The 269511-nt window shown below is 47.2% G+C and overlaps 7 protein-coding genes and 3 long non-coding RNA genes across 12 annotated transcripts in view; 3 read left to right on the top strand and 7 right to left on the bottom strand.

The window, feature by feature from the left end:
- Nucleotides 1-41931: 41931 nt before the first annotated feature.
- LOC135374172 (uncharacterized) lies at nt 41932-69690 on the bottom strand (the record flags this gene model as incomplete). The annotated part of the gene is made up of 5 exons (XM_064607184.1): nt 69621-69690; nt 66283-66407; nt 61378-61443; nt 55977-56084; nt 41932-42008 (listed from the first exon to the last, which is right to left on the bottom strand). Coding segments are annotated over exons 1-5 (440 nt in total), but the record flags the coding sequence as incomplete, so codon positions are not given.
- A 247-nt stretch (nt 69691-69937) lies between these two features.
- LOC135374170 (uncharacterized) lies at nt 69938-114519 on the bottom strand. Its single transcript, XM_064607183.1, has 11 exons — nt 114387-114519; nt 113169-113255; nt 112883-113100; nt 95384-95536; nt 87323-87397; nt 87106-87236; nt 75581-75815; nt 72317-72415; nt 72058-72138; nt 71285-71391; nt 69938-70112 (listed from the first exon to the last, which is right to left on the bottom strand). The coding sequence occupies exons 1-11, from the start codon at nt 114517-114519 to the stop codon at nt 69938-69940; spliced, it is 1494 nt and encodes a 497-aa protein (XP_064463253.1).
- LOC135374183 (uncharacterized) lies at nt 98205-101194 on the bottom strand. Its single transcript, XM_064607197.1, has 2 exons — nt 98745-101194; nt 98205-98680 (listed from the first exon to the last, which is right to left on the bottom strand). Exons 1-2 carry the CDS (start codon nt 101107-101109, stop codon nt 98661-98663), a joined length of 2385 nt encoding a protein of 794 aa, XP_064463267.1. The 5' UTR covers nt 101110-101194; the 3' UTR covers nt 98205-98660.
- Nucleotides 114520-117566: 3047 nt separating the features above from the next.
- On the top strand, nt 117567-119540 carry LOC135374169 (uncharacterized). Its single transcript, XM_064607182.1, has one exon. It carries the CDS (start codon nt 117567-117569, stop codon nt 119538-119540), a length of 1974 nt encoding a protein of 657 aa, XP_064463252.1.
- Nucleotides 119541-120873: 1333 nt separating this feature from the next.
- Nucleotides 120874-156879, bottom strand: LOC135374168 (neprilysin-21-like). The gene is made up of 6 exons (XM_064607181.1): nt 156744-156879; nt 132211-132314; nt 125212-125280; nt 125048-125116; nt 122999-123163; nt 120874-120941 (listed from the first exon to the last, which is right to left on the bottom strand). Exons 1-6 carry the CDS (start codon nt 156779-156781, stop codon nt 120874-120876), a joined length of 513 nt encoding a protein of 170 aa, XP_064463251.1. The 5' UTR covers nt 156782-156879.
- Nucleotides 156880-180630: 23751 nt separating this feature from the next.
- LOC135374174 (uncharacterized) lies at nt 180631-239515 on the bottom strand. Of its 3 annotated transcripts, none has more exons than XM_064607188.1 (8): nt 239449-239515; nt 224368-224589; nt 216834-217087; nt 194712-194898; nt 190707-190901; nt 188817-188952; nt 183615-183939; nt 180631-181117 (listed from the first exon to the last, which is right to left on the bottom strand). In XM_064607188.1, exons 2-8 carry the CDS (start codon nt 224521-224523, stop codon nt 180697-180699), a joined length of 1674 nt encoding a protein of 557 aa, XP_064463258.1. In that variant the 5' UTR covers nt 224524-224589; nt 239449-239515; the 3' UTR covers nt 180631-180696. The 3 variants fall into 3 exon arrangements, with proteins under 3 accessions (XP_064463258.1, XP_064463255.1, XP_064463257.1); XM_064607185.1 differs by lacking the exon at nt 239449-239515 and adding an exon at nt 225382-225706; XM_064607187.1 differs by lacking the exons at nt 190707-190901; nt 239449-239515 and adding an exon at nt 225382-225706.
- LOC135374182 (uncharacterized) lies at nt 195483-196211 on the bottom strand. Its single transcript, XR_010416795.1, has 2 exons — nt 196109-196211; nt 195483-195643 (listed from the first exon to the last, which is right to left on the bottom strand). It is a non-coding gene; the product is annotated as an uncharacterized LOC135374182 (long non-coding RNA).
- A 6246-nt stretch (nt 239516-245761) lies between the features above and the next one.
- On the bottom strand, nt 245762-246517 carry LOC135374148 (uncharacterized). The gene is made up of 2 exons (XR_010416779.1): nt 246369-246517; nt 245762-245960 (listed from the first exon to the last, which is right to left on the bottom strand). It is a non-coding gene; the product is annotated as an uncharacterized LOC135374148 (long non-coding RNA).
- Nucleotides 246518-260509: 13992 nt separating this feature from the next.
- LOC135374150 (uncharacterized) lies at nt 260510-261265 on the top strand. The gene is made up of 2 exons (XR_010416781.1): nt 260510-260658; nt 261067-261265. It is a non-coding gene; the product is annotated as an uncharacterized LOC135374150 (long non-coding RNA).
- Nucleotides 261266-265460: 4195 nt separating this feature from the next.
- The window catches only part of LOC135374175 (organic cation transporter protein-like), a 107140-nt gene continuing 103089 nt past the window's right edge, over nt 265461-269511 (top strand). Inside the window, exon 1 of the mRNA XM_064607190.1 lies at nt 265461-265512. The gene's annotated coding sequence lies outside the window, so the exon portion shown is untranslated. The remainder of the gene's footprint in view (nt 265513-269511) is intronic.

The raw sequence follows: 269511 nt of genomic DNA, 5'->3' as shown, positions 1-269511 counted from the left end.
AAAAATAGTTTTAAAACCACTCAATTGTAATAAGTGCCGCCAGAAAAAACCGCTGGAAATAGGCCGTATGCAAAATGGAAGCGCCATCTCGGGGACGAGGTTGCAACTGGGGCGGCCCATCTTTGTGTTGTCGAGAGGCAAGTGCGCGCTATTGCCTGCTGCTTGACGGGTCGCTCGCTGGCACGTCCCTGAGCCTTCTTAATCCAGCAAAAATGCCTCCACACTGTTGCGTGCCAATGTGTAAAAACGTGGACTCGCAGACAGCGATGGCAACAAGGTATGTACCTTATTTTTTTTGAATAAAAATTGTACTCGCTTCGTTGCCGCTACTGGCTGGCGTTTTTACGAATGGTGACTTTATACGATATGAATACGTGCTATATATGAATACAGAGAGGCAGAAACGTTTGCGGTTAAGTTTTGATACGTTAGTTCTATCACGGTCCCTCATACTCTTTCTGGTCTGGAAACTCCGCTCGAATACAATAGGACAAGGTCACTTAGGGACAATTGCTCCCGCATGGGGCGATCGCGTCGTTCGGGAGGAGACACCCTCGTGGAGCAGACGACGTTTCCATAGCGCTGCGTGTTTTTAGGGAATATTTGATCAGCTACTTTTTACAGTTCATTTCGGGTTTAGAGCAGAAATAATTCTCGAATAGGTTCATGAGTTCAGCCCGCACATTTTAGTTCAGTTAGCGTAAATTTGCAGATTTCCGCGTAGATTGCAACTTTCGTTGTTGTCTTTTTCTGACACGGAAAGTATTAATTTTACTCTCACTCATATCTCTCAATGAAGGTTGAGAAACATATTAATTCATTCTGTTACACAATCACACAAACTAGTGATGTGTTATAAAGTAATGCCGCTTTCGGTAGTTATTTCGTGACGGCGAAACTTTCCAAACGCGTGGTTTCCTCGTAGCATGCAGTTTGTTGCAATCTGAGCAGAGATAAAATTACGAGGTGATTCTATTTCAGAGAAGACAGGTAAGACCTCAGAAGAAGTACTTATAGAAATCCTGCGTTTAATCATGATCATCTGAAAGTCGTCTCTGGCGGTATGAGAGACGGGGGATACACATGCTATAAATCGCATGACTCGATCGTTTTCGGTGAAGAAATAAACTTATGTTGTTTTTCGATGTGGTTGACAATAACTGATCTATATTACACTATTAACGTATTGTAGATATCTCTACACATTGGGAAGATGTATCGACTTAAGATAGCAATGGCTCTCATGCGTTCCCTTTAAACATAATGTACATGATCATCCCATGATAATATTTCTGAAGTATTTCTACTATTTTTGCGGCTTGGACTGACTGACCAACCAGTTGTAATAAGGAGATTCCAACATGATTTAAGCTGGGTTACTAAATTAACAGGATAGAATTTCCGCTTACTGAAGTGTGGCCCTAATAGCACTTTTCAGCTATAGAAATTGGCTGACGAGATTCAGGTGTCAAATTCATCGCGAGGATATTTAGAAAAATGAACCTCTGTTTACGCACGCAAAACTTCTCAAAAAGTTCTCACAAAAAAAAAGTTCTCACTTCCAAACACCCGCAGAAACACATGCAATCCATACGCGCAGGCAGCGGCGGACACGAAAGTCTCCTCCCGAGCGACGATGCGCCGCCACGTCATCCGCCGGAAGCTGCCGTTACGCAATGGTCCAGGGAAAATGGCGGGCGCCCAAACCACGTGATCTCGAGGAGCCACTCACAGCGTTCCCGAGCTGCCGCGCGGGAAAAAAGCTCAGGCCCAGTGCGCAGACCGACCTCCTTTCTCAACCTCCTCCCCTTCTCTCCTGGGTTTTGTCGTCTGCTCTCGTTCCGCGCTCCGCCAGCTCCGCTGGCTTCGCGGTGTTATTTTTCTTTTGCGCGCTTGCTTTTCGCTGCTTCCCACGTCGAATGTGTAGACTAGACTTAATGAATTGGAAGCGATACCGGTTTATAAAGTGCAAATTTATTTGTGCTCATGAATTGACTTGAAAAGGTTCAACATAATCACATGTCTTCCAACAGTCTTCATTTGAAGTTCAATAAAATCGCAGACCACACATCGAAGGGGGTACAGCAGGTTATGTTTTTGGAAGACGCTGCGCTGTGCCAGGTGTGTCGTTGCCGCCGATGGACGCGAGAACACTGAAAAAATAAGGGAAAGTGTACAGATTGTGGATGCCTGTGAATGAGGGAAATGACTAAAAAGAAGAGCTAAAAATCTGTTTTTAGCGCTCTTATTAAAATAGAGCACTAAATAGAATGTCCCTTGGTGGTTCATGGCATGACGAAAAAAGAGGAAGGAAAGGCCAGCTGTAACGTGAACGAAAGTATACGCTACTATGTTCTGTTAATTAATGTATAGAACTATATAAGTTGAAAACGAAATGCCTCGGATATGGCCGCTGCAAATATGCAGATACCTTGAACACAGAATGTTCTGCTAGGGCCCTCTGCCTTGGCACATTAGAGTCAAAGTTGCTAATATGCCACAACAATACCATTCATCGTAATCATGTACTGGACCCATTCCATCATTGGCATTTTCTGTTAGTGGGTTTAGCTTAGGAATGGAAAGTCAATTGATAACTTAGTAAAAGAGAGGTTAGAAGCCGTGCATCCACAGCAGCATGCATTGTATTAAATAACAAGGGGAAAGGCGAAGACACAGTGGAGTGAAAATGTTACGATTTCAGAAGGTTAAAATCTGAATCCGAAGTCCACGTACAGATTCAGACAAAATACTATGCAGCTACAGAGCTTTGTTGTTGCTATGATGTTGTTATGAGAATATTAGAAATAGAACATTATCATTGCTTATGATGATCTATTATGAATAAACGAGCCACACATGTACACACTTACACACGCTTTGTTCAAAAAAGGCAAAAGCAAAAAGCATCTGGATTCCTTTTAGTTTAACTTACTTTGATTTGATTTGACCATACTGGCGCAAGGATAACAAGGATCATGCTGCGCCGAAGTTTAACTTACTTGAGCTTACTATAGCATTCACTGTGCTGCTCAGAGCTCCTGCACTGTTTTACCAGGATTCAGTAAGCACGGAGCAGGCACAGTGAAGCAATGCAATATGAAATATGCAGTACCATGTGTAACCTTGATGTATTGCCTTTTTTGAGTTTGTGTGGGAAAATTAGATCATGAAAACTGGTGAACCTTTAATCAATAATATCTACGTCACATGTACTATACGCATAGCGACACAGTGTTCAAGAAAGGCAAAAGCAAAGAACCATCAACATCCTTTTTAGTTTAATTTACTTGCACTTACTATATGATCAACTGTGCTGCTCAGAGCTCCTGCGCTGTTTTACCAGGATTCAGTAAGCACGGAGCAGGCACAGTGAAGCAATGCAATATGAAACATCCAATACCATGTCTAAACCTGATCTGTTGCCTTCCCTGAACGATGTGAGAGCAAATTACCACAATGAAGGAAATAAATCAGCAAAAGCCAATCTGAAAAGCAGCTTGCAGGGAGGGCAGTGCTGAAAGAATGTGAGAATCTACTACAGCAGAACTGAACCTTTCTTTTTGTTCAAATAAATAAAAGAAATCCTCTGCTCCAGACAGTTGTGGGGTCATACGCGCCCATTCTAAATTATTGCTGCTTTAGGCTTTCAGAACAACTCTCCCATGCTGATAGCCACTGAAATATGCAGTGCATTACAGTGCATGGGATTACATTTCAGAAATGTTGGTAGTACTGAAACTCCACTTCAAATTTGGATAATGTCAATATGATATGACGAGATCTACATTCGTATTCATGAAGCAAGTTTCTTGCGCTTTCTTCTGCTCTGTTTCTGCTCTACTGAAATTTGCCTGTTTGCAGCATTCGTCAACCTAGGGACGGTCTCGTACACCCTGGCCTATCCACAAGGCGTACCCATTCGATTCCTATATTGAAAACGTAATACTAGTGAATTCGCTCGTCCAGAATCGTCACCGATTATTAAATAAACGAATTAAGTTGATAAGAACAGCGCCAGCACAATTGCGATTTCTGTTGGCACAGCGATATCCGCTACGATGGCATGACCGCTTATTGGATGAACAAATCGTTGCTCTCGCGCCTTCTTGCAGCGGTGAGAGCAGACGACTTCCAAAAGGAGCTCGAGGATCACGGCGACGGCAATAAATTTGCTGCATGTGGTCTGGTCAAACGAAAGACGCGTATTGTAAATGTGGCCGAACAACAATGTCAATACGTCTCGCATCTTCATTTCGAGCGGCAGCTTACGTGGATGACTTCACCTAATAAAGGCTGTTGACGCTTATTTACTAACTGTCTCGTATCGTTCGGTATTTTGAGCACTTCTAGTTCGTCTTACCTGCGAAAAGGAATATTCCGTATGGAAGTGGTGTGGAAACGTAACCGGGTTATAACAACTCTTTTGTCGACGACAATGTGACGAAAGTGGATATAGAAAAGCACCTGCTGGGAGTCACACACTCGAAACATCTTCAACAAAAGGTCGGCTTGTCCCACGCGCGTGCGTGTACTCCGCACGTTTCGTTCACGATGCATATGAGGTAAGAGACCTTCTGCGGGCACGATATGTATGGGACGGCGCCGGACGCAGCTCGAACTAAAAGATGCCGGCGTCACGCAGTCAACTGTTAGCGGCAACGGTGTGTCCAAAAGAACTGGATACGCGCAGTATTGAAATGTAGGTATTACTTTGTTGATAATAGCCAAAAGTGATGTGTACAGAAATTGTCGGCACGCACGCAACGGCAGTCCCGCGTACCTCGGTAGTATTGCGAGAAGGAAGTGCTTGATCCAGCAGGCTACATCAGTTTGTTTTGCATATAGCCTCTCTAATGTATTATCCCTACCGGAGCAGTATATCGCCAAACTATGCTCAATAATGTTGTCTTGTACCCCTTCAGTAGCTGACACTAACTGATGAGAGTGGCACTCCTTCCTGTGCCAGAATCAACACCTATTAATGGCGTCACAAATATAACAACTCTAATTAGCAGGCTTCACAGCTCTATTTAATTTTTCCCTGCACATCGCTGATGTGAGACAGTATTGCATCATATTAATATGTAAGTTTATATTCAACAAATCAGTGTTGTGATTATATGATGTTCAAGCAGCAAAAGACAAGACAACCTTGTTGACAGGACAGGATGACAGGTTGCTCAGAGCTTGCTGCTTGAACATCATTATGACTACCCGATACCAACAACCCAATTTTAACACAATTGGTCAGTGCTGTGTGACGTACATTACAATAAGGGACAATAAAAGATGACTACATAAACACTCAACTTCCGCAACCTTTATATTCAACATGCTGGACATGTTAGTCTGCAACCCCTGATATCGAATCAAAATGTGACCCAGTTGGGCTCATGAACACACCGGTGTAACATGAGCAAAAATAACGACTGAGACATGTCGACAAGTTGCAAACCGCCTGTTCCATCTTACAACTTTGTCATGCATATCTAGGTTTTTTCATATTTTTTAAAATTTACACATCTTTCATATTCAACGTGTGGACATCTTAGTGTGCAACCCCTGACACTATCAAAATCTGAGCCATAATGGGCTCATGAACATACAGTGTAACAATGAGCAACAATAAGCCAGACGACATGTAAACATGTTGCAAACCGCTGTTCCATCTTACAAGTTTGTCATGGACGTCTAGGTATTTTTGATATTTTTGAAAGTTTTTCAACATTTCCAAATCTTTTCTATCCAACGTGCTAGACATCTTAGTGTGCAAACCCTGACACAATCAAAATCTGAGCCAGTATGGGCTCATGAACACACCGATGTAACATGAGCAACATAAGCCAGACGACATGTAAACAAGTTGCAAACCGCTGTTCCATCTTACAAATTTGTCATGGACGTCTAGGTATCTTGATAGTTTTGAAAGTTTTTAGACATTTCCAAAATCTTTTATATTCACGTACTGGATCATCTTAGTGTGCAACCCCTGACACAATCAAAATCTGAGTCAGTATGAGCTCATGAACACACCGGTGAAACATGAGCAACAATAAGCCAGACGACATGTCGACAAGTTGCAAACCGCTGTTCCATCTTACAAATTTGTCATGGACGTCTAGGTTTTTTGATAGTTTTGAAAGTTTTTAACATTTTCCGAATCTTTTTATATCCAACGTACTGGAATCTTAGTGTGCAACCCCTGACACAATCAAAATCTGAGCCAGTATGGGCTCATGAACACACCGATGTAACATGAGCAACAATAAGCCAGACGACATGTAAAATGTTGCAAAACCGCTGTTCCATCTTACAAATTTGTCATGGACGTCTAGGTATTTTTGATATTTTTGAAGTTTTTAAACATGTCCAAATCTTTTATATTCAACGTGCTGGACATCTTAGTGTGCAACCCCTGACACAATCAAAATCTGAGCCAGTATGGGCTCATGAACACACCGGTGTAACATGAGCAACAATAAGCCAGACGACATGTAAAACATGTTGCAAACCGCTATTCCATCTTACAAATTTGTCATGGACGTCTAGGTATTTTTGATATTTTTGAAAGTTTTTCAACATTTCCAAATCTTTTATATCCAACGTGCTAGACATCTTAGTGTGCAACCCCTGACACAATCAAAATCTGAGCCAGTATGGGCTCATGAACACACCGATGTAACATGAGCAACAATAAGCCAGACGACATGTAAACATGTTGCAAACCGCTGTTCCATCTTACAAATTTGTCCATGGACGTCTAGGTATCTTTGATAGTTTTGAAAGTTTTTAGACATTTCCAAATCTTTTATATTCAACGTACTGGACATCTTAGTGTGCAACCCTGACACAATCAAAAATCTGAGCCAGTATGAGCTCATGAACACACCGGTGGAACATGAGCAACAATAAGCCAGACGACATGTCGACAAGTTGCAAACCGCTGTTCCATCTTACAAATTTGTCATGGACGTCTAGGTATTTTTGATAGTTTTGAAGTTTTTAAACATTTCCGAATCTTTTATATCCAACGTACTGGACATCTTAGTGTGCAACCCTGACACAATCAAAATCTGAGCCAGTATGGGCTCATGAACACACCGATGTAACATGAGCAACAATAAGCCAGACGACATGTAAATGTTGCAAACCGCTGTTCCATCTTACAAATTTGTCATGGACGTCTAGGTATTTTGATATTTTTGAAAGTTTTTAAACATGTCCAAATCTTTTATATTCACGTGCTGGACATCTTAGTGTGCAACCCCTGACACAATCAAAATCTGAGCAGTATGGGCTCATGAACACACCGGTGTAACATGAGCAACAATAGCCAGACGACATGTAAACATGTTGCAAACCGCTATTCCATCTTACAAATTTGTCATGGACGTCTAGGTATTTTTGATATTTTTGAAAGTTTTTAACATTTCCAAATCTTTTATATCCAACGTGCTAGACATCTTAGTGTGCAACCCCTGACACAATCAAAATCTGAGCCAGTATGGGCTCATGAACACACCGGTGTAACATGAGCAACAATAAGCCAGACGACATGAAAACATGTTGCAAACCGCTGTTCCATCTTACAAATTTGTCATGGACGTCTAGGTATCTTTGATAGTTTTGAAAGTTATAAACTATTTCCAAATCTTTTATATTCAACGTGCTGGACATCTTAGTGTGCAACCCCTGACACAATCAAAATCTGAGCAGTATTGGCTCATGAACACACCGGTGTAGCATGAGCAAAAATAAGACTGACGACATGTCGACAAGTTGCAAACCGCTGTTCCATCTTACAAATTTGTCATACCTGTCTAGGTATTTTTCATATTTTTTAAACATTTCCACATCTTTTATATTCAACGTGCTGGACATCTTAGTGTGCAACCCCTGACACAATCAAAATGTGAGCCAGTATGGGCTCATGAACACTCCGATGTAACATGAGCAACAATAAGCCAGACAACGTGTAAACATGTTGCAAACCGCCTGTTCCATCTTACAAATTTGTCATGGACGTCTAGGTATTTTGATATTTTTGAAAGTTTTTAAACATGTCCAAATCTTTTATATTCAACGTGCTGGACATCTTAGTGTGCAACCCCTGACACAATCAAAATCTGAGCCAGTATATGGGCTCATGAACACACCGCCATAACATTAGCAAAAATACGGCTGTTCCATCTTGCACATTCGTAATGCACGTCTAGGTATTTTTGATATGAAATATTATAATCATCAATGATGATAAGGGCTTATTCGATGCAGAAGCATGGTCTTTGATGCAGATATGTTGGATGGTCCTGGAAAGGGCTTTTTTTTTCATAGGCCAGGGGTTATTGAAGACGTTGACGTAGATCAGCTTATCCTTGATTTTGGTCATTTGCTCCAGGTGTAATGACATGAATGGAAAGCCTTCACTTATCACGTTGACAACCTCCTGCCGCTTGCGGGAATGGATAGAGAGAGCAGCTTTCTTCAGCAGTCTATCCAAGTTCTGATACATATGACGAAATGCCCAAATCTGAAATTTTGCATAACGTACCATGAAACACACATTTTTATATGCAAATAAAAAGCTGCGCAACAAAAACAAACCTTACAACACCTTTCAGGAGAATACAACACCATGTGTACGTGACGGATCGAAACAGGTTCGGATTGTGCGCACAACACATGCTGGTATTGGCGAGCAGTGGCTACACACACACCTGCAATGTTTGTACAATTTAGAATGGTGTCACGATCACGCGGAACATATATACGCAAAAAAGTGCGCTTTTATTGATGAGTCTTACCCGTCAATCGATATCGGATCATCCACTACTTTCACTGGCTAACCACGTTGTTGTGGCAAAGGGTCAGTAGCTAAAGGTTCATCGTCGTCCCCGGTTCTTCAATCGATCGGCGCCGATGAGCTCGTCTTCACCGCTTAGTGACAGGGACCCGTCACTATCGCTAAATTTACTATCAGACATTACGACGTCGCGCGTGACAACTTCCAAGCGCAAAGCGCATACACCTCGGACTGTATTGTGCATTGCGCTTCGGTCGCCCAATGGGCGACCTGCCACATAAATACCATAACCACGTCACATGTGACGTTGCATGAGAGGAAGTTGGAATCCAGCTGCGACTTCCGTCGTCTGCTGTCACGGCATATTCCTTCAAATTTCTCGAAAACCACTTCGTTGTTCTGGTTGAAACTTCGCGACTGTGTTTCTGTAGCACTCTTGAATATAATTTCAGCTAAGTTTCGGAATCGCTCGATCTGTACGAGACCGTAGAAGGGACGCAATAAGCGGTCTGCCATCGTAGCGGATATCGCTAGTTGCCAACAGAAATCGCAATGTGCTGGCGCTGTTCTTATCAACTTAATTCGTTTATTTAATAATCGTGACGATTTGGACGAGCGAATTCACCGTAATTACGTTTTCAGATATGAGGAATCGAATGGTACGCTTTGTGGATAGGCCATGGTGTACGAGACCGAATGCTGCAAACAGGCAAATTTCAGTAGAGCAGAAACAGAAGCAGAAGAAAGCGCAAGAAACTTGTTTCATGAATACGAATGTAGATCTCGTCATATCATATTGACATTATCCAAATTTGAAGTGGAGTTTCAGTACTACCAACATTTCTGAAATGTAATCCCATGCACTGTAATGCACTGCATATTTCAGTGGCTATCAGCATGGGAGAGTTGTTCTGAAGCCTAAAGCAGCAATAATTTAGAATGGGCGCGTATGACCCCACAACTGTCTGGAGCAGAGGATTTCTTTTATTTATTTGAACAAAAGAAGGTTCAGTTCTGCTGTAGTATATTCTCACATTCTTTCAGCACTGCCCTCCCTGCAAGCTGCTTTTCAGATTGGTCTTTGCCTGATTTATTTCCTTCATTGTGGTAAATTTGCTCTCACATCGTTCAGGGAAGGCAACAGATCAGGTTTAGACATGGTATGGATGTTTCATATTTGCATTGCTTCACTGTGCCTGGCTCCGTGCTTACTGAATCCTGGTAAAACAGCGCAGGAGCTCTGAGCAGCACAGTTGATCATATAGTAAGTGCAAGTAAATTAAACTAAAAAGGATGTTGATGGTTCTTTGCTTTTGCCTTTCTTGAACACTGTGTCGCTATGCGTATAGTACATTGTGACGTAGATATTATTGATTAAAGGTTAACCAGTTTTCATGATCTAATTTTCCCACACAAACTTAAAAAAGGCAATACATCAAGGTTACACATGGTACTGCATATTTCATAATGCATTGCTTTCACTGTGCCTGCTCCGTGCTTACTGAATCATGGTAAAACAGTGCAGGAGCTCTGAGCAGCACAGTTGATCATATAGTAAGTACAAGTAAATTAAACTAAAAGGATGTTGATGGTTCTTTGCTTTTGCCTTTCTTGAACACTGTGTCGCTATGCGTATAGTACATGTGACGTAGATATTATTGATTAAAGGTTAACCAGTTTTCATGATCTAATTTTCCCACACAAACTTAAAAAGGCAATACATCAAGGTTACACATGGTACTGCATATTCATATTGCATTGCTTCACTGTGCCTGCTCCGTGCTTACTGAATCCTGGTAAAACAGCGCAGGAGCTCTGAGCAGCACAGTGATCATTTAGTAAGTGCATGTAAATTAAACTAAAAAGGATGTTGATGGTTCTTTGCTTTTGCCTTTCTTGAACACTGTGTCGCTCTGCGTTATAGTACATGTGACGTAGATATTATTGATTAAAGGTTAACCAGTTTTCATGATCTAATTTTCCCACACAAACTTAAAAAAGGAAATACATCAAGGTTACACATGGTACTGCATATTTCATATTGCATAGCTTCACTGTGCCTGCTCCGTGCTTACTGAATCATGGTAAAAACAGTGCAGGAGCTCTGAGCAGCACAGTGAATGCTATTAGTAAGCTCAAGTAAGTTAAACTTCTGCGCAGCATGATCCTTGTTATCCTTGCGCCAGTATGGTCAAATCAAATCAAAGTAAGTTAAACTAAAAGGAATCCAGATGCTTTTTGCTTTTGCCTTTTTTGAACAAAGCGTGTGTAAGTGTGTACATGTGTGGCTCGTTTATTCATAATAGATCATCATAAGCAATGATAATGTTCTATTTCTAATATTCTCATAACAACATCATAGCAACAACAAAGCTCTGTAGCTGCATTGTCTGAATCTGTACGTGGACTTCGGATTCAGATTTAACCTTCTGAAATCGTAACATTTTCACTCCACTGTTGTCTTCGCCTTTCCCCTTGTTATTTAATACAATGCATGCTGCTGTGGATGCACGGCTTCTAACCTCACTTTTACTAAGTTATCAATTGACTTTCCATTCCTAAGCTAAACCCCACTAACAGAAAATGCCAATGATGGAATGGGTCAGTACATGATTACGATGAATGGTATTGTTGTGGCATATTAGCAACTTTGACTCTAATGTGCCAAGGCAGAGGGCCCTAGCAGAACATTCTGTGTTCAAGGTATCTGCATATTTGCAGCGCCCATATCGAGGCATTTCGTTTTCAACTTATATAGTTCTATACATTAATTTAACAGAACATAGTAGCGTATACTTTCGTTCACGTTACAGCTGGCCTTTCCCTTCCTCTTTTTTCGTCATGCCACTGAACCACCAAGGGACATTCTATTTAGTGCTCCTATTTTAATAAGAGCGCTAAAAACAGATTTTTAGCTCTTCTTTTTAGTCATTTCCCTCATTCACAGGCATCCACAAATTGTACACTTTCCTTATTTTTCAGTGTTCTCGCGTCCATCGGCGGCAGGCAACGACCACCTGCACAGCGCAGCGTCTTCCAAAAACATAACCTGCTGTACCCCCTTCGATGTTGTGGTCTGCGATTTTATTGAACTTCAAATGAAGACTGTTGGAAGACATGTGATTATGTTGAACCTTTTCAAGTCAATTCATGAGCACAAATAAATTTGCACTTTATAAACCGGTATCGCTTCCAATTCATTAAGTCTAGTCTACACATTCGACGTGGGAAGCAGCGAAAAGCAAGCGCGCAAAAGAAAAATAACACCGCGAAGCCAGCGGAGCTGGCGGAGCGCGGAACGAGAGCAGACGACAAAACCCAGGAGAGAAGGGGGAGGAGGTTGAGAAAGGAGGTCGGTCTGCGCATGCGCACTGGGCCTGAGCTTTTTTCCCGCGCGGCAGCTCGGGAACGCTGTGAGTGGCTCCTCGAGATCACGTGGTTTGGGCGCCCGCCATTTTCCCTGGACCATTGCGTAAACGGCAGCTTCCGGCGGATGACGTGGCGGCGCATCGTCGCTCGGGAGGAGACTTTCGTGTCCGCCGCTGCCTGCGCGTATGGATTGCATGTGTTTCTGCGGGTGTTTGGAAGTGAGAACTTTTTTTTTTTGTTAGAACTTTTTGAGAAGTTTTGCGTGCGTAAACAGAGGTTCATTTTTCTAAATATCCTCGCGATGAATTTGACACCTGAATCTCGTCAGCCAATTTCTATAGCTGAAAAGTGCTATTAGGGCCACACTTCAGTAAGCGGAAATTATGTCCTGTTAATTTAGTAACCCAGTTAAATCATGTTGGAATCTCCTCATTACAACTGGTTGGTCAGTCCGTCCAAGCCGCAAAAATAGTAGAAATACTTCAGAATTATTATCATGGGATGATCATGTACATTATGTTTAAAGTAAAACGCATGAGAGCCATTGCTATCTTAAGTCGATACATCTTCCCAATGTGTAGAGATATCTACAATACGTTAATAGTGTAATATAGACAGTTATTGTCAACCACATCGAAAAACAACATAATGTTTATTTCTTCACCGAAAACGATCGCGTCATGCGATTTATAGCATGTGTATCCCCCGTCTCTCATACCGCAAAGGAAGACGACTTTCAGATGATTCATGATTAAACGCAGGATTTCTATAAGTACTTCTTCTGAGGTCTTACCTGTCTTCTCTGAATAGCATCACCTCGTTAATTTTATCTCTGCTCAGATTGCAACAAACTGCATGCTACGAGGAAACCACGCGTTTGGGAAAGTTTCGCCGTCACGAAATAAACTACCGAAAGCGCCGTTACTTTATAACACATCACTAGTTTGTGTGATTGTGTAACAGAATGAATTAGTATGTTTCTCAACCTTCATTGAGTGATATGAGTGAGAGTAAAAAATAATACTTTCCGTGTCAGAAAAGGACAACAACGAAAGTTGCAATCTACGCGGAAAATCTGCAAATTTACGCTAAACTGAACTAAAATGTGCGGGCTGAATCTATGAACCCTATTCGAGAATTAATTTTTGCTCTAAACCCGAAATGAACTGTAAAAAAGTAGCTGATCAAATATTCCCTAAAAACACGCAGCGACTATGGAAACGTCGTCTGCTCCACGAGGGTGTCTCCTCCCGAACGACGCGATCGCCCCATGCGGGAGCAAAATTGTCCCTAAGTGACCTTGTCTATTGTATTCGAGCGGAGTTTTCAGACAGAAAGAGTATTGAGGGACCGTGATAGAACTAACGTATCAAAATTAACCCGCAAACGTTTCTGCCTCTCTGTATTCATATATAGCACGTATTCATATCGATAAAAGTCACCATTCGTAAAAACGCCTGCCAGTGAGCGGCACCGAAGCGAGTACAAATTTTTATTCTAAAAAATAAGGTACATACCTTGGTTGCCATCGCTGTCTGCGAGTCCACGTTGTTACACATTGGCACGCAACAGTGTGGAGGCATTTTTGCTGGATTAAGAAGGCTCAGGATGTGCCAGCGAGCGACCGTCAAGCAGCAGGCAATAGCGCGCACTTGCCTCTCGACCAACACAAAGAGGGGCCGCCCCCAGTTGCAACCGCGTCCCCGAGATGGCGCTTTCCCATTTCTGCATACGGCCTATTTCAGCGGTTTTTCTGGCGGCACTTATTACAATTGAGTGGTTTTAAAACTATTTTTACAGGAAACACTGAAAGAAACCCACGTAGAACCCACGTTCAGTTTCGTTCTTTATGCATGTCGTCCACCATCTTGCCTCTTTCGTCTTCTTTTTTGTGTCTTCTCCGCGCTGTAAGCGCACTTAGTATGCCAACACGCTGCGCCATCTGCGCATTCTTCTGTCCCTCACTGCATTAAAATGAAATTGCTTCGGAGCTACAGCGTTCATAACGTCCTATTTCCCCCCAAAGAATGGACATAGGACGTGTTTGCAGCCTTATCACCAAACGCCCGCGTAAAATGGCGGCGCTAGACTCAGGCTCAAGATCACCAAAGACGATAAGAAGGAGTGGGCTTTTTAAGTCTGGCTTGCATTTCCGTTGACAGTTCCCGACAGCATTCCTGGTGACTGAACTGAGCCTTTCATGGAACAGAACATGGAACATGGAAACATTTCATTCTTATTCTTGGTTTCTTCTATTCCTCTAATCTTCCTGTATGGTAATTTTCACAGATGTTCCTTCACGGCAAGATGATTCCTTCTGCAGAGACCTCCTACGAAAACTGCCCAGGAAAATCTTCCACCGAAGTGGAGTTTGATAGTTCCCGACAGCATTCTTGGTGAGCGAACTGAGCCTTTCATGGAATAGAACATGGAACATTTCATTCTTATTCTTGGTTCTTGGTTTCTTCTATCCTCTAATCTCCCCTTGTATGGTAATTTTCACAGATGTTCCTTCACGGCAAGATGTTCCTTCTGCAGAGACCTCCTACGAAACTGCCCAGGAAATCTTCCACCGAAGTGGAGTTGACAGTTCCCGACAGCATATCTTGGCGAGCGAACTGGAGCCTTTCATGGAATAGAACATGGAACATTTCATTCTTATTCTTGCTTGCTGGTTTTCTTCTGTTCCTCTAATCTTTCTGTATGGTAATTTTCACAGGACGTTCCTTCACGGCAAGATGTTCCTTCTGCAACAGCGTCCCACGAAATCTTCCAATCTTCCACCACCAATCTTTGTGCAGTTTCAGATGCGTTTTCGTAACGCGTAAGCTATATAACGCTAGTTGAATGCTGCAGATAACGCTTTTGGAGTATATAGATTGTCGCAGCTTCAGATGCCTTTTCGTAACGCGTAAGCTATATAGCGCTGTTGAATGATACAGATAACGATTGTTGCAGCTTCTGATGCGTTTTCGTAATACTCCAATTTTTTTTTTAACGATCCCGACGTGTTGGCAAAGAGGTCACCCAACAAAGTACTTCGATTGCAGACACGTTAGGGACCGTCTACGACACAGTGGGCTTTGTCGGTACTCTGTAGCCATTAAGGCGAGTCGGCGCCTGTGTCGTATTTTGGAGTACATTGTTGCAGCTTTACATGCTTTTTTCGTAACGCGTAAGCTATATAACGCTAGTTGAATGCTGCAGATAACGCTTTTGGAGTATATAGATTGTCGCAGCTTCAGATGCCTTTTCGTAACGCGTAAGCTTAAATAACGCTAGTTGAATGATACAGATAACGCTTTAGGAGCAGATTGTTGCAGCTTCAGATGCGTTTTCGTAATACTCCAATTTTTTTTAACGATCCCGACGTGTTGGCAAAGAGGTCACCCAACAAAGTACTTCGATGCAGACACGTTGGGACCGTCTACGACACAGTGGCTTTGTCGGTACTCTGTAGCCATTAAGGCGAGTCGGCGCCTGTTGTCGTATTTGGAGTACATTGTTGCATCTTTACATGCTTTTTCGTAACGCGTAAGCTATATAACGCTAGTTGAATGCTGCAGATAACGCTTTTGGAGTATATAGATTGTCGCAGCTTCAGATGCCTTTTCGTACGCGTAAGCTATATAGCGCTAGTTGAATGATACAGATAACGATTGTTGCAGCTTCAGATGCGTTTTCGTAATACTCGAATTTTTTTTAACGATCCCGACGTGTTGGCAAAGAGGTCACCCAACAAAGTACTTCGATGCAGACACGTTGGGACCGTCTACGACACAGTGGCTTTGTCGGTACTCTGTAGCCATTAAGGCGAGTCGGCGCCTGTGTCGTATTTTGGAGTACATTGTTGCAGCTTTTACATGCTTTTCGTAACGCGTAAGCTATATAACGCTACGTTGAATGCTGCAGATAACGCTTTTGGAGTATATAGATTGTCGCAGCTTCAGATGCCTTTTCGTAACGCGTAACTATATAGCGCTAGTTGAATGATACAGATAACGCTTCGACAGATTGTTGCAGCTTCAGATGCGTTTCGTAATACTCCGAATTTTTTTTTTAACGATCCCGACGTGTTTGGCAAAGAGGTCACCCAACAAAGTACTTCGATGCAGACACGTTGGGGACCGTCTACGACACAGTGGCTTTGTCGGTACTCTGTAGCCATTAAGGCGAGTCGGCGCCTGTGTCGTATTTTGGAGTACATTGTTGCAGCTTACATGCTTTTTCGTAACGCGTAAGCTATATAAACGCTAGTTGAATGCTGCAGATAACGCTTTTGGAGTATATAGATTGTCGCAGCTTCAGATGCCTTTTCGTAACGCGTAAGCTATATAACGCTAGTTGAATGATACAGATAACGCTTTAGGAGCAGATTGTTGCAGCTTCAGATGCGTTTTCGTAATACTCCAATTTTTTTTAACGATCCCGACGTGTTGGCAAAGAGGTCACCCAACAAAGTACTTCGATGCAGACACGTTGGGACCGTCTACGACACAGTGGCTTTGTCGGTACTCTGTAGCCATTAAGGCGAGTCGGCGCCTGTGTCGTATTTTGGAGTACATTGTTGCAGCTTTACATGCTTTTTCGTAACGCGTAAGCTATATAACGCTAGTTGAATGCTGCAGATAACGCTTTTGGAGTATATAGATTGTCGCAGCTTCAGATGCCTTTTCGTAACGCGTAAGCTATATAGCGCTAGTTGAATGATACAGATTAACGATTGTTGCAGCTTCAGATGCGTTTCGTAATACTCGAATTTTTTTTTAACGATCCCGGACGTGTTGGCAAAGAGGTCACCCAACAAAGTACTTCGATGCAGACACGTTGGGACCGTCTACGACACAGTGGCTTTGTCGGTACTCTGTAGCCATTAAGGCGAGTCGGCGCCTGTGTCGTATTTTGGAGTACATTGTTGCAGCTTTACATGCTTTTTCGTAACGCGTAAGCTATATAACGCTAGTTGAATGCTGCAGATAACGCTTTTGGAGTATATAGATTGTCGCAGCTTCAGATGCCTTTTCGTAACGCGTAAGCTAAATAACGCTAGTTGAATGATACAGATAACGCTTTAGGAGCAGATTGTTGCAGCTTCAGATGCGTTTTCGTAATACTCCAATTTTTTTTTAACGATCCCGACGTGTTGGCAAAGAGGTCACCCAACAAAGTACTTCGATGCAGACACGTTGGGGAACCGTCTACGACACAGTGGCTTTGTCGGTACTCTGTAGCCATTAAGGCGAGTCGGCGCTGTGTCGTATTTTGGAGTACATTGTTGCAGCTTTACATGCTTTTTCGTAACGCGTAAGCTATATAACGCTAGTTGAATGCTGCAGATAACGCTTTTGGAGTATATAGCTTGTCGCAGCTTCAGATGCCTTTTCGTAACGCGTAAGCTATATAGCGCTAGTTGAATGATACAGATAACCGATTGTTGCAGCTTCAGATGCGTTTTCGTAATACTCGAATTTTTTTTAACGATCCCGACGTGTTGGCCAAAGAGGTCACCCAACAAAGTACTTCGATGCAGACACGTTGGGACCGTCTACGACACAGTGGCTTTGTCGGTACTCTGTAGCCATTAAGGCGAGTCGGCGCCTGTGTCGTATTTTGGAGTAACATTGTTGCAGCTTTACATGCTTTTTCGTAACGCGTAAGCTATATAACGCTAGTTGAATGCTGCAGATAACTGCTTTTGGAGTATATAGATTGTCGCAGCTTCAGATGCCTTTTCGTAACGCGTAAGCTAATAACGCTAGTTGAATGATACAGATAACGCTTTAGGAGCAGATAGTTGCAGCTTCAGATGCGTTTTCGTAATACTCCAATTTTTTTTTAACGATCCCGACGTGTTGGCAAAGAGGTCACCCAACAAAGTACTTCGATGCAGACACGTTGGGACCGTCTACGACACAGTGGCTTTGTCGGTACTCTGTAGCCATTAAGGCGAGTCGGCGCCCTGTGTCGTATTTTGGAGTACATTGTTGCAGCTTTACATGCTTTTTCGTAACGCGTAAGCTATATAACGCTAGTTGAATGCTGCAGATAACGCTTTTGGAGTATATAGATTGCTCGCAGCTTCAGATGCCCTTTTCGTAAACGCGTAAGCTATATAGCGCTAGTTGAATGATACAGATAACGATTGTTGCAGCTTCAGATGCGTTTTCGTAATACTCCGAATTTTTTTTAACGATCCCGACGTGTTGGCAAAGAGGGTCACCCAACAAAGTACTTCGATGCAGACACGTTGGGACGTCTACGACACAGTGGCTTTGTCGGTACTCTGTAGTCCATAAGGCGAGTCGGCGCCTGTGTCGTATTTTGGAGTACATTGTTGCAGCTTTACATGCTTTTTCGTAACGCGTAAGCTATATAACGCTAGTTGAATTGCTGCAGATAAAGCTTTTGGAGATATAGATTGTCGCAGCTTCAGATGCTTTTTCGTAACACGTAGCTATATAACGCTAGTTGAATGATACAGATAACGCTTTAGGAGCAGATTGTTGCAGCTTCAGATGCGTTTTCTAATACTCCAATTTTTTTTAACGATCCCGACGTGTTGGCAAAGAGGTCCACCCAACAAAGTACTTCGATGCAGGACACGTTGGGACCGTCTACGACACAGTGGGCTTTGTCGGTACTCTGTAGCCATTAAGGCGAGTCGGCGCCTGTGTCGTATTTTGGAGTACATTGTTGCAGCTTTACATGCTTTTTCGTAACGCGTAAGCTATATAACGCTAGTTGAATGCTGCAGATAACGCTTTTGGAGTATATAGATTGTCGCAGCTTCAGATGCCTTTCGTAACGCGTAAGCTATATAACGCTAGTTGAATGATACAGATAACGCTTTAGGAGCAGATTGTTGCAGCTTCAGATGGCGTTTTCGTAATACTCCAATTTTTTTTAACGATCCCGACGTGTTGGCAAAGAGGTCACCCAACAAAGTACTTCGATGCAGACCACGTTGGGACCGTCTACGACACAGTGGCTTTGTCGGTACTCGGTAGCATTAAGGCGAGTCGGCGCCTGTGTCGTATTTTGGAGTACATTGTTGCAGCTTTACATGCTTTTTCGTAACGCGTAAGCTATATAACGCTAGTTGAATGCTGCAGATAACCGCTTTTGGAGTATATAGATTGTCGCGCTTCAGATGCTTTTTCGTAACGCGTAAGCTATATAACGCTAGTTGAATGATACAGATAACGCTTTAGGAGCAGATTGTTGCAGCTTCAGATGCGTTTTCGTAATACTCCAATTTTTTTTAACGATCCCGACGTGTTGGCAAAGAGGTCACCCAACAAAGTACTTCGATGCAGACCACGTTGGGACCGTCTACGACACAGTGGCTTTGTCGGTACTCTGTAGCCATTAAGGCGAGTCGGCGCCTGTAGTCGTATTTTGGAGTACATTGATGCAGCTTTACATGCTTTTTCGTAACGCGTAAGCTATATAACGCTAGTTGATGCTGCAGGATAACGCCTTTTGGAGTATATAGATTGTCGCAGCTTCAGATGCCTTTTCGTAACGCGTAAGCCTATATAACGCTAGTTGAATGATACAGATAACGCTTTAGGAGCAGATTGTTGCCAGCTTCAGATGCGTTTTCGTAATACTCCAATTTTTTTTAACGATCCCGACGTGGTTGGCAAAGAGGTCACCCAACAAAGTACTTCGATGCAGACACGTTGGGACGTCTACGACACAGTGGCTTTGTCGGTACTCTGTAGCCATTAAGGCGAGTCGGCGCCTGTGTCGTATTTTGGAGTACATTGTTGCAGCTTTACATGCTTTTTCGTAACGCGTAAGCTATATAACGCTAGTTGAATGCTGCAGATAACGCTTTTGGAGTATATAGATTGTCGCAGCTTCAGATGCTTTTCGTAACGCGTAAGCTATATAACGCTAGTTGAATGATACAGATAACGCTTTAGGAGCAGATTGTTGCAGCTTCAGATGCGTTTTCGTAATACTCCAATTTTTTTTAACGATCCCGACGTGTTGGCAAAGAGGTCACCCAACAAAAGTACTTCGATGCAGACACGTTGGGACCGTCTACGACACAGTGGCTTTGTCGGTACTCTGTAGCCATTAAGGCGAGTCGGCGCCTGTGTCGTATTTTGGAGTACATTGTTGCAGCTTTACATGCTTTTTCGTAACGCGTAAGCTATATAACGCTAGTTGAATGCTGCAGATAACGCTTTTGGAGTATATAGATTGTCGCAGCTTCAGATGCCTTTTCGTAACGCGTAAGCTATATAACGCTAGTTGAATGATACAGATAACGCTTTAGGAGCAGATTGTTGCAGCTTCAGATGCGTTTTCGTAATACTCCAATTTTTTTTAACGATCCCGACGTGTTGGCAAAGAGGTCACCCAACAAAGTACTTCGATGCAGGACACGTGGGACCGTCTACGACACAGTGGCTTTGTCGGTACTCGGTAGCCATTAAGGCGAGTCGGCGCCTGTGTCGTATTTTTGGAGTACATTGTTGCAGCTTTACATGCTTTTTCGTAACGCGTAAGCTATATAACGCTAGTTGAATGCTGCAGATAACGCTTTTGGAGTATATAGATGTCGCAGCTTCAGATGCCTTTTCGTAACGCGTAAGCTATATAACGCTAGTTGAATGATACAGATAACGCTTTAGGAGCAGATTGTTGCAGCTTCAGATGCGTTTTCGTAATACCTCCAATTTTTTTTAACGATCCCGACGTGTTGGCAAAGAGGTCACCCAACAAAGTACTTCGATGCAGACACGTTGGGACCGTCTACGACACAGTGGCTTTGTCGGTACTCTGTAGCCATTAAGGCGAGTCGGCGCCTGTGTCGTATTTTGGAGTACATTGTTGCAGCTTTACATGCTTTTTCGTAACGCGTAAGCTATATAACGCTAGTTGAATGCTGCAGATAACGCTTTTGGAGTATATAGATTGTGAAGCTTCAGATGCTTTTTTCGTAACACGTAAGCTATATAACGCTAGTTGAATGATACAGATAACGCTTTAGGAGCAGATTGTTGCAGCTTCAGATGCGTTTTCGTAATACTCCAATTTTTTTTAACGATCCCGACGTGTTGGCAAAGAGGTCACCCAACAAAGTACTTCGATGCAGACACGTTGGGACCGTCTACGACACAGTGGCTTTGTCGGTACTCTGTAGCCATTAAGGCGAGTCGGCGCCTGTGTCGTATTTTGGAGTACATTGTTGCAGCTTTACATGCTTTTTCGTAACGCGTAAGCTATATAACGCTAGTTGAATGCTGCAGATAACGCTTTTGGAGTATATAGATTGTCGCAGCTTCAGATGCCTTTTCGTAACGCGTAAGCTATATAACGCTAGTTGAATGATACAGAATAACGCTTTAGGAGCAGATTGTTGCAGCTTCAGATGCGTTTTTCGTATTACTCAATTTTTTTTAACGATCCCGACGTGTTGGCAAAGAGGTCACCCAACAAAGTACTTCGATGCAGACACGTTGGGACCGTCTACGGACACAGTGGCTTTGTCGGTACTCTGTAGCCATTAAGGCGAGTCGGGCGCCTGTGTCGTATTTTGGAGTACATAGTTGCGCTTTACATGCTTTTTCGTAACGCGTAAGCTATATAACGCTAGTTGAATGCTGCAGATAACGCTTTTGGAGTATATAGATTGTCGCAGCTTCAGATGCCTTTTCGTAACGCGTAAGCTATATAACGCTAGTTGAATGATACAATAACGCTTAGGAGCAGATTGTTGCAGCTTCAGATGCGTTTTCGTAATACTCCAATTTTTTTTAACGATCCCGACGTGTTGGCAAAGAGGTCACACAACAAGTACTTCGATGCAGACACGTTGGGACCGTCTACGCACAGTTGGCTTTGTCGGTACTCTGTAGCCATTAAGGCGAGTCGGCGCCTGTGTCGTATTTTGGAGTACTTGGTTGCAGCTTTACATGCTTTTTCGTAACGCGTAAGCTATATAAACGCTAGTTGAATGCTGCAGATAACGCTTTTGGAGTATATAGATTGTCGCAGCTTCAGATGCCTTTTCGTAACGCGTAAGCTATGTAACGCTAGTTGAATGATACAAATAACGCTTTAGGAGCAGATTGTTGCAGCTTCAGATGCGTTTTCGTAATACTCCAATTTTTTTAACGATCCCGACGTGTTGGCAAAGAGGTCACCCAACAAAGTACTTCGATGCAGACACGTTGGGACCGTCTACGACACAGTGGCTTTTGTCGGTACTCTGTAGCCATTAAGGCGAGTCGGCGCCTGTGGTCGTATTTTGGAGTACATTGTTGCAGCTTTACATGCTTTTTCGTAAACGCGTAAGCTATATAACGCTAGTTGAATGCTGCAGATAACGCTTTTGGAGTATATAGATTGTCGCAGCTTCAGATGCCTTTTCGTAACGCGTAAGCTATTAACGCTAGTTGAATGATACAGAATAACGCTTTAGGAGCAGATTGTTGCAGCTTCAGATGCGTTTTCGTAATACTCCAATTTTTTTTAACGATCCCGACGTGTTGGCAAAGAGGTCACCAACAAAGTACTTCGATGCAGACACGTTGGGACCGTCTACGACACAGTGGCTTTGTCGGTACTCTGTAGCCATTAAGGCGAGTCGGCGCCTGTGTCGTATTTTGGAGTACATTGTTGCAGCTTTACATGCTTTTTCGTAACGCGTAAGCTATATAACGCTAGTTGAATGCTGCAGATAACGCTTTTGGAGTATATAGATTGTCGCAGCTTCAGATGCCTTTTCGTAACGCGTAAGCTATATAACGCTAGTTGAATGATACAGATAACGCTTTAGGAGCAGATTGTTGCAGCTTCAGATGCGTTTTCGTAATACTCCAATTTTTTTTAACGATCCCGACGTGTTGGCAAAGAGGTCAACCCAACAAAGTACTTCGATGCAGACACGTTGGGACCGTCTACGACACAGTGGCTTTGTCGGTACTCGGTAGCCATTAAGGCGAGTCGGCGCCCTGTGTCGTATTTTGGAGTACATTGTTGCAGCTTTACATGCTTTTTCGTAACGCGTAAGCTATATAACGCTAGTTGAATGCTGCAGATAACGCTTTTGGAGTATATAGATTGTCGCAGCTTCAGATGCCTTTTCGTAACGCGTAAGCTATATAACGCTAGTTGAATGATACCAGATAACGCTTTAGGAGCAGATTGTTGCAGCTTCAGATGCGTTTTCGTAATACTCCAATTTTTTTTAACGATCCCGACGTGTGGCAAAGAGGTCACCCAACAAAGTACTTCGATGCAGACACGTTGGGACCGTCTACGACACAGTGGCTTTGTCGGTACTCTGTAGCCATTACGGCGAGTCGGCGCCTGTGTCGTATTTTGGAGTACATTGTTGCTGCTTTACATGCTTTTTCGTAACGCGTAAGCTATATAACGCTAGTGAATGCTGCAGATAACGCTTTTGGAGTATATAGATTGTCGCAGCTTCAGATGCCTTTTCGTAACGCGTAAGCTATATAACGCTAGTTGAATGATACAGATAACGCTTTAGGAGCAGATTGTTGCAGCTTCAGATGCGTTTTCGTAATACTCCAATTTTTTTTAACGATCCCGACGTGTTGGCAAAGAGGTCACCCAACAAAGTACTTCGATGCAGACACGTTGGGACCGTCTACGACACAGTGGCTTTGTCGGTACTCTGTAGCCATTAAGGCGAGTCGGCGCCTGTGTCGTATTTTGGAGTACATTGTTGCAGCTTTACATGCTTTTTCGTAACGCGTAAGCTATATAACGCTAGTTGAATGCTGCAGATAACGCTTTTGGAGTATATAGATTGTCGCAGCTTCAGATGCCTTTTTCGTAACGCGTAAGCTATATAACGCTAGTTGAATGATACAGATAACGCTTTAGGAGCAGATTGTTGCAGCTTCAGATGCGTTTTCGTAATTACTCCAATTTTTTTTAACGATCCCGACGTGTTGGCAAAGAGGTCACCCAACAAGTACTTCGATGCAGACACGTTGGGACCGTCTACGACACAGTGGCTTTGTCGGTACTCTGTAGCCATTAAGGCGAGTCGGCGCCTGTGTCGTATTTTGGAGTACATTGTTGCAGCTTTACATGCTTTTTCGTAACGCGTAAGCTATATAACGCTAGTTGAATGCTGCAGATAACGCTTTTGGAGTATATAGATTGTCGCAGCTTCAGATGCCTTTTCGTAACGCGTAAGCTATATAACGCTAGTTGAATGATACAGATAACGCTTTAGGAGCAGATTGTTGCAGCTTCAGATGCGTTTTCGTAATACTCCAATTTTTTTAACGATCCCGACGTGTTGGCAAAGAGGTCACCCAACAAAGTACTTCGATGCAGACACGTTGGGACCGTCTACGACACAGTGGCTTTGTCGGTACTCTGTAGCCATTAAGGCGAGTCGGCGCCTGTGTCGTATTTTGGAGTACATTGTTGCAGCTTTACATGCTTTTTCGTAACGCGTAAGCTATATAACGCTAGTTGAATGCTGCAGATAACGCTTTTGGAGTATATAGATTGTCGCAGCTTCAGATGCCTTTTCGTAACGCGTAAGCTATATAACGCTAGTTGAATGATACAGATAACGCTTTAGGAGCAGATTGTTGCAGCTTCAGATGCGTTTTCGTAATACTCCAATTTTTTTTAACGATCCCGACGTGTTGGCAAAGAGGTCACCCAACAAAGTACTTCGATGCAGACACGTTGGACCGTCTACGACACAGTGGCTTTGTCGGTACTCTGTAGCCATTAAGGCGAGTCGGCGCCTGTGTCGTATTTTGGAGTACATTGTTGCAGCTTTACATGCTTTTTCGTAACGCGTAAGCTATATAACGCTAGTTGAATGCTGCAGATAACGCTTTTGGAGTATATAGATTGTCGAAGCTTCAGATGCCTTTTCGTAACAGCGTAAGCTATATAACGCTAGTTGAATGATACAGATAACGCTTTAGGAGCAGATTGTTGCAGCTTCAGATGCGTTTTCGTAATACTCCAATTTTTTTTAACGATCCCGACGTGTTGGCAAAGAGGTCACCCAACAAAGTACTTCGATGCAGACACGTTGGGACCGTCTACGACACAGTGGCTTTGTCGGTACTCTGTAGCCATTAAGGCGAGTCGGCGCCTGTGTCGTATTTTGGAGTACATTGTTGCAGCTTTACATGCTTTTTCGTAACGCGTAAGCTATATAACGCTAGTTGAATGCTGCAGATAACGCTTTTGGAGTATATAGATTGTCGCAGCTTCAGATGCCTTTTCGTAACGCGTAAGCTATATAACGCTAGTTGAATGATACAGATAACGCTTTAGGAGCAGATTGTTGCAGCTTCAGATGCGTTTTCGTAATACTCCAATTTTTTTTAACGATCCCGACGTGTTGGCAAAGAGGTCACCCAACAAAGTACTTCGATGCAGACACGTTGGGACCGTCTACGACACAGTGGCTTTGTCGGTACTCTGTAGCCATTAAGGCGAGTCGGCGCCTGTGTCGTATTTTGGAGTACATTGTTGCAGCTTTACATGCTTTTTCGTAACGCGTAAGCTATATAACGCTAGTTGAATGCTGCAGATAACGCTTTTGGGGTATATAGATTGTCGAAGCTTCAGATGCCTTTTCGTAACGCGTAAGCTATATAACGCTAGTTGAATGATACAGATAACGCTTTAGGAGCAGATTGTTGCAGCTTCAGATGCGTTTTCGTAATACTCAATTTTTTTTAACGATCCCGACGTGTTGGCAAAGAGGTCAACCCAACAAAGTACTTCGATGCAGACACGTTGGGACCGTCTACGACACAGTGGCTTTGTCGGTACTCTGTAGCCATTAAGGCGAGTCGGCGCCTGTGTCGTATTTTGGAGTACATTGTTGCGCTTTACATGCTTTTTCGTAACGCGTAAGCTATATAGCGCTAGTTGAATGCTGCAGATAACGCTTTTGGAGTATATAGATTGTCGCAGCTTCAGATGCCTTTTCGTAACGCGTAAGCTATATAACGCTAGTTGAATGATACAGATAACGCTTTAGGAGCAGATTGTTGCAGCTTCAGATGCGTTTTCGTAATACTCCAATTTTTTTTAACGATCCCGACGTGTTGTCAAAGAGGTCACCCAACAAAGTACTTCGATGCAGACACGTTGGGACCGTCTACGACACAGTGGCTTTGTCGGTACTCTGTAGCCATTAAGGCGAGTCGGCGCCTGTGTCGTATTTTGGAGTACATTGTTGCAGCTTTACATGCTTTTTCGTAACGCGTAAGCTATATAACGCTAGTTGAATGCTGCAGATAACGCTTTTGGAGTATATAGATTGTGAAGCTTCAGATGCCTTTTCGTAACGCGTAAGCTATATAACGCTAGTTGAATGATACAGATAACGCTTTAGGAGCAGATTGTTGCAGCTTCAGATGCGTTTTCGTAATACTCCAATTTTTTTTAACGATCCCGACGTGTTGTCAAAGAGGTCACCCAACAAAGTACTTCGATGCAGACACGTTGGGACCGTCTACGACACAGTGGCTTTGTCGGTACTCTGTAGCCATTAAGGCGAGTCGGCGCCTGTGTCGTATTTTGGAGTACATTGTTGCAGCTTTACATGCTTTTTCGTAACGCGTAAGCTATATAACGCTAGTTGAATGCTGCAGATAACGCTTTTGGAGTATATAGATTGTCGCAGCTTCAGATGCCTTTTCGTAACGCGTAAGCTATATAACGCTAGTTGAATGGTACAGATAACGCTTTAGGAGCAGATTGTTGCAGCTTCAGATGCGTTTTCGTAATACTCCAATTTTTTTTTAACGATCCCGACGTGTTGGCAAAGAGGTCACCCAACAAAGTACTTCGATGCAGACACGTTGGGACCGTCTACGACACAGTGGCTTTGTCGGTACTCTGTAGCCATTAAGGCGAGTCGGCGCCTGTGTCGTATTTTGGAGTACATTGTTGCAGCTTTACATGCTTTTTCGTAACGCGTAAGCTATATAACGCTAGTTGAATGCTGCAGATAACGCTTTTGGAGTATATAGATTGTCGCAGCTTCAGATGCCTTTTCGTAACGCGTAAGCTATATAACGCTAGTTGAATGATACAGATAACGCTTTAGGAGCAGATTGTTGCAGCTTCAGATGCGTTTTCGTAATACTCCAATTTTTTTTAACGATCCCGACGTGTTGGCAAAGAGGTCACCCAACAAAGTACTTCGATGCAGACACGTTGGGACCGTCTACGACACAGTGGCTTTGTCGGTACTCTGTAGCCATTAAGGCGAGTCGGCGCCTGTGTCGTATTTTGGAGTACATTGTTGCAGCTTTACATGCTTTTTCGTAACGCGTAAGCTATATAACGCTAGTTGAATGCTGCAGATAACGCTTTTGGAGTATATAGATTGTCGCAGCTTCAGATGCCTTTTCGTAACGCGTAAGCTATATAACGCTAGTTGAATGATACAGATAACGCTTTAGGAGCAGATTGTTGCAGCTTCAGATGCGTTTTCGTAATACTCCAATTTTTTTTAACGATCCCGACGTGTTGGCAAAGAGGTCACCCAACAAAGTACTTCGATGCAGACACGTTGGGACCGTCTACGACACAGTGGCTTTGTCGGTACTCTGTAGCCATTAAGGCGAGTCGGCGCCTGTGTCGTATTTTGGAGTACATTGTTGCAGCTTTACATGCTTTTCGTAACGCGTAAGCTATATAACGCTAGTTGAATGCTGCAGATAACGCTTTTGGAGTATATAGATTGTCGCAGCTTCAGATGCCTTTTCGTAACGCGTAAGCTATATAACGCTAGTTGAATGATACAGATAACGCTTTAGGAGCAGATTGTTGCAGCTTCAGATGCGTTTTCGTAATACTCCAATTTTTTTTTAACGATCCCGACGTGTTGGCAAAGAGGTCACCCAACAAAGTACTTCGATGCAGACACGTTGGGACCGTCTACGACACAGTGGCTTTGTCGGTACTCTGTAGCCATTAAGGCGAGTCGGCGCCTGTGTCGTATTTTGGAGTACATTGTTGCAGCTTTACATGCTTTTTCGTAACGCGTAAGCTATATAACGCTAGTTGAATGCTGCAGATAACGCTTTTGGAGTATATAGATTGTCGCAGCTTCAGATGCCTTTTCGTAACGCGTAAGCTATATAACGCTAGTTGAATGATACAGATAACGCTTTAGGAGCAGATTGTTGCAGCTTCAGATGCGTTTTCGTAATACTCCAATTTTTTTTAACGATCCCGACGTGTTGGCAAAGAGGTCACCCAACAAAGTACTTCGATGCAGACACGTTGGGACCGTCTACGACACAGTGGCTTTGTCGGTACTCTGTAGCCATTAAGGCGAGTCGGCGCCTGTGTCGTATTTTGGAGTACATTGTTGCAGCTTTACATGCTTTTTCGTAACGCGTAAGCTATATAACGCTAGTTGAATGCTGCAGATAACGCTTTTGGAGTATATAGATTGTCGCAGCTTCAGATGCCTTTTCGTAACGCGTAAGCTATATAACGCTAGTTGAATGATACAGATAACGCTTTAGGAGCAGATTGTTGCAGCTTCAGATGCGTTTTCGTAATACTCCAATTTTTTTTAACGATCCCGACGTGTTGGCAAAGAGGTCACCCAACAAAGTACTTCGATGCAGACACGTTGGGACCGTCTACGACACAGTGGCTTTGTCGGTACTCTGTAGCCATTAAGGCGAGTCGGCGCCTGTGTCGTATTTTGGAGTACATTGTTGCAGCTTTACATGCTTTTTCGTAACGCGTAAGCTATATAACGCTAGTTGAATGCTGCAGATAACGCTTTTGGAGTATATAGATTGTCGCAGCTTCAGATGCCTTTTCGTAACGCGTAAGCTATATAACGCTAGTTGAATGATACAGATAACGCTTTAGGAGCAGATTGTTGCAGCTTCAGATGCGTTTTCGTAATACTCCAATTTTTTTTAACGATCCCGACGTGTTGGCAAAGAGGTCACCCAACAAAGTACTTCGATGCAGACACGTTGGGACCGTCTACGACACAGTGGCTTTGTCGGTACTCTGTAGCCATTAAGCGAGTCGGCGCCTGTGTCGTATTTTGGAGTACATTGTTGCAGCTTTACATGCTTTTTCGTAACGCGTAAGCTATATAACGCTAGTTGAATGCTGCAGATAACGCTTTTGGAGTATATAGATTGTCGCAGCTTCAGATGCCTTTTCGTAACGCGTAAGCTATATAACGCTAGTTGAATGATACAGATAACGCTTTAGGAGCAGATTGTTGCAGCTTCAGATGCGTTTTCGTAATACTCCAATTTTTTTTAACGATCCCGACGTGTTGGCAAAGAGGTCACCCAACAAAGTACTTCGATGCAGACACGTTGGGACCGTCTACGACACAGTGGCTTTGTCGGTACTCTGTAGCCATTAAGGCGAGTCGGCGCCTGTGTCGTATTTTGGAGTACATTGTTGCAGCTTTACATGCTTTTTCGTAACGCGTAAGCTATATAACGCTAGTTGAATGCTGCAGATAACGCTTTTGGAGTATATAGATTGTCGCAGCTTCAGATGCCTTTTCGTAACGCGTAAGCTATATAAGGCTAGTTGAATGATACAAATAACGCTTTAGGAGCAGATTGTTGCAGCTTCAGATGCGTTTTCGTAATACTCCAATTTTTTTTAACGATCCCGACGTGTTGGCAAAGAGGTCACCCAACAAAGTACTTCGATGCAGACACGTTGGGACCGTCTACGACACAGTGGCTTTGTCGGTACTCTGTAGCCATTAAGGCGAGTCGGCGCCTGTGTCGTATTTTGGAGTACATTGTTGCAGCTTTACATGCTTTTTCGTAACGCGTAAGCTATATAACGCTAGTTGAATGCTGCAGATAACGCTTTTGGAGTATATAGATTGTCGCAGCTTCAGATGCCTTTTCGTAACGCGTAAGCTATATAACGCTAGTTGAATGATACAGATAACGCTTTAGGAGCAGATTGTTGCAGCTTCAGATGCGTTTTCGTAATACTCCAATTTTTTTTAACGATCCCGACGTGTTGGCAAAGAGGTCACCCAACAAAGTACTTCGATGCAGACACGTTGGGACCGTCTACGACACAGTGGCTTTGTCGGTACTCTGTAGCCATTAAGGCGAGTCGGCGCCTGTGTCGTATTTTGGAGTACATTGTTGCAGCTTTACATGCTTTTTCGTAACGCGTAAGCTATATAACGCTAGTTGAATGCTGCAGATAACGCTTTTGGAGTATATAGATTGTCGCAGCTTCAGATGCCTTTTCGTAACGCGTAAGCTATATAACGCTAGTTGAATGATACAGATAACGCTTTAGGAGCAGATTGTTGCAGCTTCAGATGCGTTTTCGTAATACTCCAATTTTTTTTAACGATCCGACGTGTTGGCAAAGAGGTCACCCAACAAAGTACTTCGATGCAGACACGTTGGGACCGTCTACGACACAGTGGCTTTGTCGGTACTCTGTAGCCATTAAGGCGAGTCGGCGCCTGTGTCGTATTTTGGAGTACATTGTTGCAGCTTTACATGCTTTTTCGTAACGCGTAAGCTATATAACGCTAGTTGAATGCTGCAGATAACGCTTTTGGAGTATATAGATTGTCGCAGCTTCAGATGCCTTTTCGTAACGCGTAAGCTATATAACGCTAGTTGAATGATACAGATAACGCTTTAGGAGCAGATTGTTGCAGCTTCAGATGCGTTTTCGTAATACTCCAATTTTTTTTAACGATCCCGACGTGTTGGCAAAGAGGTCACCCAACAAAGTACTTCGATGCAGACACGTTGGGACCGTCTACGACACAGTGGCTTTGTCGGTACTCTGTAGCCATTAAGGCGAGTCGGCGCCTGTGTCGTATTTTGGAGTACATTGTTGCAGCTTTACATGCTTTTTCGTAACGCGTAAGCTATATAACGCTAGTTGAATGCTGCAGATAACGCTTTTGGAGTATATAGATTGTCGCAGCTTCAGATGCCTTTTCGTAACGCGTAAGCTATATAACGCTAGTTGAATGATACAGATAACGCTTTAGGAGCAGATTGTTGCAGCTTCAGATGCGTTTTCGTAATACTCCAATTTTTTTTAACGATCCCGACGTGTTGGCAAAGAGGTCACCCAACAAAGTACTTCGATGCAGACACGTTGGGACCGTCTACGACACAGTGGCTTTGTCGGTACTCTGTAGCCATTAAGGCGAGTCGGCGCCTGTGTCGTATTTTGGAGTACATTGTTGCAGCTTTACATGCTTTTTCGTAACGCGTAAGCTATATAACGCTAGTTGAATGCTGCAGATAACGCTTTTGGAGTATATAGATTGTCGCAGCTTCAGATGCCTTTTCGTAACGCGTAAGCTATATAACGCTAGTTGAATGATACAGATAACGCTTTAGGAGCAGATTGTTGCAGCTTCAGATGCGTTTTCGTAATACTCCAATTTTTTTTAACGATCCCGACGTGTTGGCAAAGAGGTCACCCAACAAAGTACTTCGATGCAGACACGTTGGGACCGTCTACGACACAGTGGCTTTGTCGGTACTCTGTAGCCATTAAGGCGAGTCGGCGCCTGTGTCGTATTTTGGAGTACATTGTTGCAGCTTTACATGCTTTTTCGTAACGCGTAAGCTATATAACGCTAGTTGAATGCTGCAGATAACGCTTTTGGAGTATATAGATTGTCGCAGCTTCAGATGCCTTTTCGTAACGCGTAAGCTATATAAGGCTAGTTGAATGATACAAATAACGCTTTAGGAGCAGATTGTTGCAGCTTCAGATGCGTTTTCGTAATACTCCAATTTTTTTTAACGATCCCGACGTGTTGGCAAAGAGGTCACCCAACAAAGTACTTCGATGCAGACACGTTGGGACCGTCTACGACACAGTGGCTTTGTCGGTACTCTGTAGCCATTAAGGCGAGTCGGCGCCTGTGTCGTATTTTGGAGTACATTGTTGCAGCTTTACATGCTTTTTCGTAACGCGTAAGCTATATAACGCTAGTTGAATGCTGCAGATAACGCTTTTGGAGTATATAGATTGTCGCAGCTTCAGATGCCTTTTCGTAACGCGTAAGCTATATAACGCTAGTTGAATGATACAAATAACGCTTTAGGAGCAGATTGTTGCAGCTTCAGATGCGTTTTCGTAATACTCCAATTTTTTTTAACGATCCCGACGTGTTGGCAAAGAGGTCACCCAACAAAGTACTTCGATGCAGACACGTTGGGACCGTCTACGACACAGTGGCTTTGTCGGTACTCTGTAGCCACTAAGGCGAGTCGGCGCCTGTGTCGTATTTTGGAGTACATTGTTGCAGCTTTACATGCTTTTTCGTAACGCGTAAGCTATATAACGCTAGTTGAATGCTGCAGATAACGCTTTTGGAGTATATAGATTGTTGAAGCTTCAGATGCTTTTTCGTAACACGTAAGCTATATAACGCTAGTTGAATTATACAGATAACGCTTTAGGAGCAGATTGTTGCAGCTTCAGATGCGTTTTCGTAATACTCCAATTTTTTTTAACGATCCCGACGTGTTGGCAAAGAGGTCACCCAACAAAGTACTTCGATGCAGACACGTTGGGACCGTCTACGACACAGTGGCTTTGTCGGTACTCTGTAGCCATTAAGGCGAGTCGGCGCCTGTGTCGTATTTTGGAGTACATTGTTGCAGCTTTACATGCTTTTTCGTAACGCGTAAGCTATATAACGCTAGTTGAATGCTGCAGATAACGCTTTTGGAGTATATAGATTGTCGCAGCTTCAGATGCCTTTTCGTAACGCGTAAGCTATATAACGCTAGTTGAATGATACAGATAACGCTTTAGGAGCAGATTGTTGCAGCTTCAGATGCGTTTTCGTAATACTCCAATTTTTTTTAACGATCCCGACGTGTTGCCAAAGAGGTCACCCAACAAAGTACTTCGATGCAGACACGTTGGGACCGTCTACGACACAGTGGCTTTGTCGGTACTCGGTAGCCATTAAGGCGAGTCGGCGCCTGTGTCGTATTTTGGAGTACATTGTACTCCCCCCCTGTTTTTCCCCCATTGGTCTAATAAATATATCCCTCCCGCTTCCCCGGGCCAAAGCCGTAATACACGGCGCTGGCACTGCCCCGGGCAAAATAGGGAAGCCGATCGGCGACAGCGCTGGGATCGGCGACAGCGCTCAAAATAATTCATACGGCAAGGAAAGCTTTTGCTCGTTTGTTAAACCAAGCATATCATTCCAGATTGCAACAAGAAGAGTAACTCGTTCACTAGTCCTTTCTTCGCAGGCAAGATGGAGGGGGGGATATATTTATTAGACGAAAGAAAAAACGGGGCGGAAACGCAAGATGGAGATTAGTGCTTGCCGAATGGAAACACAAGTACCTGCTGCTGAACTTCGGATAAAGTTTGCGATCAACAACTACGAATCGCAAGGGAACTGTTCAGAACTACCTGAAGTTTCGTCTTCTGCAGCACAATACAATTTAGACTAAGTGCGACAGGTGTGAGCAGACAGTTGTGCCTGTGATGTGTGATTCAAATGTGTGCTCAAATCTCTGGAAACATAAAATAAACGAAAACAGCAAAAGAATAGACTGAGAGCAATATACATATGATTAATGTATTCCATTTAATGAAAGAGTTTCTCTATATATCTCGAAATTCGGAAGCATGTACAACAACAACAATAAATGATAGAGAAGTTATGATGACATGGGATGTTTACCCCTGGTAGCCAAAGGACCCAACCCTACTTCACAGAGGTTGATATGAGAGGAAACACAAAGTTCGTAGAAAAGTTCCACATAGCTATGATAATGTATACTATTTTGTGAAGTAAAATAAATTTGAAAATCACCGTGTATCGAATACATAATGCGGAATTCGAGAAGCCGTAATGGGTAACACGCGTCGGACAGCGGTACACAGGCAACGGCGTAAATAATATTTGGTGACGTGTTGAAAGTGCTGACTGTTTCAACGGAACATTTAACGGAATGTTATCCTGTTCTCAATCTGACGGGCTGCGTATACTATATAACAGCTCTTAATACCTTTTTTTGAAGTTAGAACTCCCAAAAAAATCGCATAATTTCCTCTACTTGCAACCAGTTCTGCCGCCGGGCACATACCAATCTGACCTCCCCGTCCCCGTCTTTGGTGTTCCCGCCATTCCCGCTCCATCCCTTGCTCTCTCTTTCCCATATGACGCACGCCATGAGGCGGAGCCTGTGTGACTCGAACTACAGCCAAAAAGAGTCTCTCCCATTTCTGCAATCCTGAGCCTTCTTAACATGCGTCTCTCCATGCAGATGGCGCTGATAAAAGTGGGCGCAAAATCCGTCGTTTTGGTCCAGGTCCCCCAAACTCTGTTAGGTAGCATATCTGACCGGAAATCAGAAGACCTAGGTTCGATTCCTGGCGTCAGCGCCTCTTTTCCCTGAGTTGTTGGATTTCGATGATTCCGGGCGTATGAGGCTTACATGTTTGTGTCGTCCCTAGGTGTGGTCTGCCTCGACCAAATTTCGTTGGCAACCCCCAAACTCACCTCGGAAAGGCGTGCAACGAAGAAGGCCGCCACTAGATACCCCATTGTTGCCGTTCCGGATCACTTCAGCGCGCTAAGTTTAGCGGCAAAATGTTTTTGTTGTTTCTGCGAATGAATCTAGTCTTTACATGTCCAAATAAAACGCGTATAACAACTTTCCGTGTCGTGTTTCACTTTTGGGTCCCGTTTTTAAACGTGTTGAGCGATCGGAAGTGCACGGCTGCGTGCATCACATGGCGCACCTGTCGTACCAGGCGCCGCAGGCGCAGTCGTCCATTTCTCCTTCGGTGACTTGGCCTGGCTTGGATTGTGCTTCAACTGGATCTTTAGCGCGCTACAATCAAACGCAAGCCAACGTCTGGTAACAATGGGGTATCTAAGGGCGGCCTCCGGCATTGCACGCATCGGGATAGGAACAAATACATGGGAAAATGGCGACCTTGGGGGACTTGTTTTGGTCTGTCACCAGTGATATCCGTTTCAATCCGAATCAATCGAGTTTCTCCAAAATGGTGGCACCCAGTAAGTACTGGATGGATGTAACAATAGGCAACTGTGTTTCGACCTGTGATTGGCTAGATACCTCAAAAAGTGGGTGGGGCCTCAGGTGTAGGCAGGTCCCATTAATGGCCAGACTCCCTTGGCATACACGACACTGATCAGCACGGTAGTGTAGCGCCCTCGATGGCCGCCATCAAGACGACCACAAACGTGCCTGCCAGTTGTCACCTGACAGGTGCACGGCACGGACCGATGTTCCCTGTTATGCTAGGCACCCGCAGTACTAACAGTGGCTATTACTACCGAGCGGTTTTTTCCTCATATTTTAGGCGTGTCAAAATGTTCGCCGATTGCTTCGGGTGTCTCCCCCGTGTCCTGTCAGATGGTGGTTCATTTGTGTGACCATCTCCGCTAATGTTCCGCTACGAGTGGACCCCGCGTTCAACGCATTACATGACATTTGAGCTCGGCAATGGGAGATAAAGATGTTGCTACTCGTTTTTATTCCAGTCATCCTGTTACAGATGAGTAGGTGTGTTTTAACGACAGTTGGCCGCTATTTAATAGTAACGTTTCGCTTACGGTACACCTCTGGAGTGGTACCTCTCCGTCCGGATAACGAATTTCCAGCAAATTTCGCGGGTACCCCAAAACTAAGGGGACCTCCTTATTGCTGAAAGAAAACAAGGAGAAGATCGCCCGCGGTGTACACTACCTCAAAAGTACCTCAGCAAGTCAGAAGGCCCAGTGAGAGGATGTCCAGATGACCCTTTTTTCCGGAAGAACGTGCATACAGCACATGCCAAGGACAGGGTTCGTTAATACATGTCTGAATAAAGGAATCCGAATAACATAGGTACCCGAATATTGGTCCCCAAACTTGCTTTCCGGATACGGACAACATATTCCGGATAACTGAGACGAAAGCCAATGGTAGCAGGTTCGTTCCAAGTAATGCAAATAAATAACTGGGGGTTTACGTTGCGAGGCAACTGAGATCATGAGCGATTGGTGCTGCATACGGCATATTATAACGCCGTTATATACATATACAGGGTGTCCACGCTAAGTGTGAACAGATTTTTTAAAAATATATATAACACTTTTTCCAAGATGAAATCAATTGCAATATAGCATATGCTAAAGGGCACTCCCTAGCAGGGCATTAGCAAAGTCCAAAGGCAATGTCTTAATTAACTTTCATTAATTAACTTTTTAATTATAAAAGCTACAAAGTTGTCCCAATGAGAACATCTGTTCCTTTCGGTCACCTGATATCGTAGCCGTTTTCAGAACAAAAATCCGTTCGATAGATCGCCCGCAAAAAATTCGTGAAGGAACGCCATTTTTTCTTTATTTTGTTCATTGCGCTTCTTAGAAGACGCGTCTTTCTTTCACCCCCAATGTGAGAGGGAGAAAGAGCACACTATCGCCTCTCGCGTCCTGGAAAAAGATTAAAAGGAAACAGAAAATGCAAGCCAAGATAAGGCCAGTTCCGATAGAGTCACCCGATACATTTGTTTTTGTTTTGTTTCCGCAAGTTAAAGCTCATCTTCGACGCATGAGGCGGCACTGTGCTCCTTCCCCCTCTCCCGTTGGGGATAAAGGAAATAACGCGTCTTCTAAGAAGCGCAATTAACAAAAAAAAAAAAGAAAAAATGGCGTTCCTTCACGAATTTTTTGCGGGCGATCTATCGAACGGATTTTTGTTCTGAAAACGGCTACGATATCAGGTGACCGAAAGGAACAGACGTTCTCATTGGGACAACTTTGTGGCTTTTATAATTAAAAAGTTAATTAATGAAAGTTAATTAAGACATTGCCTTTGGACTTTGCTAATGCCCTGCTAGGGAGTGCCTTTCAGCATATGCTATATTGCAATTGATTTCATCTTGGAAAAAGTGTTATATTATAAAGTTATATATAAAGTTATAAAGTTATATATAATATATATATATTTTTAAAAAATCTGTTCACACTTAGCGTGGACACCCTCTATATATATACATACATATAACGCCATATTATATGCCGTTTGGTGCTGCATGAGCTGTGGATTGCTTTTGCCCACCTAAAGGTTATTTGACGTGCGATGAAAGCACATCACCACACGGCACTCCGTATTTAACGGCCCTCGCGCAAGACGGCGTGTCCAAACAACTTGTACCCTGCCACCAAGTTGCTGGCGTCCTCAACCGGGTTGGAACCCGCGACCTCGGGATCAGAAGGCGAACACGCTGCCGACTGAGCCACCGAGACCAGTGTTCCCGGTAACGCAGTCCAGTTAACGAGTTTTCCGGATACCTGAATTCCGAATAAGCGATGATGATGATGTGGTGGCGGCAGTGTGTAATGGCGCATGAACAGCTATGGCGATGATGCGCCGAACTAATGGTTGCCATCAACTGTTGACTGCCAAACTATACGGATTATTGTTTATTAGAGTGCTGACCACAGTTTACAGGAACCATTGGAATACATAGGAGTCTCAGGAGCGCAAGAGAAGACCTCCGTGAAAGTGTTGCTGCTTGCAAGAGACACGAGGAGCCTGAAAGAGAAATACGGTGATTAGGTGAGAACTTTTAACCAATGGCCGTCCTGTGCCACAAGGGAGATTACAGTAGCGGCTGAGTGCCAGGCTTTTTCGATACAGTACATGAAGGCTCATACTGTGGCCACACACTGGACTTCCTATCCACACGGTATCGTGGGACATGCTTGTGAAGCCTTATTTTCATTTCATTTTCATTTTTCATCCTTCGTAGTACAGAAACTTGCTGTCATCCGCAATGGAGTTGATACTACAACCATGTACGCTGCAGTGGTCTCAACTCCTTCATTCTGCACGGTCTCTTCGAAGGAAGGTGAGTCGACGAGAAATCCGCAACAGATTGTAGGATACAAGGCAAGCTCATGAAGTGCCACCTTGGTTAGGTTGGGTCACCTCCATAAGCTCTCGTTTGCTCTAGAAATGTGAGACGGATTGACACAGTTTTCGCAAAGAAGGGTGAAAGGGCCGTTCAAGGCCGAGACTAGCCGAGACTTTTATTTCTTTAGATCCAATTGAAAAAATTGGTCAACACCAAATTACGCGAGTTCGTCAGAGTATTCACCGTACGCACGTAGACACCACTGACATTGTTGTGGCAATTCTTTGACGCCTTTGGTGCAGAAATATGTGGGCTGCTGTCGTAGGCACCGCAAGACATCTTTCTGGTGGGTTTCATCTGTGGAGAACGTCTTTCCTCCAAGATACGAAGGGAGTTTTCCTCAGGACAGGAGCCGCCGATATTTCGAACAGAGACCGTTCTTCTTCTGCGCACCGTTCTCACCATTGGCATGGTATTTAAAGGGTTAGGTGCGACGTGTTAAAGGTTCATGCGAATTGTGAGTCAAGAGCCCGGAGGGAAGAAAGGGTCCGTACGGGCTTCAGCGGTCGGAGTGAACGGTCGCTTTGTGGAGGGGATTATGTGAACCAAGTGAGATGCTCTTTAAGGGACAAAAACAAATCATAATTGTATGGGGCTAAATCTTGGCTGTACGAGGCATGCCGCAAAAGCTCCAGAGTTTGCTACAGTCAAATTCGCCGTGTGATGCCGGGTATCATCATGAAAAATAATGACCCTTCTGGACAATATCCCGGGTCTTCTTCTTTCGAATTCCGTTTCGCACGGAACCAACCGGGAATTGTACTAGACATCATTCGTGACCCCTTGTTCCAAGAAGTCCATAAATGCCACCCTGCATGCGCCAGAAGGCAGGTCCCATTGACTCACCAGCAGACGGCTGTGTCTTGCTTTTCCATTACGGCGGGAAAGCCTTATCGTCATTCCATGCTGCTTCTTTTTGTCTCTGGGGGTAAAATAATCTTTCCAGGGTAAACAGCGGCAAGGAAGCAGGCGAGCTGGTGATAATTGATGATAATTTAGTGTGTTTTTCCACAGTCTCAGGGTTCGTTTTGAAGATCAATCCCTCCAGGTTTCATCACATGTGGTGACTGTCTGCAAAACTTCACCCCCCTCGGTTCAGCAGCTGCTCAGAGAGTGTAATGCGCGCTCTGACCACAAGTGAGGTGCCCGGCACTTCGGTGCCCGGGGCATCTTGAGTGACGGGACGTTGTAGTGGATGAGGCAATTACACATAGAAATACAAACACAGTGCAAGACTCGCAACTTGCAAAGCATGTGTGTAACAGTAAGTACTCCTGAACACACTAGCGACACTAATGTTACGGCGGGCTGCGTATCCCCGAACTGCTACTTGCAGGTTCTCGAGGATGGCTTGCTCAACATCTGCGATGTTTCACTGGCAAGACTGCAGTCGCAGGAACGTGTCTGTGTGTTTCATTCGTCATCATAGCCTTTCTTTCGCCAAACTGTCTGCACCATTCGGTATGCACCAACTGGTCTTGCAAAATCTCAGCTGGTTTCCCTTGACAAGGAACTTGATTATGCATCACTGTTCCTCAATTACAGACTGTGGGGACGCTCCGTGATAGTAGATATATTATGCTGTGTGGGGGCGTTCTTGATCACGTACGGCCGCGGGGCACGAAAAGGGTCTAAGGTCATGCAGACGTTGCACTGCGCGGCAGTCGTCGGCCGGGGGCCTTGGCGTCGGGAAGGGTAAAGTAAACCCCGTGTTCTTTCAACCTCAAGACGTGTTGCGTGGACAGATTTCCTGGGTCGTGGGTGCTTCCCACAAGACATACTTCTCTCCGCCATGATAGCCGCACGTGCTGCTATGTGCGCTGCCACGTGCGTCCCCATATCAGTCGTCGAAAACTTTAACGTTCCTGGTCACAATTTTGACAACATTATACTATGTATTTTAGAAACCGGGTTCAGATCCACACGTGACAGACGTGATATGGAGACTTATCTCATATACCACTTCAACGCTCTTCCACGGTTCGGTATCAACAAATCACAAGGCACCCTAGAAACACAGAAAATATGCTGAGACCTTTTCCCTTCTATCCCCTTTATCATCTGTTATGTTCTGCGTGGCCACTGCTTTTTGCTTTCTTTATTGCATGCCACAACTTTGTACTACAAATATATATCTTAAAGAAATGCTTTGGTTGCTCTGGAATTTCCCCCACGTAACCACTAACTTCCTTATCTTTCGAAATGCTTGCCAATTTCTGCCTGTTGTCCCGTTTCATCTCCGTGTTCGTGAACCTCCCATTTTTGTAACCGTTCTGGAGCCAACATGACTTCGTTCACATAATTTCACTTGCTTCCCGAGCTTTGTATTCCCGAGAATGCAGATACAACTGAACTGAAAAACACGCCTTTGCCGTTTCTTCGGCTGTACATCGATTCGAGAAGCATTTCAGAGGCTTAGAATTTCCAATTGAAACGGAACATCAACCGTTGTTACCACTGCTCGGCAAGATTAAACTTGATCCTTCCACCTCGAATACAGCGGTTGTGTCTAAAACTAATTAGTCTACGAGGTCATATATATGTCCCGGGAGGATGTCTTGGTAAGCGGATGCACTATCCAGAGCGCCAGTGGAAGAACACCCTCAGGTGACGGTTATTATTTTCTCCGGTGTTTCTCCGGTGTTATTTTCTCCGGTGTTGGTCACAGCGGTTCCCAACAAGGCTTATCCACAACTCTACTGTGTAAAATTTGCCGGACTAGCTGGTGCAAAATCCAAGCTTCTGATCGATTAATTACTGCAATGGAAGCTGGCCGAATAAATATCGCTCTCGGTCTGACGTCACAGAATACTGGCAGTTCCGAACCGAGTTGATCATGTGTGAATGACTTATTTTCAAGCGTACCCAATTTGTAATCCTTCAACTTTACGGAAGAAGTGCTGAGCTAATTGTATGAGGGCCATCAAGGAGTGTCATGCTGGAAGGGGCTAGCCTAGAGTACTGCACAGGCCACAGTTTTAGGCCCTTGCCCCACCCGAGCCATTTTTTTTTCTTTGATCTACTCTCCCTGGCCCGGCCTAGTCGCTTTATGTCCGGCCCTGCCCGGCTCAAACCCAAAAATGCATAACCGTCCTGATCCGAGCCCAACGCAGTTCCAGAACTGGAATAAGCTCACAGCTACGTTTCTCTAGCCAGTGTGTGGAAGAGGGAAACGTTTCCTTGAGCATCAGGAACACACAAACCACATACCCGCTATATTTCCAATTCACGATCTATTTCTGCGCCGAAGGCCCCTTTGCAGGGGCCCTTCAAGTCGTTCACTTGAAGGAAGGGTAAATCGAATTCTGGATACGCCCTTGGACCTTCTCAGTAAATTGCCTCAGAAGGTGGCTTCCACTGCTTTGCCCAGGAGTGCCCAGCATAAGCGCATGCGCAACGACGTGGCACATGAAAAATGATGAATATAGGAAGGGGCGAAGGGTTCCTGCAGGGGAGGGGAGGGCTCGGCACGTAGGTAAAGTGCAGATTGAGAATACGGCGGTACACAGGTTGCTCCAGTCACGTAACTGCCCAAGCTGAAAACATACTGCCCTCAATTGACCCATTCATGCTGCTCACAAAGTCGAAAAGTTTGCTGCCATAGCCTTCCGCCATATTTGAAGTTCACTCGGGCCACACAGGGGATGCTTGAGTGGAGGGTTCCGCATATGAGGGCGCTGTTATCGAGCAAGTATCGTGAATAGAAGAGAGGGTCCGCGTTTTGTTTTTGTGTTCCTCATGCACAACGAAATGTTTCTCGAATGACGTTGTACGACGAAAGAACTTCCTACCTGCTGGATAGTGACAAACGCGAAGGCGAAAAGTTGCTTTCATCACCGTGAGGAGCAGCGACCATTTCACACATGCTCTGCAAGGAAAAAGTCACGAGCCAGATAAGTCCACTAGGTGATTTCATGCTCAGTGCATTTAATCTGAACATGAAAGAACTGATGTTCTGAAGCTGGAACAACAAATAAGGCACAAATACATACAAAGCCTCAATTGCCGAAATTAACCATGAAAGATGAAAGTCACTGAAAAGGTTAGCCAGCTCTAGGACTGAAACCCACGTCTTCTGGATTACCGGCCCATGGCTCAACCAATTGAGCTAAGCTAACACGCCTCCTCAGCGACTTCTAGGATGCGTCATCTGAAGGGACAAACCAGACGCTCTCTCTCACTCATCCTCCTTTCACTCTTACATTTTTTGCTAACTCATACACACATTCATACGACGGGATCGATGCGGGCGGCAGCTGTTGAACATGAAAGAACTGATGTTCTGAGGCTGGAACAACAAAGAAGGGTCAAATACATACCAAGCCTCCAATTGCCTAATTGCATTTCATCTATTTCAACGAACACAATGCGTGTAACATCCCGTGAACAAAGCTGGTCGAGACGCTCAAGTGGATGGAGTTGCGGTTTTACAGTATATACAGGACTTTCTGTGCAGGACGATCCATGTCAGGCTGATTTATCATGACGCGTTGGACGCGCATCATTCGATGCTGCGAACCCCGCATCATTCATTGCTGAGAGAAGGTTTACAACGTTCCTGCCGTTCGCGCAGGAACGCGTCGCGAAATTGCACATAATGCGTGGTTCACACTACAACTTCTCTCCGTTGCGGTTACGGTGCGGATCCAGTGCGGAGGCGGCTGTCGTACGACACGCTGTTCAGACATATGCGTTCTTGATACGTCAAACGCTTGTGGTTGACCAATCACGTCTCCACTCCTACGTCTCCATTCCACAGGCAGCCATGAACGGGCAACGTGATGTGGTCGGCGAATCTCTGAATGAATCTCTGTACTCGGCTCGGCGTGGGTCGTAGAGCCACGGGTATTTCTCGACCTCTGAAATTAGAGCTTCTGGTTTTGCCAACGTGCTTTCACCGGAGGCAGCCATGTTGGAAAAACACGCGACAGCACAGCAGTGATGCGCTTGCGCGTTCGCTCATTGGTCAGCTGCATCTCCGCAGGTAGCCCATACCGCATGGACTTCGGCCGAGCTCAACTCTTGCGGTGCGTGTGCTTTTCGGAGTGTCGTGCTTCGTTGTCATGACAACCGTGTCGCGCCGCATCCGTAACGCATGAAAATGCAACAGTGTGAACCAGGCATTACCCACATCTACGGTGCACTGCCCAGTGCACAGTGCAACTTTTTGCGTCAATGCAATGCCATTTCCTAGGAATCGCTGGGGGTCGTATTTTGACGGCGTGCAAACTATGAAGGAACGGTTGAAAAAGGAATCCCGTATCAACTTCATCCACCTGTTACCTGTTTGGAGCCTGTGATCATCGACAGAATGCAAATTACTCGAGCAAAAAGTATCAAAGTGTTGTCAGACCCCGACTGTACTATACGCTCTTAAAAATGAACTTCACCGCATAGCACGCTCCTAGCCAACCATCATCTTGAATGATATCGCTATCTGCCCTGATTTGTTGAAAACGGGAGGCGTACGCCATTTTTGTGACACTTATGCTGTTCATAATTGTCACAGAAAGGGCGTACGCCCTCCGTTTTCGACAAATCAGGTCAGACAACGATATCATTTGAGGTGATGGTTGGCTAGGAGCGTGTTATGCGGTGAAGTTCATTTTTAAGAGTGTACCGTGTGGAAAGCGTGCTGCGGCGCTTCGTGCACTGTCACTGTTAGTGCTGTGGGGTCGATTTAAATCTGGATTCGAATCCACACGAAAGGCATGTGCACTTCATTGGTGGCCAGTTAACGGTTGGGATTTGGACTTTCACTTAACTCTTTTCCTGCAGACAGACCTCCGTTTGAGTGGGACTACTCTTTACGCATCTACACTCTTAAAAATCAACTTCACCACATAGCACGCTCTTAGCCAACCATCATCTCAAATGATATCGTTATCTGCCCGGATTTGTTGAAAACGGGGGATGTACGCGTCTTCTGTGACACTTATGCTGTTCATAATTGTCACAAAAAAGGCGTACGCCCCCCGTTTTCAACAAATCAGCTAGGGCAGATAACGATATCATCGTTTGAGATTATGGTTGGCTAGGAGCGTGCTATGCGGTGAAGTTCATTTTTAAGAGTGTACTTTACACTCTTAAAAATGAACTTCACCGCATAGCACGCTCCTCGCCAACCATAGTCTCGAATGATATCGTTATCAACACTGATTTGTTGAAAACGGGAGGCGTACGCCTTTTTTTGTGACAATTATGAACAGCATAAGTGTCACAAAAATGGCGTGCACCTCCCGTTTTCAACGAATCAGGGCAGATAACGATATCATTCGAGTGGATGATTGGTTAGGAGCGTGCTATGGGGTGAAGTTCATTTTTAAGAGTGTAGTTACATGCTCTTAAATGGAGCCGCATATGAGGCTTCCAGCCAACTATCATCTCGTGTAACATCGTTCTCTGCACTGATTTGTTGGGAACGCGAGGCGTACGTTTTCTTGATTATATTTTTGTGACACTTAGGCGGCCATGGTATAACTGTCAGGAAAAAGGAGTACCGACAAGCTTTCCACCAAGCAAGACTGATAATTAGGACACGGGAGTTCATGCAAAATGCATATTGTTAATGCATATTAACGCCTTCTTACGGATACCGTAAAGTTTCTCCACACACTACTCTCTCTCGAAAAAAAAAAAGGATGGGAAAAGGTGGTAACTTCGATAACTACCACATAGGTCAACACAGCGTCTGATAAAGGGTGTAAAAGGGCGATAAAAGCAATTATCATATATCCAAATTGCTACAAAAAGGCGTACGCCCCCCTCGCTCACCGAATCAGAAGTGGTAACCCTATCATTCGTGGGAGAGAGTGAGGTAGCAGGTAGAACATTGCAACCCTTTAGGCACAACATAACATATGCGACAAATATTACCTCTTAAAAGGTATAACTGCTCCACCCTTTTTTCTGAGAGTGTACCAACAACAACGACGCTATTCTACACTGTTTCGGCATACTCCTTCCTGATCTTCATATAATATGTCGGTTGCATATTATGCAATATTGGCGGAGCTATTCGAATTTGTTTTTGAAACATTTGCCGTCGTGTTGCTTACGTTGTTTCAAAAGCAGGTCATAGGCACCAAACCAGTGTTCCAGCTACACGTCTAAACTACTACGCTGCTTTTAGGCAGCTTCGTGCTAGGCAAACAGTGGATTCGGGAAAGCACCTCCAGTACCTAGCATCAACTTCTCTAAACAGACTGCGCCACGAGTGTCCGAGTTCTGCTTCATAAAAATAAGGGAATCAAAGTATTTGCAGTCTGTGGGCGCCGTTCTCGGAGGCAAAGAACAGCGCAAGGAAGAGCTGCTTGTACATGGCGTAGATGAGGCAAGTACAGATCCCGTCAAAGCTTACGAAACATTAGAGTGACGTATGTCTGCATCGGTGAGACACTCTACGCTCTTAAAAAAAGGGTGTACTTTAGCTCCTTTCCTTGCCACATATATAACACCCTTTTGGAGAGTACAAGTACTCTCAAAAGGGTGTCTCCTCACTCCCTCAAAGGAGTAGCATAACACCTTTCTCCCTGCCGGAGAGTAATATTACTCTCCAGTAGGGAGAAAGGTGTTATGCTACTCCCTGGAGGGAGTGAGGAGACACCCTTTTGAGAGTACTTGTACTCTCCAAAAGGGTGTTATATATGTGGCAAGGAAAGGAGCTAAAGTACACCATTTGTTTAAGAGTGTAGTAGTGAACGGGAGTGGAAAACACATACTGAGAAGTGCATGGAATACCCAGTCACCTGTCTGCAAATCTACCTGCTCCCGTTCGCTGCAACGGTGTCGCTCCGGTGACGATATACGATACTATCGTGTTCCGTGAATCATGACCCGTAGCTGACTAACTCGCTCGACTAACATCTAGCGACATATCACACCTTTTCGCGGTACACGGCCTTCTAAACTCTCAAAACAGGAAAACAAACAACAACATTTATTAACTTTATTTTGGAGTGATGAATGGGGAGTGTCACCTCCAGGGACGATACTCTACCCCCATCGCTGGTGGTGATGTACGTGGGCAATGAAATAATGAGCCCACTTGCGGTAACGCTCAAAGTCCTGTTGTGTGCAAAAAGCTCTACGAGCTTTGAGGGCATAGCGTTGTTTTCTGGAATTGATCAGGGACCAAGCAATTTTGAGCGGTAGAAAGGGGCGATAGACCAGCTGACTCATACCCAAAACGCACTGTCGCCTACACTCTAAGAAAAAAAGGAGTACTTTTACTCCTTTTCGGGAGTAATTGCATTGCCACAAAAAATAGTCCCTTTCGGGAGTAAATGAGTGTCACAGAGTGAAGACCGCATTTCACGCGCTGTTGTAAGTGTCCCAGGTACATAATTGGTGCGCATGCATGAGAATACTTTGAAGTAAACCGTCAACGGTGATATATCGAGTGATATAAAATCTTGCGCCATACTAGGGCACAATTTGCGAAGAAAGATGCGCTAACTGTTTCTTACTCTGTGTGGCTGGAAAATTGCTACGTTGTCTGAGTTATTCAGCCTTATGTCGTTCAAATTGACCAAAGGCGCATATTTACGTAGACTGTCGCATTTAGGAGACCATTCGCGAAGTTTAGTGACAATTTGCAGTCCTGGAGAGTAAATGTCGGGACTAAATGTTCGGTTAGGGGACTAAAATGGGGATTAATTGCAGACTACAGGAGTAGAAGCTGCAATTACTCCCCGTTTTACTCCTTTTTTTCTTAGAGTGTAGATCGGGCCGCATTTCTGGTCGGCACAATCCCACTGGGCACGCCGTACCGTCCGCATCTCACGTTCGTGATCTTGCTTTTTATTCGCAGCCGTCTGGTGGAAGCTTTGCAATATACCATCTGAAGTTTCCAATTAAAAGAAAACGCTCGTCCAGGATGTCTACTTGAAAGAAATGCATATTAATACAAATGGGATTGCATCTGTTTCGGCGTTTGTCAATGTTGATTTCTTCGTGCGGGCCGCTGTCATCGCCGCCATCTTGCTAGCCCTGAACCGGCAGTGCGAGTACCGAGAAGGCGAGGGTGAAAGGAAGCCACTGCGCCTGCGCCAACCTTCCTTGAAGTGTGGAATCATGTTCACGAACGCGGGACAAGTGTCTGCGTTGTCTATCTCCCAAGCAGCACAATGTACTGAAAGTCGAGTGCAATAGGGGTGGCCGGTATGTGTTTTATCAATGTTCTTTAGCTTCACAAGTCTGTTCAAGGCCTTCCACCTACCCGTCCACCCCTATTGCACTCGACTTTCAGTACATTGTGCTGCTTGGGCTCTGTCGCCGTGACTCGCTTTATCCGCACCTGAGGGCGATCATAATCGCTGCCTAATCACGATTGCGCGCGATGTGGATCATGTGGACCTGTAATCAGTGCTTTTTTGGGTATGAGATTCCCGGGGAGCGTGATTCGGGAAGGTTGGTAGTGTGAACAATGAAGAATGTGCCTCAGGATCCTGTAGAACACCGCAGTGACGGCATCCCGGAGAGTCAATTTGCCTCAAGCGGTAACGCCACGTGCTGTAAAAGCAACATCGAGCCCCATTCGATGAAATTGCAGCTATGACGAGAGGTGTTTCGTGGCATGCGGAAATGGCATGCGTGGGATCAACTCCTCTCTGCATAGATAGTGGGGACGTTGGCTGCCCTTTGGCGAGAATCCAGGGGCACCACGGGGCGTTGAAGAGTGGTCTTCTGTCAGCAGCGCAATATTCGTCTGCTTCCGATACGAGAGACCTGCTCCAGTGGCTCATTCCCCACGACACCACAATGGGATGGAACCCACTTGAGAACCAGCCTGTGGAATGCTTCGTACAGATGGTGGTAAGCCGTTAACACAGCCGCGACTAAGGGGTAAGGATGAGCCTTGTGTGCAAGAATTATCAATAGCTTGCTGTGTATATTTTGAGTCAGGAAGTTTTAAATCATCCTAAGAAAAAAGAACATGTGTGTGTGTGTGTGCGTGCGTGCGTGCGTGCGTGCGTGTGTGCGTGCGTGCGTGCACTTTTTCAAACCAAAATAGGCTATGGTGGCAGAGACTGTCACTGTCCAATGAGGAATACCTGAGTGTGCATTTTCATTTGTACAGAGTTTTTGTAAAAATTTCGATTCTTATACAGTCTCAAGGGACACAACAGGTTCTCGAGCAACATGCCCGGCATCATGCATATTTTTTTCATGCTTTTTCATGCGTGTATGCATTTTTTCTGCATATTTTTAGAGATGCTTGGCGCCGCGTATTTGTATGCACATTTCGGAATTTTTTTTTTTCATAAAATCCCGAGCCCTATTCACGAAGATAACCCGTAGGGATAACCCGATGGGATAAAGATTCGGAGACGAATATCAAATCTAGTAGAGTAGAGTGCCATTCACGGATGCGGGTAGCATCGGTAACCACCTGTGTTAGGATGTGTGCTGAGCTGACATCGAGCCCCAAGCAGCACGCCAATATTGGAACGATATTGAACCAGTGTGAGCTGTCAGGTTGGCAATCTTGTCCGCATATGGGTTGCCAATATGGGACCAATGTGGGAGGTGCAACCAGGCTCCATATTGGACCAGTATAGGTTGCCTACATTTGCAAGGCTATATTGCGCCAATAATTCTGTGATAACGCCAACGGTGGGTCCGCGCAATAATGAAGCATTATCCGATATATCAACTACCAATGTCAAAGATCCCTCACAAGCCTTTATTAAGACCGCAGTGTACGAACCAAAAATTTACAACCCGCTCCTAGAGTACAAGGTAGCAAAAGACATTCGTGACGATGACGGACGGACGCCTCAGCAACTCAAACTGCAAAGCACCTAGATGGGTAGAAATCCAGCGAACCGGTAGAGAAGTACGAAGGCAGTTGCCTCAGGACTGGGGCCGCCGATATTTCGAACAGACACTGTTCTTCTTCTGGGCACCGTCCTCATCATTGGCATGGTATTTAAAGGCTTAGGTGTGACGTGTTTAAATTAAGGTTCATGCAAATTGTGGGTCAACAGCACGGAGGGGAGAAAGTGTCCGTATGGGCTTCTACGGCCGGCGTGAATGGCCACTTTGTTAGAGTGTGGAGGGGATTATGTGAACGAAGTGATCTTGGCTTCAGATCGGTTACAGAAATGGTACGTTCACGTACACGGGGACGAAACGGGACAACAGGCTGAACTTGGTAGGCATTCGGAAAGATAAGGAGGTTAGTGGTTACGTGGGGAAAATTCCAGAGCGTGCAAAGCATTTTTCGTAATACAAAGTTGTGGCATGCAATAAAGAAAACAAAAAGCAGTGGCCATGCAGAACATAACAGATGATAAAGGGGACAGAACTACAGCAGAGATGTGTCTTCCTATCAAACAGTGTGTTTTTGACTTGTCCTGCCACAATTCCGTTGCATTAGAGGAACCAGGGACATTTAAGCCCTTATGAAACGCTCGACCTGAGTGTCGCGCGTCTGATCATGCGCATTAGTCGTATAGGACGTGTGATTTCGCTCAAACGACCACGCTCTGAGTCGGTTCTACCGATTGACATAGCGAACCAAGATGGCGGCTGTTCGCAGCAAGCATGGAGGAAAGAAATAAAGGAGGCGCCCCAACGGCTCTTCAACAGACGAGAGAAGCGTGGGGCAAGTGACGTGGGGATAGGAGGTGAGCTGTAGCGTCTTTGGAGCCGGGAGAGGGCCACGTTACCTGAATAGCCCAATGAGGTCGCTTTGCACACGGCACTTTGGGGGCCACTTCGGCGCGCTACCACCACGCCTCACCAAGTATTCCGAAACTATGCGTTGGGGGCTCCCGTACAGATGTATGTAACCGAAACCGGAAGGCGAGAGGTGATGTCACTGGAGTGGCCCCCAATTTCGGCTTCACTTCTCAGAGCAATAGGGCTCCTCCTGTCTTTCCTTCCTCCATGGCAGCAAGTGCACCAGTTGAGTTAAGTCCCATAGCCTCGATTTGAGCAGCAGCAGCAGAGCTGCAGCGACACGAGCGGTCCCATAGCTCTGGGCGAGAGCAGCAGCGCTGCCGAGCTGCAGAAATTCCCTGCTGCTCCCGTATCCGAATTTTTGGTTGCTGTGCTGCTCTGTTGCTCTGCAGCGTGGGCAGCCGGTCTCGCAAGCCAATCAGGAGGATCGTTGGTATTGTTTTCGTCCGATGGTGTTTAGGGTTAGCAGGACGGTGACGGCTGAGGGTTTGTGTCTGGTTGTTTTGTGATTTTTTTCTCAAGAACTTACCAACTTACCACGCTTGTGATTACCAGTAGTTTGGAGTGAGTGTTCAACCATCGATACCGCATGAAGTGCGCTTTCAGGACATAATTCAGTTAATTAATTTTACTATTTGCAGCTAATAAAGTGTTCGACATAAAGTGCGTGAAACTATGTTGTGCCAGAGTTGCAGGTGACATGTTCGCTTGTTTTCGGGTAAGTACTTTATAACCCGTGACCTGATACCGTACAAGCAAATTACTTCCACGGCCATCCTGCGTGAAAAGCATGCCAACCACATTTCCTGTGGGGATCGACGACTTGCGAGCTAGGTTGTTGTAAATGAAACCGACCCTGGAAAGGGTTCGGTAGAAATAGACAATGAACTCGTTACCTTATGAAAACAGGCAGAAACCAGTGATGACTCAGAAGAGGCATTTGTTTTCGTTAGACAGCCTTATTTCACTGGCAGCAACGTACGCATCTGACAGTCACAATCAATCAAGATATCGAATACTAGTAACGAGGCGATGTTTTGTACGGCAAAATCCCGTAGAAGTATCCGTAGAACCACAGTAGAGTCTGTTCTGCAAAGCAGTGCGAAAGGACGAACCTACGTTGAATGTCACGAGACTTCACACATATCAACGAAGAGTCAATTAGGTAATATGAGGCTCAGACCACCGCCGCAATCATTTCACAGTCCATTTGTGAGGTACAGATCCATAATAGTATATCCCACACACTTCAGCCTTTCACGTAGAAATGCATTCCTACGTGTGTGTACTAAAAGGCTTGCGTACGCGTTCAGAATGTTCGAAACGTAAACAATGCCGTAGTTGCTAACACGTTTTGGATCTCCTACGCCGCTGCTGCCGCTAATTCAAAACGAAGCTATGGAACTCCTCTAGCAGCAGAGCCGCGGCAGCAGAAAACTGCTCTGCTGCCATATGTTGCAGTGTTGCTGCTGCTGCTGCACCGCTGCTGCTTTGTTGCTCCTACTTGCATAAAGCTATGGGACCCGGCCCAAGTTTATAGTTAGATAGACTGCCAGATACGTTGTCTGTTCCGAACAGTGTGCATCATCTGCGGGAAAGTGTTGGATGTAACGACGTATTGAGTTGGACATTTCACAAGGTTCAACGTTCAAACTAGCCCTGCTGGTTGAGCGTATCAATACGGTTACTTACTTCCCATTTCCCGCATCTTCAGTCAATGCGGGGCGCAATGGAATTAAACTTAGACATATCACCCTTCATTTTGAGCCACCGGCGGACAGGGCATCCGAACAGTGATGGCCAGCAGTTAACTACATGTAGTTAAACTACTAGTTGAACTACCTGATTGTAGTTAAAAAGTAGTTATAAACTACTTGCAGAAATGTAGTGTGCAACTACTAGTTAAACTGCTATTTCGAGTAGTTAACTACAGTAGTTAGGTTACTGCAGGCGCCAACTACTCCCGATTTTGCCGCAAGCTTTCCGGCACGATTGTGCTTCCGACTGTCACGTTGAGCTACTTGTTTGATGAGAACGGAGGTGCAGAGCAATTATGCCGTGCATGTACTAAATCTTCACTTTTATCACTGCTTGTGATTCATATTTTGGTGTCTAAGAACACTATAGAATGGGACTGCTGTTGATGGACAACGTTAAGTAGTTAGAGATGTAGAATACATTGCAGTAGTTAAAGTAGTAGTTTTAACTACCTCCCCTAAAAAGTAGTTGAGCTACTAGTTAAACCACTGTAGAACTAGTTAGTGGCCATCACTGCTTCCGAATGTGTGAAAGCTCGCGAGAAAAATTAACCATGTTGATGCCTGTTTTCTGTTTGAAAGTGAGAACCACTTCCATTCTGAAACTTTTCGACTTAATGGTCAGTAGACTTCTCCGTATTTTTTTTTATTTTTGGAAACGCTATGCTCATCTACCGTCACGACATACACAAGAAACGAGGCAGAGCGATAAACAGAGGAAACGAAGGAACAGAAAATAAAACGACTGGCTACTGTGGCAGAGGTTAAGAATGGCTTAATGAAACACGCTAGTTATTCTACTACAAAGAGTACAAGGACGTGTAAAAAATGAAACGTAACAACATTGGCTGGCGATGCATGGAGCGTCCCGGAGACCTCCTGCTTACATCCGTATCTCCTGTATACGTCCATAAAATGGACGTTCGTAGGAAGCACTTGTGGTGGCTACATGAATGTCCCACGGATTTCTTTTGGAAAAAAATATATGCATCTCCGTATCTCTGTGACCTATCCCATTGATATACATGGGACAGAATTTCCTGGCTGGAGAAAGGTGCCGACTTTGCCTTGCGTGGCAGTTTTCCAACGCAACGACATAGCCGACGCCTCAAATATACCAAGAAACATAGAAGAGGAAGATAAAAAACATGAAAACGCAAAGAAGACGAAGATCAGAAACGAGGATCTCGCGCGAAGATGGGTAGGCGCTCACGTAACGCCCGGAGAACCCGAGCTCGAAAAGGCAAAAAGGCGTCGAGCGCCGCCGGGTCCTCTGCACCAGGACAGAAGCCGGCTGCACGAGCTAGGTCACCAGACCATTACCACGAACCCGACGTCGACCTAGAGCTATTATTGAAGTGAGTCATACAGGACATGATATCCTACATGCGCATCCCGGTCCTGGCCTTTATATTCATATTTGGTTTCATCGCTTTCATAAGATCATAAGATCTGATATTCCCAAGCCCTTATTCGCACCTTTAGAGTCAGCCGTATCGAATTAGCCTTGTCGATAACATGCCCATCATCGTCGTCATCTGCATACACGGAGAACGCCACCTTTCGATGAATTATTGATTTCAGGCACGCCATCACCACACTAAAGCTTATTCGACTCAGAATGCTTCCTTGTGCTAGGAGCACGCTACATGGTGAAGTTCATTTTTAAGAGTGTACGGCAGCACAGATTATAATGCTTGGTTGTCGTATGAACAGTTGCGAAGCTCTTACCCCAAGTGTACGGATGGCATTTCGCGGTTATTACTGACGGTCACGCGCTCTGCGTTAGTTAGCCAGCCTCAAATCTCCCTCCGGGAGTCGTTGGCCCCTACAGTACCGAGGACAGATTTTCATGCAAAATATCGGGATGGCCTCAAATACCAAGATGCGGATGCGCTGTCATAGTCATTTCTATCACATCCCGTGAGCTTCAGTGGCAAGCTCAACAGATCCACCGCAGTATGATTCATTGACAACCTCCATGCATGACCTCCATGCAGAGCAATCCCGTGACAAAGGTCTAATGAAACTTATAGATGTCCTGGTCAGCCCCGAACCCCTCTTTCTCAAGCAACAGTCTGTGCTTGCATGATATTATACCCTTCGTGATCATAACTGCTTGCGGAGAATTTGTCTGAAATCTTTATTCAGTGGTAGGGCAGCCCGTATTGGCTTCGCCGATCCTGAAGGAGCAGGGTCATTATTGTGTTCGAGTGTGAGCAGTATGACGTACGAGTCTACTAGTCGGAAAATACAATTCTGCATCACCTGGATATTTCAGCTGTGTTGAAAAAAAAATCTGAGATAACCCCAGTCATTCTTGATGTTACCCTAAAGAACTGGTGTCTTTAGGGCTTACCGCAGGGTGATCTAGGGTCTCTCTGGGGTTACCCCAAGGGCTGCTGGGGCTGCCTCAGGAGCTACCGGGGTACCTTTCGGCCCATACAAAGTCGTGAGGCGAACGTCGCCGGTCATTTACAGCGTCCAGTGTGCCAGACATTGCCTGTATACCTCGCGGAAGTAACCTGAAAGAGGTAGATCACACAACAGGTATGCAGGAGTACCACAGCTCCCCACCAAAGAATACGAAGCCCCCATCTCAGCCTTCGTGATCTGTACTACACCGTAAGACAGTAAAAGTCTTTGGCCTTTTGTCTGACCATCGGTCCCGTATGACTCAGCTCTGGTGTGCACTAGTAACAAAGGCAACCTGGCCCTTCAAACCAGATCCATGTCATTGTCACCTTTGAACTGTTTCACTTTCCCCTTGGGCTTTATCACAAACCATAAGGCCGATATCATTTTTAGGTCTCAAGAAGGCCATGGTCTTTGTTAACAGCTCAAAACTGTTGGTTGAGTCACATAAAAGAAGGCGTTCTTCCCACGTATGGAAAGACGGACGATTCTATATGATACCTTGCTCGTGGTGGGTCGCAGTGAAATCTCCATGTTTAAGGTATGACAGCAACTTATATTAATCTGCTCCGGAAAAACGACTTTCATAGCAAACCAGACGACTAGCTCAGACCAAACAGACGAGCACGTGGAAACCAGTTGTTCTCTTTTTCCCCCTTCAAGAAAAATGTTGTCAAAGCTAAATTCCGTGTAAATACCATTTCCTGTGCAACCCCACAGAAAATGTATGTAAATGTATATAAATGTGCATGTGCTTTGGTGTTTTCTGAAGGGAAGTTCTAAGGTAATATGTATTTCTCGTGTTACCAGGGTCTTTAAATACGGTATTAGTAGTGCGTATTATATTACGCATTTTCGTTCAGTGTCACGAAATTACGTATTGTCGTAATGTAAAACAATGTTATTACCCCGCACCCCTGCGTTGCTACGTCTTGACATAGAGTCGGCATTCAGCCAGTTGCTGCAGGTGATTTGAAACGCAGGCTCTCTGCAGTGCTGTACGTATCGCCGTTACAAGTAACGCCGTTACAGTAATCGATACTTTTTCGGTATCGGAGTGCGTATCGCGATACTTTCTTAAGTGGGTATCGGAAAAGTATTTTCGTTACAAATTTATGGTAACGCATCGTTACCGATACCGATACTTTTTAGTGCCCCACCCTTACTTCACCGACCATATTTCTTACTCTTATTCATTGTTATTGCCCTCGACAAGAAGCTCGTGGACACGCCTACGTGCTCCGTAACCAGAATTATGAAATTATACCAAACACGTGTTCACCGTTTTTCTTTGAAACTGAAGGAAATAACCACGCTGTGTTCAACAAAAGAGTTGAGGTCAACGAACAGAGGTCAAGATTTTGACAGTGCGCTCTGGATTCCACTGCTAAGCTGCCGTGTCGCACTGAGTCACGCTCACATATACTGTGGCATTGTTATCTTCGGAAGGATTCCTGGGTCATTGGACTCCATGGTTTGTGTGGGCCTGACACTAACTTAATTGTCACACTGGCCTCTGTCAGTTGCCGGAGACACCACGGCTTGCAAGGATGGCAGGAGACAATTTCAAGAACCAGCTATTGATAAAAGTCAAGCATAACGTTTCCGAGCTACATATGAAATATGCTGTCTTTTCACTGCAAAACTGTTCACGTAAGCATATTTCCGTGTTGCGCCATATCCGTATTTCAAACAAAAGTATCGCCCAAAGTATCGCGTTACTTTTTTTAGTAACGGTAGCGGTACTTCGTTACTTTAAAAAAGAAGTATCGATATCGGTATTTCGATACTTTTTACTCAAGTAACGGGTATCGGTATCGCGATACCATATTTCGGTAACGGGTACAACACTGGCTCTCTGCGACTACAATTGGCTCCCCATGCTCGTGAGAAGTTGCGTGATGCAGTTAAGGGTGCCTCTGTACGGCAGAAATAAATGGCTGGTGTTACTGTTGTGGTGTGGTGTTTCGCAGTACCTCAGCATATGAGATGAATGCCATTTGTAATGGTCTGTAAGGCGAAGATGCTAAGGAGGCGCGGTCATCTATGTGGGACCTTGAACCACCGAGAAACTTCTTGTAGACCTGAAAGGAAAAATAAACATATCATCATCATATGTAACGAAGTAATTAAGTAAAGAGTAAGTAAACGCATGGCGATAAAATATCACGGGTATAGCAAGATCTGTTCCAGTGAGGCCTGAGGCCGACGTCACAAGAATGGAGCTACTGCAATACCCAACGACTGAAAACGAAAATAGAATGCTCTTGCGCTTAAAGCGCTCTTACGCGGCCAAATGTAAAGAGTCGCAATAAAACAGCGTAATGTTTGCGCTTCGCGAAATCCAGCGGTATGTGGTGAAGTTTGTGCTAGAGCCTTCTGCATGGTGGTCGTGCACGCAGCATCACCCATGAAAAAATCGGAAGATGATCTGCATGGGGGACACCATGTTGGCGACAGTGTCCGACAATGAGCTGATTGCCGTGTATGTTCACGATAGGAAAAGGTAGCTATGTCACACGCTTTGTTTACATGTTTTCACACACATTTGAGTACATTTTCTGTTCTGGGGTCATTGCATACAAACTATCCAACTTAACGGTCGCCAAATCACAAAAAAAAAAGAAAAACAAAGAAGAAGAGGAAGCTATATTTGTGAATAAACCATGCATGCTGTTAAGATTCGCCGAAGCTGATAATCAGTACTTTTCGCTTATTCCCTCATCGAGTAATACCCTCATCGAGGGTCCTTAAAGTAAATGTATGTATGTATGTATGTATGTATGTATGTATGTATGTACGTATGTATGTATGTATGTATGTATGTATTCTAGTAATTTCACGCGTATTAGCCCCGGCTTATGTGCGTATTTCCTTTTTTTTTTTTTCACGTGCCCCCTGCGGCTTATCTGATGGCTATTTTTCTCTGGTATTTTCCGCAAACCCGGTTTAAACGGAAGGGCCAACACTGTCGCTGAACAGCACCGCCCTGCCAACGCACGAACAATGCGTGACAGGGGCACATCCACATTCGAGTAGACTGACCTTCCTGGTGCCTTCCCCCATGCAGCTTTAAGAAAAGGGTGACGGTGATTCCTGTCTTCTGGAAGGCCCGTCGGTGCACGAAAGGCAAACCGAAAAACAACACTGGCACAATCCGATCTTAGTAGAACACCAGAACTGATCTCCTTTGTTGTACACCATGCCGACCCCGGAATGTGGACCACAGGGTTTCTGGCCTTCTGTACGGCCTCCTTTGTCGGACGACCCGCAGGGTCTTCTGTCCACTAAGTGATATCCAATTTTCCTGCATTGAAGTTGTAATGTTCCTTCCCGAAGGAACCCAACGCTAAAACCGCCTCATCTTCTTTCTTGCTCGTGGCCCCGCCCTCTTGTCTTCCTCGTTGGCACCTTACAAGAGTCACTATTGATTTTGCATCTGCATCGTTGGTTTACCGCGGAAATCAGTTGCGTCGTATTGCCCGCGGCTTATCTTCGAGTGCGGCTTGTCAGCCGGAAAATTCTCGAAATTTTCCTAAACACGGGGCCTGCGGCTTACCTGCGGTGTGGCTTATAGGCGTGAAATTACAGTAATTAGCTAATTCATTAAAATCAATTTACTAACTTCTTGATTGGTGTTCTGAGAGACAGTTTGTCAATGGACAGGTCGTAGAGTAAGTTGAAACAGTTTCAAATAAGATGCCCTCAACGCGGTACCCTTGACGGGTTTCTTTTTTCCTGCAAAAAAAAAAAAAAAAAAAGAGTCAGTCAAAGTCAAAAGAGTATACCACGTGACTGCTTGCTTGCGCACTTAGCGCGCGTCGCTCTTATAGCTCGAAGTCAGCCGGTCGTTTGAGTGCATGGCAGTGTAGTGCGCCGGTGTACGGCTCTTGCAGGAAAACTGCGCCAGTGCTGCTTACACCGATCCGCAAAGCAGATCATGCTATAGATAGTGCCAGTGTTGACGAAAAACTCATGCAACTGATGTACAAGATGGGGTCGCGGCCGCAGGACAACCACTTTAATAACCACTTTCAACATAAGATGCACGACGATGCGAGAATCCACATTCACAGCCGACATTCATATCGTCCCAGTTCGAGAGGTCATCGTCCGAGCAGGGCGAAACAGTGTCCACGACGTATAGTTCTCCGCCTTCGTACGCTTCGCACGTGGACACACACACACACACACACACACACACACACACACACACACACACACACACACACACACACACACACACACACACACACACACACACACACACAGACACACACACACACACACACACACACACACACACGCACCGCACGATTCAGTGGAACGCCTCAGCATAAGGTAAGGTGTGACCACTGCTACTGCTTGACCTGTCTGAACTCGACGAACTTGACTCATCCAAAGCATCCAACATCTGCAGTAGGTCTTCCGGTTACATGGCGGCCATGTTGAGCAAGTGTAAACCAAACCATGGAAAGGAAGGTGAGAAGTAGCGGAAAGCGGAACTTCAGAGCTCGCGTTCCAGTCCGCACCGCCAGTATTCTCGGTGCGGCCTACGCTGCACGGATTCAGTGCTCGCGAGCGCACGCTGTACGCGAACGACTAGCAGAACATGTTTCGTGTTGCCCTGAACCGACCAGCAGAACATGCACGCTCAAGCCAGTGCAACTTTTTCTGCACAAAAACGACCAGCTGAATTCGCTATTAGCAAACGCCCTGACTCACTCTACGCCAAATCACACGCCATCACTCTAGCAAACGCCCTCACGCATTTGCTAGAGGTAAGACCTCGTCGGTTGTGGGAACAAGACCTTCCATTTGTATCTTGTCGTTAGTTTTGTGGCCATCAAGGAGGTCGCGAGGTCTAATCAATGTCTACGCGATAATCTCCCATTGCCTTGGCTTGGCGTAGTTGATTGGCACGCCCAAAGTGAACCATGTAGAGATTAGGTGGGTATCGTTGCTCTAGCAAACGCGTGGTGAGGGCGTTCCAAGAGCGACGCGCGCGCTAGACGGGCGAGCGAGCAGTCACTTTTTTGACAGGAAGAAAGAAACATGTAAAGGGTACCTGCAACGGGTACCGCGTTGAGGACACCTTAGTCGAAAATGTCTCAACTTGCTCCATGGCTTATCCATTGACACTTTGGCTCTCAAGTCACAAAGTAAAAAGTCAATTAATTTTAATTAATGCCAAATTAGCAGGTTGGGCTGCATCTTTTGCGTCTAGCGCAAATCCTTTAGTTTCAGATTAGTTGTCTTTTAATAATAAGTTGCCCGAGCAGCACGAGGTGTGTGATGACAAAGTGGTGTACCACTCTATTCTCTCGCTGACTGGAGCGAACTGGATTTCTGACTGATGCTCTCTCGGTAGTGTTGGAGCCACACGCACAGACTGTCCACGGCATGAAACCCCAACATGACGATAACAGGTAATTCGTAAGTTACCTATCCCCGGTATGAGTTTTCATCTGGATAGCAAACGCATAACAGAAGAAGACAACACGACGGACCTGTCCTGTTTTCATTTCTTTTTTAAGTGCCTTTCGATCTTTGCACATCGTTCGTCATGCAGCAGCTAGTCCATCGCTTATTTTTGTTTTTTGTTTATTGAATCACCAAGATAACCTGAAGTCGCCAGACATTTCCGATTCCAATATATCCGCTGAGAAGCCGAGAATCCTCATATATTATCTGAACCATATCCTCTGAACAGCTTGGGGCTGCGCGCGGGCGACGCGGGCACCAGCGCGGATAACCTCGACTTTCTGGCGGGTCCCAATTCCCGATGTCGTGCGTGTAGCGGGTTGCACATGGGTAAGATAATTCCTAAATAGGGGAGAAAAGACTTATCAGTCGCCCACTAGATTTCCAGCGACGGAATAGCCAATTTCAAAACCGAACCTGAGACAGCTCCCCTCGCACTAATGCTTCCGAATCATTTAATATCTCTACTACACCCCTGCTGTTACATATGGTACTTCATCAGTCGTGCTGTTCTTTCGATGTGGAGAACAAGTGTTTTCAACTGACGCCAAGCGGAACGCGTTGCGGAAAATGGCAGGCGTTAACATCGAATGTGTTTCAAAGACGTGACTCAGCAGTGAGTATACTGCGAGAAAAAAAAAAAAAACAGCTGGAAAGTCAATCGCGTGGGAAAAGTTCTGCACTGCTATTGACCAAAGCGGGCACATCGTTAAGAACTACGTGGCTTGTGTGAAATGCAACTCATTCATATTCTGGCCAATCTAGTCTTATGCAGCCCACAAGACACGTACGTCAAACTTTCTGAGGAATAAACGTACTTTTGGAACATGTACAGTGTTATGCTACCTGGGGCAAACAATGGCCTCGAAAGCGCAACGAAAGAAACATTTCGCAGACAATCGGTTCATAATGTCACGTAATATGGGACGTACCAAGTGGCTGCAGACACTGGGGTTTTCGTACGTTGCACAAATTCTCAACAACAGCGAAGCAATGTACGGAAACCTTGATGTTTCATTTCTGCTGCTGCACCCGACGAAACTTATTGCGGGACAAGTGCTCTTGCCGAATAAGTTGGCAACGATATAAGGTATGTGGTGCGCCGATTGGCAGGTCAGTTGCAGCTTGCATAACCTTAGAACTATGAACGGACGTCTACAAAAGGTGCACAACATCGGAGCCGTAATCATCAGAAAATTTGGTCATCAATTAAAGTAAAGAGGATAAAATGTGAGGTGAACGGACGCAACAAACATTCAAGGCAGAGCCATGTGCAGTACTCAGAGCTCAATCCTGTGTTTCCTCTCGTAACGGGTGACGCGTCAGATCAAAAAAAGGGATGTGGGGAATGCGGCTCATGTGCGGGCGTTGTGGGCACTTGCGGATGCGTGTCAACGATTGCGACCCGCTCAGGGCTCGTAATGGACGTTTCACGTCGATTAGGGATCGAATCTTGTATAGACTAGATGACTAGATGGCGTCAACTGGAAGCACTATCTCTCTAACTCTACAATCTAGGTGATAGTCGTTGACATACTTACCCTGTTGGCCGGAATCCCGCACAACAAAATGCTTATCAGTAGTGGCACCAAAGTACCGGTTCCATGATTAGTGTAACTAACAATATGGAGATAACCGGGACATGATTACCTACTCGCAAAGTGTTACTACTTCGGCAATTTAAGACGCATAACATTGGCCACCCCGGGCTTATGCACTGCAAAAACGCAAGTGAACAGAAGCTGACCGCTCTACACTCTTGTTGTACGAAGTCATAGGGAGCCTACGATGTCATTCCACACGCTGGAAAGACGGGCCAGTTCAGTATCAGTATCACTGACGAGTGATACGGCCCGTATCAGTGAGTGATTAGCGCTAAAACGATGCACTTACGTCTAAGAACGGTTGAACTGCCAAGATGCCAGCCAGTGCTTCATATAGCAGAATGTTTCCGGTGTCCTAAGGAAAGAGAATTTAGCTGTCTGCATCCTTCAGCGTTACACTCTATCGGACGTAAGTCCGCTACTTGCGAAGCTGAAACCAAATGGGATCCCAAACAATACTACTGATATACTACTATTTTATACTATTTTATATCCTACGAATTGTTGAGCGTCATTTTGAGTGAAATGTTGTGGCCCACCCTACATTAACCCTTTATGAGGTTTGTAGTATATCTAAATAAATGAATAAAATCAATAATAATAGAGGTATCAATATCCGCACACGGAGGCCTATTATAAAATATACCACAAATTCAAAGAAACAGAGGCCAAAGGTTGAGACACATGGGTCAATCAACATGCGACATCTTTATTACCGCCGTTTGTAGTGCGCAACAGTTTGAAGAGTGAGCAACACCAGATTTTTTCGTCTTAAGCTAGAACGAATTTTTCCACTCTACGGCACTCTCTGGTCGACACTGTGCTCGGTACATATCTTTTTAAGTATGCTTGGTAAACATTTCATGCGAACATGCCGTGTCTTCACGATGATATCCTGAGCGATAGGCAAAGACACATACAGGCAGGTTATCGTCATATAGGGTTAGCGCACTAGCTTGCCTGCGTGGATACCATTCTCTCAATGACGTGACTTGTGCTCCGTTAAACCTATCGGGTTTAAATGACTTTATAAGCCTATTTTTATTCTTCATTCATAAAAACCTGTTACCACCTTGCAAAATCGGTTTTCTGGTCATGAAAATGTATAACGAACGAAAAAGTGTTGTTAACATTTTCTGTCGAAATCGCCACCCGTATAGCTGCCAGACGCTCTCACATGTATGTAGATAAAGTAGTTCTTGAATATGCTATTGGGGAGCAGACACATGGGCCCTATCTGAGCTTACCAGAATTGTGACGTTACACAACGGACAGCGGCGTGTTGGCAACATTAGGAGAATCTCCGGATCGGCTACTCGGTTTCGCATGTTTCCATACGCGGGAGAATGTGGGAATCTGCGCTTTCATTGTGGAATAAGAACGACATTGGTATTTATTTTTGTTGTTGCTGTTTTTCGCTACGGCGAGTTTCACGACACGCGATCTCGCATACACAACAGTGATCATACATGAGCTGTATCCTGCGAAAGAGGAGACTTTGATCTGAACAGCCTCTAGAGTCGCTTCCACTCTCTCGGGGATTCAATGAAAAAAAATGACGGCAGTAGACGTCACTCCATCAGGAAACAGGACGGAAACAGACGAATTTTCAAATGTGAGCTTACATGTGCTGGCTACTCTACTCTGGTGTGCTACGTCATGCATGTAGAGACGGGAAGCTGGAGGGCATAGGAGCAGTTGCTCCCTGATTGTAGCTGTGTTTTGCAGGCAGATATTTACAGATTATGCATGTTCACCCCTATGAACCCCTGTTCTATGACCGCTCTGAGGGCTGAGGTGACAATCGCTCTCTTTACGGTTTTTGAATGCGCCGAGTGCTGAGGTTATACGCAGGTTCCGCGCCCTATAGGTGGCGCGCCTAGAAATGCAATATGGCTGTCCGAGAGATGATCGATTGCTTTGAAATCGTTTGCCCATCGTGGTCAAAATAACAGGAACAACGAGCGCGCAAAGTGACAGACACGATAAACGCACGTACATGGATTACGCAACTTCCCACCAAACAGGGAAGGCGCCCGCGATAATCTCTGTGACGCTTTTCATTTTGGCCGCGACGCGGCGCCTGCGTCTACGAAACTTGCGAATAGCAGGATTATGCACGCACACTGTCGATTGCAGTTTTAAAGAGAAGGTCAGCAAGGTAAAGAAAGGGGGATACCCGGACAGGCTTTTAGATGAAGTAGCTCGGAGCGTTCTAAAGAAGATGAAAGGTAAAAATGAGAACAGGAGAGAAAGACAAAGAGGCAGACCGGTATCGTTGCTCTATGTGCACACGTTAACGCATTATCTCAAGTAGGGAGTAGTAAGTAGGTGAGGGGAATGGGGTCCCAGTGGGTTTTACGGCGCCCAAGAAGCTTTGGCCTCTGCTCCATTTTAAACAACGAGACAAGAAGAAGAAGAAGAAGAAAAACGGCGGTGCCAGGTGAAACATAAGAACTAGTGGGTCGACTGCATAGCTCGGCGCGATCATGATCGCGACAGCCTTCCCAGTGCTTCGTGATCGCACTCATGATCACGATCATCAGGCTTTGATAAGGCAATGCGATCATGATTGCGCCGAGCTATGGTCGACTGTAATCAGAGAGTGTAGCAGAGAGTGTATTGCATTTCACTCTCATGTGGTAGAGTTTATATCGCTCAGACAGGCAGATGTGTAAATGATAGGCTAAGAGAGCATGTCACTTCAGTGAAATGTAATACCCCGTCAGATCACTTTCAGGTACACTGTAGAACGTGTGGACACGATCCGGCTTTTAGGAACACCGTTATCGAAGCCACATTCCCAAAACAGATCGAGAGGAAGATCTACCAGGCCATTCTAACAAAAGAAAACAGGAAAGGAGCAGTATCAGCACCCCGTCTATTTACTTGAAAGAAGAAGAAATACTCTTTCTAAAAATGAAGTACGTCGCAATGGATGCCATGCACTGCTGAAGGCTGACGTCAACGCACGTCTTGGTTATATAAAAAGATGTTATCAATAAAAACCTGTTAGTACGCCGTTGTATTGTTGTGATCCTTCTGGCTTTATCTGCTGCTTCCTTGTGTTTTCATACCATGATATATCAATTACCCCACTTCAGAACCTTAGTTTCCTTCACATGTGTCATGCAGAAGGTTCTCATTTTTATCTCACGTATATTTTTTAATAATGTGGGGTTACTCTCTCACGCAACTCCCTGTACATACATCTTTGCCCGTTCACGATTCCATCTGCTCATGTTACGTGCATAAAAGTTGATATACCAGCAGCCGTCTGTGTACCGGAAAGCGGTCCTGCCGTTATCCCAGCTAATCAGTTGTTCTAGCAGCCATTTCTATAGTTCTGCGTGTTCCAGACATGCCTATCTACATCCAGGCGACGTTGGTTTTGGTACGCCGCTACCAAACCAATTTCAATCCAAAACAATTTCTGTTTCAGTTCGAACCACTCCAGTTTCCCCAATATGCTGCGACCAGTGAATAACGTGGGAAATATCAGTTTGGGTAGCCTCTTATAATACCGAGCTGCATTTTGACCGGTTCTTCGCCGCAAACTACAAAAATGGATTGAGCTCCGGGTATAGACAGGCCCCACAAATTAAATTAGGTTCCCGCTCCCCCTTTCTAAACAGTTATTAGTTCTCCAGCTACCCCCTGTTGTGATGGACGTCTCTGGTATCCCCATGTGAAGGAGCTAAAACCAGGCTTGATAGGACACCGTTCGAATATTTCGCGTTGCTGATCGGTTCTGTGATGAATGAAGCAGGATTCATTACACTGATCCTTGCATGGAAAAGGGACAGAGCAAAGAGAAACACAGCAAACAGAAAACCCCAGGCATCCCAGTTGACGTCGTTGTGCAAACAGAGACTTGCTTGTGGAGGCGCACGTTTTGTATCAGAGGTTTCCCACATAAATTACGTAAATTAAATTACGGCGCCGAAGGAATGAGATATCCAAGATAGGTGATGCTGGAATTAGGGCTGCGCGGAACACCGCGGGAAGTGCGCAAGCAAGATCAAGTCCACGGTGTCCATTGTCCACAGTGGACGGGGTATTCGCCTCTTCAACTACCTGTAGAGGCGCTCGCGTCGTCCTCAAGATGGCGGAGAAAAGAATGATTGCCGATGAATAAATCGCCCTGCTTCGTGCCTTCTTCCACGAGACACGTTTCAAAGCTTGTACAAATAACACAAATCGCCCGTGCTTTCCTGCTGTCTTCGTTGTTGTCGTTCACGCAGCTCCTGTAACAGTATCTTTTTCCTCTTCCCCTTCTCGACGTTGAATATTCTTCTCCGCAGAACTTTTGCACTGCGGAATTGAGCAGTTCTGTTGCTGTTTGAGTTTTCTAAGCCGGGAAACTCCATCGCACACGAAGGGAAGTTTTGGCAGTTTCGGGTCAGCGCGAAATATCCCTGTCGTCTGCTGTTACTCTCATTCATTGAGCGCTTCTGATGGGGTCCGCTAGGTGTCGAGCAGCCAGTTGGAGAGGCGAATATCTGCCAAATGAGTCGAGGAACGATCGACTTCTTAGAACTAGCAAAAGTAAGTCGTGTTTCACAGTTTGATCGTTTCTTCCCTTCTATAAGAGATAAACTGATGTTCTGAGGCTGGAACAACATAGAGGGGACAGATACACACAAAGCCTCAAATTGCCTAAGAAATCAACGATGAAAGATGAAAGTCACTGAAAAGGTTAGCCAGCTGTAGGGATCGAACCCACATCTTCTGGAAAAGAAGATGTGGGTTCGATCCCTACAGCTGGCTAACCTTTTCAGTGACTTTCATCTTTCCCTTCTATGTTTCGGAATGAAGGGAACAAGGGCAGGAAGCTGGTCTGCTCGATGTCACGCAAGAAATTTGTCAAGTGAGAGTGGACCGGCTATGATGACTGTTTAGTTACACACTCTTGTTCCCGAGAACGTATAGTTCTAAGCAGGGCCGACGAGAGAAATGACGGGCCCAGGGGATAGGTCATGTCCGTACCCCATCCTCACGTCTCAATAACACAGTCCTAGTATTTCTTCTTTCCATGATTACGGCAGGACTTCAGTGTCCCGCGGGCCTTTAAGTGGCCGAGGCCCCGCGAACGCCACCCCCAGGTGCCCCACCCTCTCAAAGGCCCTGGTTCTAAGGAATATGTACACCGAGTTAGAATTCACTGCATAATGTATGAGGAATCGCGACTTACTGTGTAATTAAACTCCGGGAGGAACGCTCTCGCTTTCTTGGAGAAGACGCATGCACTAAGGTTTTCAAATCCACTGAACGTGTTCCGGGAAGCAGCAATTGACCTATTTTCTCCATCGTATAACGCTGGAAATGAAACGGTATATATATGTTGAGAGCTCCGTGTAACGTACCTCCGTGCAGCTTGGGAGAAATTACCGTGAACATTTTCGCTGCGTAATCCTTGTCCTTGAGGTGAGTGTGCCCATACCTCTGTGTCTACATGCTGATAATGGCAGGGGGTAGGACTGCGGATAATTTCGACCACCTGTAGTTTTTTTAGCGTGTGCCGGAAATTTCCGACGCGCGATGCTCGAAGCAATGTTTGCCTCCCCCACATCCACCGTCCGATAGAGGGCACTTCTTATGGATACTTTAGACGAAAAGAAAACAGAAACGTGTGGCGAAGATATGTTGCTGCTGAACAAAACAACTCTCGAGTGTACCTACTCACATGAAGGTAACGTTGTTTCTGTTTTCAGGGTACGTTTTTGTGCACACGGGCGAGCATGATCGCCCCGGCTGCACAGAGAAAATCGCGCCCCGGAAACTCACTGGCCGTTGTACCAAGCGTATAGTCGGCCTGGCTGAGCAAGCTGGTTGTCAGCACGTTCGGTTACAAGTGCATGGAAAAAATGCTTCACGATAGGTAACGCGACTGAGAGCGACTACCAGCTTCCCTGATGCACAACTTCAAACACACGTAATGGCTTTATCGTACTATTTCCCTTCCCTTATTAAGCCACTCGCATTGCTTGTTTCCGACAGGCATATGTGCCTCCCTCTTCAGGTTGTCGGTGGCATGTCAGCATTAAAAAAAAAAAAAAAAAAGAGAGAAAGAAAGTGTGAGCAGCGAGCCACCAAGGCAAGGAACATAAATCACCGTTGTGTGACAAATTGAGGATTATTTCGCACCAGACGTCGTCCTGAGCCATTTTACCGTCATTTTACTAGCAAAGTGAACATATTTAGCGTTTCTTATCACATGTATAAAATGATCCACTGGGTTTAGAAGCGACAAAGCTGTTCAACTATCGCGCCACGTTACCTATCGACTTGCTGCAATACGGAACCTCTAGAATGCCACTCCGTACTCGGAAAACGGCGTTTACGTTATTTAGTACACGAAAAGAAGGCACCTCAAGGATACTATACGCGACATTTCAATCCTGTTTGCGAGCATTGTGCATTTCTGTCAATTTTTGAAGATCTGTCGACCTCCATCAGTTTCGATGACGCGAGGAGCAGGTGACGTCATGTCTTGCCGACAAATTGCAGCGATGTGAAAGTTCTGCGAAGAGCGCTCGTTTCCTCGCAACGACGCAGGCGTTCGGGGAGGCTCACGTGGTCGGAGAAGTCATGTTGACGCTAGTCGAAATAGGGGAAGGATAGGGAGATTTGTCTTCCCCGTCCTTGTGTTTGCTTGAAGGTCGCAGCGGTCTGAGGATACGTCACGTGGGGCTCCGCTAACGGAGCGCAAAAAGTGAGCCCCGGAATACTCGAAGGGCAATAACGTTGCCAGGTGAAAGCCGGGCGCTCCGTCGGATCATAACATGACGTCACAGTTCTAAAGAAAATAAGTTTCTCTAACTTTGGCGTCTCGTAGAGCCAAACTATTTTGCAGGAATGTAAAATGAGACAAGAAAATTTCTGTTACATAACATCGGTTGGATTCTGAGCACATAATATTTAGTCCGTAGTGGCATTTTAAGTTGATTCGCCGGTGCCACAAAGATCATGACGCAGCCTGAAACCATGCGTGCTGCTTCAACGTCGTGTCATACGAAAACACAATGCATTTGTTAGGTCACAAGGACCACTTTGTCAACCACCGGCGTTCATAATATCCAGGGTAGGACACAGCCGTGTCTATAGAGGTACAATATATAGGGATACTTCTCCGGGTGCATGTGTTAGTCCCCCCCCCCCCCCCCTAGATGTGCAAAAAGTCTCGCTCATTGTCAGGTAAGCGACGAGGATTTTTGATTGGTTCATTGGTCTCATTTTCATGGTTCCTGAGCTAAGTGGTCATAAAGCGCGGATGTCAGAATAACGAGTGTCATATAAGCGAGGTTCGACGCTGTTTTTACTTTATACCGTCAGTACAGGAACGCTTCTGTTATGGTCCAAGTACCAAAGGGTGGTCCAACTTCCAAGGGTGCGTCACCTGAAGGGACAGTGAGTGGTGGGTGTGTCCCTTCAGATGACGCACCCTTGGAAGTCGCTGGGGAGGTGTGTCAGCTTAGCTCAAATGGTAGAGCCCTGGACTGGCAATCAAGATGTGCGTTCGAGTCATACAGCTGGCTAAGCTTTTCAGTGACTTTCGTCTTTCATAATTTCTTTCATCAAGATATACCTGCTGCTTGTGTCACAATCACATGCTCACTGCTAACATGTCACACACTGCGCGTGTGACAGCAACATACCGTGGTTCACGATAACCGCGGTTTGGTCGGGTAACTGCGGTTGAGCGTAACCGAGGCTAACGCTGCCCTTGCGACAGGGGGTATTAGAAAGACTCTTGAGCAGCGCCAGCGACCTCTTGCTTCGTTGCGTGGAAATCCCCAAAGAGAAGTGAATGAAGGACGCCCCGAGCTCGTTAGTGCATAGTGAAGGGTTAGAGCATCTAGGGGTAATTCCATGCCGATTGCGGTAGCAGATTTCTGATCCAAGAGCAATTCGTAAGAGAATGATTTGGATCACCATGTTCAGCGTGTGACCGTTTGTGGGTTGCCAATGATGTTAAGAAGTTGCGAATTAAGTGGACATCTTCGCTCAGAGAAGCGTTTCCAAAGTTTTAAATTAGCCGCATTATTCCTTAGAAATTAAGTGATCAGCAGATATGCCATCGCACCATGGTCCTTCTGCGAGTGCAACGACACCACCCGAGCATCAGAAGAGGAACCGCCAATTTGTTAGCCATGACCGTGGAGGAGTAACTCGCGTGTTATTTTGCTTTCACGTAACTTCCTTGAGCTTTGGAAGTACGGCAGCTGCGAAGGTGTCTGTGGATCTTGTATTTATAAACTTCAAAGTTTCCAACGTACATCAGTTGTCTCATGTTCGCACGAACAACTGCGATGATTTTTATACCGGATCTCTGTACCCACAACCGCATTTTGCACCTTCAGAAGAAAACAAAAACGTCCAATACCAGCGTCTGATCGTAATTCCAACTGTTCCTCTCGTCCGAGACGTCCCTTCGTTATTTGTATCCGCCGAACGCAAGACTTGTCTCCACGGAAAGCGCGGGTCATTTTTCGAGTGCTTCTTTAGGATTCAAGGTCACGATATGCTTACCTTGCCTGAGTAATAACTTCATGCTTTCCATCAGAATGTCTGGGATGATTTGCAATAAATTCATATTGCTGTAAGGGAAGCAAACTCTATTATCAGCATTGCGAATCTTCATGTTTCTTGTCTACGTACCTAAATGGCGCCGGTACACTGAGCACTTCGCCCAAGTACGAGATAGGTATATCTTTAGGTAGGAAAGAGAAGATGGAGAGTTTTAGTACACGAGATACACTCTATCGAAAACGTTACGGCAGAGCAAACTGTGAAGTCGAAGGTTTGCAATATGACGTCAGTGATTTGAAAGACACTGACGTAGCATGTTATTGCGAACACCTTCTCGTAGGACTCCCTATAGTGAGATCAGTTATGTGAAAGTCGTCAACACCTGCGCATATGCTCATGTTCATATATATAAAAAAAAATGTTCTCTTACATAATGTATTGGTCTCCTTGTAATGACGAATCCTGAAAGCGAAATTGTCGACGACGGAATATCTGCAAAATAAAGGCATACTCTGCTGAGCATTGAATGAAGTACACGGTGCCCGCAGAAAAACGCTAATCAGGTTTTCTTCGCCTCCTTTATTGCCTTCATAGCTCTGAGCGGTCAAACGGTGCGGAAGGTGTTCTGTTCTATTTTGATTTGCCTAGAGGGACCTCGTTATGTGACAAGGCGAAATTGAAAAAGTTTCAGTCTTCTGGAGCTACATGTATGTGCGACGCGCAATTTTCATAGTGAAATGAGATGTCGCAGTGGCTAGCTACGCTAATGTTACACAGACCTGATTACGTCAAATGGCGTCCCAGGTCACACCGATGAACTCATGGGCGCATTCGCAGGGTGTTTTTTTTTTTCTTTTTAAAGAAGGCGACGTACAGCCAAAACATTATACATGGTGACTCCCAATAGACTCCGTGATGAATGACGCAGGGTTTCCAGCAACGTTAAGTGTCACTTCGTTGTTCCTTTAATACTATACTGCGACGCGTAAGCTGTATAAAAGAAGAAGTAGCCTTCGCGCTCTTTCTACACTGCGTCGAGTTCTGTACCATCCCCGTAGAACTTCGTCCAACACCCTTGCAAGAAAAGTCCGCTAAGTCACACGCTCTCATCACTCCTGATTTGTGGCGGGGTGTGCGCCTTTCCGTAACAACCAGCGTTGTGGCGGTGCTGGTGAGAGGGCACGCCGTTGTCGGCCACACAGAGGTGGGCAACGTCACGAGCGACGCCCTGGGGGAATGTGCGCTTGGGCCGACTTCTAAGGGAACTGTGCCGACATATGTCTGAAAGCGTCTGAGGAAAACCCACGAAAAACTCCCAGACGGCACAGTCAGCGCCGGGATTCGATCCCGGGTACCTCCCAGTCTCGACGTGACAACGCCAGCACGCTAACCACTGAGCCACGGGAGCTGGTACCAGCTCCCGTGGCTCAGTGGCTAGCGTGCTGTCTCATTCAGCGTGCAGCGTGCTGGCTCATAGCGTCATTCCACTGACGCTGGCTGTCACACGTGTGACAAGAAGCGTCAATGGAATGTGCCACAAAAGGACGCACTTCTTTGATTTTCAACAAATCAAGAGAAGGAACGCTATCATTTGCAACGTGGTTGGTCACGAGTCTGTTATGCGATTATGTTTCGTATAAGGAGTACAATCACTACCAACTTACTTTTGAAATTTTCCTGCCTGCAGCTGCCGCCAATACTCGCGCCCAACAAAAGCCACGGCTTCGATGAAATGAAGGACGGGTGGAAGCATCGAAAAATCCTCCGTGTACTGAAATTTTAGGCACCGGCCCATGTGAAATTGAACAAAAACTCACTACAAGCAAGAGTTGCGTTTTAGTAAAAAGGACCACAGCGATTACAAAGAAACTACCTTCTATTTGTCCTACGGAAAGGTTGTACAAGTGAAACGTAAGGGCAGGGGTTAAAACATTCTATATCGCGCAAATATCTAAGCAACGTGGCTCCTTCTACCAGTTGGTAAGGAAATGAAGCGTCTTGAATAGGAACAGCCACTGCTGTCCATCAAGACAGGAAATGCATAGCTTGGCTGAGACCCAAAACTTTTATGAAACCCAAACCCTGAACCTGAAACCCAAACCCTGTGTTTTGTGTTGTACTCCACTCTGGGTTACATGTAGGCGTTATGAAGAAAACTTCATTCGGCAGAGCCTAGTAGCTGGCAGTAAACTTCCCCAAGCAGCACAATGTACTGAAAGTAAAGTGCAATAGGGGTGGTCGGTATTCGTCTTATCAGAGTACTTCAGTTTCACGAGCCTGTTCAAGGCCATCCACCTACCCGTCCACCCCTATTGCACTCGACTTTCAGTACATTTTGCTGCTTGGGTCACCACACTTTCATGTCCAGATTTGTGATAAGGTTGATTGATAAGAATTGAGATACTAAGAGGGCTACTGACTAGACAAACCTACTTACCTGACATTTCCATTTGCGAATGTCACTGGTGTTCGTAGAATCGTGATGGGGTACAACGGGATATATTTTTAGTAACCTTATCTGAAAGGTCAAAGCGTGAAATGGAGTGAAATAAGGGGTGAATAACTGAGCACGCGTCAAATGCGAAACCTGGTTCGGTGAGTGCGCAGTGACAGCGACGCTATTTTCTTGCATACGCACTACTAAAAATTTTATTGCAACGTTTGTTTACCTGTCGTATTCAGCAATAAGCACGTACCTTTTCTCTGAAAACCTTTCGTTGACGATCATCAAGCAGAACGGACCGGTTGATGTACTGAAGGAGTGTGTCCTTGATAATGTCCATCCACCACTGGTGCTAATGGGTTCAAACAAATTCAAAATAAGTACTATATAGGATGGGATTTTTCAGCTTCGCGAGGGATGGTTGATTGGATGGCAAAAGTACCAAAGGTGCTTTTGAACTGCTAAATTCATTAATTCTTCTAGGTATGAGTCCGCTCAACTGCATCACAGGAGAGTAGAATCACGCGCCGTGTTGCAGAGAAAAATGGGACGTGAGAACAACTTGGAGAAACCTATTGAGAGTATGATAAATTTTAAAGCAAAATCAGAAACAAAATGTGATTTTTTGTGGATGTAGTGAGCCTGTGGTAGCCTCATTGCTAATTCCCCTCCCGTACCTGACTTCAAGCTACGTGGGTCGTGGGGCCAGCTCGATATCCACCAGTTTTTCCACGAGCTGTCGGATCGGTCGGTCATATTGAAGAGCTATATCTTCTTCAGACTTGTTTGTCGTCTCACCGTTGCTGTGGAGGCAGTGGGCGGATTTGTGGTGTGCCTCTGCATAGTTTGTGGTTCTTGTTTTAGCTATTAGCCATCATGATAACGAGGGTGTTGCCACACCCTTGCCATCAGGGATGAGAGTGCACCACTGATGTAGTGGAGTGATGTTCTTAATAATTTTGTAATTAAATTACATAAGGTAGCTACTAGGGGGGGGGGGAGACGTGTGCCTTTATACCCGCCAACAAATCACCAAGACTCAGCTCTTGTCGGGCTCTCTAACGACGCCTATGTGCTGTGCAGCGCCCCTCGTGATTGTTGCTGTGGAGGACAGTCGGCAGACTTGTGGTGCGCCTCTACATAGTTTATGGTTCTTGTTTTAGCTATTGTCCGTGTCAAATTGACATGATTAGCATGTCTTTTTTTGTTTTGTTTTTTTTCACAAAAGTTTGCATTCCTGTGTGTCGGTTACAAGTGTCTTCCTCCTCGCTTAGTCAGAGCCATTCTTGTCGTGACCTGCTCAGACCTGCCATGATGATGTCCCAGCGTCATGGCGGCTAAGATGTGCAGAACTGATGGTCACTGGTGGACAGTGACCTGGTGTGACTCACGGCAACTGTGATGGTGCCGGTCAGCGATCAATGGAGCTGCTTTCTTCGAAATGACGTCATTATTTAGCAATTAATTCCTCGTGCCCACTCTATCTCGACCACTTAATTTTTATTAATTTTTTCTACACCCCAAGCACAGGAGTACCCAGTTGCAAAGGACTATCACAGTTAACGCACCGATCTGTCTGCACTCTTTAGTGCCGTGTCCTTATTGGTCGCCACGGGCACAACAGGGACACCCGCGGTATATATCAGCCGCATGTTCCAACTAGTTGCATGTAAAACAATGATGTGGGTTATATATGGGTTATACCTTCATCCGACGTAATCCTAAATCGGCCCCACCTAACTTAAAACGACTCACGTACCTAACATTAGTTCGTCCTAAACTAGAATATGCATCATCAATATGGGATCCTCACCAGAGGTACTTAATATGTAACATAGAATCCATTCAAAACAGAGCAGCACGATTCATCTGTAACGATTTTTCTCCTAATACATCAGTCACTGCTTTGAAACGCGAACTTAGCCTATTGTCGTTAGAACAGCGCCGTCTTATCTCACGTCTGTCTCTCTTTCATAAATTCTTGCCCAACATTCCCTCACAACAGTGTCCGATTCGCCGATCCCCTGTCATATTTTCCCGTCTTGATCACCCAAATAAAGTCGACCGCTTTTTATGTCATTTTAATGTTTTTTTTTTTTTTTCAAAATCATTCTTTTGTCGAACCGTCCTAGAATGGAATGACCTTCCGAGTAACATCGCTACAATAACACAAACTCAAGAATTTCGTAATGCCATCTCTGTTCGGTTCTCATAGTTATTATTCGGTTACCTTTCTAAGTGTTTTGCTTGTGTACAGTACTTTTTAACATACTATTAACGTATATCACATGATCCTTTTTTTTTGTAGCTTATGACGTTGTTGTTTCTTCATGCATAAACTTCGTTGTATGTCATATTATTATCTCACATTATCACGGCGTTGTATTTTCACTATTTTTCTGTACTAAATGTGATTTACATATACTCGTGATGCTGTTTAATATTGTAACCCACTCCCCCATGTAATGTCCCCAAGGGACCTTTGGAGGTATTCTGAAACAAAATAAAATAAATATGCATCCCGCTTTCAATTTTTCAGGCAGCGATGGTTGATCGAAGGTTAGCGCGATGTCTGCAGTTGTTACACATTCATTGTTTTCACATCAATCAACACCGAAACTGCAACGACAGCACGAGAGGTGGTTAGGGTATTGTGGAGACATGCTGACATGCATTTCCCCAACACTTGATGAGCGTTGAGAATGAACTCGCAATCCGCCTTTCATAAGGATTTGATAAGGGAGTTCCGGGATATTAACATTTTGATCTCTGGAATCCTGTTGGACAGAGATGTCACTGACTTTTTAATATATAACTGTGACATTTTACCAAGATACGTCCCCTCAGCACGTTACGGATATCAGCTTGATAATGGGGTTCAGGGGTCCGTGATGGCGCCACTCGCCAAACACCGCCAATAGCTGGCACACGGCCATTCACAGCAAAGAGAGTATATGCCTACGAGCGCGTGCTGTTTTTGTCGGTTATTTGTACTTACGAGAAATCTGAAAGTGCAGGGTTGGGATGTCAAATGACCATGGTTTACGTAACGATATTAGTAATAATAAAAATACCGAAGTTTGTTACTTATAGCCCAAGAACGGCCAGCAGGGCCTTGGTATTGGCGCACGGCACAGAAGGTACATGGTAAAGGAGTATAACAGATACATCCACACACCGAACAGGCGCAAGAATTAGCAACAGGACAGCTGTCAGGGTCACAATAATCAATATACGTGTGTAATACTGGCAATAGCAGAAAATAAAGAAAGAGAAAACTAAGAGATATGGGCACCTCAGAAAATTCAGCAATTTTAGCGGAAAAAGATCCGCTTCTCGAAAAATAGGAGGGAAATTAAAGAAAATTTATCACGGCCAGAAAATCCTCAATTTTCGCAATAGCCCAGGCCCAGCTTTTGCCCATTGTACACCAAATCACTACGGCTACAGCTAACCTTACCTCATCTTATTAAATTGCTTCGAACTGTTCGAACAACGGGTTAGGAGCATGCATCACCTGTGCCACGAAGTCTTCTGCATTGTCACCCTGGCTGAAGACTCTTGTGAGCAATGCGAGCATACCACGAGGACAAATACTTTGCGCCATTCGTAAGCACAGCGGCCAACGGTTCGGAATTCCGGGCGGATGGAATGGAGTTCGCGGCAGAAGCTCATTCTCAGCGTCCACTTGGGGCAGTGCAGGAGACAAATATAACCAGAGGTACGTGCCCAGGTAGTTTAAAATTGCGTTCCTGTAGAGAACTGTACGTGAAGGTTAACGTCCTGTTCCATTTCACTCCGTTGGTTCTAGAGGTCATGAAAGGCATCTCGAACATGTATATTTTACAGGGTGATGTGAGCGTACTATCGAAATGCCCCACAAAATATTTGTTTTGAGAAGCTAAAAGGAAAAATAATTTAATAGATAAATATGTATTTCCTAAAGGAAATGACTATACATGGTATTTGCTTTTAGCTGCAACAAATTATGATAGAAAGGGGAGTTGCCTTAGGGTACTTTTACTTTCCTCATTCACTGGATTACTCCAATGGATTACTCGACGCTGCTACGTAAACCGTATTTTTTCGCAATTAGGGACTAATTAACAGATGTTTCAGTACACTTTTTAAGTATTAACTTTAGGGAGAACATTGCAATTACGATATTGAAGCCTGATCCCCTTTCTTTTTTTCTTAATAAACATATCCCCCCCCTGATCCCCCAATGATCTACTCGGACGACTGATGACGCACAAAAGTAATCGTAACGCGCGCCACAGACCTAACTATTTCAGCTCTGTCCTCTGCTGCAAAGCGCAAGTGGTCGGAAAAGAGCGGCACTTGACGTCACAGAAGAACGTCACACGCGATTCTGGCAAACCCTGACCCGGTATGTTTCAGGACCTTCGTTTTGTTTTTCTTTTTCCTTTTTTTTCTTCGTTCATGTGTTCACAGTCGCTCGCCGTATCACTCATTTCATCCTGCTCATTTCATCTTCCCCTTCACCGATACTATCAGCGCTGATATGCAGTGGTGATGTGTAGCGCTCCTTGCAATCAATGAAGAACACCAAAACAAAGATCGTGAAACATGCCGCGATAAGGGTTTGCCTGAAACGCATATGACGTTTTCCACTGCCGTTAAGTGAGGTCCACGGCAATGTCGCTCTTTTGACGATCGCTTACGGTTAGCAGCAGATGGCAGCTGAAATAGTGCGGTCTGTAGTGAGGGCTGCGGATACTTTTCTGCTTCGTCAGTGGTTCGAGCGGATCATGTAGTGCCCCAAAGTCAATAGTTAAAAAGTTGATGAAAGTATATCTGCTAATTAGTCCCCTAATTAAGAAGAAGTAAGGTTTCCTAGCAACAGCCCGGTCGAGTGGTCCAATGACAAAAGTAAAAGCACCCTAAGGCAACTCCCCTTTTCATGAGAAATTGTTGCAGTTAAAATGACACACCCTGTGTAGCAGCGCATGTGGCGGTGGCTATATCTGCTAGCTCGTTATCGTGTGTTGTTGCGCCAGATCGTTGAACACTTTTATTAGCTGCTGAGAACCATCTGCTAGGTGATGGAGCAAGGCAATCGGTCTACTGCTCTCTGTCATGTGCTGAACAGGTGACGCCAGATACAATCGAATAAAAAAAAAAAGGTGCGCGTCTCACTATTCGGTGAAAAACGAGGTATTGCAGGCTGGCAGCCGAAGAAAGTAGTTTTCGTGAGACTGGAAGATCTCTTGCGCACCAAGATTGCAGGCTGGGCTGTTGTACATTTCTTGTACGATTACACAGTGTATCCGCCCTGTGGTCAGTTCATCATCATCAGTACATCATCTGTTTCATTTGGTGCCTGATATCGTCGCCATTTTGAAAAAAAAAAAAAAAGTGTCCTGCGCGAAAAAATGTGCCTGGAAGAACGACCCGTTGGAAACCGTTTTTGTCGCTTCCCCAGAAACGCTCATTTCCTTCGCCCATCATCATGTTTGCTTCATCTTTGCCCATCATGTGATATAGCTAAACAATTGCTGCTTGTTTCTGCAGTTTCCTCTGGACCTGAGGTGTTCCGTATTTTTGGTGCCAATTTCTCGCGCTTCATTGGCTCGATCCTATTTCTAACTGATGCAGTGAATGCAACCTTACTTCCATGTGTTCCACTTCCTTGTTCTTACCCCCAGCAGATTTGCATTTGTAGCGAACGCATGCTCGGTGGCATTGGGTAGTCCTACTGTCGTAGTGAACTTTTATGCAACTGGGCCCAGCTCATTATTGTGGGGTCGTGTAGCATCACGAAGGTAAATTTTCTATGATGCTCATTAGCGTAGGCCACAAGCTGTTTTCTGGCGCTGGTCGCATCCAACTTTTTTTACGTGAAAGGTGCTTAAAATCAGACCGAAACTAGCGAGTACCAGGACAGAAATTTGAACCGTAACAAAAGCGTCTATATTCTCTCGCCTTCATAACTCCGTAACTAGTAATATCTGAGACGCAAGCGCCGTGTCGTTACATAGCGCATATAGTCAGCTCGCTAACATTACCTAGAGTTCGCATAGCAGACGAGTGGGGCCGGCGGGGCGCGATGTGTAGCGCTAAGTAATCGAGACCAGCACTCGCAGAATTTTTAGTTCTGTGTTAATCGCGACCAATATGTGGTAGGGTCGGAGTGTTTCTGTAGAGCTTGTCGATATCAATGGACTTATATTTTAATAAGTAGACTTTGGATTATATGTTTTGTGAAAACTTAAAGGGGTAATAAACAGGTATACAAGGTTAACTTTTTTTTAATGGGTTGTGATACGTTGCTGACGGTGAACGTTTTCCAAAAATTGTTGTCGCAAAAAAACTAAATAATGGCTCCGAACCGACCGAATATTCACTGCACTCTTTCGAGCTCATTCCCCGCCTTGCGATGCCCAGGCGACAATAGCCACACGTCATTTTGACGTCGCGTACCATCAACCATTCAAAATGCCGGACGCTTATACACTGATTTTGTTGTAATATGCGGAAGTTAGGTGAATTCTAAACGTCTTGCCACTTGTCAATTCCAAGGTAGCCAGATCAAACGGTACCAAAAGCTGGCAATGCTGCATTGCATGTGCGCACCATGTTTTCAGTGTTGTATTGTTCCGCGAGGTCAGCGATATACCCCCGCAACCGGTTCCTTCGCGAGGTGCCGCTTGTCTCAGTAGGGCCCGTCATTGGCCTGGAGATCGGAATTTCCTCTACCTCCAGCGCCTGGAATGCGTTCTCGATATACGTTAGAACCTGGTGACGTGTCCCCGTTCCATGGATGAAGGAAAGGCTCACGGGGATTGTACTCTTGGAATGGCATTGTTTCTTAGTAAAGACGCTCGCTAGAAGTAAATGAATTTCATATTTTGATATTGTGAGTCACGTTTTTTCATAGAGCATAATAACTGGAGAATGTTCGTCGAGCTGTTTAGTGCCCCTTTAAAATAAGTGTGCAGAAAAAAAAAGAAGAAAAACAATGTCAGTCGAAGCCCGGGCAAAAGAGCAGGAAATACAGATTGTGCATATCGCTCTCTCTATACAGGGTGTCCCAGAAAACGTGTCATTGAATTATAATAAAAAAACTACACCACATAGTCATGCGGTCAATGGCATTTGTTCTTACTGGGTTTTTGCCACCCCCTCCTCTGAATGTCGTGTAAGGTAAGTTTAATTATGTAAACTTTTGCGAGCTTAAGTCGGAAATTGGCCTAGTAAAGGTCACTTTTTTTGCCCCACCAATGTGCAGATCGTGTCTAACTAGTCAAGTTAATGATAATTGACAGGGATATTCAGGAGCTATCCCATCGGAAAAAATAGCCGAACATCATGCTCTACGGAGGTCGCACAGAATAGCGCACGATGAATTTTTCAGCGCAATCTTTGTCATAGCGTCCTCGATAAACTTGCTCCGGGATTGCCCCGAAACCACAGTGGTGCGAGGCGCTCTACACTGGCGGTGCCCTGGGCGGAGGCATTATCGAACATGAAACTGCACTGCACTGGTGGATCTGATGGATACTAGCGTGCGCTACCTAGAGATCTGTGCTCGTTGTGGCTCGTAGGCTGCGCGACCCGTAGCGAGAGGCACCTGGCGAGCGGCACCGATCGAATGCCATGCTGACGATGACTGTCTGCTGCTACTTGCCCGGCTACACCTGGCTACTTGCCGCTTCCGCCTTCCTCCGCGCTTCCGGCAATCGCGATGCTTCTTGGGATTGCACTCTGGCGCTCGGCCGATTTTCTCGGTGTGAGTTCAGGGCAACTGAGTGCTGCACTGAACGGGTGCGCTCCTTTAATCGAGGACGTTCAGTGCGCACCAGTGCAGTTTATCGAGGATGGCAAGCCGCACCAGGTCGCACCGGGGCGCACTGGTGCAGTTTATCGAGGACGCTATCAGTATGACGAAAGGAGGTTGGAAACCCAGCCCTCCCCGACATCGCAGAAAGAGATAAAACAGGCACGGCTTATCACGTTCGACTTTCGCTGGGATAATGTCTTCCCTCTCCCAATTTTAGGAAGTGTTACTTTTTCTACTATCATTCTGTGGGCTTGCTTCGGAACCTCCTTTCGTCGCACTGAGAGCGATTGCGCTCAAAAAGTCATCGCGCGCTATGGTCCAGTGCTCCGAAAAGCATGATATTCGGCTATTTTTTCGGATGGGATAGCTCGTGAATGTGACTGTGAACTATCATGAATTTGAGTGAATTGGGCACGCTCTTCATATTGGTGGGGTAAAAAAGTGACCTTTACTTGGCAAATTTCCGAGTTCAGTTCGCAAATATTTACATAATTAAACTTGGAGTACATGACATTCACATTAGGAGGTGGCAAAAACCTAATAAGAACAAATGCTGTTGACCGCATGATTCTAGGTGGCGTAGTTTTTTTATTATAATTCAATGACACGTTTTCTGGGACACCCTGTATAAGGGGATGCTCTGGGCCACACACTAGTATACCCAAATGTCTGGCGCCAAGCGAGCGAGACTGTTGCGGCAGCGTCGCAAAGTTGATGCGGCGTGCGCGGTGAACGCGCGGTGGAGTACCTCTATCGCCACCACGGTGTAAGATAAAGATAAGAGGTGATGACACTCTCTTGTCTCGCCATGCGAAGGCGGCGTCCAGATAAGGTTCGCTTTCCAGGCCCCCTCGCCTGATCGCCATCTGACGGTGCGCAAGCTGCCGCACATGCGCACAGCTGCATAGCTGCACAGTGCGCATAGCTGCCGAGGCCAAGAGCACAAGACATCCACTTGCAACGCCGGGAAAGGCATAGGTAACCTTTGGCGGTCCTGTCAGTCATACTGCGCGCCGAGAGATGGCGATCAGGCGAGGGGGCCTGGAAAGCGAACATTATCTGGAAGCTCCGCTGGCGTGGGTGTCATCACCTCTTATCTTTATCTTACACCGTGATCGCCACTGTCCCCGAGCCGGTGGACATAACGAGCGATGGCGACACCGATACATCTTATATGCTTCACGTTAAACTAACGGCCGTGCACCTCGACGCTGCCCCACTCAATTTTCTTTTTCTTTCGAGAAATTAAATGTTTATCCTACTGCTTACTAATCCTGAAAATCATCATGGTAAAGCTAGAGTCGACTTGTTGGCATCTTACATTATAGTATCGTATCAGTCCTTGATCATGTTATCTATCTGTCACACATCCCAATGATGTCAGCAGAGGGGTCATAGCTGGGACTGCCGCAACAGTCACCGTACTACCTGAACGGAACGTGAACACATGTTTGTTTTTTCTTGTCGAGCTCCACAAAACACGTTCTTCATGTTGCTATCAGTAGCGTCTCAGGTTATCATTATTTTGATAACAGGCACATACCTTTTATCTGCACCGAATGTTCTAGGTGATACTGGCACCGCCCAGATAGCAAACTTCAAAAACTTGCGCAGATCACAATAAACTGATTCCCAGTCAGACACTCTGTTAGCCTGCATGTCTGCTTCTTGGATATTTTTTTTTAAATTCCGTGTTAGCGCCGCGTAGCAACTGTGGCTATGACAGGCGTACAGACGTGGACAGATGGAGAGAGTACAGCAGGAAGGAGTGGAGGACATAGGGGTTAGTATGCGTCCTGGGCCGACTTCAGGGGGAACTGTGCCAAAATTCGTCTGGAAAGTCTTCCGAAAACGTAGGGAAAATCTCAGACAGCATAGACGGTGACAGGATTCGAACCCATGTCGCCTCCCAGTCTCTGCGTGGAAAGCGATCATCCTAACCACTGTGCCATGGGGGGAGCTCGTTTGGATATTTTACACTATGGGCTGGGAAGATATAACACTTCAGTCGAACGAAATTTTGTATACGACATCTACATGTGACTCATAGCGAATTACAACTCTAGTTTTGAAGGCCTAGTGGCTTGGTCGGCAGCGTGTTCGCCTTTACTTTATGCTCTCAGTGTGATTATTACCCTTTGATTCTTATTACCTTTTCCTCTATGTGTCAGCTCGGTGTGCTCGTTACCCTATTCGTTAACCTCTAACACTTATCTGTTATGTTACGTTGTTGTTTAAAAGAAAACGACCGGCCACGGTGCACGCGCGTGGCTCGCGTGATTATCTTCTTGTTCGCCATCTTTGCGGACACGGTTGTATTGTGTGTTCATCTCCATTAAAAGCTAAGTTGATGTTTGTTAAACATCTAGCCGATCTTCTTTCATAGACATAACATGGTGTCAGAAGTCAACGTCCCCGCTCCCAACAGCCTAAAGCAACATTGAAGATCAGTGATCACGACAGCAACAGAGCTTCAACATGGCCCTCGCGTTTCTCCAGCCACCGCCGCACTTTGTGCCTGGAAAGAATCCGTCTTTCGAATGGGATCAGTGGAAGAAGTCCTACCAATACTATGAAGCAGCTACGGAGTACACCGAGAAGCCTGATTCAGTACGTAAAGCCTTACTTCTACATGTACTTGGACCAGCGGGTCGAAGTTACGTGGACACATTTCCGACCCAGCCAGCAACAGCAAAGGACTCCGTCAAGTACATCTTTGACAACTTTGACATGAAGTACAAGCCTTACAGGAACGTTACGCAGTCTACTGCAATTTTCAACACCATGGTGCAAAAGCCAGGTCGATCAATAGACGACTTCGCGACTGAGCTCCTTCATCAAGTAGAGCGATGTGATTTCGGCGACAAGAAAGACCGGCTTGTAGGAGATAGGATCATTGTGGGACTACGCGATCCCGCCCTGAAGGAACGTTTGTTCCGAGAAGATGTCACATGTGATGCTCCAGTGGCCCTGTCACTAATGTCGATGAAAGATGGAAGTCACCGAAAAGGTTAGCCAGCTGTAGGACTCCAACCCACATCTTCTGGATTACCGGTCCAGGGCTCTACCAACTGAGCTAAGCTAACACACCTCCGCAGCGACTCATGGCTGGTTTGTCCCTTCAGATGTCGCACCCTTGGAAGTCGCTGGAAGACGGCCGTACATCAGTGCAGGAAGCTCCCTGAAGTAGTACCGAAACACGCCGTCTGCGGGTAAGGTCATGGCCACGGTTTTCTGGGACAAGGCTGGCGTTGTTGATATTAATTTTCTGCCCAGTGGTACCACCATCAATAGTGCATATTACTGCCAGGTTCTCAGGGATGTGCATAAGGCGCTGAAGCAAAAGCGACCAGGCCTCATCACCAAAGGAGTCCTCCTCCTACGAGACAGTGCACGCCCGAATACCGTGCATCTCACGACACGCAACTTGCAGGAACTTGGCTGGGAGTTGCTGCCACATCCCCATTACAGTCCCGCCCCCAGCGATTTTCATCTCTTCCGACCACTGAAGGCGTTCCTTGGGGACCGCCACTTCAGCTGCGACGACGAGGTCAAGAATGCGGTTCCATCATGGCTGCTACGCGCCGGTAAGGATATCTACGCTGCTGGCATCCAAACCCTCGTGAAACGCTGGGACAAGTGCATTACTGCAGCTGGAGATTACGTTGAAAAACAAATTTCTCGTCTGTAAGTTAATTTTACTTTTGCAAAAAATGAAAAGTCCCGGTTTGACTGGAACACCCCTCGTATTTGTCCTTTCTATGTTGTTCCCAGTCTCAGAACATCAGTTCTCTCATGCACTAATGTCGAATCTGTGAATTTTAGATGCTTTTGAGGAATAAGTTCGGTGAATAACGCAGCTGAACCAGCACATACACGACGTGGGAAAATGAACAGACACCCCCCCCCCCCAAATGTTGAAAATCATGCTAAAGTGCGTTGCAGAGCTATTCACTGACTTGCATTTACTGCGAAACAGATTGGGCATACGCTTCACCCATGCAACTCTCTCATGTGCTCTACGGTAGTGCAAGGCTTTATAGCTGTGCCCTTGAATGTAATAAAATTGTGAATGATTGTAATAAATACTCTGCAGGGAAGTAGAACGTATTTTAGTGTACTATTTTGGTATTATTTTTGTACGTTACATGTATCACCACAGCCAAATTCCATGCTGTGTTCCCCGTACTCGCACTGTACAGGCAATATAGGAGATACAGGTTCTCCATCTCCTGTAATACCTATATTCGTTTACTTTACTATTTTACCCCTATAAAACCCATAACTCCTGTAGTACCTACATAACATATAGGTCCTATATCCAATAACCATCCAATCATCATATCAATACCATCATAATATCAATATCCAATATACCTATATATATAGGACCTATACGCACACAAATTTGTTTGTTTCTCGTCGGTATGGAATGTTAGGCATCCGAAAATCGTTTTCCCACAATTAGTACAACAGCGGCGAACTTGCGACCCCTACAAAAGCCCCCCCCCCCCCTAATCTCCCGCGTGCGAAACACCATCCTTCGCCTTCACTCTAGACACATGAAGAGCACCGAGAAGCGCGTCAGTATGAGACTTGTGTGGTAGACGTGTGGTGTGTGGGGTGTGAGACGTGTGTAGTAGTATGAGACGTGTCAGTATCAGACTCTGTGGATCTGGGGTCACTTGATCGAGGTGATGGCTCCACTTATCGGTGATCAACACTTGTGAGGCCGGAGAGCCTGCTACTGTCTGCTACCGCTTCCGAGACGCTTGACGCTCTTCGGTTACCTGACGTCCGAAACGAAGGATTCGAAGGCCGTCAACGACCCCGACGTTTTGGAGCCGCTGATACTATGGGAAGAACGAGTAGTTCAATGCGAATCTCACTGTTGCGTTGTACATCGACACCCCAGTTCTCTTCGACGGTATGCGGCTCTATGAAGTTGGAGTTGTTACTTCCGAAATGTCTTCGGTGACCCCACCGTGACGTGACAACACAACGTGATCCGGACATCGGCATATGAATCGGACTGTAAGGGGATGCGTTTGCTAAATGTACATGCGGCAGCTGCATAGCCATGCCGACCGAGCGGGGGAATATCTGCTGCTGGTCCATCGTTGAACTACCACAAAAGCGCTCGGCGGTCATTTATAATCGGTCTCGCTGAAGTACAGACTGCATATTCGAAGGTTTGTATCAGGCTTGGTATGTTGACGTTGAATTAAAGCGAACGTCTTGCTTCTTGCTGGCACATTCGGTAGAACCTTGTGCAAGTGACTGTCAGGCGTTGCCTTTCTCGTTCACGCAACCCTGAACTCCGCGCTGGTGAGCTATACGACGGCACACTTCGCTTGTATGGATACATGACAGACTAAGCAGACTTTGCCGTGACTGGGAATTGGCGAATTCGGAGAGACGCCCTACAGCGAACACCTCGGAAGTGTTCTCGCTTTGAACGGCTCACTGTTCCGTACGTCGCTCACCAGTTGTAGACGTGCAACGGAGGATTGCACATATTACTCTTGTGATCGCAGTACTATCTGGTCGGGCTGCATGTACGCTTTGTTTTTCAGAAACCGTGATGTAAGTCATATAGTGAATAGCAGTCAACAAGAAACAGCTCTCAATGTTCGGAGCAGTCTTTTTTTTTTTTTTTTGCCAACAAATGAGGGGCTCTCTACCACAAATATCACACTAGAGGGGGTGTGGCCTGCCGTTGGAGCGCCTGTCACCGAGACAGCGATTTCCCGAATGAATTGCGCAGCGGTGAAACGACTTTCGACAAAAATATTTCGTGGGAATGCTTTTAACATACTGCTTTATAAGATGAGAACAGTTTTTGGCCATGTTTGATACCACTTTAATGCTCCTTTAATCCCCATCGCAATGACCATCGTCGGGCAGCGACCGCGTCTCCGGTTCACTCCGTTTTGCTAAAAGTGTGCGCGCTGGCGTTCTCCCAGATACGATTGGTTTGCATTCACCGTATCTGTTGGCGATCGAGAGCTGCAAAGCCCGGTTTGCTAATAGTCGCAAGGTTCAGCCATCGATATTTCAACGCTCGTGCTCGTCTAAGAAATTTTTCAAAATAGGAACGCTTTCAACGAGGATTGTGCGAAAGCCCCTAACTGAAGAACCAGTTAATAGAAAATACTCCTCTTCTCGAGAGAATGTAGCGAAACCGTAAAACGCAAAAACGGTATAGCTGCTAGCTTTTTATGAAAAAGTGTAAATAAATAAAGATAAAAAGACAAAACACCCTTAATGCCTTCCTGGCCCACATCTTTTTGTCAAATATTTTAAAAGCGCAATTAGTATCGCATCTCACATTTCGTCCCCGACCCCTCGTAGGAGACCACCCCATATCCCCCATGGTCCCCTCATGCGGGGCATTTCCATGCGCGCCCCAGCGCGAATATTTCAACTCCTCTCTGACGCGTTTCCGTGAGGTGCCTGGGAGAAAACAATTTGACATTGGCAGCAACAACTGGCACCGTGTCAGCAGCAAAAACATATGCTGCATGCTCAAAATTTTAACTTCTTTCTTCTTTTCCACTCTGCACCTTTAAAACAGCTATTACGAACGATTGAACAGGGATTGATGTATTTGGTTCGTTTGGTGAGTATTGCCTCGTTTTCGGTTTCCTACTGCTTATCATAAGCAGTGATGGCCACTAACTACTTCTACAGTAGTTTAACTATAACTACTAACTACTTCGCGATGGAGTAGTTTAACTAGTAGTTCAACTACTTTTCAGGGGAAGTAGTTAAAACTACTTCTTTAACTACTGCAATGTATTTTAACTACATCTATAACTACTTAACGTTGTCGATTCGCACCAATCACATTCTATAGTGTTCTTGGACACCTAAATATGAATCACAAGCAGTGATAAAAATGAAGATTTAGTACACATGCACGGCACAATTGCTCTGCACATCCGTTCTCATCAAACAAGTAGCTCAAGGTAAAAGTCGGAAGCACAATCGTGCCGTAAAGCTTGCGGCAAAATCGGAAGTAGTTGGCGCCTGCAGTAACCTAACTACTGTAGTTAACTACTCGAAATAGTAGTTTAACTAGTAGTTGTCACTACATGTCTGCAAGTAGTTGATAACTACTTTTTAACTACAATCAACTGGTTTAACTAGTCGTTTAACTACATGTAGTTAACTACTGGCCATCACTGATCATAAGTATTGAGAGTTACCATTAGCGAAATTAAACAAGCACCTACGTGTCGTTCCAGTCGTCAAGAAAGCGTAGCAAATCGTGAAAGCACAGTTTTGAGCCGACAATGACGCTGTCTTCAGGCTTGAACTCACGCAGGTCAGAGAAGAGGATATTCAGAAATTCTATAACGTTAAACTGAAAAAGAATCGAGCATGAAATTAAAGAGTAATAGGTGCAGACACAATTTGACAGCGAAACCAAGAAGCATTACGTGAACTCACTGTTTCGTACGATGAGAATGCAGTTAAGTTAGTTGTGTGATATTGCTGGAGGCTGAAGGTGCTACATTGGCGTACCTGAAACGAAATGGTTCCTGCCATTTATTTATTTATTTATTTATTTTGGTTATACGTTGAGGGACCACAAGGGTCATTACACAACGGGGGCACGACGTAGGCGTGACATAACTGCGACTTGCTGTTATACGAGAAATAATGCACACAGCTAATAATCATGTATCACCCTGAAAAGAATTAAACAACAACAAAAAGATAATTTAAAAAAATGCGTGCACATATCTAACAACTCTACACATGTACACACACTATATATCTATACATCTATCAATATCTGTATCTATACACACATGACATGTATACAATGTATACACACTACATGTTTATACTGCAACCTGTATGCATAACGGCAAAAGGTGGGAGGAAGACTGGACCGAGTCATTACGCACATACTAGCCTAGGAGATGGCTTGTGAGGGCGGCTTTAAACTTCTGTGGATCGCGAAACAGGATATGTTCGAGGGAAGAGCGTTCCAAAGTTTGGCTGTGCGAGGAATGAAAGAAAATTTCTCTTGCGTATGGTAGAACAGCAACGCAAACACCGAATAAAAGAAGAGGAAAGATGAGCAATCCCGCGATACTGTATTGATACGTTTTCCTTCGAGAACACCTGAGGAGCAAAAACAAATCATAAACATAATGTCACGCTTATCCAAATGCAGCGTTCGAAAACGGAGACCGCAATCTCTCCTCTCATCTCTTCCTCGTCGCTATTTTCACCGTGCAATAAACCTCTATACCCGAGAAACGTCATCATGACGTTGGTAGGCACATCGAAACCAAAACAGATCGGAAGGGGAGAGCTGGGTTCCACGAACAGGCACTTGTTCGCTGCCTCCTATTAAAAGAAAATACGACCGAAGGTCGCGTCCTTTTCAGAGACCATCGTAATCCCCTTAAGACCGTGGCTTTCCGGCGCGACCTTGTTCGCCACTAGCATTGAACGTAGTTCAACTCTACCAAACTCGTGGCGCTGTCGAACATTATGACGTCATTTGTTTACAAACAGGTAGAGGTCTATTGCTTATGTTAGTTTAGCTGTGAATTCCGGAGCAGAAACGTCATTGACACGTTTCCCACTGCTTAGCTAGGTTCGGGAAAAAGCCTGGACGTCTTCATAGCAGCCAATCAGCTAGCCAACAGAAGCACTCTGCTATGGTTCTTTATCGTGCACTGGAAATCTCCGCACACGGATAACACCGTATTAAACATCTTTCGCCGAACACTTGCCTAAGCAACTTGTACCGTGCCATAAAGTTGTTGCCGTCCTCAGCCGGGATCGAACCCGCAACCTTGGGATCAGTAGACGAACTCATTGGCCAATCACTGATCACGTGATGCATTTAACTTTTGCTACAGGATATCGACAAATTAGAGAGCAAAAGAGTTCAACAAAGGAATGCGACTTCTTTTAATGGAAATGTATATTGAGGAAGGAGCCTCAGGTCAAGTTCCTGACAGTATTTTAGGGACTAGCTTACTTTTATTACTTTTATTGTTGTTTCACACTGTCTGTAGAACAAGTTCTGTTTTGAAATGTTGGCAGGAGCCTCCGCATCGCTGCATTTTCTTAAAGAAAACTAACTGGGGTTGATTACATCCGTTACACATGACGGCAACGTTGTCTGTACAATTCAGATATACGGCAGCAATATATGTATATACTAGCGCTGCTGGAGTTCCACTCGCGTGGAAAGGAGTAAACCGCTTACTAATGGAATACTTCCATTTTACATACAGGGCAGAGATTCGTGCTCCGCCCACGTTACCTTGGGTGGCGTTGTAAACGTTCGTGATCCGCGAATGTCGCATTGTTACTCGTTCATGATAGAACGGAAGAAATGGAAGGAAAGAGCCACAGTTTTATTCTGCAGTCGTTCATACCTCGTGTCTTTCTGATGTCCAAAACTGTCACCGAAATGCATTCTTAAGCTCGGGGGGGAATATGTTTAATGCAAAGTAAGAAAAAAGGGAAGGGAAAGGTTAGCCACGGTGTGGGCTTGCTACTCCCTAATGCTTTCAAGCAACCAAAAGACCGAAACAAAGAATAGTCGCTTTATCGACCTGTGAAGCTGAGTATGTGGATCTGTGCGAAGCTATGAAGGAGGGGAAGTGGTTCAGGATGTTTTTATGTGAGCTGGGATTTGTCACTACAACCCAGCAATAGCAATATCATATTGAAGAACAGGGCTGTACTCCGTGAACCCGAGTGAAATCAGTAGCCCCAGTCGTGGACGAGATATTTAGCATCATTCATAAAAACGGCAGCGTAAAACGGCACTATAGCTCCAAAATCGACCGGGACAGATGCGACAGTCCCTTGAAGGCATCAAACTGGGACTGTTTGAAACCTTGTGCTCTAGCGCTCAAAAGATGCAGAAGCCGGCACACACACACATAAAGCAGCACACATTTGTGCAACAGAATTCTCTTTCCTTATGACTAGGACCAATCGACACCCCGTTTCAATATAAAAAATGTATTGTCAGGGACACTTCTTTCTACTCGTTTCCGCGGTCTTGCTCCGAGCACCACGCTAGCGGGCAAGATCGCAAACAAAAAGTGGACTCGTCCGGGGGCGGCCGGGCTCCGACACGCTATCGCATTGCCGCACGAAGGTGTTTGAAATACCGTGTAAAGACAATAGTGAGTTTTACTATGTCGTGCGCTATCGTCTTTGCGTACGCAATGAATACCGTTGGTTGTACTGCGCACGCGCAAAACATAAACAGAGCTTTGCGCATTGCGCAGAACAGCAGCACTATTACTACGCCAAGGCGACAACGTACAATATACTAAACCTCACCAATAAAGAAAAACGTAACAAAAGGGAAGCAGACGGCGTGAGAGGGAATTATATCATTATCTTAATCTGGTTGTTACGTTTCGTGCCCGGTTTTGTAAGGAGCACGAAGATCGCGCTTTGTTATCGCGTGTTTCTCTTGGAAACAGTATATCTGCAACGGTGCCATCCATGAAATTTGCCAGTCAAAACTGATGAATGCCTGACCTTCTTAAATATGCCGCCACGGATAAGCAGAGAGAATAGGACCAGAATTCTCCCGTTGCTCGAGGCTGAGCCAGCACAGGGAGTGATTGCCCAACTACAGTACAACTGTAGCTGTACTTGTAGTCGATTGCACACGGTAGGTTGCTCCGTGCAGACTGTTCGGCGGGTTCGAGATGCTTATGTCCAGAAGAACCGTATAGAAGACGCTCGTCGCGCTCCGCGTTCCCGCTCAACGTCGGAGTTCGAGGACCTTTGCCTTGTCGCAGCTATCGTGGACGACCCTTTCATTACTGCCGCAGATATAAGGAGGGAGCTATCCATCGCAGCGTCGGCAAAAACAGTCCGCAGGCCTCTTCGTGAAGCGGGCCTCCGCTGCCGCTATTCATGTCGTAAGCCAGCATTACGCATTGCGCGCAAAACCCTCAGATACGAGTTTGCTAGCAGCCATCTTCACTGGTCGGTCCAGGAGTGGTCATCTGTAATATTTAGCGACGAGTGCACTTTCGGAAGCCGCTGAGATCAACAGATGAAGGTTTAGAGGCACGTCGGTGCAAGGTGTTATCCAGTACCATAAGATTGAAAAGAACTTGGGGAGATGCCCTTGCGACAAAAACCTTTAATGTTTGAAACTTCAGGTAGCACCCAGCCTACATGCAGCAGGTTGCCATGAGTGGCCGTTGCACCGTTAGTCTCTGGGGAGCTATTACGTCCGCGGGTCTCGGGCCACTGCACAGGATAACCGGCAACCTCAACAGTGAGCAATGTGTCAGCATCATAGACACAGTGCTGGCACCCTTCGCAGTTGATGGCCATTCTCCAGACGGTGTATACTTGTTCCAACAAGACAAAAGTCCAATACACATGTCCCGCCTTGTGCAACGTCACCTAGACAGCCAATAATGCATCATGCAGCTACCATGGCCCGCAAAAGCAGCAGATACGAACCCGATCGAGGACAACTGGGGACTGCTCAAAAAACAACTTTACAGAAGGCACCTAACATTGGGGACACCGAGATCCTTCTGGACGGCCATTCAAGAGGAGTGGGAGTCACTGAGACAGCAGGCGGTTGTCACTTCTCCGTACTCATGGATGCCACCCCGAATGGAGTCCGTCGTGACGGCAGGAGGAGGCTGGACAAAGTACTGACTTTCTTTTCAATGGCCGCAGGCACAAAAAAGCAAAAAAGAAATTGCGCCACAAGTTTGAAATAGCCGACTTTTTTAATGCCTGAAATATTACATACTCCGCGGTGCATATTAGCGAGTGGTTGTGTGGCCAAAAAGGCGCGATAAGTCGGGTTTTGAAGCAGGTCCCGTGTCGTCGCAGCGTCGTTAGCACCGCAACATTCTGCATCATTTCCGTTTCCAAGAGTAACAAACATGCGATAACAAAGGGTGACCTCGGCGTTTCGTACAGAATCACAGAGTGACACTCCGCGTGACAACAGATTAAGATAAGGATATAATGATGAAAGATGGAAGTCACTGAAAGGGTTAGCCAGCTGTAGGACTCGAGTCCTACAGTTCGTTCGAGTCCTGCAGCCTGGCTAACCTTTTCAGTGACTTCCATCTTTCATCGTTAATTTCTTAGGCAATGTGAGGCTTTGTATGTATTTGTCCTTTCTATGTTGTTCCAGCCTCAGAACATCAGTTCTCTCATAGTGATATAATACCTTCTCACACCGACTGCTTTCCCTTGTTACGTTTTTCTTTTGTTGTTTTTTACTCGGTCCTTCTAACGCCTTCGTACGGCAATGCGATACCTTGTCGGCATACCGGGACGAGTCCACTTTTTGTTTGCGACCTTGCCCGCTAGCGTGGCGCTTATCGGAGCGAGACCACGGAAACGAGTAGAAAGTTAGAAGTGTCCCTGACAGTACGTCACCCGAACCTCCCCAAGCAGCGCAGGATATTGGACCCCTATTGGATGGGCATTGGCGATACAGGTCCAATATGGGACCCGTTTTGCAACGATTTCCCCCATGTTGGCTCAAACTTGGCAATATGGGCCCCATATTGCCCATGTGCACCCCACGTTGACTGAAATTGCGAAAAATGGGACGTACCCGTATTGGTACTTGTATTAAGTGCCCAAGCAGCACGCCAAGATTGGACGTTGAAGCGTGTGAAAAGCCCAACTGAACACGCCGTTACATCCAACAACTTCCCGCAGATGATACACATTGTTCGAAACAGTCAACATATGTGGTGATCCCACTGTAACATGAACAACTCAACTCAACTGGCACACTTGCTGCACAGAGTAGCCGCCATCTTGCTTCGCGATGGCAATCCGTCGAACTGAAAAAAAATGGAACCCGAGAAGGGGACTGAGGAGGGACGACACGACACGTTCTCGTCTCTCCTCTGTCCCTTTCTCGGGTTCCAATTTTTTCACCATGTACCAGCTGGCCTGCACCCTTGTCATTACCGTCGAACTGACTCAGAGCGTGGTCGTTTGAGCAAAATCACGAGTCCTACAACTAATGCGTACTCGCGACACTCGGATCGGACGTTTCATTCTGGCGAAGATGTCTCTGATTTCTCTAATGACAACGGAAGCGGCAGGTCAAGTAAAAAACACAGAGTTGGATAGCAAAGGATGCAGTGCCGGATTTAGGGGAGGGCAGACGGGGCACTTTCCCCGGGGCCCCCATCACAAAGGGGCCCACACCAGTAAAGGTCTTGTCCAAGGGAAATCTGCTTTGCATGCCTGAAACGCATCGCTGAAACGGAAACTTGGTAAAAATCTGTCCTCCGTCCACGGATATCGACCCCGAATAACACACTGAATAGACATGAATAGAATATTTATTTCACTTGTCTACGAAATGTTCAAAATATGACAAAACCTGACTGCTGAAAAATGTGTGTGACTAGTGTGCCACACGGCCGCTGTCCTTTAGAAGCAACACGATGTCATTTATAGACATATAATACACGAATACATAGAATAATACATAGAATGCACGAGAGAGCCCCCACCACTGTAAATCCGGCACTGAAGGGATGTCTCTTCTGTAACGCTAGGTGTGAACGCGCTGTAGCTGTAGGTGCGTTGAAGTTACCACAGAGGCAGCGTCAGTTAATGCAAGGCGTATGTCCGTCACCATCACGAAAGTGTTTCGCTCCTTTGTACTCTAAAAGCGAATTGGAAATTTTTGGTTCATACACTACTGCGATCCCAATGACAGCTTCTGAGGGATATTTTGTACCGGTAGTTCCTACTGTTCGTTTTGAGCACGAGAGCAGTACTATTTTTGAGGCGACATGTGGGCAAGCTTGCGCTTTTCCCAACCTACAGTTGGGAATACGACTGCCTGTTCTTCTTGGCAGTACGACCGGTACAGCACCTGTTCTCCGTTTTTAATGCGACGCGGTGTTCTTTTTTGTAACGCGGTGCAACGTCAATCAATAAGAAGATCTGCAGAAATAAAGAAGGCAGAAGTAAGATCACTGTTAGTGCTTTATTATTCGGTGGACTCACCGTTAGCGTTATCACGCAAATATTGGCGCAATATGTTCAAAATGGGCTTGCCAATATAGGGAGCCCATACTGGTCCAATATGGAGCACGGTTGCATTTCCCACATGGGTCCCATATGGCAGCCCATCTGGGACCGATATTTGCCAACCCTGCAGCTCACATTGGTCCAATATTGGTGTGCTGCTTGGGTACCACACCCAGTACTGCTGAACCTTCCCTTCAATATTTGTGCCGTGGACACGATGCTATGTGTTCAGAGAGTGAGTATGGACTAACTTTGTAATTATTCTACTTGCCACGGACGGCTTCCCTAAGGACGACTTCCTACACGAAACCGGAAACACATTTAGTGAAACACTGCAATAACGTGTCCCTATGATTATCTCGTGCCTGCAATCCACCTGATCATCAACAGCCCCTATCGTACTGCTACTGATGATACCTTCCTTATGGCATTTTTTTATTATTTGTTTTAATTTCAATTCAGTTTCAATTCATTGCATCGAACAGGTGTGCTGGTACGGACAAAAACCTGTATGAAGACAGCTTCAGAGCGGTCCGAGCATGGTGCTATTTTCAAACCGCATTTCGGTCGAAGCCCTTGCAGATGCTCAGGGACGCAGTGTGCTCTTTTCAAGCAGAAAAACATCGTTCTTCCACAGTACTCCGTTATTTGTCAACGCCCATATGCCTCCTTTTCTTTATTTCTCATTCTCAGACGTGTAAGAACACTACGTAACTTGTTCGGACAGTACTTCCCCTGAAAAATTTAATTCGCTTAGATATACCGCAACTGGAAATAGTGGTTAACGCTAGCTATCCGACTGACACACATCGTGCAAAGTGGAGAGGAAGTGTCACGTTTGTTCCCCTTCATGAATTAAACGAAGAACAGCAGCTTTCACTGCAACAATCTTCAAACGAGCGGCTTATGACTGCGCGGGTATACCCGCGGGTACCCGCAGTTGCCCCGCACATCGTCACGATTTGCGGGTAGGAATTCGCGATCGCTGCGGGTAGCGGGTAAAATGCGGCTGTACCCGCAATGCGACAGCGGGTAATGCGGGTATACCCGCATAGCCAACTAAGTGATCCCTCTCTGTCACACGCGAGCTCAGCAGTGCCCTATGTCGTTGGCAGCATAAATCCGCGTGCCAGACTGCAGCAGGCAAGTGCTGGCGGGCGAGTTCGATTATCAGTGCAGACATATATGGCTCCCTGTTGAATTGCAGTTTTATTGGCATACAATTGAAGCCGTCCGAGACACGCAGCCAACACTCAGAATTTCCATTGTTTTAAAATAGCAACAGCGGTACAGTGGACGAGGAACACTTCCTCCTGCCGGTCCCAATGCGGGTATACAGAGAGCACTGCGGGTGCGGGTCACACAGGCGCGGGTACTGTGCGAGCCGGGTCCAAGTTTTCTTACCCGCACTCACCTCTACTTATGACATTACGCGGGTTGAAAACAGTTTCCCGAATCGCTTACCTGCGCGAGATGAGTAGAGAAATTGTGTACGCATAAATAATGCTGCTTGGAAAAGTGCTGCAGCGATGGAAGAATCGACGCTGACTTTCGAAGAAGTTGATAAGATACCTCCAAATCTGGCGACGCGTAACCCCATCGGGCGGAAGGATGAAACTGGGAAAGGAAAAATCACATCGTCACCATTGATGCGTAAATAGTTGAACTGTAAATACTATTATGTACTATTTGCAAAACCTGTGCTTCTACGAGCCGCTATAGACACGAAGTTTTGTTGTTTCCTTGACTGATTGGTTAAATGCCGTTGGTCAAGAACATGTGGCTGCAAACAACACGCTCCAAATGACGCTGGGGACCTGGAGTTTGCATTACAGAGATGAGTGCAGGCAGACGTTGTTGTAGACGTCGAATTGCGCAAATCATACTACGCAAGATACGGAGAGATCAAGTACGCTGGTTACGGGGTTGTGTCCGCAATGTGTTGGCACTATGACGTCATGAAAACCAACCTGCCTTTCGAGGCGGAACTATAGGTTGACATCTGGCCGGTATTTCACGGGCTAGACCAGTTATTGATCGTTCTGCCGGTCGAAAGGTAATAAACAGCGTTAGCAGACCGTTGATAGCCCGTGAAACTATGGTAGATGGCAGCGTGCATGACTCAGAATCTTATTCGTTGATTGGGTATACTGTAGATACTACTTGTGCTTCAGAAGCCACGTTCTTGCTGCAGCAATGCTTAGTTGTGGGTCTGCGGAAACTAATACTGCGAGAGTTCGTGAATGTGGAAGGCCCGCTCTGGGCGACAATCTTATCTATGCGAAGAGGGTGGCGCGGAATCTTATCCAGAACTGCAGAGATTCGTCACCACCCTCCTCACATCTAACGCAATGTAAACACATGTATTGAAACCTGGAACTTGAATTGGAATAAATTAATTGAATTGAACTTGCAGGTTGACAGTGTGTTTGGTAACGGGCTAACAAACGTGTGGCCGCCAATTTACCGTTGGAGGTGTTGGAGCAAGCAAGAATATATGATATTGGAAATATGACGATTCTCCGCCACGTCGAAAACAGCATCTTCAAGGAAGGCCATGGCGTCCATTTATTGGGCAGGGGACGGTTCATTTCTTTCTTTCTTTTCTTTTTTTTCACAGACCTCTACCTTAGCGTATACACTAACAGGGTAATGTTATTCCATATCCAGCTACATTGCGCACCTTGCAACCAACATTTGCTGCCTTCCCCTGGTTCGTTCGAAAGAAGGCATAACAAAAGCATCGGGATAGGCAGGAGGGGTTCGGAGAAAGGTTCGAAAAGTATTCAGTATACGCTCTGTAAGCGCGCGGGGTCACCGCACATGACGCAGGAGTGACGTTTCAAGGACGCCTTTGGTTGGCTGGACGAAACATGTGCTCGCTCCTAAAAGGTAAACAATGCAGCGTCTAGCCGAAGCTGAACTGTAAAACAGCGAATACGGCTCTGATATCGACATCAAAAGTGTGTGTTTTTCTTTCTGTGATGATCTTGGCTGTATGAACAAACGTGAAAAGAAAGTCGAACGTAGGAAACGCGCTTAAGCGTGAATTCCTGGACGTCTGTATTAGTTCGAATGCGCGTGCTTCATTCAGAGATCGTTCATACAGCGTCAGGGTTACGCTGTCAACCCATGGACGGATGCAGTGTGCTTTGTGTGAATGCCGCAACGGAAATGAGAAATGTAGTCATGCCGTTTGCTTCCATCAAGTACGTGTCAAAAACTAACGTACCGCAACAGTAGAAACGCCGCCCCAACAGTACCGTACCACTAGACATGAGGAGTGTATTTAAGTGTGTTTTTAAAAAGGCCAAATTTAGTAATCGAACTTGAATACTTTTTCTGTACTTCTACGCATTTTCCATGTTACACTGAAAGCATTACTCTGTGCGTCACCCGGATGTCAGTAGTATAGATATAGACTGTATAATTTTCGAGCGGCATAAGAACCGAGCGGCATAAGAACCGAGCGGCATAAGAACCGAGCGGCACAAGAACCGAGCGCTATAACAGCCTCTTTTTTCTAATCCAAGATGGCCGATTCTAAGCCAACACAATCCAGTTCTAAGCCAACACAAGCCAAATCCAAAGCCATCTGATTGGCCACCATTAGCTCCGCCCACTTCACACGTTGATTGGCCCATGCTAAGCCTACTGATCTTTGATTGGTTGACCGTAGCTCCTTCATGCTAATTAATTGGCTCCGCCCCCACTTCACACGCTGATTGGCTCATGCTAAGCCTTGACTGAGCATTGATTGGTTTACCGTAGCTCCACCCCTTCATGCTAATTACTTGGCTCCGCGCGCGCCCGTTGATTGGCCACCGCTACTGATCGCGCGCGCGTTGATTGGTTCACCATAGCTCCGCCCCCGCCCGTTTATGTTCATTACTTGACTCCACCCCAGCGGGCTTCACGCTGATTGGCCGGCGCGACCGCTGATTGGTCCAGGCGCGGCTGCAGCGACCCCACTGCGGCCCTATCTCAGATGTCCAAACTTACCCATCTGATTGGTCCATTCTAAGCCACTCTCCCAGCCTCCCCATCTGATTGGCCGCCGCCACTGCCTTCACCGGCACCCACCCGTTGCGGCCCTATCTCAGATGTTCAAACTTATACCGATTGGCTCGCCACCAGACGGCGCGCGGCGGCGGCGGCGGCGGCTTCGGATGGTTCTAACCTATCTCAGATAGCTCTATGAGATCGAACAGACAGGGAAAAAAATACCTTTCAACTAAAACCTATCTCAGATAGCTCTATGAGATCGAACAGACAGGGAAAAAAATACCTTTCAACGTTTATTGAGTACATGTTTGAGGAAAAGCATGGCAGTTTTGGAGAGGTTGATTCCCTTGATGCTGGGCATGGTTCCACGGAAGTGACGGATCATGTAGACGTCTCCGGGACAGCGGCTGAGAAAAATTTCGTCCTCCGTGAGTTGGCACTTCCGCGTGCACTGGATATCTTCGTAGCTGTCGCTCACGTCCAGCGAGTGAAGGCACGTACGCAACGATCCAGTAGCGTTCCTGTCCAGGTTAATGCCGGACCGCATAGGTACCACGTGCCACTCTCTGATGGCCAAGATGTCGCCGGGGCATTCGTGCGCGTACGTGTGCTTATCCTTCTCCAGCTTGATGCTCGCAGTGCAGTTGCCGGCGTCCAGCGCCAGTGCGCACGAGACGAGCGAGAAGAGAACGAGGTACCACATCCTTCCAGTGACGCAGGTCAAATGACGCTACTCCTACTCATCCTCTGCATTATCTGTGCGACGGAGGAAAGAATGCCGTGTGAAATCCCGCTATCTACGTCATCCACTCGAGCTTACCATATTCGCAGCTTCCGTACGGGTAGGAGTCCACGTTATTGTAGAGGTACCGTTTGTCGTCGTACGCCATCAGACTTCTTTTCACGTTTCGGATGGTGTACATGCACTGTTTCTTTCCCACTATTGACACCTGTTCGTGCGATACGCTGGCGTGCTTGAATAGGGTATCGCGGTACGTGTCATGGAGGAGGTGTTTGCGCACAATGTTCTTTTTGACCCCTTTAGCTCTTGCAATTTGTTTTCCCCCGGCTAATTTGATGGAATACATTTTGGCTTTCAGGCATATTACTTCCTCGATGGGTACGCTACCCGTTTCACTTTTGAACGCGCCAAGTCTACCGCGATTCCTCTCGCTGTACAGTGGATGATCACGATCGAAGGAAGACAAGTCTAAATGGTCGTCGGCGATCGCGCGTAACTGATCTTCGTAGTCCTTGCAGAATAGGCCGAGGATCAGAGAATCCGTGTCAAAGTAGCAGGTAATCACCGGACAAGTGAGCTTGCTCAGCAGGGTTTCATAATAGAACGAGTACATGGTTAACTTACTCAGTTCTAAAATCGTGAAGCCAATCTGCAGGGGGAAATCGCATCGCACTTTTCTCTTGCGCATTTCGTACATGACACAATCGGGGGACAAAATTTCCATTCGCGCGCATTCCGCCCGACTCCCGAGGCGACTCGCCGTCTCCTCATCGAAGGCTACTCGAATGTCTCGCATATTAAATTTATTTAGCAACGTACGCCCGAAGACCGCATTATTTGAGATTTTATAGAAATTTTTCTCGAACGTCGTGCTCGATGCGACGCGTCTGGCAACATTGTCCTCAATGTAGGGACGCAGGAATGGTGCCTGACGAAATTTTAGAATTCTGTGAATTTTCGTCACCCGCATGCCCAATCTACAATAGAGCGCGAGCAGCGCGTAATGAACGACGTACTCGACCTTGTCCTTGCACGTGAGCAGCAGCTTTTTGCTGTTCGCCGGCTGATACATTAACTCTTCGAGGAGCCCTCGCTGGAATGGTGAGAGCCATTCCTTCGGAACGACAGCCTTCTCGGGAGCCAGGGGGAAGTACCGCGTCAGCGCGTGGATAGATTTTGGATACTCCAAATCGCACACGTACACGTATCCCACGTCCGAATCTGTGGGATGACGCATAAAATCCACGGAGCTAAAATCCTCGACCCATTCGAAATCGCCGACTGGGAGGTGCTTTATCATACTGAATCCGTAAAGATTGTTGCAATCTATGTACGATATGTACACCTCCTCTTTATCGGGATCGTAGCCACTGCACAGCGGGTTGTTAGCCCGTAAATGACGCCTGCTCGCCTGACAGAGTCCACCTCTAACACCCGATTCGATGGTCCGGTACATGTCCTCGGCGATGATCAGCTCCAATTTTGCCCGCGTGTAATTTAGAGCGCATTGCCACGAATAGGATGCCAGCGAAACACAATGAAGCAATTCCAATCCGCGCGCGTCGTAGCACAGGCGCCGGAAGTGCTGCATTACGTCAGCATGTAACAGGGCATCCGTTTTCAGGTACAATGCATTATAATCCCTCAGATTCGAGCATCCAAAACGTTCAAATACGTGCAGCGCGTACTGATAGTCTTCGTCGCTTATATCCTCCCCCGTCAGATCGTTTCGGAAGGCTGATTTTGCCGGCAGAGCCAATTCGTCGTAGACCGCGAACGAGCTAACGTGGCTGTACGGGAATACACCTTTACGAAGCAAAATTTCGTAGTCGTCTCCAAATACCTGCTTCAGGCATTGGAACGCCTCTGCGCCCCCCATGGATTTGACGGTTTCCACGAGCTCTCCCAGCGACGAATTTAGGTACTGCATGGTATCTCTGAATAGGAAGGTGCCAATTTCGAACGATCGGATTTTTTCCATGGAACTGGCCACGATGAAGGGAGCTCGCTTCCACCCGAGAAGGTGAAATTCCCGCAGTAGTCCGGCCAAATCGTAGGCCAGATTGTGCACCATGATGGGCAGTTTTTCCCGCGTCGTGCACGCTACGTTACAGGGGTTGCACAGCGTTGCGATGTAATTTGTCTCGCCAGCGGTACAACGCTTGGAATGGTCGTGGTGCCGGACACGGGATACATCTTGCGCGAACTCCCGCCCGCAGTACGCGCAGTGGGTGGCAGCTCTGTGCCGCGCTCGTTGCTCATCATTCAGCACCATTTCCGCGGGGCAGGCGTTCAGGGCGATCATCTCGTCCCGCATTTCCATCAAAGCTCTGACGCACTGCCTCGCAGAATCTTCACCGTGGTGCGTCCTGATGCGCATCACCTTCGAGTCGTGGGTGCGTACGAGCACGGCACAAAAGCTCGAGGTGACGTGACGCTGCATGCCAACACCACTGGGCGCGAGTACGCTCTCCGTGTCCAACGCGACGACGTAGTTGTACTGCTGCTTGTACTGTATTTTAGTAAACTCTACAAGGTTTTTGCCCGGTTCGCAAAATTCCAATATGATTTCGTTTACGTCCGCGCACAGGCGACGATGTTTCGCCATGCTCTCTTCCTTGTTAAAAGAGCGCGTGCAACGCTCGCATACGAAACGCCTGTTGTCTCTCATCAGTAAGCGCTCGAGAGACTTGATTCCGAAAAAATGTTCATCTACAGCCAATAAGTGAATTTTCTTTTCATACTCGAGTTTTGGGGATCGCGACACGTGCACTCCCTGATCGACGTACTCGTATACGTACACGGATATCTTGTTTTTATCTTCGAATTCGTCCAGATCAGAGTAGGAAACGGGGAAGCGACTAGGCCACCAGTACTCCGCGGCATAGTTTTCACATTTTTTCCACGAATTACTTTCCTGCGGGTGCAGGAGGGCAAGCGTATTGTATTTAAAACACTCACCCTCCTTATGTGCCGGTAAATGAATATTCGTCAGCACGTTCCTGCGTTTAGCCAAATGATCGGGAAGTGCCCCTTTGCATCCGAATTTTTTAGTTTTCACCGCGGAAATGCATATTTGAACCTTTTGGACGTCGGTGGACGCGAACCCGCTCCCTTCCCGCTGATAATTTTCTACGCGTCCCGTGGACTCCTGAATCGCGTCCATTAGGGTATTCGCGACGGCTCCGTCGCTGTGGACTTCGCGAGCAAACGCCATAAAGTGGGCTATGTGCGCGGTTATCTCCCCCCGAGTTTCCCTCACCATTAAAACATCGGAACAAATGCAAAACCTAAAGGGTATTCTTTGCGCTCTCAATATGGCGAGCATATCGTGAAAGTGACTCATTAAATATTGTCGTAAATCCTCTACTCCCTGATCGTGAACAGATGCCAATAGCGTGAATCTTTTGACGATACCTCTAAATGCGGCGTCAGTCTGGAAGAAGGGCAGGAAGGATGTATCCACGTCGGGGTGCGATCGCATCACGTGAGCAGACAGTGTAGGAGGTGCGCCGTCCCGAGAATCGTCGTCGTCGTCCGATTCATCCTCGATATCGTGAGGATCAAAAAAGCAGAACACACACCGAGGCACTGAAAATAAACGCGCATCAGTAAGAAACGTGCAACAAGTAAAGGAGGGAATAACTTACTTGTGAAGCGAGTGAAAGCAGACTGTTCCCCCCCTGAGGCGATCGCGCGGCTTATAAACCGGCATCCACGCTACATGCGCCAACACGTCGGGGCTCGCTTGTTTCCACGCGGTCGTAAATCATGTGGCACCTCGAGGATGAGGCCGCGTTGGGGGCCATCTGTTTAATATCAGAACGCGTGCGCGGCCGCAATGGTGAGCATTCACCGTCGAAGAAAATGTTGCGTCAAGGTAATGTAAATAGGTCTTCTCCGAGAAATTGGGTCACCTTGAGTCGGTTGCATGTTCCAACACGTTGGGGTCGCCTGTTTTATATCAAAATGCGCTTCATGGTCAAAATGAGTTTATACTATAGAACGGTGAGCTTTGTTTTATTCTCGGGGAAGTTGCGTCAAGGTAATGTAACGAGAAATTGGGTCACCTTGAGACAAGCCCCAACACGACGGTGCCATCTGTTTAATATCAAAAACGCACTTCCACCCATCGTGGCGGGCCCTAGTGAAAAAAATGTTGCGTCAAGGTGATGTAACGAGAAACTGGGTCACCACGTAAATCATGTTTTCCGAGGCCACGCGTATTAAAACTAAAAGTAAACTGTTGTGCTTGATGAGACAAGTCTATCTGAAGGAAAATATCCCTATGAGCCAACCAACTCATTGCCGAAACAAGCGCCAAAAACAAAAGGGTTCGCTTATGCAGTTTCCAAATGTCCTTCGCGCGCGCATCATATATCACATGCTGTTCCCGTGTGATTGTGTAAACAGAATCGCACCACCCTTGCGCTCCTCCGGAGGTGCTTTATATAAAAGTCGCGATATATACAACTCATTTGAGGTCTGTGAAGCCGTCGGTCGACTCCTCGTGAAGCGCACAACGAGAAAGGTATGTTTCACTATTGTCTTCAAGATGAGGAAAGTTAGGTAATAGTCGTCCTCATTTTCAGTTCATTTGGCGTGCGTAGAAACTTGCACTGAGAGATATGTCATCTATTGTCGAGAAGCTGGATAAACTAAAGAAACCCGGTGATGGAGACATTCAGAAAATGAGCATTGTTCCAAACAACGAAAAGCTCGACGTGTTGGACTTACGCAAAGTGGACACTATCTATGGGGAGTCCGTGTACGTGGAACTCCTGATGAACAACGATAAACGCGTGAAGGTGTACCTACCCAGTCGTTTTAGGCGACTCACGGATGAAGATTTGCAAGAAATGCGAGAATTACCAGATCTGAAACTAGAGAAGAAGGAGAGATTCGGGGATGGTAAAAGAGCCGCATCGCCCGACATCATCTTTACTCACGCGAAGAAGAAGTGACCGCGACGAAAGTCCGCGTCCCATATGTAATCAGCGGGAAAAATAAAAATACATGTATTTCTGATTTTAAATGTTGCGTTGTTGTGATGGATTAGGAAGATAGGCTGATATGATGGGAAGCTCTATTGATAGAATGATATGATAGGGAGCTATAGCGCGTATTCATTGACTAAGCAAGTGTAGTTTGTGGGGAGCTATAGAGAATAAAGGACGCCAGGCGTTTTTAAGCGACAAACAACTTTTCTAGCAGCTTTATTGATTTTAGGTCATTAGCGGCGAGATTATCGGAAAACAGGGATACAATGCTCTTCAGTGATTTCCCTTTCGCCAACAATGTCGCCGCGATACAACAGTACACACCACACATTGGAGAATACAGGCTTTGGATACAGACATCATTATATTCGTCGACGGTGAGGCGTTTCAGCTCGGGTTCGATGGGCGGCAATCCGAAGGAATCAAAGTAGATGAGGTCATCCTTCATTTTCGCGTACAAAATCCAGTGCTCCCCAGCTTGCTGTCGCCGATCGGTGTTCACCACGATCATACCCGGTCTATCCAGTGCGGGCAGACGATCGTCTCGAGCGTATACACCGCGGAAGAGTGCCGAAGTGTAATCGTTGTACTTCAGGAGTCTCTCGATATCTTGCTCGAACATTGCTAATCCAGTGTGACGTTCCTGTTCTTATCGATGGACATAATTCGCACACTCTCGGACAGTATCAATACGGTCGTGGGTTCGGCCAAGGCACGTCGGAACTTGAGCTGCAGACGAACGTTTCCACGCCTGATCGGTGACAGGTGGACGGAGGATTGATCCGGATCCAGGTCGTAGTACAGTAGGAACTTGTTTCCAACGTAGTGGTCGTATTCGTAGGAGACGTGCTTCTCACACAGCTGCTCCAGGAGGTTGAAGTAGCTTCGGTGGTTCAGGTTATTGTTGAAGTCGAACGTGTCTATTCGCTGCGTCCCGTTCACGGTGAGCGTCGCCGACTCAATGTCGCAGTTCACGAATCGGTACGGGTCCCGATTGAATGCTCCCTGGTAGGCTAGGGTGGGCACGAATGCGACCACCACCTTAGACGGTATCTTCTCAGGAAATAAATCTTCCAGGCATGCATCCAGGTTGCCAACTGGTAGCGAACGAATACGCGATTCACTTCCGGCCAGTGTGTAGAGAGCCTTGCGCTTCTGCAATTCCGTTTCGTGTCCGAGGAATAGGCTGGGAGACACGGTGATTTTCTTTATGTACAAAGTGGCACTCATGATTTCCACTCTATGCGTGTGCTGCTCCTGGTCGGTCTTCATAATGCGGAACGCGTCGGAGCCTTGATAAAAAACAAGCCTAATTTCCACTCCCGATATGAGTAGCTTAGGCTGCAGGAAAATGTCCGGGTTGATCTTGGAAACCAGGTCGATGGTCTTGCCGCCACGTGTGAGGTTGTATCGTTCGGCCGGTCCACGAGCGCGAATGTTGTTTTCCGTTTGACGTGCTTCTTCTTGCGTGTACAGACCTGCTTTATGCACGGTATTTTGCTCCGTGGTGCTGGCGTGAAGCAAAATATCCAAGTAGCTTCTATAGCTATACAAATCATTATTCGTAATCATGGTCTGATTCAAGAAGACGGCTACGTTCTTGAAAAGCGAGCTGGCGAACGCGTTGACGGGGTAGACCTCGTCGTAGGTCGTCCGATCGCCAGCCTGTGTTTCCGGTAGCGAACCATCGTCACGTACGATGCGGACTTTCGTCACTATGTACGCGGAGTTCAAATCGAGATAGTGGTGCCCCAAATTCGAAAGCTGGAACTCTATGACGGAGGATATGTCAGCGACCGGGTAGAATACCTCATATTCCCCCTTCAGTATATGCCACTGCGTTCCCGGCACGGAAAATAACTGTGTTTCCGACTTATCCAACAGAGGAGTGTCGGGATGTACGACGTTAATCGTGTCCATCTCGCAACTAAATTGTGGCCGCGCAACCAGCGTGATTTATGCCGTCGAAGACGTCCGGTTTTCTCCTCTTTCTTCGCCCGCCAGCCCCTCCGAGGTCGCGGAGAATTTCACGGCCCGTATCTTTCGCCGATCTTTTAAGCGCACTTCGGAAAGAGTCTCCCTCCGACAGATTTTTGGCCACGCGCTTAGCGGCCGCAACAGCCGTCTTTTTTAAGTAGGGCGATACGCGTTTAAAGAGTGGAATAGCGAAACGCCCGAGCTGAGAAAAGAAATTGCCTCCCCTCTGGTACAGGTGCGACCTGTATACCGTCGGAACGCCAAATCCGTAGATTGGTACCGCTTTAGTGTACATGCTTAAAGTGCAGCGTCAGCGTCGATCTACCGCGATTTTGTAGCGGTAGCTTGCGACCCGTGTCGTCGCGTATAGAGACGGTGATTGAGGAAATTTCGCGCTGCACTAACTTAAAATACTGAACGGGTAGAAAGCTGAAACTCAGTTGTTCTTTCGTTCTATCGTATACGAATGGAATTAATTTCAGTATCGGATGCCGCCCGTTTCCCACTACGGAGGGCGTGACGAGATCCGTGTATATCATAATACAGTTAATGGGAAGATCTATGGTCACTTCGTCGACGCCCGTATCGTTTTCCGTAAATACGGTTTTCGCGCCGAAACCCAGTAGGTACGCAAAGTAATCGGATAATGTAAGCGACACGTTTTCCCGCAAGCTCAACGAACACTTCCTCGCCCATGCATCGTACGTGAGGGAAGCCTCCGGCTGCAGACGCTCATGGATGGCGCTCACGAGAGCTTCGGGTGTTTCGTAGTAATTCGGTGGAAGTGAAATGCGCCGACTTTCCGTCTCTCGAGTGTTTATGTGGATGCGGTACGTCTTCACTATGGGATTACACGTGATGTGCTTTCGGGATCCTTCAACGTGGATGTGCTTCACCTGAATGAGGTCCAGGAACTCGGTCGACAAGTTGAAATTCGTCGGGAGAGAAAGCGAGTAAGTGTTGTCTTTGTATTCCACCCGTGATTCTGTATCGTTCGTTGCTCTGAAGAATTCGTTGAATGTGTCGGTAATGAGCGATCGGGGTTCTAAAATTAGATCGTTATTGATCACTATCACCCGGCGAACTCGCATCATAACGGCTCTTTCCTCCGCGAGCGGTAACACGTTTGGGACGGCGCGTACTTTACCGCCCTCCCGGTGATCTCCATCGATGTCGACGATTCCAAAGGCGAGATGCAGCGGTCTGTCGATTAGTTTCGCCGAGCGCACGCGCGACGGTAGCTTAAACACGTAGTGATCTTCCTCGTAAGTCCACTCTATCCCATATTCGGGGAATATTTTATTCAGTAGCGTGTCCGTGTCTTCGAACGTGAGCTGTTTTGTTTGCCACTTCTCCGTTGATAGCGTTATCAGGTTATCAGGCGCTTGGTTCACGTTCAGGAAGCTGTTGGGAATGGAAAATCCCTCTAGACCGACGACGTACGAATCATCCAGGTGTAGCGGCTTATCTAACGCGATCGTGAAGTCATTCAGCGTGTTGGACGGGTACAGGTCCATGCTGGCGTTCGAGAGCAGATACACGTAAAATTCATTTTCTGACATCGTTGGCGGGCACCCAAGAATCGTGATCTTTGGCGTATCCGAACCAACGAACCAAGTAGTGCAATACCCCGTTAATTTTCTTCTTTCTAATCACCGCGGATATGAGTCGCTTATCGTACGAGGAAAGATGGTGGACTGGCTGCAGCTCCTGCTCGTAGAATGATCCCAGTATTTCTTTTCCCGTCGAATCTTTCACGTACACTACGGGCGGATCGGTCTTTCTCGTTCGCGACACCTCGAACACTTCGGCCGTCCACCTTTGATCGTAGCCTTTGGCGAACACGCCGCGGTCTAACGCGAGCCGCACCTGGTCCCCTGATTTATACTTGCTCTCGCGCGGGGTCGTCTTACGATTCAATCTGTTGAACAGAGCTACTTCATTTCCGGCGTTCACGTTTTTCGGCTTTTCGCCCGTGACAGAGTGTACCGAGTCGTTATAGTCGGCCACTATCTTCGGCAGCGCGTTGATATAATTAAACTTCCCCGTACTAGTGAAATGCCTGGCTATTCTTTCCCTAATTGTTCTCTGCACGCGTTCACAGGAGGCCGCTTTCATTCCGCTTTGTGTGCTATAGTGATTTAGCAGCGACTGAAAGTACTGACGAACTGGGGAACCCCAAAATTCGCTCCCGCGATCCGTGAGCAAATTCTTCGGAATTCCGTGACGGAAAACTCGTTGGAAGGCTTTCTTTACGTCTTGCGGGCGCTTTGTGCGAATGGGGACCATGTACAGGTACCTCGATAGCGTATCTATGACCGTTAGGATGTACCTGAAGCCCTTGTTAAATTTCTGATATTTGCGCATATCCAGAAGGTCTGCATGATATAAATCCCGCACGTGAGTTGCGATGATGGAGCGCCGCTTAAATTTTTTCTTCACTGGCTTGTGAAGGGTGTAAGCATCTTCTTTTTTCAGCTGTTCCACGGCTTCTGCGCGCGTGAGCTTGTGATAACGTCGGTACCGATCCACTCCACCTAACCCTTTCTCCTTGATCTTTCTATAGGGCCCCATATTTGCTCCAGCGAGCAATTCGCTGTATTTTCAAAGCGCTTATAATTTTCGATACTTTTTTGTACCAGCTGGGTTTCTTGATGAGCGCGCTACGACGTGCTAAGTAGCTCACGAGAGCCACAATGTTTGAGCGATTGATTCGCTTCCCTCTATATACTAGCACATTATCCGCCTGCCAGGTGAAAACTTTCTTCAATTCTTTTAGCACAGATTTCGCGCGTGCTTTATCAACGCCGGAGGGTAGAAGATTAAAATCGAATGGATTGGGTTCCGGTTCGGGCTCCGAATGGACAGGTTCCAGAGGAGGAGGAGGAGGAGGAGGAGGATGATAGTGAGCTCGCTTCAGCAAGTAATAGAGGGCTTCCAGTATTTTGCCCACTTTTACATCGTCCGAATCGTTAGATTTCAGAACTTCACCTATTTCTATTCTATGAGCCATGACCGATGGCTTTGGATATCGCTCGCCCGGCGACTCCCGCCACGAGACTTGATAGCCCTGAGAGGAGCAGTGGAAGTATGGGAATGAGACCACCTCGTTGTCCCCTAATATATTTCTTCAACTGCCGGGGGCACTTATGAAGTGACTTGTAGGCGAGGAAGCGGAGGATTTTTTTGTGTTTCTTCAGGTTTTTATGAAGTTCCGTCGAAAGTGGGATATTTCCACGTAGAATGTTCAGACAGATTTCCGAAAGGATTCGAATGTCGTCGCAGCTGAGCTCTTTAAGTAACTCTGCGCGGTGCGTCGGTTTGCTGGCGGCCAATACTTTGAGGAGCGTGAGATGTCTTCTAAGATCGGCCGTCATTTCGCGGGCGTAAACAGGAACTGCCGGTCGTGCGGTAAAATACCCGTTCGCAGGCTACGAGAGGGAGGTGTTTGCGCGTGCAGATCCACAACTAAATAACCGTGCGCCTTCTCCGTCGCCTGGTTATATGCGTCGAGAAAATAGGAGAGCCCCTGTTTCCCGAATACCTGACGTCCGAAGGTTTCGATCTGTTGTACGGACCGCGCGTTCCGGAACAATACGATATAACTGGCGTTCAGCGATATCGTTCGAAAAGCGGCATTGTGATAGAACAAGGCTTGTGTGATCAGGATCACGGACGCATTCTTATGGTGGCTACCACGTACAAACAGCGACTCTACCTCCGATAGAACCCCCTTTTCCGTGATTTGATCGTCAATAACTATGAGAGTGGGATATCGCTCATCCCAATCTGCGGGTATCCTGTCCATAAACTCCACACCGTCGAAATCCTTTTCCCAGCCGGCTGCATACTTTCGTACGTAGAGTATCTTCTGCGGTGGAATGCTAAATAATTCGGGATGTCTCATTATATTCTGCGTGAGCACCGTCTTCCCACACATGGACGCGCCGGAGATGAGAATTCGAGCAGGGTGCTGGAACTGCATGCGCATCGTGGAATAACTCGAGCAGACTGTGTACCGAGGTGTGATGCATCTTTATTTTCATCCATAGCTCCTAGAGCGATTGATGATCGTCTCCAGGACTCTTATTTCTTCCTGACATAGTTCCTGAAGCTCGCGCAGTGATTGCTCCCTGTAAGCCGACAGGTACTCGTCCAAGATTTCGCGTATGATTTCCCGCAACTTGCTTGCGGTGATACGGGAGCGCAATATGTGGCAGCACATCTCGACGAAGTTCTCTCGCTCGTGTGACGCCTCGAAGCGGAACCGCGTGGAGTTGATGCACCTGAGTCGCGCCATCTGGTGGCACGAGGTAAGTTTGGTTGTATGAGATAGAGACATTGGGTTAGAACCATCTGAAGCCGCCGCCGCCGCCGCCGCGCGCCGTCTGGTGGCGAGCCAATCGGTATAAGTTTGAACATCTGAGATAGGGCCGCAACGGGTGGGTGCCGGTGAAGGCAGTGGCGACGGCCAATCAGATGGGGGGGCTAGGAGAGTGGCTTAGAATGGACCAATCAGATGGGTAAGTTTGGACATCTGAGATAGGGCCGCAGCGGGGTCGCTGCAGCCGCGCCTGGACCAATCAGCGGTCGCGCCGGCCAATCAGCGTGAAGCCCGCTGGGGTGGAGTCAAGTAATGAACATAAACGGGCGGGGGCGGAGCTATGGTGAACCAATCAACGCGCGCGCGATCAGTAGCGGTGGCCAATCAACGCGCGCGCGCGGAGCCAAGTAATTAGCATGAAGGGGTGGAGCTACGGTAAACCAATCAATGCTCAGTCAAGGCTTAGCATGAGCCAATCAGCGTGTGAAGTGGGGGCGGAGCCAATTAATTAGCATGAAGGAGCTACGGTCAACCAATCAAAGATCAGTAGGCTTAGCATGGGCCAATCAACGTGTGAAGTGGGCGGAGCTAATGGTGGCCAATCAGATGGCTTTGGATTTGGCTTGTGTTGGCTTAGAACTGGATTGTGTTGGCTTAGAATCGGCCATCTTGGATTAGAAAAAAGAGCCCGTTATAGCGCTCGGTTCTTGTGCCGCTCGGTTCTTATGCCGCTCGGTTCTTATGCCGCTCGAAAATTATACAGTCTATATCTATACTACTGATGTCAAGCGAAATATTCCCTTTTGTCGCAGCAATGTGTGTACGAATGCTTCAATGACCGAAACAAGCGGGACATACATGTCCCTCTTTTGAAGGGGTAGCATACTGTGCCTCGGGTTCGGCAGTGATTTCCCCAGAAATTCACTGCTGGGGAGGTGCCGAGCTTTCAAGGGGGGGGGGGTATGCTTGGTGAAGGTTCCACTTGCGGAATTTTTCTTAGACACGGAAATAATCGTGGCACAATGCTGACATATCTGGACAGCTTTCCCGTTTTATTTGTACATGTTATTACGTTAGAACACAGTACATTAGAATACAGATTCATTATGGACGGCATTTCAACATTAAGATGCATAATCACGCGACCGACAAAGAAAAAAGACTAGCGCCTTGTCTCACGAAGTTCAATGAATACCTAGCAACCACCGGTCAAAACCTTTGACGAAAAAAGCAGAATACTTCGCTTGATTGAGTTGGGCGCAAATGGTTCTTGATGATCCACATTGAGTTTGCGTGCCTGCACGCATTTTTGCTCGTATATGCGCGCAATATATGCATTGAACAGTCACTTTCAAATGATTTTGGACAAACGCATGGTATACGATCATCTGCATGTCTGTGGTCTTACAACCCAAGTTTGACAGTGCAGGATGTAATTCGCTGCGCCGGACTCACTACCAGAACGTGTTGGTGGCCAGCTGGTTGGGGTCACCTGAGAAATTTCAGGGGGGGGTTGCAAAAATGCAGGGAGGATGCACCCCCCCCCTGGGGGGGTGTAGGGAAATCCCTGGTTCGGGCGGTTTGGGGGCACGCAGGAAGCGATGTGAGGTCCTGAACGGTATGCGGTTAAACTATCCAAACCCTATCAGACAGGACTGATGTCCGCCGGAATGTGACATCAAAGTATATAGAAAGTAACTCGTTACTTTTAAAAGTCCTGAAGATGGTGCCTCGGAACTGCGGCGTCAAAGTAACGACTACAAACAACTCTGGTAGCTGTATCTTGCCAGTCGCGACGGTCGAGTGCCTTCTCCCACCGCCGACGTTCCCGTCTGTCTTTTGGAACAGGGAAGACAGATACTTCATCCAATTGTCCATAGCACGTATTTATCACAACACGAAATCCACAACACGTATTTACCATTTTGTCGCTTAAAAACGACGTAGAACACAACAAACTGACAGCGTGAAAGCGACCGATCCGTCTTGTTTACCTTTTTCGCTGCTCGCACGTGGTGCAATGGGCTTCTCCACCAATAGGAGCTCGCCACATCACCGCGCGCGTCACTCCATTCTCTCCCCGTCCTCCTCTGCGCAGAAACTCACTTACAAAGCGTATAATGAAACCTTCAATATTACGAGGAGTGATCAAGAAGCGTCCCAACTGAAATTTATATTCAAAAACTAAAGTATTCACAGATTTTGAACACAATCAGCATCGTTGCAATGTAGGCACTTTTCGAAGCTGCAAATTTAGCCCTGCAGTGTTTCAGCTGTTTCGTGCACTTTGTGTAGACAACTTTGGAACAAGCCCAGGAAAGCCTCATCTTGTAATGATTGCAACACGCATTTTCACTTTTGGAGATATAAAAATTTGCACGAAAGAACAAGTCTTCGTTTACGAATTAAAAAAAAAAAAAAGAAGCAAAATCGCCATCCACTCGAAGGGAGAAATAGTTGAGGATGTGTACATGGACGGGGAAGGGGAATTTATTGGCAGAAAAATTAAAAAAAAAGAACAGGTTTATTCGGAATAGCAAGGACAAGGGGTGAAAAATAAGGGGGTGCATTATTATAGTGAAGTTGCAACTACGTTGTGTGTCATCACCGATATACGTCTAAAGTTGAACTGACAGACGTCCCCGCGCAGAAAGTGCACGGAATGGAAGGGAAGGAGGTGTTTAGGGAAGGGAAGGAGGTGTGTCATAGAAAGGGGGAAGGGGTTGTAGCCGGGTTTTGATGAATCACTGTTAACGGAATTCAAACGGAAGTCAAAATAACGGAAAACGGAATGTAAGGTTGCAACTATACTAGAGCATTGCATTCCGCTCTTTCTACCCATTGAAAGTATTTCAATACTGCCGTATAGTTACCCCCCGCATATGTCCGGTTTGAAGAATAGCATACTTACGTACCATAACAGTTCGCCTTTTTCTCGCATTCCTGTTCGGTACAGCTACGATGGACACATCGAAAAATGGAAGAATATGCAGTTCCTTGGCCATCATAGCCGTGATATACTCGACTGAGGTATCCAGTGAAGCTTCAGAACTTCCGAGATACGGAAACCCCGTCAATCCGAACCGTGCCATCACAGCAGCCACGTGTTCAGCTTTGTTGCGTGCTCGACTCACTACGTAAAAATAGGAGTGAATGCAATGAAGAAGTGTGATGGCAAGAGTCTGAGGAGTAATAGCTCACCTGGTGACGTGCAGTTCGTGTAGAAGACGACAGTTTTCTCCAGGGCATTCGAGCGCGGTGTTGTGGGAGAAGGGCGTAGAATATGCTCTGTAATATAAACTCTATGTTCATGCAGGAGTTCCATGCACACGGTGAAGGCGGTACGAGTTCGCGGGATAGAAAGGAGGAGTTGGATCTCCGCCGGTTTCGATAAAATACGGTCGCCAATTCGGCACTCGCGTGCCCGGGGAGTCTGGATTTTGAAACCAATGACCCAGACACGGCCTCTCTGGGACCTCTCTGGGGCCTCTCTGGGGCCTCTCAGAGACATCTCTGGAACACGGGCCAACTCAGGGCCACGGTGAATGGAAAGACCCAGTGGACGTAGCATCGCGAAAAGCACGTCTCCGTCTACGTTCGAACCTCTGCCCCCAGGTGGCAATGAAAGTCGACTCCGCCCACGCGTCCTCCCATTGGCGCGCTCCGGGTGGGCGGGGCGCGCGAGGGAGAGGGAAAATCCTAGGCCAGATCTCTAGAGAATAGTCGCTTTTTCCAGGTATTGCGCCCTCGGTTCTTAACCCTCGAAATCCCAACAACAAACGGGTTTTCCGGGGGCGCATTAGGGACGATCAAGTGTTCCTGACTTCAATTAATGAATAAGGTGGCCGCAGTCACCTGCAGACTAATAAACGCGGACCGGCAGGGAAGTTATGGGGTCAGAAGGATTTCAAAGCATGCTATAGTGACGTGATTCCCGTCCGTGTAAGCCATTGTGCGAAGCGGACAAAGGTGAACCAGCTGTTCATTCGACTGAATGTCCGGGAGGAGCACGCGGTGTCAATGAGGGTTAGGCCTCATATCCTCCAAATGCCAATTTCCACCGACGTCCCAAATCAACCAAAAGCTCATTTCATCCGAAAAAATGCTCGGAGGTTCTGGGCTTTCGGTTGATCTGGGCACGCGAGTGGCAGTGACCCATATTCCCCAAAAGCTCTTTTCATCCGAGCGCCCAGAAACACGGAAAGCGGGATACTTGAAAGGACACGATTCCTCTGTTTGTCAGGGAGAGGAGGAAGGCTGAGCGGTTTTTGGGTGTGCGGGAATCCAATCCTGCAACTGAGTCAGAAGTGAAGTTTGCAAACTATAGGTATTATTAATGTCGATCGCGTTCAAGAAATGTTCCGATCCGAACAAAGAGACAAATCGCCGTCTTGACGATGGCACAACAACGAAACTTGCCACAGACAGGGTCATCCTGACCTTCTCCACAGAGGTGGAGCTCCCGGATACCGTCGACATTGGATTTTACACGCATAAGGTTACCGAACACTTCGAAGTAACGCAATGCTTTCGCTGTCAGCGTTTTGGACATGTATCTAAACACTGTCGTGGCCCCATTCGCTGTAGAACGTGCTCTGGTCCGCACGCCCACGCTGACTGTACTACAAGACGCGAAATGCGCCAACTGTACTGGCGCTCACTCCGCCGCTTACTCCGGTTGCCCACGCCGACTCGCAGTGCTACAAACAGTCAAAACCACTACCATATCTGGCACTCCCAGGGTTCAGCATTCGGCGCTTCCAAACCCCAAACTCACAAACAGCGAACAGCCTCCCCCTCGTTCTCAGAAGCAGGTCAAATTAGGCAGCCTCAGTAGGGCTCCTAACATGACATCACCAACAAGGGCGCACTTTCCCCCTCTACTCCCTCCAAAGCCAACGCCACGTTCATCCAAGCCTCGCTCCACCGCTCAGGCCGATACGAAGCCTTCGTATGCACTAGCCCTCAACACTCCCAAGTCGAAGCAGCCGGATAAGCCAGTCACATCCACGCAACCCAAACCTCTCCCATCACAGACGCGCGAAGGGGATGCAGACCCTACACTCTTGCACATCATCCCCTTCCTGTTCGCTGCTCTGCGAGCTGTCGTGAAGGCTCTGCCAAACTCTGAAAATATCCCCGAAGTACAGAAGGTCCTGGCTTTCGAGAAAGTTATACTGAGTCTCCTCCCATCTGCCAACCATGATCAGTAAACATCAAGCGTTTGCCTTCATCCTTCTGCTCCTTATCGTCTCATTGCCAAGTTTTAATTCTTCTCAACCTATAATGAGCGGTACGGCCTACTCACCTCTTCTCCTTCAATGGAACGCCCGAAGCCTGGCCAACAAGCTCCATGATATTCGTGCTGAAGTTTCGAAACACAACTTTGATGCCGTTCCGTCTTTCCCCCTACGTTGCCTATCATTCCACCACTCATCAGCCCGACGGGCGTCCACGCGCCTCAATCTTCGTGCACCGTAATATCACTCACTCACATATCGACCTCTCCCACCTTTGCTCCTCTGCTGCCGAATTTGTTGCCTGCAAGCTACAGGTCTCTCGCAAACAAGCCACTCTCATTTCTTTCTACCGCTACGGAAACTGCTGTTTTTCAGCCAGCACATTCTCAAATCTTCTTCGGGCCTGCCCTCGCCCCATCATCATAGGCGGAGATCTTAACGCTAAACACAGCCTCTGGGGCAATGACAACGATTGTCACAATGGCAACAGCTTTGTTCACTGGCTAAACTCCACCCATCAGGTACTCCTTAATGACGTCAGCCCCACTTTCTTCCGAGCTCCCAGTTACAGAAGCGCCATCGACGTAACAATCGTGTCCCCTGACATTTCTGTCCTATGGAAGACTAATCTGGACCCCTGGTCCTCTGATCACTTTCCCATCTTCATCTCGCCTACTTCATCAGCCACAACAACCGGGCGTACATACTCCATCACTAACTGGGATGCGTTCCGAAAAGCCACTAACTTTGCCTGCAACTCTCTCAACATCATTGAAGCAATCCTTCAGGGTGCTGCACGTTCAACCAAAACTGTCACCATCTCTTCCACCCAACCACGTCCGGACCTCAATTCCTCTCCCTACGTGCTTCTCGCAGAAGAGCTCTGAGACGAGCGCAACGGACAGGCTCCTCCGATGACTGGATCTCCTATAAAAAAGTTTCTGCTGCCTTCCGAAGACATGCCCACCGTCTCCGACGCACTCAATGGCATAATTTCACTGCTTCCCTTACTGCTCATTCACCCTCCTCTGCTATCTGGAACATCATCAGATCACTTGAGGGTTCTCCAGCGCCCAAGCGACCACTGGCCGCCCTAGCTCTCGCTTCTAACTGCACTCTATCCGTCCTTGCTGACACTTTCGCCGACTATATTTCTACGACCTCTGTGCCAGTTTCATTCTCTCCTTCAAGTAAGACCGCTACACCTGCCCACTGTGGGCCAGAAGATGACCTTTTCAGCTTAGCTGAACTCGGAGACGCACTCAAGCGCTGCAAGCGCGGGCGCTCCTGCGGAAACGACCACATTACATACCAAATGCTCACGAATCTTGACTCACCTGCTGTTAGAAGAGGGCGACAACAGCCTTGTGGCGCATGAGCACTGTTTCTCGCGCACTCATTCTACCTTTGCAGTTCGCTCCCACATTAAACCTGTTGTTTCGCACTGCCGCACTGCGCTCTTACTTCTTCCGGTTATGGGCCCAGCACGCTTCCACTGCGCTTCCTGAAAAAGCTTTTACGTTACTTGAAGTACATCAGAAGCTTAAAGCTGAAGCTCTCCGGGCAGCCAGGTATGAAGCTGGAGTGCTACGTGGATGCGGATTGGGCAGGAGATGTGTCGGACCGCAAATCGACTAGCGGGTACTTCGTCCAGCTGGGAGGCAGTCCCGTCTCCTGGTCCACGAGGAAACAGTTGTCTGTAGCATTGTCATCTACAGAGGCCGAATATGTCGCAGCGGCACACGCGTCACAATAAGTTTTGTGACTTCGACAGCTCTTACAAGTTTTTGGTTATGACCAACTTCAGCCGACCTGCCTTTACGAGGACAACCAAGGCTGCATCAAGCTTGCACTTCGCGAGGGACACAGCGCGCGAACAAAACACATTGACGTGCGACATCATCATCTCAGAGATTTGGTCCAACGCGGTGTCATACACCTGCAATACTGCGAAACAGCCAGGATGGTCGCCGACGCATTAACCAAACCCATACCGCGACCGCGACTACTGCTTCTGCGGGAGCACATGGGTCTCTTTGATCATTAGTTGTCGAGGGGGGGTGTTTGAAGAGGGCGACAACAGCCTTGTGGCGCATGAGCACTGTTTCTCGCGCACTCATTCTACCTTTGCAGTTCGCTCCCACATTAAACCTGTTGTTTCACACTGCCGCACTCCGCTCTTACTTCTTCACCTGCTCGTCTCCAGCTACTGGATTTCTACAATTCGATCTGGATTTCCGGTGACCTACCTGACTCATGGAAACATGGCACTGTCATTCCCATCCCCAAACGTGGTAAACCATCCTCAAAATTAGAGAACTTCCGCCCTATTACACTCACTTCCTGCGTATGTAAAGTGATGGAGCGTATGGTAAAACGACGACTCATATGGGCTCTTGAACAACGCCACATGATTCCTGACCACATGTGCGCCTACCGCCGACATCGGGGAGCGACTGATGCTCTCATCCAACTCACCGCAGCAATACAGCTGGCACTTTCTAAGGACCGTATCTCTCTTGTCTCGTTCCTCGACGTCAAACAAGCGTTTGATACCGTTAAACATGAAGCCATCACTACACCTCTACATCAATCTGGCATCACATGCAGGCTCGGTGCCTTCGTACAAGGATATCTCGAAAGCCGTACAATAGCTGTTGCAATCGAAGGGCAAGTAAGTTCATCACGTGTTCTCACCCGAGGAGTTCCACAAGGCGGAGTTCTCTCCCCCATCCTTTTCAATATTGCAGTCTCCGACCTTCATCTCAACGCTCCCGACACTCTTTACACCGCAAAATATCTCATATATGCAGACGACATCTGCCTCCTCTTTCATGGCAAGCTCAAGCCCTCCCTTCAAGCTTCTGCTCAAGCTACACTAAATCACATTTCAAGCTCCCTCGCCACTAAAGGCCTCCGTCTCTCACCGGAAAAATCAGTAGCCCTCGTCTGCGCCCCCAAGGGAAAACATATCCCAAATAGCTTTCCTGCACTCTCCCTCCAAGGAATCCCCATTCCACGTGTGAACAAGACACGCTACCTCGGCATCATCTTTCATTCCCACCTGTCATGGACCCACCAAGTAGACCACATGGTACGCAGCTGTCAGCCGCTCCTTAATGTTCTAAAACTTCTCTGTGGCAAGTCTTGGGGCAATCATCCTCGGTCTATGCTTTCACTGTACAAAGCGCTCATACTAAGCCACATGAACTACACTGTTTCCTTCATTGATCCCTCTCCCACCAACTGGCAACGCCTAGAACGACTACATCGAACTGGTCTACGCATCGCTCTGGGTCTCCCGCGGGCGTCTGACATCGAGGAAACCTTACTAGAAGCAGAAGAATTGCCAGTACGCATTCACGCCGAGAGATGCCTCTATGAAGTTCTCGACAGGCTTCGGCTCACTCAGTCAGCCACTTCTGTCATAAATAACATCAAAAGCTGCTTCAACACGAACATCGGAAAATTGTGCAAGTTCTACCTCAGAAAAAATTTCAAACTGCAACCTCCCCAAGGCTATGAAAATTCGCCTTCACCGCCCTGGAGAGATTTCTTCCCTAACACAGTTACCACCATACGGAGCATTCAAGGAAAAAAGCATGCGCCAGCAGTCGTCTCACGTCACAAGGCCCTTGACCACATTTCTAATCACTACAGCTGTCACAGTCTCATCTATACCGACGGCTCGGTATCTCAAGACTCTGCCTCTAGCGCCTACTTTGTTCCTTCTAACAACCTGCAGTGGTCTTCAAGACTTGACTCCCACACTATCTCATCTACTTCTGCTGAACTATGTGCCATCCTACACGCCTCCATCGCTTCGTCTCTTCATAAGCTTAATCAAGTGGTCATACTCACACATTCCTCAGCTGCACTTCATAAGTTATCGGATGTTGACAATCAATCAGTACTGGTGAAGAGCACCCTACGTGCGTTAGAGCTTGCCCAGAAACAAGAAATAAACATTACCCTACAATGGATTCCTGAACACGCTGATAAACTTGCCAGGGCAGCTCACTCTCTACCCTCAAAGCCCTTTCCTATCCCGCAAGAATGCCGCCGGAAAACAGCCCTTATACAGACATCCAGTTCAGCCACCAGACGCCCACGCCCGCCCCCCTCTGTTGTCATGCACCTGCAGCAGAGCCACTGCCACTGTCCTTCACCGAATCCGCACAGGATACGCCTTCACGCACAGCTGGCTTCATCGGTTCGGACTTACACCGACACCACTATGTCGACAGTGCTCTTCAAATTCGGAAACCATAAGTCACATCCTGCTCGAATGTCCCACCTACAACGAAGCACGCAGACGGCTGCTCAACACTGACCCTAGCATATCTTTGGTGGCAACTCGCCCGGCGAGCGACGCCGCCGGACTGCTGCTCTGGTCGCCTTCCTAAAGGAAACGCGGCTTATATCGCGCTTATGGTGTATTGTAGGTTACTTTTTTCTTTTCTTTTTTTCTGCGTTTTAGTCGTGACGCTGCCCGCTTCCAGCGTGGCCAACCACGGCGAGCAGTTTTCATCTTCACCACCACCACCACCACATTGCACTGTCAGCGTGCTTGCGACTGCATTTGAAAACTTTACATACGCACACAGGCACCACGTACGCCAAAAAGAAAAAGAAAAAAAGACGAAGTCGAGTCATTCGTATCGCACTGTTGGAGCTCATTCCATCTCGAGCTAACGTGCTTTGGAGGGACTGAGAAAGCAAATGCACGTGAGCGCGTTCGTCGATGCAACGCATGCTTCTTCCTTTTTTTGGTACCCTGTATTAAAGCCTGTGTGGAAGCACTCACCTCACACAACCGTGACGACGCAGTAGGAACGAAGTACTTCTTTTGTACAACGTGCAGCCAGCGTGCGCGACGATCAGCATTCCGACTTCCCGTTGGGAAACGAAACATTCGTTTTCCATGTTCACTACGGCTTTTGCAGCCGAGTGCGCAGCAACCGGTCATGCCGCATTGCCACAGAGCACACCCGGAGCGTTCGCTGAGTGTTGAAAATACGTATAACTCCAGCAAAGACGCGAGTAATCAGCTGAAGTAATACCGAAGTTCGGTCACTGCCGCTCTGTATCCAAAATGGAGTCGCGGAGGCGCTGGCGTCCAATGAGTGTGCGGCGCGATCAACGTTGCCAGCATTCTGTCGGCACAGGGCCGGGGAAAAGGAATTCAATACTCTGAGCGTAGCTATTTAGTGACTCTAGGAGCAGCCGGCGCCAGTGGGCCCTGCAACATGGCGGCCCGAAAGCACGCCTCTCCCCCGCGAGCCCCTCTCCCATGCGCGATCCAGCCTTTATACATAGACATCTTTGACTTTCTCCGCTGGCTTTTCCTGGAGACTTCGAAATGGAAGCATCGCAAACCCGAAAGGAGCGAGCAGGCCTTACACAATTTAGAATTGCATAATAAACAGGGTGTGTTCTTTGTAAGATTGGTACAGCACAAGGCATGGTCCAAAGTAAAATTACGCGATATATTGCATTATAAACACAATCCTACCTCGCAAATACTGTTCCATCTGCTCGATTTATGAATGATTTTTGAGGTGAACCGAGGGTGTACATAAATCGAGGGTCGACTGTAGTTTGAAGACGGAGGACACGCCGAAGCCACCCGTCCCCCGCGGCGCTGTCGTAAATTATGCTGCGAATTAGGAGCCCTGTTTCTCATCGACTTCGATGTCGGTCTCTTTCTCTCTGTTCGGTGGACACGTTAAAGCTTGGAGGTGAGACCGGTATAGCGAATGACTAGTACAAATGAAATTTCTAACGTAAGACGAGGTAACTGCAATTCTAATTAAATGAAAGAGGTGACTGTTGTCATTCTCCCAACTGCGCCATCGTAAGCTATCCCAAATGATTTACTGCTACACTTTACACTACCATTTCCGGTTAGGTTTGCAGCGCACAGTTGGAAATAACCGGCTTGAGCAGGACTGTGCAAAGTGACCTGACTTCCTGACGTCAGGAGAAATCATGAATCAAACAGCGTGCACCGTGGGGTGTGCAAAAGCACTGTGATAGTTTTCTTACGCTACGCCCTAATGCACGCTCTAATAGGGACTACATATACACGTAATGTAAGTTCGCGAGGCCTGACTGCTAATCGAATATAGCAGAAGGTATAGTACCACTGCAACGCGCCGAAAAACAAAGACACAGCTGAAGTTCGACAGAACACAAAGCGCACTTCCAACACGTCTTTACTACACAGAAACACAAACAAGGATCCGAAGCACTGGTCTTCGCAACGCCCACTATGGACTTTTGTCCCAACCTTTACAATAATGCCCTGTGAGAGTAGCCTTGTGCGGAGACAATAATAACAACAACCCTTTGGAAGTAATAGGCTGCCATGATATGTAGTAGGCACAATTAGGGACAACGAGAGCGAGTCACCTGATTGACATTCTCATGTTCCCCCTTGTGCGTCATGGAAACCATCATGAGTTGAAGGGCGGAAGAAAATCTTCCCTGAAAAGCTGGGAATATTTTCTTTGTGCAAAATCGGCTGTTGTTTGAAGTACAAACCAACACAAGTTGATTTTGATTTGGATAAAATGACAATCGGACATGTTTTTTTTTATGTGCTAGAATCGGAAATTAGTTTAAAAAATGTACAGCACCCCGTAGAGCAGCAACTGTAAATTAAGCTACAAACGCGTCCTATTTAAGCAAGTTGTGCGTTACATAAGCAGTGGGAGTTCTCGTTCGGACACAACGTATATGCGACTTAAAATCGAAAATGGAACAACCCAACAGGACTCGTTTTCGCCATCTAGCTTTGCCATCAAAAACCAGCTTTTATGGGTTTGCGTTCATTCAGCGTAAGTTACGAGCAATATTTGGAACAGTAATCGTCTTGTGTTTGATACAAACTAATTCCAGAGAAACAAGTCACAGCTTTGCATGCACATCCTTATATCCATTAGAAATAGCAGAAATATAACGTCCCTTTTCGCAATAGGGAAAGTGCCACCGAAAATCACAGAGGTGGCATCCAATGTATTGCTCCGTCGACCAGTGGCGTAGCCAGACCTCCAAGGTAGGGGGGGGGGGGGGGGGGGGGAAGCACATATACTTGTGCACACTGCAAAGAGCGGATGGAAAAAAAGGAACGAAAATAGTTGATTTGGACGTTCAAAATACGATTACATGTACAGGCTGTCATGACCAATGAGGTAGTGTCACGAGATTTGAGAAGCTCATACTGTGAAAACCATTCAAGAGTGCTGCTTAGATAGACGCCATGCACTGCAAGAGGTTTCGCGATCGTCACTCTGGTCCCCCCTCCCACCGCCATATATTATGTTCTCCTCGGATTTGCACGATTTGCCTGGGTCGGTCCGTGGCAGGTAGGGGGGCTCGAGCCCCCCCCCCCCTAGCCTCCCCGTGGCTACGCCACTGCCGTACACTCAAGCGTGCAGGGCGAACGCAATTCATCCTGGACAGGTCATCGTCGCACGTCACAGCAAACGTCAAGGCACACGTGAACTTAAATATGGCGGCGCCCGTGATCGGCGGGCAAACCGTTTGTAAACAATGCGGTTGTTCATGTTGCGGAAGAAGCACCGCATAGTTTACGCTGGCAAAATACGTTCATATCTTGTCGTCATGACGACGGAAATATGTCGGGAAGTTCTTTTTTTTTTTTACCACATGTAAACAAAGTCAAATGGCCTCAACATGACGTTTTCTACGACGTGCGACCAGGGCAAGATGGCAGTTTTGCCACAAGCACCCGCAAGAGGGTAGTTACAACAACACTTCACTTACCTTCTACGTACTTGTGAATGGCATTATAAACGTATCCGAGTGACTTGTATCGAAAGGGCCACTTATAGGTATCATTGTTGTCAAACCAGGCAGCGGAGCAGACGAAGTGGTAGAAATCTTCACATGGGCCAACCGTGTTGTTCAACTTCGACACTACGAAGTTGGCTGCAACAAATGTTACACTGTCAAATATGGTGTTTCAATCGAGCGCAAGAACGCTTCTTGTTTCAGCATTGGTGTCTTACGGAAACAAAATTCCAGCGCGTTGTTGTAATGTCAATATTAACACGTGCGTTAATCACGCTAAAGGGCTTAAAACCTCCAGTAAAACAACGAACACAGGCTGTCATGATGTGATACATAAAACAAGATACATAAAACAGGACGGCGATAGCTGTGTGTATAACTAATTGAGAAAGTTACCCCCTTTAACAAACCGCACATTTAAGTCAAGATGCAATGTATAGAAACCTCGATGTTGAATTTAAATAATGTCACGTGTATGAAATCCCATTATCTTGAAATTAGGGTTCATCATATCCTTGAAGAGGCGCAAGGGCAAACACCATTGGTTTGAAACCGAAACTACCATAGCGAAAAAATCCGAGCCATTCATGTCCCATTCCATTCCTAAGAAGGTGTCCACCATTCCCATTCCATTCCGCCTTTTGATAAAGCTGGAAGGAGAGGGGGCGCAGGACGGCTGGTCCCGGCAGAGCCGTATATAGAGAGAGTTGGCCATGTTTTGATCTTTTGCCGCTTCACGGGCGGGGTCTGTTTTGACGTAATAGTTGCTAGAGCACCGGCCAAAAAGCCTGAATCCAAGCGCAATACACTTATCAGCCAGCGGGTAGGGGCCATTTCGATGCAGTCCACTGGCTGGTCGACAGGTATTTTTCTCGTACTCAATGTAATCTACCAAAATCGTCGGCTTATGGTCCACAGGCGAAATCACACAGGCTGGGGTTCACACGAAAACAGACATCACACAGGAAATCACAGAAATCATAGGCGTATCGGTGAGCTCGATCATGCCGGATGTTAGCGCACTCACCAGATAAGATCACACGTGCTCTTTTTAGAAGTGTGATGTTATCCGGTCAGTGCACTAATATGCGGCATGATCGAGGTCACGGATACGCCATACCGACCTTCACGTGAATTCGTAGCAGGGCCCGAAACGCTGAGCTATGCCTTCGTATCGTTTAGGTGTTTGCCAACATTAGGTGTTTGCAAACATTGACATGCTTAGCCATATCGCTAGAGGCCTGTTGCTCTGGGCCAGGTGGCGCAAGTGAGCAGCAACATCAGCGCCCCAAACTATGCAACACTCCTCAGTTTAGCAGACGACGCGGCGCTTTCTAATACACGGTCCCGAGTTGTTCGCAGTTTTCAAGAAGCACCGCTTTTTCTGTGGATTTCCTACAGGTTTTGTAACTTTCCTTGGCACCATACCGTTTGAAACACCATGCAAAACCCGCTGATGAAACTCCTTACTGTTTGGATTCGTGGCTGCTTGGGCCAGAAATGGCGCTGTGCAAACTTCAGTGCAACAGCCCTAGAGCAGCAGAAGGCAGACAGTCCTGCGATGTGTTTAGTGAGCTGAAGGAGTGGTTCTTTTATTTGGCATTCAGTTATTGCGTGGACAGCCCCCCCCCCCTTTCACCACACACCCATCGCATGGAGCACAGCACGTGCAAAATAACACATTCCTGACACATCAAAGAAAAGCAAGAACGTTATAGGGCAATATCACACCAAGTAGTCCGATCAGAACTCCATCATAATAGAGTCTTGCTGCAGCACCTCATCTGAAGCCGCATCATCTTTGGCACGCTGACGGCCCCCACCCCTCGTTGTTGTCAGTTTGGAAGCGTTCGGTGAACGCATCACAAGAAAGCGCCTATTGGGCACGAAAGGGAACACCGGGACAAGGGCTCTCTCGGGTTGATTGCTTGACTGTCCTTTTGTAACAAGCATTGTCCATCTCAGAAGGGACTGCACATAAACCGCGATTCTTTTGGATCACACTTTGCATGAACAACTCACCCGTTGAGAAACAATGCCTCCCGTAGCACTTTCCTTCAGTGGATGTGGAGGCCACTTTGGGTGCGTCATCTACATAAGAAATAGCATAAAGTTCGTTGTCGTCTAAACATCTTTGCATTGAAGAAGACTATCACATAAACACTATCCCGTTAAAAAAAACTCACATGCGTCCGAGCTGTCGTTTATAATTATTCGTGTTGACCGTTGGGCAGGCAGCGCTGGAAAAGCATCTCCTGAAGTGCATGAAACACGAAGCAAGGTATCAGCATAGGTTGATTCAAACAGAGGTAGGCAATGAGGGCTCCCAGGCAGCCCAACGTTCCAACACGTCGATAGTGGGGCCACGATGTGACCGCGATAATACAGGGTGTTATCCTAACCGGAACGCCATGCTCGCCAATTGAACCTCTGTATGCAATAAGGGGAAAAGTCGATTTATCCCCTTTTTACTATTTTTGCTGTAATGACATATATATCAGAATGTACCTGCAAAAAGAAAATTTAGGACCGTATTGCTATTTATTGACCCGCTCCAGGACGGCAACAAACTGGAAATGCATGCGTGTCAGTGGGATCTGCCGTCAGATCAGGCCCCTTTCCTCGGTTTGGGATTTTTAGACTTATCCGGTTCAATTATTCAATGCAAGTGGAACATTGTGATGTCTACATGTAAAGCTCATAAGAACACTCAATCATGGTAAATTTTGAAGTGATTGAGCGCTGCAGCATAAAGTTATAAATCGAAACATGCGATTTCGTGAGTCGAAAGAACCAAGATGGCGGATTACGCAGAAAATTCCTGCGACTGCCAGATTCCTACTGTTTTCACATCCCAGAACCGTCGCATAGACATCTATTTTTGATATTTGGATGTTCTCGGGATTTAAAAAAAAAGAATGCTATTTTTGTTTTGAATCAATTTGTAATTGATAGTACGAGTAGTTAGATTGCTATAGCAACTTTCGCCTTTCACCATATGAGGCGCAGGCTCCCTTGTTTTCCCCTCCACCGCGTACGCGGATTTCAGAGATACCAAAGCGAGCATATACTGAAATACAAATAGTTAGAGTACGTTCATCAAGTGTAGCGTGGCGTATCACGTTTGCAACGGTGACAACATCTTTGCAGTTAACTTGTGAGCCTGCGAACGACGTCAGCGTATACCTGCGAACGTTCCTGACACCCCATCCTGGCAAATATCGTGTTTTTAACTCAAGCCAACGCCTATAATGTGATTACTTGCTAAACCCCAAAATTTTCCCGGTTTACTTACGTCATGCCACTAACGGTCACGCGTCCTAGATGTCTCCGAAAAATAACGCGCGCTCGCTCCTTTCTTTTTACGTCTACCAGATGTCCCAAGGATATAGAAAGTAAGACACTTTTCGAAGTCACATTCTGGACATGCAGGTAACGTCGCAGAGACGTGGCGGACATATGCGACCTTTGTGGGACGTGCCTGGGATATTTCTGGTTTACTGGTTAGCGGTTTTAGTCTCTAGGGGCGTCGCAGTCGCTCGTGTTTTAGTTCACTCGGCTGCTAACCCTCGTTAAAGGAGCATTAAAGTGGTATCTAACATGGCCAAAAACTGCTGTCATCTTGTGAAGCAGTATGTGAAAAGCATTCCCACAAAATATTTCTGTCCAAAGTTGTTTCACCACGGTACAATTAATTTGGAAAATCGCTGCCGCAGTGACAGGCCGGAGCGCTCCAACTGCAGACCACACCTACTCTACTGTGACGTTGGTGGTAGAGAGCCCTTCATTCGTTCGTAGGAAAAACCGTCTGCTACGACCATTGCGAGCTGTTTCTTGTTGACTTCTATTCTTTATATGATTTATATCGCGTTTTCTAAGAAAAAAACAAAGCATATATGCATCCTGAGAAAATGAGATTACGATCACAAGAGTAATATATTCGTGGCTTCTGTGCAATCTCAAAATTCACAGTAGCAGAAAGCAAGCGATGGCGGCAGTATTGTGGCGCCACCTGTTAGCCACTGAACCAACTGCGCGGTGAAAACGTTCGGACAGCCTGCACACTGTCGCGAAGCACGGGGGTTTTCGCTGTACAAGCGCAGTTAATTTCGCCCTGCACCACTCGTTCTTCCCGTGGTGTCTGCGGTCCCAAAAAATCGTGGCTGTGTCGTGGACAGCCTTCAAACCCTCCGTTTCGGACATCACGTAGCCGGAGAACGCATGGCGTCTCCGAAGCGGTAGCAGGCGCTCCGGCCTGCGCGATGTTGCTCACCTCGATCATGTGATCCCAGGTCCAATGAGGAGCGTCCTTCCCACTTGCGTCACATAGTGACGCGCGTGGTGGCGCTCATCACGTGCCTATCGTGAAGGCGAAGGAGGGTGTTTCGCGCACGGGAGGTTCAGGGAGCTATTGCAGGCGTCCCAATTTCGCTACGGTTGCACTTATTGTGGGAAAACTGTTTCCGGCCGCCTAACATTCCATACTGACCAAAAACAGAAACAAAGTCGTGGGCCTCCAGACTGCTCCTTTAAGTTCCTCATGCAGGCACTTGCGATGTGGATGTGACGACACCTGATACAGTTGGGCAACCCGCAGCACGGCTACATCGAGGTCGGACGAAAGAAAGGCTCGGGCAATGAAAGCGCGATTGCCTCGTTTTGACTAAAGGCCAACATCCATGGAACGATTTTGTTTTCAACGAAGTTCACGCGGCAGATTGCACAAGCTGCATGGCACTGTCGGTAGCGTGTTGGCTTGCTGAGCTCAAAATCGCGGGTTCGAAACCGGGAGGTTAGGCTTTTTTGACATTACAAAAAAGCAAAAGCTCCCGCTCTCTCGCCATTTCAAACACCCAGGTCATTCACTAAATAATGTATCATTTTCCATTCTCCAGTCAGATTTTAGATCAGATCGGTGCAGGGAACAACGCCAGTCTTATCTCATTTACAAATTCCAATCAACCATTGGCGAAGATCTCGGAGCACTTTCAACGGTAAGAAATCTGGCCGCCTAGATGAGCTACACTTTCTTCCTTTCCGTTTCTTTTCTGTTTCTCTTTCTTTCTTTTTTTTCAGCAAAGTTCGAAGCAGCGCTCACCCTGCCCAGGAATTTTCCCCAAAGCGGACAGTGACCAAAGGCGAATGACATCACCACCTGGACTTGACCTTCTGGTATTCCCGAATATGACTGACTGACAAACGCCTGTGGCGTGCCCGTACCGACTATGACGTCATAGTACCAAACCTATTTAAGTAATGTGTAACCAGCTACGCATCTTTTGTCCTGACGAAGACAGTGCCACTGTCGAAACGTCGACTCCTTGCCCATTTTACTTTTTAACGTCTCCCTATGTAATAAACCAGTGTTTGTAACTTCCCTAAAATCTGTTTCCTCGTCTTTTTTTGCAACTTATATATACATATATATACCGGGCGTCTCGGTTAAATCCCCGGGCTGAATAATTCGCGAACGGGTGCGGCAATCGAAGAACTTTCTTTTTGACAAGTATCTGTCCGATACCGTCCACAAGCCGCGCACCGTGTGAATGAGTGTGAGGCGCTCATTATTTGAATAGAAATTCAAATGAGTTTCGTGAAAAACAACTTCTATATCAGGGCGCCGCCGACATTAAAATGGGTACTACACTGTTAAAACAGAACTTCACCACATAGCTAGCTCCTAGCCAACCATCATTCCGAATAATACAATTATGTGTCCTGATTTGTTCAAAACAGGGGGGAGGCGCCTATCTGGGACAAGATAATCTGTCCGAGATAGGCGCCTCCTCCCATTTTCAACAAATCAATGCACAGAATGATATCATTCGGAATGATGGTTGGCTAGGAGCGAGCTATATGGTGAAGTTCTGTTTTAACAGTGTACCCCTTTTGGATAAAAATGTGGCACCCAAGCGGGTCACTTGTTGCAGTAATTAATTGGTTTCGGTTTACATATCTTTATCGCGGCTGGTCGCGCTGAAGTGCAAAAGGACGCTGTTCCACTCCCTTATTCACCAATGAATTCCGTGTCCTAGATCTTACTTCGCAGCGAGGAGTGCTGAAGAAAAAGTTTGGGCCAGTGCTGTGCTCGTAGAAAGTATGTGATGTCAAGGGACTATGCGACAAAATGTGTTTCGTCCGTGCGATCATAGAAGAGAAAGGGCGCTTATCAGTCAGATACGCGGGGTGGGAGACTGGCGATGCCTGGCGACTGCTGAAGTCAACCCAATAACACTATGACAAGAACACGTAATTCATTGGTGGATAAGAGAGTGGAAGAGCGTCCTTTTGCGCTTCACCGCGATCAGCCGCGACAAAAATATGTAAACCGAAACCAATTAATTACTGCAACAAATGACCCTCTTCGGTGGCAGCTTTTTATTCGAAAGGTGTCCACTGAAGGTCCCAGAAGGGGTAGCACGCATTTTAATACCGACGGCGCCCTGCTTTAGAAGCTGTTTTTCGCGAAACTCATTTGAATTTTTATTTAAATAATGAGCGCCGCCCACTCATTCACACGGTGCGCAGCTTGTAGGTGGCATCGGACAGATACTTGTCAAAGAGAAAGTTATTCGATTGGTGCACCCGTTCGCGAAATATTTAGCCCGGGGATTTAACTGAGACACCCTGTATATATATTTAAAAATCTGCTCGCATTTAGCTGGAACACCCTGTATATCTTGCAATTACACACCATGAATGAGGACATTTCAGAAAGATATCGCAAGTGCACAATAGAGATTCAAAGTGTAAAATCATAGGACAATATGCCATCACAGCAGGAACTTAAAATAATGTCTAAGAACGAACATTATAAGGATCCAGACAAACGACCACTTGTACAGTGCTGGACAAACGTTTACGGACACACTCCAGCGCATTCCTTCCACAGAATGACACGCCAGCAGCCAATGGGACCCAGAGCTGTACACGTTACCCAAAAAGAGTAACTGAATACGTTACTCGTTCCTTCGGAAAAAAAGTAACTAAGTACGTTACTCGTTACTAAGAAATAAAAGGAACGCGTTCTCGTTACTCGGAAGTAACGAGTTACTTTTATACGTTACATTTGCAACAGAAATACAGAAAAACAGCAGAAATAGGAAGGCATGACCTGCTTTATTTCCTTGTAAATATGTCAGCCGCCGAGCTGAAGAGCCGCTCCACTGACGCGCTCAAAGGGACCACCATGTTCACCCTGAGGAACAGTTCCTGGAAGCGAGTCAAGTTTTCTTTCATCATCCACAGGGGGTAGTCCTCCTCGATGCGCAAGAACCTCGTGAGCTGGGAGTCATCAGCATCAGTTTCAATCATACGACTCTGACGTGTGAATGCGAAAAAGTTGTCTGTGCTAGAGCTCGGTGTGGTCGTTGGTGTCCCCGTTGCTGGCGTGCCGACGTCGCAAAACTCTTTTTTCAGCATCTCAGTTACAATCTCTCGGCGGGTAGTGCAGGCCAGTCAGGAAACCTTGAAACGCGGAATGACACCCGCAGCAAGGAGGAGCTCCTTGTCTTCCCTGAGGTGTCCAAACCTCACGCATCACCAGCGTGGAATGCCGTCATGCGTACAGGGAAACCGATCGCTAGCATCCATAGTTAATGGCAGTGATAAAAAAAAAGAACAGAAAAGGAACGAGTAACTTGCAGTAACGCGGTACCAATTTTTGTAACTAAGTACGTTACTACACGCTTAGAAATGAACTTCACCGCATAGCACGCTCCTAGCCAACCATAATCTCGAATGATATCGTTATCTTTCCTGGTTTGCTGAAAACGGGAGGCGTACGCCTTTTTTATGACAATTATGAACAGCATAAGTGTCACAAAATAGGCTCCGCCCCACGTTTTCAACAAATCAGGGACGAGAACGTTGTCATTCGGGATGATGGTTGGCTAGGAGCGTGCTATGTGGTGAAACTCATTTTTAAGAGTGTACACTGTTAAAACAGAACTTCACCACATAGCACGCTCCTAACCAACCATCATACCAAATGATATCATTCTGTGTCATGATTTGTTCAAAACAGGGGGGAGGCGCCTATCTGGGACAAGATAATCTGTCCCAGATAGGCGCCTCCTCTCATTTTCAACAAATCAATGCACAGAATGATATCATTCGGAATGATGGTTGGCTAGGAGCGTGCTATGTGGTGAAGTTCTGTTTTAACAGTAGTTACATTTTTGCAAAGTAACTTCGGCCTTACTTAGTTACCAGAAAGAGTAACGCGTTACCGAGTAACTTCGTGCAGCTCTGATGGGACCGTACGAACTGACAGACATATGCCTAGGTAACCCAGTCACCTGTTTGCAAGTCCGTATACGGTCGCATTCGCTGCTAGCGGGTCACTCCGAGGAAGGAATGTGCTGGAGCGTGTTCCGTAAAGTTTCGTCCAGCACTGTACACAGCTCCTGAAATATGTTGCCAATCGAATCCAGATCCTTTAAATGCAACTATCATCGATGACGTGGGATTGCCAGATACGTGGACTGTTTCGGACAATGTGTATCCCCTGCCGGAAGTTGTTGTGTGTTACAACGTATTGAGGAGGACATTTGACACGGTTAAACGTCCAACTTTGCCGTGCTACTTGGGCATTTGGTAAAAGAACCAAGACGGGTACGGTCCCGCTTTTCGCATTATGGGGTGCACACGGGCAATATATGCCCATATTGCCGACATGGTCCCATTACAGGCTCAAACTTGGCGATATGGGCCCATATTGCCAAGTTTGAACCAACATAGGTAAACTCCCGGCAAAACCGGCCCGATATTGGACCCGTATCGCCAACGCCCGGCCAATATGGGCCCAATATTGTGTGCTGCCTAGAATAGTCACAAACGATAGAAAGATTATGTCACGCCAATCATACACAGGTGTGTAAAGCGCAAACATAGGTATAGTGTAAATTCATATGATACACGGGTACGCGTCGTAAGAAGGCGTCGCGAAAGGTACGATATCAATAAAAGCAGTTAATGCTATCCAACGAGAAAATAGTGAGCTTTAGTGTATCGTAAGCTATCACCTTTGCGTACGTACGTAAGGAATAGCGATGATGGTTCTGCGCACGCGCAAAAACATAAAGAAAGATTCGTGCATTACGCAGCACCGCTACGCTATCCCTTACGTACGAAAAGGGGATAGCGTACGATGCACGAAAACTCTCTATTAACATTGTACATACCTGATTCCTTAAGATTTTCCCAGTAGATGAAGAAGCACGTTCCCATAGCGCAGAGTAGAACACCAGCTAAGCAGGTCATGGTCACAGCGAATTGGTCCGAGGGTCTGAGATGAAAATGAATCAACAATGGAATGAACAGAAAAACGGGCAGCGCTTTCCACAACAACGGACATTCAAATGCCGACAAATGGTGTACATCTCTCAAAATAGTCTCATGTAGGGTGTACGCGTTCTACAAACTATAGAGGTGTGTCGCTCCTATGGAGCTGTTTCTGAATTCCGCAGAATATGTCCGTGCCAAATACAGTCGACCCCCGTCTATCCGGACTTCATTTATCCGGATCCCGCGGTATCCGGACAAAAGGCCCGGGAACGGATTTTCTTCCATGTATTTTGTTCTCGTTTATCCGGACTTCAGCTTCCGGACTCGGACAAGAATTCCAGGGAACGAAAGTCGAAAATTCTTGTAATCCAGCTTCAGTTATCCGGACTACCGTGAGCAAGAGGAGACGCTGACCCCGCTTCGTCACCCTTTTTGCTGTGTTGGGATTATTCCCGTCACACGTCAGGGACCTACATTCCTCCGTAGGGGAGACAACCGTGCACGATGACCCCCTTTTCTGTTTGTGTGCGTTGGGTCACGTTGACCAGTCGAGTCATTTGGAAATATCTCGATCAACTGTCCGTTTCTAGAGGGGAAAACTCCAACGCGAGGGCTTGCAGCTTACGGTCCGTTGGCCGATGAAGACATTCCCCTAGCTGAGCTGCGATCCCTGATGCAGAGGCTCACTGCGACTGCCGTCGATGATGCTGCGGTTTCTGACTACGTTGACGTTGATAAGGACGATGACGCGTGTGCAGCTATGACTGATGACGGTGTGATTGCTGCTGTTGCCTCCGATGATGTGCAGTAAGACGTTGCCGACGACGCCAGTGAGAAACAAGGCTCCGACATTGACATTCTTCGAGCAGCGCAACAGCGTGGCTCAAATCTATGCAATTAGCAAAATTTTGCAGGAAACGAGTGCCTACACTACTATGTAACAGCTGTCATTGACGAGATTTCTGTGTTTTAATTAAACCTTGCTATGTAGGACGTTTCTATTCGGTCGTTTCATTTATCCGGATGCCCCGGTATCCGGACGATTTCGCCGGGAACGGCACCGTCCGGATAAACGGGGGTCGACTGTAATTACTCTAGTTTTGCCCAAGTTATACTCGAACTAAATAAAGAAAAGAAAGAGAAAACCACTCCACAGTGTTTCTTTTTTTGTGATAGAATGTATCCTGACTCAACACCATTTATGTAACCTTCCCGATCCTTTCAGGACCAGTCCTACGACTGATAATCACCTTAATTTAATAATTTCATAATCACCTTCATCACCCCTTGCGGTATTTAACTCTATAAGAGACTTATCTAATTTATTATTCTAACCTATCTTATTAGCTATCTAAAGCCCGAAGCCTGGCCTCACGTAGTCTGAAAATGCTGAGTGACATCCTTATCAGGCTCGCTGCAACGGTGGTGGAATTGTGGTACTGGATACTTCGAATTACATTTGTAAACCACGAAGAGGACCGAGAGACACGGACACAGAAGACGTCACACGCAAATTCTCAGTGTCTCAGTCGTCTTCTGCGTCCGCGTGTCTCTCGGTTTTCTTCGTGGATCTACACCAGCTAGCCTGCACCCTTTCCCTTGTTACATTAGTGAAACACTTTAAAGGAACTGTCGCATCCGACCCGGTCGATTTTGAAACCATAACGCTGTTTTCCTCCTCGTTCATTACGGGCAATGACGTCGAAATCGGACGCGAATTCACGCAGCAGTTTCTTGAAGCAGGTAACATCGAGTTGCAAAGAACACGGCCGCGGCAGAACTCGCACTCATAAGCCAAAATCCGCGTATGTACACAGGGTTTTCACTTGGTACAGTACGATGCGAACGAGAAGCAGACGAGATCGGAGGAAGTCGCCTGCACTATGATCCCATTAAAGCGACAGCCCCGACCTCCAGAGCATACTCGGTTCATGACTGCATTCCATTGTGCTTCATACGTATATCATCCACGAAAAATACGATGGGTAAAAACTGTAAATGTCTTAAACTGTATAGGTAAATCATATCCAGTTTCAGCTCCTACGTAACGTCACAGGCGTTCCCGTTGTCACGATTGTGCAAGACGGCACAACAACAGTCTGCGGCGTCCAAGGCGAAAGCCGTGGCGAAAGTCATGAACGGCGCGAAGGATGCTTTCTTTCCTGACAGCGACGACGACTTGTATGAGACCAGCTAATTCCAGGGCAAATGTCCCCTAACAACCGACCCGTTGCCGGTACGGGACGTATAAACAGAAAGACATTCCCCGTCGTCTTCACGTGAGACATCAGCCTGATGGGAGCGGTGCTTTGGTTCAGTAACTTGTGTTAATCTGAGCTACGTAGCGTGTGGCATTTGTTACGCAGGTGTTGCTGCTCTCCTTTGCAACCCCAAGAAGCCTGACGAATTTTTGCGGTGTGGGGGCCGCACGGTTATAGGCGAAATCTGTAAAGAGAATCAAATTAAGTGCATTTCGTGTCCCTATTTTCTTCTGTTTGTGCACAGAGGACTCCTAACACTACATGTGAAGGGAAGTGCCTCAGGACGAGACCCTCATATATTTCGAACAGAGGCTGTCTTTTGTCTGGGCACCGTACTCATCACTTGAATGGTATTGAAACGGTTGGAGACGACGTGTTAACGGTTCATGCGTATTGTGGGTCAACAGCGGGGAGGGTACAATAGCTCCAGTCTTTTACGACAGTCATGAACGGACTGCGTCCGTAAACCGCTTTGTTAGAGTGTGGAAGGGGATCATGCGAATGAAGGTGTAGAGGAGGTGGTGTTCCCCTACATGAGTCCTGACCGGCGATGATGGAATGTCCCAGCGGGCAGATGGTCGTGGCCTCACGCTAGGACGCTGCCCGTAGAACTGGCTGGCAAGCGCAGTGGCGAGCGCCAGCAGAGGCACGTCTTCATCGTCTTCCTCGGGCCGCCACATCACTCCCACCCTAGAGCTAGCGGTTGAGGTCCGCGTCGATACGTGAAGAGGAGAAAGAGCGGCGACACGTCGAATAGGGATGACTTGTTCAGAACGGGCAGTAGCAGCAGAATGGTTCGTGCGGGCAGGCGCTGACCGGGCGGGTTCCAGGGGCGGTATGAGAGCAGGTATGCCGAAGTAATTCCGAGAGGGGCGACAGAACCGCGACCGGTTCGTGAGCGCTGAGCGCGTAGTGTTGTCGCCAAGGAGACTGCGGGGAGGACCATCGTGAAGCACAAGGAGACCGGGAGTAAAACTCACCGTGGCCTCCGTGCGTGTCCCCAGTGGAACGTTGGTCCCGGGGCCTCTTGACCGCAACTGGATGCGGTGCCAGTATCTCGTACTGAAGCCTGGTGGGAAGGCGAGGCGGGCAGAGTTCTCTGACCGCTGGCGTAGCAGATGCGGGAGGTGCGGTCGACAGCGACGTACCGCAACCGGTATGGGAACGTGATGCTCGGGAATGTGCGCTGCCGGTAGCCCGAGGAGTGCCATCGCGAAGCGTGTGGCGACGTGACGCAGGGTGCGAGACCATGGCTAAAAAGCGATAAAAACCGGGCTGTTTGGTGGTACATCTAAAAGCGATAAAACCCCGGTGCAGGGGACACAAAGAGACAACACAGACTGCACACCCGACCCCTAGTGGCAGCCAAGGCCGTCATGCTGTAATGCTGATAACTTTGTGATAATTTTGTGATTACAGCATGAGGGCCTTGGCTGCCACTAGGGGTGGGGTGTGCAGTTGGTATATTTAAGATGTGTCCCTGCCATTAAAGTTGTTTGTCAGTCAGTGCTTCGTCTGTGTTGTCTCTTTGTGTCCCCTGCACCGGGGTTTTATCGCTTTTAGAAGAGACCATGGCGACGTGAGCTGGGTAGATTGGTAAGGTGGGTAGAACAATGGTGTTCCGCGGTCGGGCGTTGCGATGAGTGGAGCCCCGGTGGATTGACGTCGTCGCCTAGCTGTTCTTCGGTAGAACGATGCACCGTACCTTCGGAGATGGCTTCGGAGGTGGGCTTGCAAAGATTTGGGATATTATTGGTCCGAATTACGCCGAACATGGTGTTCATAGTTCGGGTCACCAAATGTTGAGGAGGTGGTGTTCCCCTACATTAGTCCTGACCGGCGATGATGGAATGTCCCACCGGGCAGATGGTGGTGCCGGTAGAACTGGCTGGCAAGCGCAGTGGCGAGCGCCAGCAGAGGCACGTCTTCATCGTCTTCCTCGGGCCGACACAAAGGCATCCGTACAGCACAGCGGGTTACAAACACGCGAGGTTTATAATGCGAACAACGGGACGAAACGGGCCGATAGGCATCCATGGGCGAACATTCCGAAAGATAACCTCCTCATTTTTTCGGAGTATTCGACCATGTCTGCATGTCGTTCTGTTTCTAGCGAAAACTCATGCGGCGGTCCGATCAGTGATGGACAGAGAGTTGGATGGATTGTAGCAGACACCGCTTTGCGGCCGGCCGACAACGATGAAGCCGGCCAGCTACGCACCTACGCGCGGCACGCTAAGCGCGCTATAGTTTTCCTGGGGCCGCCCAGTGGAATAAACGTTTAGTTCGACCCTGGCTCTTATGGTCTGCGCATCTCTCTTTCCGACCGCCACAGGATCACTGGACAGAGAGTTCTGAATAGGCAGAACCAGGGACAGAGTACCCCCAGTAGCAGAATGCCACAGGAGGACCCCTTGCGTGCGGTCAGCCTACATGCTACGGCTGTAATGGACCAGGGCATTATAAGCGTGACTGCCCCATGAGTCGGGGAAATTTGCGCTTGGCGCAAACAAATAGTAGCGCCGGCGGCGGTAGTTGGGGAACGAGGCTTCATGGGGAACGAGACCAGCTTTGAGGTGACGGTGCAGCCTCCCGACCAGGCTATTGGACGCGGGGTGGTAGGAAGTCACCCGAAGCCGAGAGGTACCGCCAATTGCCCTAAAGGCAGCGCAGAGGGGGACTCTCAAATTGCCGGCCTCGGTTGGTGATCTGACATGGCACACCAAAGCGGGAGACCCACATCGTCGCAAAAGTGGAAGCGACGATTCCAGCAGAAATGTCAGCCATAGGTGCGGCTTCGGGCCACCAGGTGTACCGGTGAACTGCAGTCAAGAGGTAGCAGTACCCGGAAGATGATGAGAGCGGGCCGACAATGTCAATGTGGACAGTGTCGCAGCTGGCTTCAGGAGGCTGGAACCTGCCAAGCAGGGTGAAGGTGTGCCGCTGTATCCTCGAGCTCTGGCATGCGAGGTAACTTCGAACCCAGGCGCCGATGTCGCGGTTCCAAGGGCAGTTCGCAACAGCTTTACTGTCAGCACCTCGAAGAACTGAAAATACTTCCATGCTGCGATGTTCTTTTTGAAGCATCAGGCTTGCGCCACGTGAAGTAGCGGGCGGAGCATTTCGTCCTCGTCGTTACTTGTGTACAGAGCCGGCTGGTACAATACTATATATTTACAGAGGCACCATGTAGTACTTACTCTGTGAGGGGGAGGGGAGTAGCACTACTTTAGACTGAATAAAGACCACCTTTCCTGATTCAACACAATCCAGTAGTAATCCGACACAAGCCAATTCGAAGCCGTTTTGACTGTAGCTCCGCCATCTATGCTAATTAGCTGGCTTGGCTCCGCCTCTTCATGCTGATTGGTCCATTCTAAGCCTGCCGATTGCTGTTTGGCTGGCGTAGCTCCATCCCTTCATGCTGATTGGTCCATGCTAAGCCTACTGATTGGCTAGCGTAGCTCCGCCCCTTTATGCGAATTGGCTCAGCCTCTATTCGAGGCCTACTGATAGCTGATTGACTCCACCCCTTAACCCATCACCTTAGGTGACGCATGCCATCACACGTCCACCTGATGGCTCTACAAGGCCAGACAGACACGAGAAACGTATTTCAAAGTTTATTGAGCACATGTTTAAGAAAAATCATGGCGGTCTTGGAAAGATTGATTCTCTTGATGGCAGGTGTGGTTCCTCGGAAGTGTCAGATCGCGTAGACGTCTGCAGGACATCGGCTAGGAAAAATTTGATCCTCGATGATGTTGAGGGCACGTGCACAGCGATCCGGTATAGGCGATTCCTGTAGAGACTAAATTCCGATCACTTGGCCGGTGATAGCGGAAATATGGCCCGGGGAACCATGCGTGTAGGTATGCTTATTCTTCTCCAGCTTGATGCTCGCGGTACAGTTGCCGGTGTCCAACGGCAGCGCACATGAGAGAAGCAAGACGAGAATGAGTGCCACATCCTTCCAGAGATGAGCTACAAATGATAGTGCGGCTTCTCTTCGACCGCATTATCGGGGGGAGACAGAATGCAGTGAAAGCCACTATTCAGGTTATCAACTTGAGCTTATCATATACGCAGCTTCTGCACAATAGGAACAATTAGTTGGTATAGGTTCATGATGACGAATAGCAGCAAGAAGACAAGGACAAGGTAGAAGTAGACAGGACAACTGCAGACTCTCAACTGAAGTTTAATCAAGGAACGTGAAGAAAAACAATGTGCAAGTTTCCGGCGATGCAGAATCAAAAATAACAAAGACGGTTAAGAGCATCAGCTGTTTACTATATACATTAAAAACAAGACTTTCGTGCAGTAGGCTGCACTTCTTCAGGTTTGAGGACCTGTTACAAGTGGTGAAGCATATATCAAAAAACCTGCCACCTTTTTCCACGGCGGTGAACATACAGAGATAACACCATTTAAGAAACCCTCAAGCTGGACACCAGACCCGTCGAAAACAAGCCCCATGATTGACAATTACATTAGAGCGGTTTATAACGATATTAAATGCCTAACTGTCATCGATAACAACGCTAATAATTTTAACTTATCTAAAGCAGAAAGGACGGCCTTAGTGAATCTTAAGAGACGTAAAGATATCATTATTAGACCTGCTGACAAAGGTGGAGGAATAGTCGTTATGAATGCATCGGCCTACATAGATGAGGCAAACAAACACCTTGATGATGAGACTTTTTACAGACCTCTTGATGGCGACCCGACGTCATTATTCTGCCAAATAATCAACAAGAAGATCTTAGAACTTACCAAAGACAACTCTCTCCCGCGCAATATAGCAGACTTTATTAAGCCAAAGAACACCACGCCTGGTTCTTTTTATCTCCTGATTAAGATGCACAAAATTAACCACCCTGGCAGGCCTATAATTTCGGGTATTAATACACCGACTCAGAAAATATCCCTCGTCTTAGATCACTGCATCAAGCATATTCCTCCACAACTTCCCTCTTATGTAAAGGACACTAACAACTTCCTTGCCCAAATAAATTCCATTAATAACAGTTCTCCTAACATCAACAACGCTATACTGGTAACTATGGATGTGACGTCATTATATACAAATATTCCCCATGATGAAGGTGTCAACGCTGTAGAGCTTTTTCTTTCCTCCTTTCCGTCTGATCTTCTTCAAACTAAAACCATTATCTGTCTTCTTGAGTTAGTCTTGCAGTACAACAACTTTGTTTTTAACGACAAACATTATGTCCAAGTTCAGGGCGCAGCGATGGGTTCCCGTGTTTCACCCAATTACGCAAACCTCTTCATGGGCCTTTTTGAACAAAGAGCCTTAGAGTCTTTTCCAGTGACACCATTAGTATTCCTGCGATACATTGATGATATTTTTGCCATCTGGACAGCTGACGAAACCTCTCTACTCTCATTTTTTGATCATTTTAACTCACGACACAATTCCATCAAATTCACGTGCAACTACTCTCGTACTTCAATCAACTTTCTAGACGTCACTGTTTCTCTCGAGTCGGGTAAACTCGTCACAGATCTCTATAAGAAGCCGACTGACAAACGGCAGTACCTTCATTTCAACAGCCATCACCCTAATATCCAAAAGCGAAACATTCCATTTGGACAACTCACACGTTTAAAACGCATATGTTCCAATACACAAGATTTTTTGAAGCATGCAAAGGACATGTGCAATGACTTCAAGGAGCGTAGATATCCCGACGATCTCATCGACAATGCCCTAGCCAGAGCCACCTCCCTAGACAGGGAAAGGTTGCTTTCTCGTGAATCCAATAAGGCATCAAGTCATAATAAATGTACTTTCATTACACCTTACAACCGCACACTCCGTAATGTAGGATCTGTGTTCAAACGCCATTTAAACATACTCCACGCCGATGAATATCTCAAAGACATTTTCCCTAATGCTCCGACTATTACATTTCGGAGATCACGTAACATACGCGACTTACTCACTTCCTCTCGCAATAATCAACAGAGTCCCGGTTGCGCTCCTTGCAACAGCAACCGCTGCCAAACTTGCTTATTTATTGCAACATGTACCTCCACCTGTAGCACTGTTAATGGTTTCGTTTTCTCTATTCGGCAGTCCCTCCACTGTAACTCATTCAATGTTTGCTATCTCATTACATGCAAATTGTGCAATAAACAATACATAGGCGAAACACGTAACACCATCCGTGAAAGATTTTATGGCCATAAATCAGATATTGTTAATAAACGCCAGTCACCTGTATCGCTACATTTTAATCTTCCGGGACATGATCTGCATACGCATATACTTATCACCATTTTAGAATCCGGGTACGCTAATGACATCAAACGCAAAAATCGAGAATCCTTTTTCATTTCGAAATTTGCAACGTTACAGCCGCACGGCATCAACGTGTACGGCGGTCCATTACAGTCCTTTACACTATGAGTCTATTTATTGTATTATAACTTGTCTGCCATTTTTCACATCATACACGATGATACACAATCAGTAAGACACCAACTCCGCGTTACTTTCCCAGAGTCTGGAAGCTCTTAGCCATCAAGGTGCTGTGTGTCCTCAATCCTTCGCCCTTGAGCCCTAATTCCCCGTACGCATTCTAAAGCCTTTTGTGCCAACTGGCTGCTGTACCTATTCATGTGCTGTTCACTGGTTTCCTCCACGTACAACTCCGTCTCGTCTGTATGTATGTCTGTCTGACCTTGTCGAGCCACCTCCTACTGATTGCGTTTTGTTTTTCATTTTCATTTTTGTTGATATTTGTATCGCGTTTGTAGTTCTCTTCACCCTTACCCTTTTCTCTTGTACCATGTGACTTGGTTTTTTGATATATGCTTCACCACTTGTAACAGGTCCTCAAACCTGAAGAAGTGCAGCCTACTGCACGAAAGTCTTGTTTTTAATGTATATAGTAAACAGCTGATGCTCTTAACCGTCTTTGTTATTTTTAATCAAGGAACACAGCATCTTAAACGCTAACATCTAGGTCACTGACTATCATCTAAAAATGTACACAGAGGACAAGGTTTATGCTGCCGGCTGGGAGATAGCACTCAACATCTTATCCATGCGTAGAAAATTTATTTCCACATCTGCTAACATGACAGAAAGGGAGCTGATACATCTGTCATTACATGTGGCAATAAGAAATGCCTCCATATCTCCCAGCTTCTGTACCGGTAGGAGTCGATGTTGTTGTATAGAGGTATCGTTTGTCATAGTACGCCTTAAGACTTCGCTTTACATTTCTGATGGTGTACATGCACTGTTTCTTTCCACTATTGACACCTGTTCGTGCCATATGCAAGTGCGGACGAATAGGGTATCGTGGTACGTATCATAGAGGAGGTGTATGTATACAGTATTTTTTTACATCCTTAGCTCTTGCAATTTGTTCCTTCCTGCTAATTTGATGGAGTACATTTTGGCTTTTAAGCATATTACTTCCTCCAATGGTATCCTACGAGTTTCACTTTGAACGCGCAAAGCCTACTACGATCCCTCTCTGTGTACACTGGATGATCCCGATCGAAGGAAGAAGAATCAAATTGTCATTGACGATCGCTCGTAACTGATCTTCGTAGTCCTTGTAGAATAGGCTGAGGATCAGAGAATCCATGTCAGAGTAGCAGGTCACTGGAAAAGAGAGCTTGCTCAATAGGGTGTCGTAGTAGAATGAATTATATGGTTAATTTACTGAGTTCCAAAATTGTAAAGCCAATCTGGAGTGGGAAATCGCATCCCATTTTTCTTTTGCGCGTTTCGTACATGACACAATCGCGGATAAAATTTCTATCCTTGCGCATTCCACCCCACTCTCGAGGTGACTTGCCATCTCCTCATCAAAGGGTACTCGAATATCCAATATATTAAATTAATTTTGTAGTGGTCTGCCGATGACGGCATTATTTCAGAGTTTGTAGAATATTTTTTTTCGAATGTCGCGCCTGAGGCAATGAGTCTGGCAACATTGAGCTCGATGTAGGGACACAACAATGGTACCTTGCGAAATTTTAGAATTCGGTAGCCTCATACGCAATCTACAATAGACCGTGAGCAGCGCGTAATGAACAACATACTCAACTTCTTCTTTGCATGCAAGCAAGGTCGTTTCGCTGTTAGCTGGCTGATGCATTAATTCTTCGCCATTCCTTTGGGACAACTGCCATCTCGGGAGCCAGGGGGAACCACCCCAACAGCTCGTAGATAGATTTTGGATACTCCAAGTCACATATCCCATGTCTGAATCTATGGGTTATGTACAGGCTACAAGGGCCGGGGGGTCACGGGTTCATCCCTCCTGGGATGGTATCTAAACACATTGGCAACAGTGGCAAGTCTAAACTGTCCGTTGGTGTGTGTGTACCCAATCGTTTTAAGTATGCCCTGCTTATGGGCTGTCTGGACGACAGGAACAGGACCATGTAAGACTGATTGTGGTCCGGGAAGTCCAGTGCGCACAAACACAATGTCAACTATTTGAATGTCAGGGACACTGGCACTGTGGCGACGGTCGAAGTAGTGCTTCATTTGTCTCCTGTACTTCGCTTCTTGCACGGATGTGTTCCTTGCTTCTTTCAACTTAAGTGCGTCAGCTATTCCGAGCTCCTTGTCAGCCCTCAGAACTGGTGGTTTGTTAGTGGAAGCATAATGCGGGGAGCAGCCGATTCCCGTGTTGTGGGAACGGTTGCGGTGGCGTGTGGCCGCCTCGAGGCACAGACGCCATCCACCAGGGAAGTCGGGGTAGAGGCCGATGAACTGTTTAATGTCGCGGATGGCACGTTCGGCCAGGCCATTTGCTGCAGGGTGGTACGGCGCCGTGAGCTTGATTTTGATTCCCCTTTCTTGAGCCCATGTTGAAAGACGTCGGCTAGTAAAGGCAGGTCCATTGTCACAGATAATGACTTTTGTGTTCATAAACATTCGCCGCTCTAACATTGCAATAACGCTATTAGCGTCTTCACCACCAGGGCGTGTGGCTACGGTACGTGTGCATTGGTCGATCGCAAGAAGAAATGCCTGCGTTCTTTTTATTCCCTCGGATTTCTTCTTGAGTTCCGCGAAGTCTAGGTGGATAACTTCGAAAGGCACGCGGGAGTGCTCTGGTAACGTCATCCTGTCAACTCGTTGACGGTACTTGATTTTGTAGCGCTGACACCTGTCACATGATCGTACGTACTTCGCAACGTCCTGTTTCATCTTTGGCCACACAAAGCGCTTAGAGATTTTCTTGTATATGCGACAGAAGCCGTCGTGACCTCCAGAATGGGGGCTGTCGTGGTATAATCGAAGGACTTTGTGCCGTAGTGTCTGCGGAACCTCAAATCTTCCATGAACAAACCTCAGTTGTTCCGTTCCCTCCCAAAGGGTTATGTCGTTAAGAGCTGCCACGGTGTTCTGCTCGATTCCCAGTCGGGACAGCGCGTCCGCATCAAGTAGAGTTCTTCCGGGTTTATAGTAGACTTCCATCTCGTAATGTTGGAGCTCGCAGACCCACCTAGCAAGTCGACCTTTTAAGTCTGCGGACGAGATAATATGGGTGATCGGTTGGTGGTCGGTGAATAGGGAAAACTTCCTCCCTTTTAAGAACGTCCGGAAGTACCGGAGGGCTTGAACCACTGCGAATAACTCCTTTTCCGTGGTCGGATAGTTTAGCTCTGTTTCGTTGAAGGGATAAGAATGGTATCCTACCACGCTGAGCTGCTGTGCTCGGTCCTTGGAAACGTTCCGTTGATAGAGCACGGCCCCCGTGCCATAATGGGACGCGTCAGTACAGAGCTCAAAGGGCAGCCGAAAGTCTGGAATAGAGAGCACCGGGTTCGAGGATATGGTCTCTACCATGTCCTGGTAGGCAGCCTCGCACTCTGCTGTCCAAAGAAAGGTGGTACCCTTTTGCAGCAGTACGTTCAGACAACGCGTTCGTTTGGCATAGTCCTGGATAAATGCTCGGAAGTGACCGGCGAGGCCGAGGAACACTCTTAACGAATGCGTGTCAGTCCGTCTTCGTAGCCGACGAATTTTTTCTACGGACTCTTGTTTCGTGCTCTTAGTCTGTCCGTCGAACAGCCTGCCCAGGACAACGACACTGGACTTGAAGAAGTCACTCTTCTTTAGATTGATCGTGAGGTTCGCTTCTCGTAGTAGCTGGAGTACCTGTTGGAGATGCCTGCTGTGCTCATCCATCGATCGAGAATACACTAATATGTCGTCGATATACACATGAACAAATTGTCCGATGTAAGGCTCGAGCACGGACGTCATCAATTTTTGAAACCACGCGGACGAATTCTTCCATCCAAACGGAAGTCTATTATATTGAGTGAGGTTGAGTGATGAATAAATATTCATACAAGTCGAAAGGGGTAACAAAGGCAGTGTAACGCTTGGTTTCTTCCGTCAGAGGCACCTGCCAGAAGCCTTTGCTGAGGTCGAGGGTAGAGAGAACTGTGCTACCACCTGTATCGTTAATGATATCATCGACACGAGGCATAGGGAACGGAAAGATCTCAGTTTGCCTGTTGACGATTCTGTAATCGGTGCACAAGCGAAAGGAGCCGTCTGCCTTGGGCACTATGGTGATAGGGGATGCAAAGGTGGACGTTGATGGGCGAATGATATCAGCAGCTAGCATCTCTTGTAGCTCAGTCTTCAGCCATACTTTCTTTTCACGGCTCATGTTATAGGGTTTGCGACGAACCGGTGCTTCATCGGCGAGCCGGAAAGGTACTTGAAGCGCAGTGGTTGCTCCTGGGCATCCTGAAACGGGGAGGATCTCTGGGAAATAGGTAGCAACGTCCTCCTGTGTGCGTATTGGTGGGACTGGGGTGGTGACCATACATGTGGGTCTCTCATTATCCACGGAGACGGTATCATCCCAGTAAATGTTTAGTCTCAATCTCTTCATGTCAGGGCGGGAGAGTAGGACGTCATACTCGACGTCTTGTATAACCAAAGCGTCCGTTACTATTTCTGCGTCAGAAATGCCTAGCCTCACCCGTGCCCAGTGGTGAAAAAGCTTGCTGCTGCCATCGAACGCTCTCACTTGTACTTCCCTTCCTGATTCGACATTGCGTGGCTGAATCAAACGGCTATTCACAAGGGTTACGGAGGATCCGCTGTCAACTAATGCTCTCGTTCTTACTTTGTTAAGGAAGAGGTCGACATACAATAGTTTGTTGGCGGTGAAAAAGACAGTTTCGCTTGGGGTCCGTGGGCAGAAACTACAACCCTTGTTTATTGTTTTTTTTTGTCCTGGTTATCATGAATCTCAGCAGCGGCGACCGTGCGCTGGAAGGGTGAACGACGATGGTGTGGTGAGGGAATCGCTGGTGGCGGGTCACGCCTGTCCTGCATTGTCGATGTGGAGGCAGGGGTTGCACGGAAACTGGTTTGGACGCTCACATCTTGCAGACAGCTTAACAACTGTTGGGGGTCCTTTGGTCCTCGTATCTGAACCAGCTGGCGTATGTCGTGCGGTATACCATGAAGTACCAGTGCCACCACTGACCTGTCAGGCAAATTGCACTCCGCGCGTTGGAGGAGTCGTAGCTTCTCGAAGAAATAGTCTGTTAGCGAATCACCCCGATATTTGTAGACGAATGCTTCGTTCCACGTATCCACTAAGTTATCGTGGAAAGCCTGTGCGAAGCTATCCCTCCACGACTGCCACGTGTCGTTTTCGTTCCCTTGGAGGCAGAAGTCGTACCATTTGCCTGCAACGCCTGTTAAGAACGGTCCCATGTTCTCGATCTTAGCTGCATCACGGGTCCACCCTTTACGCTGGCAGACTCGTTCATAAAGCTTCAACCACGTCTCCACACTTTGGGAGTGTCCGTCATAGGTGTCCAGCTTGAGGTCTTTGAGACGCCGGCAGCCGTTGTTGCACAGCGAGTCGAGAAGTTCCACGAGTGTCTGCTGCTGCCTGGCCATTTGGATCTGCTGGTCCTTCATGAATTGCAGAATCGTGGCTGGGTCCAGCTGGCCAGGGAGCTCCGGAACCGGGGCTGTTGGCGAAGTGCTCTCCGTCGCGCGTGGTAAGAGGACAAACCGGCGAAAATCATCAGAACATCAACTGCCATGTTCAAAAGAAGTGGAATATGCCTCTGCAATCTGGAACCCATCCCAACATCTCTTAATCGACAAAGTAGAATTTGTACAGAACCGCACGGTTTGTTTCTCGTGATTATCATCCTTTTTCCAGCGTCTCAGCCATTAAAGCCAAACTCTTTCTTACTCCTTTGATTACCAGATGAAAGGTATCAGGCCTGGCATTCTTTCATAAGTTATATTACAGTCACACTCCTCCCCACCCCACTTACTGTCAATCCCCTCACAAGTTACTTCCAAGACTTGATGACTCGCACAAAGTACTTGCTCCACCTACACAAACAAAAAAATTCCTCTACTCTCCGCACCAGCTTATGGTGTCAAACTGGAATGACGTTCCTGCCCACATAGCCTCAGAACAAAATGTATCGTCATTTATTTCCAAGTGCTATGATCCTTTTCAGATCGAATGAATTTCTTTGTGGTGAGTGAACGAATTTTGTTTGCATCATTTTGGTATTTGTCTTTTTTGGATAAAAAACCTCCCGCATTTATGTAAATCCCTTCACAAGGGTCTTTAAGTAAACAAATGAAATTAAGAACTTCGTGATACTTTCATAGTTGGAGCATTTTTAATGCATATTTTAAAACAGTGGCTGCTAAAAATGTGTCAGACACCGTAACAAAGGCTGCCGTCTGTATCAGGTGAATCATGATTTTTCCCAGAAGCCCAATAATGTATAACGCTGCATCACACATGCTATTTTGGAGCAACCTCTGCAGGCATATTATGAAGATATTATCTGAGTGCCACAATAAACTATATGAACCACATTTCATGTTACATCATCTTCGACTAAAACATGCCTATTTGAGTACTTGAGCAGCCCAAGATACAAAGCTTGGATCCTCAAGGTCTACATCCTACTCGAACTGGGTGTGCACTTTGCACACAAAAGGAAAATTGAGAATGAAAAAATGGCTAGGGGAAGCACGCGAACTGGGGTTTTACATCATGCATGGAAGATTGAGGTTTTCGATAGTCAACTTGTGTAGTGAGCACTTCTGGAGGACTGAGAGCAGGAACCGAGGTCACACACAAGGTAACCTGCATAACAGTCTGATTTACTTCCACATAACGATCATTAAAATACTTGAGGTGCTTAAACAATACTATTTGGGTGCTATAAGACAGTAAGAGTTCGAACAACACTTACGACATATTGACTGAATGGGTGGACAAAAGGATGCGTCAGAACAGGATTGGATTTGTGTCTGTGGTGGAATTGAGAGCCCAATGTAATTCTTACCAGGCGGAGCAGGCTGATGAGATGGTGCTTTGTGTCAGAGGTCAGCACAGTGGTTTATCCAGAATCCCAAGCATGGAGGAGTGTTGAAAAAAGTTCGGGGGGAGGGGGGTCATTATTATAGTTGCATCATTACCGACATGTGTCGACAGCTGAAATTGCAAGGGCACCCCTTGTAGGGGGTACTTCCACCTAGTATCTTGGGTATTTAAAGCATGTAGTAGTTACGATGGGAATGGCTTTGCGTATCCTGTTCACCGCGCGGACTGGTATAACGATTCTCTTGTTTTTTTCAAGACTGTGCAACATCCATCTCGCGAACTGTTGGTATGTAGTGTACGTATCTATTTCCTGTATGAGACACGCAAGCTTTGAACAAAGCTAAAGCTAGCAGGACGCCGAGTATTAATTCAGCTGCACTCTTTCTGAATAAGTAACGAACAATAACGAAAAGTTCAGAAAAACTATTTTGTATTGAGACCAACCAGCATGATTGTGCACGAGACACGTACGCTTCTTACTTGTGAATATGAGCGCTAGGTTCGTGCTGCCCTCGAAGTTCTAAATATGCTACTTTAAGAGCAGCTCCTTGCAACATAAGCACTCGACTTCTTTCGGCATTATTATGCAATGAACCACTCCGGCCCCTTTACACGGCGCCGTCAAACATGAAATTTACACAAACTGTTCATGTGCTTCATCGTGATGGATGCTGAAAGCTCATCTAACAGTCTGCCGTTGGAACTTCCTCTTCATGCTGAAGCCGATTCGCGGCTCAACATTTCAAAAGCAAGGCCTCCAAACTCTGCTGCACGTAGCAGGTGCCTCTCAGCTGCTGAAAGGTAGCTGAAAAGCTGACTTGTCGACTCCGCTGTGCTTCCGCGTCCATATTGAAAAAGCACCCAGCAATACGGAAGTTGCGGACACCACCCGAACTTCCGGTGTGGACTTTCCACCAATAAACGTCGCGGGCGTTTGACATCATACACATGGGAAAACCACTGCATGATAGCTAGAGTTTTGCGCTGATCGCACGAGTTGAGGGCAGAAATCGAAACCGCTTTTCGGCTCCTTGTTTGGAATAGTTGGCGGCTCCGCAGAGACGAAACGTTTCAGTTGTATCTTGGAGGCACCATGTAGGTTCGTTATCCATACAAACAAAGACATTGACCAGGTTCTGGTCAGAGACCCTTTAAGAAAAAAAAAAGAAGGAAAGGCTAGCCAGGCAAAGAGCCAGCTTGCTATTCAAAAAAAATGGGAAAAACGAAAAAGAGAAGGAAGGAAAGATGAAGGAAAAAACGGGGAAAACGATAAAGACAAGGTTTACACTCAAAGGCCATGGCTGACACGCGAAGCTTAGCATCTTAAACGCCGCATAAACAAAATTAGACGGCGATGGAAACTAACCCTGGTTTCAGGTTTGACGAAGGCACTGAAGGAGGAAATGAGGAAATTAAGTGAGACTAAAATGAAATATTATAGCTACGTCTTTGTTGCGTACTCCCAGAAAATTGGCCATATGACTACTCAAAGTATCGAGCAAAAGAGGAACAAAATGACGCACAGCAGAGAACAGATTATATAGAAGATGTGGGAAACTCCTAATAGATCTATCACCGTTGTCGCACAACTTAAACTCCCGAATTATTATTAGTATGACATTACTTTAAAGCAGCACTTGTATCTCTATTTCTTATTATGCCACTGTGGGAGGTAAATATGAAGAAGTCTTCTGCGGGTAGATTGGCAAAGGAAAAAAGTGGATATGCTAGTCCAAAAAGTATCGGGACTGATTACTTCAGGACGCGATATTGTGGTCTTCTGGGCAAGACAATATTCCGAATGATTTTCTTAGAAGGTACGCCGAGCAAGCTGCGCAATTCCTCAAAATTATTTTCCAGATATCGCTGGACGAAGGGACTGTCCCGAACGAATGGAAATGCGCTCGTATAAAACCGATACGTAAGGCAGGAGTCCCGACATTGGTTTCGAATTGTCTCTTCTTTCCAGCTTTTGTGGATTGCTAAAGCACGTCTTTTCCAAACAATCAACATCATGATCAAGTAACAGCATTCCTTGCAGCATATCTTTCGTGGGGGCTACTCCACTGTCATGGTCCTGTTTGATTTCATCCACGACTTTGCATTTGCTTTATATAATAACCTACAAATTGAAATATTGGTTTTGCATCTCTCCAAGGCATTTGACCGTGTACGTACCCTATAGAAAGCTGACACATAATACCAAGATCATGGATTGGCTTCGGGACTGATTCCCTGTCTGGTCGAACCCCATACACCTGGGGTATACGACAGGAGTCAGTCTTGAGACTTTTGCTGTTTCTTGTCTATATGCACGATATGTTAAGTAACATTAATTGTAAAGCATGTTTATTCGCTGATGACTGCGTAACATATCGCGCGATATATTCCGAAAAACATAGGGATGTCTGAACGTGCGTCCTCAATATGCCAATCGTTCTCTCTCTCTTTTTCTTTCTTTTTTTTTCTGTGTGCTTTGCTTATGGCTCGCCTTATATTACGCACCTTTGCAAAGCAGTTTAGAACACATCAACGAGTGGTGTTACAAATTGCAAATCAATTTGAACACCGACAAAACTGTGTCTATGCTGTTATATGTAGAACAAAGGCTTTGCCAACATCATAGTACACTTGCAAGCGAGCTTAGTACAAATATATTGGGGTTGCCGTCCCGTGCGATTTTAGATGGAATTTTCACGTGCGCTTAATAGGCATCAGAGTCAAGAGAAAGCCTCTTCTATCTCAGAGGAACACTTCAGTATGCTACTGCTTAGGTCAGACTACCGGTATATAGAACACTCGTGTTACCGATCGTCACGTTCGCGAAGGTAACTTGGGACCCCTTTTCTGCGTATCTTTTGCGGGTTTCTTTCGAATTGTCGCCACTATACGAGTGTATTATGTGTATATATTATATAATTAATGTACGTTCCCTACTCCTTCCCAGGTTCCTTCTGGGACCAGTATTCTGAAATAAATGTATAAATCGTTATATTTTCGTGTCGTCCCCTTTATCTTCCGGATTCCTTCCCTCTACTGACTGCTCATATGCAGACTGAAATCAGCAATTCTATCACTTCCGTTGGTTAGCTGCAGTTCACGTATATCTCACGCTTATAGCCCACCACCGATTTAAATATTTCTATCAAAATCCCCCGTCACCGGACCTCGCAACCTGGAAGGTAAAGGTCTGTAGAGGCTATGAAAGAGACGAGTGAGCTCTACGATGTATGATGGTTTAATGACAGGGAATGGCGATGCAGTCGAAAACCAAACGTCGCGCCGCGGGGCAGGTGCGCAGGAGGTATTGATGGTGATGACTCGTGTGCTGAAGATGCGGTGATCGCCACATGGCTCTCCCCTCCCGGAGAGGAGAATGGCGCGACGCTTGCTGGACGAGGCAGGACACCAGCGTACGTGGCGGAGGGATCTCGTCGCGCTGGGAGACTGGGGGGCTGAAACGGTGTCGGCTGAACGAACTTCTACCGAAGGAGACGTGCAAGGGTCCAGCAAGCTTAATCGCTTCATCGTCGTTACGGTCGTTACAAGCTAACGAGTGGCGGGAAATTCAAAAAGGTGGGCAGGTGACACATTGTGCGTGACGTGTACCACGGCCTTCACGTATCGCGTGAAGCGCGCCGTGCACGCGTTCTATCACGTGCCCACCTTTTTAAATTTCCCGCCCGCTTTTTTTGAATTTCCCGCCACTCGTTAGCTTGTAACGACCGTTACGACAATGAAGCGATTAAGCCCCCTGGTAGGCTGGCTTGAGGCGGTCGACCGCAACTGAGTCCGGACCTCGGGGAAGGAGCAGGCGGAAGTGCTTCGGCGACCGCGACAGGACCTCGTGCGGCCCGCTGTACGGAGGCTGGAGCGGTGGTCGCACGGCGTCCAGGCGCAGAAACACGTGCGTAGCCGTGTCAAGGCCGGGTGGTCTAAAAGTCAGGCGTGAAGACTGGATCCCGGTTGGAGTGGCCTGGAGGTCTTGGAAGGTGGACCGCAGGCGTGCGATGTAGGACGAATAGTCTGGTACAGCGTCAGCGGGGACTGGGGTAAAAAAGGAACCGGGCAAGCGCAGCATGGTGCCAAGGGCGAACTCGGCAGGGCAGCATCGCAGATCCTGTTTAACGGCCGAACGCAGGCCCAGAAGAACCAGCGGGAGACGATCAGGCCAGGAAAGCGGGCTGCCAGTGGCGCACAGGGCGGTCTTGTGTTGCCGGTGGAAGCGCAAGACCAGGCCATTCGCTGCCGGATGGTAGGCGGTGGTACGGTAGTATCGGGTCCCGAGGAGGCAGCAGAGCTCACGGAAGAGATGAGATTCAAATTGTCTGCCGCGGTCGGTTGTTACGGTGGACGGTACGCCGAAACGGGACATCCAGCCGGCGACAAAAGCGGCGGCGACAGTCTCTGCTGTTATCTCAGGTATGGGAATGGCTTCAGGCCACCACGTGCACCTGTCTATACAGGTCAAGAGGTAGCGGTGACCACGGACTTGCGGCAAGGGGCCCACGATATCCATGTGGACGTGGTCAAATCTGGCGTCTGGAACGAGGAAACTGGCAGGTGGGGTGGATGTGTGGCGGTGGACTTTAGCGCGCTGGCAGGACAGAGAGGAACGGACCCAGGTCGCAACGTTGCGGCTCATTGATGGCCAGATGTACTGGGCTTGCACGAGCTTGCGCGACGCACGGATCCCAGGGTGCGCCAGACCGTGCAGGGCAAGAAAGACTGCGCGGCGCAGGGATGGAGGAACGTAGGGTCGCGCGGAACCGGTTGACATGTCCCCCCAAGGGGAGTAGCAGATGATGGAAATTCAACAGGCTCCCATCGGAGGTTGCTGGCAGTAGCAGTTCTGAGGGTGCGCAAGGTGCTGTCGGTGGCCTGGGCAGCGGCGAGGGCCTCGAAGTCGACTTGTGAATGCTGGGGAGGCGCTGTGAGCGGCGCGACGAACGGCCGGGAGAGAGCGTCAGCCGCAACGTTGTGGTGGCCTGAAATATGCCTCACGTCATCCGTGAACTCCAAGATGAAAGCCATATGGCGAGCTTCACGGGGAGAGTGGTTGGCCGTAGGAGCGCGTATCGCAAACGTGAGGGGCTTGTGGTCCGTATATAATGAGAATGAGCGGCCCTCTAGAAAATGCTGATAGTGCCGCACAGCGGCGTACGCGGCGAGGAACTCATGGCCGAAGGTACTGTAGCGGCGCTCAGCGGGTGACAGCTTGCGAGAAAAAAAAAAAAAAAAACGAAAGGCTACCGAACACCGCCTTGCCACTGCTGCAACAGTGCGCCGAGAGCTTGGCTGGAGACGTCAACGAGCAGGGCCGTTTCAGCATGGGGCTGAGGGTGGTGGAGGAGGGCGGTGTTCGCGAGATGAGTCTTGACAGAGTCGAACGCTTCCCGAGCTGCTGGGGTCCACTCGAGAGGTAAACCAAGCGATCTCTTCTGGTGGGTGGGCGAGAGGAGTGCGTGGAGCGGGGCCAATAGGGTGGCGCAATGGGGCACAAAACGGCGGAAGAAGTTGACAAGCCTCTGGAACTTCCGCAGGCCTCGTTGGGTGTCGGGCAAAGGGTAGTCGGTGATAGCCTGCACTTTGTCGGGAAGCGGGTGGATGCCGTCGGGCGTGATGGTATGCCCGAGGAAAGTGATGGAAGTAACTCCAAACTCGCACTTGTTGAGGTTAATGACCACGCCGTACTCCTGCAACCGGGCGAATAGTCGCCGGAGGTGCTCGTGATGTTCGGCCTCGGTTTTGGTGGCGACTAGAATGTCGTCTAGGTAGGCGAACGCGAAGTCCAGACCACGCAGAACTTGGTCGATGAACCGTTGAAACGTTTGCGCGGCATTGCGGAGACCGAACGGCATACGGACGTATTCGAAAAGGCCAAATGGCGTCGTAATGGCCGTCTTCGGGATGTCTGGTGGATGGACAGGTATCGGGTGCTACGCTTTCACCAAGTCGACCTTCGAGAAGAAACGAGCACCGTGAAGATGGGCCGTAAAATTCTGAATATGAGGCAGGGGGTAACGGTCGGGTAAGGTGGCGAGGTTTAAGGCCCTATAATCGCCACAGGGGCGCCAATCACCGGGTGTAGACTTCGGGACCATATGGAGAGCAGATGCCCAAGGACTTGACGAGGGGCGGATGATACCGAGCTGCAGCATATGGTCAAATTCGTGCTTTGCGATGCGGAGGCGTTCAGGAGCAAGGCGTCGAGGGCGAGCGTTCACGTGAGGGCCGCGGGTCACGATGTGGTGAGTGACGGCATGCTTGGGTGGACAGTCGGAATGAGTCGGCCTCGTGATTGATTCAAACTCCCGGAGCAGGTTGGCGTACACGGGGGAATCGGGTAGTCTGAGGGTGGGCGAAACGGCGGCGACGGATGATGGAATACCCCAGACGTGTAGGGAAGTGGTATTGTCTATCAAACATGAGCGACGCATGTCCACCATCAGGTCGAAGTGCGTAAGAAAGTCGGCCCCTAGCATAGCGTAAGGAAGCTCCGCCACGGCGAAAATCCATCGGAAGGCGCGACGCAGCCCAAGGTTCAACGTGGCAGATCTATGGCCGTAGGTGGCAATCTTGGACTTGTTGACCGCCTGAAGGGTATAGTCGGCTCTACAGTGCCTCTTCTCAGCGGGGTAGGGGGGAAGGATGCTGACTGCGGCTCCAGTGTCGACCAGGAATCGACAACCGGAGGTGCGGTCGGTGACGAAAAAGAGGCGGCTGCTACTTCCCCCAGCCGTGTCAGCCGCTACTGTGTGGGGGTGTCGTTTCCCGACACCAGGAACAAGGGGGCTGGCAGTTGCGGGCCGAGTCACCCAAGGTGTGATGATACCAGCAGAACGCTGGCGAAGGCGAGCGGGGGCGTCTCCGGGATGGGGTGCGGCGCCGACGAAAAGCGTTGCGGCGGGGACCTCGGGGAGGTTGGACGGCGGCCACACGTTCCGCCAAAACGGCAACAGTGCTCTGGAGTTGGTGGAGAGAGGCCGTTAGCATGGCGATAGTGGGATCGGCAGAAGATGCGGCGGTGGTCGGGGAAAGATTCGCAACAGCGCCCGGTACCGTGTGACCTGCGAGGTCCAAAATGCGATCTGCCGTCTTCGCTTGGTCGTCGAGGGAGGCATGCTCGGTCGAGGCGAGGATCATTCGAATGTTGTGAGGCAGTCGCTGCAGGAAAAGCTCGTGGAGAAGGGTGTCTTCAGCGGTGGGGTTACAAGCGAGCTCACGCATCCGGAGTAAGAGCTGAGTGGGGCGGCGGTCGCCAAGCTCTTCTGATGTAAGGAGATGCCGAATGCGGTTTTCCGAGGACAGAGCCGTGCGTCGAATGAGCTCGTCGCGTAAGGTATCGTGTGGGTGCTCAGCGTGAGGCCAAATGATGAGATCGCGGACCTCTGCCGCGGCCTCGGCCGGCAGGTGGGCGAGAATGTACCCGAACTTGGAGAGCTGCGAAGTGATGCGACGGCCGGCGAAAAGAACTTCAACCTGGGCGAACCATAGCTGCGGGTCGGAGACCGAAAATGGCGGGGGGCGCAGCGGGGAGAGGGATGCTTCGACCGCTGGAGCGGGGGTTGCCGCCGGTGGAGCGGGGTGGTCACCGGTGCAGGCCATGGCGTTGACGGCAGGAGAGAGAACGGCGCAGGTGGTGAAGGTAGAACGTCTCGGGTCACCAGCTGTAGAGGCTATGAAAGAGACGAGTGAGCTCTACGATGTATGATGGTTTAATGACAGGGAATGGCGATGCAGTCGAGAACGAAACCTCGCGCCGCGGGGCAGGTGCGCAGGAGGTATTGATGGTGATGACTCATGTGCTGAAGATGCTGTGATCGCTACAGGTCGCTCAGATGAAGGGAACGATGAGCACATATCACGAATATCACTACCCAAAGGCAGAACCGGCTGCTCGAACACGTCTTTATCATTATCAAAGTACACGTGACCCAGACCCGAGGGCTGATAGGGACGCGCCGACGCTTGTCAGCACTGATATCTGGGTGTGCCATTCGTTTGCTCATGCAGTGACACTCAAGGGGCATTTTGCATGCAGAGCAAAGAAAAGGCACGCTCATGGGTTAACGGCAGGTGTGTAATCACGTGACGAGTAGCACTGAAATGAGCAGCGAGAGGCGATTAGATCGCATAGCGCCGAGATACGCTTCGCGCCATCTGTCGGCAGGAACATCGGCGGGTACATATGACAACCGCCGAACGGCTCACCAGTCCTTCTAGCCCACCATATCGCTCCATTAGCTCCACATTTCAGGGTGGGGGCATGTGCGTTTTGCACGACGTAGCTTTTGGCAACTCGCCTGTCATGTAATCAAGTTTAGTTACAGGAAATCAAGTTTGTTACGAGACGTAACACGGATCATCCATCATGTTTCCTCAGGCGGCAGCGACACTTCGGCGGCACAGTCTGATGCCCGCACCACCCGCACGAACTCCGTCCCCAAATCTGTCCAACCAAACCTGGACTAACTAAACTGCGGTACGCTTACCTAACATAATTTACACCTAGTATAAGATGATATAGCGCGTATAGCTTTCACAGGATGGCAACATCCAGATTCGTTAAACCTAGCATGGCAGTGTTATGGTGTTGTTCAAATGCATATAAAAAACACACAATTCATACATTTTTACATCAGGCATATGACATCCTTTCAATTGTACGCAGTCTTTATACCGTTCAAACGTTTCACTAATTCTTAAAACCCATTGCTCCCGACACTGATAAGTAATGGTTAGCCCAGCTTAGACACTTACGGCATTGTTCTTCCCCTTGGAACCACTTCAACGTGCATTTTTGAACGATGTCTTCTGTTTCTCTTGCGTGGGTAAACAGAACACACGATCACAGAACAGACACACACACACACACACAAAACAGGCACGCACAACGGATCTGCTCTTCGTTCTCTTCGAAGTTCGAAGGTTTCGAATTTGCCTACAGACACGCACAAAGGAGCGGGCGGCGGAGGATTCAATCATCGTCACATCATCATTCATCAATTCATCGTCACACGCCGGTAGCAGATTACTCGTAGAATAATGGTTTCTGGCATATCATAGACTATGAACCGGCGCGTGATGTCCTCTGGTGGTGGTGGCGGTGGTGGTGGTGAAAAGGCCCGCCGTTGTCGGCCTCACAGAGGTGGGCAGCATCACAACTGACGCCCTGGAGGAATGTGCCCCGCATGTGCGCCGCAGCCACATCGCCATTGCCGGGACATCCAGCCATATCTTCACCATCATGTTCCGTGACACGCTCTCACGACCGTGCACCGAGGTTTCATTATTCGTGCACGTACCTTCATCTGGCATTAAACATCGTTCCATTGTAAAGTACGACTGTCGTGGTCGCTTGTCAATGCCTCCTGTATCTCTATGCCTGTCAAGTCAGCGGGCTCCCCGTTCTCCGCGTATGTCCGCGTTAGCATGCGGGGCCTCCGTCTGGTGGCGCCAGATCTCCAGGATACGCACGGGGTGATAAAAACGCAGCAGCTGTAGCTGCAGCAGCCGTCCGCAAGCAGATTTGAGCCTTGCGTTGCGAGAGGAAGCACTTCAATTCGAAAAATTTCGAAAACATTCGAAACAATTCGAAAAACGACAGACCGATAGCAGACGACAGTTCTCGCGACCCTCGGGAAATAGCGCCACCGCTGCAAAAAGGGGCCGCTGCAGAGGAGGAACAGGAAAGGGGCGGTGGAGTATAGGGAGCGACCGTCTTGCCAGGCATTACAGATATACGAGGCATTGCCCTTGCTCTACATTTGGTGGTCCGAACTACGAACACCATGTTTGGCGTAATTCGGCCATTGAAGATCCTAAATTTTTCGGCAAACCAGCAGCGAACCACCCTCCAGCAGGCAAGGCGCACCAAGGCTCTACAAGTTCATCAGTTATTCAGTTCATCCGTAAATCAGTAAGTTTATGTGCATCGGAAAAATTTCTTCACCACGTGGTATACACATAAAACAATAAAGGAGAACCTGTTTGAACGAAATTAAGTCCCGACAAACACTAGAGGCAGCTCAGCTGAAGTACATTTCTATCCCCTGCTTTTGGCTATATGAGCAAAGTGTTTAATCGTAGACTTTCTTCATTGTCATCAAATGAGTTGCTCGCGTAATGGCACGTATTGGTGGTGATGTTGATCAGCCACCACAGTACTTTGCATAACCCATACCACTTCCCGTGAACAAACGTGAAAATTAAGATACGTATTCGACAGAGATGTGTCTGGTTGGGTGGGATTCAAGGGGGGATACTGAAACTCCAACCAAGCTGATAGAGAAGGGGTCACGCGGTTTCGGAGCCTCTTCTTCACTCTTAGATCAAAGGGTGTCCAAAGGGAGTCGAACGCTGCTTGAACACCCCAACACGGTGGGAGGGTGTAGCGAGAAGACCGCGTCGGCGATGGCTATGCTAAACGGGTGTTAACCCAGGGGTGTTAGGCTGACGCCTCAACGACCCCTCCCTGTTGGTGTATAGCTGCCGTCTGTGATTCTTTACGTTATTTTCAGCTCTCACTGCTCCTGAGAGCAAAGGCTTCCCTCGCTGGCATTTGCTTTGGAGTACGTGCATTTTTAAGGAAACGCACACCCCTAAAAGCAACAGACAGACGACAAAGTGTGAAGTAAGCCTCAACTTGGGTTACAGCCATACCTGAAGCTGCTTCCCTATGTCGACTCTTATTAAATACCACAAACTCATGTATTTACATGTACAATGAAACAAAACTAAAACTTAACGCTTCGTACTAGACACTATTTTTTGCTGAGTAGTATACCTTATGACTAGGTAAACCTTCTAATACCTCTAAAGGGCACTTTAGTAATGCACTACTTATAACCTTCTGGATGACAGTTACCAACATTGCAATAAATGTCACATTTCACTGAAAAATCTCTTGGGGACATGTAAAAGGCCAAAAGGGTTTGCACGCGAAGCATATTATTTTTCCTGTGGAGTTCAATGACTTCTGTCAGCACCACCATATTGAACCATCCACAGCAATTCACTGAATAATGTTGAAGGACTAAAAACATTTCAGAATATTCCTCTAAGCTCTGTTACTTTACTTTTGTGGTGCTTAGCGTCTTTCTCATCCAAACGGGCCACCGCACTGAACAGGCAAGCGTGACCTTTTAATGACGATATCCAGGACATTTCTGTGAAATTTCAAAGACAGTCAAATACCTGGTGCACATTCAATGAACGATGTAACGTAAAGCATGTGCATGCGAAACTTTCAAAATACAGTGGACCTGGTGAACGGTCATAAATCGAGCATGTCAGAATAATGCAGGTCATGCTAACACTGGCTCAAAGTATGTACTGCACAACCTTATTATTTTGCACCCACTTAATTTTTGCAAATTTAAGGTGCACGCAAAAGTTTCGCCCATCAAAAATTGCTTAAATTTCCCAATGACCGGGGGTTATTCTTCCACAGCAAGGTGCAAAGGGGCGTCCTCGTCCTCGTTCTTCAACATGCTTCCAACAACTGGATGTCAACAATGCGCGATTTCAACGGATGGAGTATAATCTGGGATCTAGAATGTTCAGATGCGCTTGTGAATATCAGGGGTCGTGAATATGTCGACTGTGCCCAATTCCCAAAATTTTGGGGGGTGTGAAATGATAAGGTTTTACAGCAATTACTTACCGTAATTTCACGCGTATAAGCCGCACCGCAGATAAGCCGCAGGACGCGTTTTTAGGAACGTTTTGAAAATTTTCTGACAGATAAGCCGCACCCGCAGGTAAGCCGCGGTAAATATGATACGACTGACTTGTGCGACAAAGGAGACCATAGAGATGGCCATAAACCCTGTGGTCCATACTCCGGGATCGGCGTAGTATACAACAAAGGAGGTCAGTTCTAGAGTTCTACCAAGATCGGATTGTGCCCTTGTTGGGCGTTTTGGGCCTTGTTGGGCGTCGTGGACTGATGATGGGTCAGTGGCCTTCCAGAAGACGTGAATCACTGTCACCACTTTCGTTCAAGCTGCTTGGGGGAATGCACCAGGAAGATCTGTTCATGCATCTGGAACTGTTCATGCATCAGGAACTGTTCATGCATCGGCAGGGCAGTGCTGTTCCAGAGACACTGTCGGCCCTTTCATTAAAACCGACTTATGGGGAAAATACCAGGGAAAAATAGTCGTCAGATAAGCCGCACCGGTGGATAAGCCGCAGAGCGCCCGTGAGAAAAAAAAAAAAACTCGCACATAAGCCGCGGCTAATACGCGTGAAATTACAGTAATTGCTGTGGTAGCTAACGACGATGACAGCAGTGCTCCCATATTGTGCTCCACAGCTACGTAAAAGCTGGATGAGAAAATGACTTCCCATTTTGGTACACCTATCTCACCAAAATAGAGGTCCAGCTTCTGAAATGAAGCCTCTTCACCTGGTCACCAGAATGGCGGAGTTTATAGGCAAACGTATGCCTAGAAAAAGATTCAACAACCATGTGTTCCAACTGGAGGTACAATTTGCCCACTGTCACATATAGCTGTTGCACTTGCGCAAACATTGGGTCATCTCCGGTTGCTGTAACTAACACGTCTCCTTTCGCATATGTGAGACCATTGAACTGGGCAGAATCTGCCACATGCACCCTCATGCGGAAAAGTTGCTTTGCACATTCGTGTGCTGTCTGGCAGTCTGCAGGCCTCAGGTTTGTCGTGGTAATGTTGTTGTCTATGGCACTCGTACACAGTTGGTAGCTTTGCAACAGTTGGTGCTTCTTTGCCAATGTTGCAAAAGTTGTGCACCCTTGAGGCATGACTCTTGAGGAACAGGTGTTTGTCTTCAAACCGAAGACACCAATACTGCCGAAGTGGGCCAAGCTCACTTATGACTCGCGGATAATGCACAAGGTAATGGAGTTTGGGAGTCATACGGACAGCTGGGTACATGTCTAGGAACCTTGTAAGGAATTCTTCTATCTTGGTCTTCAGGTATTGAGTGCAGTCTAAGGGAATCTTTTCAGCCAAGATAATATCTGCCAGCTCCCTGAAGAGAAGGAACACTTCCCACTTCTCGTTTCCTTCAGGAACAACAGGTCCAAAAATGAGTGGCATTAGCCGAAAGATGCACCATTTCTGGGATGCAGTCCCCGGATTGCTTTAGGGTCAGTTATGAACGATTTGTTCATCTTCTCCAGTCTGTTTTTCGCGTCATTGGCTCCATACGGGAAGATGTCATTGCGAAGGACGTCATCAGCAGTTAGGACATTGTCCTGAATAAGGCCACGTAGGGTATGGTGCATGATGAAAACACATGTTCCCTCAAACATGTCGTGCATCACGTCTGGTAGTAGTCGACGAGTGACATCAAATGAGTTCAAGAGTAGCAGCGGAGATCTCTCGCGAACACCATACACAGTACAGAGATCACTGTTCACTTGCACAGCTTCTAGATGTGCACTGTGGCTCTGCGCCTCGCGCACTGTACAGCCATCTTCAGTCTTGAGATTACTGAGTTCATTTGATTTCGCTAAACAAAATCGGCAAATCCTTCCACTGCTGAAACTGCATGTGAAGCCATCGATAGAATGCATGGACAAGTTGTCTCCACAAAATCCATCTACTTCCACAAAGACCTTCAAGGTACCAAGCGTTGTGGAAATATCAATTCCTTCAGTCGCCAGCAAGTTTAAATCCCTAATTAGTGGTGCCATGCCAAATTCGAGATACCCTTTCGTGTCTGGGTACTTTGCTATAGGTGAATGTGCTTTACTTGTGAACGAAAACGGGGGTTGAGGTCCAAGAAAGAATAATAAATTACAAGCAGCTTGTGCACACCACGCTTGGGCCTATGGGGTTGCAAACCTCAAGTTCATCCGAGTACAAAATAATGTAGACTGTACTTGAGGGATCTGTAGTCCTTTTTGTATTTTTGTGTAGTGTGCCATCTCGGAAGCCACTGATAATTCCCGGGTCACTTAAGGGCTGTGCTCTTAAAAGAGATTCAGCGAGCGGTGCAGTTTAAAGTATATTTTTCCTAACTGTTGTTATCGACACATACTGGAATGACTCATTTGTAGTGTTCCTTTAACACCGATTACTGGGATCATTAATGATCCTCGTCGAGACCCCCAAGAAGACTCCTTCATACCCGCCATATCATCGTGAAAGAATAAGTTTATTTTCCAAACACACAGAGGGCGCACTCACGCCTAAACAGTTACAATAACCACAACTAGGTGTCGCCACACACACTACATCATTCTTGTCATTTGAATACTGGTACTGCCAGCCCCCCACAGCTCTCGCAAAATCTGTATCAAAATGCGTGTTACTCCGCACGAAGCAATCCGTGCCTCTCCATTGGTCGGACGCCACAAGCGTGTCCGGATTGGTTGCCAGAATTTGAAAGCGGCACTTCGCGCTTCCTCGCCTGCGTGCTGCGTTCTCCTTCGGCGGTTTCATTTGAAATCTGAACGGTGGGCGCCCCGTTGGCAGTGTCTTTCGTTGGGAGGCAATTGCGTTCGCCGATCGCCGTTTTATCCCTGTATTATGGTGCCTTTGATCGTGTTGTACTGTTTCTCGCCACAAGCATCGGTCTACGAAGAGCCAATCGGATTTCAAACTGAAGTGTTGTCGTGAATTCTGGCTCGATGAATATGTTCGAGCGCCGTCAGATCTGCATAGCGGTGACAAGAAAATCCGATTCATGAAGCAGCATTTTATGTTTGACGTGTAGCAGGCAAGGACATGGTGATCAAGCAAATGTGCGCAAGTATGTGACAGTTGTTCGTTGCTGGGAATAAGCTGTGTCGATATGCGTATTTTGCAAGTTAGAACTTTGTTCCAGTGTGCTAGGAAGCGCTACGCAATGGACTCAGTACGCTCAGTGCATGTATATGTGTCAACCTGCCGATTGTGTCAGTATAAATAAATTTGTTCATTACGACACTTTTCACAGCTGTTTGTGAATCACGGAATAACTTTACGACGTGCATGAAAGCTAGTAGACTTAGAGGTGAGGGGTAGCCGGTACAAGCCAGTATGGAAAGCAACAGCCAGAACCGGTCGGGCTGCGAGCCGGACGGAAAGACTTCTGATTGGAGGATTGAGGAAGCAATCGCTGCACTCTCATTGGTCGTGTGCCCAGTGTTGTGTGAATTTAGCTATACTATGGGCTCTATGGGGAGTTGTGGAGGGCTGGTACTGCTGCGGCTTGACATATCGGAGGTGCTGTTTTGCGAACACTTCGCGCTGGTATGCTGACTGAACAGGAGTAAACATTTGCTTTACGAAGTCGCATTTCAACAGATCTCGCAGGTCATGTTTTGCAGCCAGTGTTCCTTCACCTATTTCATGGCACACTGCTTTAAAAAACTCCTCCATTACAGCACTCATTACGCCTTCGAGGTCAGAAAACGCAGTCTCACATGCAGACTATGGAACTTTGTGCTCTTGCGCTAGTCGGAAAAAGATCCCGCAAACCGTTTTTGTTGCTTCCCGAATAAAAATCGAAAAAAGCAGATCTTGATGCTGTTTGCGAGAGTTCCCTTTCGTCCATAACGTTGTCGTCGGTAATATCCATCGGATCATGTGCTTCATGATCTGGAAGGTCACTTCACTGAGAGTCCGCACTCAAAGAGATATTCTCTGATGATGTGATGTCGTGTGCACTGTAGAGATGCCTCCTGTACGAAGGAATGTGTGAGCATATTTTATTGCAGCCATCTACATCACAGCGTACTCTGAAGTTTGGTTCACCACTGTGGCAGTTTGCTAAATGCGTAAGAACGCGTTGCAGTGTAGGTGCGAAATACGGACACTTTGGACACCGAAACAAAGAGCCAGGGGTTGCCATTTCTGTTGAGGGCTTCTCGCGCAAGACTGTATGTCGACGTTTCAAGTGGAGAAGTACATGCCAGCAAAACCATATTCCGTGCTCGCACGTAACACTTCGCTAACACACTTCCATGCTTGCTTCGTTTTCTATTCGACATCCATGTATACATGATGTCAATCGCAATATTTCGCACACGTACAAATTACAGTAGATTGAACGAAAACGTAACTATTGAAGATGCTGCTGAAGTACCACCGAATGTTTTTGCGTCATTGTGTCTTCTCTGTCACATTTTTCTGGGAAAAAGTTCGTTTTTTTTTTCATTCTAACCATTTCTAACCATCCAACACCGAAATAGGCGAAGCCGCAGCCATTTCCAGTCAGGTCTAGCCACATCGCGACCGAAATTGCAAAATTCCCGTATCGGACCCCCCTCCTGGGAACAAGGCTAACCGGAAGTCGCGCGTCGCTAGTAATAAATTGCGCTGTAATTTGCAAATTCCTTAGTGAGGTTAGGTTAGGTCAGGTCAGTACATATTACACGCGCGGGGGGTATCCCCCCCCCCCGCAGTTGTTCGAGACTGTGCTCACTTCCGTCTAAGCCTCGTTCCCAGGATTAGATCGGAGGGTGTCCAATGTGGGATATCTGGCTCACTCCATCGCGACAGTAAAAAAATGGCGCGAAGCGAAGCGGTGCTGCGTCTCGATGTTAGTTAGAAGTTGCACCCTAATCTCGTTTGACTGATGGTAATGTTTGCAACCTGTCACCTCATAACCTTTGCAGTCATAATTGGGTGCGTCACGCCGCTATCGTCTAACACATCGCTGGTCTTGGTAAGTACCGAGTATGTTTGATTTGCGCATAGTTTCGTTTTGTTTGGCTCGGTCCTAAATACCCGAAGTGGCGTGTAGCATTGTTGTAAACAACTGCCTACAGTTTCAGTATTGTGCATTTGTTAGCTATTGTCCTGGCTGTCGTATTCACTGGCGTGAACGTACGCACGCAGGGCATGTCCAGCGGCGGCGAGATCGTGTGCCTAGTGGAGCACGGCGCGTCACGAAAAAAGATCGTTGTGGGCGGCAAAAGAACACTAGATGACATAAAAGGAGACTACTTTGAAGCACCTCGTAACCGACGAACTTATAGTTCAGGTAGGCTTAAAACAAAACTTGTAGCCGTATTTTCATCCATAGGATATTGTGCGCTTGTTAGTCCTCGTTATTCATTTCAGGCGTTTGACCCTGTAGTCAACGACTTTGTCGACTTTGAGGAATCTGATGTGTTGGAAGCAACTAGACTGAGACTCGTCCGATCAAGCCCTGTTGTGTCTCGCAGTGATGGTAACATAACGCACGTATCTCCGTAAGCCAAAATTATTTTCACTTATGTACTGTCCAGTTGTGCTGAGGGTTGCACTGATGTTGGTCCTGTGCCTCTGTCTCTTTTTAAGGGACCAAAATGACAAGGTTTGTGGAAGACAACTGGATTTTGAGGCCCCCTGCAGGTAAGCTTTCTGCCATTCGTTGGTTAACCTGATATGCGTGTTGTACAGCTCTTGACCTGAAATCTTACAGCTCTATTGAGCAGTCAGTGTTTCCTGCGGCAGTGAGCATTTGCCCAACAACCTACCGGTTTCCTGTGGTACCCAACCACATACGAGCAGAGTTAGCAAACCTGAAAGAAGGCTTCTTGTTGTCCCGGCTAAAGTCAGACATCATAAACTGGCTCTACTATGATCTCACGAAGTGCACTTTGTACGTCACCAAAGTGTTGCAAATTTTTGAATCTGCGTGTGACTCATGAGGCATTTATGTGTCTGTAGATATCCAGGGAAACTTTACACCACCTGTGCTCAGGAATTGGTCTCTAAGTACCCTAAACCTAGGGACAGCACAAAGACGGGCTATGTGAGTATCCTGTACACTGCAATTTGTTCCTTGGTGCATCAGTTTGAATTGTTATTGCACACTTTCAGGGCACCTGGGTTATGTCACTGCGGTTTAAAGCCAAAAACACAAGACGGCGTCTGCCGTCAGGTACCCCTGGCATTGATGAGGCCCGTAACAAAGTGAGGAAGACTTGCATACCTTCCGCATCGACATCTGCACCTAATGGAACAACGCGGGTAATATCACGTCTTATGCTCCATTGGGATGTTATATTTCAGAAGCCTTATGGCATGTGTTCTCAGCAGAGTTGGTGTACGCCTCCGCTCACGTGGTAGTACAATATTGTGTTCAGGTCAGAGTATCATAGTGAAAGTCCCAGCCCTTCTGTTTCGTGCTAAACGATTCCATTCGAAGTTGTCCAGACTTGCGGCTCTATGCCCCCCGCTTATATTTCATGTGATTTCATGTGATTTTTTTTTTTGTGGCTGCTTATGGCTCGTGATGCAAGAAATATTGTTATTTCCTGACTTAATTAAACTTTATAATACAGAGACTGTCAAAGATGCAGTGCTTCTCGATAATATGTGCAGGTTTGGGCAGGTACTGGGTGATTCCATCTCAACTCAGGCAGTGCGGTCCGGACACCATCACCGACTTCCCTTGAAAAAAGATATGTTGTGCAGTAACACGCATACACACAGGAGCAACAAATATTTTGGCTCTGTGTGTTGTGGTCGGCCCGAAAAAAATTCTCAAAGAAATTGACACGGCGACGGAGCTTTCTGACGGAACGACTTCGACATTTTATTCCTCGCCATCGGACGGTCCCAAACTATAGATTTTTTTTGCACAATATGTATGGTACAAGGACTTTCAGCCTGTGGAAACAGTACCGGTCAATTCTATTTTGATCTTTAATTAAAAATCGCCAAAGTTGCAACAAAATTTACATTTTGATCATATTTGTCCTTACGCTGTACTCCTGCGATATATGCCATCAAGATATATGAGGCACCGCTGTGTAGGTCGAAGTGTGCTCTTTAAATTGATGTCAAATTTACATCTCTGTACCTTGCCCACTTTCGTTAAGGCGGTGTAGAGTACAGCTATGTTTTCAAAAATGAGGTTTTTTGGACTAGTTTCTCAAAAGCCCACCTCCGATTACCTTCATATTTTGTAGTTATATAGCCCAGGCTATGACCTACATGTGTTCGCGAAACGGAAGGTTCCCTCTCAGTAAAACTCTGGATAGCACGTAACAAACGTGGAGTGCGGAGCACATGATGTACACCGCGACCGGGAGAATTACGCCAGAGAGTTAACAGGATTATTGGCGTCTGCTACTGCCGACTTCTCCGGCTTTGAATGACAGAGCTCAGGATGCAGACCTACCGCAAATCCCATCCTAGCAATATGTTTTGAGCCTTTCTGACTCGTTTTTCCCACAGTCGAATCTCAATGCCGTTCGCGTGAAATTCAGCGACGTTCTGAGTCGGTGGCTTGTCTTTCCGACATGAATTCCAAGTACAGTATGGATTGCGTGTACTGTGCTGACTGTGCGGTGCTATGGTAGCCATCTCAAGCCGAGAAAATCGAAAGGACTACGCTTTTGTTATCAGAAACAAGTTGGGAATGCTGGGCAGAATGATGCCTTGAACCATGATACCATCAAAATGTAATAATCCCGTGCAATAAAACAGAACTGTACACTTTTTAAGCATATAGTCGTCAAGAAACGGTTTATCTACATAATTTTTTTTAGAAAAACGATAACACAGATCACGAAGCTTGTAAGGTATAACCTGGTTGGACGACACCGTTAATGTTTCTTTTCAGAAGGTTCTCTTGTTGTTCCTTGGAAACTTTGGACACCTTGACAGTGATGCGTCCATCTCCATCCACGTTTTTCGTTAACATGTGGCAAGACTGGATTCCTGCAGCGGTTCGCGCTGTGTTGCATTCCTCCTTCTTTGAGGCTAAAAAGCGATAAAACCCTGCACCGGGGTTTTATCGCTTCTTTGAGGCCCAGTATGTTTCTAGGGAACTTGTTTCTAATAACAAAAGCGTCGTTCTTTTGTTTTTTGGCTTGATAAGGATACCATAGCACCGCACAGTCAGCATAGTTGCACGCGAGCCACACCGTACTTGGACTTCATATCAAAAACACAAGCCATCGACTCAGAACGTCGCTGAACTTCACGTGAGCGGCATTGAGATCCCACTGTGAGAAAAACGAGACCGAAAGACTCAAAATATATTGCAAGGATGGCATTTGCGGTAGGTCTGCATCCTGAGCTCTGTCATTCAAAGCCGTAGACGTCGGCAGTAGCAGACGCCAATAATCATGTTAACTCTCTGGTGTGGTTCTCCCAATCGCGGTGTACATCGTGTGCTCCGCACTCCACGTTTGTTGAGGGCTATCCCCAGTTGTGCTGAGGGGGAACCTTCCGTTTGTAACCTTCTGAACACATGTAGGTCACAGCCTGGGCTATATAACTACAAAATATGAAGGAAATCGGAGGTGGGGTTTTTGAGAAACAAGAGTAAAAAAAATCCCAGTTTTGAAAAAATAGCTGTACTCTACACTGCCTTGACGAAAGTGGGCAAGGCACAGACATGTAAATTTGACATCAATTTAAAGAGCACACTTCGACCTACACAGCGGTGCCTCATATATCTTGATGTCATATATAGCAGAAATACAGTACAAGTACAAATATGAGCAAAATGTGAATTTTGTTGAAACTTAGGCGATTTTTAATTAAAGGTCAAAGTGTAATTGACCGGTGCTGTTTGCACACGCCGAAAGTAATTGGACCTGATACACTGTGCAAAAAACACATGTATAGTTTGGGACAATGATAGTAACGAAAATCTCCAACCAAGTTACAGGACGGGGATACCCGACGTTTCGGAGCCAGTTCGGCTCCTTCCTCAGGGGTGACTGTGGCCTTTGGCAGCAGCGTTCTTGCCGTGGTTCGAATTTCGTGATGCGCCGGATTGTCTGAAAAACAATCCGGCGCATCACGAAATTCGAACCACGGCAAGAACGCTGCTGCCAAAGGCCACAGTCACCCCTGAGGAAGGAGCCGAACTGGCTCCGAAACGTCGGGTATCCCCGTCCTGTAACTTGGTTGGAGATTTTCGTTACTATCATAGTTCTCACCCAACCAGACACACTTGTGTCGAATATGTTCACTTTCATAGTTTGGGACAGTCCGATGGCGAGGATGGTCAAAGTCGTTTCGTCAGAAAGCTCCGTCGCCGAGTCAATTTCTTTGGGATTTTTTTTTCGGGAGGACCACGACACATAGAGCCAAAATATTTGTTGCTGCTGTGTGTATGCGTGGTGCGGTACACCATATATTTTTTCAAGGGAAATCGGTGATGATGTCCGGACCACCCTGCCTGAGTTGAGATGGAATCATCCACTGTGGCTCACCTAAGGCATGGATCATCTTATTCGATAGCGGAGGGTTAGTTTTGCTGTACTTAAGTAATGGTATTAATTATATTTGTATAAATAATAACTTAAGAAATATATTGTAAAGTAAGTATTAATTGCAAATTTTGTGTTTCGACATCAACTGATGATACTCGTGTTCATAAAATCAAGGATCTGGTGCATGCAAACCACCGCGTGACAGTCAGTGAACTCCTATAGAGTCTTGTTATATCAGAAAAGAAGAATGCTTTGTTACTTCCTGAATAATAGAAAACATTTAAAAAATACTATAAAATTTAGGGGTGACTGGGATTTAGCAACACCTCTGGAACTATGTGATGACCCTGCACTACATGACCTTTTATGCTCAGTTTTTTTTTTCTTCTTCGTTGTTGTTGTTGTTGTTATTGTGTTGTTTAAAATGATCCTTGTCGCTTTATTATTATTATTTTTTTCCTGTAACCCACTCCTCCCATGTAACGCCCTCCCGAGGGACTCTTGGGAGTAAATAAATTGATTGATTGATTGATGACCCTGCACTAATAACCAAACGGTCTGATTTCCTACCTATCCTTGTGTCCCGTTAGCTATGTGACCTCGCCATTGTTTGTATAGATGCAGGAAATCGAAATGGGCGAAGGAGAAGATGCAGCATCAATTGCAGCTCACCTAGCAGTAATCTGCAAAGAGATGAAGAAACCTGTGCCTGACATGGAGAAAGTCACGTATTCCATGGAAAGGACATTAATGGGCAGAAAACGGTGGTTGTACCAGGAAAAGCCCATTGTAGCAGACATTCTGGGGAAGTATGCAGCCCTCCGATCTGAGGACCAGGTGTGTTTTATGTCACAGACAGGAAGTCGTTCCGTTTTACAGATACAGAAATCCCCCATCTCCGATCTAAAAATAGATACTTAAATCACAATGCTCAAATTAGAGATATGTGAACTGGCGGAGTTGTTAAGTTCTAGCTCGTGAGAAAGATCATCCTGCTTCTTTGCCACTGGCAGTCTTTTCTCATATTCTGTCCTTGTCCACATGTATATCTCCCAAGAGTTTCATAGATACACCGGATTCAATGCCGACACCGGGATACTGGGATTCCTGAATCAGTATGCTGAGAAGATACTAACCCTTGCTTCACAGAAAGCTACAGGGAAGCGCCCTGTCACGGAATTCTGGAACGTACTGGACTCAGAGAAGGAGGGGACAAAGAAATGTAAGACGTTCTGTTTTTCAGTACAGATGAGTTGAAGTGAGCTAAGTTTGTCCTTAGATTTCCCAAATATATACGAAAGAAAGTGTGGCCAGAAAACCTAATTTTGTATGCTTTCGAATTTTAGCATCAGATGTATCACTGGAGTAATTAACATCTCGCAACTTTCTGCTTTGCATCACAGATGTCCTAGCTGTGGGAGCTCTTTATTTTCTTCCATTGCTTGTCCGTGAGAAGACTGGTGTACATTTCACAAAAATGGTACGTATTGGTCGTCACATTGTGCAATATATTACATTTCTCTCATAGATTCCCATGTTCGATGCAGATATATGATAAATATCCTTGCTTAGTATATCCTCCTGGTTGCATGTTTCTCATACCAGGGTTCTTTGCTTCTCCTTTCTGTTCCATTTGGTTCACTTGAAAATGACTCCTGTGTCCTGGAAAGATGAACTAAGTTTTGCTGTTGAATAGTTCAACAGTGTGTGAGTTTTAAGATTATTTGCAGCTGGTGTCCTCTCTTAGGATCTATTGATCCCAGGAGTATATCTTTTCTAGGCTAGTTATAAAAAGACCAATGCATCATGGCTACAGTGTTGGAAGATTCTTGTTATCATGAAACGCATACTTTTCAAGCTGTGCATTTTAGAACAGCTGTGTGTAAATATTAATAAGTGCTGCGCGCACTGCTGTGGAGTCATCTCACTTGTGGTGATTTGAAGCAGCTTACTCAGTTTTATATAATGGATTACGAAAGAAACAAAGTAAAACTATGCTTTTTTTTTCGTCAGCCTAATATATGTTTACTGTATTCCTTCCAGGACAACGAGGATGAGCACATGCACCCTGTAGTGGTTTATAGTGGGGCAGACATCTTCACGAGTGACTGTGTCCATGTTCATGTGCAATCCCTAAGGATTGACGTGCTGGATGTCACCAGTGCAGTGTCTACCTTAATAGGCGTGTACTGGGCTTTCAACATAAAGTATGCACCCCAAGCTACACGAACATTGTCATTGTTAGAAGCATTCATTGGTGCCAAACCTTCTAATGCTGGTGTCCTGTGCTCTCAAGCCATTGCAGCATTGAAGGCTTAAGAACTACTGACTCACAGTCACTTTTTATAGGTGAAATATTTGTGTCTCGCCCCTGAAGGATACCCGTCGTGCAGTGCTAGTAGTTATCTAACGAAAGAAAGGAAGAATTCCGACTTAACATAACAAACAACAGCTTTAAGCAGACGTTTCGCCTGTCATACGACGGGCATCCTCAGTGCAAGACTGAGCGGGAGAGCCCACAACCAGTTGCTACTTAAGGAGATGACAGTATTGTTCGGGAAGGGGGCCATGGTTTTTGTTACAATGCAAGGGATCAGCGCGTATGTGCCACGATTCCAGGAGCTTCCTCGGTCCCAGTCTTTGCTCGCATGCCAAGGGCACCGCGTTGACCTTACTCCTACCCACAGGCCTCCTGGCTGTTATGTTTTTTTTTTTTACCACGGTCTCTGTTGTAAGATGTTGAATTTTTTGCATTAAACCAACCATGGTCGTACAGTCCCTACTGTTGTTGCAAAGTTACAGCAGTCCGTACCACGTAACCCAGCGCCGCAAGAACCCACTAAGATGGTGTCAACAGTAGTTGTCCTCTGAACTGACAGCGCAAGATACACGGACAAAGAACGGAGAAATAGACAGGACGGGCTCTACTTCCAACTAAGTTTATTGAAGAAAAGTTGTCTTGTCAACTAGTTGTCGTCGATGTGTTAAGCCTATTTTGCGTCTTGCCATCACAACTCACGCCTGTGCCTCCATTTTGATAGGTCCCAACCCTGCAGAACTCCCGGAACGCAGAACTGTTGCAGAAGTACCAGAGCTTCGTCGTATATCTTTTGGTACATCTTTGGGACGTGTTGGTCCCTTTCGACCAGCATTTCGCATGCATGCATTTTATGTATTTCGCAACATGAAGCAAACGGTAGGACAAACTTTTGAGCCATTCGTGTAGGATTTGGCCATACAAGCGGACCAACGTGCGTTCGGCGCCGTACATGACCGCATGATTGCAGACGGTCTGGGTCATCGAATGAGTGACAACGCACTCCGAGAACGGCTATTGCGTGAAAGGACAGTGACGCGAGAAAGAGTGATAGACCAATGCATGGCAGCACATCTGTCCAAGGTGTACGCCGACCAAATGCAACCGCAAAGGTCGGATCCCAGTAAAGCACTAACGTCCTGTGGGTTTCTGCCCCCTTAACCCCATCGGGGCTTCCTGCCAACCCGTCCCGCAGCCTACCGATAGCACAGACACCACCAACAAATAGCGATGCAACCACTTTATTTGCTTACATAAATCAATCTTGTCTTGTACCGTCCCTGCCTTCTTCGCATCTACCCTCTCGCTAACACGCCGGGCTCTTATCTAAGCCGTGGGAGAGGGGTTCTTCCCGTTTCCGTGCCTATCGGCGATAAGCGTGCTCTCTCATTTTCTCCACCTTCAAGGGAGACCGACCTCGGGCAGACCTGGGAAGTCCAATAAGCCGGCGGCGGCGGCTGAAGTCTGGGGAGAGGGCCTGGCCAAAGGAGACCGGCCTAGCGGGGAGGGCTAAGCCACAAGTTCAGGTTGGAGCCGTCGAACCAGAGCCATCGATGCTTGTAAATCAGGCGAAGCTTATGAGGATGCCTGCTGCGGGACCCAGGTCCCCCAAACTCACCTCGGAAAAGCGTGCAACGAAGAAGGCCGCCACTAGATACCCCACTGTTGCCGTTCCGGATCACTTCAGCGCGCTAAGTTTAGCGGGAAAATGTTTTTGTTGTTTCTGCGAATGAATCTAGTCTTTATATGTCCAAATAAAACGCGTATAACAACTTTCTCTGTCGTGTTTCACTTTTTGGTCCAGTTTTTAAACGTGCTGAGCGATCGGAAGGATCTAGTGCACGGCTGCGTGCATCACATACCGTACCTGTTGTACCAGGCGCCGCAGGCGCTGCAGTCGTCCATTTCCCCTTCGGTGACTTCGCCTGGCTTGGATTGTGCTTCAACTGGATCTTTAGCGCGCTACAATCCACGCAAGCCAACGTCTGGTAACAATGGGGTATCTAAGGGCGGCCTCCGGCATTGCACGCATCGGGATAGGAACAAATACATGGGAAAATGGCGACCTTGGGAGACCTGGCGGGACCCGACTGGTGTGGAGGTCTGAGGCACGCCACAAAGGGGGCGGAGTTGGGTAACTTCCTCATGTGGGAGAAGAGCTGCTGGGTCTTCCAGGTAGATGTCGTCATTGGTGTGACCCTGGGAAGGGTCTGGAATGGCGGCAGTGGAGTCGGAGCGAAGTGGGCGCGCCTGGTCCCTCTACCGCCTACGCGAAACATATCCAACTTTGACGTTGCCGGACGGCTCGGTCCAGGTTCATACTTGGTGACGTGAACTCTGGAGGGCTGGGTTTGGATGCCCAAAATACGATAGCCTTCGAGGGGTCCGGGACTTGGGACGAGGCCTGCACACACAAAAAAGATCCAAAAGGTCACCTCGGTTGCTTACGTGGGCGAAGGTTATAGCGGGTAGTCCCGGGAACCCTGCTCTGGACAGTAGTATCTTCGAAGGCTTGTTGACGGCCCCGGGTTGACTTGAGACAGAGCGGGCTTATGATGCTGGATCGTGGTCCCCCTCAAATCTGCCGTTGTCCGAGATGCGCTGACGGAAGTCCTTGAGGGCTTGGACGTGGACAGGGCCCGTTTCCTCGTTGTCACTGCAACGGAGAGCCTGTTAGTGACAAGAGTTAATTGCGCGCTTACCCGATATGGACCGTCCCACCGATCAGCGAGACAGGTGGCGAAGCATTTCGCTGTATCACTAAGGGGATGTGTTCGCCTTAGAACCAGGTCTCTACACGGTAAGCAACCAGACGTCGGCGTCCGTGTTATCCGTGACGAGCTGGTCCGGGAATCCCAACCGAGAAAAGACGTCCAGCAATGTACCCCAGATCCGAGCTGACACCAACTTCCGCGACGGGTAAAGCTCAACCCTTCGTGAAGTGATCTGGAGCAACTACCAGATCCTGGTTACCCAGAGGACTTCTGGTATCAATAGCCATTACGTCAGATGCGACTATATGCAAAGGTTTCTGGCTAACAATCTGTTGCAGCAAGCCTGGAGGCTGTACTTCTGACATATGGGACAGCTGCGTATATACCGCAAGCCAATCTGTCTTATGCCTGGCCAAGTTGCCATACAAGACAGCTTAGAATAAGCCTTGCTGCCGCTACTGTGACCCGATAATGCAGAATCATGGAAGTATTTGCGGAATAACATACGTAGCTTCCTTGGAACTACGATCCGGAAGGGGCTATCACCAACCTCTTCGTCGTCCGCCTGGGGAATGTACCGGACGGGGAGACCATCCTCGCTCAGCTGCTAGGAGTCGTACCTCTCCTCGGCGTCTTCCGTGTGTATCGGGTTTGCCGTCTCGAGCCACCTTGACACATGCTGACAAAGAACGTCGGTCCTCTGCGCTTCCAGGATGTCGTCTCTGCTTACAACTTGTTCCCACGAGAGCTCTTCCTCCGAGACGGTTTGGTTAACCGCGGCCACAAGCTCCTGCAGGAAAACGACGTCCTCAAGGGGCAACGGTGCTCGAGATAGCGCGTCTGCTACCTTATCTGAGGTTCCCTTCCGGTATTCCACCGACAAGTCGTATCGCTGCATCGTTAAACTCCAACGTGCGAGCCATCCGGCTGGTTTTTACAACAGCTTTAACAAGGATAGTGCCTGATGGTCCGCTTATATAGTGAAGTTCGCACCATCCAAATACATGTCGAGCTTATATAGTGCGAACATGATTGTTAGGCACTCCTTCTGAGTCACGTTATAATTGCGCTCGGAAGGCGTCAACATACGAATTGCAAATGTCACGCGTTGGAGTTCACCGTGGTACTCTTGTAACAAGACTGCACAAAGGCCGTAATCGCTTGCATCTGTTCGGGGTACAAATGGGCAATTTAGGTCTAGGAGATACAGTGGGTAGTGCCCGCAATCGCTCTAGCGAGAGGAGTAAACGCCTTCTCCCGCGCTTCACCCCACGACCATCGTGCTCCCTTCCGCAAAAGCCAAGTTAGCGGTTACGTGAGGTCTGCGCATTGCGGTATAAACTAGAAGTCAATCATACCCAGGAAGCGCTGCAATATCCGTCGGGCGGGGGTACTCTAGGATAGCCTTTAGCTTGTCCTCGTTCGGCCTGACCGTGCGGACCCCACCTTGAACCCGAGGGAATCGATGCGGTTGGTAGCCAACTGCATCTTCCGGGGATTGACACTCAATCCTGCAACTTCCGTGCGTCCTAACACCTCTTTCAAATGAGGAAGGTGTTTCTGGAATGTATGTGAAAAAATTACTACGTCATCCATGCACGCCATATCGAAATTATATTTCGCATCGCAAAGCACCTCGTCGATCACTCGCTGAAAACTACACTCTTAAAAATGAACTTCCCCGCATAGCACGCTCCTAGCCAACCATCATCTCGAATGATATCGCTATGTGCCCTGATTTGTTCAAAACGGTAGGCGTACGCCTTTTTTGTGACACTTATGCTGTTCATAATTGTCACAAAAATGGCGTACGCCTCCCGTTTTCAGCAAATCGGGGCGGATAACGATATCATTCGAGATGATGGTTGGCTAGGAGCGTGCTATGCGGTGAAGTTCATTTCTAAGAGTGTAGCCGGGGAATAAGACAGTCCAAAAGGTAGTCGGACAAATTCGTATAATCCCATGTGACAGGTAAGTGCATGCTGTTTTCTCAATTTTCTCAACATCAACCGGTACTATCGGGATCTGCAGGAATCCTCTACTGGAGTCCAACGTTGTAAACACGTGGGCTCATCCCAACGAGTCATGATCGAGTCTATCGAGGAAACAGGGTTCGAATCTCTTACCGTTACCTTGTTCAGTTGGTGGTAATCCACGCACAACCTTGCGGTTCCATCCTGTTTCGGCGCAAGAACCACCGGAAAAGCACACGGGCTTCGGGAAGGTCTGAAGGCAAGTAGTAGTCTCGGGCAAGTAGATGAAGCGTTGTCTGACACGTTGTCCATCGACGGTCAAGGTGAGGGGTAATGCTCCTCTGGCTGGTATCACTGCATCTGATGGGAGCCTAAGGTAGGTCCTGGTTGGCCAGAGAGAAATGTTCCGTTCCTCGAACCAATCGTGGATGGTGTCACCTATCAGGGATACCGACGCTCCAGTGTCCACCAAAGGCGCAACGTCCTTACCCAGAACGCGCACCACAATAAATGGTCCAACGTTGCATATGTGCAAAAATACTCCAAAAGCCGGGAGACGACATAACTAGAAAAAAAAGTAGAGAACTCCGACTTAACATAACGTCGTCCCGCACATATGTCGTCAATGTTTTCAGCAGCCGACGACAGAACTGAGTCATTCCCAATTACCGCCGCCGGCGTCCCGGCTTTCCTGTAAGCCTGTCCTGTAAGCCTGGAGATTGTCTGGGGGTGGTACTAGTTTACTGCTGAATGCTCGCTCTTGCCATAGCCATGATAGTGACTGTAGTATGTATAAATAAGTAAATAAGATTGCAAAATGCTGCGCAAATAGGCAAAGCATACTGTGGTTTGCGTGCGGTGAATGGGAATGACATAAGGTACTGTTTGCCACACCATGGATTGAGCCCCCACAGGACGGCCGTGGAGGTAGCACATGAAACGAGAACTAGACACAAGAAAACGGATCAGCAAGCGAACTGCGCAGCAGAATCTGGACTTGATATCACGCCGTACACTCTTAACTCGGTACCCTTTAGTAAAGGGTAAAAAATCGCAATATTTTACCCTCTATTTCAGAAGCTACCAGGTACCCTCTGAGCAGTACCTTTAATAAAAGTTACAAGGAAACCCACTAATTAGAGGTTACGGCCTTCAATCCAGCACCTGCCCGTACAGGTTACGCCAACGTGCGGCTTTTTATACAGGATGTTTATTTTTATTCGCAACAGAGTAGCGCTCATTTGGCAGGTGGGTTATGTGAATTTTTGCTAATTAATCGATCCGTAGTTACAAACACATGCGTCAGGAAATGTCGGAAATGTTTGTAACTACGGATGGGTTAATTTGCGAAAATTAACATAACCCACCTGTCAAATGAGCGCTGGTGTGATGCGAATAAAAACAAACACCCTGTGCGTGATATGGACATACCTTTACAGAACACACCAAGGTACCAAAATGAACCATCAGAAAAGGAGATCTTGAACATATGTATATTACAAAAACAGAAGTCTGTCGAGAGGTGACACATTGTGCACAAGTGCGATTCTGATGTGAGGAGAAACCATGGTCGCTTTACCATGTATGTGGAAAAAAGAACTATCTTCTAAGTGAGAAGCAATGCATAAAAGTGCGAGGAAGCCAGCGAGTCAAAACAACTGACCTATGTTTGCTAAGCTGAACAGACCCAACGAAATGGAGAATTGCAGCAGAAAAAAATTTATTCCACATTCGTGTTGCAGAGGCGAGCGCAAATGGCAATACAGTATTACATAAAACGCACACAACCTTCAGGAATATGAGTGTACAGTAACGCAGGAGACACTACATTACTGCGTTATCAGCGTTGGAGGCGCTCTGCGACGAGTTTGTGAGGTACTGCATTGCGCTGGTGACGGTATGTGAACCTGCATGTGGGATCCTGGGAACAAAAGTTTGGGCAATGAGAGTAACATTTACGGAACCATTCAAATCCGTATAAATCACAAGTTATAAAGTAGCATAAATGCGGGAAGGCGTTCACTCCGCGATTGAGTCTTAGAATATCGTAAGAATACAACAAGTAGGAAGCTGCGAATTATATATCTCGATGCATATATCCGCAGCTCGCAAAATGCACGCCGGTGTATAAACCTCTACCCGAGAAACGTCATCATGACGTTGGTAGACAGACAGAAACCGAAACAGCTCGGAAGGGGGGAGCTGGGTTCCACGAATTGGGAATTGTTTGCTGCCTCCTATTCAAAGAAAAGTAGAACCGAAGGTCGCGTCCCTTTCAGAGACCATCGTAATCCCCTCAAAACCGTGACTTTCGGGCATGACCTTGTTCACCACTAGCTTTGAACGTAGTTCAACTCTACCAAACTCTACCAAACTCGAACACTATGACGTCATTTGTTAACAAACAGGTAGAGGTCTATTGACTTGGCGACCAAGTAAGAGCTGAAAAGTAGCAAGCGTTAGTGGCGTTCATATGCTGGACCGCAAAACGCTTGCCATAATCACAACAAACATGCGCTAAGAGCTCTTGCTATCAAAATAACGCATGTACCTAGCACAAAATGTACACTTACCCAGTGTATGAAGTGTGTGAATTAGGACTGCGGTGGTGACGTTCGTTTTCGGTTATATATTCTTTGCAATCTTCGCACTCACTACACTTTCCCCTGAGAACACCGAAAATATCCTTGTTTGCAAGCGACATCTAGCTTTTCCGTTGTTCCTGACGATACTATGATAAACGCGAGGGAAACCACTGATTAAAACAGATTACACTTGTTAACGGACGGACGACGAGCGTTAAGCGTTTCAAGGAAACCGCTCTCAATGTGGATAGACCTAGACCACGCTCGGCTACGCAGCGAAATCGGAAATCTTGGTGGTTGCGGCATTGACAATGGTTTTCCACCCTTTAGAAAGAAACATACTATCAGTATTCCAGACAGCGAACTTATAATCTGTGTTCATACAGCATTGATAACATGTAGTCGACGTGTAGATGACGCTGAAACAGATAAAAAATAACGGCGTAGATTCGCAACTGTCGTCTCGAATGGGAGGCTGAAACGTGGCATTATGCTGAAAAACAGAAGGAAAACAAACGATAAGAAACTAACAAAGAAATTATCGTTGGAGATTTCGCTTAGAAGTTACAGTGTCGGAGTAGAGGGTACATTTATAAGTTACAACAAGCTGTTTTTGTTTTTTCCGAGATGTAACTTCTATTCGTGTTGTAAAGACATGACCTTGGTCGCTTTTAACTTCTAAATATACGTTACAGTGGTGTAACCTATAAGAAATCTCGAAATCTACGTCTATATATAGAAGTTACATGTTTCTAAAAGTTACAATAAAAGGTACGGGTTTAAGAGTGTAGTGTGCGGCTGCTCCATCCATTGCGTGCAAAAGTCACCTTACTGGCTTTTATGTTGTGTTGAGTTTTCTATGTGGTGTCCAGGACAGGAATGTAGGTATATGTATCACTAGTTATGCCAAGGACCTTTGTACCATCAACATTTTGTTTCAGTTTGGATCCCTCAAAAAAACATGCCTAACACTAGAGCACAAAGGCTTCATTATGGCATAGTTTCACCAACGTCGATTAATACCTGGACTGATATCAACAGTCACCTAACTTGAATTAACTTGAATTTAACACTTAACTCTGGTTCACTAAAAACGTAAGGGGTATAGGACCTATATATATAGGATTGATCAGTTGGGTCATTTATGATATTCTGTCTTTTCCTTGGGACCTGCTTTGTAGTCTCAGTGCAGACCGCGACTACAGACGAGACTACAGACGTGTAGAATGTCTCTGAAGACTACACCTTGTGTAGAACGTGCCTTGTAATTTCTAAACAGAACCGCTTTCACACCAGATTCTTGAAAGAGCAAATATCATTTGTCAGAAGGGAAAAATAGGGAAGAAGGGAACCCTCGTGCTTCCGAAGCTGGAATATGCTGCTTCTGTGTGGGACCCGAGACAGGCGACGCTCACTGCTCAAGTGGAAAGTGTACAAAACGGCGCAGCACGGTTCATTCTCGGTAATTATGCCAGGGCGGCCAGTGTTATCACCATGGAAGCTAGTCTTAACCTATCTCATCTCTCACTTCGACGCAGTGTTACTCGTCTTTGTCTATTGCACAATTTTTTTTTTATCATAACGATATCTCTTCACGGCTGGACCATGCACAGAAGGTTGGCATTCCCTTTTGCACTACTAACGTATACTTTCAGTCATTTCTGGCCAAAACCTCTCTCGAGTGGAACCACCTTCCCGGCTCTATTTCATCCATTACTGCCCCTTCATTATTTAAGAATGCTCTTTGTGATCATCTGAACGCCACATAGTGATTTTTTTTGTCTAATTTTTCATTGTTTTGTGTCTTCTGTATATGCATCCTCTTATATTTGAACTTATTGTTACATACGCCCTTCCCCTCTGTAATGCTAATAAGCCTTGAGGGTACCATAAATAAATAAATAAAACAAATGGAAGCTTTGAACCGCTCTTGTAGTGCGCATTACAAAAATATTGTATTCGATCACGGATGCGTTTCACTAGTTGACAACTAACGAGTAATTGGAAGGTTCATCGATTAAACATCTCTTGCTCGATGCCATGTACTGTCCATCGCTGCAGCTAAAGACCCGAGCAAAGTCCACAATGTTTCTCAAAGGCAGGTTGCACCTGGCACGACTGGTGCTGTCATCCCTTGAGCAGAGGAAATAGCAGTAGGAAGCGAAGAACAGCTCTTTCTTATTTTTGAAAGTTCCCAGGTGTCGGGTGCTCTTGAGGCGTGCAAAGGCTTCCCAAGATATCTTGAGCGCCAGAAGTGTACGCCAGGCTTCGTTCGAGCCTTGGTCACCGTAGCAGCGAGTCAAGTATTGGAAGCTCTGGCTCGCTCTATTTGACCACCAGCTGTCAGGGCGCAAGTCCGCACCGGTGCTTGAATATGATGCGCCTTCTGGTCCCAGTATTCTGAACACAAGGAAGAAAGAGAGGAAGACATAACCAGTGATGGCCACCAACTACTTCTACAGTAGTTTAACTATAACTACTAACTACTTATTTAACTAGTGCAATGTATTTTAACTGCATCTATAACTACTTGACGTTGTCCATCAACACCAATCTCTTGTAGTGTTGTTGGAGACCTAAATATAAATCACAAGTAGTGATAATGCCTACGTCGCTTAATTCACATACTGTCGTAATACCCACTACCTGTCCCTCGTATATTATGCGCTGACAAAAGAGCTTGCTGCGGAAATATTTTCTATGGAGTTAAAGCTTCCGCTATAAAGGTAAGTACAACATACGACGGACCATGTACGAGACTTACACTGAGGCCCCTTCCTCACAGATCAAAGCGCCACGCACAAATATTGTGGTGGCTGCCGATTGCGCCCCTGTGGACCGTAAAATATTTTCGCTTAGCCACGATGACCGATCATGTAGCCATCCTAAGCGGTTACGTGCACACCAGGACGGTATCCAAGGTATTACGCGGGCCGCTATACGATCGTCAAATACAAAGCTTGCGGTGGGATTCCTTCTGCACCTACGTGATAAACTAATTGTTGCAGAATTACTTCACAACAAATCAGGCTTCACTAGACAAGCATTAAAAGTGAAGATTTAGTACCCATGCACGGCACAATGGCTCTGCAGGTCCTGCGTACTTCACGTTTACTTTCGTGTCATCTCTCAAACTTAGGGGAAATGTTACCCGATTCCAATAAAAAGGCTCCAAACTTCTACATTAGCAGAAACAATCTGTCGTGCTTGATATACAGGGTGTTCAAAGTTAAGCTTTCACGGGAGGTTCACAAACACAGCGATAAAAGGAAACCGGAGGCTATCCTTACGCTTCTTGAGTAAGAAACAGGTGCTAGATAATTAGCAGCACCTGTTTCTTACTCAAGCAGCAGAAAAATAGCGCCCGCTCTTCTTTTATTCGCCTATTTATGAAGAGCTCGTGAAAGCTTAACTTTGAACACTTTGTACATATTCCGAACGTGTTCGAAGTGCGACGTTGTAGGGGGATCCCAGAAGGGTTCACTAACAAATCTGGCCTTGCGGGGAGCACATCAATACCACCATTCATCGGATACAACAAGAACAACTTTATTTCGCGATGATGGATGGGTAGTTTCATCGCCGGGGGCGATACTCTACCCCATTGCTGGTGGTGCTGCGAAATGAAAATGGGATTGAAAATGGGAGGCGTACATCCTTGTTGTACACTAATTATGCAGTTCATAATTGCCACGAAAAATGTGTGTGCCGTCTGTGTGTTACAGCGGAAAGAGATTGATCGCCTCATCACTAGGATGTGGTTCCTGTGGCAAAGTGAGACTAAGTGGAGAAAAGCGCAGTTCGCTTAAAATCGGCGCCGTAGGTCAGGAACCACATCCTAGTGATGAAGAGATCAATTTCTTTCCGCTGTAAAACACAGCCGGCGCACGCATTTTTTGTGGCAATGATGGACGGCATAATTGTCACAAAAAGGTGTACGTCTCCCATTTTCAACAAATCTGGGCAGAGAAGGATGTCATTAGAAATGATGGTTAGACTGTAGGTGAAGTAACGGCCGTTCCGCTAACGGTCTTCGCTTTGATGTCTAACCAGGTTCGACGTCTGACATCGAGGTAATCATCGAGCTAGCTAATACGTTGGGAGAAGATAAAGTTCACTTTTATGCGCCCATTATTCCTTGATGTGTTGTGAAAGTCGCGAGAGTGTAGCCACGGATCTCAGGCGCCCGTGCACTCACTCCCTTTCACTCTATTCATATTCTGAAGGGACAGCTCCCGCCAATCTTAATAACAACGCTGGAAAAATTCCGTCTCGGTCCCCGAGCGCGATAACAGCCACCATGGGGGCGCTATGGGGAAATCTTAAATGAACAAAATCCTTGCGTTAAACTCACAGAATAATTTTTGTTCAATTAACATTTCCTCATGGTCCCGAAGGTTGCTGTAATCGCGCTCGGAAACGAGACCATATTTTTTTCCAGTGTTATTATTAAAGTTGACGGAAGCTGTACCTAATTCTGAAGCACACCATGAGAAATGATCAGGAACCCGTAAACGGACATAACTCGGTCTTTGTCCCTTCTGCAAAGATAACTTGTCTAATGAACGATAAATATTGTCTCAGCTGCCGTCGTTGTCCTCTAAAACCAGCCAGGGTGATCTCGAGCCATTAGCGCAAAGACTGTATTAGAGAGAATTAGAGCATCAGTGCACACTACGAAATCCTGATTCTCTTTGTGTAATGAACTGGAAGATTCCCGCTTTCCAGACGAATGTCGGCACAGTTCCCCCTGAAGTCGGCCCAGGACGCATACTAACTCCCCTCTCCTTCCTGCTGTCCTCTCTCCGTCTGTCCTCATCTGTACGTCGCTCATAGCCACAGTTGCTTCGCGGCGCTAACACGAAAGGAAAAAAAAAGATCATGATGAGATACGAACCGTAACAGGGCCGTGGCAAACAGGGTTCCAAGACCCGCGAACTTCACAGCGAGAGGAAAATCGTCGTGGAATAAAGGTGGACGGGTGGCTCCAAGGGGAATTCCAATGTACTGTCTCTGGATGCGCACCACGGGCTTACTGCTGTAGAGGGCAGTGTAGAAGCAAAGCGCGTCAGGCGGCACGGGCGTCGGCTTCGCCATTAGTTCGTGCATAAGGTCCGTAAGCAGCGAACGCAGGTTCAGGACATTGAGTAAAAACGACGCTTCCAGAGGATGCCACGTTGACCAGCGTTTTAGGGTGAGCCAACCACCGGACGTCAGATCGCCTGCGGACACAACAAAATAAAATTTATAAAGGAGGAAATGACATTCTACAAAGCGCATACGACATATGGGACGTGCGCATCAACGTGTGCGGTCTAGCCGCACTAGAGTCACTAAATAGGGAGCAGAGTAGCGACACTGAGCCACGCCGGCGAGCGATACCGCCATCTTGGGTCCGGCGCAGTTGCGCCGCAAAGCAATGGGACGGCAACCGCCCCCTTCTCAGCTGGAGAACAGTGCGCAGGGGAGCCAGCTCGCAACAGAGGAAACCGGTTTTGGATGGAGGCAGGTTCCCCAAGGTCGCAATTTTCCCTTGTATTTGTTCCTATCCCAATACGTGCAATGCCGGAGGCCGCCCTTAGATACCCCATTGTTACCACACCTTGGCTTGCGTTTGATTGTAGCGCGCTAAAGATCCAGTTGAAGCACAATCCAAGCCAGGCCAAGTCACCGAAGGAGAAATGGACGACTGCGCCTGCGGCGCCTGGTACGACAGGTACGCTATGTGATGCACGCAACCGTGCACTAGATCCTTGCGATCGCTGAACACGTTTAAAAACGGGACCAAAAAGTGAAACACGACACAGAAAGTTGTTATACGCGTTTTATTTGGACATATAAAGACTAGATTCATTCGCAGAAACAACAAAAACATTTTGCCGCTAAAGTTAGCGCGCTGAAGTGATCCGGAACGGCAACAGTGGGGTATCTAGTGGCGGCCTTCTTCGTTGCACGCTTTTCCGAGGTGAGTTTGGGGGACCTGGATGGAGGGGACTCAATATGACGACGCGTTCTTGGAAGGAGAAACCACGTGACACGATCGGCCCAATTGCGGACATTGAACGGCGCCTCCGGCGCGGAAAACGAAGGCGATACTCTGTACCCTTTTTAGTGACTCTAAGCCGCACGAACCACTACCCATTGTGTATGGCATTCGCCCTTAGCGTCGGAGTGGGGGAATCTTCTTCCCTTTTCTTTTTTCTCTTCTGCTTTTTTTTTTTGTGCTGCATTCTATTCAGCCAACTTAAAAGAGCTATGAACTTCATCAAGTTAACCCGCCGACTGTGTCGGCACGAAACGGTGACTTTATCTTCTTGGCTGTGACATCTTTTGTATAGATGAATCCGATAGGTCCATATCTAACCTATGCGATCACGGATAGCACGGCTCGGTTCCGTGGTAAGTGGGCCCGCCACTGTTGCTCAATGTGAACACGCATTTCTTCTTATCTTCAAGGTTTAGGCTTTATCGCAGAAAGCATGTGCAGAAAGCAAAAAAGGTGCCGGCGTGTTTTGTGGAAGGAATGCCTACGCTGCGTGCTGTCATCGTCGCCGTCAGAGGAAGAAAGAAAGTGAATTGCACCACATTGTAGAAAACAGGGCGCGTCAAACGAACGACACGCAGAAGGATATTGCACGGTCAGGTCCCACATTTTCTGTCCAGCAGTTTAGGACATATTACCAACCCAAGTAAGTTAGCCATTTTTTCTTGCTCCTTCTACACTGTTCTCCACAGACTAGAGCAGATGACGTTATGTGTACCTCCATGTTGGCATCTGATTGGCTCCTACAATTCTTCAAATGACGTAACAATGGATAGAGGTACCTGGATGGCGGTACATCTAGTCGCCAGAATCGAAAAAAGACGCGTTTTTGTATTTACGCTGCACCCATTATGAAAGGGAAGTAATGAACAAAAACTTCTAAATAGAATTACGAAGCGTAGCAGAACAATATCACACCTATTACCTCCGTAACTGAATATCTGCAGATAGGACTTCTTACCTCCTTTAACTCTCAAGTGACGTCAACACCGTTTATTCGTATAACAGCAGACATGCTGCAACAAAGCTACTCGGTGCCTATAGCGCTACCAGTTCATATTACTTAAAGGGGTTGTGAAACCATTTTCAAACGTTTAAAGAAATAAATATGGATGAATACGGATTTACGTGTCGTAAGCATGTACACCAAAACGCCATGTTTCTGCGACCCCGGGTTACCAAGCTATTGCACTTCCAATATTACGCGCTAGGCAATCTGTCGCTGTTGAACAGTTCGCCTTCTCACTCCTTTTTGGAGCGACGTTTTATCGTGGACAAATGGAGCTTATCTACATTTCGCACCAACGCATACATATCGGTTTCCATGACGACGTAGGCGGCTGAGTAGGCGGAGTCGTAGGTGGAGTCGGTCGGTGGAGAACCGTCTTCGGTATGGTGACCTTTGTGGTACTGCGCGCAAGTGTGCACGGATAAAACGTCACTTCTCATTTGTCTGCCGAAGTCTGTCAACGCCATGGAGGAAAGAAGATACAGGAGGCGCTCCAACGGCTCTTCGAGAGGAGTGAGAAGTGTGGGGTAAGTGACGTAAGAATAGGAGATGAGCTGTAGCTTCTTTGGAGCCGCGTGGGCGTCACGTTACCTGAATAGCCCAATGAGGTCGGTTTGCACACGTCACTTTGGGGACCAGTTTGGCGCGCTACCGCCACACATCTCCAAATATTCCGAAACTATGCGTTGGGGGCTCCCATAGAGCTGTATGTAATCCAAACCGGAAGGCGAGAGGTGATGTTACCGGAGTGGCCCCAATCTCCACTTCACGTCTCGGCACAACAGGGCTCCTCCTCTCTTTCCTTCCTCCATGGTCAACATTGTTCGACGCCGCCGTGCCTGGTGACTTTATGAAGCAGCCAAAGCACGTTGAAATGAGAAATTCTTCAGGCCAGTCTGGTCTTAGCATATATTGAGACCGGACTTACCAGAACGATTCCTCATTTTGACGTGCTTTGGCAGCTGCGAGCATAGCACACTATTACTGTTGATGTAGGATCACTCGCGATCTAATTAATTGGCGACGAACATATTCTTGAAGAAGCGGTAGTTCGCGACCCGCTTATACCACAGTGCCCGTTACCACAGGTGCAAAAGCGTCTGATCTTACCAGGCTTAGTTTCTGAGCCAGAAAGCAAAATGTCTGCATTCAGGGTGGTCACAGCCTTCGACGCAAGCGTGGAAGCATCGACATACGACGTTCAAACGTTTGAACAGTATTTCGTCGGGAACGAGATTGGAGACGAGAACAAGTGGACCTGTATAGCTCCTCTACGTTGTGGGACCGAAAACCTACGGGACACATCAGATCCCCCGAACCACAAAGGCATTCGTGAATTTCGTTGCAGCACTCAGCAGTCGTTTGGTTGTGACTCACATCCAAAATAGTGGGACGTTGTCATCTCAGGTCTATTCTTCTACTCAGCAAGAGGGCGAAAGTACGAAAACTGAAAAAGCTATCAGTTTTCTTCACGAACTCTGTACCTCACTGGAAACAACGGCTGGATTGAACGAAACTGGACTGGGAGGTTGGTACGTGTTGTCAGTGCTCCTAACTGATGTAACTGTGTAACATTTGGGACGGCGAAGGAGTGAATTGTCTACCGGACTCTGGTGATCGATGTTCCGGTTCCTGTACATGACTTCTGATCGACGATGTTGAAATGTCCCAGAGGGTCGGATGTGCTGGGGAGCTGCTCAGCCCCTGGCTTCGCTCCAGGACGTCTCCGAGGTGAGATCTGCTTTTGCCGCGCTGCCAACATGTTCATTCCCCACGATGCCACAATACAGCTGGTTTGTCTCGACTCTGTACAAAGTGTTCCTTGTGCGCAACTTGCGCCGGTTTGACGGACGAAAGATAAGGACTGGAGACCTGAGTACGTCACTCTGTGCCACACACCTCTGCACAGCCAAACCTGTTTAATGGGAGAGTCTGGCGACTGGGAGGAGCCTGTTTTAAAGTGGGCCATTTCGACGTCCCACGACAGACGGCGCGAAGGCCAGTGCTGCAACTTGGGAGCGAAAGTACTGTAACTCTCTTCATGCCTTTCCTTCCTCAATTTTGGAGCGAAGGGACAGCCTTGGATTGTCCCAGTGCCGCCATGGCTTTCATTGCAGCCAGGTACGAAAATAGCTGTGACGTCACAGCGGATCAACATCTCCGGGCGGCAAAATACCAAAGGATGTCGAAATTCTCCATATAAACGGCGATGTGCACGGATGGAGAAGTCCGTCTTCTGTAGTCCCTTCTTCATAGTACCCTTTTCGTATTTCTTGTAAGCTTTCACCTCTCATAAGTGGGGGATATGTTGTTTGGATGAGTAATGAATAATGAAAGGAAAAGGATGCTTTGAGAACTGTGAGGCCTTTTTTTTTTTCAGCGGGACTTCTGGAAGTGCCTGTCGACAGCCCTGTACTATCGATTGCCATTTCCGAAAGTCATTAATGATCACTTCTGGGAGCCGGAGGTGGACTGCTGATGTTCAGCAGGGTCCATCTTCCAGGTTGTCCACCACAGACCTTACCGGAGAAAGGGAATCTTGCAGCCCAGTGCTTCCTCGCTATACACGTAACTTCATTGATGGTTTTTCTCGCTGGTCTTCCTTGGACGGTTAAGTTTCTTACCTTTTGCGGAGACCTTGTTGACACAACTAAACGGATGGTGGCAGAATGGAATAATGTTTGCAATGTGACAGGGCTGGTTCAGTGTATGGTCGTGTTGAGGTATATCCTGAAACAGCACGCCACCAGGATAGACGCCTGCTCTCCTCCCGAGACAGAGTTCGCTACGCCATGTTACTTCTCATGTCCAGTGAAATGACATGAAACCAAGTTAGGTATGGGGCACGTAAAGCTTGTCGTATGCTTCGTGGTTATATGTTACTTCGTCTACTGCTGTTCTTGGACCACTACTTACTAGTGACTGATCTTCTCGCCTCCTCTTTTTGGCAAGCACACAGCATCATTATCCATTAATTCTCACGACACTGGGACGTCAAATTGCCACGTGTGACCGCTCTTTAAAGTATGCATATTTGAGAGACTTACTGGTCGTTTCTGTTCTTAATTTGGAAAGCTTCCGTAGAATCATGGATGATGGACCCACATCAAACCCTGCTTGTAATCCAAGCACTCCAGGGACAATAGCCTTTATGTTCTCTGTAACCATCTTGGCAGAAGCACCCTAAAACAGTTAAGGTACAAAAAGAAGACATGTCTGGATCTTTCTGCAGGTAAATGAATGATACGATTTGTTAGTACTTTGTGCTCTGCTGTTTGCCTGCGAAGACCAACTCGTGACTTTATTCGTGGAGTGTAGTATATTCACAAGAAACGGTACATTTACTTCTTTGAATTTCCGATTTCGGATGGTTACGTGAAGAAGTAACGATGAATAAAGCTAAAGTCTGGGCGGCTTGGTACGTTAATGTAAAATCGATAAAATCCCCGCGCTGTGATTTTAATCAATTTTAGAAAAAAGTAACCAGTTGGGCCTTTCTAGGCAGACAGTACATTTGCGCATGTGCAGTACGCCGTTGTCGGGCCGACATCGGCCCTATCTGCTTCAGGTGACATCGGCTGGCGTTAGGCCATTTGCAAAAGTTCCAGAGAGTGGGCGCCTGGGTTCCCATGCCGGGAAATGCTGTGCAAAACTACAGCGACAGCGCATACACCAGTACGACGACGACGACGACGATCGGGGTCGATAGCAAATCGCTGTCGTTTTGCAGAACATTTCCCGGCACGCTCTGCAAGGGCGCGCGCTGCTCCCTGGAACTTTTCCAAATGGCCTATATATGCACTTTGCTGCACCGCCCATGTCGCACGGTGTTCTGCCAATATCTTGTTTCCACTTGCAGGCGCTCCCGACATCGCCCCAACATCTGCTTCACAACATCCCCCGGAGATGAGCTGGTGGACCTACATGCTGCCGGGATGACTTGCCGCCGCAATATCAGGCCAACATGATGTTCTATTCTATATCGTGTACTAGGCTGTGGTCATTAAATACAGAACAACGCCAGACTGACTATTCGTGAAGCAACAAAGCTTTATCGCTTGATCATTGCTTCATCGCATCATCGCTGTGTTTCAAAAAAGCAAAAAGAGGTAAATATAAAAGGCAAGAAAGACAAATACCTTAAACACAAAATAATTGACACATTCAATTCCAAGGAGAAGGCAGATACTAAATAATGATTCCCTCGCCAGCTTCGACAAATTCGAGACTCCCATTTGGCTGCGAGTCAAAATGAACGGTGAGATATCTAATTTTATTTGATGACGTACACGAGAGGGCATGGAAGCGAGAAATTACTGTGTGTATTGACTCACCATCAACATAACGCTTGTGTTTCTTACTGCATTTGGGCAGACATACAGCAGGTCCATCAAAACTTCTCTTCTGCCATAGAAATTTTCTTCTGTCAACATTACGGACACCAGCCCAATATTCACATTCCAAAATACCCCAGTTCGGCAGCTGTCATGTTTCAAAATATGACGGATGTACGCCTCTACATTATGCCCATGGTTATGCAGTACTCTGATCTTATAGCAGTGTGGTAGCGTGCAACTTCCGATGTCATGCTATTTCTTCTACCCCCATCCACCATCCACCCCATCTACCCCATGCACTATCTACCCCATCCACCAGTGTCGAGCCGGCGTATCGCCCCTGGCGATGAAACTCCCCATTCATCACCTCACAATAAAGTTGTTTGTACGCATTTCTCCATACGTCCACTGCTCAAAGTCGCAGCCTGCTGCCCAGTGCTAAGAATCACAACTGTTGTTGGAGCTACTCATGGCAAGCATGGGCAGCGATCTAATAAAGGTGAATTGACTGCATGCATGCCCTCATAATTTTGGGAGCATGGAAAGGCCACCGTGTTTTTAGACTATAATAGCACATGTAATATTGAGTGGTGTACTCACCTGAGCCAAATGAGGAGAAACTATGGCAGCGTTAAACATGACGGGATTGCTCTCCCAGAGCATGCGTGCACACAGAGCCGGACGAAGGTCTGGCGGAACCCAGAGGATAGTTCTCCAGCCTTCAAGGTGGTTCAGGTTATGCGGGCTGTAGCCCCACATACCGAGGGCACGGTAGCCTATATATTGGAACACAACCTGCGCATGATAAAAGGGGCAAGTGCTCAGTTGTCGTCTCAATACACGTCGGTGAAACCTCCCTTGCAGACCATGATTGTGTGCTTAACTCGTGTCACTTGGGCAAATCCCGCAATCTTAAAAATGAACTTCACCGCGTAGCACGCTCCTAGCCAACCATCATCTCGAATGATATCGTCTAACTGCCCTTATTTGTTGAAAACGGGAGGCGTACGCCTTTTTACACTTGACACTGAACACTTGACACGTGACACTTATGCTGTTCATAATTGTCACAGAAAAGGCGTACGCCTCCCGTTTTCAACAAATAAGGGCAGTTAAACGATATCATTCTAGATGGTGATTGGCTAGGAGCGTGCTACGCGGTGAAGTTCATTTTTAAGAGTGCATGGTTTGAATCTTACTCTCCCTCAAGTATTTTGTTCGAGCCCCTCCATGCTGTATTATAGCTAATTTTGTTGCGCTGGGGAGAAAGGTGGCATCACGTGTTCCTACGTGTTTCAATTCTATTTGAATTTGAACTGAATTTTATTTTTTCTTCTTCTAATTATGTAACACAGGAAGGCTAGTGCACGGGCTAGCTTCCGATAAGCCTACATGAGAGGGTCTTCGAAGAAACGTTTATGCGGAGACATAAGCAGTTAGAAAGTTACAAGGGAAAATATCCAGCCGGTTGGCCGGGTACGAAATGATCCCAAATGGGAACAAGAGGCTTTCGCGACACTAAGGCAGTCGAACAGCGAGTCTCGCTCCTGGAAAAAGCTTTGCACAGTGATTGTGTAGATGCAGTTCACAAACTTTGCACATCAGTCTTGTATTCTTGGACCTGTCCTTCTTTACGGACCAACACAGTTTGTGAAGAGTCCCTCCACAACACGTTTCGTGGAATTCGCTGGTCGCTCTGAGCTTCACAGCCTAGCAAGAGGACAGTACAATATCTTGCAAGTAGTGACAGGCCTGTGTAGTCATCAAAAAGTCCATTCCTGCCATGAAGCTGAGCTCTGAACTTGTAGAGCAGATGGTGTTCCCCTACATCAGTGACCAGCGATGATGGAATGTCCCGGCGAGCATATGTTCATCTCCTCACGCTAGGACGGTGCCGGTAGAACTGACTGGCTCGTGACATGGAGTGCCGTAGCAGTGGCGCGTAGTAGTGATCCACGAGCCAACACAGACTATTCTTAGTTGTTGTATTTGTACCTTGTGACGCAGCCAAAGTGATCATCCTCAACCTCTTCGAAGGCGGTTCCTAACAATACCGCCCGGCTCAGTAAAGCCATGTCCTCATGACTGTGAAGGGGCGGTGTAGAGTTTCATAAGAAATACATGTGCGGTTATCAGGGGAGACCGCCGCGAGGATAGGGAAGTATGAATGAATGACTTATTTATTTCACATTGTAGCAAGTACAATGTGGGAGGCCCAGTGCAAAAAACTGCAAGCAGCAGCTTGACAAGGCTATGGATTCCCACTCTGACCGTGAAAGTTGTCAACGATAAACACACAATCACACACATATCAAATTCATTCTATCAACACTAATGACCAACGCAAGTGGAACAGTAGTAACATGATCAGACACACTTAGACAAGTAACATTTGACGAATCTGTTTGTTGGAAGTTTTTGGAAGTAGTGTCTTCGACCTGATAATTAAGGTCTGAAATGCGGCGAATGACCTTGTACGGCAGGGTGTATCTCGGCGGGAACTTCTCAGCACGGGCGACCTGGCAAATGGGGGGAGCCCACAAAAGAAAGACACTGCGGTGTTCGCCACGGTAGGCGGATGCACCGGATCGAAATTGGAGGTTCCTTTCTTGACGATCCTCTGTCTCTCTCAGTCTCCAACAACAGACGACAGCCATATCATCGTTGAAAAACGTATACAACAGTGCACAGGATTACAAATCTACAAAATCAGGGAAAGTTGCTTCAGACTCAGTCGCGGTGATAGGATAGTGTAGCCTTCTCGTTTTACCGATTTCGCACCGATCTTGTACCTTTTCCTCTTTCTCAAGGGTTCATGACGTTCCCTCTGTATGTTAGACGGTCCCATAGCTTTCCCTTCGGTGAACTTCCACTTCTTCTTCTTATTCTTCCCGTGTATTCACACGAGCGACATTCCCCCAGAAGCGGAAGATGCGAAAAGCGTCATAGCCTTCTGCTGTCACGTGAACGCGAGCGCTCAACGTCGTGTCTTCACGTACACTGCTAACCATGGGGAATATCCTGCTAGACAGCCACAATATATTCCGTAGCAGACGACAGGAAAACACGCTGACGGTGTCGTCTGCTAAGTGTCGTCTGCTAAATGCGCAGTACGACACTCCCGATGTTCCGCACCGTGTGAATGCTCAACATAACACTTCGACAACAAGGAACTTCGGCTCCGTGAGCAGTGTTTTCGCTTTTTCTTCCACTAGAATATTCCGTGAGGATGTCTCTCGTGTGAATACACGGTTCCTGACACTTGCCTCGAACTTCACCAGACAGAGCGTCACGTGGTAGAGCTTCTTCGTCTTCTTTCTCGTTGGTCACGTTCCTATCTGCTCTGGGGTGGATAGGACAACACTATCATCCTCATGTTCATCACTGCCGCACAGAACCATTTCTAAATGTTCTTCTAACGTCAAGGGCATCTTTGAAGATAACTGCAGGGATTCGCAAGCGTGGTCAGTCAAGCAGTTCAATACGGGAAGTATGTACTTGAAGCCATGGTTCCCAAATTGGAACAACTGAGGAAATGTTTGCCTCATATACGAATATTCGGTTAGCGAACTTTTATGACCACAAAAATACATTTATATCTCCATGCAATCAACGCTGACCGTAACTTCCACGTGATGGAAACTTCCTTGCCAGCAAAAGTTGCAGCTTTCGGGGATGCGGCGGAAGAATACCCCTATCAGACGAAAACCTAACCACCTAAACGCGATGTGACCTATACTGTTGAACATCAGTATCTTTATACGTATACAATGCAAGTTCGTTTCGACATCATACCGAAGTCAAAAAACTTGCGCGCTTGCTTAGAATAAGGTAATGAGTTTGTTCCCGAATGGGAACAATGGTATCACCCGAGCAGCACAATGTACTGAAAGTCGAGTGCAATAGGGATGGACGGGTAGGTGGATGGCCTTGAACAGACTCGTGAAACTAAACAAGATTGATAAGCCGTATACCGTCCATCCCATTTGCACTCGACTTTCAGTACATCGTGCTGCTTGGGCAAAAGGGTATCATTCGAGCCAGTTTGTCAAAATATTTTTTAGGAGGTCAGAAACACTGTATGATAAAGGAGGATGTCGAATCAAGGATCATCAACGTGACATGATATATTTCAAATGACTAGTGCGTTTGGCTTATCGCGTTTTCGGAGCCTTTATCCTGAGCACCTTTCGTTCTACCAAAACTCCCTATTAAATTCACGCGATACTAAACAGCACACATGACGGAATTCGCTAGAACATCTTTTTTGTGCCTGCTTTTACACGTTCACAAGCACCAAATATATTACGCCACAACGGATGCAACTTATGAATGTGAGTGGAAATCGCACGGTGTTGTTCCGGATTGAAAAGCGTAGTGCGCGTAAAAGACCTGTTTACAGTTTACACTGATTGCACACAAATTGCAATAGAACACAGAGGGAAAAAAACTCTGTGCAGGAGATCTAAAAAGAAATGTCACCTCATTGGATGTGCTCACATGACTCGAATGGGCGACACTTATTTCGTGCTATCGGCAAACGCAAAAGCTTGGACTCGCCCACAAGAATGTAAGCTCTGGTGAATGAAGGAAGTGCAGCCTTACGTCTGACGGAGCATCCAGAAGGTAATCCAAGATGGGAAACAAAGCCATGCGGAAAGGCATCACGGCGTTATCATTCACAGGGACATGCTTTTGAAATGCTTGCATCCACTCAAATGAGGAAATGTTCTTGACGTGTTTCGCATGACTTGCAGCGTGTGCCGCCTTCGAGAAACTCAGTAGCTCGTACCTGAAATATATGTATGTCTAAATGTAATAAAATACGTGATATATAGAACTTTCAAAGACTATGGTAACAAACTTCGGGAAAAGGGGAGAGGATGATTGCTGACAACAGAAGGAACAAAGAAGGTCTCAGGAACTCATATCCTAAAATGCACAGCAAACTCACAGCATCGCCATTTAATGTGGTGTACATACCATCATCCATATCACAGCACGTGCTCGAACTGACCGCTATGATGAGCCATGCAAGAGTTGCAACGACGAAGCATGGACTAGCGTACCCTCTCAAAGTTCCCACATGGCTATTACGAACAGCATTAGAAGCGTCATGCATTCGAACAGGAAGCAGACGTTGACGCTAGTAGTAATGTATCAGCTCAACTGGCCCACAACTCTCACAGTGGCCTGGACGCCATTAATGAGCAATTAGAGCTAATTGGGACCCCCCACAGTAATTAGGACCCACCAGGGAGTCATTACACTAATTGGGGCGCATCTAGGACGTGTCCAGACCACTGTGAGAGTTGTGGGCCAGTTGAGCTGATAAAAATAAAAAAATAGGTAGAAAATAAAATGAAAAGATAGAAATAGAGTGGAGAGAAACAATTTATTCGAAAATCAACGATGCCGCGGCGAAGAAACGGCTCCGGGGTGACCAGAGCTTGTTGACGTCGGGTAGTTGCAGAGATCGACGACAGGTGGCCACTTAGTTGCAAGGCATCACACCAGATGGCGCCACCATCATAGCTCTAGAGGAGAGAGACAGAGAACAAGATACTAGCGGCAGGTAAAAATGACAGCACTGCTAAACAAGTCTAGGCATGCGAGAGAAAAGGTCTAACCGCTACTGCTAAACAGAAAACAGTACACATCGGGGGAAAAAGGCTTACGGGGGGACGATCGCTTAGGCCTAACCACAACACTACGCAGCTAACACAAGGCGGGAACCACACATCGCTAAACATGCGAGAAAAGGCTTAACACGAGCGCGGTCACCGCTAAACACGGCAAACATACGAGAAAAGGAGCGCGCTTGGGCATAACCTCAACACTACGCAGCTAACACAAGGCGGGAACCACACATCGCTAAACATGCGTCAACAGGCTTGGACACCGCAAAACAAGTCTAAACATGCGAGAAAAGGCTTAACACGAGCGCGGTCACCGCTAAACACGGCAAACATACGAGAAAAGGAGCGCGTCAAATCACTCACCTTTTCCCCCGCGGCAACTTCCAGGCAGAAACTGAGCGAGCGCGGAGAACACACGTCTGCTCTCTACGAGATCCAGCCAGAAAGTGAGCGAGCGCGCGGAGCGCACGTCCGTCTTCCGCGACGGTCCGAGAGAAACTGAGAGAGGCGACGCGCAGCGGCCGCTATGGATGCGCGCGCGCCCTCTGCTCCACCCGTCCGCGCATGCGCGCGCGCGCGCTGCTAGCTCCCTCTGCGCCGGCCGCGGGTGTTTTCGGTTTCGGCTCTCTGCTGCGCGCGCGCTCCTAGCGGCGACGGGTGGCTTTCAGTTTCGCTTTCATTCTCCGTTCTTTGCGCGCGCGCGTTTATCTGTATAAAGGCAGCGCGCACCGCGCTCGCGTCATCACTACGTGAAGATGTTCAGCTACCACTCTTTACAAAATTGTTCCCGCACCCACGCTTCTTGGGAAGAAGTGGAGAAGGAATGTTTCAACGGCGAAAGTCCCCGCAACGAGCTCGTCATCACTGCTTTTCGCTACGTGATAGACATGGTAGGCTTTGGCAATATAGGAGAGATCTCGCCGGGGCCGCTGCAGGAGATGGTGCGTCGGATCTACGCCCGTTACAAGAACGTCTGCATAACGGTTCCTGACGGACCCCTGGGACTGATGAGCGAATTTGTGAGCTTGGCCAACGCAGAATTCAACTACATCGCTGCAGACATCGTGGACCTTCTCGCTCGTGCCATCGCTCATATTAAGCACGCCCTGCGGAAGCAGCGACATTTGCAAGCAGTCTACATCGCCAACTTTGTCATTGATTTATTGAAATACCGATTGGTTATTGACATGCAACGCATTAAACAGTCCGAATAACTTTGACGAGACTCTGTGTGTTCTTTCACTGAAACATCTTTATTGAATACATACAAAGGACTTGGTCGATAGATGCCTGCACCCTCCCTGACTTGCCTCAAGAGAAAGGATATGGGGTATCTTCATCGCAGCGTCGTCATTGCGCGGGTCACTGCACCAGCACGATGACGGAATGGTCATTCTTTTCGTACACCCATTCCGCTACCACACTGCCACGATGACCCGTACTTCTCCTGTCTGCGAGAGAGAGAGAGAGAGAGAAGCATGTCTCGACTAGAACTTTTATTCTCGATTACATGCGCGTGCAGCTCTTTGTTCCGCGGTTACTCGATGCCTGACGACGACGCTCTCGGGCTCTCTTCCGGGTTTTCCGTTGCTGCACAAAGAGAGAGCACTATCGTAATCCTATACGCGTCAAAACATAACAAAGCTTACCGTATTCGCAGCTCCCATAAGGGAAGGAGTGTACGGCATCCACGAGATAGCGCTTGTCGTCGTAGGGGACCAAGCTCTTCTTGAGTCTCGAAATGGTGTACATCGTTTGCTTTATACTCTGGATGGTGCACTGCTTCTGAGAGACCGCCTTTTCATTGAACAGAGAATCTCGGTACACTTCGTGCAATAAATGTTTCCTCACCACGTCTTTCTTAACTCCTTTCGCTCTCGCGATCTGTTTGTGTGTCCCAGCCAAGAGAATGCTGTACATTTTCGCTCGGATGGCTACGACTTCCTGAATAACTCCACCTCCCGTCTCGTCTTTGAAGTACCCCATCTGATTCGCGTGCTCGTCGTTGAAAAGCGGGTGGTCTGGCGGATAGGAAGACAGATCTAACTCACTCTCAATCTTCATCAGCTGCTCTTCCAGGCTTTCACACGTGAGAGAAAAAATTATGCTGTCCGTGTCGCTATAGATCAATTGCACTGGACATGTCAAGCGAGAAAAGAGCGACTCGTAGATGAAGCTGTACATTCGGACTTTGGATATTTCAAGAATGGCAAAGCCCACGTAAAGGGGGTGCGTGCATTTGATGCGGCGCTGCTTCATCTCGTACAAGATGCACTTGTCACTCAGAATGAGAAAATGCTGACAGTCGACGGAGCTAGCTTTTCGGAGCGCGCTTTCTTTGTCGTAGGCTATAGCGTACCTTTTCATGCGTCTCACATTTTGTATCGTCTTACCGAACGTACTGTTCGACATGGTTTTGTACAGAAGTCGCTCGAATTTCGTGGACGCGGCATTCCTCAACGCGACGTTCCTCTGCACGAAGGTTCGCAAAAAGTTGTCTTGGCGGAACGAGAGGATGCTGTGAACACGTTTTATTTTCATGCCCAACCTCACGTACAGAGCGAGCAATGCATAATGAACGACGTAGCGTTCTTTGTCGTAGCACGTCAGCAAGAGTTTCTTGGTGGGAGGGGCGTTCAGCGACAACGCATCTTTCAGGTGGCGTTGGTAGGGGGAGAGTTCGTTCTCGTCCACGCACCTGTGTTCGGGTGCCAGGGGAAAATCCCTGGTGAGCGCGTGCAGTTCTTCGGGATACGACAAGTCTACCACGTACACGTAACCCACTTCCGAATCGTGAGGAATGTTGAGAAAATCGATCTCGCTCCACCTCGAAGGATCGACCCACTCAAAACCACCTGTTGGGAGATGGAAAGTCATCGCGTACGGGTACAAACTGTTCACGTCGAGGTACTGGATAAAAGTCTTTTCTTGGTGGGGATCGTAATCGTCACACCCCTCGTGATTAGCCCTACAGTATCTGTGGAAGCTGTTACAAATGCCTCCCCTGATCCCTTCTCGATCGTTTCGTACATCTCTTGGTCGCTTATGAGCTCGAGTTTGACATTGGTGAGCTTCAAAGCGCTACTCCACGCGTAACTGGCGAGGGACACGGTGCGTAAGATATCTATCCCATCCGTCTCTAGCGCAATCTTTCTGAAATACAGCACGATGTCGCACAGCTGACAGGTGTCGAGCGTGACGTAGAGACGCGTGTAATCTCCTAGGTCCTTGCATTTGAACAATTCGAAAATCTCGAGGGCGTACTGATAGTCCTCGTCCGTGATCTCTTCATCGTTCAGGTCACTTTTGAAAGCTTCCTTTGGCGGTAGTGCGGGCAAATTGTACGCTTCGAAACTGTCGACGAAGGTGTACGGGTAAATTCCCTTCTTGAGAAGCCGTCGGAAACGGTCACCAAACATTTGACGGGTGCAATGAAACGCACTCTCGCCACCGCTGGAGAGGAGCGTTTCTACCAGGTTAGACAACGAGAGGTTGAAAAACTGCGTGGTATCGCGGAAATAGAGATCTCCAATATTGAACCCTCTTATCTTTTCCGAGCTCGAAGCTAAGATCCACGGTTCGCCCAGATTTAGAACGTGCATGTGGCGGAGAAGGGAGCTCAAATCGTACTGCAGGTTGTGCACGCACACGACGAGTTCTTTGGTGTTACGACACGTAAGGTTACACGTATCACACAGCGTCGCGACAAAATTCGAGGAACCGGGGTCTACGAAACGGGTGTGGTCGTGATGCGACACCTTCCGCGTATGTCGGTTAAATTCGATTCCACAAAATTCGCAGTGCGTAGCGCTCGCGTGCCGAAAGTGGTCTTCCATACTCATGACCAACGGTGAGGGAAGACGGTTCAGCCTATCGATTTGTTCGCTAAATCGCTTGAGCGAGAGCAAGCATTTTTCTGCCGCGTTGGGTCCCAAATAGCCATCTACGTCCATTATTTTCCCATCACAACTTCTCACTAGCACAATGCTATACGAGCTCATCCTGTGCACACTCGAGGCGTCCTTAACGAGCGCGTCCTTTTCCAGTATGCTTTCCGTGTCCAACACCGCAAAATAGGGATAGGGATGCATGTACTGTATCTTGGTGAAGGAGACGCTCTCCCCCGCTTTTGGCATTTCGAGAATTACTTCGTTTACGTCTCGACACAAACGTTCGTGCTGCTCCAACGCCCCTCTCGTCCTATAACCGCTCGTGCATTTCTCGCAATAAAAATAGTCACCTCGCCCCATGAAAGTGCTAAATTTTCTGATTCCATAGAAATGCTCCCTAACCTCGAGCAGGTGGACTTTGTCCTGATAGAGCGTGCAGGGAACCCGTCCGGTAGATATCGAACTCGTCTGCTCGTCGAACACGTAGATGTACACGGAGATTTTGTTTTTTCTCTCCCACAGGGCAATGTCTTCGTAAGTGACTGGGAAGCAGGGTGGCCAGTACGTTACACGCGTCTCCGGATTCGAAGGATTCATGTATTTGTGGTATCTGACATAATCGTTTGGTTTGTTCTCAACGGATGCAAGAGTGCCAGCACGCTATACTTGAAACACTCGTTTTCGTGATTCGGTGGAAGTTTGACGTTTGTGAGAGTCTTTGTTTTTTTCTTCAACATTTCGGGAAGCTCGATCGTGCACCCAATCCGCTTCGGTTTTAAGCGCGTTAGTTTTAAGTCGACACATTGGACGTCGTTCGAGGTGAAACCAGACCCTTCTCTCGCATAGTTTTCAACGCGTTGCGAGGACTCTGCGATGGCAGCATTTATCGCGCCTTCGATTTCTTGGCGGTTATGAACGACTCTCATGTGAAGGTTCACGTGAAGGAGATGAGAAGTCAACCCGTCGGCTCCGTCCTTAACCATGAGCGCCTTCGAGCACAGACAAAATTTGAAAGGCATGGGATAAGCTTCGAGGACGCGCGTGATTACTGGAGCTATGCTCGGTAGATAGAGTCGCAAATCGTCGACGTTGTCGTCGTGCGGGGAACAGAGAAGCGTGTACCTAGTAGCCGTTCCGTCAAATGCCTCATCTGTGACAAAGAAAGGAAGGAATCGTCTCTCCGTGACGGAGGGATGATTCTCTACGACGTGTTCTCTCAATTCAACGATTCTACGACCCTGGACAGGCTCAGCTTCGTTTCGAAATTCTGGGCTTGCATCTGGTGATTCATCTCGAACCCTACCAGACAGAGGAATGAAATCTGCATACGACTGATCCCCTTCCCACATGAGCAATTCGTCTGCATTGTCATGTCCATCTAGGGGTTCGTCGTCGTCGTCCGTTTCAGGTATTACGAAAGGCGGACTACTGACTCTGTCGTCGTCGTCATCTGAAAGGACGACTGGGCTATTACCGAGATTCTCTATTCTAGCTTCGTGCTCTCTTTCTACGGCCACGAGCATGGCATCGATGGGGTCGTACTGACATACGAGACAGCGCGGCACTGCGGTCAAACAAAATCAGTACGAGATTTCCCCTCACGAAACAATGCTCACTTTTCCCTTCAGTTGAGGAACGCTTGAGATTGATGATGAGAGAGGATGGGATGAGACCCTGTGTTCAGTGTCATGCGGTGACAGCGGCTATTGGTTCCTGAAAAACAATGTCATGCATAGAATACACTCTCACAGCAGAGACGGTCAACTTACATTTTGGTCCACGAAACGACTCACGTCGTGGATGAATGCCCCTCGTGGGCTGTCGATCAATCGTCGTAGAACCAGCGCACCTTTTATAGTCGCTACACCGCTCTCCTCCTCCTCGCATTGCGACGGTGTCGTCTGTACTTTGACCACCCCGCCTTCCGTCTTTCGCGCCTTTTTGCGATGTCGCATATGACAATGATACTATCGACGTTGAATAAAACATTACACTAATTTCTAGCTAACACTCTGGGACGACTTGTACATGACGACGAGAAGACCCAGAGTGGGATTCGAACCCAGGATCCTTCTACACTGGGCGCGACACACTAACCACTAGTCTATTTCGTACTGCGTGAGGTTTTTCGTATTGCGGGGTTCGTGTCTACACACGTCACAACATGTTCAAACACGTCAAACATGTTCAGACACGTTCAATGACGTCATAAGAGGAAGAGAGAGGAACGAGTGTGTCCAGGGGCGACTTCGCCGCCCGTGTCCGAACATGTTCAAACATGTTCAAACACGTCTTAACATGTTCAAACACGTTCAATGACGTCATAGAGAGTGAGAGGCAAAGCTTTACTATAAATGTCGAAGCGAATGGTCGATCGTCATTCCATCATGATCAGCTTGGTAGATCCTCGTAAGTAATACCCATGACGTCATCATCGTCGAAATGTTTGAAGAGTTTCGTTTCCAGTGTACAACACTTTTGCTGCGCGTGAAGTCGGTTTTTTCCCGCCTCACATATTTCGGGAGATTGGCAGCGCCCGCTTCTTCTGCACCAATTGCGGTGGATTGTGGTCCAAAGGTACGCTTCCTCGTTATTTTTTTAATACGTTCTATAATCGTTCACATTTTTTCAGAGCAAAAGCATTGGACGGACCGATTGATTCGCCCGTTTCTCGGCTGTCGGACGGTACCGTTCGACGTACGTTGCGAAGGACTTCGACTATTGAAGGAAGATGGAGAAGATGGACCATCAGTGTCACTCTGTGACTGAAGAAGATTGTACGTGTGTGTGTTTGAGATATAAAAACACGCGTTTCTCACACTCCTTTCGTTGCAGATTACGAATGGCTACTGACGGGAGATCTACCCCTGGTCCTAACCTTCAAGCCTCCTCCAAAGACCTTCTTTTTGCGAATCGGCGATCAACTGACTACCTGTCGCTGCGGTGGACTCTGGTCGAGAAACCCCAGCCATTGGTTAGACTCGAGCCTTCGTCCGTATTTGGGCTGCCTTCCCGGCTACGAAACCAAAGCTGGAGCCTAATTCATGTGTAACGAGAAATAAAAAAAGGTTGTCTACTCTCATTCCGTCTCAGTCATGATGACGCCCGAGCAGAGGTTTGCCACCTTTGTGCAAACGCGAATGTATCGGGACTTGCTGCGATTACGCGATTATATTCACGGCGATAGCTGCGAGGGAGACTTTCGCTCGATTCTCAAGACGATACCCTTACGTCTGTTCACCGTCAGTGGGAAGATTGCAAAGAAAATGAAGCGTTTCGTAGATTACAAGCTCGAGCTGTTGGAAAAGTATAGACGAGGAGAGACAGTCGACCCGTGTCTCATCAACGCGGGTTTCAACCGACCTATCGTCCGTCGCTACTGGCTTCTCCACACATCCCTCGACGTCACGGTGCAGACCGGCGACGACGGCGGTGAGCGTCGGGTCAGCACGTTGGAAGATCGTCTCGCAAGGGTCTTGTGTATGTCGTGAAAATAAATAGTCTATTTTTTACGAAACGAGTTCGCTCACGAGGAGACGTTTTATTGTTTCGTCATTCTCTTCGAGGTTACAGGAAAACATGGATACACAACTTTTCAAGCTGTAGCGTTTCGACATGCGCGTGGCTACGTAGATACAAAAAAGCCCGCAGTAAGGCGAAAAGGGTGATTGAATACACTTGTCGTTATACTCGTCCACTACAGGTAAAGTCCTTCGAAGGTTTGCTTCGATGGGGGGAAGTCCGTAGCTGTCGAAAAACACGGTAGACCCGTCGTAGTTTTTCAGGTAGAGCACCCAGTGCTGCCCGCGCCTTCTTCGCTCTTCCGTATTGATGATTAAATAACCGGGCTTGCGTAAAACGAAGGCTTCGTCGGAAGCGCAAATGCCTCTCAGCATGGAGGAAGCGAGGGGGTTCAGGGACACGAGTTCCAAGATGTCGCTCTCGTACATCTTTTCTTATGGGAAGGTGACCGTACGGTCCTTGTCGACGTACATGAGCTTGGGACACTCGGAAATCAAGAGGACGGTGACCGCGTGTGGAAGGGCTTTAGCGAAGCGTAATTGCAGGCGAACGTTTCCTTTTCGCCACTCGTTCAAATGCGAAGGAGAAGAACACTTGTCCACGTCCAAGTTGAAGTAGAGAAGGAACCCGTTCGTTTTAAATCGCTCGTAGCTATACTTGAAATGTTTCTCTCCCAGTTCTTGCAAGAAGTTAAAGTAGGGAATTTTGACGAGGTCGTTCTGAAAGTCGTACTCGGCTCGCACTTGCTGGCCGTCCACGGAGAGCATCGAATGAGACAGGTCGTAATGACGGAATTTGTAGGGGTTCGATTGGATGTCGCCGAGAAAGTCGGACGTGGCGAGCAGGGCGACGCATAATTTGGAAGGTACCCTTTCGGGGTAAACGTTTTCAAAGTGAGCGTCCAAGCTCCCGGCACTCAAGCTCCGCACCTTGGTTTCCAATCCGCGTAACACGTAGATGGCCGGCGTGGTCTGAAGCCGCCGCTCGTATTCCAAAAATAGGGAAGGTGCCAGCGTCACCTTTTTCAAGTGTAACGTCATTTCTTTAATGTCCACCTCGTAATTGTACGTTTTCTTGTCTTTGGGGACCGATACGAGTTTAAATTCGTCGTTGTTTAACAGGAAAACGACGCGAATTTCGACGGCAGGTACCATCAGGCGCGGCTGTTGAAACAGGTCGGTATTGATCTGACCGACCAGGTTAAAGTATTTTCCACCCTTCGTCGCTTCGTAACGTTGTTTCGGACCGCGAGACGAGACGTCGTAATCGTCCTTTAAATGTTCGTCGTCCTCGACATAAAGTCCAGCCGCGTGCACTGTTTCTTGAGCCGCGGGCGTGGAATGAAGCACGACGTCCAAAATACTCCTGTAGGCGTACAACTCGTTGGAACTGACGAGCTTGTTGTTCGCATAAACGGTGACCGTCTTAAACATGCCGCTCAACAGGTGGTTTATTGGGAAAACGACATCTTTCTCGTCCATTTCTTCCCCGTCGTCGCGAACAATGCGCACGGTCAAAGACACGAAACTGCCGTAGAGATCCAAGTGTGCCCTTTGCAAATTTTGAATACAAAACTCGATCACGGAATTATTTACTCCGTTGACCGGATAAAAAAGTTGGTACGAAGTATCTTCCACGCCGTATTGAATGGAAGGGGGTTCGAATATCATCACGTCACTCGTTAGACAGATCGGCGTCTGTATTTTTCCTTTCGTTGACGTCATGACGGAGCGCGCGCAGCGGATGTGTGACCTTCACGGCGTACCAAAGATATCTGCAGGTGCGTCGTGTGTCGGCGCCTTTTGTTGTCGTTTGCGGCGTTTCTTCCCATTGTTGTTTCCAGAGCCCTCCATGGAATCCAGCACGTCTCTCCCCGTTGCTATGGCCGTCTTTTTTACTGCGCGCGATATTCCTTCGCCATCGGCCAAATTCCGCGCCAAGCGCTTCAACGTTCTCTTGGCGATCGGTTTTATTTGCTGCCAGATGGGAACGATAAACTTGGATATGTTGCTCAACACACCGCCCCCTCGTTGGAAAAGGGGTCCCGTGTACACGGGAATTATTTTGGGGGAATTACGGTACATATTTGAAATGCAACGTTAGATTGGTTCTGCCTTTGGACCGCAACGGCAAACGTCTTCCCGTTTCGTCCGCGAGAACGATCGTCACTGAAGGAATTTCGAATTGAGACAGGTTAAAATACTGGATGTTATCTAACGTGTAGGTGACGACGTGCTTGTCTTTCTCGTAATAAAAGGGTAGTATTTTTAATATCGGTTTTTTCCCGCTCCCCACGTACGTGGGTTCCACGATATCCGTGTACACGATTATGTTGTGAAACGGGGGTTCCAGGAGTACCTCGACGGAGCTCGTGGCATCCTCATCCCCCGTGAACACGGTACGCGATTCGAAGCCCAAAAGCACGGCCAGGTACTCGGAAAGTCTTAGGGTGGAGGTGCCCTCGGAAAGCCGAATTTTACATTTCTGTTCGGTTCCGTCGAAGCTGAAGCGCGCGCGTTCGCCTACGCGCTGGTTAATCGCATTTAGAAGTGCTTGCGGCGTCGCATAATAGCCGGGAGGCAGATGTACTTGCAAAGATCGAGGAATTTTCGTCTTGATCGTGAAAGAAAATTGGCGCGCTACGGGGAGAGAGACGCGTAGCGTTTCTTCGTGTCCCTCGACGGGTGTGAGATGTAGCAGCTTGACAAAGGGTTCCGGTACGTGCAACCCTTTCGGTGTTTTCAGAGAGTACACGTTATCCGCGAATTCTAGCGAGGCGTCCAGCTTGTGCGTCTGGAAATACTTGTTGAGTGTGTTCCGTAGGGACGTGGTTTCCGAATTCAGAGTGACGTCGCCGAAAGCGACGGCGGCTGCGGCGTGCTCCAATAAGATGGAGGTGGCTTCGCGTTCGCTCAATTTGGGGGGTTTCACCGCACGACCTGCTTCGCGGGACGCTAGCGAGGCGTCGAGCGCTTGCGCGAGCCGAGGGTCCAATTCCACGGCTTTCACGTCCACGGGTAAGACGAAGTCGTATCGCGATTTATTGTACGCGAAAGAAACGTCGAATTCCGAAAGGGCTTTTCCCAAATCCCTCTCGAGATCCGAGGTGACACGAAAAGTTCTGCCGGCTTCCACCGTGTCCTCGAAAGAAACCTCGATTTTCGCATCTTGCCTTTCGTACCCGATATTTAAAAAATCGTTACTTATGCTGAGATCCATCAGACCGACTTTATACCGATTCGAGAGCTGAAGCGGACTATCGAAAGCTACCGTGAAGGCGTTGAGTTTATTCGAGGGAAACTTATCCATGCTGGCGTTCGAGAGCAGGTGGACGTAGATGTCTGACATCATTTCCCAATCTTGACCACGTCGCTGCTCGGAACCCAACTGTCGTGTTCTTTGTCGTAACCGAACCAGCGAACCAAGGAGAAGCTCTGACCGTTCACCTGCTTCTTCCTCAGCACTTTCGTTACTGGCCAAGGCTGATTGGCGTCTCGGGTTACGACGAGTACCTCCTCCGGGTAGAAAGATCCGTCCACTTCCTTACCCCGGTAATCTTCCAGGTGTACGACGGGAGGAGAGGTGTCTCTCAGGCGGGAGACGGTGAAAATCTGAGGCGACCAACTCCCTTCCGAGCTCTTATGAAAACCTTTTCTGTGAAGTAGGACCCTCACTTTATCCCCCAGTTTGAGCTTCTTTTTCACGGAGGGTACGACGGGCTTCCCATTTATCTTATTGAACAGCTCCAATTCGTTTTCGGGCGTGACTTCGGACGGGCTGATGCCCAAAGTCCTGTGTTTGGTGGTGTTGTAGTCGCGCACGATCTTGGGAAGCGCGGAAACGAAGTGGTATTTTCCCGTTACTCTAAAATAACGGAATATTCTGTCGCGTAAAGTGCGTATGACGCGCTCTGCCTGCGACGCTTTGATTACTGGAGAGAAGGTAGAATACATCTGTACCTTCTTTCGTGAGAGATACTCCTTGACGGTCTTGTTGTAGAATTCCCCGCCTCTGTCGCAAAAGATGCGTGTAGGTACGTTACCTCCCCGAAAAAGTCTTATCATGGCCCTTTTCATTTCGGCGGGGCGCTTCGTCTTTAGCGGGAGGGTGCGCAGAAAGCGGGAGAGGGAATCGATTGCCACGAGAATGTAGCGGTAGCCACCGTTGAATCTCTTGTATTTTGAAAAATCGGCGAGGTCCATTTGCCACACGTCGTTGATCTTGAGCGCGATGATGCGTCTCCTATTAAACTTTCTTCTGACCGGATGGTGGAGCGTGTAGGCATCCAGCTTTCTGAGAATGGCGAGAGCCTTCTTTTTGCTCAAGTGATGCGCTTTTCTATAGCGTTCCACACCCCCCAAACCACCCTCTGGTTTCTCATATCCCTCCATAAGTCGTCCACGCAATGGAGGCCTGCTGCTGCTGCTGTTGAGGCTCGCGAGATTTGGGTAGAGAAATCAGACGCAATAGTTTCGAGACTTTGGGGAACCAGGAAGGTTTCTTTCCCGTCTTACGTTGCAACAAATAATTGACGAGTTCGTAAACGGAGGAGTGTCTGATGGGCTTGCCCGACACGGAGACACAACCCTCGCGATCCCAGGAAAGAACCTTCTTTAATTCCGAGACGACCCTTTCCGCTTCCTCTTCGTCCACCTCTGGAGAGAGGAGCGAATAGTCAAAGTCATTTGTAGCGTCGGACGCCTTGTTTTTATTGTCGTAGGGGTCAAATCCGTACTGCTTGAGTATGCGATACAGTGCTTGCAGTATGAGTTTCACTTTGACGTCGTCACTCTCCTTCGAGGAAAGAATGTTTCCGATGGAGGAGGTGGTCACTTCAATTCTCTTGGCCATTGGCGAAAAGGTTCAACACGGCGGAAAGCAGGAGAGGAACCACCGACGAAAGAACGCCCTGTCCTCGCTGCTGAGACAGATAGCGCTTCAAACGTTGCGGATTCTTGTGAATCTTTTTGTAGGCGAGCCGTCGTAAAAAGCGTTTGTGCTTCTTCAAACGCGCGAACGTATCTGGAGCTAGAGCCACCTTTCCGTTCAATACATTGAGGCAAATTTCGGAGAGGTGTTTCATGTCGGACGAGGACGAACGTCTCAAGACGTCGCGGCGGCGTGGAGGGGGTAGAGTGGAGAGTACTTTGAGTAAAGTGAGGTGAGGGCGGAGATTCATTTCGGAGCGTAGATATATTGACGTTCTCCCGGAAAGATATTGCTACGCAACCTGTGATCCTCGTGCGTATAGTTGTGAAGATCCACGAGTAAATATGCGTGGGGCGACGACATCGCTTGTTTATATGCGTCCAGAAAATACTCCAATCTTTTTCTGCCAAATAGCTGTTGGCCGAAATGTTCCATCTGGTGCACGCTGCGCACGGTGCGCCACAGGACGACGTAACTGGCGTTGTAGGATATTGTTCTAAAATGGCTACTGTCGAAAAAGATGTTTTGAACGAGTAAGAAGATCGACGCGTTGGCGTGGTGAGAACCCCGAATGAAAAGATCGGTCACCTCCTTCAAGGAACCGGCGTCGGTCATGTGATCGTCGACGACGATCAGCGTAGCGCGCGACGTGTCCCACTCTCGCGGTAGCTCCTTGGTAAATTTTACGGAGTCCCCGAATTCGTCCTGCATGCTCGGCGAAGCATATTTCTGCACGTAGAATATTTGTGACGGAGGCTTGTCTACCACGTCGTTCAGGTTCCTCAACACGTTAGCAACGAAAGTAGATTTGCCGCACATGGAGGGGCCGCTTAAGATACAGCGAAAGGGATGACGGAAACGAAAAGGTTCGGGGGAAGACATGTTACGTGCGTACACGTTGCACGAAGAGAAAGAAGAGACTGAGACTCGAAGAGAAATGCATCGCTTTTATTTACACATCCTCGTCGTCGTCCTCTACATCGGAACTGCGTTCCCAATACAGATTGTCCAGGCTAAAGTTGGACTTCTTTTTCGCCAGTCTGTCCGCCGCTAAGATGCGGTCGAGCGTCTTCATCTTGTCCTGACACATTTCTTGACGTGCTTGCAACCATTCCAGACGGTGGACTTGAAAGGCTTCCTCCACGATGCCGCGTATAAATTCGCGAAGTTCTTCGTTTTTTGTCTTTTCCTTGCGACGACGAGAAACGCAGGAGAATAAACCACACATGGCGTTTTCCACGTATCGGTCAGAATGATGACGCGAGCGCGGTGCGCGCTGCCTTTATAGAGATAAACGCGCGCGCGCAAAGAACGGAGAATGAAAGCGAAACTGAAAAGCCACCCGTCGCCGCTAGGAGCGCGCGCGCAGCAGAGAGCCGAAACCGAAAACACCCGCGGCCGGCGCAGAGGGCGCTAGGAGCGCGCGCGCGCGCATGCGCGGACGGGTGGAGCAGAGGGCGCGCGCAAGGCGCTGCGCGTCGCCTCTCTCAGTTTCTCTCGGACCGTCGCGGAAGACGGACGTGCGCTCCGCGCGCTCGCTCACTTTCTGGCTGCCTCTCGTAGAGAGCAGACGTATGTTCTCCGCGCTCGCTCAGTTCTGCCTGGAAGTTGCCGCGGGGGAAAAGGTGAGTGATTTGACGCGCTCCTTTTCTCGTATGTTTGCCGTGTTTAGCGGTGACCGCGCTCGTGCTAAGCCTTTTCTCGCATGTTTAGACTTGTTTTGCGGTGTCCAAGCCTGTTGACGCATGTTTAGCGATGTGTGGTTCCCGCCTTGTGTTAGCTGCGTAGTGTTGAGGTTATGCCCAAGCGCGCTCCTTTTCTCGTATGTTTGCCGTGTTTAGCGGTGACCGCGCTCGTGTTAAGCCTTTTCTCGCATGTTTAGCGATGTGTGGTTCCCGCCTTGTGTTAGCTGCGTAGTGTTGTGGTTAGGCCTAAGCGATCGTCCCCCCGTAAGCCTTTTTCCCCCGATGTGTACTGTTTTCTGTTTAGCAGTAGCGGTTAGACCTTTTCTCTCGCATGCCTAGACTTGTTTAGCAGTGCTGTCATTTTTACCTGCCGCTAGTATCTTGTTCTCTGTCTCTCTCCTCTAGAGCTATGATGGTGGCGCCATCTGGTGTGATGCCTTGCAACTAAGTGGCCACCTGTCGTCGATCTCTGCAACTACCCGACGTCAACAAGCTCTGGTCACCCCGGAGCCGTTTCTTCGCCGCGGCATCGTTGATTTTCGAATAAATTGTTTCTCTCCACTCTATTTCTATCTTTTATTTTATTTTCTACCTATTTTTTTATTTTTTATCAGCTCAACTAGCCCACAACTCTCACAGTGGTCTGGACACGTCCTAGATGCGCCCCAATTAGTGTAATGACTCCCTGGTGGGTCCTAATTACTGTGGGGGGTCCCAATTAGCTCTAATTGCTCATTAATGGCGTCCAGGCCACTGTGAGAGTTGTGGGCCAGTTGAGCTGATACATTACTACTGACGCTGTCGAATTCGCAGTCGTACAAATAGTCGCAGAATACAAAACCCGTCTGGCATCTTACCAAATCCCCAAGAAATCAATGTGTCCCGTAGAACGTCTAGACCTGGCGTTCTAGCAAATTGGCATACGATCACCGAGTGTATCAGCGCCACAGCTAGTCAGCTATACCACCTTCTTGTCCCGGAGCGAGACCACGAGTTCAGAGGAATCCAAGAATAGTATACCTTACGCATGACAAGAAGCACGAATTCTTCTACTGTGTTCCCGTTCCCACTGAACTGTTGCGACCGTATTTACATATTCGAGTTGCGTGAAAATTGTGTCAGCGTGCGCACAAATATCTGTATGATTAACCCGCTGGATTTCGGAAATGGTCCTAGAAAACAGAACGCTAGATGTGACACCGTGCAAAACTTTTGCCGTTTTTTTTTTTCATACTACCAAGGACAGTTCTACAGCACTTTTAGTAACCGTTGCCAGCGTCTTTGCATGTTGCTTTATTCTGAGCCGAATACATTCGTTCTGTTGTCCACATTCATTTCATTCACTCCAACAACGGAGCGCTACGGGTGAGTTTTCCGATGCACAAGCTTATTAATGCGTTAGCATTAGAATCCCCGGTAAGCAAGAATGGCGCCGTGATATGTCTGTAGCGACGGCGCGCACTCGCGGTGAGTGGAGAGGGAAGGAGAGGGCTGGTGGAGAACGCGCGACGCCGCGCACCGGCCAGTGCAGCTGTGCTGGTCGACGGGTTCAGACGTGTCAGCGAGGTCGCGCCATGAGTTATGAAAGCTGTGCGTAGGAGTGCCGGCGAAAGAAGGCAGAGATTGCGAGACGGCGCCGCCAAGCTGAGTCGGAGGAAGCCCGAAAGGCTCGTTTGGCTGTAGATGCTGTCTTGCTTTAGCGTTCTGTAGGGCCGTGTGGAGGTTTGTGTAACGTTTGTGAAGGGGAGTTCCAAAGAGGGCTTCAAGTTTTAATGCTAACGCATTTCCGTCGGATTCACCCATTCACGAATGTTCGGATTCACCAATTTAACCACGTTTTTCTAAGTGCATGCCAACGGGGCAACGACATCGATTGTCCGCAATATCTACTGCACTGTAAAAGCAGAACTTCACCACACGGTGAAGACTAATCATTGCACGAAATGGTACCGTTATCACTCACGATTTGCGGAAAGTGCCGGGCGTAGTCCTTTATGGGACAATTAACATGACTGCATAAGAGTCCAAATCATAATCAAAACAAATCCACGTGGGTAGCACAAAGGACCAAAGCCGGTCCGGAGTGGTGCCGACTAGCTCGCACCGTTCGTGCGGTCTCCCCACTGGTCCGCACTCCTTCCGTTCCCATACTGCGCCATCTAGTGAAGACGGAGCTAACCCTCTCCGGCGCCTCAAGGCAATGTGCATGCATATAGGCTGTTGTGAGAAAGGTCCTTTGGAATGCGAATAACGAACCACACTGCCCCTTCATTTCTGTCATGCACCGCCAGGGTGGGTACTCTCCCGCTCCGCCCAGAGCCGTTTACGGGGAGAGTTTGGTGATTGTTAGGCCTTTTGCCGCCCTGAGATGGGCGCTCAATGTGACGTGTGCATTCATGACCGGAATGAAAAGCGATTTATTGTCGAAATATTGATTTAAAATACGAGAAAAAATACATAGGTGGGTAGAAATCCAGCGAACCGGTAGATATGTAGGAAGGGAGTTGCCTCAGGACAGAAGCCCCCGATATTTCGAACAGAGACTGTTCTTCTTCTGTACAGTTTTTTAGTCAGTTACAGTACAATACAGTTCTTTAGTCAGTAGCGGCACAGCACTGACAGTGACTGAAGCAGTTGGGATTACGCATATTTCGCGTGGAGTCTCCTTCCCAGAAGGATGAATAGCAACGGTTGAAAAGTTGAAGAAGAACATTGAGGAGAAGAGAGAGAAACATTGAAACCACAACATTGAAACCAAGAAACATTGAAAAGAATGAGTGAACACTTTAAGTTCCAGTCCCTTGATCATTTTATTGGGTTGAGCATCGAGGACTGTGTTGCAGCACTGATGAGCCCAGCCCCGTCTTATAACTTCGGCACTCTGACGGAAAAACACATCTTGGGCGAGAGAAGACTTCAAGAAAGTTCGAGATCACCTCTTGTTGGAGCTAGAGGTCACACTTAGATGGCAGCCTTGGTTATTGCCAATCAACGAGAACAAAACACTGCAAGGACCAGCTGTGTGGAACAATGGTAATTCCAAACGAAATTCCAAGAAAAGTTAAAGTGGTAACATGTCCTCGAGTCTTATGAAAACGACACGCACGGAGAACGCAGAATTAGACGACACGTGTCCCAAGCACATCGACACTGTGTTCTCCGTGGGTGTCGTTGTCCTCAGACTCAACAAAACAATACAACTCTCCGATGTACACCAGCTCACTTATTCTCCTCACTTGTGGTCATTTGTTTTGTTCTATGCTGAAGGTAAACTCGGTTCTTCAGGACATTTGGTCAATAGTCCTTGCCATCCGGGGCAAGGTTTACCGGAATAGGCAACAACGAAAGGCATTTCCATTCCGTCTGTCAAGGGTCTTCTTCGTTTCGTAGGCCGGTTCACGACATATTGAGTTCTTGCGAGAAATCGCTTTTCTCTGAACTTCAAGTTCACGACGTACCATTGCTGGTATATGATGGTTCTTCTGTGTCCGCAAGAGTGACTCGTCAGCTAACGGACGAGGATAATTCTGGTTTCGGAGTCCTACTATTTATTTCTTCGCATAGCAGTTATTTTGCTTGTGCCAAGCGATGACAGTGCCTGTACAGACGTCTGCACAAGTAAGCACAAGGTGGCTGCTCCAGTCATACATTTGAAGTACTTTATTACATTTTGTTTCAAAAATGGTGACAATTATTTCCTTTTTTCTTTTCCTTCAAATAGTACTGAACCTGGAGGAACATCTGCGCCCTCTTCTCGCCCTTGTCTATTCTCGTCGTCTGCCCAACTGTCATAGTGATGATGGAGTGAAAGTAGCTTTTCTGTCATTCGCTGCGAAAAACAGCTTGATTTGCATCCAATGCACGAATTGCGTGGCTGCGTGGGTGCACCCAATCGTGGACGTTTGACGGCTGTTTTCTCTGTGTGTGTGTGTGTTTTTTTTTGGCCATACCATTTTTTGAAGAGGACGGAGTGAGTCGCGTATAGCGCCATTTACCGTTTACATTTACTGAGTTTGCCCATTAGGAGGAGGATAAGCTGAAGTGCGTCACACGACATCACGACTGCATGCGCGCCCCTCCTCGCCGTGCACGACCTTCATTATTTGAATTAGTTTTTTTGTGTGTGTTTGTTAGCGCCGCGAAGCAACTGTGGTTATGAGCTGTGTACAGATGGACAGAGGAGAGCGGGAAGGAGTGGTCGGACAGGGGGATTAGTAAGCGTCCTGGGCAGGGGGAACTGTGTCGATATTGATCCGGAAAGTTTTCGGAAAAGCAAAACCTCAGACAGCACAGCCGACGGTAGGATTCGAACCGAGCACCTCCCAGTCTTCAGTACGGCCTTATAACTACCACGAACGAGCGGGACGCCTTAACTCACTTGGCCATGACGCAGGGGCGGATCCAGGGAAGATCCTCGGGGGGGAGGGGGGCACTGAAAAAAAGAGACAAGACGGGGGGGGGGGTCGCTACGTAGCAGGAAAATTCGCCGTGCGGCAGGAAAATCTGCCGGAATGGGGGGTAGAGGTATGTCTCGGGGGGGGGGGGGCACCAGGCCCCCCCCACTGGATCCGCCCCTGCCATGACGCTGGTCTTTGAATTATTGGCGAGGCAGCTTCTCAAGCCGATCTGGGCTTTACAGTGGCGATTCAGGGAAATAGACCAAAAGACAGTCTCTGCGAAGGGGAGAGGAAAAAGTTTGGAGGAACCACGTAACGAAGCGTCTGCCCGCTCGCCGTGCAGCAACAAGGGGGTATACACAGGACTGACATTCAATGTATTGCTCCATAGACGAAAGCATGCTGAGCGAACGCGATGCATCCTGGACACGTCTTGGTCACATATCACGCCGAGCGTCAGCGCGCACGTGACCTTACAGATGACAGCGCCCGTGATCGGCGGCCAAATGGTTTATGAACACAGAGGAAATTTCTCTTTTTGGGCACCGTTTTGGACGTCTTCCGACCCCTGTAATTATTTTTATCCGATAATCTCGCAGTAAAGCCGCATTTTTGTGCGTGAGGCATCGTATTCTTGGCCACTTCCAAAGATACGATGACAACTCGGTATTATGACACACTGAGTCGGTGCGATCTACTTAAACTAACGAGGCATTGTCGCGGACGAAGCACTATATAGCTTAAGCTAGTAACAAAGGTATATCTCTTGGTTTTTGTGCCGGCAGGAATAACCCGGCAAGCGTTACAACGACAGTAAACAACGTCACGTGACCTCAAAATGACGTCGCCTATGACGTGTGACCAGGACAAAATGGCGGTTTTTGCGAAACGCACCCGCTTGAGGGTAGTTACAAAATGGCGGGCTTGTGTCACCCTTGGTATACTTCGACCGGCATGATTCTGCGTATGGGCCCGCAGAACAAACCACTTGCGCCAAGTAACTTCGAACTGTTTGCTGTTTCACCATTGCTTAGGGGGAGGGGGTGGACCAACGAAGTCTCTCCAGGTCACTGTAAGCTCTGTGTATAAATATTTTGCAAATGTTGCCAAGATTGATTATATTTGATAAATCTAGTCATTGTAAGGCAGCGTAAGCCTAGCCTATGCTATTTAAGGGGCCCTTCTTGGGTGAGCATTGTTTCCTGAGAACAGTACGTGCAATCTACATGCCATACTAAGATGTGTAAAGTAACTAATTACATGTCATTAATTAATTGTAACAAAATACTTTGTAGTTGAACCACTTTTTCTGAGTAACTTGCACGCCAAGGAAAGTTATTTCTGAGGATCAGTGTCGGATCCAGACCGGTTTTTCTTTGGGAGGGGGGGACTTTCTTTGTCAGAGCCCGTAGCGGGGGAGGGGGAGTGGGAGATCCAATGAATTAACCGACGTTTTGGGGGGCGTGCGCCCCCCGTGGATACGCCACTGTTGTCGAGTAGGGAATAGCGGTATTTCGTTATTCCTTCGTTTTGGTAGCGGGTGCTCCAGTTATTGCAGTTGATAATTATTTTACAATATCTTTGCATTTATCATCTGGATCGATGTAGGTTTGTGTTGGACATCCTGCACACGATAGCACATTTTCGATTTTCTAGCTTGTAGAGTACAGCGGGTAGACCCTTGCACACTCTAAGAAAAAAAGGAGTAAAACGGGGAGTAATTGCAGCTTCTACTCCCCTAGTGTGCAATTACTCCCCATTTTAGTCCCCTAACCCAACATTTAGTCCCGACATTTACTCCCCAGGACTGCAAATTGTCACTAAACTTCGCGAATGGTCTCCTGAATGCAACAGTCACCGTAAATATGTGCCCTTGGTCAATTTGAAGGGCATAAGGCTGTATAACTCAGACAACGTAGCAATTTTCCAGCCACACAGAGTAAGAAACAGTTAGCAAATCTTTCTTCGCAAATTGTGCCCTAGTATGGCACAAGATTTTATATCACTCGATATATCACGGTTGACAGTTTGCTTCAAAGTATTTTCATGCATGCGCACCAATTATGTACCTGGGACTCTTACGACAGCGCGTGAAATGCGGTCTTCACTCTGTGACATTCATTTACTCCTCTGCACTTACTCCCGAAAGGGACTATTTTTTGTGGCAATGCAATTACTCCCCAAAAGGAGTAAAAGTACTCCTTTTTTTCTTAGAGTGCAGTGTATCTGTTGGACCACAAGATAACATTTGAGAAGGAATGGTACAGCTGTTCCACCCACACAGCGGGACATTTATATACGCACAGTAAAAAGGCTCAACCCTTGCAGTAAGATTGTCCTACTCGCTGTTGTACATGCGCGAACAGAAACATGTCCGTTGCCACACTTGCAGTCGAGAACGTATTTGTATCCTTAAGAGTGCTTTTTTTTTTTTCTTCTCTGAATGTAGCTAGTGGTCTAGGACATTTGGACGATACATAGGCGCCGAGCAGCGCTTTATTTGATGATGATTAAAATGCTTATTCGGGACATCGTGGCTCAGCTAAAAACGAATATATGCAAACATCTTTTACTGCTTCTTGAACTGTGCACGAGAGGGAGTTGCCGAGTGATGCGTACTGTGAGTCGTCCGTAGTCCTTTCCTCTAGCATAAGTAGTTACTTACGTACTTGTGGTGTTGACAGTTAGTGACCACACATCCCGCTCCATGCGTGCTACCAGAGCACTGTAAGAGCGGCTTCCCCCGAATACACCCATGACTTCGTTCACGTATTCGATGTACCAATTGAAGCGAAGTTTGCTGTCGAAATACTTGGGATGGAAACGTGGTACGTCCAAGAAAGTCCACAAGGTGTTGGAGTGGTTAGAACTGTCGATTACTAGCCACGCCCATGCGCCAACACGGTGACGCAGGTCCACCTGCATAGGATGTGACTGATGAGATTATACCCTTGTCATACCTGCAGCATTCAATGACCGTTGAAACCAATGCCCATTGAACATACCCTAGTGCCACCAAGTATGTAATGTGTCAACCTGTCTGGGACCATTGGATCCAATGCTCTTTGAAAAAATGACACGCTGCACGTTTGGTGCCCGCATAACCCATGACCGTTCGTTTCAATTGTCACTGAAAACTACCCGAGTGTCAGGGGTCTTACGTACTCGGGGGTCGCATTAGACTCTCCGCATTGTTCACCATAAAACCCCTCTGCGTGGTTCTAGCGTCCGGCATGTCCAAAGTCCATATTTAAAGGAAACGCTTTGACGGGTTGTGAGTGTGATCATGTACGCAAGGACGCTAGAGGATACATTTCACCATCAGGACGTAAAGGAGGGCCTCAGTGGTGGCATTTTAGGCTGTTTGCGGGATTCCTAGATGAATTAATGCGGCGACGTAACTGAAGTATAAATGGGGCTTTCGCAGATGATACGGCGGACGTTCTGGCGGTGGCAATGTTCAACTATTCGAGGGGTATCTACCAAAAATTCGCTGACTAACTTTTTAGTTACGCGCATTCGGGTGAAATGTAAGATAATAGGATTGGAGCTGGTCGTTATTCCAGGTCAACATATTTCTTTAAAGGGCCGGTCGCATTCGCCCAAGTCGACTACGAAACAATAGTGTCATTCTACTCGTCGTGGACTGACCACGGTATCGAAAATCGTACGCAGTGTAGTGGCGTGGTTCGACAGCTGTTCAATAAACTACATGACAGGAGAACGCGCCGGATGTTGAGAGTATGCCAGAATTCCTTCTCTGGAAAAGAGAAAACCTTGCATCCTAGGAACAAATCAGAACATGGCGTGGAGAAAAGGAATGCAGCCGCCGTGCAGACATCTAGTAGAGTAACCGGGCGTCTGGACAGAGATGGGAAGTCCCGAAAAAAAAAAAACCCGGAAATTTTGGAAAAAAAACAGCTTTTTTCTTCGTCTCCGGAAAAATTGCCCAAAATTCCCAGGCGACAAAATTCAAAAATGTAAATTTTCCTGCCTTCGATGCGTTCCAACCCGCCCGCAGTGGCTTCGGTGCCTCTAATCCGCCAGCAACCACTAACTTATACCCAAAACGCACTGACGCAGGATCCACATCGCGCGCAATCATGATTAGGCAGCGATTGTGATCACCCTCAGGTGCGGACAAAGCGAGTCTCGGCGAGAGAGATCAACAACGCAGACACTTATCCCCCGTCGAAACAGATGAAATAGCATTTGTATTAATGTGAATTTCTTTAAAGTATACATCCTGGACCAGTGTTTTCTTTTACTTTTTAGCTTCTGAGGTTATTGTGCAAAGCTTCCACCAGACGGCAGCGAATGAAAACCAAGATCACGAACGTGAAGTACCAGCGGCATGGCCGAGTGGGCTAAGGCGTCCGCTCGTTGGTGGTAACCAAGGTCGTGCTGTAGACTGGGAGGTGGTGGGTTCGAATCCTACCGCCGGCTGTGCTGTCTGAGGTTTTCCCTGGGTTTTCCGAAGACTTTCCAGACGAATGTCGGCACAGTTCCCCCTGAAGTCGGCCCAGGACGCATACCAATCCCCCTGTCCCCCACTCCTTCCTGCTGTCCTCTCTCCGTCTGTCCACATCTGTACACCGCTCATAGCCACAGTTGCTTCGCGGTGCTAACACGCAATCCAAAAAAAAAAGAACGTGAAGTGCGGACGGTACGGCGTGCCCAGTGGGATTACGCCGACCACGATTGCGAACCGATCCAGATTGTGTGCGACAGTACGTTTTGGGTATTAAGCACCGTCTGGCCGCTTCAAGCGATCGCCTTCGCGTTCACAGAATGTCGGAGTTCTGGTCGGAGTGGACGGTTTGCTCCAATTATCTATCGCTGAGTAGAAAGCAGTCTCATGGGATGCTCTGCTCTGCATTTATGCCTAGAGGGTGAACACTACTAAGGTTCCTAGCTCATTGTATGCTGTGGCTTGGCCGGCAATGCTTCGACTCAGCAGTAACCGCGTTCGTTTCATTTTTCCCATTTTTTAGGAAAGAAACCCGAAAAGAAACGTTTTTTTTTTTTTTTTCGAGCGATTGAAAATGTCCGGAAATTTTGCATCTCTCGTCTGGACGGCATCTTTCTCTTCTGAGCGCAGTCCTCTCACACCTCCGGTTGGTGAGTGACGGACCATTCGGAACTAGCATCCAAGTCAACCGCAAACTTCGACGTTCCACAACCGACAGATTAAACCACCGGCAACTGGCTCAAACGCTTTCAAGTACATTCAGTACAGTGTTGCACATTTTGAGAAAAAAAACAAAAAAAAAAAAAACAGTACGTTGAAGTAAGAGCTTCATTATGAAGGTACCTGTACCGCGAAGGAATTGCTCACAAACGTTTGAAATCATGCGAACTATTTTCAACGCGGACACGGTGGCTATCAGCGCGAAAAGTACCGACTTGCAAATTCAAAAGGAGAGGGCCACGTGGTGCAGAAGTAAGTGGCGCTTGTCGAAAGAGAGGAGGACGGGGTACTATGTCATTGACGGTAATGCCTTGTGGTCATCTTCAGATGCTACTACTGCATCGAAAGCTGTGGATCTGCTCGAGTAACACGCAGCAAATGTGCATGTGTCTGTATGTGGGTGCGTGTGTGTTTTGTCTAACTAGATGGTTTCTGGAGCTATGCGGTGTCCCTGGTTTGCACCAGCAGCTGCATTTCTTTTAAACTTCTGCGTAATTGTGAAGACGTGACTTTAACGTGCGACGCTCTGACATGAGCGGTACGATTTCTTTCGGTCTCTCGTGTGCTTTGCGCTCACTGTTTATATTCCAAAAACGGAAGAGCACCAGAACGGCTGACAAGCTAATCGTGTTGCGTTTTGCTCCGAATGGTCTCTTTCGTCTCCACTTGCCTTGCAGATACTTCGCTTTGTGTGAAAACATGTTCTGCTGCATACAGTGGCGTAGCCAGACCTGCAAGGTAGGGAGGCTCGATACAAAAACTCGCCCCCCCTCCCGCTGATCCTGTGTGCGAAAACACACACGTACTTGTGCACACTGCAAACTGCGGATGTTCACAACACGATTACATGTATAGGCTGTCATGACCAATGAGGTGGCGTCACGAGATTGGAAGTATTTTGAAAAGCTCATACTGTGAAAACCGTTCAAGAGTGCCGCTTAGATAGACGCCATGAACTGCAAGAATTTTCGCGACCGTCACACTGATCCCCCCCCCCCATATGTTCTCCTCGGATTTGCACGATTTATGTGGGTCGTCCCGTGCCAGGTAGGGGGGGGGGCCCTAGCCCCCCTGTGGCTACGCCACTGGTTGCATATACACGCTAGTTGAACCACAATGGGATTTCGACCCTTATTGTGAAGGGGCTCATTATTTCATTCCCCGCATCACCTCGAGTAATCGGGGAGAGTATCGTCCCTGGCTATGAAACTCCCCACCCATCATCTTCAAATAAAGTTGTTTTGTACCTGAATCACTTGCGTTCCTTTAAAAAAAAAAGTAATGTTTCTGCTACTTCATTACCCGTCGCATTTTCGAGCTCCATGATGGAACAAATGGAACAGATCCCAAGCACGGGACGCAAGGGTTACAGGGGAGAGAGGGTTGCAAGAAATCGAGCTCATACAGGCTCTGGTCGAGCTTGTTAGCTAACTCCATCACCCGTGGGACCAGTGCAGCAGCTAGGAGACAGAAATATCCCGACAGAGTAGAACAATTTCAACGTTAATTCCAAATAAGAAATAGCACCCGCATACGAAAGTATATGAATGTCCCTTTAGGGCTTTGTAACAATCAACCATACCAACGCTTTGCGGCAGACTCCCTGTACCTATTCCTGACAGACCCAGGCTGTTGCTCAAGGCTTTGACTGCGTCTCGACGTTGACTGTCACTCTTTGACTGACTACTCCAGTGTCCCAGTGACAACGTATCTCAGTGTACCCGCAGCCACGGCCGGCGAGCGAAATTACGGGCCCCGGAGATGGGTCATGCCCGGGTCCCCTCCTCACGGTACCGTCGTGATAACACAGTTCAGTATTTCTGTAGAGGAACAAGACCTCCTTTTCGGGGGGGGGGGGGAGTGATGAGGCGGCCTGTGTGTGATGACGAAGACGTGCCTCTGCTGCCATGCGCTACGGCGCTGGCACGGCAGTTCTACCAGCACCGTCCCAGCGTGAGGCCACGACCATCTGCCCGCTGGGATATTTCATCATCGCCAGTCAGGACTCATGTAGAGGAACACCACATCCTCTACATTTCTTCTTTGTATGATTACGACAGGTCTTGGCCACCGGGCGCAATCCCCGAGTGCCCCACCCTCTCACCGGCCCTGTCTGTAGCCTCAGCTAACGAATGCGGAACAGCAGGTTCTCGTAGCTCTTACTAACCTGGCAACCTTTCCACGTATTTTGCCTCTACATAGCGCCCCTTGCATAGGGACGCACGACATTGCGAGTCTTTACGTGTGGTCTAAATTCATTTGAGCTGCTATACGACTCCAAAGGGAGATTTTTAGCCTGGGACGTCTCGGGGTCTGTCGTGGTCCATTTTAAGTACATGTCTAAATAACATCTAAAACTGTAGAGGATTAGTGGACTTCCAACTTGAGATGTCTACTAAACGTATAACGCCGTAGAGGCCTAGTAGACATCTAGATGCAGGCATTCACTAAACATCTAACGTAACATCTAACATGCAAACATCGTAGTGGTCTAGTAGACGTATACTTTTAGACCTCGCCCTCGAGTCTCAACTTATACCTGGGTTAGAGGTCTACTTTTAGACCTAGCCCTCGAGTCCCAACTTATTCCTGGATTAGACGTCTACTTTTAGACCTTGCCCTAAGGTCTCAACTTATCTCTGGGTTAGACGTCTATCGTCCCACCATGTGCTACCTGGGATGGAGTATTCCTTTGCCACCAGTCGTGTGACTACTCGAACGTGAATCACTGGACCATCTTTTGTCCTGGTATGGGCCCGGAAATGATATAGTTCTAAGTGCAAAGTCCCGATAAGGTGGATCCCGGTCAGGACGATCTGGGCACAGCGGGGTTGCGTCCTCGGGAGCTTCTGTTCTTGCCAGTCTCACGCGCTGTGGTGGACCTTTGCGCGCTATGCGTGATTTCCCTCTTCATTTGAGACCTCCACGGTGAGGTGGAAAAATATTTGATCTAGTTTCGTCGCGATAACATTTTCTGGGAATGTGGCCTGGCTTTTCTCAGCTGTAGCCCGTGAAGTACTCGGCTTCTGATAGTTCGTCACCTGGTGGGCAGTTTCTTCGAGCGTTGCATTCGTGGTACTGTTCTTCACGTAAGAGAGCATTATCGGACTTTCTCAGGTGTGGGTTCAAAATCGCGCGGATATCAAAACTCCAGATAACTCCGCTGTAGGATCTAGGTAGCCCCTGGATAGCTATGGAGGCGTCTATAGGGTGTCTCCAAGCACATGTAGTTGCTCCCAGAGAGATTCCAGACGTTGTATGAATTAAGCAGCTGTTTCCTGGTGCTTCTCAGTTGTTGCTGCAAGTTCTCGGCGTAGACCCAATTTCTTTTCGAGGATTCGTCCTCGATTTACTCGTTCCAAACCGTCCCATGCGTCTTTCGTCGTCGTCTGGCTAATAACATATAAAGTCTGTCCGCTGGAAAGCGTCGGAGCAATAATGTTGAAAGCTTCCTAATCTTTCCGGTCCCACTCACGGCGTGCCTCTGTAGTGGCCGGTGGATCATCCTCAATAGTCGTCAATAGACCTTTCGTTCTCAAATATAGTGTTACTTTGAACCTCCAGGTTAGGTAGTTCCAGCCTTCCAGCTTCTCCATGTGGCCACCCTTGGAGAAGTCGTCCATCATCTCCTGTAGACCGCTTGTAAAGCGAAGTTACCCCTTAACAATTCCCAGGAGGTCCGTATCTTCTGGGAACTCGTGCGCTACTGGGCCCATAAGCAACGTTAGAGAATAATCCAGACACGGCCGTGCGCTTCACTGGCTGCGTGCCAAGTGAGCGAACGAAAAGGAGCTCGAGCGGTGCTGCAGCCATCCGTTTATTTAGGAAACCGAAACCAATGGGCAGAGGAAGATGATGAGTGTAGTGTGATTACAGTGAGCCCCCGATAATCTGACATACGCGGTTTACGACCATGCTCTTGGGGACAATGCTGTGAAATCTCGGCAAATCCCCCCTGTTAATATGACAATTCCGCATTATGACCAAAATTTTCGGGAACGACCATGCTCATAATAACGAGGGTTCACTGTATCAGCCGGGGTGAACTTAATGCAACAGATTCGTCAAGTATCTCTAGCATCCAGAACCAACTTCCGGAGAAAGAATGCGCGACAAGTCGTCAGCGAGTTCAAGCTTGCCTGGTAAAAATACGTCAATCAAGGTATTGCAGTCTGTGAGCGCCTTTCTCGAAAGCAACGAACTCCACAGCGAACAGCTCTCTGCACATTGCGTAATGAGCTAAAGAACCAGCTAACTCGCCGGAATGACGTCAAGTGACATAACGCATATTTACATGGGTTTCTTAACTGGAAAAACAAAAATGGTTAATCGCCTCACGTAAAAACGCATGTGGTGCACGTAAATTTAAGAGACAATGTATGTGTGTGCACCTTCGAAAAACTGAGTATGACTATAGTGACGTACTGTAGTGATCAACGAGGAATGCCTGAGTGTGCCACGCGTGAACGGGCGTTCCTATACTGCTAATAAGAAACGTCCATTTTCTTGTGTAGGACCATTTTTACACAGTTTGTGTATTTATACAGTTCCAAAGTACGGAAAAGCTGCCCGAGCAAACTTCTAGGCATCATAATATTTCTGCATACCTCGCGCATATTTAGACATTTCACGCCACATATTTACATTATTTTGCATATTTGCGTATGCGTATGCAGTGCATATGTTGTCCCCGGGACTAGTAATGAGTATCCATGCAGCTTATGGTGCCTCATGAAGGTGCCGAGGAACCAAGGAGCTCACTGAGTCAAATGCATGAGACAACATCATGTGCTACACTGGAGCATGAAAACACAACACCAATCCCGGTGCGCAACACCAGAGCACATACACAAAGAATCGTATGGAATCCTGGTCTGCAGCACCATACAACGGACTCCAGAAATGTCCTAAATCACAGTCACCAGCAAACATCAAAATCATTCAGTTGTTTTTTTTTTTTTTTCAATAGGGTTGACTGCAAATCGTTGCCAATACAAATCCTATTTACCTCGACTATCAAGCGAAACAAATCCCGTGGCTTCAGCTTGGGCGGCCGCTGTGGCCAACCAGTCAGGTTGATGTGCTCATTCACGTTCAGGATGTCACGGGTCCGGATGGCACCTGATCTGGTAAACGCAATGCATGCCCTGAACATATGATGCATTCCTCCAAACAGAGCGCCATTTTCTTCCTCCAAGGCTTCTACATATTGCCTCGCTCCGAGCTCCACCTGTAACACGTAACCTCGTTCAATTTACGAAGGCGTTAGCTGTAGATATTATAATATTCATTAGAAGGCAAGTCGTGTTTGTTTTGGGCACAGATATCAACCCCACCTTGCGTTCGCGGTTAGTCTTAGTAGCTTTGTCTTAGTGAAAATATCGTATTTATTCCAGGCTAGAGATGCAAAATTTCCGGATAGTTTTCTTTTTTTGGTTTTTTTTTTTCGAATAATTGAAAAAAAAAAGGAAAACAAACGCGATTACTCCTGAGTCGAAGCATTGCCGGCCATGCTACAGCATACAATGAGCTAGAAACCTCAGTAGTGTTCACCCTCTAGGTATAAATGCAGAGCAGACCGTCCCATGAGGCTGCTGTCTACTCAGCGATAGGTAATTGGAACAACCCGTCCACTCCGACCAGAACTCCGACATTGTGTGAACACGATGACGATCGCTTCAAATAGCCAGACGGAGCTATAACTTGGTGGTTGTTGGCGGATTAGAGGCACCTAAGGCACTGTTGGCGGGTTGGAACGCATCGAAGGCACACAAATTTACATTTTTGAATTTTGTCGCCTGGAGATTTTGGTCAATTTTTCCGGAGACGAGGAAAAAAACGAAAAACTTTTTTCCCCAAAATTTCCGTTCTTTTTCCGTGCCTTCGCATCTCCATTCCAGGCACGGGGGAAAAACCTAATTGAACAGCCCAAATGTGAACTTGTGTCCATAATTACGGCATCGACTGTCTCGGCTTGCTCGCTTTGAAATTGCAATTCGTCGCGAGTATCATATGAACTGACATGCTTGAGCACTGATCCCTGAAAAGCGTCACTGTGGTTCCAGGCGTAGCAGACGTAGCCGTAGAAGTCGTCGCAGGCTGTCCTGTAATTGCCTAGAGAGGCCTGCATGGAAGTATCGAGCTCAAGGCATTCTGGAGACGTGCAGAGGCTGAGGTCCATCAAGGGCCTCGACTTCAAACGCCAGGCGAGGAAGAAACTTGCGAGTAGTGATACTACAGCCAGAGACAGCCAGGTGACACACTCTTTCATACACTCGCAGCACTTGTGCCCAGTAAACGTGTCTTCCGAATCCAGGTCCATGCTGCTGTGTTCTACAATATACAGGGCGTTTTTTTAATTTGCAATCTGCGGTGTTTTAATAAAAACGTTATCAAAGCAGCATACAGGGTGTCCACCATAACTATAGAAGTGATTTTTTGAAAATAGAAAAATCATGTTTTCCCAGTTTTCACCAATGGCGATGCACTCCACGTCTAAAGGCCCGCCTTGAAAGGCTGCAGGCAAGCTTGCGTGGCGATACACGAATTTAATTAATGGATTGACTCGAATTGACTTTAAACGGTTGACCCAATGGGGAGATCGAGTCCCCTGGGGTCACTGGTAATATTGCCGTTTTTAGAACAAAAATCTATACAGTTATAGCACGAGGGGAGGGCCCGGAAATAAGGCGATCTGGTGGTCGTTTTTCGACGCTCAAGTAGCCCGTTTACCTTTCCTCTGTATGCGGGGGAGGCAACACACTGTCGCATGGGGGACAGATTGCAATGGGGCAGATGGGTGCGTCAGCTGCTTCCCTCCCCCGCATACACAGGAAAGGAAAACGGGAAGGAAAACCCTGTTCTGTACTCTTTGTCTTGACCTTCGCTGGTGGCATCCTGCATTGAGGATACCTGCGCTGTTTCAAAAGGGAGCGAACGTAGACCATACCTTGGGCTGGCATTGTGTATTTGAAATCAACCTGATTTGTCTAGTAAAAATCCCTGATCGGTAGCGCGTCTCCTGAATCAGTTGGCATGGAATGCCCCTTTCTCTCCCGCACGAGTTTATAATAGGGAAATATCGCACGGAAAACTAGCCGGAACGGCTGAAACAATGCTCAACTTCGTGGTCTGAAAGTGGCGAAACTGGTGCGACTACGTCATTGCACACCGGGGATCGGAGCGAGGGCTCGTGAAGTGCCCATCCTAACACAGCTCTAGTATCGTGTCCACGATACGGGCAACAAACAGCGAAATTAAGCAGTCAAGTCGTTGCAAAAATCATTTGATAATGGGCCTTTCCAGCAATCAGCGGCAGCGCAAACCTGCGTTGAAGGCAGGCGACTCACGAGTACTCACGCACAGAGGAATATTTTTTTTTTGTGAATCCTATATGTGACTGACATTACAGTGAACAATCAAGTTCCAGCTAAGAAGGGCGATTCCATGCACGTGATGTTTCTCGCAGATGGACTCGAAACTAGAGCACTGCACGGGGCTCGGACTTACCCGAAAGCCCGAGCCCGACATGGCCTGGCCCACGGGCGGGACTGGGCCGTGTATAGCATTCTTTTTGCGGGCCCGGCATGGGCTCGGGTTTGACATTATGGTCCCGGGCCCGCATATTACCGGGCCTATATAGGCTGGGCTCAAGCATGTGTTACCCCACTGTCAGTGAGCCACGATGAACTTTTACAGCCGACTACACTGGGCGTGGCCGAGGTAACCTATAATTTCTTCTTGCCAGGGTCGGACCTGGGCCGGAGTGCTTTACTGGAAATCGACATTCTTTCAGAATGTTTTCGGGAGCTTGATGCGTTTAATCACGAAATGCAGTGAACATAATATAGGCTTGCTAATGATAACACGAAATAAGAGACTACAAGTTGGCCGCAAGAGTCGCACTCACATGAAGAGTACACTTTGTACTAAGTGAGAAGTGGGGAAAAATACAGGGTTTCCGATAAGTACTGTAATGATTAATCCACGTGCAAATCAGTCTCTAGTGCACGTGCATTACTTGTTATGACATTTGGATTAAAAAGCCGTGGGAAAGCCTGCAGATGCGAACAAGAGCCAGGGATTTCGCTACACCCCCCCCCCCAGGGGTACACCCCCACAGGGGGGTGTACATCCTACCTGCATTTTTGCAACCCCCCCCCTGAAATTTCTCAAGTGACCCCACCCGGCTGGGCCACCAACACGTTCTGGTAGTGAGTCTGGCGCAGCGAATTACATCCTGTACTGTCAAACAGTTATGCAGATGATCGTACCATGCATTGCTCCAAACTCATTTGAAATTGACTGTTCAATGCATATATTGCGCGCATATACGAGCAAAAACGCGTGCGGGCACGCAAACTCAATGTGGATCATCAAGAACCATTTGCGCCCAACTCAATCAAGCGAGGTATTCTAAGGTTTTCACCGTTCGTTGCTAGGCGTTCACTGAGCTTCGTGAGACATGGTGCTAGTCTCTTTTCTTTTTCGGTCGTGTGATTATGCATCCTAATGTTGAAATGCCGTTCATAATGATTCTGTATTCTAATGTACTGTGTTCTACCCTAATAACATATACAAATAAACCGGGAAAGCCGTGCAGATATGTCACCATTGCGCCATTCTTTCCGTGTCTAAGAAAAATTCCGTAAGTGGAACATACACCAAGCATACGCCCCCCCCCCCTGAAAGCTCGGCACCCCCCAGCAGTGAATTTCTGGGGTAATCACCGACAAAAACACAATGTTAAGGATGGACAAGCACAATTAAAAAAAAAAAAGAGAAACAGGAATTTCGACCACCTTCCCCTTGTAAAGCTAGACTGTAAATAAAGATCCTTTCTCTGCTATTGTTCCTCTGCCAAGTATGTCGCAATGTAGTGAAGTAGGTCGGCATGCAATCGAAAGTGGTCTGCCTATTTCACAATCTAAGCGCACAAGTGAGAGGTCAGCATTACCGCAGTTCAAGCAAAACATAACATAATTGATTATTGCATAGCGCCGGTACGGTATTAAAAGGCCCTCCGGAGGAAAACTGCGACGCTCTCGCCTGCTGTTTTTCTCGGAACTCTCTTTATAAAAGAAAAAAAAAAGAAGTAATACGAAAACGCAATGGTCCGCGTGTCGAACCAGAGAATGCGAAACGCAGTACCGACATCTATACCACTGAGCTAACAACACATCAGGTTATCACCCTGTGGGATCAAGACGCAAATACTTCGAAAGCCACACTGAACTCGTCGTCACTTCTTTCGTCGTGGACAAACAGAAGGAAAAAAAAAAAAACCGGAGCATCCTACAGTTGCGCACAAAGTTGCAAAGCATAGAAGACAGGTTCAGATTTCGTGTCAGACATGGAGACTTTCTGGGGAGCCCATTGTTTTCGCGAAATACAAGCAAACAGGCGCGCCAATGCATTTTGCCATGAAGCCAACACGGCGACAATAAGTGCTCCAGGAAAAAAACTTTGACGCTCTTGCGCTTCCATTCGACTTGTACACTATCGAGGGACATCTCATAGAAACACCTAAGCGTGGACATTTCTTTTTAGAGCTAGGGGTCAATGAATATTCTAACAAAACTAAGCGGTCTAACCGCATTAGACAAGATTTTTTTTCCCTTTCAACAGCAGTGCCACACCCCTTTTCTTGTCGCTCATATTCCTTTTCATTAATTACAAAGATTTCTTCCAATAAGCAAATTTAGAACTTGCCTATGTGCAGTATCTTCTTTGCTTCAGGTGTCCTTTTCTTAATGTCGTCACTTTACGGTCTTTTAACGTTGTCAAATAAAACATAAATGGAAATAATTCCCCACAGGTTAATTTCTCAATGCTTTTCCACCGTTGCGCGTAATAAGTGGTCATACAAATCCACGTGAAAAGCTTTTTTTTTATAATTAAGTAACATAATTACCATATTGGTAGATGAACACGGTAGGAGGGTGCAAGTTAGCTGGTGAAAATTTGTAAACGGCGACGACATATCCTCGAGTTTGAGGAAACAGGAGGATGAAACTGTAGGTGCGAAACTGGGGGGGGGGGGGGGGCTCTCGCGTGTGTTTCTTTTCCCCTGTTTCCATAAACTCAAGGATATGTTGCTGTCGACCGATATGTACAGTGCTGGAAACATGCTCCGGCGCATTCTTCGCTGGGAGTGCACGACACACTTGCAGCAAATGGTACCGTACGGAGTCGCAAACAAGTGGCTGTGTTACCTCGTACACTCTTAAAAATGAACTTCACCGCATAGCACGCTCCTAGCCAACCCTCATCTCCAGTGATATTGTTATCTTCTCTGATTTCTTGAAAGCGGGAGGCGTACGCCTTTTTTGTGACAATTATGGACAGCGTAAGCGTCACAAAAAAAAGGCGTACGCCTCCCATTTTCAACAACTCAGGGCAGATAACGATATCATTCGAGATGATGGTTCGCTAGGAGTGTGCTATGCCGTGAAGTTCGTTTTTAAGAGTGCAGACACATGTCTGTAAGTCCGTACCGTCCCATTCGCTGCTACACTGTTCAAACAGAACTTCACCACATAGCTCGCTCCAAGCCAACCGTCATTCCGAATAATATAATTCTGTGTCCTGATCTGTTCAAAACAGGGGGGAGGCGCCTATCTGGGACAAGATAATCTGTCCCAAATAGGCGCCTCCTCCCATTTTCAACAAATCAATGCACAGAATGACATCATTCGGAATGATGGTTGGCTAGGAGCGAGCTATGTGGTGAAGTTCTGTTCTAACAGTGTAGGGTGTCAATCTCGGGAAGGAATGCATCGGAGCTTGTTCCGTAAACTTTTGTCTAGCACTGTACTCATCTTTCACTGGTATGCATTATCTAATTTGGATGTAGCTCCGTAGCCGAGCTTATGGGTTTTTCTTGAAGAAAAAAAAATAGCACCACTCGAAAAAGTGAAAAATTGGGCATCGACTCACACTTAAAAACAACATCTAATGTTAAAAAAATGTATAAAAGTCGAACTCAAGAACGTTTTTTTAACCAAAAAGTCCGCCATACTAGAAAAGCACACAGATGATCGGCGGCAGAAGAACGGAAGTCTCATACCGGAAGCGCGACAGCGCCACCTTTTTGCTAAATGACCGAAGGCAAAAGGCGCGAAAACCACATACAACGGACGCAGAAGACGCTTCTTGGGGCGTTTCGTACTCTCGATTCTCGAACAGTTTGACGCATGCATTCGCTCTCTCGCCATGTCCATTAGCTCGGAGTCGCACTGGCGACAAAGGAATCGTCGCTGGAATGGCCGCAATCCAACGGCATCCTCCCGAGAACACGAAAGTGTCCCTGCTGCAGCACGGTCCTAACTGTAAACCTATCGGAAAGCGGATACGGCTAGTTCAGCTCCCAAAAAAATCACGGGGATAATGGGCCTTTTCGCCAATCAATGGCGGCGAACACCTGGCTTGAAGGCACTCGAATGTCAGCAAGACAGGCGATCGCACTGACTTACTCTTACGCAAGGGACTACAAGTACGACACGGCTGTCATGGAGTTCATCATTCGACGGCAAAAGACATCACGAGAAACTTTCGCAGATTGGTACAACTACTGCAGGGAGCTGTGTGGTAACGTTCTAAAAACTACCTATTCGGACATGGGGAAGATTGGGGCGACGCCCTAGTAGCACAAAACGTTTTGTAAACGTTCAGGAAAGGTCTAGCACCAACCATATTTTCATCTAGGAGACGTCTTCAATCTGATCTACATAACGTTTTCTACCCTCGGATAAGTTGAGGCTTTCCCGACCCTTGAAGACGTGTTTGTGGCCGTCTTGAAGACGTTCAAAAAATGTTTAGAACACTAATTTGAATGTGAGAAAATTCATCTCTGTAGATATCCACCGGTACAGTTTTCCTGAGATCTGCCTCTTTGTTTATTTTTCAATCTCAGCCACCGTCACCACACGTTCCATTTTCTGTTTCTCCAAGCAGAACTGCAAGCAACACTGCCACGTGGCGTTTCAGCGAAAATCGAAGACGCGGCTCACAAAGGTGGACCGCGTTAGCAGAGGTGCTCCTACCGTAAGAACAGCAGGCTTCCTCCACGGCGTTACACGTGGGGGAACCAGAGCGTAGAGGTGGTCTAGTCCCTTGCAAAGGGAAAACAGATACTATACATTGCTCGTCTTAGAAACTCCCGTAAACTCGATAGCCGTGCTCGCCTTTGAATCAAAATGGAGGGTGAGGTGTCTAAGTTTATTTCAGTTGCGCACAGGAACAACACTGAAGTGGGAAATTTCTGGGAGTATTAACTCGCCGTCAACTCAACGCCTGTCTTTCCTACTGCTTTTGGTTTGAGGCAGTCAGTAGGTCCACCGAAAGTAAACTTATTCAGTGTACACAAATCGTCCTTGTTTACGATACGTCTTGAACACAGTTGGCGAAGACGTATTATAGATGGAAAGTTGGCACGTCCAGCAAACGTGAACGGAAGATATTTACAGGATGTCTTCCTTAAGGATACCTCTTCAACAGAGATGTCGAAGACGTATTATAAACGGAAACTCGGTACTTCTTGCAAACGTGAACGGAAGACGTTTACGGGAGGTCTTCCTTTAGGATATGTCTTCAACAGAGATGCCGAAGACGTATTATAAACGTTAAATCGGCGCGTCTTATAAACGTACTATAAATTACGGCTTCTAGACCAAGCGTTGACGTCCTGATCGTCTTCTATCCTAATTTGACCAAATAAAGACGTTTCTGCGACGTTTTGTGCTACTAGGGCGGCCATGTCGTACACTCTAAAACATTAAACTCCTTTTTAGGTGTAATTGGGGTGTATCAATTGCTTTACTCCCTTATTACACCCTCAAGAAAAAGAAAACACCCTGTTTTTGGTCTGAAATGGGTGTAATATGTGTATGCCCCGCTCTGCCGGGTGTAATTTCGAGAATTGGTGTGAAAAAGGTGTAGCGGCCATCAAATTTCTAATGCTTCGCTACGATAGGTCTCGTAACAGTGTGTTGTTTACTCTGTGTTCTCCAGTTATGGCGGTTGGAGTTAGTTGTGGTGGTTTTCGTGTTCTTTAGGGAGGTCGTTTGGTGTAGTGATGGGCAAGTCAGTTCACTTTTGTGAACTAATTCATTTAGTTCAGTTCACTCCGAACTGTCTAAAAGAATAGTTCATTCGTTCACCTGTTCGCAATTAAACACTATCAAGTAATATAGTCCCGTCACAGGCTTTGAAGTGGCTCGACCAAGAGAGATGCAACAAAATGATCTTGCAATTTAGTTTTCCAAAGGTTCGAGCACATCAACATAGCAAACGTAATTTTTAGGTCGTTTTTTTATTTGTCGTTAATTATTAACGCATATTTTTAACGAGAAAAGTAATGCACAGATCAATATGCAAGATACCGTCGTCGTTCAAGGTTACGATGGTGTTTTTCTGATCACGTACGTCTGCTTGCCGCGAGCTTGAGAACACGGAAGTGTGATAGAGTAACTGCAGTTTCAATTCAATTCATTCAAATGCATGGGAGAGCTAAAAAAAAGTACAACGTCTAGCATTGTGAAGCTTGCAGTCTATTGCCGCGAAAATAGCGTGCCCGCTCGAGGGCGTGCCAGCCACAAGCAGTCAGCCAGAAGTCAGAACATAACGGCGCCACTAGCAGTTCACAACTGCAAGGAGGAGCTCAGAGCGCTCTTAGCGCAAGCAGTTCTAAAGGATTGACTCTTATTCAGCGTTCGTCGTCCATATAGTTACTTGCCCACAATACTTCAATGATACGGTGTTCAAAGTAGCTCCGATATGGCTCTCCCTCATCGCGTCGTCCCCGAGCTTTTCCTTAAGCGCATGCGCTGTGGACAAGCAACAGCTCTGACAGGCTCTGCGAGTACTTCAAAGCGACCCGCTGCATCGTTTAGTTCTTTAATTCAAACAGTTCCGTTCCTTCACACAGTCCACTCAAGGCTCCGCCTCGCCGCGCCGCCCGCCCATTTCCTTAAGTGCGTGCGCTATGGACGAGCAGCAGCTTTGACAAGCAACGGTATGCTCTGCGAGTGCTTCAAAGCGACCCGCGGCATCGTTTAGTTCTTTAGTTCATCCAGTTCTCTTCCTTCACACTTTCACACAGTCAACTCGAGGCTCTGCCGCGCTGCCCGCGCTTTTCCTTGAGCGCATGCGCTGTGGACGAAGAGCAGCTCTGACATGCCACGGTATGCTCTGCGAGTGCTTCAGAGCGACCCGCGGCATCGTTTAGTTGTTTAGTTCATCCAGTTCTCTTTCTTCACACCTTCACACAGTCCACTTGGGGCTCTGCCTCGCCGCGCCGCCCGCGCTTTTCCTTAAGCGCATGCGCTGTGGGCGAGCAGCAGCTCTGACAAGCAACGGTAGGTTCTGCGAGTACTTCAATACGACCCGCGGCGTCGTTTAGTTCTTTAGTTCATCCAGTTCAGTTCCTTCACACCTTCACACAGTCCACTTGGGGCTCTGCCTCACCGCGCCGCCCGCGCTTTTCCTCAAGCGCATGCGCTGTGGACGAGCGGCAGCTCTGACAAGCAACTGTAGCCTCTGCGACTACTTCACAACGACCAACGGCGTCGTTTAGTTCTTTAGTTCATCCAGTTCAGTTCCTCCACACCTTCACACAGTCCACTTGGGGCTCTGCCTCACCGCGCCGCCCGCGCTTTTCCTCAAGCGCATGCGCTGTGGACGAGCGGCAGCTCTGACAAGCAACTGTAGCCTCTGCGACTACTTCACAACGACCAACGGCGTCGTTTAGTTCTTTAGTTCATCCAGTTCAGTTCCTTCACACCTTCACACAGCGCACTTGGGGCTCTGCCTCACCGCGCCGCCCGCGCTTTTCCTCAAGCGCATGCGCTGTGGACGAGCGGCAGCTCTGACAAGCAACTGTAGCCTCTGCGACTACTTCACAACGACCAACGGCGTCGTTTAGTTCTTTAGTTCATCCAGTTCAGTTCCTTCACACCTTCACACAGTCCACTTGGGGCTCTGCCTCACCGCGCCGCCCGCGCTTTTCCTCAAGCGCATGCGCTGTGGACGAGCGGCAGCTCTGACAAGCAACTGTAGCCTCTGCGACTACTTCACAACGACCAACGGCGTCGTTTAGTTCTTTAGTTCATCCAGTTCAGTTCCTTCACACCTTCACACAGTCCACTTGGGGCTCTGCCTCACCGCGCCGCCCGCGCTTTTCCTCAAGCGCATGCGCTGTGGACGAGCGGCAGCTCTGACAAGCAACTGTAGCCTCTGCGACTACTTCACAACGACCAACGGCGTCGTTTAGTTCTTTAGTTCATCCAGTTCAGTTCCTTCACACCTTCACACAGTCCACTTGGGGCTCTGCCTCACCGCGCCGCCCGCGCTTTTCCTCAAGCGCATGCGCTGTGGACGAGCGGCAGCTCTGACAAGCAACTGTAGCCTCTGCGACTACTTCACAACGACCAACGGCGTCGTTTAGTTCTTTAGTTCATCCAGTTCAGTTCCTTCACACCTTCACACAGTCCACTTGGGGCTCTGCCTCACCGCGCCGCCCGCGCTTTTCCTCAAGCGCATGCGCTGTGGACGAGCGGCAGCTCTGACAAGCAACTGTAGCCTCTGCGACTACTTCACAACGACCAACGGCGTCGTTTAGTTCTTTAGTTCATCCAGTTCAGTTCCTTCACACCTTCACACAGTCCACTTGGGGCTCTGCCTCACCGCGCCGCCCGCGCTTTTCCTCAAGCGCATGCGCTGTGGACGAGCGGCAGCTCTGACAAGCAACTGTAGCCTCTGCGACTACTTCACAACGACCAACGGCGTCGTTTAGTTCTTTAGTTCATCCAGTTCAGTTCCTCCACACCTTCACACAGTCCACTTGGGGCTCTGCCTCACCGCGCCGCCCGCGCTTTTCCTCAAGCGCATGCGCTGTGGACGAGCGGCAGCTCTGACAAGCAACTGTAGCCTCTGCGACTACTTCACAACGACCAACGGCGTCGTTTAGTTCTTTAGTTCATCCAGTTCAGTTCCTCCACACCTTCACACAGTCCACTTGGGGCTCTGCCTCACCGCGCCGCCCGCGCTTTTCCTCAAGCGCATGCGCTGTGGACGAGCGGCAGCTCTGACAAGCAACTGTAGCCTCTGCGACTACTTCACAACGACCAACGGCGTCGTTTAGTTCTTTAGTTCATCCAGTTCAGTTCCTCCACACCTTCACACAGTCCACTTGGGGCTCTGCCTCACCGCGCCGCCCGCGCTTTTCCTCAAGCGCATGCGCTGTGGACGAGCGGCAGCTCTGACAAGCAACTGTAGCCTCTGCGACTACTTCACAACGACCAACGGCGTCGTTTAGTTCTTTAGTTCATCCAGTTCAGTTCCTCCACACCTTCACACAGTCCACTTGGGGCTCTGCCTCACCGCGCCGCACGCGCTTTTCCTCAAGCGCATGCGCTGTGGACGAGCGGCAGCTCTGACAAGCAACTGTAGCCTCTGCGACTACTTCACAACGACCAACGGCGTCGTTTAGTTCTTTAGTTCATCCAGTTCAGTTCCTCCACACCTTCACACAGTCCACTTGGGGCTCTGCCTCACCGCGCCGCCCGCGCTTTTCCTCAAGCGCATGCGCTGTGGACGAGCGGCAGCTCTGACAAGCAACTGTAGCCTCTGCGACTACTTCACAACGACCAACGGCGTCGTTTAGTTCTTTAGTTCATCCAGTTCAGTTCCTCCACACCTTCACACAGTCCACTTGGGGCTCTGCCTCACCGCGCCGCCCGCGCTTTTCCTCAAGCGCATGCGCTGTGGACGAGCGGCAGCTCTGACAAGCAACTGTAGCCTCTGCGACTACTTCACAACGACCAACGGCGTCGTTTAGTTCTTTAGTTCATCCAGTTCAGTTCCTCCACACCTTCACACAGTCCACTTGGGGCTCTGCCTCACCGCGCCGCCCGCGCTTTTCCTCAAGCGCATGCGCTGTGGACGAGCGGCAGCTCTGACAAGCAACTGTAGCCTCTGCGACTACTTCACAACGACCAACGGCGTCGTTTAGTTCTTTAGTTCATCCAGTTCAGTTCCTCCACACCTTCACACAGTCCACTTGGGGCTCTGCCTCACCGCGCCGCCCGCGCTTTTCCTCAAGCGCATGCGCTGTGGACGAGCGGCAGCTCTGACAAGCAACTGTAGCCTCTGCGACTACTTCACAACGACCAACGGCGTCGTTTAGTTCTTTAGTTCATCCAGTTCAGTTCCTCCACACCTTCACACAGTCCACTTGGGGCTCTGCCTCACCGCGCCGCCCGCGCTTTTCCTCAAGCGCATGCGCTGTGGACGAGCGGCAGCTCTGACAAGCAACTGTAGCCTCTGCGACTACTTCACAACGAACAACGGCGTCGTTTAGTTCTTTAGTTCATCCAGTTCAGTTCCTCCACACCTTCACACAGTCCACTTGGGGCTCTGCCTCACCGCGCCGCCCGCGCTTTTCCTCAAGCGCATGCGCTGTGGACGAGCGGCAGCTCTGACAAGCAACTGTAGCCTCTGCGACTACTTCACAACGACCAACGGCGTCGTTTAGTTCTTTAGTTCATCCAGTTCAGTTCCTTCACACCTTCACACAGTCCACTTGAGCGCAGTGTCACAGCCACTCAAGGCTAGACGCAGTGGTGGTCTCCCGCCCATCTCTTGCGCGCATACAATTTGTTAGCTTTACAAAACGTTCCATAGATGGCGCAGATGTCAGACTCTGAAGCGACCAAAGTGTATGTGAAAGATGAAAGTCACTGAAAAGGTTACCCAGCTGTAGGACTCGAACCCACATCTCCTGGACATCACATCAAAGTGTATGTGTTGTGGGTGTCGAGGCCCAGTGAACTGAACTTTGGCAATGTTACCTGACAAAGAAACGAGTTCCTCTGAAAGCTGCCACGGCGCAAAAGTACCAAGTTCAATTCCAAGTTACCAAAAAAGGAACCTGGTTACAACAACTCTGCATAAATGTGCGACGCCACAGTGGATTCATTGGATTCAGTGGATCAGGATTATCATCAGTGGATTGAGTGGATTCACAGTGTAAGTCTGTGGATTCATTTTGCCGGCCTGGGGTTGTTGGACGTGCCAAGAAACAAAAGTGATAACAAGTGCAAGTAGTATTAAAAAAGAGTTTCTGGTTGGATTGTTTAAAATGAACAATGTCAATAGGGAATCGATGCACTAAGGGATTTCCAAATTAATCGTGGGAACAAATTTGTAGATTGCCGTATTGGCGTAGTGTACAGTGAAGTGTGTTAAAGTTCATATGAGGCAGGTGTCAAGGCGTATCAGTACCCGCATTCATTTAATACTTCCCACGAACACAGAACGCTGGGGGACCATTTGTTGGCAAATGTAGGACGTAGGGCAGAGTTAATGGAACCAATACTTTATTCTGGTGTAAGGAAGAGGGTAGTCTTCTCTTCCGGGAGGCGCACGAAATCAGAAAAGCAGGTGATAGGTATATCGGTGAACCGTCAATTTCTGATGCCCAGGTACCAGGTAACCAGCACTTTGTTTGAAATATACTGGACATTTAGCGCACCATACGTGATCATACTTGACATAATCTCAAGCTCACATAGAGAGAACCCTAACGTGTCATTACCACCATTGTAGCAACTATAGACACATTCCATTCATTTGAGCGTCTACGTCCTCTGCGCATATGATGTGGAACTAATGTTTTGCTTGTTGTTGAACTAGTTCGTTCAGTTCACCTGAATGACTAGTTCAGTTTGAAGGGTTCGTCCACGAACGACACACCACTACTAGTGATGGGCAAGTCAGTTCACTTTTGTGAACTAATTCATTTAGTTCAGTTCATCCCACTGAACTGTCTAGAAGAATAGTTCATTCGTTCACCTGTTCGCAATTAAACACTATCAAGTGACATAGTCCCAAACTTTAAAGTGGCTCGACCGAGAGAGATACGACAAAATGGTCTTGCAATTTAGTTTTCCAAAAGTTCGAGCACATCAACATAGCAGACGTAATCTTTTAGGTCGCTTTTTTATTTTGCTTTAATTTTCTAAGTATATTTTTAACGAGAAAAGTAATGTACAGATCAATATGCAAGGTGCCGTCGTCGTTCAATGTTACAATCTTTTTTTCTGATCACTTACGTCTGCTTGCTGCGAGCTTAAGAAAACAGAAGTGTGATAGAGTAACTGCAGTTTCAACTAATTTCATTCAAATGCACGAGAGAGCTTGAAGAAAAGTAAAACGTCTAGGGTTGTGGAGGAAAAATTGGGAAGCTTGCAGTGTATTGCCGCAAAAATAGCGTGCCCGCTCCAGGCCGTGCCAGTCACAAGCAGTCAGCCAGAGGTCAGAACAGGACGGCGCCACTAGCAGTCCACAACTGCGAGAAGGAGCTCAGAGCGATCTCAGCGCAAGCAGTTCTAAAGGATTTACTCTTGTTCAGTGTTCGTCTTTCATATGGTTCACTGCCCACAGTACTTCAATTCATACGGTGTTCAAAGCCGCTCTGCTGACTCTCCCTCCCCGCGCTTTTCCTTAAGCACATGCGCTGTGGAGGAGCAGCGGTTCTGACAGGCGCTGCGAGTACTCCAAGACGACCCGCCAGCATCGTTTAGTTTAGTTGATCCAGTTCTCTTCCTTCACACCTTCACACCAGTCCACTCGAAGCACTCCCTCCCCGCGCCACCCGCGCTTTTCCTTAAGAGCATGCGCTGTGGACTAGCACCTTCTCTGACGGGCAACGGCAGGCTACACTACACCCTCTAATTTTTAAACACTTTCGATATTTTTCAAAGCCCAGGGTCCTCGATACCGTGCTACAATCGGTAGTGACAATGGGAACATATCTTCCATAAACATTTCACATGTTTATTGCTTCGGGCACCGTGTGTCGAAGATTTCTAGCGCACGTCAAAGGAATCACAGGTGGACCGACTTATCCGCAGTCTTACCGTGCGGCACGTGCTGTATGTCGCCTCACGAACTGGCTGACACACACCTTGGGTATAACTCGACCCCAGTTACTTTACTATATCTTCACCGTGCGTGCAGCATGTGTCATTCTTCGACTGCCTCTATGCATTTCGATGAAATAGCGTATTCGTGAAAGGTTGACACTCACCACGAAAGCTACTCTTCTTGGTTAGATCGACGGTATCAACAAGTCAGGGGTGGTGGTTCTTGCGTCGATGGCGATTTGGCCGCTATTGATGCTAATGGCCACTGTTGTGGATTTCACGTCCTGGATTATAAACTCAAATGGCACACCACGAAATAGCCGCGTGAATATCAGTTGGAGTTGTTGACTATCTCGTTTATTGCGAACATTCGATTTTGGATTGAATAATGTGTTTTATGGGGATTTCGATCTGGATTGAGTAATTTTTCTGCAGACGGACTTGGATTTAACTTGAATTGTCTTCGCATGTGAACTTCACTAGTAACACTGTGGAGCTGAAAATCTTAGCTGCGCCCCTAATATTCTCGACTGCAATGACTGGATACACAATGGACAGCTGTGTGTCACGAACGGACTGCGACGTCCTGCGGGTAGGTGATACTACAGGTTTCCCCACCCATTTTAATCCTAGTGCCATCTAATTTAATCCACGTCCCATTCATTTTAATTCGTGTCCCATAATTCTTTTTTATTTTACTTATCAGCTTATCGTGTGCCGTAGAAATGGTGGGGTTCCTGTGGACCGGGTTTGACTAGCTGGTAGGGACTAACGAGTTGAATCTAGTTACTGAGAAGGAGCTATGATCTGATAAGAATTGATAACTACACATTAAGGAAAAGCAATGACGACGGTATTATGGAAGATACAATGAGACGCGTCGATTGTTGCCTCGTAACCGAAGACGAACTCACAAAGTGTCTTTATAGCAGCTGCAGCGGCGAGGTGAAGTGGAGCTCAGTGAGAGCAACTGATAAAAGGGGACAGACTGATAACTTTATTTAATGACAAGAAAATGACGTACAATGACTGGTGATCTCATGGGATATAAGTGCGAATACCTGCCGCCTAATAAGCACCTACCGATACGGAACCAGCAACAGACAGGGACTCACTAATACGGATAGCTGCCGGTTTCTGGAAATGAGCTACTGATAAGGCACAGTTATAATTGCTCGTTGGTCGGGATGTTCCAACATTTCAAACCTGATCAGGACATGATACTTTCTTTCTCATTTCGTTTTATCGCGACGTAAAGCCCGAAATATTATTATTATTATTAGAAGTTAGTTGCATTATCAGTCTACACGGTCTTACCAGTCACTACCAGTTAGACTTTACTCACAAGTTCCTTGTCAGCTGATGCATTCCCATAACCTGATGAATGATGCCAACCAGTCAATTAAATCGGAATGGCTTTCTTCCTCCGCATGGGTCTTAGGACTTGGCCCTTTATCACTCACTGTTGTTACCAGTAAACTCGGTCTTATCGTGATATTTCGATTTTATATATGACGCCGATATTTCGAACAGAAACGGTTCTTCCGAAGAAGAGTTTGTGTTCGAAATATCGACGGCTCTTGTCCTGAGGCCACTGGCCTTAACATTTCCTTTCCCGTTCGCTGTATTTTCAACCCTTCAATGTTTACCATCGTGGTCATTATTAGTTGTGCTCGAAGACCAGATTACTGTGACCGCATGTTCTTGTTGAGGTTCACGAGCAAAAGAAGTGCTCATACACGCACGTGTTGCCCTATATAGACAAGGTCAGCGCCATTCCATGCAAAGCTAAGATCAATGCGGATTAGGGCCGGCTTGCGAAACAAGTGTTTCACTCAAGCATATTGCGTTCGGTGTGCATTCAGTGCAATCACTCCACTCAATGCATACCGAGCGAAATAGGCATGAGTGAAACACTCGTAAATACGAGTACTTTCCGTTTCAAGTATCGGTACGGTTCGACAATCTGATGAAGTATCGAATGCACGTTGCTGCATAGGAAGCAGTTGATTTGTGTGAACTGTGCAAGAGTGTGTGCCACGGTGTGACGTCGAGAGAAACGTGGAAGCCACGCCGCCACAACAAGAAGACGTCTCAGGCTCTTCGAAGTTTCTACGGACTTCCCCACCTCTATACAGCCAAGTGATTTCGATGAGACTGGCGTAGTACATTTTGTCGGGTAGCCTGTGTACTGGTTTTGATTGTGATTTTAAGAAGCCGGAATACACGATGTGCATTTTGTTGGGCGCCTGTGTGAGGAGTTTGATTTCAAGTTCAGTGAGCAGACATAGTCGTTAGGGTTTAAGTTTATGGGTTTAAGTTTAGGGTTTAAGTTTTAAGTTTGTAGGACCGCAGAGGTGGAATGATTTAGCGTGCGATATACTTCATATGCTTCATATGCGATATACATCATATGCTTCATATGTGATATACTTCATATGCTTCATATGCGATATACTTCATATGCTTGATATGCGATATACTTCGACATGCTTTATTTTTCTGTCTGTCGTGAACCGTTCAGTAAACGTGCAAGTTTCCTTGTTTGTTGAAAATGAGTCTGGGCTCATTCATCACCGCACTGGCCACAGTCCCTCCACTAGCCGGGTCCGAATCTATACATTGATCACGGGTGCAGGTTTCTTCCACTAATTACGACCCGAGCCCGTGACATTTACGAGCACTGCCTATCACGACATGTGCATCTGCCGACCACAGATGTCATACTGCGTCTTGGTTCCGATTACGTCATTCCAGCACAGATTGCAGTCGTGCTATGTCTTCTTTTCGTTGGTAGGCGACGAAAATAACGCTTCGTTCACCTTCCCAGCTTGGCAGTGCCTGTTATCCTCGGAAATAATTTCGTCATCCAGCAGAAGTTGGCACTGGACCTCCCCAACGGAGGATACGTTCACGAAAGCTCGAGATGATGTTTCCCATTCGCCGTGACACTGGACAGCTGTTCAGCTCAGCAAAGCTTCTGCGACGCCCGCCGTACAGTCTGGGTTCCCCACTCTATTGGGATCATACCATGAACCCAAGGAGGAGCACCGTCAGCTTGAACAAGTACTGAGGCAATTAGACGACACATTCACGGAGAAAGCTGGTAAGCCGTCTGTGTTACTGCATAGCATAGACGCGGGTAACACTAGGTCCTGGCGTTCCAATACGAGACCTCGTACACAGGTTGGGACAGGAGTTTATAGAACGCGCGAGCTGCGTACATTTTCATCGGTACGACGCCCTAGCGACGGGCGGAAGCGAGTGAGCTCACTTCTGCGGAGGAGTGGAAGCGTACACTCACAGCGCCACACAGTGGTAGCTCCGGTGTCGCTTAGGTATGGCTGGGAAGTGGAAGTTATCGCTGTGTGTCGCTAACAGCGCACACTTCTACCTTCCACCCCTCCCAAACAGTGAACACACCCGCTTCCGTCAGACGCTAGGGTGTCGCACCGAAGAAAATGTACGCCGCTCGAGTGTTCCGTAAAGTTTTGTCCCAACCTGTGCATAAACGTGCTTTATTAGCGTGCTCTTAAGACTCGACGAAATGTTTCAAACCGGACCAGTTCAAAGATCCCACATCCCTTGGACTTTTCCTGCCGTCTTGGCTCCGTAGCGTTGACGGTGCGACAAGGCTCTGCGTGGACTACCAACGACCTAATGCAGTACCTGCTAGGAACTCTCTTTCCGTCCATTAAGTTAATCAAGTATTCTCCGGTCAATGCCAATGTGTTCTGAACGTTTGACTGTAGTAGAAATCCAAGTTGGCCCGAAGACAGCCTTTACCTGTCATAGGGGTTTGTTTGAGTTTGTACGGATGCCTTGGGGTCTGTCTAACACACCCTCCAGTTTCCAGCGGTCGATGGACACCGTATCGAGGAATGAGGAATATAATTTTGCAATGGCGTACATGAATGATGCCAATCATTTGCATGTCTTCTCTGATTTACCTTTAGAAGGGTTGTGCGGCGAGACGCACGAAGTCGCACAGTGCATAGTCATTTCCAAGGTGGGGTCGGGCTCGAGCTCTAGTCTTGCGGAAAATATTCGATCACTCACTCCAACAACTATGCGGTCACGCAGTAACTCGTCTGGAAGACTGGCATGTTCACTGAGGGTGTCCAGCGAAGTGATGGACTTTCTAGCTGGTTTTCCCTCCTTCTGTGTTCGACCGATAAAAATTGTCCAATAGAAACAATTCGGGGTAGTTGGTATAGGTTCATGATGGGGAATAGCAGGACATAGGTAGAAGTAGATAGGACAACCGAAGACTCTCAATTGAGGTTTAATCAAAGAAAACAGCATCTTAAACGCAAACATCAAGGTCACTCACTGTCACCGAACAATGTACGGAGAGGAGGAGAAGCGTCCTGCCTACTTCTACTGATGTTCTCGTCTTCTTGCTACTATTCGCCATCCTTAGACATGGACGACTTGCTCTCATGGACGACTTTGGGCTTGAAGATAGAATGTCACTCGGTGGCTGCTACGGACTGCTTGTACTTGTTTGCGTCTTCAGGTTACAAAAACAGAGCTGCGATATCTCTTCGACACTATCTATCGTAAGGTATGAAGGCGTAAGGTAATGAACTGGCGGACAGCGCCGCCGAAGCAGCTCTCTCGTCTCGGACACGGACGCCTATTGCACTGCTGAGAGGCGATCGGTGGTCCATACTTCGAAGCCTTTTGACTCCTCTGGCTACCCGCCAGCGGACCGCCTACATGCTACCCCCCGCTATGCTGAGCAGAGTTGACCCAGCGCTCGCTTTCCGCATGCCAGCACATACCTCTCGTCAAGACGCCGCATTAGTTCATCGAATGCGCCTCGACGTGGCCTTCACAGCACAGCGGCGCTACGGCTTGCGACAAGTTAGCTCTCCCCACTGCAGTCACTGCGGTGCTGTTGAAGACCTCGAGCACATTCTTCTCCATTGCCCGCACTACCACCCTTCCCGGTCCGTACTCTACGCCTCCCTCAACGAGCTCGACTCCCGTCCCTTCTCCCTCACCAAATTGCTTGGCCCCTGGACGCATCCAGCTCACCAACGCTCTGTCCTCAAGGCTCTCTTCGCCTTTTTGGGCGCCACAGAACTTCGATCCTCATTGTAACGGGACCCATTCCTTCATTCCCTGCTTCACCTCCAGCAATAGGGTAGAGTATCGCCCCTAGCGATGAAACTCCCCACCCATTATCCTGAAATAAAGTTGTTGTTGTTAAAGTTGTTGTTCTGTCGTAAGGTACACAAGATAATTTACACAGTCCTTTTCGTACCTGGTCGTACGCGCAATGAAGCCGCTCCCAAAGACGCCGGCAATAACACCCTTATTGGTGCTGAAGCTCAACTACTCAGGCACCTTTAGCTCGACGAAACTGTGATGCGGCTGCGGAATTCATCTTGAAAGATTTCAAGTGTCCTAGGACGGCAGTGGTAGAGCCCTCTGGGCGCGAAGGTCCATCCGGTCGCTTCTGACACCACGTTACATTTCTACGTAGATTTATTTATTTATTTTACCCCAAGGGCCCTTACGGGCATTACATGGGGGTGTGGGAAAAACAGTTACAATTACAGTATGCATAGAGTTACAATTGAGAAACATAAATACAGTACAGTAAAACCTCCAAAGTCGGACACCTCCCTACCTCGGACAACTCCCCATGTCGGACAAGATTTCATTGCACAGGCAGGCTCCCATTGCAACTACATGGGGACGAAATTCTCTATGTCGGACACCTCCCTATCCCGGAAGTAGGACAGGGTTTTCCCTGCTAAGTCGGACAGAAGCCTGGCCAAATTACCTCAATCTCGGCCCATCTTTGCACCAAAGACTCAAAATGGGTCCAGTGGCCTTGACTTTCGCCCCTTTTTTCCCCTATACTGGTCTCAGCATTTTGTTGCTTTAGTTTTTCGAGTCCAAAAACAAGTGCTGTCAGTCCACATTGTAATTCTTTGTGTGAGCACTTGTCTTCGGTTTGTCTAGAGCTTTTGAACACGCACTGCACCAAAGCAATGAAAAGCGGGCTGACGCTTCAGTGACATGTCCTCGCTGCTCGAAAAGCTCCAGAGGTAATGCCACTGAGTGGAATCTGAACGGAATTGAATCTACCAAAATCAGTAATAATTATCAGTGAAGAATGGGTAGAGGAACCACTACCAACAGGTACCACGAAGGACCATCAATTGAAGAAGGGGGACATTTCTGGCAACACAGCTGTGATCTTTTCCATTTTTTGTTTCCCTCATATTCTGTAACTCGGACACCTCTATAAGAGTAGTAGGTACTGGACTCTCATGGTGCACAACGCCCAACTGTCCTGAACACGATTTAATTAGCAATTAGAGCTAATTGGGACCCCCCACATTAATCAGCACCCTCCAGGGAGCCACCACACTAATTGGGGAAAGTCTAACTCGTGTCCAGACCAGCTGAGCGTTGTGCACCATGAGAGTCCATAAAAAATAAAAAAATAGATAGAAATAGAGTGGAGAGAAGGAGTTTAATTGAAGATCAACGGCGCCATCTTGAAGAAAGCGGTCCGGAAAGGCCGCTGACCGTCGCTGGGTGACGGAGCACAGAAGCAGGTTGCAAAGCATCGCAGCTATGACCACCAGTTCCGGACATCCTGTGACGTCAGCTGTGACGTCATCACGGCATGTCTGGGCAAGTTAGGACAGCTCTGGGCATGCAAGGAGAAAAACACTCGTAATACAGAGGCTGGAAAAGCAAGAGTACGCAAACCATCAATAGCTAACAACAAAAAAATTAGTTACACAACAAATGAGCCCACCAGAACAGGAGCGCAGAACCATGCGACTGCTCCATCCGAGAGGCAGGCAGAAACTGACTCGTAATGGTTTTTGTCCTGTATAAACCCCGCAGCTGCACCCCCTAGCGGTTACTTTCTCAACTAATCTAACAACAAAATTATTAAGAATCACGCCAGCGCTACTCCCGTTCCCAAGGCAGAAGATGATAGAAAATGGCGGGAATGCCCGGACAACAGCAACCAGCACGGGCACGAAAATCGCAAATAAAGCGGGAACAAAGTTGGCGAAATCATTAGTTACACAACAAATCACCTCACCACAGTAGGAGCGCAGACCGATGCGACTGCTCTCGTCGACAGCCAGGGATCAAGTGACGACGGAGCGAACGACCGCACGTCTTCTCCCAACGAGAGCCAGAGGTGGACTGACGTAAGCGCCACTCTACGGGTGCTACGCATGCGCGCGCTCGTAGCGCCCTCTGCGCGCTCCTACCGCCACCTGCGAGAGGCTAAGAGAGAAGAGCATTCCTGCGCCCCCTGCTGGCCGTTCTCATTGGTCGTGAGGCTAAGTGAGAAGAGCATTCCTGCGCCCCCTGCTGGCAGTTCTCATTGGTCCAGACATCATCCTATTGTCTCAGGGCTACACTGTTTTTTTTTCCACTAATGCTCCTTTGGTCAATCTGCAGTGAAGCCACGGTATGACGTCATCATGCACCTGCGTGGCTCAAGGACGCGTGCGCTCTAGCAGGGGACCTATTATTTATTGAATCACTATCCCAAGATTATTTCCTTTATTCTTCTATAACCGATTGCATAGGAAACTATTGCAGAAGAGCACCATGCATGAAAACTGATCGTAGGAATTCCAAAGTCTTACTAAATGAGACTTGCAAAAGAACAAAACATCCTAACATGTAACTCCATCAACGGCTAATAAGAGGACTAGGCACTCAACAAATCAACGCGCGCAGAACTCAGGGCAGCACTATCGTCAAGACGACAATGTTCCTTGTCAAAAAAAAGACAAAATACAAAGCGTTAACAAAGGAAAGCATGCATATCGGGGCATGTCAGGACACGTCAGGACAAATTCGCACGACTGTTGGGCAACAGAGGAAAACGAACACTTGAACAGAGTGAAAAAGGCACTCACCATCATTTTTCCCGTTCACAGCATTCCCTCATTGTAAATCCGCTCGTCACAAAATCCACCTGCATCGTCGAACACCATTCACCAGTGACGAACCATACATCCACACCCCATCAGAGGCAGACAGAACCCCACCTAAGCTACGCTCTTCCACTGACGGCCAACGCCAGGATCATAATTACCGTGTCTACACCCGTCAGTGTCCAAGAGAGAAGTGAATCCTTGCGCCCCCTGCAGGCCAGTCTCATTGGTCGTGTCGGCATCCTATTGTCTCAGGGCTACACAGTTTTTTTTCCACTAATACTCCTCTAGACAAGGTCAACCTGAAACAATAGTCTCTCGGTATGCGGTCATCATGCAGGTGCGTGGCTCAAGGACGCGTACGCTCTAGACATTGCACCTGTTATTTATTGAATCACTATCCCTAGATTATTTCCTTTATTCTACTATAATGATTGCGTAGGGAACTATTGCAGAAAAACACCATAGACAAGAGGAGATTGTAGCATTTCATTCTCAAAGTCTTACTGTACAGGAAAAAAAAAATGGTTCAGCAAGACATAAAGTCACACACCTGTACCCCTCGCGGTTACTCTCTGAACTAAATGAATCGCAAAATTATTAAGAATTGCTCTACTCCCATTCAAGGCAGCACTATCGTCAAGAATATGCCTTGTACAAAAGGAAAAAAACTACATGCAGAAGGAAAGCATGTCAGAACAAGCCCAGGCATGTCAGCACATGCTTGTCAGACAAGGGGGGAAAAAGCGAAAAGAAACAAAGAAGGAAACCAGCATCAAACTATTTCTTCTTATTCAAAAACAGTGCTCATCATAAATCTGCCCAGGACAATACACACTATTTTTCTATTGCCACACTTTTTTCCAGTAACGGTCAATGCATTGCTACAGACTGCGTGACGTCATCACATCCTGTCTGAAGAAGAAGAAGACACCGGCAAAGACTCCTATTATTTATTGAATCGCAAGATTATTTCCTTTGTCCTACTCTTAATGACATTGATTCTCTCATTAAAATTCAACAAAAAAGCACCCCGCATATTATCGATTTTCACCCCAAAGGCTCATCATGGTAATTAGAATTACAGTAAACTGCCACTGCTCTTTTAAAATAATAAGTGAGACCACTCAACATCACCTCCAGGCTTATGTAATACATGACCCTTTCTATGCTCATACATTCGTTGTCTGAGGGTACACCTGCGAGCAAAAAAGGCGCGGAAGCCGGGTGGGCAAAGTTCCATTCACGCATGGCGAGCAAAAAGGTGCGAAAGCACAAGACAGAACGCCTTTACGGGAACACGATAGCATTCCTATACTATATTAATGATTATTGCATTGCAGTTTAGAAAAACTACAACTAAACTATAATTTTAGGAGCCCAACTTTCTATGGAAACTATAATTGCCCTATTACTTGGATCGCTACTAATGAAGCGCTCCAATTTTTTCTCTCTTCCCATTTCAGCCTTGTCATGCAGGGAAGCAGACTCATATCCAAAATAATTAATTTACACTGAGGGTGCCGTGCTTCAGGAATTCCTATCCTGCGCTCAGATGCAAGCATTTCTTCACGGATACCTTTAACAGCTGACTTCCTCAACATATCGAACACCCAACAAAATCAAACAAACAATCAGAGAAACCCTCTTCTCAGCTGCACCATGCGACTTTCTTCTGCGTAAAATCGGTGATTTGAAGAAGAGAGCAGCGAAAAATTGTGCGCGCTTGTGCTCGACCTGAAGCATATGCCAATAAACCAAGAAAAAGGCACTCATGTCTGGTATCTGATAGTGCCACATACACAGACGCATTGCCCTTGCGTAAAGAAAGCACAGGACACGGATACACAAATTTCCTTAGGTGAGCAGGGAAAAGGCTTAAGACCTCAGGTCACCACACATCGCCACGCGGCTAACACAACATGACACCAACAACATACTAGCGGCGGGAAGAACTGCAACACTGCTAAACAAGTCCAGACATGCCACGATGACGTCACAAATCAGGGGGAAAAAAAGCACACGCATGCACGCACAGAGGACAACGCATTAAACACACGGAGCGCTCAGGAATAATCGTAGCGTTACCGCACATTGCTACGAAGCTCAACGTCTAACACAAGACGGCAGCAACAAGATATTAGCGAAGGGTAAAAATTGCAACACTACCGAACAAGTCCAGACATGCGACATCGCATACAAAACACTGCTCATCGGGGAAAAGGCCTAAGCCCGCGGCGGATCATCATAGAGCATACACAACTTCATTTTTCTATTTCGCGTAAACTAAACGCGGTCTGCTTGGAAAACGACGTACAAATTTTCTTAAGGAGCAGAGAAATATATCTACTCCGTGCTCAGATACCAGCATTTCTGCTCAAAAATCTGCAAAATTAAGCACTGCTTACTTCGTCAAGATATCGAACAAAATCAAACAAACAACCCCACTTCCACTCATAGAACACTATTCAGCTTTTACGCAGGAGGCTTTCTTCTACATAAAAGTAGAGAAAATAAGAAAAGAGCAGCGAAATATTACACGCACTTTTGCTCGCATAGCTATAAGAGAGAAAAATAAAATAAAATATCGACACACACGCTAATAAACTGTGACAAAGACACCCATTTCTGCTATCAGATAATTATTGCATAATGCTAAATACTCATTTGCATTGTCCCTTCGTGAAGAAAGCACAGGACAGGGATACACAATTTATCTTAAGCGAGCAGGGAAAGTCACTTCTGCTCGAACAGCTTAATACCATAAAGTCTGAATTTTTGCAAAGCAAATAAAGCTTGAACAGCGCTACGAACGTGACAGGCACATACTAACAAACAAACAAACACTTCTTCGAGTCTGTATTATCTTTAAAAAATAACGAAAGCACACAAAAAAAATCAAATCGGCTAGGTAGCCTACCAGACGTTGTGCCTTAAAGTTGGCTGCATGAAATGCGCGGAAGCATGCTGTGAAGCCAACTTGCGGTTTTGCTGGATGCACATGAAGTCAGATTCCAATTGGAAATCGCGCTAAGGACGTGCCAAACGTGGAATTTTCGCAAAATTAATCACAATACCTGGAATTCTGTTCATTTTAGCGGGAATGCTGGCGCTTGTGCTCTATTATTCGAAATTTTCGAATATTCGAATTTCTCGATTATCAAATTTTCGAATACGAATAGGGTTCGAATATCAACAATATTCCAACGATATCCGGAATTTCGAATATTCGTACACCTCTAGTGAATACTGACACTCATCAACATGTAACAAAAAACAAACAAACAAATCCCTTTCTGATGAACTCTCCTCTGCCGAGCGGCTTTCTCCTGCTCTACCTGGATGCTGACTTTTCCCCCCCTCACCAACATTATGAGTAAAAGCAGTGAAAGAAGAAAAGAACCGCGAAAAATTACACGCATTTGTGTCACAGGACAGGGATACACAAATTTCCTTAAGTGAGCAGGGAAAAGGCTTAAGTCGTACCGCTCAGGAATAATCGGAGAATCGCCGCTTATCGCTAGGCGGATAGCGCTTGAACAGCGCTACGAACGTGACAGATACATACTAACAAACAAACAAACAAACAACAGCAGGACCGGCGTCGGGCACTCATAAAATACCCTGCCCAAAACAAAGACTTCACCAGGTTCGCGAGGCAATTCCATTAAAAACGCTCGACCTATCCTACAGATAGCAATGCAAACGCGACTGCCCTTATTTTTTAAAACCACTATTTCACGCAATAGTACATAAATGTATCACTCGTGTCACACGAAAAGGCAAACACTTACCTGTCAAGTGGGGTCCCAGCGCGTGCGCGCGCGCGCACATACACACACACACACTAACATTTTCACACTCACAAACACAAAGTCTATTTTCACAACCACATAAATCCATATTATTCCTCAGGTCAATAATTATCCTGCCATCGCCAAAAGACGGCACAGACATGTATGCTTACGCAAGACAATCGGTCCTCGTTCCGGATGTAATAGGATATCGCCACTCGGCCGGCGCGAACCAATAAAGAAAGAAAGGAATGCATGTTCGCTACGAAGAAAACGGTGCCGTGCTTCTACGCAGCGATCATTATAGAGACGCGTAAATGTGAACATCATTCGCTACACACTGTAGCTCTAATCATTTTTAAACCAAACCAAACCGTGTTCATAGGTCTTCACTAAATAGGTGAGCCGATAATGACTCAAAATAAAATAAAATAAAATAATCATTCCATCATCGCTGGCTGCAAGCTTGGGTACCCAACAGAGCAGCGCGCCTTGGGCTGACCTTACACACCCGAAGCCTTTTCTGAATGCATTCTGCCGGCGCTGGAATAAAAGATTTATCGCGAGGGTACTACGATGTCAGCTCTGTTGCTGTTTAAGTGATAAAACAGTGCGCCCGAACCGCGAAGCGCGCGCACGGGCCCGGTCTCGCGGTTTGGACGCGCGCGATTGCCCGAGTAAGCGCACTGTTTTATCACTTAAACAGCAACAGAGCTGACATCGTAGTACCCTCGCGATAAATCTTTTATTCCAGCGCCGGCAGAATGCATTCAGAAAAGGCTTCGGGTGTGTAAGGTCAGCCCAAGGCGCGCTGCTCTGTTGGGTACCCAAGCTTGCAGCCAGCGATGATGGAATGATTATTTTATTTTATTTTATTTTGAGTCATTATCGGCTCACCTATTTAGTGAAGACCTATGAACACGGTTTGGTTTGGTTTAAAAATGATTAGAGCTACAGTGTGTAGCGAATGATGTTCACATTTACGCGTCTCTATAATGATCGCTGCGTAGAAGCACGGCACCGTTTTCTTCGTAGCGAACATGCATTCCTTTCTTTCTTTATTGGTTCGCGCCGGCCGAGTGGCGATATCCTATTACATCCGGAACGAGGACCGATTGTCTTGCGTAAGCATACATGTCTGTGCCGTCTTTTGGCGATGGCAGGATAATTATTGACCTGAGGAATAATATGGATTTATGTGGTTGTGAAAATAGACTTTGTGTTTGTGAGTGTGAAAATGTTAGTGTGTGTGTGTGTATGTGCGCGCGCGCGCACGCGCTGGGACCCCACTTGACAGGTAAGTGTTTGCCTTTTCGTGTGACACGAGTGATACATTTATGTACTATTGCGTGAAATAGTGGTTTTAAAAAATAAGGGCAGTCGCGTTTGCATTGCTATCTGTAGGATAGGTCGAGCGTTTTTAATGGAATTGCCTCGCGAACCTGGTGAAGTCTTTGTTTTGGGCAGGGTATTTTATGAGTGCCCGACGCCGGTCCTGCTGTTGTTTGTTTGTTTGTTTGTTAGTATGTATCTGTCACGTTCGTAGCGCTGTTCAAGCGCTATCCGCCTAGCGATAAGCGGCGATTCTCCGATTATTCCTGAGCGGTACGACTTAAGCCTTTTCCCTGCTCACGTAAGGAAATTTGTGTATCCCTGTCCTGTGACACAAATGCGTGTAATTTTTCGCGGTTCTTTTCTTCTTTCACTGCTTTTACTCATAATGTTGGTGAGGGGGGGAAAAGTCAGCATCCAGGTAGAGCAGGAGAAAGCCGCTCGGCAGAGGAGAGTTCATCAGAAAGGGATTTGTTTGTTTGTTTTTTGTTACATGTTGATGAGTGTCAGTATTCACTAGAGGTGTACGAATATTCGAAATTCCGGATATCGTTGGAATATTGTTGATATTCGAACCCTATTCGTATTCGAAAATTTGATAATCGAGAAATTCGAATATTCGAAAATTTCGAATAATAGAGCACAAGCGCCAGCATTCCCGCTAAAATGAACAGAATTCCAGGTATTGTGATTAATTTTGCGAAAATTCCACGTTTGGCACGTCCTTAGCGCGATTTCCAATTGGAATCTGACTTCATGTGCATCCAGCAAAACCGCAAGTTGGCTTCACAGCATGCTTCCGCGCATTTCATGCAGCCAACTTTAAGGCACAACGTCTGGTAGGCTACCTAGCCGATTTGATTTTTTTTGTGTGCTTTCGTTATTTTTTAAAGATAATACAGACTCGAAGAAGTGTTTGTTTGTTTGTTAGTATGTGCCTGTCACGTTCGTAGCGCTGTTCAAGCTTTATTTGCTTTGCAAAAATTCAGACTTTATGGTATTAAGCTGTTCGAGCAGAAGTGACTTTCCCTGCTCGCTTAAGATAAATTGTGTATCCCTGTCCTGTGCTTTCTTCACGAAGGGACAATGCAAATGAGTATTTAGCATTATGCAATAATTATCTGATAGCAGAAATGGGTGTCTTTGTCACAGTTTATTAGCGTGTGTGTCGATATTTTATTTTATTTTTCTCTCTTATAGCTATGCGAGCAAAAGTGCGTGTAATATTTCGCTGCTCTTTTCTTATTTTCTCTACTTTTATGTAGAAGAAAGCCTCCTGCGTAAAAGCTGAATAGTGTTCTATGAGTGGAAGTGGGGTTGTTTGTTTGATTTTGTTCGATATCTTGACGAAGTAAGCAGTGCTTAATTTTGCAGATTTTTGAGCAGAAATGCTGGTATCTGAGCACGGAGTAGATATATTTCTCTGCTCCTTAAGAAAATTTGTACGTCGTTTTCCAAGCAGACCGCGTTTAGTTTACGCGAAATAGAAAAATGAAGTTGTGTATGCTCTATGATGATCCGCCGCGGGCTTAGGCCTTTTCCCCGATGAGCAGTGTTTTGTATGCGATGTCGCATGTCTGGACTTGTTCGGTAGTGTTGCAATTTTTACCCTTCGCTAATATCTTGTTGCTGCCGTCTTGTGTTAGACGTTGAGCTTCGTAGCAATGTGCGGTAACGCTACGATTATTCCTGAGCGCTCCGTGTGTTTAATGCGTTGTCCTCTGTGCGTGCATGCGTGTGCTTTTTTCCCCCTGATTTGTGACGTCATCGTGGCATGTCTGGACTTGTTTAGCAGTGTTGCAGTTCTTCCCGCCGCTAGTATGTTGTTGGTGTCATGTTGTGTTAGCCGCGTGGCGATGTGTGGTGACCTGAGGTCTTAAGCCTTTTCCCTGCTCACCTAAGGAAATTTGTGTATCCGTGTCCTGTGCTTTCTTTACGCAAGGGCAATGCGTCTGTGTATCTGGCACTATCAGATACCAGACATGAGTGCCTTTTTCTTGGTTTATTGGCATATGCTTCAGGTCGAGCACAAGCGCGCACAATTTTTCGCTGCTCTCTTCTTCAAATCACCGATTTTACGCAGAAGAAAGTCGCATGGTGCAGCTGAGAAGAGGGTTTCTCTGATTGTTTGTTTGATTTTGTTGGGTGTTCGATATGTTGAGGAAGTCAGCTGTTAAAGGTATCCGTGAAGAAATGCTTGCATCTGAGCGCAGGATAGGAATTCCTGAAGCACGGCACCCTCAGTGTAAATTAATTATTTTGGATATGAGTCTGCTTCCCTGCATGACAAGGCTGAAATGGGAAGAGAGAAAAAATTGGAGCGCTTCATTAGTAGCGATCCAAGTAATAGGGCAATTATAGTTTCCATAGAAAGTTGGGCTCCTAAAATTATAGTTTAGTTGTAGTTTTTCTAAACTGCAATGCAATAATCATTAATATAGTATAGGAATGCTATCGTGTTCCCGTAAAGGCGTTCTGTCTTGTGCTTTCGCACCTTTTTGCTCGCCATGCGTGAATGGAACTTTGCCCACCCGGCTTCCGCGCCTTTTTTGCTCGCAGGTGTACCCTCAGACAACGAATGTATGAGCATAGAAAGGGTCATGTATTACATAAGCCTGGAGGTGATGTTGAGTGGTCTCACTTATTATTTTAAAAGAGCAGTGGCAGTTTACTGTAATTCTAATTACCATGATGAGCCTTTGGGGTGAAAATCGATAATATGCGGGGTGCTTTTTTGTTGAATTTTAATGAGAGAATCAATGTCATTAAGAGTAGGACAAAGGAAATAATCTTGCGATTCAATAAATAATAGGAGTCTTTGCCGGTGTCTTCTTCTTCTTCAGACAGGATGTGATGACGTCACGCAGTCTGTAGCAATGCATTGACCGTTACTGGAAAAAAGTGTGGCAATAGAAAAATAGTGTGTATTGTCCTGGGCAGATTTATGATGAGCACTGTTTTTGAATAAGAAGAAATAGTTTGATGCTGGTTTCCTTCTTTGTTTCTTTTCGCTTTTTCCCCCCTTGTCTGACAAGCATGTGCTGACATGCCTGGGCTTGTTCTGACATGCTTTCCTTCTGCATGTAGTTTTTTTCCTTTTGTACAAGGCATATTCTTGACGATAGTGCTGCCTTGAATGGGAGTAGCGCAATTCTTAATAATTTTGCGATTCATTTAGTTCAGAGAGTAACCGCGAGGGGGACAGGTGTGTGACTTTATGTCTTGCTGAACCATTTTTTTTTTTCCTGTACAGTAAGACTTTGAGAATGAAATGCTACAATCTCCTCTTGTCTATGGTGTTTTTCTGCAATAGTTCCCTACGCAATCATTATAGTAGAATAAAGGAAATAATCTAGGGATAGTGATTCAATAAATAACAGGTGCCCTGTCTAGAGCGTACGCGTCCTTGAGCCACGCACCTGCATGATGACCGCATACCGAGAGACTATTGTTTCAGGTTGACCTTGTCTAGAGGAGCATTAGTGGAAAAAAAACTGTGTAGCCCTGAGACAATAGGATGCCGACACGACCAATGAGACTGGCCTGCAGGGGGCGCAAGGATTCACTTCTCTCTTGGACACTGACGGGTGTAGACACGGTAATTATGATCCTGGCGTTGGCCGTCAGTGGAAGAGCGTAGCTTAGGTGGGGTTCTGTCTGCCTCTGATGGGGTGTGGATGTATGGTTCGTCACTGGTGAATGGTGTTCGACGATGCAGGTGGATTTTGTGACGAGCGGATTTACAATGAGGGAATGCTGTTGTAGAGCGAGAAATGAGGCGACCAGGCTCTACTGAGGTTGATGGGTTTAATGACGGTTAATGGCGATGAACCGAAAACGAAAGCTCGGGTCACGCGCAGTGCTGCGCGTAACCGATGGCGGTGCTGGTGATGATTATGACGCTGCTGCTACCGGCAGCCGGATGGTAGGCCGTGGTTCGGATGTGATGGGTTCCGAGGGCGCTGCACAGGTGACGGAAGAGGGACGATTCAAACTGGCGTCCTCTGTCCGTGGTTACAGTGGACGGGACGCCGAATCGGGAAACCCAGGAGAAGAGGAATGCGTGGGCCACCGTCTCTGCCGTGATGTCAGGAATCGGCGTTACCTCCGGCCAGCGGGTAAAGCGGTCGATGCACGAGAGCAGGTAGCGGTAGCCTTTGGCCGGAGGAAGCGGGCCGACCAAGTCGATGTGGACCTGGTCGAAACGTGCATCTGGCGGAAGGAACCGCGATGGAGGCGAGATGGTGTGGCGGTAGATTTTGGACCGCTGGCAGGCCAGGCAGGCCCGCGCCCAGTCACGGACGTCGGCATTCATGCGAGGCCATATGTAGCGCTCTGCGACGATCTTTTGCGTGCCGCGCACGCCAGGGTGGGACAGCGAGTGGAGGGCGTTGAAAACATGCCGGCGGAAGGCCAGGGGAACGAAAGGGCGCGGGGTACCAGTAGAGGTGTCGCACCATAGACTTGCCGTCGAACCGGGGAGCGAGACCTCCCGAAAAGTGGTGGATGAGGCGGGGGATGAACGAAGGGCGGCGAGCTCTTCATCTGCCTGTTGCGCCTCGGCGATGCCGTCCAAATCGACCGCGGGGGGCGGATGGAGAGCATTGACGTCCGGCCGCGAGAGTGCGTCGGCAGCGGCATTGTCTTCGCCTGCGACGTGTCGCACATCGGTCGTGAACTCCAAGAGGTAGCACATGTGGCGGGTTTCACGAGGCGAGTGGTTGAGGGAGGGCGATCGCAGGGCGAACATGAGAGGCTTGTGGTCGGTGTACAGCACAAACGGGCGGCCCTCGAGAAAATGGCGGTAGTGTCTGCATGCCAGGTAGGCGGCGAGGAGCTCACGCCCGAAGGTGCTGTAGCGTGTTTCGGCTGGCGAGAGGCGTTGGGAAAAGAAACCGAGAGGTTTCCAGTTGCCATCCTGACGCTGTTGCAAGACCGCGCCGACAGCAGCAGTGGAGGCGTCGACGAACAACGCTGTCTTGGCGTCAGGACGAGGATGGTGGAGCAGCACAGCATCTGCCAGGGCCTGCTTGACTTCTGCGAACGCGCGTTCTGCTGCCGGTGTCCACTCCAGAGGGGCAGCACGGGCCTCTTTCGGATGGTCAGCGCCGAGAGCTGCGTAGAGAGGCTGGAGCAAGGCAGCACAGCGAGGCACAAAACGTCGGTAGAAAGTCACGAGGCCGAGGAATGAACGAAGTCCTTTGCGAGAAGTGGGGGCAGGAAAGTCTCGGATGGCCTGGACCTTGGATGCGAGTGGCCGGATGCCTTGCGGGGTGATGGTGTGTCCCAGGAAGGTAAGGGTGGTAACGCCAAACTCGCACTTCGCGGCATTGATGGAGACTCCGTAGTCCTCCAGGCGCGAGAACAGGGCGCGCAGATGGGCGCGATGAGCCTCCGGAGATGGACTTGCGACGAGGATGTCATCCATGTATGCGAATGCGAAGTCCAGGCCGCGGAGCACTTCGTTGATGAATCGTTGGAATGTCTGCGCAGCATTACGCAGGCCAAAGGGCATCCGCACGTATTCAAAGAGGCCAAAAGGGGTGGTTATAGCAGTCTTCGGGATGTCAGGGGGATGGACGGGAATTTGGTGATAGGCTTTGATGAGGTCTATCTTGGAGAAGATGGTCGCTCCGTCAAGATTCGCGGTGAAGTCCTGAATATGGGGAAGCGGGTATCTGTCCGGTACCGTGACGATGTTGAGTGCACGGTAGTCCCCGCAGGGGCGCCAATCACCAGGTGTTGCTTTGGGCACCATGTGGAGAGCGGAAGACCACGGGCTGGAGGAAGGCCGAATGATCCCCAGTTCGAGCATGTGCTCAAATTCCCTCTTGGCAATGACGAGGCGCTCCGGAGCCAGCCGTCTGGGGCGAGCGAAGACAGGGGGGCCCCGTGTCACGATGTGGTGAGTGACGCTGTGGCGAGGTGGGCAAGAGGCATGCGATTGGCGCAGGACAGCGGGGAACTCCGTGACAATGTCGGCGAAAGCAGTGGGCAACGGTAGCCGTATGGTGGGACTAATGGCGGCTATATGCGCTGGGGCTCCATAAACGTGCAAAGAAGTAGTATTGTCGACGAGGCGCTGGCGTCTAATATCCACAAGAAGGTCGAAATGGTGGAGGAAGTCGGCGCCAAGGATTGCGAAGGGGAGGTCGGCGATGGTAAAAACCCAACGAAATACTCTGCGCAGGCCGAGGTCAAGGGTGACGGAGCGTTGACCGTAAGTTGAGATGGTGGACTTGTTGACGGCCTGCAAAGCCAAGTCTGGTTGTCGGTGTCGTTTTTCTGCGGGGGTTGGTGGAACGACGCTCACGTCAGCCCCGGTGTCCACCAGGAAGCGACAGCCGGACACGCGGTCCGTGATCCGGAAGAGCCGGCTGTTGTTGCCCCCAGCCATGCCAGCCGTTAATGGTTGGGGGGAGCGTTTCCCGGCCACGAGCAAGGGGCCTGGCAGTTCCTTGCGGCATCGCCGAATTTTCGATGATACCAGCAGAAGTGGTGCTGAGAGGGCGAAGGAGACCGTTGACGGGATGGCGAGCAGCGACGGCAAAACGGGCGGCGAGGGGAACGTGGTCGCTGCGGGGGAATGGCGTCCACCCGGTTCACAAGGGCCGCCACCGTAGTCTGGAGTTGCTGGAGCGACGTGCTGATGGCATTGATTGCAACGTCCACCGGTGGAGGGGCCAGGGCGGCAACGGTTTCTGGTGATGGAAGGCCAGCAAAATCCAGAATACGGTCCGCCATCTTCGCCAAGTCATCCAGGCGGGAATTTTCGCCGGCGGCCAGGATCATGCGGACATTGTGGGGCAAACGTTGTAGGAAGAGTTCGCGTAGTAGTGAGTCGTCCGTGGTAGGGTTGCCGGCGAGGTCGCGCATGCGGCGTAGTAGCTGTGTGGGCCGTCGATCGCCGAGCTCTTCCCTGTTCAGAAGCTGCTGCAATCGCCGCTCCTCCGAAGCAGATGTGCGGCGAATTAACTCGTCCCTTAAGGTGTCGTAGGGCAACTCGGGGTGAGGGTGGATCATTAGGTCACGGACTTCCGCCGCAGCTTCGGGAGGAAGGTTTGCGATGGCATAGCCAAACCTTGAGGCTTGAGAAGTGACGCGGCGTCCGTCGAAGAGAACCTCCGCCTGCGCAAACCACAGCTGAGGGTCGGAGATGGAGAAAGGCGGCAGGCGGAGCGGTGCCACAGAAGCCTCGAGCGGTGGAAGTGGCGGTGGCCGGCTGGGAGGCGAAGAGCTGGTGGAGTGCTGGTCACCGTTCATGATGGTGGAACGCTAAGACATCACGTCCGGGTCACCAGTTGTAGAGCGAGAAATGAGGCGACCAGGCTCTACTGAGGTTGATGGGTTTAATGACGGTTAATGGCGATGAACCGAAAACGAAAGCTCGGGTCACGCGCAGTGCTGCGCGTAACCGATGGCGGTGCTGGTGATGATTATGACGCTGCTGCTACACTGTGAACGGGAAAAATGATGGTGAGTGCCTTTTTCACTCTGTTCAAGTGTTCGTTTTCCTCTGTTGCCCAACAGTCGTGCGAATTTGTCCTGACGTGTCCTGACATGCCCCGATATGCATGCTTTCCTTTGTTAACGCTTTGTATTTTGTCTTTTTTTTTTACAAGGAACATTGTCGTCTTGACGATAGTGCTGCCCTGAGTTCTGCGCGCGTTGATTTGTTGAGTGCCTAGTCCTCTTATTAGCCGTTGATGGAGTTACATGTTAGGATGTTTTGTTCTTTTGCAAGTCTCATTTAGTAAGACTTTGGAATTCCTACGATCAGTTTTCATGCATGGTGCTCTTCTGCAATAGTTTCCTATGCAATGGTTATAGAAGAATAAAGGAAATAATCTTGGGATAGTGATTCAATAAATAATAGGTCCCCTGCTAGAGCGCACGCGTCCTTGAGCCACGCAGGTGCATGATGACGTCATACCGTGGCTTCACTGCAGATTGACCAAAGGAGCATTAGTGGAAAAAAAAACAGTGTAGCCCTGAGACAATAGGATGATGTCTGGACCAATGAGAACTGCCAGCAGGGGGCGCAGGAATGCTCTTCTCACTTAGCCTCACGACCAATGAGAACGGCCAGCAGGGGGCGCAGGAATGCTCTTCTCTCTTAGCCTCTCGCAGGTGGCGGTAGGAGCGCGCAGAGGGCGCTACGAGCGCGCGCATGCGTAGCACCCGTAGAGTGGCGCTTACGTCAGTCCACCTCTGGCTCTCGTTGGGAGAAGACGTGCGGTCGTTCGCTCCGTCGTCACTTGATCCCTGGCTGTCGACGAGAGCAGTCGCATCGGTCTGCGCTCCTACTGTGGTGAGGTGATTTGTTGTGTAACTAATGATTTCGCCAACTTTGTTCCCGCTTTATTTGCGATTTTCGTGCCCGTGCTGGTTGCTGTTGTCCGGGCATTCCCGCCATTTTCTATCATCTTCTGCCTTGGGAACGGGAGTAGCGCTGGCGTGATTCTTAATAATTTTGTTGTTAGATTAGTTGAGAAAGTAACCGCTAGGGGGTGCAGCTGCGGGGTTTATACAGGACAAAAACCATTACGAGTCAGTTTCTGCCTGCCTCTCGGATGGAGCAGTCGCATGGTTCTGCGCTCCTGTTCTGGTGGGCTCATTTGTTGTGTAACTAATTTTTTTGTTGTTAGCTATTGATGGTTTGCGTACTCTTGCTTTTCCAGCCTCTGTATTACGAGTGTTTTTCTCCTTGCATGCCCAGAGCTGTCCTAACTTGCCCAGACATGCCGTGATGACGTCACAGCTGACGTCACAGGATGTCCGGAACTGGTGGTCATAGCTGCGATGCTTTGCAACCTGCTTCTGTGCTCCGTCACCCAGCGACGGTCAGCGGCCTTTCCGGACCGCTTTCTTCAAGATGGCGCCGTTGATCTTCAATTAAACTCCTTCTCTCCACTCTATTTCTATCTATTTTTTTATTTTTTATGAACTCTCATGGTGCACAACGCTCAGCTGGTCTGGACACGAGTTAGACTTTCCCCAATTAGTGTGGTGGCTCCCTGGAGGGTGCTGATTAATGTGGGGGGTCCCAATTAGCTCTAATTGCTAATTAAATCGTGTTCAGGACAGTTGGGCGTTGTGCACCATGAGAGTCCAGTACCTACTACTTATAAGTGGGACACGCTTCGGCTGCACCGCGGGTGTCCAACATAGGAAGGTTTCACTGTATATGTATAAGGTACAAATAAAATACAGTGAACATTTGCATGATGAAAGAGAAAATAAAAAAGAAAGAAAAAGAGGACATAATACAAAAGAGTTAGTACACCAATGAACAAGACGAACATACTTAATACACTTTGCAAGTAATCTAAAAGAGAGAAAAAAGAATCAGTTTAGAGGACGTATAATGTTCAAAAATGACTGGTGGTCTATGTGTCCTGGGAGATCGTTCCAAATGACTATAGTGGAACAAAAGAATGACTTTGAGAATGCGTTTGGTGTTACAGTGAAGACGCGTGATTTTATTAGTATAGTCTAGACCGGGGAATATGATACCGACACGAACGATTGGGGATTGATCTGTGGGAATGGTATGGAAGAATCGATGAAAGATGGACAACTTTGAGATGGTACGACGATGTGCTAAGGTCGAGAGGTTGGGTTCGGCTTTCAGTGCAGATACTGATGTTCTGGTGCAGCAATTGTTGAATATGAATACGTTGAATATGGATATTTAATTCCAGAAGAAGTTACAAAAAAAAGAGACAACACACAGACATAACTGAAAATGAGACCGTTATAGCCGCATTTGCATGAATGCGACAAAAGCGTAAAGTATCGACTTACCGCAACAAATCCTCTCCAACAGGGCTACGTCAACCAGTCCACCGGTCGGGATAGGTGCGAGGAGGTGCGACAACTCGATACGATTCGCTTCTGTCGCATTAATGTAACCGCGGTAAATGAGTTTCCAGAGCAAGCGGCGCCAGCAGACGGAATATCCAAGAGGTTCCTCCCAGCCATTAGCGTAGTTAGAGAGTCCGGGGGTTCAAACAACGCGAAATCGTGCTTTTGGCAGTATATTTTGGAGAGGGAAAACAAGGATGACATCCTCTCCCCCATGCAAAGTTTCCCGAGAACGCCTTCCGAAACGCCACCAACGAAACATTCTGGTCAGAGTACCAAATTCGGAGGAGACGGAACTATGCAAGACAACTGCTGGCTTCTTGATAGTAGCCCTCATTCAAATTTCATCCGTGGATTAGAAGCGTTTCCAGCTCGCAAGAGATATACTCTGGAGCTAATAGCAGGTGGAGTTTTGTGCTTTTCTTTTTGTTCAGTAAATAAAGAAGGAAATGAGCGGACCACTCCAAGAATGGTCAAAGAAAATGGTACCGTTCCCCTTCATGATTTGTTGAAATGAGATCTTCTTCGACAGTTTAGATACGTGCGTTAATTGCCGCGGCAAGTACCGGAAAAAATCGCCCTTTGCTCTCAGCTTTCGGAAACAGCACGTTAAGGAAAGACACCAGAGGTAGTCGCCGCTGCGGTGCAGTCGAACCTTGTTAATATGGGCACCAGCACTCCCGTACATATGAGTCATAAAGCAAATTGTCATGTTAACGAACACCATATCAAATGGACCAAAACTAGAAAGGAAATTCTGTCACGCCATTTATTCCAAGAGGACGAACACGAACACGTGCACTAGCGCCATTTGAGTGCAAAGCTACCATGTAGCCCTCCACTCCCTACCGTGCCCTTCCCACTGAATCAGCATGCGTCTAGCGGATATGACATCATCAACCGCCATCAAGCACTTCCGTCACCAGATGGTTCCTGGGGCACCTTCTATCCGCAACCCTGCTCCGCAGGTGGATGGGCGAGTGTAGTGACCTGGATCGCGGATAGGGAGCAAGAGCGTGCGGAAACAGGCCGCCATCTTACTCTACCCAAAACAGTCGCCGCAGCGATCATGGCAACTTCTTGCAATTACGGTCGCACCAGCCGTATCGGCAAGGATACAGGGCCTAAATTTCTACAGGTGAGTCATTCTTTATCGAGGAATAAATAGGCTTCCATTCTGTACATTTATTTGACATTTATGAAGTGTTTTTTTGCCGAAAACGAGCACTGAATGCAGGTTGTTTGATCACTCTTCCGAGGTTCAATCGAACACACTTGCATTTTACCCGGCGACAAATACAGTTTCAGTGCATAATATGCTAGAGAGAACATGTTACACTGCACTGGTAGTGTTGTCATCAATATATGTGCGAGCACTTTAGCACTTTTCTGCATCATTGCTAGCACGGTACACGGTGTTCTCTACGGAAGCAAGTGCGCAGTCATATCTTTGAATTACCTTTGCGCACATGTTTGGTATTACGTCATAATGAGACCAAGATTGTCACCCCTTTTCATGTATTGGTATTGTTTTCTGCCTCGCTTTCATTTGTGACAAAGAATCCTACGTAACGGTGGCGCGACTTGGATACCGCCTTTGTGTCTGAGCTACATCGTCAGCTTGTTGCGATAGTAATAATTTGTAGCGTGCGGTGTTATTTGTAGCAGGTTGTAAGGCAAAAGTGGTCTCTCAATACAGATTTCCTCATGGGGCTACCTAGAGGATCGTCTATGCAGTGTGATACGAATGAGTTTGCAGGTAAGTATCATTTCCTCATCCACAGGGTTCTACTTTATAGGAAGGAACCACCTCAGTGCACGCACAACATGGTTAGCCTCTCAATTTTGCACATTTTCTTTACATGTTCACACCAGAAACACACCTTACACCTTATGCACCTTAGGCCCCATATTTAGAAGAGTATAGTATAATTGTTTATCTCCATATATAGAAGAGTTCCCCATATTATATTTAGAAGAGTTTTTAATGTTTTAAATTTTTAAAAGATATAGGGATTGTAAACCCTGTTTTAAACTGATGTTTTAACATTTCTCCAATGCATTTATTAAACAACATATTTATTTTTAACTAGTTGCATCCAAACCAATGTTTTGATGTATTATAACCTTTGTTGTCGATGCACCATAAAAATTGGGATAATCGTCATCAATACAGGTTACTTCACAACTGCCTCGACATAGTCAAGAAATGTGTGCAGAACCTGTGTAGTGCCCACAAGGTTTGATGACCACAGCACCTCCCAAATGTAAAAGCATATGTGTTACGTGAGATTTTTAAATGTATTCAGAGTACTATATAATACCTTGTATTACCCGTTGTAGATCTAAGCCGCCTCTACAGTGCACTCTCAGAAATTAAAACTTGTCACGGAACTGTGATAATTGTTTCAGTTGATAGGCAGTTAAATAGCATATATGCTATGTCAAGAAAATTATTTCTTGGGAATGCACTTCCCTGCCTACTGATGTTGTTTACATATTCTGTTGATCACATTCCTTTATCACATATTGTATTCTTATATATTATTCTTATTCTTATATATATTATTATATTATCACATATTTGATCACATTTAATTTGAAATTCAGCATATATGAGAAAATAAAAGGAGGGCAGTTGCTATTCATTGCTCATTCCAACCTAAAAGTAATATTCATTCCTAAAATATATAATGTCATTGCAGGAACGTCACGAAACAATAAATGCAGTCTTTTGTGACCTCCCTACACGTTCATTGTATTTTGAAAGGCATAACTGCAAGAAATAAATGTTGAACTTGAAAAATGTATATTCTCTTTACTCATCATCAGTGGTCTTCCTTACAAAAGCATATCGTGTTAGACTTTTTTGTTTACGTTTCACGGACAGGGTACACGAGGGCCAAAATGACAAAATCGCAACTGTTTCAAGCTCCAAATCGTCCTGTTGCAATTTGCAGACCATACGTGTGTAGTGCAAGAGGGCCCTTGCACATCAAAATGTAAGATGGGAGTCACAGTTAATGCAAAGCGGTTCCTATGAGAGACTTCGATGCTGAAGAAAATTGTGCAAACTGCGGAAGGTGCCATAGAAGATCTTCAGAAAGCGTGTTTGGTCTCACAACGGTGCTACGTCGCTCCCTTTTTGATGACGATGATACTGATTTGAGTTTCAGATGTGCAGCTGCATTTTTTGGAACGTGCTCCACATAACAAGCATAACAAAGTCAGCACAGGAAAGCAGACTCCTGTCCCTACGCAGCTTTGCTCACGCTGCAGTTCTATTCAGCAAAAGCATGTGAGTACGCGAGAAGACATTCAATTTGGCACAACCGCGCCTGCAAATAATCAGAACAAATGAAGGAAGAAACAAACAAACATAGAATGGCTGTACTTCAAAAAGAGGTATGTCCTGTGTCTCAAGGAGGTGTTACCACTTTCTAAGGCAGCGTTCACACGGGGCAACTTTTTCCAGCAACTATGAGCAACTTTGGAGTTGCAGATAGTCGGCAACCTCCAGCAACTCGAGTTGCTCAGAGTTGCTGCGAATCGCTCCTGATTAAGCTTACATCACTACCTGGTTAATTATCCCAACGAGCGTGATCTAATTGCGTGAAGTAATTGTTTGGGCTGCTTCGGTGTGTCCATATTTACGAGGCAAGGCACCGTTGTCGTTCACTAAAAGACTCTGTCTACGGCGATGCTTGATATAATTCATACTAAACGCATACATGGCTAAAACAACGGCTGTGATTCTACAGAACGATCTCTTTCTGCCATGCGAGTATATTTTTTCGGGGACTGTTCTTTGTGGAACAATTTTTGTCCGGAACGCAGCACGGGAGATTATATACATGGTTGCTGTTAATCTCACATTGTTTCTTATTGAAATGTTGGCTGGGAATCGCAATCCCCAGCGCTGCACAGCAGTGACGGTCTAGTTTCGGAATGCAAAAGATAACGTAATTAAGAATGGAACGGCAGGACACCTGTGAAATACTGTTAGAATACATCCGTATACTGGCAGCTTACAAAATTGTGTGACGACAAACAACGATCAACGCCTGCAGCGCAACAAATACTCACAATCTGTTGCCTCCCATTGTTTTCTATGGGCACACACAGCGCTTTAGCGGGCGTTCACACGGGCCAACTTTCTGCACCAACTCGGACCAACTTTGGAGTTGGTGGCAGTCGGCCGACATCACCGACCATGACCAACTCGAGTTGGTGGGAATCGGTCGTCGAGCGATAACTTCGGAGAGTTGGTGGTGGTCTAACCAATCAACGCCAGCAGCATTGCCACGTGACCCTCGAGGGCATCAAGCGATTTCGTTCCTGTCGTACTGCGTGGCATGGGTTCAAATCCTACAGGGGTACATGATATATTTTTTTAATTTTTGTTTGTTGCTAGCGCCATATAAACATATCAATAGGCATTTTTTGAGATACTGGTGACCTTCTGGCGAAATAAAATGACTTCGTTTTGATTAATGACAGTTAAAAAAAAGTCACCAGCGGTTGGACTTGAACCCATGCACCCCGATTGCCGTAAGGTTGGTTGTGGGCGGAGCTAACGAGTTGGTACGTGTGAACGTGAAAACGGCACCGTCTCGAAATTGGTCCAAAGACGGTGCTTCGAGTTGGTCTGAGTTGGTGCTGAAAATCGGCCCGTGTGAACGCCCCCTTAGGGCCTCTCAACATGGCGGCCCGATTGCGTGCCTCTCCCCCACAAGCCCCTCTCCCATGTGCGATCCAGCCTTTATACATAGAGATCATTAGGTAGTGACTCTCGGGATCACGTGACGCGCGAGGGGCATATGTCGCTACCCAACTCGATGGGTACCTGGGTTGAGTAGAAAAGCGCAGCTTTAGGCTCACGTTAGCCAGCGTCGTCACGGCTTGCGCGAATATGATGACAACAACGTAAATGACAAATGTACACGACGACAATCCTGAAAGGGGTATAACATAATGCTGCTTTATCATTCACTTCAAAACAGGACGCATCTTACAGTTCAAAAAGGTGTTGAAAAGTCGGAAAAAACTTATTTTCGTTACGTTTTCAGGCTGTAGTCTTTCCAGTGAGCACATTGCATGCTCAATAGCAAACACACTCGTTCTGTCGCTCCTGTACGAATGAAGATGGTCAGTATGACCAAGTAACCACGGGCTCTGCTTTTTTAGTAGTACGGTAAGGAGTGGCAATCTCAGAAGACTTATCTATTCGATAGCCCGAGTCCTCAGTGCTTTCGCCTCATAATTTTTGTCCCGATTGCGCTCATTGCTTTTCAGAAACATAAAGGTGAAAATTACGGGCAACACTGTGTCCAAGTTATCGCCAAGCGCCTATTGCTCGTCAAGTATGGCAGCAAACTACATTGCATGCGCATAACACTATGTCTAAAATCACGGAGTACAAAGGAGGAGTCTGGTCTCCGCCACTCTCGAAGCGGAAAGAGATGGCCTCTAATTTGCCGCGCCACGGCACTTGCGTGCCCTGAGAAGCAGTGCATTGTATGCCAAAGGGAGTCTGGCCATTAGGAGGAGCCTAAAAAAGATGCTCGACCTGTCAATCAAACTTAGGCGCATTCCATTGGTTACCGTTTTCCATGGAAGCTGCCCTAACACAAAATTTTCTCCAAGATGGAGGATGGTGCTTGGAACGGTGAGGCGGAGACTTCGTGACATAAAATTTTCACAGACTACTTCAATTTCATACTGTGAGTATATATTCTCACGTACGCATCTGGAAAATCAGCTTCAACTTTCGCTCCGCCATCATTATTTACGTGAAAATGGGATGTTTAGTCGCGAACGTTATGCCTAGTTAAGATCGTGATACCAAGGAAATAGCAAGACGGAGGACCCTTATACGTAGGATTTTTCATTATACAATTGCATTTCATTTATACATACATCTTTACTCATTTTTGATTCGATCTACTTACATTACGTGATTTAAAACTTCATACCGGCAGTCGTCTGCTACGAAGAAGCGGTTGTACCGCTGTCCTGGCCAATCATTTCTGCCAGCAACCATTTCTGCAATTCTGAGCCTTCCCAACCTCCGTGCCTCTCTCCGTGCAGATGGCGTTGATAAAAGTGTGCACAAAATCCGTCGTTTTGGTCTGTCATCAGTGATATCCGTTTCAATCCGAATCAATCGAGTCTCTCCAAAATGGTGGCACCCAGTAAATAAGGGTGAGGTATAAGTACTGGATGGATGTAATAATAGATTGGCTAGGTACCTCAAAAAGTGGGTGGACCCTCAGGTATTGACAGGTCCCATTAATGGCCAAACTCCCTTTGGGATACACGGCACTGCTGAGAAGAGAGATTCAAAAACTCATAGCCTTGACAGTGCACTATTTTGCGAACGTTTTCATCAAAATCGTGGCACACAAAAGTTACTTGACATTGCAAATCCGCATATTGTACTCTCAAGACTATGTCATTTTATTTTTTCGCATGCCCTCTCGATATCTCTTTGGACTACGGAGGACACATTTTACTGCAGCGACGTCAAAGGCAGCCATGTTGCTTGACACGTGAGGTGTTGTGCTGGTAATTCGTTGTACTAATTGAATGTGGTAACACGCCGAGAATTTCGCGATATTTCCATTCATTAATCGATCGCAAAGTAGTTATTGGTTGGCTGGATGCGATTTAACTGTGTTTAAGCAAGAATTTAGTGATTATTCGCATTAGACGTTGTCTGAATATGTCGGTTTGTACCCGAAGTAGAACAAAGGTTTGTTCCTGTAAGAAATTCGACTTACAATTCTGTCTAGGTTGGAGAGTGATGTTTATTTTTGCTTAAGTATGAGTGTACAGTAATTATGTGTGCTAAATTCCCAATGGAGAGTTCCAAATATCTCTAAGCGTGTTTCGGTTGTTGTACCTATGTCTGGTGAATTGCCACCATACATATCAGGAGTGCTGACCTTCATAAGCTTTATGCTCTCATGTATACGACGACAGAAAAAGGCGATGTCAAGTCCTTTTCATCACCTCTGTCTTCACGTTCTCGCGGTCCACTGGCCACCTTTGTACTCCGCACCTGTGTCCTGATTCCGTCGCCATAACCCCCTTTTTATTCTTAATTCCTAGAACGTCACCTACATACGTTGTCATTTCCCGTGTAAAAGCCTTTGGACTCGCGTTATGTTGCGCTTCTGATACCCCTTCGTTTGTATTTACTGTTTTTTTCTTTTTTACCTGTATTCACATCCTTTCCATCACCTTGTTACCTTCTCATACGAAAACTCCACCGTCAACTGTATATATGTTCCTG

This window comes from Ornithodoros turicata, unplaced genomic scaffold (genome assembly GCF_037126465.1).
Source record: "Ornithodoros turicata isolate Travis unplaced genomic scaffold, ASM3712646v1 Chromosome45, whole genome shotgun sequence".
Taxonomy (NCBI): domain Eukaryota; kingdom Metazoa; phylum Arthropoda; class Arachnida; order Ixodida; family Argasidae; genus Ornithodoros; species Ornithodoros turicata.
This window is presented reverse-complemented; position numbering and strand designations above follow the sequence as displayed.

Bases quoted from the DNA above. Each gene is read 5' to 3' on its own strand.
- LOC135374183 (XM_064607197.1), bottom strand. From the start codon at position 101,109: ATGCAGCGTCACGTCACCTCGAGCTTTTGTGCCGTGCTCGTACGCACC. The intron at 98,681-98,744 runs GTAAGCTCGAGT...TCCGTCGCACAG, and splicing joins GTACGGAAGCTGCGAATATG to ATAATGCAGAGGATGAGTAG.
- LOC135374170 (XM_064607183.1), bottom strand. From the start codon at position 114,519: ATGTCCAAAACGCTGACAGCGAAAGCATTGCGTTACTTCGAAGTGTTC. The intron at 87,398-95,383 runs GTAAGCGATTCG...ATTTCGTTTCAG, and splicing joins TCTCTACTCATCTCGCGCAG to GTACGCCAATGTAGCACCTT. The intron at 71,392-72,057 runs GTAAGTAGGTTT...CTAAAATTTCAG, and splicing joins TTCGCAAATGGAAATGTCAG to TACACGGAGGATTTTTCGAT.
- LOC135374169 (XM_064607182.1), top strand. From the start codon at position 117,567: ATGGAGCGTATGGTAAAACGACGACTCATATGGGCTCTTGAACAACGC.
- LOC135374168 (XM_064607181.1), bottom strand. From the start codon at position 156,781: ATGCACGTTGAAGTGGTTCCAAGGGGAAGAACAATGCC. The intron at 125,281-132,210 runs GTATGTACAATG...CATGCACTTCAG, and splicing joins GGAAAATCTTAAGGAATCAG to GAGATGCTTTTCCAGCGCTG. The intron at 120,942-122,998 runs GTAAGTGAAGTG...CTCACCTCCAAG, and splicing joins CATTCACAAGTACGTAGAAG to CTTTAACGTGTCCACCGAAC.
- LOC135374174 (XM_064607185.1), bottom strand. From the start codon at position 225,681: ATGGACCTGGATTCGGAAGACACGTTTACTGGGCACAAGTGCTGCGAG. The intron at 194,899-216,833 runs GTAAGTAACTAC...CATATATTTCAG, and splicing joins ACTGTCAACACCACAAGTAC to GTACGAGCTACTGAGTTTCT. The intron at 181,118-183,614 runs GTTCGTATCTCA...CCTTGTGTTCAG, and splicing joins TTTGCCACGGCCCTGTTACG to AATACTGGGACCAGAAGGCG.